This window comes from Pleuronectes platessa, chromosome 10 (genome assembly GCF_947347685.1).
Source record: "Pleuronectes platessa chromosome 10, fPlePla1.1, whole genome shotgun sequence".
Lineage (NCBI taxonomy): Eukaryota > Metazoa > Chordata > Actinopteri > Pleuronectiformes > Pleuronectidae > Pleuronectes > Pleuronectes platessa.
Genome location: NC_070635.1, coordinates 6,324,799 through 6,574,813, shown reverse-complemented (window position 1 = coordinate 6,574,813; position 250,015 = coordinate 6,324,799). Strand labels below are relative to the sequence as shown.

General features: G+C 42.1%; 12 protein-coding genes and 2 long non-coding RNA genes across 23 annotated transcripts; 2 read left to right on the top strand and 12 right to left on the bottom strand.

Moving 5' to 3' along the window:
- Positions 1-7,009: 7,009 nt before the first annotated feature.
- On the bottom strand, positions 7,010-16,848 carry rragca (Ras-related GTP binding Ca). Of its 2 annotated transcripts, XR_008339822.1 has the most exons (8): positions 16,478-16,848; positions 13,231-13,434; positions 11,962-12,161; positions 10,395-10,509; positions 9,790-9,932; positions 9,499-9,647; positions 7,327-8,879; positions 7,010-7,144 (listed from the first exon to the last, which is right to left on the bottom strand). XR_008339822.1 is itself a non-coding variant. In XM_053431772.1 (7 exons), exons 1-7 carry the CDS (start codon positions 16,658-16,660, stop codon positions 8,725-8,727), a joined length of 1,149 nt encoding a protein of 382 aa, XP_053287747.1. In that variant the 5' UTR covers positions 16,661-16,848; the 3' UTR covers positions 7,010-8,724. The 2 variants fall into 2 exon arrangements, 1 of the variants encoding a protein (XP_053287747.1); XM_053431772.1 differs by having other exon boundaries at positions 7,010-8,879.
- An 875-nt stretch (positions 16,849-17,723) lies between these two features.
- LOC128448915 (c-Myc-binding protein) lies at positions 17,724-19,510 on the top strand. Its single transcript, XM_053431775.1, has 5 exons — positions 17,724-17,882; positions 18,414-18,486; positions 18,696-18,744; positions 18,880-19,009; positions 19,099-19,510. Exons 1-5 carry the CDS (start codon positions 17,868-17,870, stop codon positions 19,144-19,146), a joined length of 315 nt encoding a protein of 104 aa, XP_053287750.1. The 5' UTR covers positions 17,724-17,867; the 3' UTR covers positions 19,147-19,510.
- A 519-nt stretch (positions 19,511-20,029) lies between these two features.
- On the bottom strand, positions 20,030-22,897 carry gja9a (gap junction protein alpha 9a). The gene has a single exon (XM_053431771.1). It carries the CDS (start codon positions 22,210-22,212, stop codon positions 20,752-20,754), a length of 1,461 nt encoding a protein of 486 aa, XP_053287746.1. The 5' UTR covers positions 22,213-22,897; the 3' UTR covers positions 20,030-20,751.
- Positions 22,898-24,349: 1,452 nt separating this feature from the next.
- rhbdl2 (rhomboid, veinlet-like 2 (Drosophila)) lies at positions 24,350-33,208 on the bottom strand. The gene is made up of 8 exons (XM_053431774.1): positions 32,748-33,208; positions 31,161-31,447; positions 28,740-28,888; positions 27,276-27,388; positions 27,011-27,111; positions 26,574-26,634; positions 26,391-26,452; positions 24,350-25,565 (listed from the first exon to the last, which is right to left on the bottom strand). Exons 2-8 carry the CDS (start codon positions 31,389-31,391, stop codon positions 25,389-25,391), a joined length of 894 nt encoding a protein of 297 aa, XP_053287749.1. The 5' UTR covers positions 31,392-31,447; positions 32,748-33,208; the 3' UTR covers positions 24,350-25,388.
- A 1,007-nt stretch (positions 33,209-34,215) lies between these two features.
- akirin1 (akirin 1) lies at positions 34,216-44,246 on the bottom strand. The gene is made up of 5 exons (XM_053433244.1): positions 43,663-44,246; positions 37,572-37,718; positions 35,684-35,812; positions 34,868-34,939; positions 34,216-34,753 (listed from the first exon to the last, which is right to left on the bottom strand). Exons 1-5 carry the CDS (start codon positions 43,865-43,867, stop codon positions 34,743-34,745), a joined length of 564 nt encoding a protein of 187 aa, XP_053289219.1. The 5' UTR covers positions 43,868-44,246; the 3' UTR covers positions 34,216-34,742.
- Positions 44,247-45,268: 1,022 nt separating this feature from the next.
- Positions 45,269-52,337, bottom strand: cnr2 (cannabinoid receptor 2). Of its 2 annotated transcripts, none has more exons than XM_053432467.1 (4): positions 52,190-52,337; positions 49,429-49,569; positions 47,480-47,560; positions 45,269-47,374 (listed from the first exon to the last, which is right to left on the bottom strand). In XM_053432467.1, exons 3-4 carry the CDS (start codon positions 47,535-47,537, stop codon positions 46,281-46,283), a joined length of 1,152 nt encoding a protein of 383 aa, XP_053288442.1. In that variant the 5' UTR covers positions 47,538-47,560; positions 49,429-49,569; positions 52,190-52,337; the 3' UTR covers positions 45,269-46,280. The 2 variants fall into 2 exon arrangements, with proteins under 2 accessions (XP_053288442.1, XP_053288443.1); XM_053432468.1 differs by having other exon boundaries at positions 47,480-47,557.
- A 3,404-nt stretch (positions 52,338-55,741) lies between these two features.
- Positions 55,742-59,649, top strand: pnrc2 (proline-rich nuclear receptor coactivator 2). The gene is made up of 3 exons (XM_053431731.1): positions 55,742-55,954; positions 56,460-56,678; positions 56,834-59,649. Exon 3 carries the CDS (start codon positions 56,857-56,859, stop codon positions 57,319-57,321), a length of 465 nt encoding a protein of 154 aa, XP_053287706.1. The 5' UTR covers positions 55,742-55,954; positions 56,460-56,678; positions 56,834-56,856; the 3' UTR covers positions 57,322-59,649.
- Positions 59,650-59,732: 83 nt separating this feature from the next.
- On the bottom strand, positions 59,733-64,510 carry srsf10a (serine and arginine rich splicing factor 10a). Its single transcript, XM_053431730.1, has 6 exons — positions 64,306-64,510; positions 62,765-62,869; positions 61,728-61,831; positions 61,459-61,630; positions 60,747-60,797; positions 59,733-60,661 (listed from the first exon to the last, which is right to left on the bottom strand). Exons 1-6 carry the CDS (start codon positions 64,368-64,370, stop codon positions 60,394-60,396), a joined length of 765 nt encoding a protein of 254 aa, XP_053287705.1. The 5' UTR covers positions 64,371-64,510; the 3' UTR covers positions 59,733-60,393.
- Positions 64,511-65,308: 798 nt separating this feature from the next.
- Positions 65,309-66,192, bottom strand: fabp10a (fatty acid binding protein 10a, liver basic). The gene is made up of 4 exons (XM_053432720.1): positions 66,025-66,192; positions 65,760-65,932; positions 65,508-65,597; positions 65,309-65,413 (listed from the first exon to the last, which is right to left on the bottom strand). Exons 1-4 carry the CDS (start codon positions 66,089-66,091, stop codon positions 65,363-65,365), a joined length of 381 nt encoding a protein of 126 aa, XP_053288695.1. The 5' UTR covers positions 66,092-66,192; the 3' UTR covers positions 65,309-65,362.
- Positions 66,193-66,884: 692 nt separating this feature from the next.
- Positions 66,885-119,436, bottom strand: myom3 (myomesin 3). The gene is made up of 37 exons (XM_053433424.1): positions 119,305-119,436; positions 115,512-115,637; positions 110,209-110,313; positions 105,943-106,096; positions 105,614-105,771; positions 104,855-104,947; positions 104,197-104,285; positions 102,907-102,951; positions 100,364-100,504; positions 100,121-100,282; positions 98,045-98,186; positions 96,471-96,670; positions 94,921-94,974; positions 93,353-93,480; positions 91,334-91,517; positions 90,380-90,554; positions 90,120-90,241; positions 88,491-88,678; positions 85,026-85,152; positions 82,486-82,667; positions 82,153-82,267; positions 81,304-81,460; positions 80,107-80,213; positions 79,343-79,387; positions 78,917-79,053; positions 76,248-76,392; positions 74,965-75,024; positions 74,523-74,590; positions 74,227-74,337; positions 73,897-73,984; positions 73,622-73,660; positions 73,257-73,362; positions 68,509-68,672; positions 68,336-68,372; positions 68,108-68,130; positions 67,962-68,017; positions 66,885-67,830 (listed from the first exon to the last, which is right to left on the bottom strand). The coding sequence occupies exons 2-37, from the start codon at positions 115,616-115,618 to the stop codon at positions 67,558-67,560; spliced, it is 4,287 nt and encodes a 1,428-aa protein (XP_053289399.1). The 5' UTR covers positions 115,619-115,637; positions 119,305-119,436; the 3' UTR covers positions 66,885-67,557.
- A 7,731-nt stretch (positions 119,437-127,167) lies between these two features.
- On the bottom strand, positions 127,168-134,226 carry ifnlr1 (interferon lambda receptor 1). Its single transcript, XM_053433304.1, has 8 exons — positions 134,128-134,226; positions 133,440-134,002; positions 132,477-132,603; positions 131,474-131,646; positions 131,208-131,392; positions 130,885-131,026; positions 129,752-129,882; positions 127,168-129,300 (listed from the first exon to the last, which is right to left on the bottom strand). The coding sequence occupies exons 2-8, from the start codon at positions 133,480-133,482 to the stop codon at positions 128,371-128,373; spliced, it is 1,731 nt and encodes a 576-aa protein (XP_053289279.1). The 5' UTR covers positions 133,483-134,002; positions 134,128-134,226; the 3' UTR covers positions 127,168-128,370.
- Positions 134,227-184,741: 50,515 nt separating this feature from the next.
- On the bottom strand, positions 184,742-205,750 carry LOC128450129 (B-cell receptor CD22). Of its 6 annotated transcripts, none has more exons than XM_053433611.1 (14): positions 205,300-205,750; positions 204,475-204,548; positions 203,960-204,373; positions 202,898-203,185; positions 201,781-202,068; positions 201,017-201,292; positions 199,377-199,652; positions 198,690-198,956; positions 198,401-198,488; positions 198,193-198,309; positions 197,922-197,970; positions 197,114-197,208; positions 196,958-197,027; positions 184,742-185,586 (listed from the first exon to the last, which is right to left on the bottom strand). In XM_053433611.1, exons 2-14 carry the CDS (start codon positions 204,521-204,523, stop codon positions 185,392-185,394), a joined length of 2,472 nt encoding a protein of 823 aa, XP_053289586.1. In that variant the 5' UTR covers positions 204,524-204,548; positions 205,300-205,750; the 3' UTR covers positions 184,742-185,391. The 6 variants fall into 6 exon arrangements, with proteins under 6 accessions (XP_053289586.1, XP_053289588.1, XP_053289584.1 ...); XM_053433609.1 differs by lacking the exon at positions 184,742-185,586 and adding an exon at positions 195,053-196,840 and having other exon boundaries at positions 205,300-205,748; XM_053433610.1 differs by lacking the exon at positions 184,742-185,586 and adding an exon at positions 195,053-196,840 and having other exon boundaries at positions 198,401-198,482; positions 205,300-205,748.
- On the bottom strand, positions 188,976-192,684 carry LOC128450197 (uncharacterized). The gene is made up of 4 exons (XR_008339963.1): positions 192,184-192,684; positions 191,166-191,363; positions 190,087-190,374; positions 188,976-189,218 (listed from the first exon to the last, which is right to left on the bottom strand). It is a non-coding gene; the product is annotated as an uncharacterized LOC128450197 (long non-coding RNA).
- A 31,215-nt stretch (positions 205,751-236,965) lies between the features above and the next one.
- Positions 236,966-239,554, bottom strand: LOC128450191 (uncharacterized). 3 transcript variants are annotated; one of them, XR_008339955.1, is made up of 4 exons: positions 239,241-239,554; positions 238,282-238,335; positions 237,330-238,030; positions 236,966-237,217 (listed from the first exon to the last, which is right to left on the bottom strand). It is a non-coding gene; the product is annotated as an uncharacterized LOC128450191 (long non-coding RNA). The 3 variants fall into 3 exon arrangements; XR_008339956.1 differs by lacking the exon at positions 236,966-237,217 and having other exon boundaries at positions 237,236-237,491; positions 237,895-238,030; positions 239,241-239,364; XR_008339954.1 differs by lacking the exon at positions 236,966-237,217 and having other exon boundaries at positions 237,236-238,030; positions 239,241-239,346.
- Between the last annotated feature and the right edge of the window lie 10,461 nt (positions 239,555-250,015).

Genomic DNA, 250,015 nt, shown 5'->3' with positions numbered 1-250,015 from the left:
GGAGGGAAGGAAGGAAGGAAGGAAGGAATCAGAGAAGGAAGGAACGAGGGAAGAGAAGAAGGAAGTAATAACACCCAAGTTTCTAAAGTTTTCTTTTTGAGGGAAGCACCGAGTCATTGACTGTCTCACTCGGACTTTCTCAGTCACTTCCACACATGATGAGATGAGAAGAGATAAGATAAGATAAGATAAGATAAGATAAGATAAGATAAGATCAAATAAATATTTATAATACACATTTTTTGCCATCCAGCATATTAGAGAAACCTACTTAAGTAATGAGCTGTGCAGCACAGGATGATTGCACGAGGATGTTTACTGAATTTGTACATAATTTATGAGGAGATAAAAAATAAATGCATATATAGACAGATATAAGTATATAGGCCGGTATGGTATTCAATATGAACATGAGTATTGATATTCCAACTTATTTTAATTCATCCTTCTACTACTAAAGCATAGATATTACTAGAGAAGATAACAAATTTAAAGTTTTTTTTGTTTGTGGCCCAAAGAGATATAATTATCCAATACTTCCTCAAAACTCGAAAGTCCAAAAACCAACATTTAATTTTTTCTTTTTCCCATAATTAATTTGTTCTATTTTGTGACCCTTTAAAGACACATGACCTCGAGTTTGGGAACTAATCTGATCAGTTAGAGAGGAGTTTACACTTTGTTGTGAACACTTCTTCTCCCTCTACTCTCCACAGCTCCTACACTCAGTTGTAAAGTATTTGGTTGCATGTGTGTATGTTTCATAAACTACTTCATTTGAAACGAACACCTTTAATCTTATTTGCGTGCCCACAGTTGTGTGTGTGACATGAGGATCCCTGTTTGTAATGTTGTGTTGCAGGACACACTAACCCCCCCTCAGTCTCCACAAACAGAGTCCACTCCATCATCTGTGAATCCTCTCCTGGCCAGTAATTCTCAGCGGCCTTTTTGACAGCCATTAGTCTGCTGCCCAGAACCGCTCAGCACCAAACAGGCTGTTTATTGTTTTAATAGCAGCTCCTTCAGTATTCTCTGTGCTGCTGGTGCTCCCTTCAGGAATAACAAAACAAGAAAAATACAACTCGCGTGTCTAAAGGACATGTCTGGGCTGTAAAGAGAAGACATAAAAACAAAAAGCCAAACATTAATGGGGAAAAAAAACGTGTTGGGAAAGACTTAATGCTGAAGTAGGTTAAGGATGCGAGAGCAAATCTTTCTCAGATTGTATTTGGAAGAATTGTCAAGGTTCTTTTGTAGTAATATTTACTCAGGTGTTAAACCCCACGTCCATTCATCTGGATTCTAATACAGAAATGTCTGGATTCTAATAAGTGCAGTGTCTAATGTGGCCTGAAGATAGATTCAATATGGATTGACTTGAATAAACAGGTGACTAGAGTTCTGCTGCACGGTGGCTGGGATTCATCATTAACCTGATAGGTGTTCCCAAAAGGCCACAAAGTGTTAAAAATCACGACTGTAAAACACCATTTGTGAGATCCGCCTGACTTGTAATTGATGACTTGTCTGTATTTCCAGCTCTTGGAAGGAAACTAAGCCTTTTCAGCCTGACTGATACAGTTATAAGCATTTGTCAAGATGTTCACAGATCTAAGGAGAACACTTCAAAATCTCATTATAGATTTATTTACACGTTTACAAATCTGATTACGCACACACACAGATTCTGAAAACACATTTACAAATCTTTCCATGCACACACGGATTAAAATACAGTCTCACAAATCTTCACACACACAAATAATATTGCTGCCGTACAAGTGCAACATGAGAGAACCAATAGAAGTAGGACAATGACCTGCTTTCCTTCTTTTTTTTTAGCACTTTAAAAAACTGGGACCAAACTCTAACGATACCTCTCTCTCCAAACACGGGCACAACAGCGAGACACAAAGTCATTACAACATCACAACTCTCCGGCTTCTTCTGGAAGACTAATGAGCAAGCAAGTGAGAGAGGGAGAGAGAGAGAGAGAGAGAGAGAGAGAGAGAGAGAGAGAGAGAGAGAGAGAGAGAGAGATAGAGAGAGAGAACCCTGATTAGTCTGGCAGCATCAGTGTCAGGCACTCAGCAGGGTGTCCACAGCTCAGTGTGTTTTTTCCGTGTGTGTTTGTAATGTGTATATCAGTCGTACGGCTGCCGGTCCTTGCCCTCTCTCTCCCTCTCTCTCTCTCTCTCTCTCGCTCTCTCTCTCTGCCATCCCTCTCTTTCACACTTTCTTCATCTCTCCTCTCCTCTCCTCCTCTAAGCTCCAAAAACTCTGATCCCTGCATTCACTCAGTCTGGCAAATGACTGCAGGGGCTGACAATCCACTGTCAGCATGCGCCGCCACAGTCAATAACGCTGTCCCGTGTCACCACACCACACTGGCTAAAGCTCACATTTCTTATCCCTCCCAAAAAAAAACGGCTGCTTAACGGCGCCCCCCCCCCCCCCCCCCCGCTCTGCCTTTGCCAATCCCGCTAAAGGCATCGCCATATCCTCCTAATAGCCCCCCCCCCCTCTTTTAAAACCCCACCCTGACACGTTCCTGGTTCTCCAAATGACCAGAACATCCCCGGGGTTGAAGGGAGTGTTGCATATCTTAAGGCCGAGAGTAGCACCCAGTGAAATTTGGGAGCGAATGTGATGCGCTTTCCACGATGCCCCTGGATTCTGAGCAAGTGATGGGTGACTGATCTGGCTGTCTCTCTGTAACAAGGGTCATGTAGGCCATATCAAATACACACAGGAATTGCACTGGCGCGTACACACATTCATGCATGTGGTGCAGTGGAGCTCGGACAAGTGTTACCAAGAAATTGTAGTCTCCGGGATAATCCACTTCTCCTCTATCGTGTTTCATTAACCTCACAGCTTACACACACACAGACACACACACACATACACACACACACACATATGCATGTCTGTCAGAGTCCGGGCCTGTGTCGTCCGGCTCCATTGTATCTGCATGAGGCTGAGATAATGGCATCTGTCGCTGCTCCTTTTGTCAGCGTTGTCCCCGGCCCCAGTTCACTGCTGGTCCCCATTAGCTGGCTGCTGGCCCGCTGGCCCCTCCGCGCCACGCTCCGCTGCCAGACCGAGAAAATACGGGAGACGCCTGTCCCTGCCTCTAACTCCCTCTTTTGTCACCCTGTCTCCTCCTTCTCCTCTCCTCTCCTCACCGAGCTGCTGCCACTGACGCAGGGTAAAGGTAGCTGAGAACTTTGAAAAAGGTGTAAAGGAGGGAAACAAGTCGAGTGTTGACTGGTTTGATGATAGGTCACACAAAGAGGTGGGGGGGGGGAGGCCCTCGACCAGGGTGCCACGGGCGAGCAGGGCCACCCCCGGCCTTCTGAGAGGGGAACTTATGGCAGTTGTCAACGTGTCAGTAACAGGTGTTTAAAGTGGGAGGTGGGACTTCCCAGAGTGTGCAGGTACTGGCCAGTTCAAAAGCACTTCCTGTTCCACTGAAAACACTGAAATGCTATGCTACGCCACAGACCTGCCATTCAACCAAAACTAAAACGCTTCAACATTAAATGACTTTAAATAAGACCGACTAAATTTGAAGGGGATGTCATTTATTCCCATGGATGAGTTTGTGAAACTAAAAGACCTGGAAATCGCGGCCTATTCGAAGAACCTTGAATTTTGATGGATCGATAGGGTTAACATTCAAAACTCAGTAAAGCGCTGCACATGCATCAAAACAGAAGAAAGTAGTGAAAGACAAAGGAAGAGACAAAGTGTCATCGAACCACGAAAGTCGAACTGGGGATATTATTGGGGTTTTATTACAAATAAAACCCAATGTCATTGTGTCACAAGGACATTTTAACCTCACCTTCAACATCTCATCTCAGTAGGACGCCCTCACCACCAAACACAAAACTCTCCCCTACAACTAATCAGGCCAGACAAATTGTGTTGTCCATCGTGAATCATGTGTCGATCCTGTCAAAAGGAAAATCTCTGTCATGGGACAGACAATATAAAGTCTACCTATAAAGTTTAACTGGGAACTTGATCCTGCACCAGTTCCAGAAACATGACATCAGCTTGTCAGGGCTCTGTTTGCAGACTCCAGTACAGTACAGACTCCAAACTGCCCATCTCAGCAGCAGCTTCCTCCTGTCTGTGCTGCATAATTACATCCACCACCTCCGCCGTGCTGCCGCTGCCTTACAATATAACAAATGAAGTCTGTATTACATTTGTCACCTATCGGAGACGTCTCACTTTGTCACATCGTCCCCCCCCTCGTCTCTCATAAGCACGGGCTAATAAAATGTAAAGATGGGAGATAACACGCCACTGACTGGGTTTTATTAAGAACATAATGGAGGTATCACTGCTGTAATGATGGTAAGACACAGGAGAGGAAGGGCGGGTCGGGGGACGGAAGTGAGCGTGACATCAAAGGCAAGAGCGTCCTCCTCTTCTTCATCTTCTTCTTCTTCTTCTTTGTTCCGTTTATTGACGGATGGAAACCTTCATCTACTCATTTATTTAATTTATTGATGAAAAGACAGATTTCAGGAACTGCTACAGAGAATGAGAATTGTACATCATGCAACTCACTCCACACTTTAACTTCTCCTTAGTTTCTCTCCTGTCCATCCACCTCTATGCTGGTGCACTGTGTGTGTGTCTGTGTGTGTGATGCTGATCTGCATGTTGCCTGCACTGTGAAGTGGAAAGACTGAGAGGAGAGTGAAAAGCAGCTTTAACAGCAGACAACAGCCCCACCTAGAGGCGACGTTGAGTCACTGTGCCGCCGTGTGGATGTCAGATGATCCAGGTTCACTAAAAGTAAATATTGAGAATATTTAACGTGATTTATACAAAATTCTTTCACAAACAATATAATCAGTGTCGAAAAATATATAATTAGATAAGCCACATATAAAATTTTTGCAGGATAAAACATTATTTGTTTTTGCTGCTAGAAGAACACATTTTCAAGTTGGCATTGCAACTTCATGTCTGAAGTTCACGTCTGTTTGTTTGTGTATTTGTTGGTTTATTTGTTTGTCAACAGGAATACACAACAACGACTGAACTCACTTTACCAATTTTTGTATAATTGCTTGAGACATATTTTTACAGGAAACCTTTATAATGCCTGATTTTTAACAGATTTTAATGGATTTTTTTTGTTTTTCATATTTTCTCTCATGTTATTTTTCTTGGTTTGTTCTGCATTGTTTTTTTAGTCTTGTTGTTTAGATGAGTACTATTAAAATAAATGTCCATTATTAAATGAAATAACCCATTAAAGTTTGTCCTGGATCAGGACAAAGGAACAGATCCAGTCATTTTTCATTGATTAATATAATCTTGCATATTTAAGGAACTAAAATCTATGAGTGTGTGCAATTTTGCCAAATTTGCCAAATTGGCGGATTATGGATCATTTTCAACACATTTTCATCTGATTCTCATCTAGTTGTTTTTTTCATTGAATGTATTTGACAATTGAGTTTTGTTTTAAGTCTTTTAAAAGTTGTCTCTCTATGAATCTGTTTGTGTATTATCCTGCATGGGATCAATACATTTTTGACAATTACCTACTTTAAAAGGACAATACAAATTATCAGTGTCATTTCACTGTCGGCCCAGCATGCACCTTGGGATCTGATCTAACACTGAAGGTAAATGACCTTCGAAACATCCTAAACACGACCTCTGTCCTCCTGTGAATACGAAGTGACGCACACGTCAACAAACCATCAGGTTGACAGGCCTAACCTCTCTGCCATTAGCCCGTCCAGATATCACACTTTGCTTTAATTCACCATCTTTCAGAGTGTCACACTTTATATTCCTTGGCATGGGCAGGCTACATGCGTATGCATAATTTATCTCAAATTAGCGCCTATTTGAGTAAGCATCAAAGCACGGCGGATAAGGTTGGAGGAGAGCTTAAGGAACCGCAGGGAAACCATCACCAGGATTAATGCGGGAGATTTTTATAAGAAATTACTGGCTTAATGAAGTGGATAAAAAAAGCTGTCAGTGTTTTATTGCATCTAAATTGTGTGGAAGTGGTGTTTAGCTGTCTCGCCTGCTCCCCTTATAATGGGTCGTGACAGTGGCTGTGAGGCTTATTTAACTTAACTGGTGAATAACTTGCATGGCCAAGCTTTTCACTGAGCTGCTTTTATATCCACTAAACCAGAGCGGGGTGGGGGGGGGGGCTCTTTCTCTCTATTTTTCCACCTCTCCATTCTGACTCATTATGGTGCCACATCAACAACAACAAACTCAAGTAAACTGACAGCGGTCTGGCCGGGAAAAAATCACTGTAAATACATTGTTTTTCAGCAAATTACCAAGAGTAGAAAAAAGGTCAATTCAACTATTTACACTTTCAAAATATCCAGTGGACATGAACTTGACTTCTTTGTAAACTAGTGTTGCTCAGTGGAGTGTCCACCACCAACAAGGCCCAACAGTCCCCTTTAAATTCAATTCATCTGAACCACACACACACATATATGCTGGGAATAAGTTCCATCAACTTCACTAGTTTTGGAGTAATCCTGCTGACCATGCTAAACCACGACCACTCAGGAGAAGGTAAATATCCGGTGGACTTGAACTTGACTTCTTTATAAATTAGAGGTGATGCAGAGTAATAAACGTTCCCCTGCAGACCCGGTTAATGAAACAGTTATTCTCTCTTCTGCTCGCTGGTTATAGTTTAATGTCCACCAGGCTGTATAATTCACTGTGCACGATCAGCTAATGTTATTCTCCTTCCACAAATCCAACAAAAATCAACATTTGTAACAGTTATTGATCTGCCAGAGGTAAAAAAAAACAAAAAAACGACTCAAGTACAATCAAGGTATCTGTAGAGCAGTCCTGCAGCGCCATCTTGTGTTAGTTTGTAACTTTGTAGTAGATTACCAAACAAAAACAAAAAGGTAATTTCTGCTCTTTTTAAAGGATGATATAAAAATATTGACTTCCAGCTTAATTACAAGAACAAAACCAAAATTTAAAATTTCATTTATTTCACACAGGATAGCTCACAATACAGGAAATCAATCATCCATCAAGCTTCTGATGTGCACGTGTTTTATTTTCAGGTGACGGATAAATGACGAGGTTGAGAAGATCTCGGGGCCTGAATGAAGAAGAGTAATAAACAAAACACTGCTCAGATTCACTCAGCAAAGTTTTTCTACATAACATTTGTGAGTCCACTTTCTGTAGTTTGTTTGTGACGAGGCCATGAACATCTTACATGGCCAAAGTAAATTAGATTCCTTTATTGTCCTCCTTTGTGTGTCATGATTAGTTTCTCACCTTTGAATACAATGAGCTGTGTTTAAGGACAACACACTGACGGATGCATGCTGGGGACTGGGGACATTTTGTCTTCCTGTCAATCCTCCTGATCAGAGCCAAACTAAACACAGAACTTAGGTTAATCATTTTGAGCGGAGCTGAAACTGAAGGTGGAAAAAAAAAAAAAAAACATTCAAATTTCAACTGGTTAATATCATGAAAACATCGATTTGGAGCGTGAGTTCCTCCGTCAGTCCTGCACATCAGCCCCGACCCAATACATCTACTTTAGATGGCAAAAAGTATATAGTTTAATCATGATGCTCTATTTTTACTATGTCACTTTTTCAGGAATCATTTGTTTATGGTGGCAGTGCTTTTGCAAAGACTTTTCCAAATTTCAAGCAGAACTCACCCGGGAGCCAATCAAGTATTTTGATTTTCACTGAAGCACAAAGAGAAAAGTTACTTTCACTGATTGAAGAGAGTGTAACTACGCTAAGCTGCTGTTATCGAGCAGAAGGACGAATACTCAGTTCTTCAACCTTTCATTGACGCACACACACAACGAAACACGCACACACACGTATCAACATTCGCACACACAAGACTAAGTTAGTTAAATCGACAGCACAATCCCTTTTCAGACTGCTCACAGAATCTTGTTTTCCCTTCACGCGTGAAACCAAAGAGCGAGTTTTGGGCAGCATACAGGTAGGGTGAGGTGAGTGGTGGAGACAGGAAGCTTGCACTGTGGTCAAGCTTCGTCTACATAAGGCCATCTCTGAACATGTGTGGGTTAGGAGGACTAGCAGGTCACATTCACCATCTTTTTCCTTTCTTTTCCATTTTTTAAATCAGCACAGAAGTGGTCAGGTGGGGGGGGGGCGGGGTGTGTGTGTGTGTGTTCATTACGAGACAGATCGGCGTCATCACAGCTCGTCCATAGCAAGAGGTTACGACGAGGGGTTTGTTTCCCCTCCTCACATTGTTCATAGAGACCAGCAGCTAAATATCACAGTCTGTGACCGCTTCAGGAAATCCAGAGAGGGCGAGCAAGAGAGCGGGCGAGCAACCGTTCTCATTTCTGTCCTGGTGCAGTTTCACTCTGTCGACTTCCTCACAGCCGGCGGTTTTTCCTGAAACCCGATCAACCCGACTTCCTCTTCCCTCTTCCCAACAGGGGAGGTCTGACCTGTCAGTGATCCGGTGCTGCCGCTGCCACACTCTCTGGTCTCCAGCCGTCTCTCAGTGCTTCGGGGGGGCTGGGAGAAAGGGATTGTGATTGGCGCACCAGGGAGCCTCAGTCCAGTAGTCTCTCCTCTACATGCTCCCTGGCCCTTTGCTCGTCTTTCCTTCTCCTCTACCCTCTTTTTGAGTCTTTTTGTTTTTTTTGTATATATTTCGCATCAGTGTCTAGACAGTGTTGCGCGGCGTGCCGTTCAATGCGACGGCCTTATTGCAGGGTGAGCCCACAGCCTGGGAGCCCACGGGACGCCCGGTGGAAACGCCGACCTCGAACACTTCATGGATGGCCTTTCGGAAACAGTGGAAGTTGTAGTCTATCAATCCTGAGGAGGGAAGGAAGATAAAACTGTGTTAAACTCTTTTTAAGCCATGGGAAATTACTGCGTTATATTATCAGCTATCAAAATTTGTCTAAAGTCAAATAGAATTAAAATGTGGTTACAGCTGAATATCGGTTAAACTAAGTCTCAAGCAAAAAACATGAGATTTCAAACACTATCATTACCTCATTATCTCCAGGGTTTATGTTTTCACCCGTTCGTTTGTTTGTTTGCAGGATTACTCAACAACTACTGAACAGATTTTCTGAGAAACTTTGTGAAAGGACGGAACACAGGTCAAGAAAGAACCATTTTGTTTCAGATCCAGTGATTATTTTTGATATGAAAACAACCCCAACCATACTTCTTCCGCAATTGAGATTATGATTTGATGATCTGCATTGTTTTGTTGTTTCTCTTGAAAGTCCCCCTAACATCGTGATATGGATTTTCCTTTTGATGCATTTAAACACAACGCATTCTAATTTAAAGTTGTCGTTGTTTTGACTTCACACACCCTGCGTACATTCTGCTATGCTATGCTAAGTGGACTGCTACTCAGTCTACTCCATCATTGACCTAACGAGCAGCGGAGGATCTGCTCAGATGTCTCGACTCTGACCTTTGCGCTCGAAGCTTTCTTCTCTCAGGATGCAGACGAGGGCCAGGAACTTGGTGACCTCCTTCAGGTACAGCACAGTGGTGTTGTTGAGCTTGATGATGGCCATCGACTCTTTGTCGTACGCACTGCCGCTGCCGTCCTCCCTCAGGCTAGGAGGGGCCAACAAAACACAAATGTCAGCTTGCTATCAATGAATGAATGTGGATAAAGAATGCATATGTTCAATTGTCTTTAGAGCATTAACAGATTACACAGGGAGAGTGGATTGAACACGTGTTTAATTTGTTTTACCCATAGATGCAGGAGACGTCGATGACCACATCGATCATGTCACAGCAGAGCTCGTAGGACTGCATGTCGACGGGGGAGCTGTCTGTGGCGATGTAGATCTTACTGACCACATCAAACAGAAAGGCCTTTTCTATCCCTGAATTCTGTCAGAGAGAAACATCAGATGACAGAGAGAGAGGAGAAATAAGAGGGTGAGAGACAGAGGGAAAGAGTTTGTGTAAGTTGTTATTGTGGTAAAAAAAAACACAACACTATATCCATGTCTATATCCATCTATAAATGTCAAAACTTCTGAAAAGTATTCCTTAAATTATCTAAAACTAAATCCAATTAATGTAAAGCTGGCAGGAAGAGTTCCAGAGTAACTGACTGGGAAGCAGTGCAGGTGTGTGTGTGTGTGTGTGTGTGTGTGTGAGATCAGTGTTTCAATCTGGAGGCAGGGCTCAAAAACAAAATGAAGATTCAGTAAAGGCATCGGAGGAACTGCCAACCATGACGTGTCACCAGGGCTGGCACTGACTCAGAGTCAGTCGGTCTCATGTAAATCTCAGTGAGGAACCCACTGAGGCGTTCTACTGATCGGCAGCTCGCCGTCGTCTACTCACAGAAATGAAGATGTTTAGGAGGTTCTCCAGAGTCGGGAGCTGAGGGATGAGCTTCTGCACCACTTTGCTGAAGGCCTCAAAGATCGAGTGGTCGTAAATACTCGTCAAATAAAAGCTGAATGGGGAGAAGAAAACGAGAAGTGAATAAGCAGCTACGAGGAGGAAACACGTCTTACTTCCTTTTAAAAAGAAGCACGTGAAAAGCAGGTACAGTTACAGAGTCATAAGATCACATGGGAAACTGATACTGGACAGAGGAGAAGAAGTGTGAATCAAAGCATCTAATTCAGACATAAAATCACAAGATTTAAAATAAAATAGTCATCATGACTTTAGAGAAACTGCACACCCATGAGTTATGAGCTCAGTTATATAAATAAAAGGTCAATGTCTGAGAAAACCAGCAGCTTCAGCCAAATGGACCCGTCTGCAAACACTTGGCAGGAGCTCAACTTCACAAAGACTTACAGTGAAGGGAGCAGCAGAGGAAAAGAATAAAAGCCGTCTCAGCTCCACTTTACAATCTACGGCTGTCGAACCGGAATAAACAGCGATCTCACCTCCCATAAAACGCAGCCCGGCCCGAGCCAGCAGAGCATCCACATCGTCAACCAAGCTGCTGCAGCTCTGACCCAGCTCAGCCAGGACAGACGGCTTAATGTGGCGCACAACACATTTTTACTTTCAGGGCAACGGCTGCAGTCGATAAGTCATTTTGATTTTTATCACGAGAGCCCAAGCAGACATTTTCAAATTGCTTTTTAAAAGATATGTTTGAGGCATTTTGTCTGTATTGACAGGTCAGGACATGTACTGACCTGTCAATGGACTGGAGAGAGGATGGGGAAAGATGTGCAAACGCTAAATTGGAGACATTGGAACATCAGCTCTGGGATTTTTGGCCGGATACAAAAAACACTAGTAATTGAAACCAGTATCATATTGGTGCTTACGTAATTTTTTCCTTGGAACTTAGTGGTTATTCTTCCACTTCTATTTTCACTCAATCTCTTTTAACCTCCTCAGGTCACATGACGCAGTAAAAGTATGTTTTCCTCACAAAGCAACAAACCAATCATTAAATCTCCCACGAGAGCAAAGGTAAAAGAGACATAAGGGAACATGAACCCACAGACTGAGTTTACTTCAGATTTCCTTATGTCTGCTTGAACCGAACCACAGGTCAGTGTTTCTTCATTAGGACGTCAAAGAGGAATCTCACACTAACAGCAAGAGTATGCAGACTATGTACATGCACAGGCTACTGTATGTGTAACAGAGGGAATTAGCATCAACGCCAAATGCCAGGGATCCTGAGGGAAGCTTTGAGTTATGCATCGTGGTTGTGTCTGCAAAAGTATGGAAATACAGAAAGGACAATATTTCTAAAACTTCTTATTACTATATTATTAAGACAATCCAACTCCCATGTAGACATCTTTGCTTCTGTGATCACTGCAGAGTTTGATACAAGGGAGCATTTTCAACTCTGCAAAAACAAGTCTTCAATAACATCTGTATACCGTGGTGAGTATGCAAAATTAGTGAAATAAAAGACAGGACGTACCTGAGATGTAGCTTCTCTAAGCTCGCGTCGGCCAGATCGTCATTGGCTCTCTGGTGGATGTCTCTCTGGGTCTCGATCTTGTGATCGTCTGAGAGTCCGTCCACTTTGTGGATAAACACCTCGAAGTTAATCTCTGGATTTACCCGGTAGGCCCGAGACACTGTGAGGTGAAGCCGACCCAGAGCCTCCACGTAGTCATCCTGAGGGGAAGAAGGTGATATGTTAATACACACAAAGTACATGTGATAGAAACTGAATGATACAACTGCCCATAAATGCATCACACAATTCTAAACTTCCAGGTTTTAGTCTCTATTACTAAATCTTTGTTTCTGCTGTTGAGAGACAACATTAAAACACAAGTAATCAAGACCTGCTGCTTATGAAAGACTTTAAAGTGACTACGCAACCTTCAGTGACCTGAGCCCATGTTAGTAATTATCTGTTGCATCAGGACAAAAAAATCCTCATCTCTTCTAAACCAGGTATGAGGAAATGTGCCACTGCATTGTATTCCAAAAAACAGTCCTCATCAGATATCACTGTGTGACCAACTGCTGGAGCAAGCTGAATCTGATGCACCTCCCTGAGAGAGAATAAAGCCTGCAGTCAGATCAGCTGTGGCGCACATCCTCACTGAGATGACTTCTTGAAAGCACTTAGTCACGTGAAGAGCATCGGCACAAAAGCCTGAGCTCGTCAATGTCTTCCATTCCGGCTGCTAATCACAGAGTTCAGCCCCACCCCCCCACACGGTGCTTTGCCTCATATTAACAATCAGGGACCACGAAATTATTTTTTGTTTCAGTGTGTGTGTGTGTGTGTGTGTGTGTGTGTGTGTGTGTGTGTGTGTGTGTGTGTGTGTGTGTGTGAGTGTGAGTAAAAGAGAAGCCAGAATATTGCAAGATGAAATTAAATGTCAAGTCACTGCCCGAAAGAAAAGAGGAAAAGCAAAACATTTAAATTTCAGTCAGCTTATTCGTAACATGACACAGTCTCTCTCTCTATCTCTCTCCGCCCCCCTGCACCAGTGTTCACCGCAATTCAACACTAACACATTTTAATTATTGTGGAACTTCACTACCTATTTTTAATACAATAACCAATATATTACCTCCACAAAGGTCTGATACTTTGCAGAATTACACTAAAACTACTGGACAGATTACGCCGAAACTTGCTGGAAGGATTTGGTGTCAGGAAGGAAGAATCCAGGATGTTTTTAAAACTTACTTTACCATAGCGAGATATAGTGTTTTTAATATTCACCTGAGCATCGATGACGAATATCAAAGCCCCGGTGCCTCTGAAGATCATCTCGTAGTCGAAGGTGGGGTCAAAGAAGTCCACCTGACCCGGGAAGTCCCAGATCTGGAAGTTGACGAAGGAGCTGCTTGAGATGTCGTCCTTGTAGATCTTGTTGGTGCTCTCCAGAAACAATGTCTCGTTGGGAGACATCTTGTGGAAAACCACCTGAAATGAGACGGGTTTGAGTTGATCTCTGAGCCCAGAGACATAACAAGAACCTAGTTGTTGCATATATATAATTTAAATACATTTGTTTCATAGCCAGTTGTCCAAATCCCATTTAAAGCTTTAGCAAAGTTAACAAACCTTTTTGCTTTCAGATTTTCCAATTTTCACTTTGATTTCTAAATGAGTTTTCCGTGTCTACCTACAGTCATATGACCCGCCTGTTGTGCTCGGGTTGATCACAGCCAAGAGACTTATCTTAATGGACTGGAAATTCTCCTCGCCCCCATGTATTCTACGGTGAATGGCTGTAATGGTTCTGAGTCAGCAGATAAGCAGCGCAGCCCGTTCAATCTCCTGCCAGCTTTTTGGCTTCTGGATTTTCTTAAATGTCTGTTAAATTACTGTTTGTGTTAAAATGGTGGAGACTTTAAACAGTGTTACATCTCCATTGCCTGTAAATTATGAAACATGTCTACAACGGTTTTCTTCTCTAGTTACACAGAATCTGATATAGTTTAGATGAGGGTCTTATAAGCTGTCTTACAAAATTGCCTGAGTTAAAAAAATGATAAGTTTGGGTTGTCATATTTTATGCTGACGGTGACTCTAGAATCATATGAAGAGAATGAGAGAAAAGTGCAATACGTTGCACACTCAGTGGTCTGATGCAACATGTCACTTTACATTCAGCAGTTTGCTGTGGCATCCGTTCACACAGTGTACATTCAAACTGCAGCAGTAAAGAGAAGTGTACTTCGGGTCTGATCAAGGACTTGGTTCATCAGGTACAGTTAGAAAATACACTGGGTTACAGTGGAGGACCTGCGAGCCTTCTCTCCACCACTGCCATTGTGAAACTGTCTGTGGTCCACTGAGGTCAAAGGTCAACGAACCAGAAAAAAAAGTCAAATCACATGTTTTTCAGGCCGTACAGGAGGCTCACAGAGGAACGTTAATCAGGGACTTGAGCATGTGTGGATACTGAAATGTGAATGTACGTGAGCACGGGGAAAGTTTATTTCCTCCCGGCGGCATGTGGCTCCTGGCACGATATACCCAACCTGATTCTACTTGCCCCCCCTTGAATTTTAACATGAATAATCAAATATCATAGAGGGAACAACTGCGTCTCATCTATTATTCAAAACACAGTGCCAGTCTGAAAGTGGCAGGCTTGAGGAACATGATGGAGACAGATAACCTTGCTGTAGGAACAACTAGACTGAGGTGGGAAACAGTCTCGAGGGTCCCTACAAACCCCAGGTCCACAGCACCTCAGCTAGTTTTACTAATATGATTAACTGAAAAAGTATTATTTCCTACTAAAGTATGATATTCAGTAAGGATAATGTTATGAGCATGTCCTGTGTCAAAACCCAGTTTAACTAACATTATTATTTTTGGTTTACATTGTGTTCTTGTTAAATATATTCACATGAAAACTTTGTTGAATTAAACTGTGGAAAAACAGAGATCCCCTCCACGAACATAGTCATAAACAAACTATTACACTTCTATGAAATACAACATTAAGTTGAATGGAGAACTAAAACCATTCATAAAGTAAAGCCTGATATGAGACGAGCTGCACCAGGATCTGTAGAGTTTGAAACTTTTCTGAGGGGAAGTTGATCCAAAGCTACAGAATGACAGAACAGTTATCAGCAGGTAATTTGTGAACAGATCAATTTATAATATTAAATCTACAATTAAAAAGGCTAATGATGGTTGCAGCTTCCCCTGTGTGAGGGTTTACCACTTTACTTCTTACTTTGCAGTGAAAGCAATATCTGTGGGTTCAGGACTGAAGGTGCAATATTTTACATATAGATAGATTACATACTTTATTGATCCCGAGGGAAATTTAGGCCTCCAGTATCACACAAAACACTAGAGCATAAGAATAATTAAAGGTAAAAAATGAGTCAAGAATAAGTTCACTGCAGTGAGATTAAAGTTGAGCAACCAGAACTACTACATACCTGTCCCTGTTAAAAAGTATTCGCTAACAGACACTGACCAATCAGATATTTGAAGTATAGGACACAAGTAGCCGAGTCAGAGTATTAAAGCCAGATATGAATACAGATTTGTGTGTTTTGTATTGGTAAATACAAAACCAACACACTAGTTAGGGAACTGAATTAAGTGAAGCCCTTGAAAAGGTCCAGTGTTTAGGATTTAGGTGAAAGGGATTTATTGGCAGAAAGTGAATATTACATAATCCTAGTCTAGTTGTTTTCTATACCCAAGATTGGGCCCTGTAAATTTAAATACTTTATATTTACATCAGGAGTAGCTCCTTTCTATGGATGTCGCCATGTCGTTTTTTTTACAGCAGCCCAGACTGGACAAACTAAACACCTTTTGAGTTTTTATGAAAACTGAAGGTTACCACAGTTTCTCTCTGTCATGTTTGGAAGGTTGAGGCTGAGGTGAAGAGAATACCTGCTGCAACATGCACCTTCACCACTAGAGGTCACTAAATCCTACACCCTGAACCTTTAATCTGGACTTTGGAAGCCTGGACAAGGTATATATATACATTTATATTTACTGCAAAGGGGGGGGGGGGTGGTAGGTGAGGGACCCCTGCCTCCCCCACACAAAGAGCTCGTAGATCACAGCCACGACCGGGGAGGAAGAGGCTGAAGCACAAAGTGCAGGTGCTGCACGGATGTAAAAAAAAAAACAGTGTTGTGAGTCGCAGGAGCGAAGGTGTGGTCGCTGGGAGTCATGTGAGCCGCGCATCGCACCTCACAGCTGGGTGACTCGCTCGTAAATCATGTTGGACAGGTCGGTTACCAGACAGTCACATGCTCTGCACCCAACACCCCACGTCCACAAGTCCCTGCTACAAGCTAGGTGGCTAACTGGCGGCTAGCTGCCAGGAGAGCGCTGCTTTAAACCCACGCGCGTCCCCCTTCTTACGGGCAGCTAGCACCACCAGCGACATGCTAAACTTAAGCTAGCTCTTGGGGGGCTAGCGTCCCAGCCGACGTGAAGCGGCGGGGGGAAGGCGCTCTCTCTCTCTCCCTACCTTCTGTATGGAGGACTTCCCGCTCCTCCGCAGACCCATGAGCAGGATCCGGGGCTTGCTGTCGGACGGCGCCGGGCTGTCCTCGATGTCGGCCTCCTCCTCGCCGTAGCCGAAATCTTTGGGGAACGAGTCCGCAACCCCGTAGCTGTCAGCCAGCTGTTCCACATCGTACTGGATCGACATGTTTTCTGTTACCCGCTTCCCCCCTGGATCCCCACCCCCCCTGTGTGCCGCAGCCCTGGAGTCGGACGAGACGGACGTCGTGCGCCGCGAGCCGTCGCCAGGTGGAGGAAAAACGAAGAGTAAATAAAGATCCGGCTACTTGGAAACACGGAGCGTGATCCCACACATTTCCTCAGGATTTCCTCTCCCTCGCCCCTTCGCTCCCGCCCCCTTTCACTCCGATTGGCCGCCCGCGCTACAATCCACGTCCTGATTGGTCGGCGGCACCCGTCGCTCCGCCGAGGCTCGTCGCGGTCACCTGACTCGTGCTCGGACTTGTTTTGTGACCTATCACCCGAATCGGGAGCGAGGACGCGTTCTTTAAAGCGATTTAAAATGCTATTCTGGTTTATTTAGCGGTAATATACGATCCTCTCGTTTATATTTGGCTGTGGAATTATTTAATATTTCATTAAAATTGTTTAAAACAAAGCAAATACAAAGTGGGTTGTTTGTGGCTTTAGCAGCAGAGGGCGCCATAAATCCACGAGAGTTCATTTGAGAATGGTTTATTTTATTTCATAAGAATTTGTATACATTTCATAAATAAGATGCAACACTGTATAAGATAAGATAAGATAATTATTTATTAGTCCCACAGAGGATGGATTTACAACGTTACAGATTCCAGTTAGGAATAAACAGAGTAATAATAAGTAGTTTGCAATAATTATAATGTAAGGATATATAAGAAAGATTTTAAAAATATAAATGGAGATAAAACTAACACATACAGTGTAAACAGAATATGGAAAGTGTGAACATATTTGTATATTCATGAGAAAGTTATATATAGGGATGGGCAATAAAAAAGTATGACTAATATTTGCATTTTGATATATATATATATATATGTATATTGATAACATGCTTATGCAAAGTGGTGGAGGTAGTAGTCAAACATTTTTCTTAAAGGAAAAGTACAAATAAATGAACAGTATTATCCGTAAATAGCACATTAGCCTTTTTCTTCTGCGGTGGTCGGCGCTGGCTAATGTCTGTGACACGTAGTTATTCTCTCCGAGGAGCACCTGAAGGCATCAGAGGTTGCCGACAAACGAAAGTGAACTTTTCCTGCTCGCTGCCACTTGATCCTGAGAGAGAAGCGACATTAGAACCTGAGCGCGGTGTCTACACGAGGACAGTCCACTGGGTACCCGGTCTCATCATGGCGCATTACAGAGTAAGTGTGTACGGTCTCATTTATGGGGTTCACAGACTGTTTACTTCCCTGACACCTGTGGGTTAGCTGGAGCTGATCAGTGAAAACAAACCCAGCTGAGCTCGGAGCAATGACCGCAGCTCCCGCGTGTCTGAAGACATAAACTTAATGTTCAAAAACGAACTGCGCATGTTTCTGACAACACTTCCTCCTAACCCTAACCCTTATCAAGTTAAGTTCCATTTTTTAAAGTTAAATTGTGAACTCAAACTCGATAATGTGGGGAAATGGTTCGTGAATTCTTCGCGGGTTAAGTCCAACACGTGACACTAATTAGTGCTTGATTGGAATAGAGTCCATATATTTTTTTTATCATGTTTCAAAATTGTAAAACACTTTTGTTTTGAAAAGAGTTCTATGTTCTATAACTATAATTGTTTTTGTGCTTAAAAGTTTATATTACGAAGTGAAAAATGGACATTTAAATTATGTTGTGACAGTTGACTGTGAGTCATTAGTTGGTAATAAAATGTGTGACTCGTCCTCCTTCAGGCTCCAGACACCAAGAGGGAGCAGTTCCGCAGATACTTGGAGAAAGCTGGGGTTGTGGACAGCCTCACCAGTGGTAAGGACCAGTTTCTTTTTCTTTCTCCTCTTTACCAATAAACACTCAGTGGTTTGGGAGTTACTCAAAACAAAACCACCCAGTGAAAAGTCATTTGAACATAAATAAATGCAGTCAAAAATGTTAAATGTTAGTTTTGGTATCTCAACAAGTCAGCCCCCCTTAAAAATGTGGTGGTGGTCTAACTGTTTCTCTCTGTTTGGTTTCAGTACTCGTGGCTTTGTATGAACAACCTGAAAGACCCAGCAATGCTCTGGAGTATCCTTTAAACCACACAAGGCTCTTCATGACACACCCATATACTGCAATCGTGTGGTTGGTGGGTTGAACCCCACAGAATGCCCTCAGGATTCTCTGAGCTGTTGTATTACTGCTTTAACCGGCTCCCTCCAGATTTGTGAAGCAGCATCTGGGAGCTGTAGGCCAGACCTCGGCCGACACTGAGCCTCTGCAGCAGGAGGTGATTGACCTGAGGCAGAGGTGTGCGCGTCTGGCAGAGGAAAACAAAGACCTCAAAACAAAGGTAAGCTCAGTGCTGTGGAAAAGTCAATTCCGCTCATTAAACCATTTAAAGCCCCTAAACCAGATAATCTCTTTTGTCCGTGTCTCCAGCTGCAGCGCTATGAAGCTGCGTCCGAAGCTGGACCCCCAGCTGAATAGACCACAGCAGAGATTTGGTTTATACACCTGCACTTTAGATTTCAAGACAACACTTTCATGAGACAGCCAGTGTTTGTTTTATGTAACCTTGCTTGGGTTTTTTGTTGTAAATCTTAGAATATGACTTATTCTCTACATGTACATAAGTTGGTCTTCTTTTTTTACAAGACAGTGTTTCAGAGGCCTATTGAAAAGGTTCCATAAATAATATTTGGTCAAACTGCTGATAGTATGTATATATTTTCTTCAGTTATGGTTCAGAGGCACAAACAGTGTGTGACCCGTTTAAACTTTATTTTAAAAAGCCTGCTGTGAGTGAACTGTTCTAAAAAAGCTCTAAAATAAAGCACAGTATTGTAATTAAGGGTGTGTCATTGATTGGACTCATTTCTGAACAGCAGTGGTTTAACCAGATCCTTTTACTGGAATGTCATTTCCTGCAAATCAACTAATTCGATTGATCAAATGAAAAGTTTCAACTAGTTTTAGTTGTTATTGTTATATGGAGCAAGAACGTGTTAGAAATTGAACTAACATTGCAGAAAGTCTGATATACGTAACATTCATTATTTGATGTTTTTCACTGATGCAAAGTGAAATCAGAAACAGACCAACGCTAATACAGAGACAAAGGAAGAGCACATCTGGTTTTCTACCAACTTTAATCAGATTAAATACTTTTCAGTTATTTCAGGGACATTCAAATCTATTGAGCAGAAAGACAGAGAAAACCAGAGGTATTTGTGTGCAGCTTATTGATATGCTCGCTAATCCCATGATAGCATTTGACACCCAGGAGAACAAGGAACACATTGTTGTTAATGTGGCAAATATAGCAAATATTTCTACTTTTTCACTGTCGACCCATAATCTCATCTTAATATATCGTCCGAACATAACTCGAGATGAAATTAGATTCAATAACAGTTCAGACGAAAATCATATTTACTCCAAAATATCTGTTTATTCTATTCTTTAGTTGGACTTCATGGTACAGATGTGCACATTTATTGGACAGACAGCTTCCAAAGGCCTATTCAGGGTTAGAAGTTGTTTTCCATGCCACTGCAGCAATAATGTGACTTTTCAGTGTCGCAGTTCTCCATAAGTACATTGCGTTTTGAGGTCAACGGTAGAGAATAAAAGTTTAGATGAATCATGCAAGGTTTATATGTCAGACTACCATGAAGAAATGTATGATAACTCGTTTATATTTGGCCCAGTGCCGACCTACTGTATCTAATCATATGTGAGACAAACAACATTTATGATCACATCTATTTTTCCTGCTAATTTGGTACCAATACATGAAGGTCAGTGACAATCAAAAACTGGTTTATTCCAAAATTAGTTGGAAAAAATATAGAAAACATGAATAAAGTCCCTCAAAAATAAATGAATGCATTAGTTTTTAAAACAATGGATTGAATTGTTCTAACTTCAGCACAAAAAGCACAGAACAAAAAGCAGATGTAACCGGACCTTCCCCTGTTCTACAGCTGTTCACAGCTCTGTGAAATCCATTGATTCCACAGACAAAGTCTAAATATAACACTGATCTGTGACAATGGTGGAAACAAGCAAACCTCAGTTACATGAAGTCGTTCAGATTTGCAGATCAGGAGCTCGCTTGCTGCTTGTGTTACTTGCCATCGATCTCTGGTTGTGGCTCGATCCTGAGCTGGAGTCTTCCAGTGACTCTGGGGTGGAGGCCCGGCTCGGATGTTTCTCCTCCGATTTTGTGGAGGGATGTCTGCTGCCGGCTTTGACGCCCCCGTATGAATCGGTGTCAGAGCCTTTACCCTCCAGCACGGTGAAGCACTTGAACGAGCCGCGAGCCTTCCACGGCTTCTTCGACGCGCCGACGGGCAGCGTTGGCAAGGAGGCGGCGAGAGCTGCCGTCTGTGGGCACTTCGGGGAGTCTGGGCCTCCCCCCTCACTGCTCTCCTCCTCGCCTTGCGGGGGCAGATGTGAATAGTCCTTACCCCCCTGTGTTGGGTTAATCAGGGAGTCGCCGCACGGAGAGCACGACTCATTGGTAGTCGAGGTACAGATGTGCCCTGGGGGGCTTTGAGCAGAACATCTGTAATCATCAGAGTTCTGCTGAGCGGCCTTATCGCCCTGAAGAGGTAGAAAAGTTGAAGGTTTGATGAGGTTCGGGTACATGCTGGTGCCCTGCATCCTCTCCATCAGGAGGTTGTAGTCACTGGGTGCAGAGGCGAGCGTTGCCTTGCGGCCGGCACCGGGGCCCATCTGCACAACGGATTCCTTTTTATACCTGTTGACATAGTAGTCATCGATCTCCTCTCTGTTGTCTCTCAAGTGAGGGTAGAAGTCCAGGACGGCCTTTTTAACCTTCTTGTAGCCCAGGTGCACGATCTCCAGGATGTTGAGGAAGAGGGAGATGCCAGCGATGCACTGCATGAACACCATGAAGACACTTTTCTCTGTAGGCCTGGAAACGTAACAGTCCACAGCGTTGGGACAAGGATCCCTCTCACATTTAAAGAGCGGGTAGAGGTGGAAGCCGTACAGGAGGTACTGGCCCGTCATGAAGGCCACTTCAACCACAGAGCGAGTGACCACGTGAGCCACGTACGTGCGCAGCAGGGAGCCACTGAGGGGAGCTTTGTTGAGCTTCCCCTGATCGAGCTGCTTCATCTCCCGCTCGATCCTCTTCCTGGCCTCTGCCAGCTCCACATCCACCAGCTCCAGCTCCCTCCGCAGCAGCACCTTCTTCTTCTGTCGGGCCTTCTCCAGCGCCCGGAGCCTGTAGAGCGCGTGGCCCATGTACACCAGCGAGGGGGCCGACACAAAGATGACCTGCAGCACCCAGTAGCGGATGAGGGAGATTGGGAAAGCGAGGTCGTAGCACACGTTCCTGCACCCGGGCTGCTCGGTGTTGCATATGAAGTCGGCCTGCTCGTCGTTCCACACGTCCTCCGCGGCCACCCCGAGGACCAGCATGCGAAAGATGAAGAGGATGGTGAGCCAGATCTTTCCGACCATGGTGGAGTGGATGTGCACCTCCTCCAAAATGCCCCCAAGGAAGTTCCAGTCCCCCATCTTCACTCTGCCATTGTGACTGACAGAAAGAGACGGAAATAATTAAAGAAGAAAATCTGCTGAAACGGATTGAAATTCATTGATTGATGAATCCATTACATGCATCGAATAGATATTCAGTAACGGGAAGAACAGCAAAGACATTTCAGATTAAATAAGCACATTCGAGAAGAGACCATTTTGTATAAAAGAACCAAAAACCCAAAGAAAAAGTAACTTAGAAAAAAATTACAGTACCTCAGAACTGGAGAAAAATAAAAAACAATAACAAGCAGGAAACTTGAGCAGAAAAAAGGCACAAAGCAGTAAAAAGTCACATGTTTGCAAAAAGATAAATAAAGAGAAAGAGGACTTGTGCATCCGCTGTTGAGCGTCCTAGTCTCATCTGTTGTCCAGTTCTGTCACATTAAAGTATTCCCCTCGGCCGGGACATTATATAAACCAGAGTTCTGCGTCGTTTCCATTTACCTTGCAGCGGCATGGACAGACTGCCGGTGGTGACTCAAATCTCCTCGGGTCATGCAGCCCTGACGCGGTCACCAAAAAGTTTTAAAAATCGTTAGCGCCCTCCACATGAGCCAGTGCACATCACCAAAAACCTCAGTGACCCGCCGCTGCCGCCGCGTTGCCAGAAACAAAGTGGCAGCGACTGGGCAGTTGTTGGCAGGGAAGGCTGCCCACCAGCACTCTACTGTGACCAGAGGAGGTCGATACCGGCAACTCCTGATGCATTTAGATCATGGCCTCACAGCGATGGGGAGGGGGGGGACCAGTACTGACCTCAATCGTAACAGGTCGGGACTGTTTGTTCTGTCTGTCCTAATATACCTGCATCATTTGGACTGTTTTCTAAAAGTTTCAAACATGCAGCAGCACATTGGGTGACGACTGAGCATTTTCTTTTCGGTGGATTGTTTTGTTTCTTCGTTAAGTTTTTCTTTTAATAACGAGACCCCTTCCAGATAAATGCATTTAGAAGGCTAGACTCTATGTTTTGAATATATTAACACTCAGTTATTTGAGTGTGTTTTCCTCCATATGTTCAAACAAAGAACACGATGTATAGATACTGCTGTCGGAATCCCCACAACGTCGATACAGCTCAGATATCCGCTGGGGCCTTGTACGATCAATGTTTTTCTACTGTAGTGAAGTGATCAATGAGTTATCACGTCCGATTTCATACTCTGCTGCTCCTCTCTGGATGTAATTAAGTCCTTGTGCTCTTGACACATTATTTTATCTCATTTACAAGAAATCTATCACGATGGATTAGCGCGCTGGCTAACTGCTGGTTGCCATCTTCACACAGTCTGATTACAAACACCATTAAACGGCGATAATCTGATAAATGTGCTTGATACCTTGGGTCCGTCAGATTAAATAGGTCAACACGCGGAACACAAAAATGCTTATTAAATTAATGTTGGCGTCCAGCTACACAGAAGTGTTGATGAGGGGAGTTCCCAGCAGAGCAGCATTGATTCCAACCAGTCCAGCACAGACATATTGGGGGGACAGAGGGTCAAACTGAGGTGACATTAAAATACCAGTCCTACTTCCTGTTTGTTCCCCTCCGATCACAAAAATCTGTTTTCACTTGTCCTTTAGCCTCAATATCTGAAACGAGTTGAATGTACTGGTCTACTGCTCATCAACTGAGCAGAGTGGAACATTCGTTTTCAAATAAAATATAAAATATCAAGAGAAGATGATAAATACCTTGAAAACACATTTATAGACATTTGAGGCCATCATATGTAGTAAAGCTGAACTGTAGATCAGTTGAAAAGACTTAGAACTGATAAACAGATTTTATCTCAAATGTTCAGGCGGGAAATTTTAAATATGAAGAATTCTAAACAGAGTTTGGTGAATTTGTTACAGCCGCAGCTCTCCTTGTTCAGGAAGCTGGGGATCATGGGTAATATCCACCGTTCAGCTGTGTTTCAGATCAGTGAGGTCATGTAACAAATTGATGGGCAACTGAATTAATGACCATTTGCTGCAGAGGGCGCTGTTGCTCAGTTAAAGTTACATAGTGTTGTTCTTCCAGAATTTAAAGCAAAATCCTTAACTCCCAGTAAGAAATTACACATAAATAATATGATGAAAAGCAAAAACACTGAAGCAACGATCACTTTAGCAACATGTATTTAACCAAAGAACCAAAAAGTTACATCCAGACGTCACATTTCTTGAATGTACATAAAACATTTCTCAGTGTTTCAGGGTCAGGACAAACAAGTTTGTGATATTTGAAAATGAACTGAATGGACTGAATGACACTGATACTTCAGTGAAAACAGCAAAAGCAGTTGTTTCCATATATACACAGAGTCCCTGCTGTATCAAACATAAAACAGTCTTTATCATGAATTGTGTTCACAACAGATATAAAAATCTATAGGACCCGTAATATTAAAGTTTGAATCAATAGATTCAGGGAATAGAAAACGTCCTAATAATTTAAATCTAATCCTGACAAGTTAAACGAGAGCTGGATGTTTGTTTAAGATAAAAAAAATTAGATTAATCAACTCCACACGTATACAGGATGTGACTCAGCCTAAACTGTGGCACTGAGCCAAGGCCTGATGGTAAATCAGTTGTTTCACTTACATAAGAAAAGGGAAATACCAACAATTGAGATATTCCTTCCTTTGTTCCTGAGACAATCTGTGTAAACTCTCTCTTCTCGTTAGTGCTGTCATACATCAAGGGACCAACACAGTCCCTAAGAGGCAACGAGGAAAAATTATTAACAGCTAATTATTATTCCACAAAAGTCTGGCTGTTATTTCCTTTAAATTATAATGAATAGTGAGATCATTGCTATCAATGAAAAGGTCTGAAATCTAAAACCTAAATAGAAAAAGTAACATATTTGTAAAAAGAGACATCAGATAAAATTCATTCCCTCTAAAAATGCCCATTTCATTATCACCTTTGTCTAAAATAAAAGATGCATGTTGCAATGCAGCACCAGACCCGTAGGGGGCACCCTTTCATTTGAACTCACAAAATGAATTCGATTAAAAAACTAAAACAACTTTACATATACAAAATCTCTGAGAAGCAACTTTGCTCTGAAACACGACAGTACATTGGTAAAAAAACAGATTTTACAGCTTCCTCAGTCTGACAATAAGACGTTTAGTGTTTTTAAAAAGCTACTACGCTGTTGAGAGGAAGATGTTGAAGAGCACGGCAAAGATGACGAAGACCACGTAGACCACGATGCACAGCCAGAAGCGAGGGTCCTTGAGCAGCTTCTTGTTGTAAGCGCTGAAGAAGACGTAGCCGATGGTCATCCCCGCCACGATTCCACCGAAATGAGCCACGAAGGACACCTGAGGGCAGAGAGCAGTCAGCTCTTCAGATTTAAAGCTTCTATCACAGACCCCCCCCCCGACCACTGTCACCCGACCTCCCGGGAAACCTGCAGGACCGGCTCAACTGCCAAAGCAAATAAGCAGCAGTGTGGAAGTGGAAGGAGATAAGACGGGAGGGGGAGTCGGTGGGAAAGACAATAAAGTGTTTGTCAAAATGAAAGAGTTTGTTACTGTAGTGGGGGGGGTTCAACATTTACGCATTCTAAAAGTATTGGGTGGATGTACAGTATCTATCAGTCGTGCTCGTACTCGCAGGTATGTCAAGTATCTGCATGATGAATCAAGTCCCAGCATGAACTGCTGATCTGGTCTGGAGCCACAAGCAAATCAAGTCGCCACCCTACACACCGTCAGGGTGGGGGGGAAGTTCACTGGATTCACTCGTCTATCATGTGTCTGAAAGGTGTCTTTTGTTTTTAATGTGTGATTAATGATGTGTATTTTATATTAGTAGTTATTTGCTTTCTGATTTTTAAGCGATGTATCATTGAGCATTTTTTAGAAAGTCCTGTATGAATGATTAATTTAAGTTAAATTAAGTTTGCACTTTATCACTACGTTTAAACGTTTAGAGAACCTTTTGCTGCTGTACTAAAAATTCTGTATGTTTACTTAGTATTAGGAAATGTCTTGTGTTATCTGTTGTGCCTGTGCACTTTGTATGTTTTACTGTGGGAGAGTGGGAAACGTCGTATCGATTCCTTGTATGTTCTGAACATGTTAAGGAATTGACAATAAAGCTACTTTATCTTTATCTTTATCTAATTAGTGTTATGATCTTACCTTCATTCCATCCTCATCGCCCGCAAATCTTCTGTAGAAGGCGAAACCGAAATCTGTGCCGACTGGAAAAGAAAAGAAAATGGAGTCAAATCATTTCTATTTTGAGGAATCGTCACAGATGTGAGAAAATAATAATAATAATAATAAAATTGGTTGTAAAACAGGTCCCACAGGAGAACCTACCGATGATCACTATGACGAGGATCCGAACCACCCCCATGAGAGGAATCATCTCTCGGAAATTCTGTGAATTGAAACAGTCACCGGCGGTAAACAGCACTGCTCACATCTGACCTTATCAAAAAACTAAAACAGAAATTCAGCCTGAAGACACAACAGAGGTTTGTTCCATTACACAATTATTAAGGGACTGAACGTGTGCAACCTTAACACATGGATTAAATTGAACCATTAGTTTGACTTTTATTCTGAAAATGGGAGTGAAGTGGTATTTTACACATTTAGTACCATGTGATAGCTAAAGTTGCAAATAATGATTATTATAAATGGTTTAGTTCTACTGCAGTAATAACAACACAATCAAAGTTATTATTCCATATCTATCATGGTACGATGCAGTGTGGACCTGCTCACACTCCCATGAACGTGTGTAAACTCACCACCACTGCATTCATGAAGTAACCTCCTATTAGTGCGTAGACTCCCCCCGAGGCCCCCACCAGCGCACTGTGAGGATCAAAGATGGAGCTGGCCAAAGAGCCTGAGGACAAACACACCATAATCAGCTTTTAACTTTTTACCATCTCTGAAGTCGGGACTCGCTTCAACACAAACCGGAAAAAACACTTAGAGACGAGTTAACATCAAACATCTGGTTTCACAGCGTTCACCGACAGAAAGGACGTCCAGTGTAACATGTCTCACCAGCCAGGACTCCAGCCAGGTAAACCATCCCCACTTCAAACCCCTTGTGGACCAGTTCCAGTGGGATTCCCAGCAGCAGCTGCATCAGCAGGTTCCCCAGAATGTGCTCCACACTGGAGAGGCAGAGAGGACACAGGTTACACCAACGCACATGAACACAAAGAGCTTTGGAATAGTACATATAACGGCTGATTATTAAATCCAACAGGTCATTTTCAGAGCCCAACTCATATGGAAAGTCCCAATACCAAGTTATGGACTGGTGAAAGGATATCAATGATTCCTGAGATATCATAATCAAACTTTTGAGACAAAGACATTTAATTGAGGCTGTCTTTATTGTAAAGAGATATAAACAAAAATACAACCAAATATAGAATTTAAAATAAGATGATCTCTAATATTTATTCTGATGTTTCTGTGAAAGTCTCATACTGACTGAGTTTTAATCGGCCAACTGGTAAATCTGTGTGGCTCTAGAACTTAAAAAAAATGTAGGTTTTTAAAAGTTAGATTGTTGTTTCTCTATAGTTTTACTACCTTAAACAAATCCAATGGAAACACCACATGTTCCGATGCATTAACACTGTTTAACCCCATCCCCCCACCCCCCTACTTGGTGCTCCAGCCTTGGCGGTGCTACTTCTGATGAGTTCTGGTTTGAGTGGGACTGAGTCTTCACACCAGTACAAATTAAACACAGTTTGAAAGCTGAACGTTTTCTGACTCTTTCTGTGCAGAGCGTTAAAGGATCATGTCACTGAAGAAGCTGCTGAATTGGACTTTTTACTGGGCCTTATATTCTTGGCATTTTCCAGTTTACAGTAAAACAAACACAGAACACCACCAGACTTAAATATCCTGTTTGGTGTGTTTGAGTGATTGCTGGCGAGGGGCGGTGACCACTGTTCCTCTTTGCTAATCAAGATTTCCTGTGTGCTTCTGAGCAGTCAGGACTTTTGGTTTTCCTCTTCTATTCCTGGGTCGGATCTATTCCTGAGGGGATTCTGGGTTTTTCCGAGACTGTTTTTCTTGCCGCATAACTTTAGCTGTTTTACAGATGTGTCAGCGATTCGGTTTATAACTCTAGAACTTTAAAAGTGGGTTTAGAAAAACTTATTTTAAAGTCAGTAGCGCTCGATATCCTATGACTCAGATGCCTTAAGCTGCCACGGTTAAAAAACACGACATGAAGTGATGCCGCAAGAGAGGATGTGTCAAAATAACAACCACGTGTACCAAACACAGGATAAGCCCGGAGGTTCAGTTCAGTATTTACAGTCTGAGAAATAACCACAGAAAAGGATTCGACACCTCTGACGGCTTTAAACAGAAAACCCTACAAAGACTATGAGCTCCACCCGACTGGTGTTTACTGCAGGGTGGTGACGCTTCTAACCACTTCTTTACACCGGGTCAACTTTCATCATCATGACGGAGTCTGAACGCCCAGCTCGGCCTCACCCTGCGTGGACAAACATGTAGGAGATGAATCGCCACGCTTCCTCTCTTTTCTTGGGCTTGTAGGTCAGGGGGCTGGTCCAGATGCCTTCGTCCAGGGTCACCCACTGCTTCTGAGGTTTCCACGCGGCGTAGTAGATAAACACGGCCAACTGGCAAACGAGAGAGTGGACACAGAAACAAGGCTTGAATGGCAGGATCAGAAAAAAAGACACGTTAGAAGCTTGAAAAGATGTAAAGGAGAGACTGGATCCCAAACAGCTGGGAAAATAAAGAGAGGAGGGAATTAGTCGTGTACAGATGTTGTAGGTTTGCTTTGAGACGAGTCCCCCACTGAGGTGACCCCAGTGAATCCCCAGTGGGATCCCAATGCTTTGGTTTGTGTAAATATGAAAGAAGGGAAACGCTGAGAACACAGGAGCTCAGTCAATCGTCCTCTGGGTAAATAAAGAGCTGAATCCCAGCGAATAGCCGAGTTATCACAAACATTCAGTGACACTGGACATCTGTGAGCTGCAGAGAGCGAGCTGTTCATTCACATGATGAAGAGTTACTGTGCGAAGCTCCTGAATCCGACATTAACATGGGACCCAATTGAAAATCTGACTTTTTGCACGTTCGTATTTAATTCAGTCATCCATTAAAGGGAATAATATAAAGAGGAAAGACGGGTGACAAACGTCAAAAACATAAATAATTATGAACTGAAAGGGACCCAGGTTGTGTATCAAAGGGTTAAATAGTCACAAAACACTCTGACGTAAAGAAACTTAATTTATTTAGAGGTAACATTTCTCTGCAGGATGTTGATATTACTCCATTTTGGGAAAGGTGGAGTTACACTTATATTCTAACTATATTCATAAATATATTGGCTTATTTTAACATTATAATGTGTTAAGAACCATCTCCTGTATGATGATGTCAATAAGTCAAAAAGTGTTGATTTCAGTTCTTCAACAACAACCAACACAAAGAAGAAAGTCCAAAGACAAAATAAATCACATTATGTCAAGTTCAGTAAAGTGAGCATCTCCTGTGCCGAGGCCTCTAGAATCAGACCAAACTTCCCTCAGCTTGTTTAACCCACAGTGAATCTGGACCACATTCCTGCTGGGATCAGCTTTAAGTCATAACAAATGGAACACAGGGGGTCACCCACGGCTCCTTTATCCCACAGTTACAGCAGCCACCATTTTCCTATTTAAACAAATCCCCCCCCGCTGATCCTCCACATTCCACCAGATGTGTTTATTCACCTGAATAAGAAACGCTGCTTTTCTGTTTACACGCTGAGGGAGAGCGTCTCTGAATCCCACCTCCGAGGATCAACTGGACCCGATTCAAACTGAAGACTCACGAAAAACTGCTTCTTTCATTGACATCGCACCGACTGTTTACTACACACGATGAATCAGGCCGGTCAGAGGAGGAGACAGACGACACAGACAGAAACGACTCAGTCCCTTTAAATTCAATCAGGCCTCATGGCTGAGCCAATAAAAGAGGCCGATCATGAAATTCTCCGTCAAATTAGAGCAAACGTCAAAAACAAGGCCCTGTGTGACAGTTCTGGAAACACAAGAAGTCAGTCATAAGGGAATATACATAGAAACAAATGATTCTCTACTGAATCCACATGATCCCAGCTGCACACTGGTGCTTGTGACAAGTTTCTTATTGATAGTGTACAGCGGAGAAAGAAATTTGCACCCACTAGATCTGCATCTTTATTTGCAAATTGCCCGATTATTTTATCAAGATACATGAATTACTCCCTAATAACTTGGTGAAAATGTTGAAAAACGTCCATGTCCCACTCCTCTACTACCAAGTGAGACTAGAGCTGGAAAATGTCTGGATAATTCCCAGTAAGCGATGAGTTGATGATGTTTTTACGTGTCAGACGCACAGAAGAGGCCAACGAAGATGGCAGCTTTGAAGGACACCGAGATTTAAGACTCAAGGGAGGAATTCCTGAAATTTGCCTCTTGCGTTCTGGAAACATTTCTGAAAACACCACAGTTTTATCATGGAATTCCGTTTGGTAGATTTTGCGTAATCCTGCTGACAAAGGAATAAAACCGACCAACAAACAGACAAGGGAGAAAATGTGACCTTCTTGTCTGAAGTTTTCCAGCTTGCTCGTTGTGAAAACTTCTTATTTTTCCACAAACTGTATCTATAAACCGTCAGATGAGACCAATCTCTCCCTGAAACATTAGGATCTGCAGATATTCGACCCCTGCTTCCACAGCGTCCCCTCCACATCTGCACTACTATAGCAATCAAAGCAAATCTATAGAGCAATCAACATTGCTGCAGCATATAAGCTGAATGTAGGCTGCATGTTGTGTAATGAGAGCACAGAATCCATACCCACTGTCCCAGCACTCACAACAACAACACGTGTGTCAGGGCTACCTCTCCGATACTGATGAGGATGATGAAGATGGGGGGCGGGCAGCAGTTGGTACGTTCCAGGTACTTGCTGCGCAGGTCCTCCGGGAGCATCCACTTGGAGACGGAGTGCTGGAACTTCTCGCAGCAGCCCGGCTTCCTGAGGCCGTCGGGCTGGTCCCCCTCGATCCTCAGGGGCCTCCCGTCTCGGTCCACAGGTAACGGCTCCATCTCCTCCACGTCAATGTCGCCCATCGCTGCCGCAGTCCTTCAAGAGCCCAGCGGGTGATATGAGACCTCGAGGTGATGCCCTGTCTCCACCAGCAGGGGGGGGGGGGGGGGGGACTAAAGGGTTTAGAATGAAGACACAACACAGGGACCATGTTTTATCAATGTGTATAGATGCTAAATAATGAACAGTACATCATAAACAGCAACATGATTTGTTCAGTGTAATAAATGATACCAAACACATAACTTTAACGTTCAAATGTCAATAAATAGCAGCTATTTATAACCTCCAGTCAAATATGGGTCCCTGGACACATGTAGACTTTCACCCCCTGTTACATAGAACCCTGACACAGACTGAAGGGAAACAAAACATGTTGTGGTCTCTCTCTGTGTGTTAATAGATACGTCACTTTGTGTATCTTTTTAGTGCTTTCACATCCCATTTTAGTCCGTTTCAGACGATTCAGAAAATCACATTGTTCATTTTACTTCACTACATTTGATCTACTAGTTGGCAACTAATCATTTACAGATAAAACATGACATACCAAACTCAGAAGGGTTTATATCCTATTAGTATATTAATACACACAAGACTTTTTCCCACTTTCCCAGAGTCAAAAACTAATAAATACCACAAGATTTGATGAATTCATTCAATGACGTATGAAGTTCTGTCGAACAGCAACATTAGGATGTCTTGGCTAAATTGTCCAATCAAACAAACAGGGGTGAAAACGTAGGCAATAAAGTAAAATGCTAAACTTTTTATTACTTCATTCATCTTTAAATCTATATTTATATTTGGCTTCGGTACTCAGCCTCTGTTACTCGTGTCTTTCACTCCCCTTGTACTTCAAATAAATGTACTGTCAGTATCTCCATTAGCAAATACTTCTTTACAGTGACAAGTATGTACTTCTGGTGTCCAGACTTTCATCTGACTGCAGTGAACTTATTCTTGACTAATTTTGACCTTTTATTATTGTTATACTCTTCTGTTTGGCTGTTGTGTGTTTTACTGGAGGCCTAAATGTCCCTCAGGATCAATAAAGTATCTAATATATAATAATATATATCTGAATCTTCAAAGGAACCAACGTGTAATATATTCCATCAAAAATTAGAGAAAGTAGTAAGTGTCATCATCAACGCAGTACTTATTGTAATAAAGTACTCGAGTGGAGGTACTCTACTTAGTTACTTTCCTTCACCGACTTCTCATCGCAGTTACAGCAGCAGCCTGATAATTAGTGTTTCCTGTTTACGGGGCGTTGCTCATTCAGCTGCTTCAAAGAGTCTCATACTTCAAATAACTGCATTAAATTCATCACAGTTAAAAAAGTTAATGCAACTTAAACATTTTCATTGACTCACCTGAACCGTCGACAGCAGGAAGAGAGCAGGACACTCCGCTTGATCCCAAATAAACAAACAAACAAACAAACAAACAAACAAGCAGATTCCTTTAAACTAACGCAGTGTGCACGTGCTCATACAGACTCTGTTCAGAATCTATGTTTTCATTCCTCCACGGTCCTGTTCCCAGACAACCCGCTGGGTCTTCTCCCTCCGTCCACCGGGAGAGCGACAGAAAGACGACGAGGAGGAAAGAGGCGCTTGTAGATAATTATAGTTCCTCCATTGGTTTTGTTCCTGCTGCACGTTTCCTTCCTCAGACCAAACAAACCTCAGCTGCTCGTCTCTTCCTCTCAGCTGCTCCAGGATCTGTTTCTGTGAATAAGGTCAGTGTGTGAACTGGGCTGCAGCGACTCCAACAACACGCATACGTCTTCTACCTGTTTCCTCCCAGCGTGCCACACCTGAGCCCTCGTGACGTCACAGCGGATCCTCATTGGGCAAGGGCAGCCATAGATATCTATGAGGGCAGCTCCTTCTCCTCACTGTGGCCACACCCACTTTCACACCCAAATAAAACAGCAATATCTTATCTTTTCTTTTTGAATTATTATATTCAAACAGTTTCAGTTGAGCAAAGTGCACAGGGGGCTGAATCCTCACTTTAGTATTATATGCTGCATTGCCTTACATGTACCACTAGGGGGCGCTTGAGGCCACAGTTAGGATGAATGGACCAGCGTTAACTGTTGACATGGCAGGTTGATGAATACAACTGTTTATATCAACTGAATAGGTTATTGATGGGTGTATGAACAGAGATTTTCTACACTATAAATGTGAAGTTAATTTCCAGTTCCCTCAGTTGGTGAGAGCACGGGCCAAGGTCACAGGTTCGAGCCCCGTACAGGCCACTGTACCATGACAAGTATCTGCTTCACAAACATTTCCGACCATGTACACATGCAAATCCACGCTGTGAAATTTGAATGCTGCTAATGATTAACATAATGATAAGTCAAGGTTATAATCATCCATTTTGGGGCTTCTGAGTCCCAGCGGCTCATTTTACAGGGATTCAGTGGATTTTCAATTTATGACCATTTAAACTAAACTTGGCAACATGTACTCACATTCTTTACTCGAGTAGAAGTACATGTATGAAAATTACTCAAGTTAAAATATATGTATTTGTTCAACCTTCTCACTCAAGGACAATAATTAAGTACAGGCTCTAGAATGTACTCAAAGTATAACAATAAAGCAAACCGAGACTTGTCACATTAATATAGTTGAATGACCATTTAAATTGAACCCAGCTCCAAGAGACCTTCCCTGGATAAGAGGTATAGATAATGGATTGATAGAAGTGATCAGAAAACAGTAAATATGAACTCCAGTACCATTTCCCCTGAGCCAACTCCTCTGCTGATTAAAGACCATGTGATGCAGTCGTGGTGAGACATCAACATCCCAGACACCAGAGTTTAATCACAGAACTTTTATTTATTTCAAAAGGGAGAAAAATCCACATTCGAGTAAAGGGTTGTGAGGAGGGAAGGAGGGGGAGGTTGGGTGGGGGTGAGAGATGTGGGTCGACGTGGGAAGCTGGAGACATTAAATACAGCTGCTGGAAGGTTATACAGAATGATCATACGAGCCAATAAGCTTCTTTTCTACAGCGCTGGCAGGAGATTTGACACAGATCTGCTTTCATCAGGATTTCAAGAAATATAGCATATTAACAAGAAAAAGGGCAAATAAAAAAAAAAGAGGGGCGGGCTTCACACACAGTTCACCTCTCAGATTCTAACTTTTGGCCAGCAGCAATAGTTTTGAAGTTAAGAAATCAACTTTTGGATTAAAAAAATTGGATAAACCATGGCACCCGAACAGTTTGAGATGGAGGAGGGGGAAAAAATAGGGGGATAAAATGAAAATCGAGTGGAGGGAGGGGGCAGTGGAAGAGCAGCCATCTTGTGAGAGGAAGCTGGGATCTTAATCCACGCGAGTTCAGGAGACGTCTGAAACAAATGAAATCATTGTTGTTCATCATGTTTGATCAGATCGTTCATTTTACATTCTCATCAAACAGGAATGTGTTCACGGAGAGAACATCTATGGTTCCAGATACTTACAACTAGCAGGCCGGGCTCCGTATCTTCGCATGATCTGGTCTTGTGTGAATTTCACAAAAGATTCATATTGTTCTGGGGAGAGAAGAAGATGGAGGTGAGGCCGTGAGTTTTCTACTGATAAGTTTACACCCAAAAACCCGAACAGCAGGAAAACGGTTCAATCTTTTCTTTCATTCATCCTCTCACTCTGAAATTAACTAATCTGCACATCACAGCAAACATCTGGGAAGGCTCTGGAGTCTCAGCTCGTTCAACTTCAGTCTCCTGCTTCCTGTGGTTACCTCTCCTGTGCTATCCGACAACTAGGCAAGCAATATATAGAAGTTCTTATTAATGTGGAGAAATCATGGCTCATAAAATCTATTAACCAGCTACTGTTGTCTGATAAAATAAACTGAAACGCAGTTAAATGACAAGCATCACTGACATCTATACACTGTACAGAGAACATTAAAGAAAAGTGATTTTATAGGTAAGAAAAACATCAAACTAATGCAAACACAGAAGACTTACAACAGAGAAACGTTATCTATAATTTAAATTATATAACTGTCTTAATGAGGACATAGTTGAAGTGATTGCATCTTTGCCTCAGTTATTATTTAGTGGAGCTTGTTCCCTCTTGCTGCCATGATTCATTCCTTGCTCATTTACAGCCGTTGCATTTATAAACTCATATAAACTTGGAGTAACAGATGTTATCACACATGATGGGAAAAGATCACAGAAACGGATCTTCACTGTCAGAAGGAGAAAAGATGAGTCTTGATATTATCGTGCTGTGGTGTTATATAGTTTTTATTCAAAAATGTTTACCTGCAAGTTTTGTGTTAAGGATCTGTTCGTACTCCTCCCGTATCTTCTCCTCGTGGTCTTTGAGCAGGCGCTCGCACAGGTAGCTCACCTGCTTCAGTGTGAACGAGGGCTGGTCCTTCCTCGAGGCACCTATGAAACACACAAAAGAAAATTTAATTAAAAAAAAAACAATTGGATCAGCTATAAAAACGCTGAATAATGAGGTGACAGACTCGTCCTCTTCCAAAAATAGGTGCTCGGCCAGGTGCATATTAACAGCCTTGCTCGCTCGTCCCTCGCCCCTGCAGGGACCAACAGGGTCACGCAGCAGTCATTTTGTCCCTTTGTGACGGAGACGCAGAGTCTCATCTGTGTCTCCATCACAGAAGAACTGGAGCCAGCTTCAGCGAGGCGATTCATTACCCAGTGGCCTTTAAGGTCTGCTATGAGCCGGTTAGACTAAAATGTTTGTAAATCACAGGCGAGGATGGCAGAGCGAGTTCTCCGAGACAGAAAGAGGCCGAGTTCTTAACCGTCCAGTCAGTGTGATCTACGAGTCCGTTCTGCAGACTGAGCTGAAAGGAGCTCAGGAGCCTGAAGGCCTCAGGCTTGAATTACAACTCACACCTTGACCGCCATGTTGTGCTGAATACATCAAACTGATTCACTGTTACTGCAGAACAGTGTTTCCAAAGAAGAGCAGTAAAAAAAAGTGAAGCAGCTTGTTTGTCAATATGCACGATCAGTAATGTTGTAGTGTTCTACAGATCTATGTCATTGTAGTAACTGATCTTATCTTAAGAGGGTTCTCACTATACAGACATCAACACGTTTTTCACTATACAGAGGATCGATTAATTAGTGTCATTGTTTTTTTTTAAGATAATAATTCATTTTTTGCTCTTTGAATTTGAAACTGTCATTTGTTTTTATGAATCTACTCTTGTCATTTAGAATACTCTTATGAAATCTTGATCCACAGAAAATAGTCAAATCTTCCATCTTTATAATATCCCAGTGGATGGAAACTATTTCACACCTTTGCAATGCGTCTGTGATAGATTTTATTTCTGCAGTAGAGACATTGAAGACGGCAATAACTCGCTCATCACAAATTCATTTCCTCTGAGGCACATCACAGATTATATGGGGGCTTGTCTCTTGTCAAGCCAGCTCCTCTCTGAAAGCATCGCTATAAACAGACATGGAAACGCTTACGAGTCGAGCAGCTTTAAGGCTACAAACAACCCATAATGCAACACTTTGTAAAAGACCACTGTCACACTGGGACCCCCTTCAAAAACACCACGTTTAATGAGAATAGTTCATTAGTAACTGTCTAGGGATAGAGTAAGACAATACCACTTTATATACAAATGTTTCAGAAACTAAATTATTGTTGTATATTAAGGTGAATACAGTATCATCTCTATAGTTGGAGAACCCTGTAAGTGTTTTAATTCATTCAGCTGAGTTGTCACAGAAAAGTGATGGAGACTTGTGCTCAGTACTTACGGTGGTGAAACCCTGACATCATGTCGTAGACTTGGACAAAATAAAATCAGTTTTTATTTTATCACCTCCATCTCTCGCAAAACCTCAATCGATGCATGTCACCACTTTGTTTTGTCATTCTTCATACATCAGCACAGAAGGGAATTTGAAAACTGCACAACCAGCCCTGGTTCCATCAGTAACTCCCCTTATAGAACATGTTTGTAATGGTGGGGCAGGTGATTACCAGCATACTTAATTGGCTCTAGAATGATTTGATCAGATTTTTTAACTCATTAAAATGTTTATTGGCTCAAAACATCCACTGTCAGAAGATCTTAAATTAGCTCCAGTACATATTACAAAGACCATTGACATGGTTCCTGGAGTTGTGCACAGTGGTAAATTGTTCTACCTGGTGGGGAGCTGGGAGCATTGAGGGATGAGCTGGGGCTGGGGGCGTCACTGGAGCTACAGGCCTCGGTCTGGTTGAAGGCCCCCTCCAGCTGTCGCCGCCTCTGGATCCGACTGTACTCCTGTCGGAGGTTCTGGAAGATCTGCTCTGTGGGGAGCAAAAGAAACAAGGTTCAGACCAAAATCAGAAAAAATAACTGAACAAAGAACATGTGCTCACTCACATATGTGTTTGACTAGTCAGAATTTCCCATTAGGCTCCCACTTTAAGGCAATCACAATGTGACATGTACTAACTTGGAAGCAACAATTTTGTGAAACCCAAACTATTACAATGCACCCAGGATATTGCTCTGCATTCAAACAGTGTTTCATTACAAGAATGAAACTACCAGTACTTCCAATAGTTAAGTATTTAAAGTGAGTCGCTTTAAAAATACACCCATCCCATCCACATTAATACATACAATACGCATTCCAGGATAAATAAGAACTATTACTGGAGGATGTAGTCATCCAGTCATGTTCAGATCAGCTATGGTTGAAAAATAAACTGCAGCCATGCTCACTTCCTCTGTTCTGTCACCTAAAATGGATTCCAAAACAAAAACATTCATGACAGGAAGTTGGTCTGAAATTATCATACCGACTACAGCTGTTCTGTAGCAAACACAAAAGCTGACATGAGACACACTTCATGATCTTGCGACTGCTTCACTTTCATTTCTCTTATCAAGGTTATCCTGCAATCGGCCTCGTGCCAAAGCTACAACTAGTGACAAGGGCTCAGGTTTAAGCTTCGATATACGTGCCACTGCAGTGTCATGAAGTCAATTGGTGCTTTTAATTTGAAACAAGGGATACAGGAATTTGAAGTCACATGGTAACACTCTGCCATGGAGAGCAAGTGCAGCTACAGCTCAAGATGAGAGGGGAAGAGAGGCGAAGAAAAGCAAGAAGTGAGAAAAGGGTAGATTCAAGCAGCTAAATATCAAACTGGACATATTTTTTATTACCTACACCTACATATTTATTTATTATATTCACTTTGACCACTGACGTACACAGCACCTACATGTTTGGACAGACTGTGGGAAACACTAGTGGGGGGGGGGGGGGGGGGGGGGTGATGTCAGTTTTATAAAGAGTTGGACGTGTAACCTCACCTTGTAATCTAGAATAATGCAACTTGTATTTGATTAATCCCCCAAAAAATAATGGGCAAATTAATCAATAATGAAAAGGATTGTTAGCTACAGCTCTGCAAAGCACAGTTCCTTTCCTCATTAAGATGAAACCTCAAAACGGGTCGAATGTGGAGCACAGCCTACACCACACATATCTGATTATAGAAAGGGGGAAGTTCAAAATAATTCCTGGGAAAAACAAGTGCAAAACCTGCTGACCTCAAACAGAGCTGATAACCAAATGTTATAGAGGGACTAAATCTCACGGGGGGGGGGGGGGGGGGTAGCTATACATGTCGCACATCTATCTAGAAACTGACCCGTTTATCTTGGGTGTGGAAAAAGCATGAAGTCCTGTCACCACTTCAGCCTGCTGATGTGACTGTCCTAGGTTGGACAGTGAAGGAAGCCGAATCTTCTCCACAAAACAATTTTATGCAATTTCTCTGGAAAATAAGTAGCTCTGTTTTCCTGGCTTAAAAATTAAATTCTTGCTATCACCATATTAAAAACACGTTCTATGTAGTTATAACATGTTATATGTGGACTGAGATCCTTCCTCCTGTGGCCTCTGAAACCTGTTAACAGCAACAATACAAGGCCTTAACCCAACCGACTGTTTAGCTACCATTAAGGTCTCAGGCTTTGTCCATACCAGGCATTAACAAGTGATCCAATCACACGCGCACAGCTCTAAGTACATCACTTCACACTGAGCTTGTGAATCCACCTTAACCTCGGATCTCACATTCCCCCGGGTGAGATAATCATTGCACAGCTCTACTACTAATATGAAATAAGTTTTATACACATCTGAAACGTTGAATAGAATCTCCCTGCTCATTGACAGTTTAGAGCTATAAAAGTCAACGTTTACTGTAGCAAAGTGTCCAATGTCTGGTCTGGTGCTGTGGGGCTTTTAGCTGCCAGTCGCTTCTTGTATAAAGTTTCATTCAAACAACACGGACAGCTGTCTAAACAGGCGATGAGACTCCCATGGGCTGTGACAGGCATCTGATAATGTTGCTGTTTTCACAAACGTTGCTCAGTCCTAAACACACAGTGTCTGGAAAGGTTCTCTGACTGATGGTCTCATTTCGTGCCAAACCTATGGAATGCCTTAGTATTCAAGATGTGGTTGCATCAGACAAGAACGTACAACCATCATAATAACATTTCTATCCCTACGATGCATTGTACAGTACTCTTTCATTATGCAAATATTTACCAAATATCTTTTCTGGTGTAAGGAGATGATTGAATTGTGTTTTTAACCTAAGTGTTAAAAAGAGGGCCCCTATAACTTTTAAATTATGGTGGAGGGTAATATTTCATTTCAAGAAAGGACATTTTTTTAAAGCAAGTAAAACCATTTCAGATTTCAGTTACTTAGTTCAAACAAATGTTTAACCCGTGAGAATAGTCACGTATGAATGCGTCCAATTGTTTGAGTATTTATCTCACGTATGACAAATAAATGACTGTTTATTAAAAGTGAATGTGGTACATTTAGATGTCTGATTTAAGGAGTTTTTTTTAAAACAGTCAGCCATTGATTACCGACAAGGGGATTATCAGTTCTCCAGGGTTCCTCTGGCTGACGAGAGAAAACCCTCTCCCACCGCCCGTCACTTCCAGTTTCTGCCAACTACTAGTAGCTCAAATGTGGGCGTTGCTTGGCAACAATGACCCTGCCACAATTGGGGCAAGTAATCAATCACAGAGACTTCCGGGAGCCAGGACAACACAGCGGAGAAAGCCTTGGCTAAAAGGCTTAGGCACAGGCCAAACAGTGAATACGACGGGAGATTGGCCAGCTAGATTGGACATGCTGCTGGAGAGAAAACAAAGCTGACTCATTTAATTTCACCCTATGATGCAGGATTATGTGGGGAGGTGGGTTTCGAATGTCCAAACTGCCAGGAAGTGGGGTGTGATGCATTGTGGGACAGTTCAAGTTGCCGCTCTGCTGTGAACAGTTAAGGATTGACTGCCGTTAGATTTAAAACAGCAGATATGGGAAATCGCACAAAAACTAAGTCAACTCAGGAGTGTTTGGCTATTTTGGGTTTTGTGGAATGTTAGACAAAATATAAAAAATACTACATCATGTCCAGGGGAGTAGAACATATAGTGGAGATAACCTTCTGGGATTGAACAACCTGAGGAAGTTTTGTGAATCACATGACTCTGCGTCATTATCGATCCTGAGCAAATAAACTAGCCCCTGTGTCGGTTCAGACTTGGTACTAACACGAGTCTTGGGTGATCCACGACAATTCTCAGTTTGAACAAAACTACGACATGACACGTTTGTGTAATGATTTTGTCCTCGTGTTTTTCAAACTGTCCTTGACTCAGATTCCACTGCAGTGAGCTCAGCTGTGATATTGCACGTGAGCAGATACATTTTGGAAACTGAATATGCAGATTACAAAATAACTTCAGGTTCCTTTGTTCCTAGGTGTTAAAGGGTATCAGTAGCTTGAAAAGAAGCAAATTCTGCTGATTAATCATCTCTGTGAAAGAGTACAATATGTATAAATATCTTGTGAAATGTACCAGGCCACAGCTATTACTCTGTATTTCCTGATTCGTATAAGTAGTGCATTGCTTTTTCATTTTGTACTAAAACAATTGTTATTCCTTATCAACAAGAGCTTCCTGACCACAGATCAGGCCATGTTTAGCCCTGTCCAGGCTGTAAACCAGACGGAACTCAGACAACGCAGCCTTTTAGGTTTCATTTTGGCAGAGGGAAAAATAAATTGGCTCATCTGTCATCTGGGGGAATTTTACCACAGCACGAGCCCAGACTGGCAGCACAAGAATGAGGCAGAGGAGAACAGAGTAGGTGATCCTATCTGCACTATGAAATAATTACCTACTACTTACCTTGGCATATCCCAGAGTCTCGCCTGCACACAGCCCTGCTCGCCACAAGCAAACCTGACTAGCTGGAAAGCATGTGGGTAGGGATGAGTGGGAGGGATGACAGCTGACCTTTTGCTAAATACAAAACTGCTTTCACTAGGCAAACCAGAACAGAAAGGCAGGCTCACGAGGGGCCCTTTTTCTGGATGAAGGTGAGCATTATACCTGATATCTGGACATCATGTCTGCCGCAGACAAATCGACATAACTTCACCCATGCAGCTGCTGTGCTGTAATTCAGCTCGGCTGTCAAGGTCTGCGAGAAATGAAACAATCTAGAGGCTCTTTGGATTCTATACAAAAGGTCTTTGCTAGATAGGCAATGTCAGTGCAGACAACCTGAAATATACTGACGCCGAAGATTTATCTTGTGAGCTATTATACAGCATAGCTACACGATGAACAACCTCTCTGTAGACTGTACAAGTCAGACTGTATAAATAGCAGTAAGCACACTGTGCAAATTGAGGCTGTGTGCACTCCGGTAAAGTTTCTCTTCATTGATTTGACTCTGTGTTAAATTTCACTTTCATTTTTTTGGTAACAACTTATTCTACCTCCTCCACAGCTAAGCAAGGGAACACAGAATTAAAAGGGAGATACTGCCCATTAGGCACACAGTGATGGCTTATCATTTGCCGCACCCTGTTGATCATCCATGATGTTGAAAGACAAACTTAAATCCAAAAACTTCCTCTCCAAGCAGTTCCATGCAATTAAAGCAGGTTATGACGAAAGCATCTGTGCATTTCTGAAGAAATGCCATTAGTCTGTGGCAAGATGGAGGACAAACCGGCACTGAAAGCCACCCTGCTTGTTTATGGTATGCTCTGCTACAAGCAATTCATTTCTACTGGGTCCAGCAAATGTCAATGTAGGACAAATACAGGCCTTAGTAGAGCGATCCACATCTCTTAATCCCCACGTTTGACAGCAATGAAGTGACTGAATAAATGCAAGGACGTCCAGCGTTGTATGAGATATTTGAATTCAGAAAGCATCAGGATTACTGCCGTCAAGCTGCCCAGATCTCCAATTAGAATGCACGATAAGCTACAGCATGGGAGTGGAGACATGTAGGTAATTATCTCGAGTCTTCTCCGGCGCCATCCACACCGTCCAGCGCTCACAGCGGAGCAGCGAGTCAATGGCAGTGTGAACAATGACTTCCAGGACTGAGCAGGAGAAGAAGACGTGGTTATGGTGCATAATGGGGAACCCACCACACCGAATGCGAGACAATTGACGCACTAAAGCAAAGGGGACATTCGCCAGTCAGCTCCTCATTAGCAGCCCGCTGCTGTGAGGCCGTTTGTCTCGTCAGGAAGCGCCAACTGGGTCTCCAGGCTGTCACCCAGGTGTTAAGGCATGAGCTGGATCTTTTGTCCGATCCGAACCAGTCCTCAAATGCATGTTTAATAGATCATGTCCACATGTGCAATAGCAGTGGTGGCTCGGACAATAGCTGCAGATTGTACAGAAATGACAACAGCAGCCATGTAGCTTTATGCATCGGTGAGAGCCAACACCATAGCTGCAGATATTAGCAGCCGTGTAGCTACAATCCATCACCCAAAGACAGGGCTAGCATTAGGCTAAGCTAGCTAGAACTAATATTTGAATATACGTGAATATCTTCGTAAACAAATCAGCGTTAGCCTAAGTGAGCTAACTCGGTCAACAATGCCACCGATGCGACGAGATGCCATGATGCCACCGACCGAACCCAGACGAGGCTGTTGCCGTTCGTCCGTGTGACCAACAGATTTATTGTGCTTACTCCCAAATCATCCGTGTCGGTAACTTTGCGACGACGTTAGCTTAGCCCTGGCTAAAGGTTAGCCTCCAACCCCCATTCTGATTATCTCCACAAGCTAGCTAGCTCTCCATTCCACTCCACCCAAACCCCCTCCCCCCATGACACCCACCCAGAGGGGGGAAAAAGACGTCAAACGTGGGTCACATCCATACCTGGGGTGAGCCGGTGCTCGCCTCCCATGGCCGTGGGGGACATGGGGTGCGTGGGGCTGTCCGCCGGGGTACGGAGGTTGCATCTTTGCGGGGACGGAGTGCCAGAAGTCCCCGGTAGTGGATTGCACCTTCTCCGCTTGGGAGACTGGGGACTGAGGAGGGCCTCAAACTCCATCGACCGCTTTAGCGTCGCTCCGCAAGCCATGTTCGCTGAGACGAGATGGGCTGAACACACAGAACTGGAGGGGGGAGAAGACCCGCGGAAACCGGGGAGTAACGGCGGCGGTAGGTCGGTGTCGGGTCCCACGGAAGAGTTGAGCCTTTCTTCCTCTTCACAACAACGGCTCTTTTTCTCTGGCTGGAGCCCGAGCACCGTTTAAAACGTCACAATGCCGGAGCATACCATCGGAGGCACGAGGGGGGTGCGCACTTATCTACAGCGAATTACTCACAACGTTACCGGATTAATACAGTCCAATTTTTTCCTCACGCTTGGTTTTTAACGGGTCACGCGTCGAATGCTGGATCCAGTTGTGCTTTTGCGGTAATTTCTGCCGTTTTTCACGCCGCACTCTTCCCGTCGCCCAACCCCCATTGTGCTCTGTGGATCTCCTTCCGTTGAACTCGAATTGAAGGTTCACGAGACGTCTGGTGGTGGTGATCAGGTACATCAGGAGGAGTCCACGTGCAAATCTGATGTTACACTTTAGTACAATATTAATGATGAGGAATCTTTTATTATTTACTCTGAGCCCGTCTTTAGCTAATAGTCCCCAGTACACTCAGTACACAATGGTCAACTCTGTCAGACTTTTTTCGTATGTGCAAATACTTTAAAACGCGTTTCCATTATGTTACCCTTATTTCTAATCAGTGTTGTAATTTAATGTTGTTTTTCCTCCCTGTTAATATTTCATTTTGGTAGTTTTACAGAGGATGTCGCACTATGAGACAAATTGTGATTTGTGAATACGGGCTACACAACAAAAAAAGTTAGACTGATTGAAGTTCCTCAGTAGCGAGATGTTTATATAGAGCTTAAACTACTTCTCATAAATCAACAAACTCAATATTAATCGCATTCGACTCTATTAGGTCAATTAGGTATAAATCATTTACTGTCTAAAGTAACACAATAATATTTGAAAAAGTATAATATACATATATATATGATATATTTGTTTTTGAGGTATTTTCGTGTTAAGATAAAACACTGTCAGGATCACTGTAAAAATTCGAGTAGATTTTACTTCTAAGGGTGAATTTAGCAACAGGTACGAAAAGGAACTGAAAACTTGCCTCACAGTTAGTTACAGTTAGTTGTATATAATTCTTTTTTAATATAATATAGTGAATCCATTTAAAATGTGTATTATAAAATGGCTTTAGGTAGATTAAAGGTGTAGCTGCAGCATGAAACTTTTTTCAGACGGTAGAAACCCCATTTTGCATTGTAATGTATTTAACAGTGATAAACAAGTAATGACCTTTTCTATAGTTTCTTGTTTATTAACTGAAATAACAGATAAGTAACAAAAGTGCATCCACACATTAGTGTTAGTAAATAATCAATGGTAAGAAGACACACTCAAAAAAGACTTAAGACTTTTGTGATTGTCCATTTTATTACCTTACAAGTGGCTGGGAGTCTAAGTCCATTTCAGTTTGTGCTTTACTGCAGCTGCCGACTGTCTCTGTTGCAAAGAGTGTTCTAGTGCTTCGGTGCTTGTTCTCTCTTCCCGGCCGGTGCCTCATTTACCTCAGCACACGGCTTGGATTCATGTGGTGAACATTGTGTGAAATACTCCCCTGCATGGGGGCTTTTGTGGAGTCCTGGCATTCATGTGCAGATAGGATATATGCAACCCTGAGGCTCCTCTGTGCTCGCATGCTCAGGGACAAACACACTCGGACATACACATATACGAACAGCAAATCCTTCACACAAAAGTTCAGTTCACAGGAAACTATTGGGAGCTTTAAAGCGATGACACGGGAGGCAGAGAGGTCAAAGGTTATAGGTTAGATGGTCACATTGCATCATCACGCTTAAAAAAGCTCAACCCGCTAAACCTTTTTGCTTGACCTAAACAAATCTATCTCCACTATATATATATGTATTACAGGTTTTAATTCCTTTCAATCATAATACTATAACTACATGTATCCTCTTTGCAAATAGGGTAATATACACTAAAATCATACCATACTAATCATCCCTAGTGGAAATTGTAAAAAGAGTAATAGCTAAAACAAAAAATAACTAATCTCCAATGTAAGTTTGATTTAAGTAAAAAGATATGGCTACTGAAGTATTCTTTACAAGCTCAGTTTTGTTGTTGTTGTAATTGCATGTAAAAACACAATATGTCACATGTTCCGCATCACTTTTATCCACAAACTAATTTAGAACTTAATGTTAAATCATTTTGACCCCACTAGTCTTATTCAATCACTGCAAGTTTAAATATATATGATAATGAATCCTGCAAAACGGTTTCATGTAGATTTTACTCTTAATCTACAGTCAAGTTTATTTTGAATCACAATCTTCACTACAAGCACATCTCCATAGATATTTTCCATCTGTGTTCAGCTACTTCTTCGATTCACCTTCTTCATTTCCCGACGTCCGGCTGCGGATTGTCGTTGACGATCCCCGAGATGGAGTTTGGCTGTGTGGTTCCTAGCTGGGGCATCTCGTCCTCGGAGATGGCAGTAAAGTTGTCGTCTGCAGAGGGCAGACCAGGGGTTAAATCCTCTGTGGTCGTTTTACACCTCCCGATCACACAAAGCCTCTGTACCAGCTGCAGCAGGGCGACTCTCAGCTCTCTGCAGCGCAGGGCGTACAGCAGTGGGTTGACTGCAGAGTTCACCAGGCAGAGGGTGCTGCAAAAGGCAAAGGCCCTCTGCTCGGAATGGGTCAGGATCACAGAGGTGTCTGCTAGCATGAAGGACAGTGCCGGAAGCCAGCAGCCCACAAGTATCAGCAGGATCAGACCGAAGGTACGAGCCAGCCGGATATCCATCCTCATGCGGTTGTGGCCTGTCCCTGCTTGTCCATGTATGCTGTTCATGGAGGATTCATGGCGGTGGGCCTTCAACAGGATGAGAGCATAAGCCCCCAAAATAAGAGCCAGAAGCACCAGGATAAAACTGGTCCAGCAGGCCAGATACCCCTGGTTGACGTAGGGGAAGAGGCGCGAGCAGGTAGGAGTGAGGCCGGTGGGACACCTCCAGCCCATCAGGGGCAAGAAGGAGATCAAGATGGTGGCACTCCAGAGGAGCAGCATGCTCAGCAGGGCTCGCCGCCGGGTCAGCAGCACCTTGTAGTCGGAGGCCCGATGAATGCAAAGGTAGCGGTCCATGGCAGTCAGTAGTAGACTTCCCACCGAGCTGGTAAAGGCCATGGTGACACCACCTAGCTTGAAGAGGTAGGCAGTGGGGCCATCGCTTTTGCGAAAAAAGAGGTGGAAGTCCAAAAAGCTGGAGGTGAAGAAGCAGCTGGCGCAGACATCAGCCAGAGCGAGGCTGCCAATGAAGAGATAGGAGGGTCGCTGGCGTAGAGAGGCTGTGGCGGCGATCACAGCCAGCACCAGAGCATTCTCCAGCAGAGTGATTGGACCTGCCAGGAAACAGATGGCGCTGATGGTTATCTTCTCTACTGGCAGCAGGACCTTGAAGCATTCCAGGTTCTCACATGAATTGTCCCCTGAGGAAAAACACACACGTAGTGAATGTATGACTACAATCTCCATCTAAGTTGTATTTAATCAACAGCTGAAGAAACATAGAGAACTTATGGATGACTACATACCTGAGTTCTCTTTGGCTGCTGTGGATCCCAATGAAGCAGGACTCTCCCATTCCTCCATTTCATCCACCTCTTGGGCTACTGCTAGATTTGAATTAGGAAAGAAAATAAATTATAATTTGAATCTGTAGTTGTAATAAAAAAAAAAGCTAAAATAAATGTATCTGCAACAAAATTGTTGGTAAAAAAATGTAAATGAAAAGTTTTAATGAAAAGTGAACAAATAAAGCAATACCCAACATTCAACAGGGAAACCTCTGCGGATTTTATTATTGTGTAGTTTTTACTCATTATTTGATGTATATAAAATCCTCACCTTGAAGTTTTTCCTTCAAATGGAAATAGACAAAAATGTGTAGGATGTGGTTAAGTATAAAATGTGATTACTCTTTTCTCTTGGTCAATATTGAACCTGGAGCTTAAAAGGAACATTAACATGTGTGAGTCATGGCTGAGAGTCAATTAGAGGTTGGAGCAAACAGACAATGGTCATTACTGTGTCAGGTGATGGTTATATTGGGGAGAAATGCCTGGTCAATGAGAAGACAGCCATAAAGAAGTCCTCAAGGATCAAAGATCAGTGTCAAAATCTAATAAAAGAGTTAGATCATTTTGTTTCCTGAGTCAAATCCTGCGATGGTATCATGTTCAGCTGCACGCAGAGCATCAGCTGCAAGTTCACCATAACACAACATTGTTTCTATTTTCAAAAGGTTTCTGTAACAGGACATTTTCTGTGAACTATGAAGTATATGTGACGGGTTGAACACTGCCCCCTTTTGGAATCAGCCAGGACTGTATTTTACCTGGGCAGTTAATCGGTGGGTGAAGGTCACCACTTGGTTGAACAGAGTGCATCACCAGTTTGCAATTAATAGATTAAACTCTGTGTGTGGAGCTGTAGTCAGAGGATTTGATTAAAGTCAATAATGCTGTGATAAACTAGGATGTTCCCCTGAAACTGTTTGCACACGGAAGCTTAAACCTGAGGAATATATTTTACTTGGGGGGAAAAAATCATGATGCAAACACATGAAATTTGTAGATTACAGTCATTTTCAGAGAAGTTGGGGGAAAGTGAGTTTATTACATATGGATATATGGATCACGGATCGTGTCGGCTTATATTTATGATGCAGTTAAAGTGATTGCTGTGCTGGGATAGAGGCAAAGGGAACGTTTTCAGGTCAGCGTGCCCCTCACTGTGTTGTTTTCCCTTTTCTCTGCGTCCAATGAATCTTATTTCAGTGTTGTAACATTAGCCTATGAAAGCAAAGAATATGTATCGGCTGAAGTAGTGGAATAACATTACTTTCCAGAGAGCCCTTCATTGACTTGAGGGACAATGTTTCTCAGTTGCACTATGGGCCGTGTGGGTGCATTCACTGTGGATATAAAACCACCTCAGGCTCTCTCTTCTCTCCTTTGCAATGAGAATCTTGATATACAAAGTTTTGTATTTTGACTCCGAACCATACAGTCTTATCAATCTGATTTTCACTTCAAAAAGCAACAGCAACACTGCCCAGAGGAAACATAGCACACAGACAATCCCTTTCAGTCACTTCAGTGGCGACATGCAGGATGTGGCAACAGTTGTTGCCACATCCTGCACAACTGTGAGATGCTGTTGCCGGCCTAACACATTATTTCAAAACGTTACAAGCCCTTGTGGAATAAGCAATGAAATGACAAGTTGAAATATTTGGTTTTGTAGCAGCAAAGAAGGATCAAGAAACGTTTATAAAAAAATAGGTCAAAAGTAGTATATCTGCTGCACCAAGGCACTTATTGTACAAGTAGTAACTCGGAAATAAGAATATGGTTTCCTTAAAACATCTTAAAACATCTGTAAATTACATTTGCATCCATTTGAAAGGCAAAATTGTGAATAACAATGTGAATGTTTTTCTTTTACCTTGAATGAAATAAGATCTTGTTGGAGAGCTTACCTTGTGAATTCTAATCTCTGGGATTTTCTTGTTGCACTATGATCAGATTTCCGGTCTCGCTCAGTACAACCACAGCACGACTGCACAATCAACGGACTAGCGACAACGCGCATGAGTGAAGAGAGAAGATAAGGAGGGTGGCTGTGATGACATGGGAAAGAGAGAGAGAGGCAGAGAGAGAGAGAGGTAGGGAGGGAGAGAGAGAAACAGATCAGCCTGGTCTCATCAAAATTTCGTTTGAAATGTTACTAAAGAACATCCGCAAAAATTCGTATGAATTCGACTTAATCGTGAGTCAGGCGGCTGGGGCAGCCTGGTCTCCGTCTGTTTGATTCGATGAGAAGCTGAAGTGCATCTACCCGTCACAATTTCACACACTAGGGGTGTTGTGTCCTCCACCATCAATTTGATTCCAAGCAGACAGGGTCGTGCCCCCTGGGGAGAATAGCACTTAGGAATGGTGCTCGGGTGTGAAAGACATGTCGATAAAAAGGAGGATAAAAACGCACATTTGGTTCTGAAAAACTGCCGATAGGCAGGACTCCTAAATCTGAGAGCATTTTCACCAGGAACAGAAAACAAATCAAACGAACCAATCAGCAGACTTCAGGATGAATAGCCTCGTTTATTTATACTTTATCATTTTTCCCTATTCAACTCACCTCAAAACGTCTTGCTATTGGATTATTTCAACTCGTGCAGCGACAGTTTTTCCTTCCACCTATCTTGCTAATGACTTTCCACCATCTTCCATCTTTATTTAACAGACAGTATCTGCCATCACACCTACAGGTCCTTTCCGTGTAGGATCACATGGTTTATGCTATTTTTAAAACACATCGGTTGAGGGATGACAAGTGCACCTTGATTGCTTTTGCATGGAAGAACTGGCCAGATAATTCATGTTGGCTTTGTTAGTGTAAAGATTGTAAATGTGTGCATAGAACAGATGATATGATAAAGCTGTTTGGCCCTCGTCTCATTACAAAGACATATTTGATTCCTCTACTGTCTTACTTTTCTAAACATATTTTTATCCTGAAACAAATCGCTGTGTTTTACCATTAAATAACAAACAACAACAGTTTAACATGTTTTAAAATTAAATCTGAGTTTATATGGATTTTGGCCCAGATTGGATTAAAGTAATCCAAAGCAACACCGCATGTCAACCAAAGTTGCCATAGACGCCATAATTGTTTTGTGGTATTCGGGTCATATTCACCTTTTACCACATGGGCCTCTATAGGTTCACATTTAGATGACAGCTTGTCTGGAGCTTTGCGTATTTTCCAAAATAATGATGTTGTACCTTAAATTCTGCACCAGTCATTAGTGACAGATGCCCAATGAAGCCACAGTCTCAAGGAACAGGGTGTAATACAACTTGTAGAGCAACAGGGGGCAATGTTAAGCAGCCCTGAAGTACAGTTGATAAGGAATCATTACGTGGCATGGTGCATCCATACAGTCTATGGGTGCATCATGTAAACAACGCTGAGTTAAAAAGTTTTTTCAAGTGTGTCCGTCTCTACTATTCCTCTCAGATGTAGAACAAAACTTAACAATCAACCCATTCTGCAATTAAGGCCATTTAATTTGGCTAATACCCCTTTGGTAAAAGAAAATAAATAAATAAAAAACATAAGTAGTTCAATAACTATTTAATCAGGTCACAAAATCAAATACCGGGGGCATATTTGCAACCTATTTCAGCTTCAATAAAGAACAGATGAATCACACCGTAACTGGGGCTAACAAAAATATCAAACGATTAAAGAAATGGGCCAGAAAGACATGATTTGTGACATATGTGTTTAGATATTATTGAAGTATTGATTTGAAACACTAAAGCCAACTGGTCCTGAAATGAGACAGTGATATCTGCTGCAGTGACCAGGTCCTCTCCTCTGACCTGATGGATCCAGCAGGCCCGGAGGCAGGAAATCTGATTAGCAGCAGACAGCACAGCCACAATAAGATTTCTTCTCTGTCACCGCCTGGCAGGTGCAGCAGAGCAGACAACAGGATGGAATAAAGCCTGAAATGCTCAATGATCAGCTGCATTACGTCATCCTGCTGCACACTCTCCCTTTTTCAGAATTCACCATGGACACAAACATCAAGCGAAGGATCGCTGTTTCAGATGATTCGGGCTGAAGCCATTAATCAGATTTCCTCTCCTCATTTGCAGATTGCCGGACAGACAGGATCACATCAGCCGTATGAAAAGCACCAAACAAATTACCTTGTGCTAATTGTGTTAATAACGCATTGTTGTCTATTGTGCTGTCAAGAATATTAAACAACGTAACTAAAATTAAAGGGGAGATTTTAATGTACAAAAGCGAATCCTTGGTTTTAGCGTTTGTTTAAATGTATTTGCTACATTTTAAAGGGATACTAATGATTTGTGCAGAATTTAGAATTCCAAAAAATGTTTGACTATTTGTATTGTTTGTATTTTTATTATATTTATATAATTAGATGTTAAATTACAATTTCTATGGTATTTATGAATAAATTGAATAGTGCAGTTATTCCGAGGACAGAAACAAAAATACTCATCTGCTCTTGTGACGACTGTAACTGAACTCACTCTAGAATTATAAACATAGGCTGAATTCCTGAGCATTGGTGACTGGAAAATACTTTGTGACTTATAACATACATATGATGCACATAATTTCCTGAGTTCGGAGGAAAGTGCTGAAAGTCTCAAATCCCCAGAAAACAACTGAAAGAAACAGCAACAACTCACCTTTTCCCAGAGAGCTGTACAGTCCTCCATCACAGCCGGATCAACACGAAGAGTTAAACACAGTGTTGTGTTCTGAAATGTCATGAGGTTGGAAATCTAAGCTCAAAGAACAATTGTTGAGTTTATTACACAACAGTAATCATTGTGCTGTCAAGTGGTGAGTCTGTGTTGCTGCATATCCCGGTCGAAGGTGGACAAAAATAAATATTGTGAGATTAATAGTAACTAAAATACAAGATTTAATACTCATTTATTCTCATGCAGCCAAGGGGCATCAAAGGGTTGTACTAGTATCAGGTCTGTACTTGCATTGCAAGTACAGACCTGCAGATCTGCAAACTGAGTATATTTTTATTTCTACATTTTAAAAACACATCTTGTGTAGCTTTTGGCGTAAACTCAAAACAGTTAATAAAACATGTTCTTCTTTGTGTTTTGTCAAGTTGTCCCACTGAACAAAAACTTGGCAACACAACGCAGAGATATGATCTGGCTGATTGTGCTGGTTGTGTTAAAGGACTTTGATAAGCGCTCAGTTTCTTGCTCAGTGTTGTGAAATCCTTTCCGCCTCCTTTCTTTCCGACGTCACTTTGCGTGGGCGAGTTTCAGCAGACACGTCAGACTTTTTCAAATTCATGTGACACTTTTTACAGTTTGCTTTCGACCCTTTTACACCCAATAACAACTGTGAATGGCGTGAATGGCCAATGAGGCAGAGAGTGAGGAGGGACCATCTGGTCCGTCCACTTATCTGTGAGTGTGTGTGAGAAAAGGGACGGAACGTGGCAGCTTCTGTTTTTCATGTGTTCCCACTCCTTGCCCCAGGACGTCTCACTGTACGTTCATTATCTCAAAGACATGTTTACAATCCAAACCTTTGCCACCAGTCATATATGGACATTTGTCTGTCTTCTTTCTCCTGTGTGACCTACAGAAGCCTCTTGGTGACCTACTTTCCATACATAGCTGACTCTTCATGGGCACAACCCCCTTCAAAGGTTGCAGTGGGCAGTGTCCTTCCCTGGCCTTTAGCTATGAGCACTGGCCAACACACAGTTGTTATGCAACTCTTTTAGAATCCACACACACTTAGGTAACGGAGGGGAACATTGACTGTGGACTTTGTTCTGAGTTAATTGGTCATGGTGGTTGTTTTCTATTCTTTATTCTGGACCTGCAGACTCGTATAAAACCTGCAGAGAGATGTTATAGCATGAAAGCTGCTGATAAAGTCCTTTGAAACGATATAAGGAAAGTAAGTGCAGCGTCTTATCACATGAGAAGTGAAAATTCTAATTAAACAACGGCTATATTTTAGTGTAGTTAGAACTAGACAAACCAGATTCACACACTTTGGAAATCAGTCGTCTAAAATAGCTTTCAATGATTTCTTTGACGTGCAAGGTGTGTCGAGCATTGGAATAATTCCATGTGATATTACGTGCTGTTATTCATATGGTAAATGATTTTGTTTTTAGTAACCACTCACTCACCCATCTGCTCAGGAGGAAACTCCCCACTCGAAACAAAAGGAGAGGTGTTGTTATTCTGGGATAACTCAACAAACCGTCGGGGGCAGGACGGTTCTCACCCACTAACCCTCAATGACCCGTCCACATGTTGCTGCAGATTTACAGCAGGGTGACAATTATATGGCACTCGTTCTTACGTCTCAGTCTGATTTGGGCCTTTGATTCAAAGCTCACACTGAAGTATGACCCAATGGACACTGTAACATCACCACAGAGCCTATTTAAAAATGTTTAAGAATCTAAAAGGTTGGGAAAAACTCTCCTGTTTGCATTTCTCTGATATGAGATCTACAATGTTAGATTAAAAGTACTCAGATCCTTTACCGTAGTAAAAGTATATACTACAGTTTAATACTTTCCATTAAAAGGAAAAGTTCAGCATTCAAAGTCTCAGTTTGCTATTCTCAGTTATTACCAGTACTTATTCTGTAATGAAATGGCCCCTGACACAGATATCTTGACTTTATTTAGTTAGTATGTTGAGTGAGGCAACAGCCAGAGCAGCATTTCAGACTTGAAGCGGGTCAGAGTGGAACAACGTTTTTAAATATTAACCCGGGATTATGAAACCAATCTGAGGGGACGGGGAATTTTCGACTGTGCTAGAAAAAGAGAAGAAACAGAAATCTGCGTCTGTAATTGTTACTCAGCATTTTAGTTTATTGTGTGATGTTGAAAGATTATCAGTGTTTTAAATGGAGCCATGACAGGTTTGGAGAGGAAGTCAGTCCGAAGAGGAACCGCTACCAGCTTAAAGGACGTAGAAAGGGAGTTTTTTTGTAACAAAGTTCTGAAAACTTCATTACATGGAAATCTTATTCTCGATTGTGGCTGAAACTGTCAAATACGTGTAGAGGAGTAGTGGCGGCTTCGATGTAAACTACAAGAGGATCAAAATTACAAATAGTACTTCACATGATTACCCATCTGTTTTGACCTCTGGGGCTGGAGGACCGGTTTGAGTAAATTGCCATTATAAGATTCATGGACCTTGAAACCTTATAAACCATCCTTTATACAATAATCCATTCTTGATCCAGCATCTTCCCACTCTGCACCATTGTCTTCTGGTCATTATTAGTAGTTAAATGTCTCTAGTCCCCACTTGCACTTTGTTTTCCCCGTTGCTCTGTGGGCTCATTGACTGATCTGTCCTCACGGGCATGTGGGTGTTGATAAGAACAGATAAGATAGTGCTTTATTAGTCCCACCATGAGGACATTTGCAATATTACACTCAAGTAATAGGCATCAGTAAGTAGAAATAAGTGACGTGCAAAACTTGAGTTTAAATGGAATAGAAACGAATATATACAGTTTAAGAAAAAGTCTGAATGCGGCTGCTGATTGTGGTTTTTTTTGTGTATGTAATCACACAGATGGGTAGACTGCCAAATTAAGACTGCCCTCCTGGGATCTATTAAGTTGTTCGAATTGAAAGAAGTGGTCAAGTTTATTATGCTAGTTGCTGGTAGTCTTCACACTATGTACACAAACACACACACACAAACACACACGACAAACATAGCTGCTCCTGTTGCTGGTCAAGGTTTTGTGTGACCAGAGGGGGGAGGGGTACAGACAGATCACAGACAGGAGATGTAAGAGCGTCAGCCTGTTGCAGCTGTTACTATATCACTGTTGTTTTGTTTTCACCCCCCCCCCCCCCCACCCTCACCACGGACCAGTTTCCCTCCAGTAGAATAAAAAGCCCTGGGACACATCTAAACGCGTGCACGTGTTGTGTCTCGATGAGGACTTGACTTTGAACAAACACACAAAAAACACAAACTTGTCGTCGTGTGAAACATTTATTTACCACAGTTGTGTTTTAGTTTTCCTCTTTCAGGAAGTCCCCCCTAACAAAGGGCTGCAGAGGCGGGGCCCGCTTATTGACGTCATCTCTCTGGCAACAGCCCTGAGAGCATCGCCCTCCTCGGAGCCCATTGGCCAAGCGTTTCGTCCTCGACACGCGATTGGTCGGCTCCTGGTTCCTGGACAGCTACATATAACCGCTGGAGATGCCATTTTGTTGCATTTAGAGACGGAGTCGGGAGAGAAGAGGAGTCTATGGCCACTTCTTCTCCGGTTTTTAACACCCCCACAGACTCGGAGGGAGACGGACTCGCGGCGCATCGCAGCTCGCTGTGACACTTCGGAGGCTGTTCTCGTATTATTATCATTTTTCTTTTCTTTCGGACGAAAGGCTTCGACCACCAAAGCCTGAGGAGTCGGTAAGAGACGCTGCTGCTCTCCGTCGCCATGTTGAGCTCTGGCTTCCTTTGTTTGTGTTTGTGCCAGATTAGTGGGTCCGGGTTGTTTACGCGTTGTTTGTTTCACTGTTACGTCTTAATTCAAGGTCACATAAAGAGACGCGAGTTATTTTTTTTACAAATTCTGTTGATGCTTTAAAAACCGTAGTAGAACATCTCGGAGGGACAAAGACACCGCAGCCAAGAAGTGGGATTACAGAGACGCTGTTTATGTAACATTCAGTTGTTGTTGTTGTCATAGCTAATATTGTTTATGATGCTATATCATGTATTTTATCAGACGAGCAGATTCTTTTTCGAGTTTCTGTTTGTTGTCTGAGGCACAGGATGTAATGACGCATTCACAAATGCACATCCCCCCACGTCTGGAGCAAAACAACAAGGCTGTTAACCAATAGAAACTCGCGCGTCGATTCGTACGATAACAATAATAAATAACAGTAATTGACTTTTTCTTTGTCTTCAGATCACAGGCTTCCTGGAGCACCGTGTGCCGACGTGAATTGATGTTCATCTCGCCTCCGCGAGAAAACAACGCTCAGTGGCACATGAAAACTTCAGACCTTGCTGGACATAAAAGTGCAGTGAGAAGTAGACAGAAAGCTACTTCGAGGACCTGGGGCCCGATCGGAGGCGAACGCTTAAAGAGGGATCTCTGCTCAGTCGACTCTGTGACAACAAAGAGGTGAGCGCAGAGCTGGGGGTTGTTTTCCTCTGGGGCCGCGGGGGGAGGGGCGGCGCGGGCCGTCTGGTGTTTCTGCACGTAGCCGCTGTGCAATGTCAGTCCAGTAGATCATGATAACTGCCACAGGATTCTAACAGTATATTCTCTTCATGTAGGTGACACGTAGTGCTTAAGCAATATGGGAGGTGGAGAGAGATACAACATTCCAGCTTCCCACCCTGATCGCACGATGCCCAAGAAGAACCACCAACTTGGCCGGGCTAAGCCCAGGAGCCGTGACCAGAACGGAGCAGCAGCATCTGCAGGAGGGGCAGGGGGTCTTCACCACCATGGCCACCGCCGGAGTGACAAAGGCGCAGCTTACCACAGGTCGCCAGAGGCGCGGCAGGCCGCGTCTGCAGAGAAGGGCGTCCGTTTTGCCACCAACTATGATCAGAACTGGGAGGGTGCAGTGTCTCACCTCAACACGTTCCTGGCCACCCAGGGAAGCCCCAGCTACGCAGGGCCCAAGTTCAGTGAACCACCTTTGCCCAGCGTGCTGCCCAAGCCCCCCAGTCACTGGGTGTCCTTCTCAATGGGCTCCTGTGACAACAGGGAGATGATGGCCTTCCAGCTCAAGAGCCTCCTCAAAATGCAGGCCTGAGAGGGATACCCACACATGACCATTTAAAAACGATAAGCCAATGCCCAAACTGGGGCTCTGTTGAAGGCATCCACTCACCAGGAACACCGCAGTGTTGTAATACTTTTAGCTGTTTTTTAGATTGACTTTCTTGAGGGTTAGGGGGCAGTTGTAGAAATGCACAGCTTCTGAAGTTTACACCTATTTTTTAACTAATATAAAATATTACAGCGCTGCTGCCTTGTTGGTAGGTGATGCCTTTAGTGGAGTCTGTCTGTGACTCACGATAAACTGGATTTCCTTTGTACTTTTTGTTTTTTCTTTTTAACGTTGGCTGTCAAAGCAGTGACTGAGTGTAGTTTGTTTCCTTCAAACAATGGTTATAGTACAGGTCAGGTAAATTCCCACCACCTTTATGGTCCATTTCTGTGGACAGACGAGCGGTTTATTCGCATAAGTTTTATGATGATCCTTTGGAGTAACCTCTGAAGCCTCAGGTGCTAAAGCAAACTTACAGCTGTAGCACTATTGTTCAATAAGGCCCACCATCTTTCCATTCCTTGTTCGGGAAAGAAAGTACACTCAACTGCCATTCTGCAGGGAAAAAGCTATCTTACTGTAGATAATAAGCTGTAGCTAGTAAGTACAGGTCAAATGTTTAACCCCAAACTGAAGGGTAATAAGAGACCATGGCACACAGGCCTGGACTCTCAACTCCTGTACCTTTTTTATTGCGCTGTGCGCACATGCACTATAGGAGTTGAGTAAGTCTAAGGCCCATAACACTCTATCATAGCATTATTTTGTATAAGTCCAATTTTTGTTGTGGTTGAAAGATGTATGATGTGCTGTGTGTAACCAAAGCAATGTTCTTTCAGTAATTTCTTCTCTATTAGACATCCTCAAAATGTGGTTGGCATCACTGTCATGGCCACTTTAACCTTGCCAGCTCAAGCGGTGAAAGGGTTATCGAGTTCCCCCGGGTCACCTTTTTTTTTAACTCCTCTAGATCAATCAGCACTGTTATTTCTCCTCGCACTCTGCCTTTTCAGGACAATGCTGCAGCTCTATCGTGCGGAAGAGGGCCAGGCTTGGTTTTGGAAATTTCACCACCAAGTCACATGACACGGTCCTATTGGCTGCAGGCATTTGTGAGCAATGTTGGGCAGAGAGTCGAGGAAGGTTACTGAAGTAAAGTGGCCCAGGGGACTCTACCTGAGAAAGGAGGCTGGTGTTTGTGTTTACAAAAAGGGTCAGTGTTTGCCCATCCCATAATCAACAGGCACTTTGCGGCCTCTGCCTCTTGTTTAACCTCTTGCACTGCAATCAGACAATTTTTATTTTTCATAAGTTACAGGTCAGGATGCTGTTGAAATGGTGGAGGCGTAGACTATCTCCCTATGGACTTTTTGTGATTCAGTCCTCTTTCGAGGCCCTTTTTGCTTTCCCTTTGCAGAATCGAAGCTGTTTATAGCCAGCCTTAAGACGACAAAACAAAAAGAGAGCTTCTGTGTTCAAGAGCCATGTAAATAATGAAAATGTATAATGTATAAAGTACTTGTAGCATATGTACATTTGCAGACCGCGTTTGAGGCCTGCCTGACAAAAGTATTTTTAGTAATAACACTGAATGTATAGACATGCTAAGGACGTGTCTTGACTTCAATACTGAAGACTATTTTTGTTAAAAAAAAATCTGCCTATAGCATTTGTCAGTACCCCTGCACTGTTATCTTTCCAGAGATCTTGCACATGTTTTTTATTGTTTTGTAATATGCAGTGCAGGGTGAAAGATGCTATGTGCAAAAAATAACTAAGACTGCAACAAATATCAATTGGATCTAAGGAGACTTGCATATGTATGATGGAATTGAGTTCTGAATGTGCTTACAGTGTGTAAGCGTGATGCTTTTAATCTTGAGTTGACCCGTTTGTGCCTATGTTGAAACCCATGCTGAAGCTAATTCATAAGGTGGCAATCTGAACTGGCCAAATGTTTTTTTCTTCTTTAAAACACCACTTTCACTTCTCAGCTGTTCTTCCGCCAGCTGACAATTGAATTTGGACCCCATGTTGTGAAAATATTACTTCTATTGGTTGTTCATTTTGACATTTTCTTACTTGCCCCTGTTTGAGCCATGCAAGGCACTGTCTCCTTACAAATTTAGAAAAAAAAATCTTTGATTTGGCCCCCCCTTCCCTCGATAACATGTCACCGAAGATGGAAAGAAAAAAAATTGCCCTGTTTTAAGATTGGTACGAATTGTTCAAAAAAAAAAAGTAAACGAATGCACTCTGAATTGATGACAAATTTTAACCAAAAAAATAAATCCCTTCCCTCTCCCCCTATTCCTGTCTGTGTATGACTTTCTGATTGGATCCATACATTTCACTTCATGCTATCACCACATGTTATACACATAAAAAACAGATTCATTTTTGTAGGTTTTTATTGGTTAAACACAAAGTATAACCATTAAAACAAGAACAGGTCTATGGGACACGTGAAGTCACTGATCATAGTACATCAGAATGAAGTATGTCTTTTACATATTGTTAAATTATAGAGTACTGGACACAGTAACAAGAAGAAACTGGCCACATCCCATTCATAATCCACTGCCACAGCAGCCAACAACTATTCCACTGCATCAGGGCCCCTGAATCCAGACAAGTGGGGTTGGATTACTTAAACACATTGGTAACACTGGCCAGAAGATTAATTGAGTTTTTTATGCCTTTACATAACACACCAAATGGAAACAGGCATATTAACAAGAATATTATGGTATGTTTTGCATACTCAAAGTAAAAAAAAAAATGATAGTACCCATGACATTATCTTACCCTTCAACATCCAACATTACACACGTCTAAGTAACTCAACCTGGCCTGTGGTTTCATGAATTACTTTAAAACAAGAACAGTTTTCACTAAGCATAAAAATAACATCCAAGCTGTTGCTACTGCGCTTTCATTTGGCAACAGCCCCTTCTATAATGTGATGATAATCAAATTCAAATAAAGAGCATAACACTGTAGTTATCATAAGTTGAAGAGTAACATCCTCAAGGGCTTTGGCAGGCCAGAGAATTAGTGACCACCAGACTTGCGTCCAGCCCAGGATCTGGAGCGAGAGCGTGACCGAGACAGGGATCTAGAGTAGGAGCGGGATGGAGAGCGTCCCACCGATTGTTTCTGGGAGCCGGAGTTTGGGTGGAAAGCCTCAGCCGGGCTGTGGGACCTGGACTGGCTCTTTTTAACTTTAGGCCTGGATTTGGAGGCGGAGGGGGACCCAGAGCGGCTGCGTGACCCTCGCTCATGGTGTGCTCTGTGGTGATCACGGGGTGGACCTCTGTACCTGGTGGCAATAAGCATTATGAATGATAAGAGAAGGAAATACTTGTTCAGCCGTTTACTGACCACAAGAAAACTTTTGATCATACTTGTCATTTTCTTGGCTTCGGCTCCGTCTGTGTCGACTGTAGGACCGAGATCTGTGAAGGGAACAAAGACAACAGACCAGTTTTTCAGGGTGTAGCTGTCACCTAATTGTAGGATGAGCAAACAACGTGTTCTTGTATTGAAGCAGGATATAATGTTTGGCACATTTACTGACACTCCTTGTTTTGATCCCCTAATTCAGTAAGACCCCCTCTCTGGTCATAAAAGGACAGCATGTATTTTTCTAAATTTAGAAACCAACCACACAGTCAATCAAATCCTGTTGAGCTTCAGTTGACTCACGCAGGGTTTCTTTGGTGGGATGTTGGTGTAAGTGGTGCAAGACAGTGGTGGAGCTGATAAAATCGTAAATACACAAAGACCCTTTGTTAAGGATCCTTCAGAAACTTAAACAGTGCCTATATGATTTAAGTTAGGTTCTGTTTAGGATACTTCAAACCTTCACCGAAATAATCTAAGATCTGTGATTTGTAAGGAACTTAGTCATGTAAAAGAATTTGACCAAGCACTCCCTGACCCACTGACCTTGATAATCAAAAAGTATTTCAGATTAATTCCAACCCCAAATCATTACACATTATAGGACACAGCGATCCTACAGTGTTTGATACAACACCACAAGCTCTAATACCAAGTGATGGACAATGTCAGAAAACTGCAATTGTAAATAAAGTAAGGTTGCCATCAACTTACTCTCGAGGGCTCTCCGACCTCCGAGGCCGGCGGTCGTAGGAGGGGCTCCGGGACCTGCGCCGATCGTAACTGCGGCTCCGGGAGCGGCGGCGGCGGCTGTCCCGCTCGTCCTCATGGCGAGAGGAGGAGCTGCGAGGGGAACTGCGCTCCTTCGTCTTCATCTGGTTAGGTGCTTGATGGACAGTTTGATAGCAGAATGTTAGGTACAAAATAAAACAAAATTTGCCAGACAAGTGTTAATGCTTAGATAGGAAAGCAACGGTTCGTACTCTTGCGGTCTCCTTGAGCAAATTGAATCTCGATCTGTCGTCCACTAACCCATTTACGGTCCAGGTTGTGAAGCGCGTCTTCTGCGTCGCGGACATCTTCAAACGTGCTGTGCTGTTAAGGACTTTTTTTTGTGGAAAATTTGGAAAGCTGGGACAAAAGTCTGCACACATGCACAACAATTACAAAGAAAAAGGCTGCAACACACGTTGACAGCTACAAATGAAAAACACACACAGCCACTGGATCAGTGTGGCAAATTTATTTCAGGTAACATTTGAAAAGTGTAAAATTGTAATAATCCATTCTATTGTCATGATGTTTTAAAGTCATAATTTCACGTCTTCAGTAACACCTACTGCAGTTGCAAAAACATAAAATTGAATCAGAAAGGGCCACTTGTGATTTCAGATTGTGGAGACAGGACAAATGTTGATGATGATCAAATTCGGTAGGATACGAAGAGTTTGACTTGTTACCTTTAACATGCTTGACCTTTGACCTTCAGCTTGATCTTTATTGTCTTGGCAGAAGAACTTGAGGTTTCCTGCTTGTCTTTGCCCAATAAACACTTTTCTTTTCCTCCCTTCCTTTGGCAGACAAACGGAAGCCTGGGTGCTCTCTTTCCTCCTCTGTGTATCTTCATGCTTTTGCTCTCTCTTTATTTTCCCAATTCCACTACTGCTTGTCGCCTGGGTGTCTTTGGCTTGAATCTACTCTACTTCTTTCAACTTTTCTTTGGTGTGGGGTGTCCAGAACTGTATCTTTACCATTCTAAGGCAACAACAGAGGAAATATTGGTTAGGAATAGATTGGAATTTGAAAACAGTATCTTTGATAACAAAAAACATGTTAAAATATTCACATAAAAACATTCCCACACAATGAATCGTGAATAAACTAAAATAAGAGTGACTCCTCCCCAAATAAACAAATCAGGTCAGGTTCCACTGCAGCTGGATAGTGAGATTTCTTTCATACTTAACATTTCCTCATTAAAAAAAGTACACCATTTTGAAATTAAAAGAATAAAGGATATTGAATGTAAGCAAATCCTCTCGGCCGTCGAGTATAGAAGTCAAGCGGAAGGTAGACATCTACAATAGGCCCATAACGACCAAACTCACGTCGTATATCCTCTGGCCTAAAGTGTCATGAAATAAGCACATTTATTCTGCTGGCTACCATATGAACTCAGCTGGAGCTCGGTGTGTAGGGTGTGTACACAAGAGCAGGTTCCAGCACAGAACATGACAACACCTGTTTGCAAACAAAATGTGTTACTATCACATGTCAAACTGACGTGTCCTCGAGGTGTGACTGCACATGCCAAAACCCAGACGTTAAATTAAACATGGGAATAGCAGCAGTAGAACCCAGAGATCATCATCTTTAACAGAGCAGATGAAACTGGCCAATGGGGGAGACTGTCACAGATCACTGGTTATAAGGTTTTATGACTGACAATATTGGCTTTACTCCTAATTACAAACTACAATACGGATATATGGATTCAGAGATGTGACAACTGCACATCATATTTTAACACAAAGTGTTTCAGAGGGAAATTTGGTATTCTTATAAGATCATTTGTGTTGTAGTATTATATACTTTATTTTCTGGAATATCTTAGTAATTTTTATAGCAAAAATTGTTGAACAGTTAGTAAACTTAGCATTGTGTTTTATTTGAGTATCTGGACAGTTGTGTATATTCTCCTATTGTTCGAAGAGCTTTGTTAACTCGACAGTGAATCCTGAATATTCATACTTTATTTCTGAGAGTTATAGTCGTCAACAATATAGATTTAACAAAGATAGATTTGACTTTGTTTAGCAGGACAACAAACAGAAGGTAGAAGTGTGAATATTCACTATGCACCGACTGTGTTGCCTGTTCACATGTGAAACATAATTATCAAGTTATATGATGAAAGCGTGAGAGAAGAGAGAAGCCTTTAATCACCAACAACCTGGACATTGTCATCTCACATTCACAGTTTAAAATCCTGTAACACAGTACTTATATTATTATATTATTATCTGAAGATAAAAGATCTGCATAATAATATTTACATGAATAATCACATTGTTTTGGGATGTTTTGCCATGGCACAGAACCAGTAAATAAACAAATCACCTTTCTCTTTGTGTAAAGGTTTTTAAAGCTTAGACATGAGAAGTTGACAGGTAAGTTAATTCTACAGTAAATTAGAATGAACGTGTTGGTTATATTAATATGGATACACAGTAAAATGAAAAGAATAATTTATGTCCAGAATATAAATAATCCATATTAATTTGGGGAGTAAGATTAATTTCAAATCAACGACACAGTCTTTACGCTTCTGTTTGCTACGCACTGATAAAGCCCTGAGCAGCGTTAAATGCATCCAGCTGTGAACACTGATCTGGGAACAGTGTCGGGTCGAAGTGAGCTGATCCTGAGTCTGTTCGCCTCTGTGTCTGGGGTCGCTCCGCACGAGCCATTTTGTCCACAGCTGTTTGCTAACGAACTAGCATCGCGTTAGCTTAGCCGCGCATCCACTCACGCTAGCATGGTTAAAGAATGACCACATACCTGGACTCGTCAGCGATGTTTCTGACGAACAGAGACGTGTTAGGAGGCCGCAGGTACCTGGCCATGTTCACCGGCCCCTTACACACTACAGTGTCCGGGAATTGGTTTATTACAGCCGGGTTTCTACCCCCACAAAGCCTGGAGCTCTGCTGCAGCTAACACGAGCTAACACAAGCTAACGCTAGCTCCGTGGTCAACGTGTTCTGGACGCACAGCGCATGCTCAGAGACAAAGACGCACGTACAGGTTATATTTAACACCTGTTATATATTATTTATAATTATTAAATTAATTATAACACGCTTATTAATAATAATAACATTAGTAACAATAATAATAATTTTGAATATAGGATCAGATGGTAAATATCCCTTAATACTACTATTACTAATGATAATAACAATAACAACATTAATAATAATAACAATAACAATGATATTAATATAAAACCCTCGGATCCATTCTAAAAATCCAATTCAGCACTTTCATTGGTTGAAGAAAGACACTTTAAGCAAATGATGATGCAACATGCATATTGACATTTGTTCGATTTGTGTTGTATTTGTAAATAACAACATAATGTAATGTAATATACAATGTATATAATAATATTATGTAATATAATTGAATGGCCCTCAGGTCACACATAGGTACTGGTCCATAGCAAAAAGCCAAAGCTTATTTATTTAGCAAGCTCTTCCAAGATGACACAAAAACAAAGCAAAGCCAGATAAGTACCAGAGCTGCAGAGACATTATCTCATTATCAGTCATTGTCTGGACCAGGAATATATTTTCTAATTTGTTTTTATTTTTATTTTTGGTTAAAATCCCAATAATATCCCCTGCACAAACTCACACTACCAGCAGGGGTCTCAGTAAACCCAGTCGAGTGCACAAACTGTTGGTGTTGGTCAGTCTATTACATTCATCTTTTAATATCAGGTATAGAGGTGAGTAGGACCGTTACAAAGAGAGGCAAGAAAAAATGACACAAACAAGACTTATTTAATCAACACTTTTATTTTAAATAGACTTTGGTTTCTTCATGTCGAAGTTTACATCTTTTTGCTCTTCCTGATGAGAGAGACTGAGCCCATGGTCAATGTCTGCAAAGGGATAAGAAAAAAAAGAAGATGCATTTAATATATATCAGCTGATAGAAACATATCATTGTGAGCCAACTGGTAAGATGCACTGTACCTCGACCATTTCTCCTCCCTGGAGCTCTTGGATGTGACAGAACTTGCCAGTGTTGCAGACCAGTTTGCCACCCTCCATGTTGACAATGCACTGGTGGTCAGAGAAGTTATACAAAACTCAGTATTTGTTGAAGTAATATAACTTATGCTTTTAACATATTTATATCAAAAATGTACACCAAAGACTGATACATTACTTTAGCTACTGAGCTTTTTTTTCAGTCTGGCAATATAGAATGTGAGTTAGACAAACCTTGATCTTCTTGCCGTCCATGGTGGTGATATCAGCCTCTTTGCCGACGGTGAAGGAGTTGGTCACAGACTTTCCTGGGGTCTTGGAGGTGATAACAAAGTCTTTGCCACTCTGCTTGATCTCAGTAATTGGCTTGATGTCCTTTGCCATCTTGATGATATCCTCTGGGAGGTCTGTTAGAAAAAAAAGTTTTGTGTTAATTCGTGAACAGTTGAACTTAAAGCAAGGATTGAAAAGTGTCTGGGTTGCGAGGTGCTATTCTCACCCATGGCCCTGAGGAACTCCTCGTAGTTCTCCTGAGAGTAAACCTGCCATGTTCCGTTGAATTCCATGTCTTCTCGAGGGTCTGGGATCTCCTTCACCAAAGTGGGCTGGAGGATGTGACAGATGTGTGAAGCTCAACACAATGTGAAGAGCGTGCGGCTGCTCCCACCTTCTTATACTGGAAAGCAAAGGGGTCCCAGTGCTGATGGGTAATGAGTAACAAACCCCTTAATGAAGTAATCACTGCTGTTTGAACAACCTGGAGTTCACTTACTCCTGTTTGGACAAACCTGCAGCGTGAGTTTAGACTTACACTATAGTTTTGTGTGTGGTTGAGTTTCACAGACTTCAGATATTTTTACTCATAAAATATTGCATTGAGAAATATGGTTTCTTGCATTATTAAAGTGACGACTGTTTAAATGCAAAGTTCTTGCATTGTTGTGGATTTTGATTGATGACAAACAGGATTCGCTCAGAAATCAGGTTCAAACGTCCACGACCGAAAGCAGAATAAGGTTCATTTAATACAAACTAAACCACATTTACTTAGGACTCTTTGATTTTAACGTGATCTTATATTAACTTCATTCGTGTCTTCCCTCACGATTGCGGTTCAACCTCCTGGTGTCAATCTGGGACCCAGTGGGGTTAATGACACTGGGGACTGTTTGCTTTCAAAGTACAAGACATTGTCTCTGCTTGCAAAATCATATACAAAGAAAACTGTAGTCCACATTTACAACAATATATGATCTTAAAATGAAACTAAAGATTACTGTAATGAGATCAAACTTGTCCTCATAAAAATAAAACCCTGGTGAAATGTTTTAATGCATCAGCTTTATTCACCATGTAACACACACACACACACACACACACACACACAAACAAATGGCACATATGTGTTTTAACAGCTTCTCCACACATTGGTGACTGTGGCCAGCAAACATGACCGTGTGATGTCGATTATAAAGCAACAATCAACTACAAGTAATCTAATTACTTTAATTTGCTAATGTTTGCAAACATCAACTAACATTAACATTATCAGCTAACCTATGCAGGGTATACAATAGTTTCAGCTAACATTTGCTACCATAAGCTGTAGTCACCAGTAACTATGGTATCAATGGTGACATTAAAGACCTTGAATTAGCTTGAATGAACTTTAAAGAGGAATATAAATGTTAATCAGTCTTGTTATGTAAAGAAACACAAGTGAAATCTGTGAGTTTGACATTTCCATCTTCTGTTAATTTTGAAAATTACACTTTTATGGCATGTACAGTTTCGTATTTAACTTTTATAGAAAATTTGGAGATTGCTTTTCTGACACATTCGTTATAATTTCCTCATATGCCCAAATACAAGAATAACTCACCATCATTTCATTTTACCTTCTATCTATCCATCCACGTCCTCTATCCCTCTATGTATTTTTGATTTTGGATCCATCATTTCTTTACACAAAGTGAAATCTCAGTCTGAAGCGTATAAATCATGCAGAGTTACTTCTTGACTAATCATCAGTCTATAAACCCATCAACACAGCATTGGCTGGAGGCCTCTCTCCATGCTTGTACACGCTCACGGTCACATCGACCTTCTCACAGCCGTACTGGTTGCGCACAAGGATGCTGTACTTTCCAGAGTTCCCCGTCTTGATGATGTTGACGGTGATGGTGCTGCACTTGGGCTCTTTAGTGATGGTGAACTGGGTCTGGTCCACGATCTCCTTGTCGTTGTGGAGCCAGAGGATCTCTGGGGCTGGTTCTCCGTCGATGAAGCACGTCAGACACAGAGACTGTGGAGAGGACAAGGAGAGGAAATGATGACAGGAGGGAATCACAAATTGTTCACAGTAACAACGCAGTGCAAGTGTGTATGAACAGTGTCTCTAATAGTGTTTGCAGTGCTGTGTTGACAGTGACATACCTTGTCCTCCATGATGGCCACCACATCAGGAAGACCTTTAGTCACTCTGGCCCGATCTAAAATAAAATACGACAGCCACTGTAAAATCTTTTAATCTCTGTTGTGGACATAAATATTTAAGAACTAACACATAATCTGAGACTCACTTTTGTCAGCGATGGCTGCTTGCCTAAGGGATGAAAACAAAGGGTCAGATCAATATGTCATTGCACAATGTCAAGGAACAACAGTCGCTGCTCAGATGCTTTTCAATGTAAAGGGTTCAAGGAGAAACGACCCCTAGGTCAGTTAGTTTTTTACTACCGACACTCCACTGTTGTCTTTTAGTGTCACAGCAAACCATGCACGATGCTCCTATCTACTGCAGCACTTACTTCAGCCTCTGGTGCTCCAGCAAGGCATCAGCAAAGGCTGTTGGAAGTTATAATGATGGTCAAGACAAAAAAACGGACCAATTCAAATCTTATCTCATTTGCTCTGTCATATTTTCATAATCCCAAATTGTGCAATAGATCAATTTAAATCAAACAGTATTGTTTCCACTCACCTTGTCCAGTCAGGTCCAGATACCGTTTGTGGGTCTCTTTGCCGTCGAACATCTCCAGTGTGTATTTGCCTTTATCGTTTTCTGTTGGGTTGAATATTTCAATCCAGACCATCTGCATGTTGCTCCCGGTCTTTGTTTTAGCTCCCTGGTCGATCTTCTTCTCCCTACAGGGGAACACACACGTATATAATGTTGATACAAGCTGCCACCACCAACCTACTGGTATATGACAGATCCTCAAACAGTTTAACGGCCCCACGCTCATTATGGTTATAATCAGTTAAATGCACGATAAAGTGAACAAAATGCACTTTGTAGGTAAATAACTTATTTCTTACAAAATCAGGAGTCAATGATTCTAAACTATAAACTCGTAAATAGGTCAAAGGGACAATTAAATCACATCATATTTATCCATTTACTCTGTTTTAATTTTTGCAGTGACTATTCCTAAATCCCCCAGCAGTTGGTGCTATTGGCCTTACTAAAGAAACCAGCTATACCCGGGAAGCAATCATCAGGTTTCATTAAACAACCAGCAGTGCTATTAATCAATTATAAAAGTGTTAAAGTCTTTAAAGACGATGAATTGCACATTTAGGTTTGAGCGTTATAAAAGACAGATGAGGGATTTTTCAATTTCTCTGGAATTTTTGGACTTTTTCTTCCACAAAATAAAAATTCTAAAAATGTTGGTTTCATCCCTTACCGTACATTTTCCCTTTAAATATGTTTTAGATTGGAAATAAGATGTTATTAGTCTGACAGTCTCCAATTGTTCCATCTTTTCCCTGTAGGTTTATTCTCTTTACACTGGAGTTCATGGTTACCCTCTGGGAAGAAAGAGAATTTCCCAAAAAATTCAGCCCGAAATATGAAATATGTTTGAAGATGGTTTGGCTGCAGAACGTGAAGTGAGGAGATAACAGATTATAGAACACAATCAGGATGAAGCAGGTGTTTGAGAGTCCAGATGTGCCTCCACATTTGCATGGAGACGTCAACATCCAGCTGCACTGTTAAAGTTTATTCTTCTAAGTTGTTACTAGTTGAACTTTGATGAGGATTTTAGGGGCTGAACATTAATCAGAGTCTCAGACTTTGCCAAAGAGTGGAGAAATATTACAATAGATGAGTTGATCCTCTCCTGGAACCGTCACCTTATCGTGGTGGAGAGGTTTGCGTGTCCCTATGAACCTGAGGGCTGTGTTGTCTGGAGCCTTGTGCTCCTGGTAGGGTCTCTCATGGCAGAGTGGTCTCAGGTGAGGGGCCAGACTAAGAATGGTTCAAAAAAGCCTCAATGAATATCGACGGAAGAGGAGATGTGACCCGGCCCGGAGGAAGCCCGGGGCCCCCGTCTGGAGCTAGGCCCAGACGGAGGGCTCGATGGCGAGCGCCTGGTGGCCGGGTTTGCCACGGAGCCCGGTCGGGCACAGCCCGAAGAAACTACGTGGCACCCCCCCTCTCTTCATCTCATGGGCCCACCACCTGTGGGAAGACCCGTTGGGGTCGGGTGCGCAGCCACATGGGTGGCAGCGAAGGTCAGGGGTCTCGACGGACCAGACCCGGGCGGCAGAAGCTGGCTCTGGGGACGTGGAACGTCACCTCGCTGTGGGGAAAGGAGCCGGAGCTTGTGAGGGAGGTGGAGCGCTACCAGTTAGATCTGGTGGGGCTTACCTCCACGCACAGTCTCGGCTCTGGTACCGTACTCCTGGATAAGGGTTGGACTCTATTCTTCTCCGGAGTTGCCAAGGGCGTGAGGCGCCGGGCGGGTGTGGGGATACTCATAAATCCCCGGCTGAGCGCCGCGGTGTTGGAGTTTACCCCGGTAGACGAGAGGGTCGCCTCCCTGCGCCTAAGGGTTGTAGGGGGGAAAACTCTGACTGTTGTTTGTGCGTATGCACCAAACAGCAGCTCAGAGTACTCGGCTTTCTTGGAGACCCTGAATGGAGTCCTGCATGGGGCTCCAGTAGGGGACTCCGTAGTTCTGCTGGGTGACTTCAACGCCCACGTGGGCAACGATGGAGATACCTGGAGAGGCGTGGTGGGGAGGAACGGCCTCCCTGATCTGAACCCGAGCGGTCGTTTGTTATTGGACTTCTGTGCTAGTCATGGATTATCCATAACAAACACCATGTTCGAACATAAGGGTGCTCATAAGTGTACCTGGTACCAGAGTACCCTAGGCCGAAGATCAATGATCGATTTTGTGATCGTGTCATCTGATCTGAGGCCGCATGTTTTGGACACTCGGGTAAAGAGAGGGGCGGAACTGTCAACCGACCACCATCTGGTTGTGAGTTGGATCAGGGAATGGGGGAAATTTCCGGATAGACCTGGTAAGCCCAAACGAGTAGTGCGGGTGAACTGGGAACGTCTGGAGGAGGCCCCCGTCCTAGGTATCTTCAACTCACACCTCCGGCGGAGTTTTTCTGGCATTCCTGTGGAGGTTGGGGACATTGAGCCGGAGTGGGCAGTGTTCAAAGCCTCCATTGCTGAAGCTGCGGCGGCTAGCTGTGGCCTCAGGGCCTTAGGTTCCTCAAGGGGCGGTAACCCTCGGACACCGTGGTGGACACCGGTGGTCAGGGAAGCCGTCCGATTGAAGAAGGAGGCCTTCCGGGATATGATATCCTGGAGGACTCCTGACTCGGTTGCAGGGTACCGACAGGCCCGAAGGGCTGCAGCTGCTGCCGTGTCGGAGGCTAAGCAGCGGGTGTGGGAGAAGTTCGGAGAGGTCATGGAGAAGGACTTTCGGTCGGCACCAAAGTGTTTCTGGAAGACTATCCGGCACCTCAGGAGGGGGAAACGGGGAACCATCCAAGCTGTGTACAGTAAGGATGGGACTCTGTTGACCTCAACTGAGGAGGTCGTCGGACGTTGGAAGGAACACTTTGAGGAACTCCTGAATCCGAATAACACGCCCTCTATGTTGGAGGCAGAGCTCGAGGTTGATGGTGTTTCGTCGTCAATTTCCCTGGTGGAGGTCACTGAGGTAGTCAAACATCTCCGCAGTGGCAAAGCCCCAGGAATTGATGAGATCCAGCCAGAAATGCTAAAGGCTCTGGGTGTTGAGGGGCTGTCATGGTTGACACGCCTATTCAACATCGCGTGGGAATCGGGTACAGTGCCAAAGGAGTGGCAAACCGGGGTGGTGGTTCCCCTGTTCAAAAAGGGGGACCAGAGAGTGTGTACCAATTATCGGGGTATCACACTCCTCAGCCTCCCTGGTAAAGTCTACTCCAAGGTGCTGGAAAGGAGGGTTCGGCCGATCGTCGAACCTCAGATTGAAGAGGAACAATGCGGTTTTCGCCCCGGACGTGGAACTACGGACCAGCTCTTCACTCTCGCAAGGATCCTGGAGGGGGCCTGGGAGTATGCCCATCCGGTCCACTTGTGTTTTGTGGATCTGGAGAAGGCGTATGACCGGGTCCCCCGGGAGAAACTGTGGGAGGTGCTGCGGGAGTATGGGGTAAGGGGGTCTCTCCTCAGGGCCATCCAATCTCTGTACTCCCAAAGCGAGAGCTGTGTTCGGGTCCTCGGCAGCCAGTCAGTTTCGTTCTCAGTGGGTGCTGGTCTCCGCCAGGGCTGCGCCTTGTCACCAATCCTGTTTGTGATATACATGGACAGGATATCGAGGCGTAGTCGTGGTGGGGAGGGGTTGCAGTTCGGTGGTCTGAGGATCTCGTCACTGCTTTTTGCGGATGATGTGGTCCTCATTGGATCATCGGCTTGTGACCTTCAGCACTCACTGGATCGGCTGGCGGCCGAGTGTGAAGCGGCTGGGATGAGGATCAGCACCGCTAAATCTGAGGCCATGACTCTTAGCAGGAAACCGATGGATTGCTTACTCCGGGTAGGAAATGAGTCCTTAGCCCAAGTGAAGGAGTTCAAGTACCTCGGGGTCTTGTTCGCGAGTGAGGGTACTATGGAGCGTGAGATTGGCCGGAGAATCGGAGCAGCGGGGGCGGTATTGCGTTCGCTTTACCGCACCGTTGTAACGAAAAGAGAGCTGAGCCGCAAGGCAAAGCTCTCGATCTACCGGTCGATCTTCGTTCCTATCCTCACCTATGGTCATGAGGGCTGGGTGATGACCGAAAGGACGAGATCGCGGGTACAAGCGGCCGAGATGAGTTTTCTCAGAAGGGTGGCTGGCGTCTCCCTTAGGGATAGGGTGAGAAGCTCAGTCATCCGTGAGGGACTCGGATTAGAGCCGCTGCTCCTTTACTTAGAAAGGAGTCAGCTGAGGTGGTTCGGGCATCTGGTAAGGATGCCCACTGGGCGCCTCCCTTGGGAGGTGTTTCAGGCACGTCCAGTGGGGAGGAGACCTCGGGGAAGACCCAGGACTAGGTGGAGAGATTATATCTCAACACTGGCCTGGGAACGCCTCGGGATCCCCCCGTCAGAGCTGGTCAATGTGGCCCGGGAAAGGGAAGTCTGGGGCCCCCTGCTTGAGCTGCTCCCCCCGCGACCCGACCCCGGATAAGCGGATGACGATGAGATGATGAGAGATGAGATGAGATGAGTTGATTATCATTGTCTGTGTCCTCTTCAGTGTTCTCTTGTACCGCTGTTGGGTTTTGTGTGTGGCTACGTTCATGCTGTGCACATGCACACTAGCTGCAGCTGTGGTGGTGCGACCACGCTGACTGCACATTTGGGGCTTTAAACTACTTTCCAAATGAGGTCTCTTGCAGAACTTAAACCAAGTTTCATTCGTCATGAGGTCAGATTGATGCATGTGGACTCACTTGAAGTTCCAGCTGGTCTTCAGGTGGCTTATGTAGTATTTGAGGGAGCAGTAGAGCTTGAAACCTGCAGCGGTGCTCTGAACGCTCAGTGGGCCGGCTGATAGCGCTGCAGAGACACACAGGGAAGCCATTTTTATTAGAGTTCACACATTTTAGTTTCTCTGGCAGGATAAAAAACTGTCTGGGCAGGTCAACCTCTTTATACAGTCGATGAGGGTCAACACATATTAATATAAAATATTGTCTGAAACAACATAAGTCCTTATAATAACGCTGCTAACCGTTTTTTATCCTCATCCCAAGACACACACACCTAGTGTAAAATATAACACAAAGGTTGTTCATTAAAGACGTGAATAACTCACCACACTGTTTACTCAGCTGCTGCAGGAGCTGGTCATACTCTGTAAATAAAAAGAACAATCAAGTGTCCGTTCAGTGTTTTTTTATTTACGGCTGCAAATACCGAACCAAGGAGTGGAGGTGGAAGATGGAAGCTGAGAACAGATAATGAGACAAGATGACAACAAATTCAAGCATATGAATTATCTCGTTTCTATGGATGATGGATGATTTGTGTAAACTGAAATGGCCACAAGGACAAATGTATTTAGTGGACACTCGTCTGACGAGGTCTCACCGTGGTCCAGTAACTCCAAGGTGCTGACATCCTCTCCTCTCTTATCTGACACTGCAGCTCTGTACGAGCCGGCCACCTCCTTTGTCACCTAATGAAATGAATGAATCAAATCCACCTTTTATTTACAAGTTAGAATAGATGTCAAGGTGGATCTGGGACCTTTCCAGACCTAATCCTCTGACCATCATCTGCCTGTCAGAGCGCTCAGCTTGTGTTTCCCTCTCTCTACACCAGCCATCATTTATGATTCACATTTGTCTGAGGCCTTCACGCCGCTCCACACATTAACCAACTGGATACAGATCATATATCAGGTTTGTTTCTGGCTACCTGTGGGATGGTGAGTGTGCTGACTCCTGACGACTGGTCGTACGACTGCTGCTTCACCTCCACGCCGCCTTTAAACCACCTGAGAGACGTGTCCTTGTTTGTGTTGGTCACCTGTGTAAAGAGACACGCACCAAATCTGTTCTATTCTCTCAGAAAGTCACATGAGACCCAAACAAAAAGTCATTTTATAGCCAAGTTTAGGCCTTTGTAAATAAAGTTGAAGATTTTCTATATTTGTTGTTAGGTTAATTCTACTATTCCCATTATCAAATTTATTCTATACGATGTGAAAGTACCTTGCACTTTATAATGAGTTCACAGTCCTCATTTATACTCCATGACAGGAATTCCTGGAAATATGGTCCTTAGAAAACAGAGCAAATTATTAATACATACAATATAAATCTGTAGTGAACCACAGTAACAGAGACCGTAAGGTAGTTATTCAGTGTGATAAAAACATGAAAGGGACAGAAGTCAGATTTAAACCAACAATGAATGGTCGAAAACACTTAAATATCTTATCATCTGGAAAATAAGAGAAATTAAATTGTTATTTATACGAGTCTCAAAAGAGTTGTTCAGGAGCAAAGGAAGTTTCCTCTCCTGTCATTAAATGTAGAAATCAGGAAAAACACTCACTACAGGATGAACCAGTACACTGAGTCTGACTGGGATTTGAGTTGTGCAGCTCCCGAGGCTCTGATTGTATTTATTACAGGTTAATGATTTTCTCACCGGACTTTCTCTGGTGGTCACGTCGGTTTGCATCTGCCAACGCCAGCGTCTGACGGAACACTGACAAAGATACAAAGACTTATATCAGATATTATAAAAATCAGACTGAGAGAAAAATAGACAGAAGACACAATCACAATGGAGGAAATGATGACAACCTGTCGCTCCAACAGATTCTTAATGTCAAACACGTGATGACTGAACACAGTTTGCTGTTGTATGTATATTTGCTGTTATCGATATTTATCTTTACTTTCACAAAATAATTATTTTTTTATATAGATTCTAACCAAATGAGGAAATTCCTCTAAGAAACAAAGGATCAGAATAAGATCAGTGAAAGCAGTTCCAGTAAAATGAAATCAGGATAATTAAAGTCTGCTTCAAGACAAGATTTAAAACAGGATTCTTTGACCTGGATTTTATGTCCCTGCAAAACCAGTTAAGTTATTGTGGTGCAAATCATATCCTGTAATTTCTGCAGATGATGGTGTAATTAAGTAGAGTAAATGTTTGGCATTCAGATATAATGGGACCGTGAGAGGCTGATGACCTGAAAAACTGTTATTTGACCCAAAACACCATCACTGTTGTGAGAAAATAAAAAAAACACCCAGATCTTAATGTTCCTCTGAATTTGATTATTGATCTTGGGTGGAGGACACTGTTGCTCGGCCTTGAGGTTTGTTTGAAGGATCATAAACTGATGGGGTGGGGTGTGGGGGGGGGGGGGGGGGGGGGGGGGGACAGTGTGTTTTAGAAAAGGCTATTTGTTCTTTTTTCTGAAGTGTGTTTAAGAATAAGTTTCTTTTATTTATTTAACACCATTTGTAATATGTCGTCCTTCAACCCTACACTTTTCTCAATTGTGGGGAACAATAACATCTTATCTTTATTCAATTATCTATATAGTATATATACAACAATAATGGCTGGGTTTCAAAAGGGAAATACATAAAGAGTAGAAACCATTCATTAATCATTCATTTAAAATAAACCAGTGTTAATCTAGCTTGAGTGATGATTTTTAATATTTTATTAAATAGTATTTTCTGCAAAATAAACATGACATGTGCTGAGGAAATACTGAATTACTGACCTTTCTGACCTAAAGTGATCCCTTTGAAATAGACTATACAAATATGTGACGTTCATTAAGCTGCTAAATCCTTCAGAAAAACCGACTTTGTGTGACGTTCCCATTAACATTGATCTTCATTTATTATGGTACAAACTAAAAAACTAAGCTAAGAAGACCACTTGGCGGCGGGTGAGGGACCTACTCTCGTCCACGAACACCAAAGTGAACTGGTTCTTGGCGCGGCCGTCCCTCAGCTGAGCCGTGTACGAGCCCTCGTCCTCCTCCCGCAGCCGATCAAACAGTATCTCCACCAGACCTTTGGCCCTGTCCAAGTTGATCTGACGGTGCTGCGGGCGAGCAAACAAGCGTTGGCGCACGTACAGTACACATCAGCTCCATGCAGACAGATGGCACACAGACCAGTGCAGACAGGACACCCCCGTTTGCTGGAAGGGTTACTCATCCAGAGAGAATACAGACAGGAGCAGTATGGACCACTCTTATACATATTTTAAAAACACACACAAACAAACAAGCAAATACACAGAGGAAAGAAACAGCCTTTCAGCTCATTTTCATGGCTTTTTACGTTCATCATCAAGTTAAGTGTGTGCCGTGCATGTTGATGGGCCTCAGTGGCTGGCTGTGATTTGTGATGAATGGCAAGCCTGAGGGCCTTAATCAGCCAAATGGCTTTTGAATTTGCAAACCTCAGCCGTGATCATTTGGAAATAACGTGCAATCAGCGGTGTTTGGATGGAGCCGCGATACCGGCGAATAATGGCATCAAGTGGAAAGTGGAATGTGAGCAGCCGGATGTAAAGCAGCCTCCCGCCTCCTGTGAAACACACGAGCTAACACCGACAAACAAAGTGCAGCAGACCGAGTTGTGAAACCACCATAAATCTATGTGCGGCGCCGTGTTTGATTTTCTCTCTGTGGACACGTCGTGGTTCAATAACCGAGACGACAGGCGTGCTGATTATTTTTAGCGTGGTGTCATAACACACACATATTGCAGCGGAGGAGGTTTGTTCCCGTTCAGTTCATGTTCCTGGGTGATTACACAGTTCCTTTATTTTGGGTCGTCTCATTTCAAGCAGCGCTTTCAGATGCCAAGTGAACTCTCTGCGCCGTGTCTCCATATATTTAACTTTCCTTTGTGCTGCAGCGTCACAACATTTCTCCAGCGATGGTGCAAAGAATATTAAAGAAAATGCTTTTTTGTTTTTGTCCCTGTGGCTTCGACTGAGCTGCTTCGTCAAAGGAAAGGGATTTGGAGGTCATTTGTGAAATATGGGAAAGATGTGATGAAACCTACACGTTTGTTTATCATGAATATATGTTTACACAACACGATGCAGCTTTTTACCCTAAAATAGCAGCTTCAGAATGAGTTTGAAGGTTCACTGGAGAATGTTTCCTCTTTGGTTTCCTCTCCTCACCCTAAACGTCTGTTCTATGTAACTGTGGTGAGTGTGTAGCTCAGTTAAAACGACTCAGAAGACATTAAAAACGTGAGTTTATCTCCAATATTCAGCAGGACACTTTTAAAATATGATGAATTTTATACAGATTTTGTTGGATTTGTTACAGCAGCAGCTCTTCTGCTTCAGGAACTAGAGGATCATGGGTAATCTCCTTGTCAGAACTCCACTCAGAACATTGATTGTTTTTCCTCTACATGTCAATATCTACCTGTGGCTGCAGAGGGCGCTGTTGCTCAGTAAAAGTCACAGAGTGTTGCTTTAAATTATGCCTCACACGTCTACGTCTCTTTTGCATTTCAAAGAGCCATTTCATCCAGAGCCTCTATTAGGAGGAAATGTACTGTTGATTTATAAGTCTGAACAATGTTTGTTTGGGGAAAATTGTACAAATTGCATATTTATTCCTCCTCTGCTTTCCCCTAAACAGATGTTCTCCACCTTCACTCTCACACGATGCGAAATTAGCTCCGCTCCCGGATCCTTCTGCTGCCTCGCACACCTGCACCTTCATCTTGGTTGGCAGCCTCAATTTCCTGCCCTCCATGATGTTTGATAAAACATAATTGCTGTTTTGGATTCAGAGTGACTTGTCACAAAGACAGATGCATGCAGCTACACGCTAATGCACGTATATTGTAGAGTTTCATGACGTCTGTAATTCTCCTAATAAATCTGTTGTTGCAGAAATGGAAATGTACGCACATTTATTTCCATATTCTAAAAAGGGCAAAGTTATGAATCACAGGGGGTTCTGTAGAAGCCACATGGACAAATAACACAGGCAAATCAACAGAGCCTGAATAATCAGTGGTTTTTATCATGGACACTTGCCTGGTCGAGCTAAGTCCTTAAAATCAAGATATTTATTGTTACCTTCCAAGAGGAGGTTTTGATTTGTTTGTTTGTCCATTTCTTTCTGTTGCTTTGTAGGTTCAGAAAAACTACTGGAACCACTAACACAAAACCCGGTGTGGTTATCATTCAGGGAAGAATGCATTACCTTTTTGGTGATGATCTGGATTTAACTTCTTTACTGATTTGCTAGAGAATGATTCATGAATCTTGATGTTTAGGAAATCACGATCTAGTTTCATCAGGGGACTGTTGGGCCTGTGGTGGAGGTCTGTGCTCCACTGACTGCTTTTCTAGTTTCAGTAGAATTTCACAACAATGTTGAAGCCTTTTGCAAATCAATAAAGCGTTTCCTGTCGACAAATACCACATTTCCTGTTTGTCTATATGCTTTCACCCAAAAATACTTTGCAGAATGAAGCTTTTGTAGTATGAGTGAGGATCCAACTCTCGACTGTGACGGGGTGTGGGACACGCTGGACTCTGTGAGCCGCCGCTCCACAGGACAGCCTGTGGGACGGGCTCTTACCGGAGTGCTGGAGATTTCATGGTCATTGAAGATGAGACGGAGCTCGGCGGCGTCACTCAGACTCTCCGTCTGCAGCCAGAGTCGAACGGCCCCTTCCTCAGAAACCTCCACCTGCCAGCCCGACTTCAGACCTATCACTGCCAGAGGGAAAATCAAACACAGGGTATTAGAGGCTAAGCTGAATAAATTAGAAAATCATTAAATCAATGAAGAATACTTCACGACTCCTGACGAGTCCCAGTCCTGCTGTTTTGTTTGCTGTTGTGTTACATGAGTATTGTATTTCTAAATCAATACTGTAAATCGATGCACTGAGACCATTTGGAGGATGTCTAACGAATCGCCTGATAAAAAAAGACTCCGTTAGCAGCTGATAAAACCGTGAGACCTCTTCAACCACACATGAAGCATCTCTGTGGTACCTACGTGGGTTTCTGACCTGCCAGCTGAGTTCTTTGAGTCGATCAAGGTCTGTGAAAAAAAAGTACAACAGCAGCGGAAGGTTAATCACTCTGATTAAACTTTGATCACATATTGTAATACCCACGGTTAAAGTAGCAGCGAGTAGATCAGCGGCTCATGTAGCTCTGTTTGTAAAGCTGCTAAGCTGGAGAGTTGATTGAAAACGGGCCTCGCCGGAGGTCGGACGCGACCTTGAGGAAGTGACTGTGAGGGGGATGATTATTTGCTTGAGAGAAAAGCTTGATAACCCTTCAAATTAAAAGTCCTGAGTGTGACCCGATAGCGCCGAATGGTTGAGGCTCATAACACATGGGTGCAAATGGCTTTAGCAGAAGGTCACTGGTTTGACTTCTGGGTCTTTCACCTAGTTTCCAATCACTGCCACCCCACAGCAGAAAGTTCAACCCGGGTCTTTCTGTGTGGAGTTTGCATGTTGCCCCCGTGTTTGTTTGCTTCTACTCCGACTTCCTCCCGCAGTCCAAACACATGCACCTCAGATTCATTTGAGACTCTAAATTGCCTGAAGGTGTGACTGTGAACATGATTGGTTGTTTGTTTCTACATGTCAGCCCTGCATTAAGCTGTTGACCTGTCCAAAGTCAGCTCTGGTTGGCTCCTCCAATAGATGGATGGCAAACGTGTCCTGCTTCTCTAAAACAACAGATCTGAACTGTATTTCTTCATTTTGCTTGAGATAAAATAAGAAATTGAACAAAAGCGATTCTTACCCTCAGCAGTGAAGTCGTAGCTGGACGACAGGTCGGGGTTGTCGCTCGTCTCCACGGTGTACAGACCCAGATCCTCCTCACAGGGGTCGTTGAAGGTGAGGACTGACCTGACGGATGAAAAACATCTTTATCTTTGTGTTTATCCAACCTGCGGTAAAGGCTGCGGCGGCTGCTGCTTTGTGCCGCCAGCCGTCACACCTCACAGTGCTTCCTGTCCCAATAGCTTTGACCTAACACCTCACAGCCGACTGAACATGAAATTAGATTAATTTCTCTCCTACGTGCTGTAAATAAGATGTGAGAGGTGGCAGGGCAGCTTTTCCTCAAACTCGGAAACTGGATAATCCAAAGAGGCCGACATTCAGAGGGAATGCCAGTGAGAAATACTCCCAAAATTTTGAATTCCATGATTTCAAAACCCCTAATATTATCCCCTTGTAGTCGGATGTTGCGAATTTTGCCTCAAATCCCATTCCGGTCTTAATGCCGCCGAGGTGACGATTGTGCCTGATAGTGCAAATACTACACATACCTAGGAAGGTATTTGAAGCACTCTGCCGCCATCTAGTAGTCGAAGTGGAAAATACATACTAGCCCCTTGGGACTGTGCAGCAAAGTTATTTTGAGGTATTAAGCTGTATTTTAAATACTGTGATGATGGAACAGCAATGATTGTACAGAAACATATGTTGTTATTCAATTTCAATCAAAAGCAGCATCAATCTACATAGAAGAGGCTGTAAGATTTGTTAAATGAAGGTTATGCCCCATTATGCCCAATGTCGCTAATTTGCCATAATACTTTAATTTTATATCTACTGTAAATGCTATATTGAAATTAACAACCTCCACTTAATTAAGCATCTTTATGACAGCCAAAAACTAAAATAAATTTTTTTTTCTATAATTGGAAATTAATTCAGGCAGTAAGGGGTTAACATAGCCTCTTTTCAAAAGTTATTCTATAGAAGTGTAACAAGGTTTGTGTGATACTACGTGGGTCACTGCAGCTGCAAAACCAGGAGATGGCACTTTGAGTGTGAAAAGCACGAAGACGCTGTTGGAGAGAGGCTCCACAGAGACAGACACCAGACAAGCACCTCCCTCACAGCTTGAGTGAACCTTCCCCGTCCGCTGACCCTGTCACAGATCCACCTGATCACAGGAAAGAGAACGTGCAGCATGTGATCGACCTACTTGTTCTTGGTGGTTTCTGTTTGGGTTCTGTCGGGGTCGACAGGCTCCGTGTAGTTTCTGCTCCAGAGGACCTCGCTCTCCTCGTCCACCTCCTCGGCCTCGTAGCCCAAAAATATGAAACCATCATCGTCCACCCCAATCTCGATTTCTTTAGTGCCTGAGGAGGGAAAATGTGATCACAGCAAATATACAGAGGAAGAAAACCCCTGGATCAACTCCTTGCTCATTTTCTATGTCCTTTATATTTCATGTCCTTTATAAATGTTTTAATTTAAATGAACTTATCCTGATTATGCTCTCATCTTTATTTAAACTTAATTCCTTTTCTTGCTAATTGCAAACGCTGCAAATCTGGAAAGCCGCGTCTTCACGTTCATTTTTTTTTTTTAATGTATCTGAATAAAAAGTTAATCAATATTGCATGGATCTGTTGGATACATCTTGCACGTGCTCTGTGGTGTAAATGTAACATCTTTATTATTGATAACTGAATTGAACTGACATGAAAAGAGAAATCGAAAGGATTACTTCAGCATTTTAAGAAATCTTATTTTTTCTGCTCTCGATGAGATGAACAAAAAAGGATCGACACCTCCCTTGTGTCATATGAAGCTGGAGGCTTATGACAGAGTCAGGCTAGCAGTTTCCCAATGTTTCCAGTCTTTATGCTAAGCTAGGCTAATCATTTCCTGGGCTCAGCTTCATATTTAAGACATGAGAGTGATATCAATCTTTAGATTTTCTCATTATTTCATATTGTTTCTGCAGGTCCAGCAACTCCAACGTGCCTCGGAGGGGATTTATATTATTATCAAGATGCTTGTATATGTGTGAACCATGATAGCTGACCTGGTTTGGTCTGAGCTGTGACTGGCACAGAGGGCAGGGATGCGTGGCCCATCCCAGCCTCATTAACAGCAGATACACGGAAACGGAAGGTCTGCCCTGCCTGAAGATCCGACACCTGGGAACACATCAAACAAACAAATTTACTGCTCATGTGCAAAATTCCTTTGGATTATTCAAAACCTTATAACCTGAAGGGATGTAGCACTGCCGGCTTTTGCAAAATGAGTTTTCCATAACATAATAATATACTCCCACTTAAAACGGACATTTTTGGTTATTATAAATCAGGTAATACTCATCTTACACCAACTTTTTTTTTACAGTTCCACTCACCTTGAACTTTGTGTCAGTGATTGGTTCGTCATTTAAAGACGTCCACTCGTCTGATTGGTCCCCCTGACTGAATTCCAGTAAATAGCCAGTGACGGGGCCTCGTCCTTCGTACAGCGGCGCCTCCCACAGCAGCACCAGGGAGTCGTCTCTCACCTCCCTGACCTGCAGGTCGTACGGGCAACCTGAGGGAGAAGAGCAAGGGTCACGACCAAACCCCCCCGGTCAGTGTGTTTGCTCTGGAGATCAGAGGAACAAGGACCAGCAACACATTGATCCTGAATCCGAAACCGACCGAATACGACCTTTAGGTCACGTTGGGAAGTCGCAGCAAAAACAAAAGCAGGAAAGGCAGCTGAGTCCAAAGCAGTACAGTGACTTTGCTTTAATCTACCCCTCCTGACTCCATGCCGGCACATAGTAGTTAATTTGCTTAATGATTTTCAGTCACTTTTAAATTATTAATGGCACAGAGGAAAGCCCATTTGCCAAGATTAATGAGCTGTGCTTTAAAAGTGGCCTCTCTCCATTTTCAATATTAATGTCACAGGAGGCTGATACGAGCACGACTGGACCAAGTCTGAGGCAGAATCGGTGTGTGTCTGTGTGTGTGTGTGTGTGGTTGTATTTGTGATTCTGTGTTTGTATTAATTTATGATGCCTAAACTTTTATTGTGTCAGGTTGATATTCTAACTAAATTCTGCAGGTGAGAGAAGAGAAAGAAAAGGGCGAGGAGTCTCCTTCAGGTTTGATGTTGTGCTTCAACAACATTAAGACCAGAAATGTACATATATTACACATCCACATACCAATATCTAGTGTGATATAAATAAATTAAGTTATTTCCTTATATTCATTAGAATCTCCTCAGGTACATTCGACATTTCCAGAGTTAAACAAAGTCTTTCTGCTGGTCCAATACAACCCGAGCTCTCCACATCCCAAATGATGAAGTATCCACACTCTTCCAATATAGTGCAATAACCCTCCTGGCTTGAAAAGTCCAGAGTCCAGAAGTTTGTTTCGGAGCAAAGTCTTTCCTGAAGCATTGATCTTAATGAGCAGTCGTGAGTGGTGGGTTTTCTTGGCCCTGGATTTTGCCTCTACAGCTTCTTACCGATGCAGTTTAGATGAGACAGAACTTTATTAATCCCTAAGGAGTTTCTTGTGCCAGGAATCTGCTCCATAATCACAATATAACAAGGTATAAAAACAACAAAGTGAAACACTAAGAGAAGTAGAGAAATATCAAGTGTATGAGGAGTAAAAGAGAAACCAGTGCCTAAGTAGAAAATATGTAAAAGGTCCTGGATCTCGCACCCCTTTGACACAATTATCCCATTATCTATTATTGAATTCCACACCAGTCCAGTGACGCTGGTGGTAATGCTCCTTTATGACGGAGTTCTGATTGAAATTAGTTTACAGACTAGCGAGTTATGACTTCTGGATGAAATATTGAATATTACTTTTTGATGTCCAAATAAAATCAAAGATGGTTAATCTTTATGGGACTGATAAACAATAACATCTCACATGATCATGATAAATATTATTTTAATCCATATATTTGTGAAATCTTTAATAATAAAGCTACACTGACAGAATTACAAAATTTATATATTTCACCTCATGAAAAAAAAACTATTTCATTATTATTTGTTTTGCGCTAGATCGATGTAAATGCCACTGTGTTTAAAATTAGGTTAAATTATATTTCTTATGTTTAAAAACTTGGTTTTTTGTTTACCGCCTTTCAGAGCAGTTTCACTTGTGGACTCACTATTTGGTTGGACCACATTTCAACAACAGAACCACTTCCCACTAACCCCAGTAATACCAGAGCATAAATGTCCGATACTAACCACTTCTAATTCACCACCATTACTCGAGCTCCTGCATCATGCACTGGTCAGCTGACCACTGCCTCTACTCCTGCACTTAAATGGCACTTTATTCAAATAGCCAGTTTTTAATTCCGGCCCCTCTTATCGACCAGTCTTATTTCACGTGAAACCACCGTATGCACTTTTAACGGTGTCGTTTCAAATAAACATAAAATGGTGGTAATGGTAATGGCTCCTCCAGGGGCTGATGGATGGTCTGCAATCAATTACTCTCCCTTTACACGCCCGGGTCAATAAAGCTTTTGTTGTGTGAACTCGCAGCCTTTTTCCTCGTAGGTTGGTAATGACACAGGCTCCGAGTTAATCAGAAATTTGGAATTTACAAAGTTAATGACCTCCGACATTCAAAAACATGTTTTACATATTGATGCTTGGGTGTTTTCAGCTTCACGGTTCCTCTGTGCTCACTTTTAATCTCTAAACAAGAGGATGTGGGTGATCTTGGAAGCAAATTAATTCAATATGAAGATTAGTTCGTGACATCTTGTGACCAGTATGTAAAGTATATGTTTGCTCTGGATTATTTTTTATGAATAGTTGTTTCATAAGTTATTTTCTAATTCTAAATTTCTTATTATATTGTAAAAGACTTGTGGGGGGGATCGACAAATAAATATCAGACCTTTCTGACTGACCTGGCTCTGGCATTGTCCACTTCTCACACAGGAAAGCCTCACTGGCCTCGGAGGGCTTCCCAACACCGGCCCTGTTGGCTGCAAACACACGGAACTGGTACAAGTGCCCACTGGTCAGGTTACACACCTATGGAAACAAAGCAGGGACAAAACGTTAATGACAGGACAACGTGAAGCTGAAGACAAATGGGGTTTCAATGTTCAAATTATATATCTGATCATTTTAAAATATCAATTTGCCATTAAATAGTTTGATGAAATGGAAAAATATCAGGTATACAGCTCTATTCAGTTTTTTTGTGTGTTATTGTGTTAGTGGATGTTTGTCACTGCATGTCCCCATCTTGGTTTTCGGTCTTCTTTTAATTAGTTTAATTTCAAAGTGAATTTAATTAGGTTTGCTCAAAACAGAATCCTCAATGACGAGGCTATTTAATTAATGGACTGTATTTACATAGCTTTCCAGTGCACCACTCAAAGCACAAGCCACATTCACACACACACATTCATACAGAGATGCTGTATGCTGCACTTCATACACGACCAGCACAGTCATCAGGGGCAATTTGGAGTTCAGCATCTTAGACAAGGACACTTCTGCAGATGCACTGACGGAGCAGGGATTGAACCAACAACCTCTCCAGTCTAATACAGAACAGGTTTCACTGTAAAATCCGGACTGGAATTGGTTTCCTTTCTTTACTCTACACTTTTTGAAGTACTGTTTGATAATACACAGAATGTGCAGCATTCTGTATCTTGCTTATACCATAATATTCCTTTTGTGTGAATCCAAACGACTCAGGTCAGACCGTCGCTGCTGCCGAGTGGAACGAGGATCCTCTGTCACATCACACAGGAGCAGAAGCTGCCGGTACAGTCACACTCCAGACTCCAGCAGGCATTTCATGTGGGATTAGCTCTGCTGCTTCTGCTGCCTCAGCGTTTTCCTGCCGAGGCCCTGAGACACTTTTGCTTTGGGAAGAGAGGAGGACTCAGCCTCATTGATCTGTTCATTGATCTTCCTATTCACAGCCACTTAGACTTTAAGGCCCTTATCTCGCCCGTGAACAGTTGTGAACTTCTGCTAACGCTCCCAGCGGCTAATTGACACAAGCAGAGGGAGCTTATTTCAGAGCAATATCAATCGCTATCTAAAAACCAATTTCCCCCATAAACCACCCTCATCATTATCTACAGCTGCTTCTCCAACTAGATTCAGGTAGAAGCACAACCCTGTTATCAGATTAATGTACAGACCAGACGAGACAGAGGTTGTCAGGGCCTAAGAAGTGGAACGAAGTACAGCTTTCATCCACTAGATGGCGAACAGGCTGCATTTGATGAATATGACCCACTCATCATGTGGTTGTCGACCTCTGAGCTCAGTGTGAAGCATCCGCCTCTTAGGTTCAGGGTCACGATCAGGGAGACACAGTATTCACTATCATCCCAACACAATCATCCTCAAGCACCATTTATATAAACTTTCACATTGCATTAAAGTAACTTAGCGCATTAATGATAATAATAATAATAAATTATATTTATACAGCAGCTTTGATACACAAAATGCAGCTCAAAGTGTTTTACAAAAAATAACATTAAAGTAAAAACTAATAATTGCGTACAGCTGTAAGCTCCTTGTACATTTAAGAGGAAAAGAATGTTATTTCTCCTCCAGTATATTTATCTAACAGCTTTAGTTGATTAATTTAATTCCCCTTTCAATAAAACATGTGATAATCTTCTAAAAGAAGATTTAACATGTTGTTTTTCCAAATTTTTCTTTCTTGTGCCCCCGACTAATGAGCCTGTAGTTGGGATTACTTGTCGTGTTTTCAGATCTATGAGTTAAAGAACTGTTTGAGGCTCAAAGAGGCAGAAGCCTTACATTTTTCTCCAAAAGGCAAGATCAAATGAAAAGTTCTAAAATGAAATCAAAGTTTTTTCTTCTTTCCTCCCACTGTGTGGCCCATTGAAAGGGAGGCAGACAACATTAAGCAACTATAAGAACAAATTCAGTATTAAGAATCCAGTGAACGGATATATAGAGTGAGTCAATGCATTTCAAAGCTACTCAAAATAAAGGAGCTTTACTTGTAAAAGATGGTGTCAGGTTTACAGTATTTTCATGGTACTTTTACTTCAGGGTCTGGTTCCTTTGGTTGTTCATGTTGCTCATTTAGTCCAAGAGGGGGAGCTGCATGTCCTCAGTGGAATGGTTTCTTCCATCGAAGGTGTTTCCAGTCATCTTCACCTCTAACTTTGATTCACAGCGACACTGTCTTTTTCTGTCTAATTGGCTTCCTCTTTGTTTTGAACTGCTAAAAATAACCACGAGTTGGCACAGTGTCTAATTACAGAGGACCTATAATCTGCCTAAGTCAGGTTATAGATTCAACTTTCCTCCAGGTCTCCATGGACACAGCGTGTTGCCTAGTGACACAGCCAATGTGCATGGGGAAGCTTTGGCCATATGTTAAATTCAGCTGCTTAATATAGGAGAAAACTGTTATTAGTGTAATTAGATTAAAAATAATTAACGTATGGGAAATGATGTGTAGAGCAGCCTTGGTTGATCTTAGGAATCTATATTAACTCTCCACCTTTGCATCAGAAGCTGAAAACTACTTCCTGTTAACTGTGAATAAGGAATTCATGTTTTATTACTAATTGAATACTTTTAATCGGACAGCAAGATACTGCAGCCAAAGCCACAGTTTGTATTTTACGATTACTTCAATTTCAAATGACCCTAAAAGAAGATTAGAGATAAAATATTTGGGGAGCACAACATAGGTGTATTGGTGCAGTATAGGTCTCCTCCATGTTAACAGATGGGACACTGTCTTAACTTGTCATGGATTGCTGAGTTGTAATTTTATATAGATTTCATCACACTGATGTTTTGTCAAATGCAGATTTTTTTTCAGTTAAGTTTGGTATTAATTAGTTATTTGATGCTATAAATCAAGTCTCAACATCATTATGGACAGCTGGGACTGAGTGGTGTTTGGTCAAGAGTTTGTATTGAAGGGACCTGTCTACTGCGGCTCAATCCCCCCCCCCCCCTTCCCCCATCACTACAGAACAGACTCTAATGGATCTAAATGGCTTTGTCCATACCCAACCTATTTTAGCTCGATTTCTGGATCCTGGGAGGAAGTGGAGACAGGTCGTCCATGTGTGTGTGTACAGTTTCTGTCTAAATCCATGAATGTCTGAAACCAAATTCTGTGCAATCAATGTCAAGATACTTGAGTGAAAGCCAACAAATGTAGACCTGATGGTGGCAGTAGGAGTAAAGCTGTGGGCTCAAATCATTAGGGTTCATTCTCTGGGGACCATGAATCTCTGTCCACACTTTTCCTGGTAATCCAACCGGTAATTCAGTCTGGACAAAGCATGGATGATTAAAAAACAAGATGCACCATATCGGTAACAACTTGGAGCTTTACTGACCTCTAACTTCCTCTCTTTGACGGGCTGGACGTTGACCTCTCTCCACGTTTCCGTGCCCTGTTCCCTCTGGTCCAGGTAATAGCCACGTACGCCATCTCCCCCGTTACGGGCGGGGGCCCTCCAACCCAGCACCATCTCCGATCCAGTGCACAGCAGCAGGGCGATGGCAGAGGGAGCGGAGGGAACATCTGGAACAAGCAGCGGGATTCACAAAAAGAGAGAAACGAGTGTCTTAGCAGGAACATGTTCTTGTTAAATAGACTGAGAAATGGCACTGACTCCCTGACAACTTCTGTCTTCACTCGGAGATTCACAACTCTCTTTGCCAAGTAATTATTCAACTTGTATTCTGTTTGAGGAAAATGTGTTCCACACAAAGAGTAACGGCAGAAAGGATGTGAGAATATTCTGACAGTGAGCGGCAACCAGAGTAAATCATCATCGTACTGTACTGCAGGCTACAGAGAACACGTACAGCTCAGTAGCTCCTCAAGAGGTCGATCACCACCACAAAGCTTCAAACCATAGACTGTATATAAAGATGGACGACACGTATCCACTTCCTCCCTTTAAATAATAAATCATATTAATAAAGATAAGATATCCTGGATATCATCTGGAGTTAGAGTCTGACTCGCTCGACCAATCACAAGTCAGTCTCAGCTGTCAATCATGACCTCATTAAAACCTAATTAAACCTAATTAAAACCAAACTCACCGAAAAAGTTAGCACTTAAAAAATGCACCACTGTGATAACAACTAACTAAAATTACAGAACTTATCTTTTGTTTTGATGTGTTTATTGACTTTTTAGTTTGGTTCTTGTCCCATCCACTAACATGGAGGAGGTGGGGTTTATAAACTGTTGCTAATACAATGTCAGCCACTAGATGGCGATCAAGACACCTCGCCTTCACTTTTGAGGAGCAGCGATGTCGTCCATCTTCATTTACCGTCTGGGCTTTAAACCAACTACGAAAGATTCAAATTGAAGGGACCATTACTTTTTGGCGTGGATCCGGACGAACATGTGGATACAGGAAATTGTTTTTAATAACTTACTGTGCAAGATAAGGAATCTGTCATTAATTTCCGAATGAATAATTCATGATTCTTGATAAAAAAAAAATTGCAATCTGGTGTGAATCCGACTGTATCAGTTAGAGTTAAATGTGCTGTGTATAAATGATATTCTACAAATGCTTTTTTATTTCCTGTTGAGCTCTGAAAAACATGGAGGACTCACTGTGATGCTTTTGAGTGTTTTATTATGCTTTTCATAATTTGGAGGGCACACATGCTCTCGAGGTTTTGAGAGAACATATTTGTGTACTTAACAAATCAGTCAAAACCAACAGTTCAGCCTTTGAATGTAATTAAAACGAGTCGGTGTCACAGGGGTCCATGAAACAATTTTTTGCTGCGTTTGTTTTATTTGAAATCAATTGATTGATTCAATATTTAAACACATTTAAATGCTTTTTTTGCCTCAACTAGAAGAATCGTGTGCTGCTCATTTGGTAAAACCATCAAATGAATAGAGAGTCTTAGATGCTTGAATCGTGTCTGGACAGAAAATGAAATGTTGTGTCCACTGCTTTGTGTATTCGCTCGGCAGCTGCACGTACAAATGGCCGATTTGACGATGATGGGCTCAGACTCCTCTGAATAGCTGCTGTTCCCTGCTTGGCTCACAGACTTCACCCGAAACACATATTCTCCTCGAGTCTTCAGACCGTCGACGATAAACCTGAGGTGAGGGAGAATTGAGATGAATTTACAAGCAGACGCTGACCCCGATTGTTGAACTATTTAGATCAAAGAGACTCAGCGAAAAAAACGATTGATTCTTCCTGCAGCCGCGGCCCAAACATTCTGTCACAGCTACCTGGTTGTGGCGAGAGGCTTGTTGTTAACAGTCTTCCAGTCCTGTTTGCCAGTTTCACTGTAGTACAGGTAGTATCCCAGAATGCCGTGCTTCTCTTTGGGCTCCTGCCACTGGAGCAGCACAGAAGTGTCCGTGTCTCGGACGGCCATCACAGAGTGGGGGGGAGCTGGCACCGCTGATGGGAATCAGAAAAAAAAGTGATGTAGAATTAAAACTTTGAAATATGATCAAGAGAAGAGATGGTTTGATCAAATGAACCCAGTGATTCCATTAAACACTATTTTAAAGCTGATCAGCTCAGTGAGTCGGACAATGGAGAAAGTTATGATGTTACTTTTTCTATTATTAAATATCTGATACAAGCCTTAGAGATTTCTTTTGAGTTTTTGACCACTCAAAGTATTATAGATTGCTTTCATTGGTGCGTATTCACTCATAAAAGCACAAATAATTAGACTTAAACCAATTACTTTACGTTATTAAACTCATCTGAGACAATAAAAGACAGAGAAATACAGATAATCTGCAGTTTAAAGAAGTATTGGAATGTATTGGACTTGTTTGTTGAATGCTAAGGATACACTCTTAAGAGTTCTTCATATTGACTTTTACGACATAATATAAATAAAACAATTAATTTATCAGTTGAAAACACAATTTATTCTTTAATTCCGAAGTGCAGTTAGTTGAAGTTCTTATTGACAATTCACTGGGTGATATTTGGTTTCTTTTAGTATTTTTCATTTTTGCGTCTGTCGCGCGTTAGAACCGTCAACAAACCCATTTCCTACATCGGATTCTCCTAGGATTAAACTTGGGGACCAGGCAGAGAAAGTCCAGTGCTTGTCTGAAAGCAGCTTAAGTGTCCACATTGTCACGGCTCTAAACTGGGAACAGAAAAGGAAGAGCGACCTACACAACAGGTCAAGGAATAGGTGAGTACAGCTCTCTCACCTTGTGGCTTTCCCAGTGAGATGGGCTCACTGGGCTCCGAGGGGTCACTGACTCCATACTTGTTGATGGAGCGCACTCGGAAGCGGTACTGCTTCCCCTTGACCAGGGCGAACACTGGGAACCTGGGAGAGTTGACCACCATGTCCAGACTGGCCAGCTCCCAGCTGCTCTTCCCTGCCAGCGACTGATCCCAGCACAGCGTTAAAATGAAGTAGAAAGAAATATCCACACAAATAAGATTTCAAACTTCTACCTGCAAGGACACGTTCATTTCTCAGTATCCTTCAACGCACTTTAAAGACAGAGAAATACGCTTTAAAAAGCCCCATTAAATTTTTTTAGCACCACCTGCTCTTTACATAACTGGTTATTGACATGTTCTTAAATAAACCACTTAACGTGGAGACAAGGACAGAAAGAGGAATAGAGTTGGCAGTGTAGAGTGAAGGCAGGAATATGAAAAGATGCTCAGATACAGCGAGACGGAAAGTGTGCAGAAATAAACAGAAGAGATGTCGGGATAAAGCACAAAATGGAGATTCAGAATATTGTAGCCAACTCATCTTGACGCCTTATCTTCATCTTTGTCAATTAGTCTCTTTTAACTAATGATTTTAAGTACATAAAACACATTGTATAGCACTAATGTCGTCTGTATTATATTCTGTATATATTTGATGTCGTCTTCTGGGCCTCACCATTATGTTCTGCCTATTTGACGAGACAATAGCACGAAGCACGTCAGAGGGATGGGTGATTGCAAAGTGCTTGCTCAAGGGCGAAGGGGGTATTTGAATGTTCCTTTCATTATATTAGTGGGAGAGAAGCAGCAAACTTTAGTCATTTTCTGATGCCTTTGACGTATTTGACAGTTTTATTACCTCGGTAAGTTATAAAAGTCCAATAGAAATCTATTTCCTGTGGCAGTTTTTCCGATTATTGGATCTAGAGGCTGTTGGCCGTTGATATTGGAGAGACCGGGCTCTTTATTGTTATAAAGAATATAGGTCAGTCTGCGCACTTTGATAAGTTGGAAGTGAACTTTTGTTATTTTTGTCTTCAGTTTGAACTTTGTGTCTCGTCCTGGGGGCGAAAAAACAACCAATATTTTAAAGTTTGAACTGCAGTGTTGTTTTTTACAGATTGAAATACAGTTAGATAAGTCAAAACACTGTCGCCTCGTAGCGACAGGGTTCCCAGTTTGTTTGTGTGGGTTTTCTCTGGGTACTAAGGCTTCCTACTGGTCCCAACACATGCAGAGTGGGACTGGGTTGTCTCTGTATGCTGGTCCTGTGACACGCTGCAGCTGGGATTGGCTCCAAATCCCCCATGCGACCCTCAACAGATCAGTTCTTTAGATAATGGATGAATGGATGGAAGTCAAAACCTAGTTATAGAACTTATACTGTAGGTTTCATCAATTTAAACGACTAATCCTTCAAATCTCAGATCTGAGTATAATGTAAAGTCAACAGAGAGAGAGAGAGAGAGAGAGAGCTAATTCCTACAAGCAGGGATTTTAAACAAATTCCCAATTAAACTGCCACCAAAGTCATGTTCTTGTTTTTCTTAATATCCTTTAATCAGGTTATATTTTCACCCCTGTCCACTTGTTATTGGATCATTTTGAAGCAAGATTACAGCAAAACCACTTAATGGATTTCCATAAAATTGGTGGAAGGATGCAGGAAAAACACTTGTGAGATAGAAGGTTGTCCAACATTATCCTCATTTACCAGGGAATCATTTATAGATTTTGATGTTCCAAAAAAATCGGGCAATATTTAGGGAACTGATATCTGCAAGTGTGTGAAATTTGGTGCAGCTTGCTTGAAGTTGAGGGGAGAGTTAGGTTGAGGGGGCTTTGGGATAACTGTTGACAAAAATCTTCAGAGTTACATCGATAAGAACATTTGTGTTTTTGTGTGTGCTTGTTCGTGTGTGTGTGTGTGTGTGTGTGTGTGTGTATGTGTGTGTGTGTGTGTGTGTGTGTGTGTGTGTGTGTGATAAGAGACTGACCTGCTCCACGTAGAAGTTGAGCGGCTCCCTGCCTCTGGGTTCAGGCTCGGTCCAGCTCAGGACCACGTAGGTGTCGGTCACCTCGGAGGCGTGGACATCTGTGGGAGGGAGAGGAGCTTTGACCTGACCTGAGGAGCAAAGAGAGGAGGGGGAGGAGGAGCAGGAGGAGGAGGAAGAAATTAAAGTTGCACAAGGTCAGCGGAAATGAAAGCAGAGTCGAGAAGTGCTTTCTGACATATTGCTTCTTCTGAAATCTTTGCATCAGGAATTTTCATGCTTTGTCTGCTGGATTCGAGCAAAGGACGGAGTCGGCGCGATTTAACTCACTGGCCCAAATTTCACCTCCGTTTCTAATACATAAGTGCACAGATAACAGAAAGTCAAAAAGGCCTGAGTCAGCACACTCGCAGTGATTCTCCATGTCAGTCGAGGACAATGGAAGCCTCGAGTTTCTCTGTCTTTTCCTCTGTTTGTTTCCCCATGAAGAGTTCAACAGAGCTGTGCTGAGGATCAGAGAGAAACTCCAGAGCAAAGAGAGCAGTGGAAATGACAGACACTGATCTGGTGCAGCCAGCGAGCCCCTGTGTGCTTCTCTGAGTGTGTGGACACTAGAGCGTTGAAGTGGTGAAGCATTTTATATTGTTGTGGATCTCCGCTCAAGCACAATGGATATGAAATAAGTCGGCGAGGTTTAAGTGCTGATATGCGACTGTGGAGGGGCGTTTGTGGATGTTCAGCCATATCAGTCACTTTAGAGTCCTTTTAATACAGAGCCCTCCTACACTCACAGAAACAGAGGAAACCACCTCGAGTTTTGTCCTGCACCATCTTGGATTTTTGAAACCAGAAGTAACCTTTTTTGGAGGAGCGGGGGGGTTGTAGCATTTTCTTAGATTGAATAATTACTGAGCAACATTTTTAATCATTGTCCAGAGAATTCCACAGTTTCATTTCATACACAGAAATACACATCTGTCTTAATGTAGGTCAAGGAAATGCAGATAATATATACCACTCACATTTATGCACATATATATAGATCTCGATTCCTAAGGCATCATTTAAAATGTGTGTGTGTACTGCAGTCAGAGTTAGATGGATGAAGATTGAGCTCACTGAATTATTGTGACTCTTGGTGTTTTGAAAAACCATTAAAGCTGCACTCGTCTGCATGCATCCTTTGTTTCCCCCTCCACACCTAAAAAACATGGATGCACCTCCTCCACTACATTTGTTTTTCCTGGTTGTCGTTCCAGACACTGATCCCTGCTCCTCCGTCTCTCACCACCTCAGGTCATTATGTGCATTTACCCAGAGAGCCACCAGGGACTGTTGGTTCTTTTCATTTTCCGTAAATGGAACAAATGCTCATCGCCTCGGCCGTACTATCACATCGGATCATTGTTAAATATAACATGAGGATGCATTAAGCCCCAGGGCCCGAGGCTTCCCACAGGCGAGGAGGCTGCACCCTGTGCGCCGGGGAAGTGTGGAAGGCTGTTTGAAACCGTGGGGCGAGAAATGTTCAAATGGCAAAATACACCAAAATGAAAATGCAGCATTCTCACCTTCCAGTTCATCTTTTGTAACGGTGATGGTCCTCCCTCTGGCCACTTTGACCGCTGACAAGAGAGAACGAGAGGGAGAGAGAGGGAGAGAGAGGGGGAGAGACACCTGGGTAATGAAGTTATATATGAGAACCCGTGACAACACTATTAGTGCAAATGTTAGAGGGGCCGCCAGTGGTGAGAGAGCCGGAGCTGGAGCGACACAAAGGATGTGAGAGGGGGAGCGACATGGAAGGATGGAGAGCGAGGCCGGAGGCAAGTCGACCTTCTGTCCGTCCTTCATCTGTGTTTAATGATCCACAGCAAGTGACCAGAGCCCATCTGTCCTCCCGGCTACACACACACACTCTCACACTGTGCCCACCCACACACACACACACACTCAAACACTTACTTAACGTCTCATTGGATTGTTCCCATCCCTCCAGCAAACTATGTATTTAAGAAAACATATCGCCTTAAAAAATAAGAGTCCATCGGTCCACGGCAGGAGGCCATTAGACGAGCTGCCGCAGTGCTAACAGCAAAGCCCAGACGGAATTAGAGAAAACGTCTGAATAAATAATGAGGAAACGCTAGGAATGCAGATGTAACTGCACACGAGGGTTCACTGCATGGTTGGAATCAGATGTTGAACTGCACAGTGTCCAGATCCTAACACAACTGAACACAGATGCAGGATTTTTGTGTTATGCAATACTCTCCTTCATCAAGAGGCCAAATGAGGGAATATCTTCTAAAGGGAAACTAGTGCTTCCTCCTGCAAAGTTTCAAAGCCTTGCAAATAAAAGTTCTGGAAATATAAAAACCCTACATGGTTTAAAGATGCATGATATACAGAGTAACCTGTAAGCAGTTGATGTGTCCTGTCAACATGTTTCCCTTCAAAATAAAAGACCTCAAGCCACGAGCCTCGAGCCGAGATGATGAGTTTCAAACTCCAAAACCAATATCGACTCAAGTGATGTCACTCATCACGACTTCCTCTGGAGCCAGAACAGGCTTAACGCTAAATGTTCACGAATATATTCTGATCCTCTTTAACACAGAGCTTTAATTAATTAATTAACTTATACAGACTAACACGGACATTTGTTAATTCATCTTTTCTGATGAGCTCCTGAAGAAATAATGATGAGTTATACAGACTGTAAGTGAACCTCGTGAAATCAGGTGAGTTTCTGATGATTTTAATTTACATTTAATTTTAGTTTATCGAGTTTTGTTGACTTTACATCTTTCACCATCTGGGTTTCCCTTGCTATGATGATGATGCAACATTTCCCAAAATATTTTTGGGACATTTATAATGTAGATGGGCTTTAATATGCATCGACACAACTACAACAAACAATAAAAAAACATCACTACAACAAAAATACACAACAGGCAAAAGCATACCAGAAAAGCAGCAAAAGAACAGGAAAAAAAAGGAATCAATTGAACATATATGCTAAAATTAATTGGTTAATTATAAATGTGAAGTCAAACAATGTCATGGACCTAGACGTTGTTAATATGTGGTATCTGGCTGTCAGTGTGTGTGTTACCCAGGCTCCTGGTGTGCTGCAGGGGGTCGGCAGTGAGGACGGGCTCTGTGGCCTTGGACGGACGTCCCGCTCCGGCCTTGTTGACGGCACGGACTCTGAACTGGTACCGACTTCCCTCCTTCAGCCCGAACACTGGGAAGTGACACACTTTCTGAATGTGCACGTTGCAGCGCACCCACTCGCCCTGACCGACTTCATACCTGAGTGAGAGAGAAAGAGATGAATCGATCCCGAGGAAGCCACATAGTGTGCGATAATAAAGAAAGACGACATCGAAATAAGTGGTAAACAAAGAACCAAATTCATGGTGTTTCAACCCCTAATGTGCAGCCAGCAGGGCGCAGCAATATGAAACCAATTGTAAGCAGATAATTGTGAGCAGATTATACAAACGCTGATAACAAACTGTTTCCTCTCGGAGCAAACAAAGACGGAAAAGTGCAGCTCGCCAACAATAAAGTGTTGCTAGGGAACTGGGAGGTCTCTTCCATTTCTCTTTCCTCGCCCTGCAACCAGTAACATTCAGGAGATGCATCCACTACACCAATTAAAGAGGACACATAGAGAGATGCTCACAACTACAAACACACACATCGCTTCCCTCAACACACACGTGCACAGGATGCGTGTGAGTGATTGGTGTTTGGGTGATAAGTGCAGCACCTGTTCTCCTGCGGGAGTCTTTGACTCTGCTGTTAACACAGTGTTTAGGGCTGATAATCACCATGTACACAATCCATCTCATGTGAACTCTGCCAAATGGATATTACAGCACCGCTGGTCGCCAACACCTCCATCTTTATCTGCCCTAATCCAATTTCCTCAGGAGCAGCACAAAGAGCAGGATTAAGCTTTTCGTCTTACTGTCCCGCTGTTGTTGACTCATCACACAGGAAATTGCTCAGCGTCCAATCTAAAATAAACCTTTCATATGGAGACTCGGTCAATGTGCTCTCACCGGGAGAGATCTAATGAAAATAACTAAACAATCTTTGATCGGAAGGTAATAATAATTAAAAAAAACAGATAAGCATGTGGGGATCATTTTTCAAAATGTTCTCAATGAATCTGTACTAAATAAATTAACTGCTTTATTCATTTAAAAACATTTTTAATGCCAAAGGATATTTAGTTTGTCTTCTGATATGAGAAAGTCTAAAAATGTGTATTCATTTTCATCATTATTCTTTAATTTCTCTGCAGAGCAAACCTCCACTCATGACTTCCCCAGATGTCTCAGAGGCTGTCATTGGTTACAGCTTAGTTCAGTTTATTAAAAGAGTGTGTTCGCAGTGATTGTTTGAAATCATGAGAAGTGGATTAACTGGGACATTGGAGACATATTTTAAATCCTCACGTCAATCGAAAAGAAAAGAAGAGAAATCCTCGAAAGGCTCAGAAAAATGGAAATTTGAACATTTACATTTGTGTAAACTTCATCTGCTGAAGACGAGTGTGAGACCCGATCAGATGCTGGTGAGCAGCTACTGAACAGAACTCGTGGAGTTTTGTCTCCAAAGTCAAGAATCAACTTTCAGCCTCAGTTGCTGCTTCGTCTCCAGAGTGATCCTCACCTCTCCACATAGTAACCGTCCACTGGGGATTCTCCGTCAGCACTGGGCGGCTGCCAGGTGAGGAAGACGTAGTCCCTGTTGACGTCAGATACCTGGACGGCCAGAGGAGAGGCAGGACCCCCCAGCACTGCAGCGGAAGCATCTGTGGACGGATGAGAGGGAAGATTCAAAATATCGCAACTCATGAAATCACAGTTAATAGAATACGATTATGGCCAGAGAATGAAAAGTGATGATTATTAGAGTTAAAGTTAACGGTTAAATCGACATTAATGTTTGTCAATATAGGCCAATAAGAAATCCTTTTTTACAGAATGAGAGATTCAGAATAAAAGAGCATTTTCCAATTTATATTTGGTTGTATTTGTGTTTTCTTTTTATTTACAGTTTTTTAATTAAAGTTATGGTTAAACGGTGAAATATAAAATAAGCCTCAATTACATGTCTTCGTCATGAGGGTTCCACATCTAAGGAATCTTATATTTATTGGTCGAGGACGAGACGAGACCGAGGGAGAAACAGGTCTGTCAGTCAATCTGCAAATATTTAACGTCTAAAAGTTGTATTTTCTGCAGAAATCACGTTTTTAAATGTGATAAACTCTTCTCTTTTGTAAATTTGATGAATTTGGGTTTTGGACAAATTGAGAAATTGGAAGATAAAACTCTTCAATTGTTATCATGGGAACATTTTGAACTCTCTGAACATCTCATATAAGATCGAGAGAAACCTGTATGTTGTGTTTTTGCAGATTTTGCATGCAGCTGTGTTGTGCAGTATGTACACCTCATCCACAAGAAGGATTCAGTTCACATTATCGCATGACTGAGGTGGTGTATGTGCACTGGTGCATGAGTAAGTACTGATATTATACAGACACACACACGCACACACACAGTGGTTCCTCACTGAGATGCCCAGACACATTTCTAATGTTTGGTGAGTCAAGTGGCTGCTGGTGTGGTATATAACTGCACGCTGCAAACAGAGTCTAAAGGCAGCTGCAGAGGAGCTTGACTGATGGAGCAATTTCCCGCGTATGAATCAGGAAATTAAAGTCGGACCAAAAATCTGATGAATACAAATCGCCTTTTGAGTGAAGGTTTGAGCCAAAGCCCGTTTTATCCAGATGCTCTCCTCATGAAAACAGGTTTATCTGTATGCAAAGGTTTCAAGGTCACTCCCCTGTGTGTTTGTCGGGTCGTTTTCAAACAGAATATCTCAGAATGAAGCATATCACTTAAAAGACACGTTGGCAGGCTGTTTAGAGAGGACGCTGAGTATCCGGGGAGCTTCTGATGTGAGCTGACAGATATTTACTGGCGTGACAAAGTGTCCGTGAGCAGGTTTATAAAGTAAAGCTCAGCGGCTCCTGAAGCAGCAGCTGAAGTGGTGATACGGTCCTGAAGCTGCAACCCGTAGACACATAACAGTCATGTGTGTATGTGATTCTCCATTAGGTGCTAACAGAGCATCAGCATCTCCTTTATTGGATCCATAGAAAAATCTAATCTCCGTCTGGCTGAAGCGCCCTCATCTCGAGAACTGTTCATCTTGTCACCTTCACACTTGGCACGTGAATCGTTAAGGGCCCAAGGAAGTGCAGCGTAAAATTTGGTGCGACTTATATATTATATATATTTGTAATTTTTCAATAAACAGGTGACCAGTGGCGGATGGGACTCAACAATGTAAATGACCTTTTCCATCAAGACGACCAAATGATTCTCTGGTTCGAGGTTCAGCGAACTTTGAATAAACAGATAAACATCTCTTTGTGCATCTGTGGGGATGAATCTTCAGGGATCAGAGTCCAGACGAGGACATCAGAGGACATTTAGACTAAAAACATGGTGTAAATTATGCAGTTTTTTTCTGTTGTTCTAAATTTGAAGAAGTGGTCCCCATTTACTTTCATTGCATTGGATTTGGTTGCGACGCTGTCTACCCCTGAATCTCCAGAAGTGTTGTGTGCCCTCAAACAGTTCCCTCACCCTCCATCGGCAAAGTGGTGAGAAGTGTTGATAAATGTCAGATGTATAAAAGTGAACAGGAACCGTTCCTGTTGGTCCTCACCTGTGATGTAAACAAAAGCCCTGTGTTCCTCACTTGAATCCCAGGTCTTCAGCTGCACAGTGTAAACACCTTCATGCTCCTTGTGTGCAGCCTTCAAAGTGATGGAAGCCTCATTGTCCACCGTCCTGAGGTCCACATTGTTGGACTGATGCAGCTGTACGCCTGGAAAAGGAGACGAAAGGGGAAACCCATTCAAACGGCCGATAAAGCCAGTTCGCACGACTCGTCTGTTATTCTGTTTACCGTCTCTGAACCAGCTGACGTCCTGCTGGTAGGGCAGCAGAGCCGAGGTGAAGGTGCACCTCAGGGTGAGACTATCCCCCTCCTTCACCCAGGTGGGCGGGAAGCAGCAGCCGAAGTGGGCCTCGTCCTCGAACCTCGATCCTAGAAGAGAAGTTGACACGAGGGATAAAAGGAAACAGGGAGAGGACGCATGAGAGATTGTGCAGAATTCGAAAAATACAATTAGCAGTAAACAGGAGGAAAACTGGCAAAAATAACAGTAAAAAGATAAAATGAAGAGGAGAGAAATATGTTATCACTGGGAGCCCACAGGGCAGAGATAAAACGGATATAGAAAAGTAAGTCCACTCCAGACACCAAAAAGGTTTTCCATAGAGATATCATTTTGTTTTGGGATTTTGCACAATAACACTGAGCTGACCTCCTTAGGACAAGCATGACAGGTAAAGAGGAGAGGAATGAGAAAGTAGAGGAGGATCGTGGCAAGATAGGAATAGATGTGAATGTTGTACGTATGAATCCAAAAGACAACAATCAATCAAGTGCACTCTCTGATGTCTCTGTATCATCGAGTACCTTTGTGCTGTGACATCACTTTGTCTTTATTCTCCGCTCGCTGTTACAAGCTCTTCAATTTCCCTCTCCGGTGACGGGAAGTGAAACGGAACAAAGCGAAACCATAGGAGCTTAATTAACTAAAAAGATCATCTCACGCAGATGGGCAGAGGGATAATAGACAGAGACCCTCTGCTTCATCCGAGAGAGACAAAGGACAGCGAGGAGAGGAGAGGCGTCCCCTTGAGGAAACAAAAGAGGACAGCGGTAAATCTGAAGATGTGACAATTTATTCTTTTTAAGTGAACAATTCCTGACAATTTTTTCCTTCAGCTACGATTCTCCCACTTGTCAAAGCAGCGAAGCAGCGCAGTCTGGAAGTGAGATATACACGTGTGCCACGAGGTCTCATCAAGTCCTATTCTCAGGGATGATCAGAGGGAGTGTGACATGTTTCTTATAATGATCATGTTCTGCTTAGCGGCTCTGACTATCACAGGGAACGTGTGCGTGGACCAGTTAGATCTCGGTGTTCCCATCATTCAGATGCTCAATCTCCTGCTTCCCCTCAGCGCGATGATGATTAAAAAGAATTCACCACAGTTGTGCTTTTGCTTATTGAGTGATTCATGTCGGTAAATGTGATAAAAATCAATTATCAGCCACAGAAGAAGCAGCGTGTAATTCCTCAGGAGGCCCTGATGCCATTACGAGCTGATGAAGCTTAATTCGAAATGATTACAACTTTGTTTCCTCGTGTGTGTGTGAGGTGTGGAATGTGTTGGCTGGTGCCGACACAGCGTTTCTGCAGCGTGGTTAATGTCGGTGTCAAAACGACACTGAACTCCAAAGTTAAAAACAGTTGAATAAGAAAGTATAAACTTGAATCATATGTATTTGTCCCAATCAGATGTAGGTCGTCCACAACATTTAAACATACACCTGATTTAATACAGCTCCTAACTTTGTGAAAAATTAAACAGATTGCACCCGGAATTTTGAAGTTTGAAATTTAGATATTCCTGCACGTTTGCATTGCTATAAGCTGAATGCTATCTGCATACTATGAATCCAAAATGAACCAGAATGACAACGACATAAAGGCTCACCATTGGTTTTCCTTCCAAGTGGTGGATTATAAGTATTATATGGGAGTATATGATGTGTAAAATCTGAATATATCTTTTAAAATATTGCATAGTATCCTCAAAACATATTTGATTGAGATAATGATCATGGTTTGGTTTATAAACTGCACAGTTTAGGTCCAGGAACAGTTTGTCTCCTCTTCAGGACATAAGCACTTGGTGGAGGTGTTGCATTCACTGTCAAAATAAATCAGCGTCGGCTGCAGATCGGGACGTGAACATCCGTCTCCTCCATCAAAGTTTCATGCCTTGCTGACCTCTCCATCCACCCTGAGAGTGTTCAGGCACGATGACCACATCTTAATTGAAAGACGAACATCAGCACAGCTCCAGTGGCCACATGCACAGTGAGCGCGATCAGATCCTGAGCAAGATCTGGCTGAAAATGTCTTCATCCTCACACATGGTGGAGGATAATTTAGGCCAAAGAGTGCCACAGCCAATACACGATGCTCCACAGCTCGGAGCAAAACGGAATAAATCCCCCTGCCGTCCCTGGAATGAAATATACATGAATGCCATGTCGGCTCATTTGGAAGCAAGGCTTTCGATCCCTATAGACACTATCCCCCTGTCTTACACTCCTACTCCCCTGGACACCCACACAGAAACACACAAACCGCCATGGCAAACAAACGCCTCCAACGCGCTGCCCCCTTTCAATCCATCCCCATCTTCCTTCACGAGGTGCAGCGTGTACAGCGGAGCAGAGATGTTGGGTCACGCTCTTCAAAGCTCTTCCCAGCCCACCCTGGTTCACTGGTGCGGGGAGGAACTTCAAAGGGCGGCGGAGAAAATGAAAGGGGACACTTTTCATTAGGGCCTTGGCGTGAAGCTTACCGGGGGTCTGCCAGCTCTCTGAACCGGCCCGGGCTCCTTGATATGCTGCATTGCAGAGCGGGGGGGGGGAGATGGGAGACAGAGACATAGTGAATGAGACCGTGAGGCGGCGGGAGATAGCGAGAGACAGCAGACAAATAAAACCTGGCAATGACACATTAATGCAAGTCACATCTAATACTCCCTTTAATCTATTTTTAACCCCCCCCCCCCCCCCCCCCCCCTGAAAAAAAAACCCTGTGAAATATTGATAGCGAGGAGAAACCTTCAACTGTCTCATTACAGCCCTGACCAGCTTATTGATGTACAGCATCAGGGCGCCTCACTGCCAGCCACAGCAGATAGGTGGTGGGTGGGGGGGGTCATTTAACAAGTGCAACAAAAAAAGAAAAGAAGCAGATTATTATTATGAATGTTTCTGCCACAGGGCTGTGAGGCTGTGGCAGTTATTACTCACCACTAACACCGAATGTCCTCGTCGTCATTTATTATGCATGAGATTTGCAATGGGATCTGTCTTCCCTGATTCTAAAGCTGTCGATTCTCATCCAAATTTCACGTTCATAGAGAGACACGGCCGTGTGGGGGGGGGGGGGGGGGGGGTGCGAAACGTAATCAACAGTTTTCTCTAGAAAACATAAACTACATCTGACTCCACCCATGATGAGAAGGGAGGCACATGGATGTGTCTGGTCATAATTTGGCTTTCAGACAGCTTCATCACCCTGAGGCCGTTAAATGAAAGTCAGACAAATAAATAAATCCCCATTTTAAAGCCGGATATATATTGGATTTTTTGAGGCCATTACCAGTACTGATGTTTGAAATTTGAAAAAACTTATCTTCTAATATTCATATTTCAAACCCACGGTAAACTGATTATGCGATATGAGAATTATGACCAAGACATTTACTGATTGCATGATTTGGACATTTCATTTTCTATAGTGTGTGTGTGTGGGGGGGGGGGGGGGGGGGGGGGGGGGGTTCAATGGAGTCAATCAGTACATTTTCATTTGTTAAAATGTCTGATTCCTGATGCTGAAGAGAAAGATCGACTGACTATTTATTGCATTTAAGCATTATTAGATGGTGTCAGTTTGAGTGATACAAGGTTTTGTTAAATATGGCTTTTGTAAAACCAGTACAACACTGTTTGTATAAAAAAATCTACACTTGAAGCCAATAAAATGTAAACACACACACTATGGATAAACAGGTTTTTATATTAGTGTGTCCAGCTGCGATAGGAGGTTGTGTAAAGCGGACATGACACATTAAGCTACTCACAGTTCACCACAAGTGTTGCGAAGGTCGTGGCCTCACCCAGGGGACTCCGAGCCACCACCTTATACTTGCCAGCATCTTCAGGGCAGCACCTTCACAGGATACAGAGTGAGTCACATGTTTGAAATCTGCACGATGTTGAAGTTGTTGCTGCAATGAGGACGTTCTGGAAACATTTTGGAGAACTAACCTACTTCCCTGTTGTGAATTAGGATTAAGATTGTGCTAGAGGAGACATGCAGTATTTAGTTTTCAGTTTGACAGCCATGTTTGATCTCATAACAGGATTTCATGATCTCACCCACCAGCTATTTACAGTAGCCCAGACTGGACAAACTAAAAACCTTTTGAGTTTTGATGACAACTGAAGGCGAACACAGGCTCTCTTCCCTGTTTGGAAGGGGAAGGGGGAGGTGAGGCTGCAACATGAAACTCCACCACTAGATGTCACTAAATCCTACACACTGTACCTTTAAAGAGAACTTTAATTTTATTCAAGGTAACGTGCCGTTTCATTTGGTTGCCTCATACATTATATTGCGTCATACCTGCTAGAACTTCAAACGATAAATGACTAAGGAAAAGCACACTGTTAGCCAGACCCTTAGCATGTGAAATCACATATTGTACATTTAATCAGGGATTCAAGCTTGTGACCTACCTTCTGATTTCCAGTGAGTTAAGTCCAAATTTTTGTTTCAGGCTGTAATTCCACGGCTGCTCAGATAAAATCAGGGGTGCACCATTTTTGTACCTGAGGTAAAAAGGTAAACAGGTTGAATTCAGTCAGACATTCAGGTTGTATAAACAATATTACATTAAAAGTGATCAACAGGCTTCACTTGGGTGCTTCACACCTTTTCCCACTGGCTATTAATAGGGGGCATTCGATCTCATTGTGCCATCGTGGAGAGGCAGGCGTTTGCAGCTCATTGAGCTTGATCCCATATCAGATGGTGGAACCCGGAGCTGCAGGTTATCAGTGCCTCAGCTGAGCTTCATGAATACTGAGCGCTCAGTCTTTTCATCAGCGAGTCTCACAGCAGCTCAAGTATCAAGGTCGACAGTTTGGCACGTAGCCCGAATTAACGCAGGTACTTTCATTTTAATACAGAGGTTGGTATTCAAGTCGTGTTGGTGTCATGATGCCCGTTTTTTTTGTTTTGCTGCTGTACATATCCTCATACTACCCCTCAAACTTTCAGAAGTTATAGCTTTCGATTGTTCCCTGAAAGGTATAATTAATGTTCATGAGACTTTTCCTCGTCTAACTAACTCCATTCATGAGGGAGATGAAAATTACCAAAAAAATGACACCAGTCTGTAATACGACCCCGACAATAGAATGTAATAGAAATGTCTTAAAGGTTTCACAGTGGGACTTTTAAGGCCAGAAGAATGGAGCGCTGCAGAGTCTTACCATGTGACCTTCGGGGGTGGACAGCCCTGGACGGTGCAGCAGAGGTTGACGGTCATGCCCTCCCAGACGCTGTGAGCCCTGAGTGGGATTGGAAAGTCTGGGACCTTCTGACTCAGGCGCTCCAGGTATCTCATGTGGGCGGATGCCTTCTGTTCCGCCTGAGGGCAAGACGAATACAGGAGAGGCTAAGTTTACAGATAGTTTCTGCAGATATGATGAAAAGTGAAAGTAACACACTGATACATGTATTCTGGTAATAACTTGAATGATCAGATGGTGACAAGGGACAACAAAAACATTAGTTCCTGAGACCGACACTTGCTCGGTACCTGTCTGCGAAGGGCCTTTCTGTCAATCCGTGTGCGTAACTCATGCTGGCCCCTGATCACAGCCAGCTCCACCTTCTCAGCCTCGTTTCCAAACATGGTCCATTTGTCTCTGTGATACTCTGCATCTGCAGCCAGTGTTTCCTTCAGGATCTCCCTGGTGGACGCAGCACACAGGTCAATATGTTAGGGAATGTTTTTCTGTTCTCAGACCAACTTGTTTTCAGCAGTAAATATGGCTTAAGAATTTAAATTGAGGCCACACAACCAGTCACAACAACAACAACACGTGTCCATCTGAGGACGTGACAAAAGCAGAGATTGTAAATATTTCCCCGGCACCTAAACATTTCACTCTGTCCAAATTTACAGACAAACACTACTGGTATGATATTTGGCAGCCTGTCGTTTAAAAGGCTCTGTGATGAGTTTGCTCCGGTTACACCCACGAGTCGTTTCGAACCCTCACACAAGTTCACGGGGTTCTGAGAAGTTTTTTTTTACGAGTGGAGAACATCAAGCCTCTCTGCCACGTCTGCTTCTCATCGCTGGGAGGAGACGCAGTGCAGGGTCCTCTCACATCTCCCTGGTGATGGATGCGCACCGCTCCAGGAATCCTTCAGGTGTGGACGGTTCAAAGCTACGGTGCGTCGCCGGCTGTGTCACATCCTTTACTTCTCTTTCATCAAGTTTGTCGTGAAGGAGATGGCAGATAGCTGTGATAGCCTATTCACTCAGAAGAAGTCTTCTATGCAGGTGGCATTGTAAGTAGAGCAGCTGTCACGGCTGTGGACTGAGGTTCAGGCCTGTTTTCTTATTTGACGTCTTCGCTGCAGATCAGTGAATCCCTATCTGGTCTGCATCTGCTGAACCTGCACTCATGGATATGTGCACGGTATATTAAGGCTGTTAATATACATGGACTCGCACACTCCCTCATGTACATGCATGTGCAGTTTACACACTCCAACTCACATGGTCATGAATTTTTCCTGACTTCTAAATACAGCATTTTAACGCTCCCCTCTCTCATCGCCTGAGGGGTGTGGATCCTGAGTAGCCTTTTGATTGACGCTCCCCAGGGCTTAATTATTTGAACACGTAACAAACACACACACACAAACACACACATGCACACACAGCCACAACAAACAGAGATGGCCACTGGGCCTACAGCGCACAAACAACATGAATAAACATTCAAATAATTACATATGCATAGATGCATTTGCAGACAAGTATACATGCAAACACACACCGGTAGCTTGAGGTTCCCAGAAACACGGGTTGTGGACCTTTCCTGCCACGGGCGTGTTTAGTAAAGTGTGTGTCTGTCAGTGCTTTTAATCTGAGGGCTCAGAGATTTTAAGCCTTGAGGGGAATGAACCACTGGAACACATCGAGTCAGCGGGTGAGAGGTTTTATAGCTTAATTATTGCTCCGAATGAAAATTTTAATATTGCTTATTGGTGTGACGAACAGCAAACCCCTCCTGCCAAGGGAAACTGGGCATGCATGAGTCAGCTGCATAATTTACATTGCTACCCCTTAACCAGCAGGAGGAGATAACGGAGAAGCCATTATGTGAATCAGACAGTAATGCGTGATTTGAGCCACACGCACCGGCGCAGGAAGAGCCGGCGCAAATCAAAACAAATGTCATGCTGCTTCATCCTGGACGACTCGGGCCTTCCAGAAATATGGAACCAATCCCAGAGAGCTCTCAACTTCATCCCCCCATCCGTCTGCTCTCATCCTGGGAGGAGTCAATCACCTTCTGCATCTTCAGGCTTTTTCAGCCTAAAATATCCACCCAGTCCAGATCTGTCTCACTGCTCCTGAGGCAGACGAGACTGGGGATGAATTGAGCTTTGGTTGGATGAGGAGGTGACCGTGTGTAATGTAGAGGGGTTTTAATGGGAGGAAAAAATATAACGGTGAGACAGAAAAAAGATGATTTGGAGCTAAAGCATGTTAGCGGATAGGGATGATGATGAGATGCAGGGATGTGGTGGGAGAACTAATGAGAAGCCAAGTTGGCAGCTTCACATTACTGCAGCAGCTGAGGTTCATTACTGTCAGATGTGTTTTTGTCTTTCAAGAGGCTGCGACTTCATCCTCGATGACTTCCTCCCCCTTTCACTCTCCCTCCTCGTCCACAGTGTCGTCTGCAAATGTCATTGTGACCCCTGTCAGTCCGCGTGTTCTCTCTTTGGCAGCCACCTCCCATCCACTGGCTCCTTTCATCGCTTTCAGAAGAATTTATCTGGTATTTTTAGCGGCGATGAAGAAGTCACGTCAAATCCTTTTTGACATAATACAAGTCCAATTCAGGTTCTGGATGAATTTGAGAAAAAGGCAAGAGAGGCTGTTGTTAATCCTCCAAAAGTGAAAGTGGTATTGAGTCCCAGCGCAGATACTCTGTGACCCGGACAGGACGAGGTGCCCCCACAGCAGGAGAGGGATTTCTGTAGAGGAAATTAGACCACAAGAGGCTTCCTGTTCCCTGTGACCTAAACATCCCCGCTGTGGGACTTTTAAAAAGAAGATATTCGGCCTCCTACTGGTAACAGCTGAGCAGTAATCCTGTCCTGAAAACATGATCCTAACACACTTAGAAAGATAAATATGTCTCACACTTCAACACAATCCTCTCAGATTCTGATTCAGGAGTTAAATACTTATCGTGATTGGCAGCAAATCAAGTCCAGCTTCCAAACACATGCTGACTTTTTAAAGCTCTAAACTTTGGTTAGTGAAATATAACCTGCACGTTATGAATTATAACATAATTAAGTTTTTAAGAGTCCTGCCTTAAGGAAGAACGGTTAATGATTGTGATTCGATTTTAAACTTTATTCAGGGCTTGTAACTGGTGATAATTTGTATTAATCATTAATCAGTTGATCTATACAAGTTATCAAAGGTTTTATGGTCCTTCACTCTAAACTACAGCCAGAGATGACATCTTCAAATTACTTTTTTTCCACCTAACTGTTCAAATTTAAAATCTATCATCAGGTGCGTTTCCTCATAGAATCACTTGAATAGCTTTCTGACCAATTAAACTAATCATCAACTCAAACTCTTCTCCAGTGAGACGTGACTCCTCTTCCGTCTCCGTCAATACAGAGGACCTAGTTCCTGCCGGAGGACTCAGTCGGATGGTTGTGGTTTATCGGCTTCATGACATGAGACGGCGAATGATGGGGCAGGTCCCCCCAGCTGGCCTTTCACTGACAGACGGGGCTGAAGAAAGAACTCTGATTCCCGTTGTTCACTGAGACTCTCGTGTTGTCAATGCAGAGAAAAGCTCCAGTGAGACTTGAATCCCCCCGAGTGAAGGAGAGAGAGGATGCAGTGACGGACTGATGGAGAGGACAGATGGAGATTTGAATTCGCTCCATCTCGTCAATTCATTTATTGTTGTAAACCTCAGCTATTAAAAGTTTTCAACAAAAAAAAAACGTTTTAATTATCTAAACTCTCTAAACCACTGTATCACTTAAGTTGCCAGCTGGGTGCTACAGCTTGTCTGTTGTATTAATGTGATTGCGCTGCAGGATGCTGGAGAAATAATAAAGCTTTCTGCCGTCTTTATGTCCCTATGTGCTCCTACAGCACAAATATGATTTAAAAACATTTTCATCTTAACTCTCTGTGTATTTTGTTATTATTTGTATTTGATTTATATTCTGTTATGGTCCTATACGTCTAAAATAAAGGTTAATTCACTGTAGCAATTTTTATTTGAAATTTACAAAATACTAATTAGATGCTTTCTATGAACCACATGAAAATCATATTAATCTTGTTGGGGATAGGTGATATGACAATATTATACCCTAAAATATTTATATAGCATAATAATTATTTAACTGCAAAACCTCATAAGCTGTCCTGTATTTGATATTTATAGTGTTTTTAGAAGAGTCTGGAATGTCATCAATTAATCAATCAATTTCTTTATGAACTTTATTAGAGCCTTTATTGTTTGGTCTATCAAAAATGATATTAGCCTCACAAACATTTGCGTCTCTGTTTATATTAACTAATAGGAAAGGTTTTATTTGACAGAATAAACAATGCACAAAAGATTAAAAAAGTTTATTTTTATGTAAAATATCAAGCCTCATTTACTCCATGATTTTATGCATTGCACTGCTGCGACATGATTTGATAGCTACATGAACGCACTACGTGAGTTGAGGGAGCAGTTGAGCAGATGTTCCTAATAAAGAGCTCACTGTGTGTGTTGTGTGTCCTCACCATGTCCTGTGTCGGGGGAAGCTGTCCCCGCCCAGGATCTCCTTGACGGACATGACGTCAGCCGGGATGATGGGATAGAAGTCTGAGTGGGAGGCGTCCTCATCACTGTGACATCCAGAGAACGATGAGGGAGGAAGGACACAAAGGCTGATTAACACAATCTGTCATCATCCAATGACACAGGTGAAGGATTAAAGAACAGAAATCCTCCCTCCACAGTTATTCATTCAGCTGATGGAGGGATTGAGAGCTCTCATAGGCACGCTATCCAATCCCAAGTTCATCAGACAGTTATTCTGCTCGGCCACTAGAAAGCAGCAGTGACTCTCCCTCCTCAGTGTGAGCGGCAGAGGAGGCCTCACGTCACTCAGAGCTCCAGTAATGCAGGCAAACACCAGAAACACGAGCTCTGATTCATTCTCAAACTCCAGGGGATTCGCTTTAAAGCCGGCAACTCTTATCCTACAAAAAGCTTCTGTAATGGATATATTCTGTCTCCTCCTCTTCCCCTCGTGAAGGACTCGCAAGATAAACAGTGACGAACCAGAATTCAGACAAAGAAAAAACAGCAAACTGCAAAAGAAAGAAGCGGAGGCTCTTTGAAAAACGTCAGTGTGTGTTGTTTGTCGCACTAACACTCTCTGTCAGTCTGTGCGGCTCGGGGGAAAGCAAGCGACGTGCAACACGGGAGATTTATCTCTGCCGAGCACAAACACTCATATCGATATTCGGAATTCAACTGATGTTCAAAATGCTGCTTTTGTGTTTCCTCTGCCAAGGTTGTTGTGTTTTCACCGTCATCTGTTTGTTATGTTGGCTGCTTTTGTTGTGTTTGTGAGAGAGATTATACAAAAGCTGCAGGACAGATTACCGTGAATCCTGGTGGAAGTTTGTGGTTATGAGTCAGAAAAGAACTTTGGTCCTGATCACGGGATTCCTCATCACTTTTTTTAACATCGGGAGTTATTTGGCTTTATCACCAGTTATTGACATGAGCTTTGAGCTGCCAGTGCAAACCCTGGAACCCTGATTGTAAAAATGCTAGGACCCAAATCATCTGCTTCTGCTCTCTCAGTGTTTCCTCTTTTTTCTGACTGGTGTCCACACACACACGCTCTATTGTTTACAGGGAGCTTATATAACAGGGAGCGACAGGAGCTGCTGGTGCGACAGCGGTAATGAACTCAAACAGGGTTTTGGATGTAATTCAATAGGTTGTTCAGGGGACAATGGCGGTTTGTAATTGTTACGGTTACAGGAGGTCATCAGCCGCGATGTGCGTTCTTTTAATCCACAATGTGTCTGTGTCCACTGGGGATGGAGCAGTTTGTGTTGTCGTCGCTTGACACGCAAATCAAAGACACTGCCAGTTGCTGTCTCACTGTATTTAGACTTGGTTAGTGTGTTTATCGCGGGCACATTGTCACGCAGACACACACAGACAGACAATAGATAGATGGTGTGTGTAAAGCTATACTCAGGCATGAGCTCACCATGTAAAGAGCCAACACTAAACTGAGCTGACCTTTGTGTGTGTCGTTGGGGACAAGGTCACTTGGGGCAAAGATGTTGAAAGACAATTTTGTTATAAAAGATACATTAATTTAAGTTTTTCTTTAATTCAGACGACTAATACACGTTTAATTCCAACCTCAGTGAGGTGATATTTTGAATTTGAATGCTTTTTATATACGTTTCTGTCTGTTTAATGGGTCTGGAGTTACATAAGCCTTTTGCCTAGTGCTATACTACATAACAGTACAACCCTTGAAAGGGCTAAACACAGAAATGACAAAGTTTGTCTGTCTGAGCTGTGTGTACACCCAGGTGTGCATTGCACGCCAACAACCACTACCTGGCCTCAGGTGATTCCTTTGAACCAGCCATCTTACAAATGGCAATGCAAATTGACGTTACTTCTCCTTTTCTTTTGTTTGTGAGCTGAGAGATTTCCCCTTTTCACAGCCCTCCGAGGACAACTTCTGCTTTTGCCGTCTTATTTTTTTCTCTGTTGTTTTGTTTAGGTTCCCTGAGTGTGTGCCGAGAGGCCCGGGCCGTTGAATAATGTAGCGTGGAGCTCGGGGGGGGGGGGTAGCACGGCCACGGATATATACACACACACGGACAGACACACTCATGGCATGCATACGAACATGAGCATGGAGGAACAACGCAAGGCAAAGCTTCAAAGACGGTTTAATGTGTTGTTTTTTTTTATAAATAACAGGCTTCCTCAAAAATATATTAACATGGTCGTAACCAGCAGGAGGAAACAAAAAAGAGGGAACCTGAGAGGCACTGGGTGATGCATTGTCGTCGTTGTTGTTGTGTGTACGTCAACAACTTGTGCTAAATCACAACCCATACCTGTGAGCGTATTGTGCAAACAAGGAGAAACAAAATACTTTTTTTTATTTAAACTGTTGTTGTGCGACTGTTGTGTTATTCAATAGCTTTGTGTGTGAAGCCGCCCGGAGGCGAAGCTGTTCAGTCTAACATGAAGATACATCTGAGTATTCTTCCACTGAGGGCGTTCGAAGTTGAAATTTCCAAATGCACCTGCTCTCTCTCTCTCTCTCTTTCTCTCTGGGTTCGTTTTTTTTTTTTTACACAGAAAAAGACATAAGCTCTTAGATCAACTGAACCAACAGTGATAGAATAATGATGGAATGGGTCCACATCCATTCATTTAGCGATGGAGACCCCCCAGGTTTGCCTAATTTAATGACTCACTGCAGCAGGGGGGCTCTTGAAAGGAAAGTAAATTTGACTTGAGACTATTCGAGCACAGTAGGAGCGAATCATACGAGATCTCACTGGACTCATTTGCCAGCGTTATTGAACTTTGTGTGCAATATCATTTCATATCTAATGCCCCACTGCAGCTGAACAGGCTACGTGTGTATGCTGCTGTATCCTCCCAGTATAGAGAATCTGAACATTACTATTACATCAAGGTCTGAGTGAGTGAAAGATTTAAAATCATGCAACTTGTAAAGAGCAGCAAATAATTAAAAAAAAGTTTTATTTACGACTTTGCTTGAAAAGTTTGATAAAAGCTCAATAAGGCAAAGTGCACTGGAGGCAGATGTAATGATAATTCACAGTTTCCACGTCCGGGTGGCTGCAAGGGTTCAGCATTACACCCCCCCCCCCCCCCCCCCCACAATAAACCTGTTCTTTGTTCTGTGCGTCTAACTTATGTGACAGCTGCAGTTCTCCTCCCTGATCGTTGTCGAGCTGTCACTCAGTCTCACGCGTCTGCTTGATGCGTCTGCAGCCAAACAAAGGAAATGTTTGTCTTGCTCTCAGCAGCTGTCATCAGGTTGTTTCTGGTGAAGGTATATTCACCCCCCCCCCCGGCCGCTGTTTCTTGAACTTGAGCTTTTAAACCACAAGAGAGGAAAAGGTTTCAAGTGCTCAGGAAAAGTCTGCAGAACCACTTCATGCACCGTGATCAAAAGTTTTATTTTCATCTGCATTTGTTTGTCAGTTTGCAGGATTACAGAAGAAACTACTATTACTACTAACTAGGTTTTGTGGAGGGGTGGGACATGAACCCATTAAATATCATATATATTCATTACTTTCTTTTACATTGTGTAAATGTATAATTTGGCGTTTTTCCATCTTGATAAGAGAAATAAGTCATGTTTAGAGGACTGTTATTTATGAGTGTGTGCAATTTGGTTTATATCTTATTTCAAGAGCTGCTGTATTTTACAACGCTTGCGATAGGGAACTCCCATTTTTCTATTTGTCTTGGAAACCAGCCGTTGAACTGGAACACCTTCTGTTTACTCGCCATTTCACCTAATATCCACAACACTATAACAATACTCCATTCACAGTAATTCAGCTGCAACTACACAATACTGAATTGGTTTATTTAGCGCTTCTATCTAGTAAATCGAGCCGAACTGCCCAAACAGAGAGGCCCTGGTGCGTACGTCTCTGTGGTGCAGTGGGACTCAGTGACAAGTGAATGTTGCATGAGTGTGCATTGAGCTCCCAGCTAATCCCACTGGTCCCCCGGCTGCACTTTGGTGAATGTGATGTCTCCCAGTGCTCAGAGTGAGCAGTCTGCCAAATGTTTCCCCTTAAACACAAACGTCATGTCATCCTGCCACTGAAAAAACAAATCAGCCGTGAACAGCTTTGCATCAATTATTCAACAATATACAAAATCAACTTTATCTGCTTCGTTATTTATTTAGATGTAAATTTGGGGCAGAGTCCGTGAACGCGGAGGCAGAATAAAGGACGATGTTCTCCGATGGTAAAACGTGGGTTTAACAAACAGCCTCAGTCTCAACTCGATCAATTAATCTGTTCCAAATTGTGTTTTTTCTAATAAATGAAGAAAAGTACCTAGTGTATGAGATAATTTCAAATATTAATCAGCTTGTTTCACGAGGTTTGTGGCCTCAAGCGTTTGTGTCCTGACACCAGAACAATGGCTTCCCTTATTTTGTCTCATTTCAAGATAATTTCTGAGAAATGCCTGAAGCCGGAGATACTGAGTTATTTCAACATGTTACCGGGATTTTTCTCTTGTTTTAATTAGAATCAGGGTGAAGGGCTGAACAAGAGACAAATGCCTTGTTAGGATGAGCATAGTTATTTTCACTGCTGTAGAATTCAGGTGGAACCTCTGAAGCTTCTGCTGAATAATTCTGATTATAGTTTATTTTTTCTGTCAGGAAAAGCAAAAGCAGTTTTGTTAGAAAGGTTATAATTCATAAGACTCTGGTCTGTGCTATTGGTGATCAAAATACATGAGCAGATGTCTCTTTAGTTTCATCGCAGTGAACAACAAATACAGTGAATTCTCCCAACTGTAGTTTTTTATGACTGGATTAAAGTAAACTTGTGTTTTTAAGGATAACGCAGTATTCTGTATTTTCCTTATTTTTTACAAAGACCTGAGCTAGGGATTCAAACAAATTATCAATTTGTTGTTATTGAGGATGTTAATAATTTAACTTTTTTTTTTAAATATTAAAGATATGTTTCTGCCCCAGAAGAAGAGCAGTTCAAAGAAGTAAGTCAGGTCCGTGAAGAGTTTACACAAACTTCGTTTTCTGTAGCAATGGTCTATTGTTAGAAATAACCTAAATATGGCTACACTCAAAACCTATTGTCGGTATCATAGATATCTTGATTTGAATGCAAAATTATTTTGGTTGGTTATTCTTCTGGATCCTGTTTTTAAACTATGAACGTCCATCCTCAAAATAATCTCTGATACATTTAGATCTCTGATGCTGTGTCCGGCCACATTTCGGTAACGGTGTTTGCACCTGGAAGTGAAGGTCCTCTTCTTGCTCTGGGAGGACAGCTGCATACTGTGAGACATCTTGGACGACCGCTCCTCCCGCTCGCTCTGCATCACCGTCCTGGTTTCCATGGTAACACTCGACCGGCACCTGTGGAGGAGGAGGGGGGGGGGGGGGGGGGGGGGGTAGCTGAGCGATGAAGGTGCAGGAGAACGTGGGAGGCAGAGCGAGGCAGAGCGAGGCAGAGCGAGGCAGAGCGGCAGCGGGGCCCTCAAAACAGGTCAATCTGAGGAGGGCTGTTTTAGACAGGGTAAAAAAAGTGTTGTTTTAAATGATCCTTGTGGTATTTTGACCAAAATATGTTACAGACATTTCATGAAGACCCCAAGGAGCCATATCAACTGTGGTAAAACGGGCACACGAAGAGTCCTTTAAAAGAAGTCAACAGCCTCCAGTGACTGAAGCGACCCAATCGACGACGTCTCAGACGAGCTGCTAAGTGAACGGCCACTTTGCAGGAAAACATTCTGCAGCCCAGGCAACAGGCAACAACTATTTATTTTGTGCTTTGTATTCAAAAGACGCCTCAGAGGTGCATCTCTAGTTCTCCTGCCGAGTGGAGGTGGTTAAGTAATGACTGTTCCATTTCGTCGGGGTGCAGAATTGTCAAATCAGTCTCCAGCCTCCACTCCAGAGAATTGTAATTGGGCCAAAGGATTTGCTAAATATATGCAAATTGCTAACTGCACCATTTAGATATGTAATGAACAAGTGCTCTCTAAAAGTGCATCAGTCTTATATCTTAAGTGTTGGGACCAGTGTTAATTTCGTTGACGAAGACGATGACGAAATATATTCGTTAACGACCTTTTTTCCATGACGAAGACGAGACGAAGACGTAACGAAAACGAATCTTTGAAAATAAAAACTATGACGAAATCTATTTTAATTTTCGTTGACGAGACGAGACGAGACGAAAATGTTGGTGGTTGACTAAGTCACAATAATTTTTAAAACATCATCGTATCAGGCCGTCATGAAGTATCAGGAGCGGGCGAGTGAGTGTGTCTGTGTGTGTCTGTGTGTGTGTGCGCCCCAGATAGCGCTCCGGTCCGTAGCTCCGCCCCCCGCCTCGCGCACTCGCTCAGAGAGACACAGTGAAAGCAGAGCGCGTTCTCGTGGAGCAGCCTCTCAGTGACCGACTGCTTCTTAACTATGGAAACAGTGAAAACCAGAGTTTCTATGGTCTCAGCTGGTCAGAGATCAGCGCCTCAGCTTCTTCATCAGAGCAGAAGCTGCAGTTGGTTTGTACCGATGTTCAGTTTCTGTGTCCGGCTCCAGTCTGACCTGCTCTCCCTTTTTGTTTTCACATTTAAAATTAAATATATATTTTTAAGCTATTACGCTGCAGCTATATGTTTTTATAGAAAAGGAGTTTAATGTGGCTATTAAATGTGACTAAAACTAGACTAAAATGTAATTAGTTTTCGTCGACTAAAACTAGACTAAAATGTAATTTGTTTTCGTCGACTAAAACTAGACTAAAACTAAGAAGGATTAAAATGACTAAAAGGTGACTAAAACTAATATGCATTTTCGTCAAAAGACTAAGACTAAGACTAAATCAAAAATAGCTGCCAAAATTAACACTGGTTGGGACTAGAGACCAAGGGGTGGTGGGGGTGTCATTAATAATATGTTTTTCAATCAATATCAGCCATAATAAAAAAGTGTCTCTAGCTTCTGCCTCATGATTTACATTTGCGATTGAGCGCCAAACATACCAAGTGGATTTCAAGCCAACATATTCGATATTTACATATCATCTGTTGAGAGGAGAAGTGGAAAATCCAATCATTTGAAAAACATATGGTGTCCTCAGAAAATACATTTTCCGCGAATGTTTGCATTTGCAAAGCTCTATCAGTAATTTTTTTCCGGCCATTATTGCTTGAAAAACGAGCTTCATAATTGTAAATCACTTTTGATTACCTGCCTAATCATCTCAGCTTTAATAGTCAATCCGCAATGTGATTTTTTCTGATGTCATCCGTCATATTTCCTGCAGCGTAATCTTTGTTTTTCACGTTTAGAAACTCTTTCTTCTGTTTGGGGAAGAAAAAAAAAAGAAGGTGTCTCACGATATAAATGAATCGCTCCTTCGTGGGCCACTGAGGTTCTAATAATTCATCAGCTGAGGTCCGACATGGTGCTGCCCACACCCTGCCCGTCATTAATCATGTGGCTGCTGAGGGGAAGTGAATTCAGAATGTGCCCAACAAACAGAATCAGGTCGCGCCTGACTGATAACTTCATTCGCTCTCGCCCAATAGCATCCACCTGTGTTGTCATAAACCAGCGTAATGTGTTACTTCCCCTGATCTCCATCAATTACACCGTGGAGAACAGCAGCAGAGTGAGCTAACAGGCTAGCAGGCCGCCTCGTTCCCCTGTGGCTGCTGCTGGGGCTCACTGTTGTGCAAGGGGAGAGGTTTGTTTGAACATGGCTAATGGAAGGTCGACCTCTGGCACATTAAAATTGATCAGTCTCCATGGGAAGGCCTGATCCTGGGGCCCTGTAGGGAGCGGAGCAAAAGCAAAGGTCCACACGTGTAGTGCAGCTTTCAGCCTCTGGAGGGGAAGGAGCGTCTCGGTGTCCTGAGGGCTGGTATTTTAAAAGAACTGTGTAAACAGGTACAAAAGGAGATCAAGTATTAAGTGCTTTACTCATTCAAGGGGGAAAACGGACAAACAGTTTTCTATTTGTTTAAGTGAAAGACAAAGCCAGTCAGTCTAGTTTGCGGAGACACGGTTGCGGTGATGACAAAAGGCAAATCTCAAGCATCAGTACATCCGCAAACATGCAGGTGAACCGGACGGGTGTCGAGGACTAACGCTCTCAGATCAAGTTAAACCGACGATCAGCTTTCACAAGAGCTTAATCTGACAGAGACGATGCTGTGCAGTGACGGAGCCAAAAGTTAAGAAGCTGAAAACTCGTTCAGGAGAATTTGTCGGGGAGTATCATGTTGCCTTTTTTCTGAGCTGCTGGAACCAAACTTGTCAGTTGAGCCGTCACAACGTGGATCACTGATATGCCACAAGATAATGGAAACACTTTTTTCTCTCTGGCTGAAGAGAGAATGAGGAAACGGCCACAAAAAATAAACACATTTGAATGTAGGGAAGGAATTACCATCTTTAAAACGACTGTAAATAAAAGATGGGTGAGGCATCTCCACTTCTTTCCACTATTCAGTAATGAAACCAAAATATCGCAGATACAAACTTAGCCAGCTTGTGTGTGGGGTGGGGGGGGGGGGGTGGGGGCTACTCTGTCAGCTGTCAATCACGCATAACTTAAAATAACAAAAACCAACACATCAGAAAACATTAACACTTGAACGTTTGTTTATGTGATAAGAACTCACTAAAATTTGAGCAACCATCTTTGAGAATTCTCTGCATACTCTTTTCAGTTTGGTCCATATCCCATCTGTCTACATGGAGATGGGGAAAAAGGTTCTCATCCCTACTTCATGCCAAAACGAGAGAGGAATTCAAAAGATACGTTCACTGAGGCCATGAAAAGATGAGACCATTCAGACGTTAAAACAAAAAAGAAAAGACATCTCTGACAATTCAAAGACAAAATATCAATTCACTGTATCTTGCAGATGCTCTATAGTCTCACATTTTGAGTTTACATTTTTTTCATTGACATCCTCTGTTCTTTAATGTCCCAGTAACCTGTAGCTGATGAAAGCCATTCGTGCTAAATGGAAATGAAGGCTGAGTAAACTGAAATCCCACTCACGTGTTCTTTAAAGACACAACTGAAGTCCTGTGCGTGCCAAAGATGTGTGGGACAGAAATATCCCACTTCCTCTCCGGGGGGGGGGGCCCGCCTGTCTGTCTCTGAAGAAGTGGCTCGGTCTCACCTCTCTGTCTTACCTGCCACTGTCTGTCTGCGTGGATGAAGCAGTGAGGGTGACCCTAAACACAAAGTGTCCTCCACTGCCAAGTATGTTGACACAACTGCTCTCTCATTTTTAAGTGGATAAATATAGACGAATGACAGCTCCCCGTACACACACACACGCACACACACACAAACATAACCTTACACAACAATGTGCCCTACATGCACATGCAAAAAATCCACAACCGCCACACACTATCATTGTCATCAACCAGAACATTAAATTCCACGGACACACTTCTAAGAGATAACACACAAGCCTCCTGTGGAGAAAAAGAATTGACTAAGTGTCCTGAGCAGCTGAGAGAAGAACCGGCTCCGGTGGAACTAAACATGTCGACTCAATCACTGTCAAAAGAATAAATATTCATGTCATCCCACCTGGAAGGAACGTTGAAAAATAAAAAGCAGGAGAGTGACAAGACGGAGAAGGGAGAGGGGGTGTGGGGGGGCGGGGGGGGGGGCGCAGAGAAAAAAAGAAGGGGGGATTAACAGGGCGTCAGGATGGAGAACAAATGGAAAGTAGCAAGTCAGCTGTTAAGTCGACTTAAGCAGAGTCTCAGTGAGAGTGAAACTCGAACCATCTGGTTCCTCCTCATTAAAAGATCTGACCCTGGACCCTGTTCTTCAAAAGCAAAAGGTTAATAATGTCAGAGGCAGCACCTGAGACTTTCCACCTGATTCGTGTGTTGAACTCCACCTTCCATTCTTCAGTCTTTAATTTGTCCTCTATTTACTGCCCTCCATCTTTATGTCTATATACAACATGTTCACAAGGCTTTGGTATAAACACATGATTCATACTGTACGTTTTCACATTCTCCTTTTCCTCTGCTTTCAAAAACATATTTTTGTAACGTTTTGTTGGATCCTTTAACGTTTATCTTGTCAAACCAGAAATCAATTCTTTGCATTTTTATTAATAATGATGTCAGACAATAGGCTGAGTACGAGTGAGAGCCACCAAAATAAAGATGGTGCTCAAAACAAAACCCCAACTCAGACCTTTCACGAGTATAATTCAGGAATCATGAAAATAAAGGAGGTGACAGCTGCTGTTTCATCTGCAAAGACCTGGCTCCTGATAACATGGCGGAGAGGAAGTATAAATAACGATATGTGTTGTTATCCAGATATGAAATTAGCTCTTATCAGGACTTTGGCCCCATCTATGATTAGTTCTCAGATTAGTTCCTGTCATGAAACATATTCAGTCAATCAGCACGGTGCATGTCTGTGTGATAACTCTGAAATATCTGTCTTTCATTTCCCCTGCAAACAAAACCTCAAAAGAAGCCCACTTCCCAATTAAAACACAATTATCCATGTTGTAAGGCTTTGTGTGTGTGTGTGTGTTTTTCTTTTTAATTATGTCTCTCTGCAAGAAGCCCACATTATATAATATAAGAATCTGTTGCCATGGCTGCCTGATTGTGTGTGTGTGTGTGTGTGTGTGTGTGTTTGTGTGTCCAGTAGTGTTGACTGACGAGGACTAAAGGGAAGGATGGGGGGGTATTTATAAGCTTTTAGAGGCCACACCTGCCTCTGGAATATCAGCACACAATAGAAGCCGTGGCTGCCAGGCCTCCGTCTCTTCATACATCAGCAGTGACTGTCGCACTAAGAATAACTCCGGGGACAAAGCAGCTGAGGTCCACCTTCATTAGTTCCTCTGGGTTCTGAAGACTCCTCGGCTTGCTAGGCCCCCGGAAACATCTCGTGTCTCGTTGACCTTTATATCCCTGACAGGTCTCACAATAGGAAAAGGAGGTCGCTCTTGTGTTTTTCTTGTAAACTTTGAGATCATAGAAAGTTTTCTGCTTCCTTTAAACCCCCGTGCACATCGGTCTGGGTCGGTGCCGGATTCTCTGCGACCACAAATGCAAATGAGTTAAGGGGCACTTTCCCAGAGCAGCTGATGTGCCAGGAGAAACATGCACGGCGAGCCAACAAGGAATTTAATATTTATTTATTTATTTGAGTATTTGCTGCACACCCAGAATGAGTCGACGTGTTTTATTAATCATTAATATGCCGATTAATTGTGTGGTGAACGTTTATTCCATGTTTTTATCTGTTTTAATCATTTTTATCTGCACCTCGGCTGATACAGAGGATATCATGCTCTTAATATACGAGTCACTGTGGAGGGAACAGACTGTGAAACCTCATCAGTGTGTGATGCCACTGTGCAGGACACAAGTTGATTTAGGGCGATGGAAAGATTTGGATTGACATGTACTTCCCAAATTATATAATTTATGTATTAAAGATATAAGATTGATTTATTAGTTGAGCCTTTCAGAGACATATCGACTTTGGCATCAATATATCTTCCAATCCACGCCGATAAGAAAATGTTCACAGTCTAAAAAATGAGGAATAGAATTTGATTTCATGTTTATATTTTACGTTCAAAACATTTTATTCTCTTAATACTTGTACATTTTGTCTTTCATAAGGGTTGGAGTTCAACATCGCTGCTCCTTTTCAAGTATAAATATTTATGTAATGGAAATGTTTCACTCTTAATATCCTTTCCTGCATCAGCCTCCAAAAATCCATAGCGGTCAAACCACAGTGAATTTGTAACAGCTTCTGTGAGCCGTTTAAATTACTTTCATTATTACTCCAAATCTCTTGTTAGCTTGAACTGTGGGCATCTGTGTGGGTTTAATTTATTAATGGGTTTATTTCTTAAATCAGTCTTGGATCCCATTGCACTGAAAACTGCTCTTTTATTCTCTGCTCGCACCTCAAGTTCATCGTAAATCTGGCATGACACGAGCTAAGGGTGAAGACCGTGAAGGGATACAGGACGTTTTTATTATTTCTTTGCAGGATTCTACATCATGTTTCAACGTGCAAAAAATACAAATTTAGCATATTTCCTCATGGACGTTTGAGAGTCTCTCAGGTCGTCTCTCTTCCCCTTTACGCCTTTGAGCAAATAGCACAGCAGCCATGGAACTCTTAGATTAGCATTATATTATGTGCAACAACGCCTGGGCAGCAGTTTCTTTCTCACAGCGTTGGCAGCGCTCACCGGACGCTCCTCTCGTCTAACAGCCGTCTGAAGAGCTCACGGCTCCTCAGGGATTTCTCTCGGTGAAAAAAGAATATCACTAAAGTTTTTTCTTTTCATCCTTCTCACCTACTGGTCCAGTAAAAAGGCCTTAATGGACAGAGAAGTCTCCAGGATGATCTATCATTTCCTGGCCGGCCTTGACAGCTGCTTTGGTGCCTTCTTCTAATCAAGGGCCCATTAGAGACTCATTGAAATGCAAGAGAGGAAAGGAGGGGGGGGGGGGGGGTGCTTGCAGACTTCCATTCATCAAGGTATTTAGACTTGCAGAGCAGCAGGGGACTTCTCACTGAGGGTAGCAGGCGAAGGAGGCTTGTTGTTTATTCCCTAACGTCAACGTGGAAGAAGAGTTTACCTGCTGACTGCTCCTCAAACTTAAAGTGAGCCAAATCAAAAATGTTCCTCTCTGTGTGGCGAGCATTTCTAAATCATCAATTTATATTCAGTATCACCTAAGTCATCCGAGGTGTGAATAAATGATGACGATGCTAAATCCTTCTTTAAGATGGCCCGGTCTGTTTGCACATTCTGAACATGCACCTGCATCTCAGATTTATTTAGTGAATCTAATTTGTCTGGTCTTGTGCTAAATGATGGGCTGTTTGTCCGTGGTGAGGGAAGCAGTCGACCAATCAGAGGTAAGGAAATAAGGACACCATCCCTCCACCTGCTTAACATTTTGTGTTGCAGGTTGTAAAATTCCCTGTTTGGCAAATGCATGATTTAAAATTGTGAATTTGACTAGATAGCAACATGTGAGTTTCTATTTACAGGATGTTTTCAGGTTGTTTTTAATAACCCTTAAAAACGTTTTTTCAGTTTGAAAGTTAGCTGATCCTTAAAAGTACAACTGCAGCTTCAGTGCAGCCAAATCAAAAAACCCATCGTTGTCGGTGAGATGAAAGCATCCGGCTCTAAAAGAACCGACTGAACTTTCAGTAATGATGTGTTTTATTTCCACGAGAGTAAATAAATGTTCACAAAGTAGTTTCTTGGTGCCGAATCAAAAGGATCATAATACAGATTCATGATAAGACAATCACATGTTTTAGTTACCTTTGTGCGCTTTATCATAAAACATAAATCAAGCAAAATATATTAAGTGAAAGTGGGTGAATAGTTTTATGACTGAGACATTGAGACGTATCCTCGTTCTTTGAGTTCACCAGCTTCTCTCTCTGTCTGAACTTTACCTTAAATATGGATATAATATCACTGCTGTGCTCTGAGGCAAGTCCAGGTGTGCCATGGGATCTTGAGAATAATGTACAATATTATTATTACAATACTACTACAGTACTACAGGGCTCAAGAGTGTGAACATTTAAATCCGTGAAGTGCGACTGGATTTTTCCTAGGTCGCACCGGTGAGCCAGACATTTATCTTGTGTGTCTCTGTATTTTGTCTCAAAGACTTTGTGTTGAAAATGTGAATTTCAGACAGACAAATACACACAACATTGATTATTGTGAAGGGCCGACCTTGCAAGAATGCACCAAGTTTTTTCCTTGCAGAATTTACAGCTTTGGTTCTCTGAAGAAAAATGATTGCGAAATATCCTGAACTAAATTGAAATTCAACCACATCCAGTGTAATTAAAACCAGCCCTAAAGCTAACAAGTTAATAATGCATATGAAAACTGTCAAGAAAATGTTTAATGGTATTATGTGCTGGGCACCTAAATGAAAAAGTTAGGCGCACCAGTGTCCCCAATGTTAAAAGTTAGTCTGGAGCCCTGAAACTAAAAGTTTATAATTACTTTTTAATTTATTTTATCAAATCTAATAAAAAGACAGAGAAACATGTAAGAATGGACGATCAGGGTTTTGCATGATTAAGAATACATGTCCCTCCTCGTGATGTTGACTCGCCCTTCGGTGGACCTTGGGCAAATAAAATTTGAAAACCGCTGTATTAGAAAAGCGTAAGTGCTCATAACTTGAAACTTCCACTGTAAACCTCAAGGAGCCATTACATTTTAATGTGAATCTTTCCCCGATACACAAGAAAGATAAAAAAAAATCAAGGCTCATATCATGTTTCAAGGACACATTACACCGTGTCTGGGCTTTTCTCTTTTATTCATGAGGGAAGAAAAATAAAAATCAATTTGTGGATTTCGAACCGGCCTCCAGCCTTTCAGCCTGTGATTGAAATGAGCATTTCCCTGTGAGAGGATCGACACGCGCTGCCTCCCTTATGCTCTCGGTAATAGAAATGAGTTAAGTGGCAAAGACTCTGTCCGACAGGACTCGCTGATTCAGAGCCGACTCTCAGGCGGCAGCTGTGATTGAAATTCGGTTTGGGTGAACCCAGCAGTTCTGCACAAACTGCTATTCCCCCATTCAAAGTACCGTCATGCCTGCAGCACTCAGGGGTGTTTACCCTGCTATCAACCATCCGATTGTCTTGGGACTTGGAGAAATTTTTTTTAAAGAGAGAAGAAAAAGACAAAGAAAAACACCCGTCAGCGCCCGCAGCTAATAAACCAGTCGACAGAAGAGGAAAAGAGCAGGAAGCCGGACAGCCCTGCTCCATGTCTTCCCTTCCTAAACACACCAGAGTCTGGAAACCACCTTTACCAGGAACAACACGCTCTCCTTCTCACCGCAGAGTGTTGTCAGAACCACTGCCTCGTAGTTAAAACACACGTCTGATCTCTCGGTTCAATCCTCTTGGCCATTTTTTTACATCTTGCTTGAATCTCCCGGAGTTGTTTGTCCCAATGTTTTCCACTGGATTGCTGCCAACTTCTTTTTGTCTATCCACCTCCCACTCATACTCCCACTCACAGGAGCCGTTTTTTCACATACAAATATCACTGTATTTCTGCCGGTTGCATCTACGAACTTTGCTGGAGCTTTGCCAGTTCATCCTTTGCAATGCTCACTTTTCTCCCCCCCCCCCCCCACCCCAGCTCTTTTATCACCAGTATTTTCCCCTAGGAGCTAGGAGCCCGGACTCAGATGTCCAGAGCCTCACGTTTGACTCATTCTCAGAGAGCAGAACAGAAGGATCGTGGTTATAGATGTGCTCGGTCTTTGAGGAGGGCCACAGTTTGCCTGCAGGGCTTTAGGGTTTATACTGGTTTGCACAGAACAAGATATAGGAGAATTGAATAGAAACCCCCAACAACCCCCAACAACATCCACCCTTCTGTAGAAGATATGGAAACAAATTGCATGTTAATATATAATATCTCAGCATTTACCTGTGAAGATTGAATCTTTATTAGAATATTTTACTTCTTTGCTTGTGTGTTATGCACGAGCAATGGTGTTGGATAAATGTAATGTCTACGGGGCAACCAGGTCATAAATCTGGGCTCTGACATGTTCATGTGAAGTTCATTGTCGATACTGTGTCAGAGGATGTATTGATTCGGTTTTTCCAACATTTGTCTACACCAGCATTTAGCTACGAATGATTTATGACACTGCTCCTTTAATAATTCTGATTCATTCTTCCTGGTTTTGTGACTGATGTACCTGAAACTCTAAAATTGGATTTTTGTGTAGAAAGCCACTGAATATTTAACCAGAATGACTTTCAACACCGCCGAGGCCCAACAGTCCCCTCATGAAACCACGTTTAAAAAGACTAGATCCAGATTTTATTGTTGGATCTGCACCAAATTGAAAAAAACTCACAAATATCAGTCCAGTGCCTTTGCCAGTTTTTTCGCCAGGATCCATGAATTATTCTGAGAAATCAGAGATAATGTCTGGAAACACCATATTTCACAATATTTAAAAAAGTAGAACCAAACATTTAATGCCTGATATTCAATGTGTAGATGCTATTGTATTTAGAATCGGTTACTTATTTAAGACCCATTTAAAACTTTTCCTGTGTTACATTAAGGTCGAACTTAGTTTAAAATATTCCTTTGTGGTTTCTGGTAGCAGTTGAACATTAACAGATCCATCCAGGATTATCCCTCGTAAAACCTACACTTGATGCAAATAGCTCCTGTGTTTGTGAAATGGGACGTTCACTTCCTCGTTTGGAAAGAGTAAGGAAAGCACCTTAGCTGTAACATAAAGGTCAATACCCTTCCTGCCTGGGTGTGTGTGTGTGTGTGCGTGTGTGTGTGTTTGTGTGTGTGTGTGTGTATTTGGGATCATTTCAAACCAGATTCAAAGGTAGATAAATTCTCCTCCTAACATCGACACTGTCAAACACAATCTAATGGTGCAGTTCACCCGAGTGTTGTTTCTAATTAGTAAACTGTATCAATTTTTACAGATAAAAATACATCGATTGTCTCATGAATTTTACAACAGACTGTGGAGCAGTCAAAACAGTGGAAACGATGACGCTCCACCAACTGGGTCTTGTGCCTCTAAACATTTAAACTATAACATTCAAACAAACGTTTATGGTTTTCAGCCGGTGACTGAAAACACTCGCAACTTGGCATCGGGCTGCACTTTGGATTCTTTGCATAATCCACCTCACCTCTTTTTTCCATTGTCAACAGTAGGTATTAGTATCACTGCCTTTTTAATTACAGCAATTTAATATGTTCTACATGTTAGAGCTTATTATTCCACCAATAGCAGGAGGGCTTTAAGTCATTCAGTGAATACTGAAATATAACAAGAAACATTTTATTTTCCAAAATTAAGTATTTTAATTAATATAATTCAATATAAAATGCAATGACATGTTATTTTCTCACCCTTCCAACATAAATATTTGGTACAGTATAAAGTGGAAACTGTTAAATACAGAATAAAACAAATGTAATGATAATTGCATTCAGTCATTTACATCAAGCACACACTTCACAGCATACAGGTTTTGTGCAGAGTGTGACACAACCACACCGAACACACCTGACATTATTACTTTACAAGCTGCCTAAGAGATTGCGTGAGGCCATTTAAAAACCAAGCTCTTATCAGTGTGGCTGCGGCTGCACCATGACCCCACCGCGTCATAAAGTGTTGCACGCTTTGTTTGTCTTACAAGGACAGAACAGCAAACAACGAGGAGAACAAAATGAGGTCATGAACTGTGAGTCATACAAAAATATACATGTTTTCATATTACAATATTTTAGTAAAATAGTACAGATTTAATCTAGTTTACATTATTTATAATACTGACATGTGTTGGTGAGTGTAAAAATAAGAATATTTTAGTTTAAACATTCAGTCATTTTATTCCTCCTTCAAACGGCTCAAGATGCTCGGCGATCAGATTTGTTTTCCTATCTGAGACTTGATCGCTCACTCTGTAATTTTAAAGTGACCAGACAGGGTTGGTGTATTTAGGGAGTGTAAGAAGTTTCTGTAAGAAGTTTCTGTTGTGTCATCGTTGTGAAGTTTGAAAAGTTGGGGCTGTTGTTAGATGTACTTCAGAGGAGTAATGATTTCACATCGTCCGTCCATCGGTGCCGTTCTCATGAAGGTGAAACTTTCCTGACTGTCCTCTGGCCTTGCTGGTGAAAGGTCCTGTTTTTTGACACGACTCTCGAATTAATTCTCCAAATATGACGGAGAAATTACTATTTGGATAAAATAAAGTCAAAGGTCAACCTCAGTCTGACATATTCTACAAAAAGAAGACTTTTCTGACCATCATTCAACTCAGAAACCCAGGAACAAAAGAAAAACAAGGGACATTATGACTCTTGCAACTTGGCTGGTTCATACAAACAAGTATGCAAAGTATCAACCTGCTGAGTTATGTAGTCATTAAGTGCCCATCCCATCCACCGTCTCCTCCCTCTTTTGTTATTAAGGCTACTGGAATGAAAATAATTTGTTGACCCAATTGTTTTCTTAACGATTATAGAGAAGAGATCTATTCTTGAACTCGTACCAGCCACCTCTCCAGAACAATTGGCCTCGATCCCTCCTCTCCCCTGTCGTCATCTTCTTCACCTCCCTCCTCCTCCTCCTCCTCTTTGAGAGGAGTCCAGTTCCTGCGATAGTTTGTCCGTGTGTCTCCACAAATGTCTTTGGACGCAGCTTCATGAGGGATTTGAGGGAGCCAGTTTTGTTTGTAACCTGATTGGAATATGGCGTCACAAGATGGCGCGTCCTGACACTGCAGGTTCAAATGTGGAGCAGGGACGTGAGATGCGATATAATGGCTGTTGGCGTATGGCTGGGTTGGTGAGTTCACGGTGCAGTCATCGCAGCCGGAGTCCGAGCTGTCGAAGCTGTGCAGTGATGCCAACAGAGGGCGTTCCTCTGTAGAGAATATGAGGGACGATAATAGAGGGGTTCTCCCTGTGTAGCTCGGTAGCTGAGGAGCAAGCGATGGCAGCACCAGTTGTCCGTTGGTGCCACGCAACGTGTGCAGATGAATGGTGGCGTTGCTCTCACAAGCATCCGGATCAGGTAATCGTGGTACTCCATGTGACACTGGCTTTATACCACCTTTATCCCAAGGTTGTGATCTGGAAGGTATGTTCCTGGTCACTGTGTGGTCAGTGGTAACCTGCTGAACACCGGGATTCCCATCCGCAGGTATCTGGACAGCCACTGAACTGTAGATTCCTGAGGACTGGCCGCTCGTCTCCGGGTGATTTGAGGTTGGACTGTGTTCCCCAGTGTCCTCAGATGTCCCGGTGCTGTCTTGCCAGGCCTGGAAGGGCATGTCCTGGGGTGAGTAACCCACACGGCTATCTGAAGACACATGTGGAATGCAGACCACCGGTGTAGAGATGATGATTCGGACGTCTGGAGGTTGCAGTACTTGATGCTTGGAGGTGCCGGATGTGGTTCCCTTTAACAAAAGACAGAAACATCAAAATGAAATCACTGCTGGGAAACAGGCTCGGCTCGATTTCAGACGGTATATTTACTCTGTGGCAGCCACATAATAAAAATGGATACGTTAAACTTCTTCTTCACGTTTCACATTCACACAAAGGACAAAGCCGATGTACGTACATAGCATGTTCTGAGGGAAACGCCTTCTGTCTACAAGACTCGAGCCACAATTTATTTATCATTAATTAAAGCAGCATGAGTCAGTGTATACTCTGTCACTTCCCCTTGAACAACTCCCACAGTGTTCCAGCTCGTTTAATTAATTTTCTGTTGCCGCCTCGCAGCCCCACTGAACATGTGTGTAGTTCTCAATGAGCCTGAGGGCCTGCATTGCCTGTAAAGCAGCGTTTCCTTGTTGTCACTCAGAAACGCCAAAGGCCACTGAAGAGAGAATTGAGTCCTACCAGTGAGCCTGGCATGTCGGCTTTCTTTCCACCCTTCACATAATTGCACGTCCACGCGACGGACATCGTGATGACGGCCACCAGAAGAGCAGCGATGGCGATAAGCCACGGTGAGAGCATCCCTGGGTTATCTGAGGGGGAAGAGCGTTGGAGTCACGTATCCAGGAAGAGAAGAAACCACTCAAGTGTGAAATCAGATAACCTCAAGCACGTTTATAAATAGTGAGTTAAGAAAATTCCCTTTTTAACAAACGAGTCGAGGCATGTTCTCGGTGAGTAAGAACTGTAACATCCCTGTGACGTAAGCTAAAGGTAAATCCACTGTATTACTGGATGTGCCAGGGTATTGTACTACTACTAGGAAGTAATTACATGTTGGTCGACAGTAACTATTTACAACACGGATATATGCAGCAAACTGAAAGTGAAATAACTCCTTCAGGAATGGGATTGCTGTTAGTATGAATCCATTAAGGACATTTGAGGTATAACACCATCTGCATTCATTAGGTTGAAGAGTTGTGAAGAGTCTTTGCATAATCTCGTCTCTTGTCACATCACAGTAACAACACCAGTGGAGGGAGAACACACTGGTCACGCACTCATAAGAAAACAAATTGTCCTGGATTGGCTCTTCATTACTGTCACTCAATGGTTGATGAAATGAATTTTTGGAAGAATGGAGCTGAATAATAAGTAGAAATATGGTAATTGTTGTGAGGAGCAGTATTTGTTTCCTCTCTTTGTGGTTTTAACTGGTTGACTTGATGTGTTGTAACGTGACAATACAGCTAAAATGTGATTTTGTTACAAAACTGTTTCCATGAAGGATAAACTACTTCCAAGTAAAACGAGTTGTGAATGACTAATATTTTATTCTGCCATTTCCTCCACAGCAGGTGGGTCCTTAAAAGCTCCCCACTTAGTTAAGTGGCACATTCTTGCATTAAGTGAAAAGTTTAGAAAAGTTTTTGCAAATGTTAAAAAGCTACGTCTGCTTTATTCATTGAAAAATGTCAAGTGGTTCTCGCTTTTTGTACCTAAAACATATGTAACGGCCTTTTATGATCAAATATTAAATCTGCTCATGAGGTATTACTGAGCCTATCAATATATTGTGTACTTCTTCTCACCTGGTAATGTGACACAGAATGAGGCCTCCTCACTCAAGTTGCGGCCCCATTCAGAAAAAGGCTTGTAGACCACATGGCCGCAGTATTTAGTTCGGTTGTTCTTCAGGTTGATGACAAAATGGCCGGTGGTGCCTTCACTGACCTGGAGACACAGTGGGTCATATGGATGATAACTGACTGATCTGGTCCTTTTTGAGATGCTGCTTTAAACTTAAAACACTGTTATTGTTCAAAGTTTGTGCATTGACATTATTATTGGATGGTTATTGATATATTGTCTTCGTTAAAAGTGAAAACGAAGTGGGGATGAATGATTTACTCACCAACGCAGCCCACTTTGGCTCCGTGATCTTTAAAGTATATTCAATGACAGTTTGGGACGGCCCGCTCTTGCTGTTGCTGATGATGTCTGCCACGGAGACTCCATTTGGCCCCAAGGGCAGAGTGACATTAACAAACAGGGAGGACACGTTTGCGTGTGTGGACAAGTTGGGGGCACCCAGCGCGGCTACGGAGACAAGGACGGATGAGTTCATGTTACAACAGAACACACGGGTGAAATGCTCAAGTGAAAGTGAAGGTAGCTTACTCTCTGCTATCGGTTTGAACCTGGTGATGGTGCGGCCAATCATGCGGCCGTTACCGAGCACCTTGGCGTTGTAGTGGACGTCGGGAACCGATGGCGTTTCCGCAGTCAGGTCACAGGTCAGAGTGCTGATGTTCTGACACTCTGGTTTCATCTGGAACTGCTCTCCAGCATACCTGCAACGAGCGGAGGGAGAACAGTCTGTGATTGTCTGAGTCAAATAGAAATCATATGATGTCTTCAAAAGTTACAGCATTTACACAACATATATACATTTGCTAATTATTGTTTTGAAGGAGATTTATTATGCTTTTTCAGCATCTCCTTTTTTCTTTTGTGTTAAGTAGGTTTTTGTGTTTGAAAAAGGTCTACCAAGTAAAAAAAAAGTCCAAAGATAAAGGGAGCTCCTCTCCTCCACAGAAAACATCTGGCTGCACCCCTCAACAGAGAGCTGACCAATTAGAGCAGACTGGGTGGTTTTAAAGAGACAGGAGCTAAAAACAAGTGTTTCAGACAGAGGCTGAAAAGAGGAGCTCTAGTAATGGACAGTAAAAGCAAAGTAATAATTTTTCTAAATATTAGAGTATTCAATCCTTTTCAAGTAGTAAGACATATTAACATTTTGAACCTGAATATGAGCAGAATATGTCTCCTTTCACATGAAGATCTATTGCACAGCAGAGTAACTCACTAATTTTTTATAGGGATCCATCCTCTGTTGCTTTTGAGGGTTTCCTATGGTTTGATTATCTCCAATTTGAAACATACAATAAAAAACCTGCCAGTTAAGATTTAGATCCACTGTCTCTGTTCTTGATATATTCCTACAATCGATGTAAACAGACCAACTCCTACTTTGTTTTATGCTAATTATCTACCAAGCAAAACAATAAAACTAACTTTTCCATCTTAGACCCATGTTTTCATGTGGATTCGTACATGGAGGCACAAATGTAAAAGACAACAATTTATATTATTGTAGAAGTTGAAGTATCTTGGGTCTCACCTCTGGTACTGGACACTGTAGAGCACCTGTTCCCCTGCGGAGGTCGGCACCACAGGGTCCCAGTGGAGAACATTGTGAAAGTTCTTCGAGACAAAACGCACTTCTCCATTTCCAGTTGAAAGACAAGCTGTAAAAAAATGAACGACACTTTTAATAACACGATATATTTGTATTCTTTATGTGTTTTAAGCTTGTGCTAGAAGGCCACTCTTCTGTACCTGACAGCTTTTAGCACTCAGGTTAAATCTCGCCTGTATCTACACGGCAGCCCAGAATTCCAATCACAGCACACACTGTGAAACCGTTCAAAACGCAGCATCCACTCTCATCCCATTTCCCCCCCGTCTGAAGTCATGGGAGAGGCACAGTCACTCATTTTTCAGTGAAGCAGGGCCGAGGGGAGATTATGCAAGATGAACTTTGTTTCTGCTGGTGGCTGCGACTCAAGCCTGCACCTTGTCGCTACTCTCTTTTGTAAGAGGACGGCTGACGTACGGAGCACAATCCTTTGAGTGAGAAGTTTTACAGATAGTGATTCATCGGTAAAACACTTTGTCAGGATGTGAAGCCATATCCACATAGCTCACGGTGCACCAATCTAGAGCATATTAGTTTTAATGTTATAGCCTAGGTAAGTTATGGAAATGTGAAGGCCACAAAATTACACTGGGAGAAGTCCATTCAAAATTTGCATTTTTATAAGCAATACAATGATCTAATCAATATCACGTCAGCCAGAGTCTAAAATGAAATTGCATTTTTCATTGATCACTCTCATTTATAACCCGAAGTCCTCGTTGTGTCGCGGCGACTCTCCTTCAACTGAGAAGAGAGCGAGTCACTCTCCGTCAAACACATCACTCGGCTTTATCGCCTCAGTGTTATTATTTATTTCTCCCATTAACTTTGACTGTGGGTAATCAACATCCAATCAAATATCCATATTACTTCCTGTGAACTCACCGTAGCAGAACAGCAGGAGGATGATGACGTCCACAGACCACATCTTCGTCAGGTAAGTCGGCCGCCGGGAATACAGCAGAGTCCGTGTCTGTGTCAGCCGCCGCTATGTTGGGTATTCTCAACAAAAGCAATATATGATAAACTAACTGAAAGAAACGATAAAATCATGAAAAAATCCAGAGTCGATGTCGTAAACAACTTTTAAATAAAAAATCTTGTCTGGGTTCCGTTGCCTTTTCTTGACTCCACTTCTTAACCATCTCTCATGTGTCCCGCGGAAGGAGTGTCTCCACACAGGTGTGCAGGTGCACTTTGTCGTATGGTATCACCTTGTTCCTGTTTTTCTGCTCTATGTTCCACCCACTTGGCATTCTTTGTCCAGACTGTACTTCCTTTTTCCTCCTCCCTCCTCCCTCCCTCTCCGCTCGTCTTTCAGGTTTATTGCTGGTTCTGTCGCTGACTGTAAACGACCGAGACTCACGGAGAGAGAGGACAGAAAGCGAAAGCACTTGGTGTCATGTCTTCGGGTGTGTACCTGCCAGAGCGCTTAGCACAGCGCGGGGCTGAAACAACACACATAGTTAAACAAACAAATGGATAAATCATATATTCACGTCATTGTTGCTCTAATTATGGCATGAGAGTAATGCTTCCAAACAAGTTTGCAGAGACATAAATCTACTCTTACCTGTTTTGGAGGTTTTATTATTAATTACTCATTGCAAAAGCAGAAAATAAAGGGCTTGTCAATCGTTTATCAATCGTTGAATCATGAAGAGGCGTTAGAGGAGCTGTTGCACGATGGGATCAACATTCTCACCTGGAGCATGAAGGGGAAGGAACGTGTTATCTTGTTTTAAACACATTGTGATGTGTTTGCTGACACAATGTCTGACCCCCCCCCCCCCCCCCTCGCACATCATTTATAAGTCTATATTATTGGCATTATGCACCTTAGAACCGCACAGAACTCTTACTGTATATATTGTTGTTCAATATTGTTGTTGTTTTTATAATGTTGTTTCTAAATTGTTGTTTGCATATTGTTGTTTGTACAGTGCACCAACCACACCAAGGCAATTTCCTCTATGTGCAAATATACATGGCAATAAAAAGAATTCTGATTCTGATTCTGATTCTGATTCTGATATGGTTCCATCAGGGCTTAGGCAGTTTACCTAGAAATTAAAAATTAAAAAATTTAAACAGATTTGTTCTATATACGCCTACAGAAGTGGATGTCACTACACCCTAGTAACCTCATGCTTGTTTGGTCGTTGGTCAAAATACCCAGCATGCTTTGGCCGGGTGGTGTCCGTAAAATACTGCACACACCCACAAGGTCACCTCCTCCCTTGTATTGTTTTGGATGAGAAAGTAAAGTTCAATATCTTCAACTAAATTAAATGTTTAACTGGTTTCACTCAGAACTTTGTAAACTCTCCTGTGGCTAAACAATGATAAAGGGCAAAGATCCCATTTAGAGGGAGCTGGAGTCTGATATCTGGGAATTTGAAATAATAATCAGTGTTAAATACTCGGTTTGAGCACAAATAGGAAATTGTTTTTCTGTCTTTTACTTTGTTGTTAAGACAATACTTTCATAAATTTTGCTCAGCCTGCAGCTCTCTTTAGTCCAGTGAGATAAATGATATTAATGGAGGGGGCTCAGTCAGGGCAGCGGTTGGGTCATAAATTATGCAAACTCTCAGTTAATTTGTAAAAAACAAACTTGGGGAAGTGAATGAGATTGTTTGGTTTACTCTTCCTGTTTCTTGGCCTCTCGCTGCACTTTTAATTTCCCTCAGAGGAGAGATGCTGAACACACAGATGGAAAAATCCATTGCTGTTGTTTTTTTCCTCTGGCAAAATCCGTCCCTGGTCATTTTGGACAGCGGCAGGTTCCTAAACATATTGTTTCTTCCTGTTAGAATAAAAAACGAAAACATATTCTGTTATTACCTCGTTTGGTTTGTCACAGAACCTTGAAAGCTTCCTTTTCCTTAATAGTCCTTCATGGTTTTTTTCCATTTCCTGGTGAAAGTAACTAAGTATCTTTACTCAAGTACTCTACTAAAAACTACAATTCATTGAACTTTACCTGAGTACTTATAGTTACTTTTCAAATTCAGTTTATCACACAAATATAATAAAAAAATAAGTTCTGAAATGTTACCATACGACTTAAAGTGAGACTTTCATCGACCCCCTAAGGCAAATTTATGTGCAGTAAATACAAATGATTAAAATCAGCCTCATTTCCAACACAAAATAAAACATTAATTTGCTGCATCAGTTATAAATGTTATTCCAACTTTGTTATATTTCGTTGTTAATATCTTCTCTAATTTTACTTAAGTACCTATTTATATTTTGAATGTATGAGTATAACTACGCATTGCTATTGCTGCTTTTACTTTAGTTTAAACTCTGAGTATTTGAATGGTTTAAGATTTACTGTTTGTGTGTCTTCTGCTTCACCTAGTTTTCTGTTCCATGAGGCTGAACTTATCTCTGTTAAACTAATGTGTGAAGCACAGATTGATTTTTTTTTTTCTCCACCAAATCAAACAACCAAGTAATCTCATTAAACCCCTTATTGATTTTGTGTATTTTCCCTAATATTGCATGCACTGATCTTTGTGTGCACAATCTGGCGATCATCAGGTGTTTTTGGTTGGTTATGGTCAGGGACACTTTATTAAAGACAACAGCATCCTGCCAGTGAATTGCTCCAATGGTTTATTTTAATGAGGTGCTTGTTTGACTACTCTACCATAAGCAGTGTCATTACAATGTGCCAGAGGGCTGAACAATCATAAAAAGCTCTGCCTCCCTTGTAAACCCTCGAGATCACAGAATCCACATCAGAATTGGACTGTTTTTGACATATTTAACTGGGGGGTACTGGGCTGTTAAGTGGCTAAACGGACTGTATGTTAAGATGAGATGAGACATTGACCATGCTCGACCTATCACGAGTCAGTCTCAGCTGTCAATCATGACATTTCACCCCATTTTTTCCCCCCATTGAAACAAAACTTATCAGAGACACTTGGAAAAACATCACTCTAATAAAAATAATACCCAAAATATCAGAACCCAGCTTTGAGAAAATGTATAAAAGAAATTATAAAACAATTTTTTTTCAATGGCAAGGGTTGACACCACTTTTATAATCGGCTCTTTGTCATCATTTATTCCAGGTTATTGGTTAACAGTTTAAGAAAACTGTTTCTGGGTTTGGTTTTTATTTGTTCTATTAACTTTGCTGTTGAGTTATGTGATGTTTGTCAATAATTCTTGGGAAATACAATGTAAAGATACTTAAAAACACCAAGTCATACGTTTCCTATACTTTTCCAATGATAGTAAGTCTTTATTTATTTTTTCAAAGGAACCAGACATTCATCTCTAACTTCAGTGTGTTTGACTCTTCTGTAATTGCACTGATTTACAATACACTTTTAACAAGGATGTGTTCAACAACTATTTTCTGAGGAACATTTAAAGAATTTCCTCTGTGAAATTATGGCACAAAACAAGACTCAATATTCTGCTTTGAAAGATTTTATTTGTCAAACTCTCCAGTGCAAAAGAAGGAGCATGAACAGCAAATGATGTTGAGTTGCTCGACTGAACTTTGCTTTAATCACTTAGTAGCTGGCCTTGGTGGTCTCCAGCCAGTCGTTGAAGAGGCAGACCTGAAGAAGAAGAAGAATCAGTTAGTGAGTTAGATCAGCTCATCAGTGTCTCATTGTGGATTAAATATCGTTCTCTTTGGAAAGTTACCTTGGCGTAGACACCAGGATTACCCCTCTCAGCACATCCGTAGCCCCAGGACAAAACACCCTGCAGCTCACCATTGCACACGACGGCGCTGTTAAATATTATCTAATTTATGGGACTTTCTTTTTTTGACCACATGTGATGTGTTTCCTTCACTCGTCAGTCAGAGCTTATTCATTCTCTTAGAGATTAAATTTAAAGATCGATTATATTTTAATCGAATAAATTCTTCTTCTGAGATGGCAGAAATCACGTCTCTGGTACATAAGCCCATATTTAAACATCCTCTGATATGCAGATAGAATAATAACAGTATTGACTGAAAGTATTTTATGGTTTAACCCTGAGACATAACTTAAATGAGAGAAATACGAGTAAAATTATCCATACATTCTGTTCAGTTAAGAATCAGTTGATAGCATTTCAAGTCCTATCTTAATATAATAATCAAATTCACGAATATATATATAACTAAAAATGTTAGGACTGCAAAGCAGCACTGACTGGGCCCGAGCACATGCATTTTGAAGGGCTGCATCATCTTGCCTGAAAAAAAATATTAATGACTGAGGAAATATTGACACATAGAGCTGTTCAGGCTTGGATTTTGATCATGAGACAGAATTTTGGTGGTGATAGGACAATGCACAGTGGAGTTATGACAACATCGTTTCCTTTGGCGAAGGATGTACTGTTGTGAATTTCAGCATAATGCTACAAAATAAGAGTAGATGGACTTTGCCTCAACAAATGAATGGATTGAATAGCTTATCAGACAAATTCTGTATTATCTAATATCAAATTCTTATACGCCATAATCATGACCCCATCCACCCTGATAAAACTAAAATGGCATATCGCACCAGCTTACAAAACCTGCACAAGAAAACCCTGTGAAGAATTCTGAGCAACGCAATGTCAGATTCCTTAGAACTAAAACTGGTTCAACGACTTAGGTTTGAAAACAGAAAAAAACATTGCATGATGTTGTGATTCAAGAGATATTCATAACATAATAAAAAAAACAACATCGACCACCTTGTAGTTGATAATGAACAGACGTCCTAAAAGTGTCAAACTACTTTCTCAAAGTAAATCCACTTTCAAGCAAGCAGACAATAATCAATGAGATCTATGCTTGGCTGCTCAGTTTGACACCATTTCCAGTGCAGCACCTTGTTTTTCTTAGTCGCGCCTCAGTGATTTTCCATTTTTTGCAAGAGCCTTCCCCTTTCCCCCTCGTCGCCAAATTAATTCACAGCGGAAGCTTCCCTGAGAGGAGGAGAGGCTTTGATGTTGGACACCAACTAGGGACCTGTGAGGTACTTCTCCCGGCTCTCGCACTTCAAGAACTTCATCAGTGAATCATCCTTTTTGCGCTGTCACAGCAAATCAAATGGATCTTGCATCTCTCGCCTTGCCAGCCTGTTTGAGTCACAAGGACGGAGCCAAGGCTTTGATCTACGTCGGTAAACAAAGGTGGAACCGGGCAGATTCTGGCTCGGGATCAGGTCTCGGTTGTGAGGAGAGGCCGTGTAATCAATTTCTATTTGAAATGTAATGAAGCAGAATCATTTTACGGAAGCGCTGCGAACACATCTTTATATTCTCATTTCATTTTGAAGCAGGTTAAATGTCTCTATTTTCCTTTCTCGTGTTCTCGACTCGAAAACTGTAATATCCAAAGAAAATTCGATTTTTATTGGAGATCAGCGTCTGTTGTGCGACAAACACAATTGAAACTGACAGATTTTACTGAAGACGCTGCTTCTTTCTGCGCAAAACAATGATGGAGGTTCGTAGGAGCCCAATGCACAACTGGGCCAATGTCCAACGCTGTTATGTTCTGTGTAGTTCAACCATTAACATCCAAAGGAAATCAGGATACAAGCAGGTTATGAAAAGAGAATCAGTGCTTTGAATAAAAAAAACAGTCAGTTCTGCTTTCAAGGTCATTTTTATCCAACTGTAAACACTTTTTAACGTTTAATAACTGCCTGCTTTTAGTTTTTGTAAAAGTGGGGCTGGTACAAACGTCCATCATCTAATAATCTGCTCATTATTCTGTCAATTATTATTCGATTTGTCTGATTGATGTCAGAAATAATTGAAAACTGCCCCTCTCTAATTTCCCATGGTTCCCAAATGAGGCCTTGAAATGTCAGCCTTTCCTAAACACAAAAACATATTGGATTCTCATGATCGATCAATATTAATTTAGTGTGCGACAAAGAAAACCAGAGAACATTAGGGTCTCGTTGTTTGGATAAAATGAAATCTGAATGATCAGTCAATAAATTGTTGCAGTTCTACTTTCAAATATAACAGTTCATTATGCATCAAATGATACATTAATGAAGATTTGACAAATCACCCACCCCCCCACACCCCACCCTCTTCATCACAGGCAATGTGTTGAGGGAAGTAATTGATCCAGAATCAAGGTGAAACTATTCGTATTTAATTTACTTCTCTCTCCACATTAAAACATCCTGCTGCCTCCACCTACATCCGTGACAGTCCCTCAGCTGTCACCGTGGAAAAACACAAATTTCAATGAACTCTGTGTTCAGAGCTGATCTGGAGAAACAGGTGGATCCAGATTTGTTTGGTTTTGTCGCTCTCTGTACCCGTGTGAGATGTAGTCGTGTGAGATGCCTGAGCTGTTTGACTTTCTCTGTAAAGTAAAAAACGGATTCTTTAAATAATCTAGCGCTTCAATGAAATGACAAAATGCTCAATGTTTTATGTTGCCAAACCGAATTTTGCTTTTCCCCCTTTAATCATCTCATGACCCCTCTGATAAACACACACGTAAACCTGAATATTTACAGCCACACTGAAGACTTTCATTTTCTTTTTGAGACTTTATTTACGGATCATACTTTGACACCTAATGCAGCTTTTCTACATTTGATAGTGAGTATTTTTACATTAATGCACACCTATAAATAAAGCGTCTGAGCGTTCTCTCTGCCGCTGATGAAAGTTGATGAGAACCTGAGCGATAAGCGTTCTTCTCGTATGAGGGACGTCATCACTGGGTCGAGCTGCTTCTTGTACAAACAGGCAGAATGAGAACAAGATAAAAAAATAAAAAAATGTGGCTTTGATTGAGATAAGCAGAAAGCAGGTGAGCCGCTGTACACAGGCAGATAAACAGGTCACTTCCTTAAAGACAAGCCAGGGAATTTAAATCCACCTGATATGCCTTGACAACGTGGACGCCGATATTCTCTCATTCAAACACTGCACAACCAACCCTTCCTTAAACAATACAGAATAAAACCACGCTCTTTCTGCTTCTGCATTAATACATTTCAAATATACAGTAAAAAGCCCAAGTGTTGTTTGATATGGCAGATTCATCTTAACAGTTAAATTAAGACTCAAGAGGAAGGATTTATAACGAATCTGCATAAGTAGAACATGAAATAGATTATCCCTGACAACATGCCAACTAATGGCTCTGTAATGGTTTAGTGACCTTTTCATTCAATTAATGAAGAATCCTTTTTTTATGTAAAACTCGTCCACATGTCTCGGGGCGAACGCCCTCGGTTTGATCGCTCATGTGATTTGTGGTGTGCACGTCTGACCTCACGCCACCTTACGATATTAGCCAGGCCCATCAATTAGCACAACAAATTACAGCTGTAATTCTAGGAGAGGGGAGGGGGGGGGGGGGGATAAAAACCAGAGAAACTGACTAATGGCTCAGCGTTAATGATGATGAAGGATTGCGTCAATGGAATGTTTATGCTGCGGCAGGAGATATTCTAACGTTTTCACAGAACCTTAATTTAATGTTCCTGCTTTATTTTTTAATTCTACTTGGTGAATAATGCATTTCAAGGACAGAGGCTGAATGAGAATCCTCCGGCAGCCCAGCAGTTATTCTCTGTTTTTACGATTCAGACCGGCTCTCAGGTGTCCAGTTATAAGATAAGGCAACATGAAACCTAATTGACAGGTTTTGCAATAAATCACAGTTGAAAATGTTCGTGCAACAGGATATTTTTTACACAATAAACCAGCCTTTTGTGTCCCGTGTGCCCATAAAGAAACAAAGCAATGATTTGTGTCTCTTGTCTTTCTCGTTTCACTCTGGTAATCCAGTGCAGAATTTTACAAGAAACCAGCTCAGTGAGTTCATACCTACACCATCGTTCACTTACATTTTTCAGATTTTTACTTGGTTCTACAGCAAATTTTATCGGCTCATAAATGTCAAGATCCATGAGTAATTCTCTGACGAGTCAAAGAAAGTGTTTAAAAAAATGCTCTGCCTTGCAATCTTAGAGAAAACAATAAAAAAGGTTTCTTACTCATACCATAACATTCCATTGAGTTTCATGATAATCCGTCAAGTAGTTTTTTCGTAATTTTGCTATAAACAAACAAACACAGATGAAAAAAACCTCCCCTGTTGAACCATGATTAGATAAACATGATTTTCAGTCGCAGAAATCCCTCAGATTTGAAAAAACACAGTTTGGGAACCAACTTAATTTCTCATTAACCCAGGTCATTGCAGAATGCAGTAAAACCTGACCTGGGTGCATGATTAAGATTCCATCTGTGTGACTGACAGCAGATGGTTCAAGTCAACATTTGTTAATTAGTACATCGTGAGAACCACCATTGTTTACTAACTTCATATTCCACATGCAAAATGTTGTTGTACTGGTCTCCGCGTCCATGGGCCGTCACAGACACACCAGTTTAGTCCGAGTCACTGGTGCACACTGCCAGGATTAAACAATGAGGTGACAGCACCCTGCCAGGCTGTGTGTAGCTCATTAAAGTGGGAATGCTTTCTGTTGTAAAAAGATCACAGAGACGATAATGGCAGCTCACAGTTTGCAGGGGCTGCACCCCCCAGTGCTGTGTGTGTGTTGACACTACAAGGTAGTATATCGGCCATTCAATCACAAGATGGGATTAGTGGTATTCGTCTGGAATGACCAATGTTCACCGATGCAACAACCTTTACTACCTTTATCACATAGTAAGAGTGTGACCTGTGTAACACTGGATCTGGGGAAGGGAAGCACAGGTGAAAGGCAGTAAAACGATCCTACACAGATAAGGAGAGGCAAACGATATGAAGGCCGATTCAACTTGTTGTTTAATGTCCCATGAGGTGCAGTGAGATACTCACCAGTGACGCCTGGTTGACAGGTGAGGGGAAGCAGGGCCTGAAACAACTGGAGGGTTTGGGACTATTGAGAGAGGAGGAGAGGATGTCTCAGCCATCTCCATGAAAACCTGTCTGTTCAACCGCAGGCCCGCTTGTTCAGTTTTCACTTATAGAAGCAGTTTGAGAGTCAGAAATTGATTCATGGGAAAAGAGAAGGAGAAAAAGCACCAGAGCCCAGAAAACATTCATGGCATTAGAACACAGAATCCGCCTGATGCACAACGCTCACATTTTGTCTTTTTATCCTCCACAGTGTCACATGCTTCTCAATGAAAGATTAAATGTATGTTTTTAGTGATATTATTGATAACATAGATTCCTAGAGTTGAGCTACACTGTAGTTTCACAAGCAGAAAGCAGCACTGGTTCTGCTTCTCGTAAATTTAACAGTTAACCTCCTCTTTTTTGATCTCATAAAATGTCTTCATGTACTCATTCCATGTTAATTGAAAATTACTTTAACTTAAAATCATATAATTACTGGAACTCTTAAAACCTTGTAAAAAACAATTGAAGGCGAGGCCACATGATCAGGGTGGAACCACCTCCCCCTCGTTTTTAACAAGGAAAACCCTGACGTCATCAAGTAGATCTATATTTAGATATGAACTCTATATTTAGATATGAACTCTATATTTAGATATAACTCAACTCTTGACATCTTTTGTGATGTCTTCTATGTGTGTGCACCTGAGATATTTGGGTTGAATCTTCACCCCGGGGCTGACTGAAAGTTTGGAGCATCTCACTTATTTATAATTTGCCTTCTAGACCCCCCCTGGAGAAAGGCTTATAATGGATTATAATGTGTCTGAGAGGATATGTCTGAAAGCAGCTTACAAAAATAAAAGTGCTTTGCTGTTTTGGCATTAATGTCAAAACCCTGCAAACATGTGACATGCTACATGCTACGCTTTTCTTTCCCAGTAAAAGAAAATCACAAAAGCTCGAGGTTTCAGGGTTTATGAATTATACATTCTCAGCACAGCCCAGAGGAAATGCATTAATTTACGGGTTATTCTGTTGCGATGTATTTAGTCTTTTATCTATGTTGTGCAATAGTAGGGGGACTCGACGTTGGCTAATTATCAATAATCATGGAATATGATTATTGAAACAATAAAGATTATTTATTAAACAAAATAATTAGATTATTAATTGAAGATGATCAGTAATCAAATAACAATAAAACCATTAATGAGTAAATAAGGAAGTTCAACAATTAAGAATTATTAAATCACTAATTTGAGAATGATAAAGTTTATTGATTAAGAATAATTAAATAATTAATGTAAACTTTAAGAATAATCAATCAATGAATAACAACTACTAATGAAAAACAAGTAATTATCAATTTAGAAAGTACAAGCTATCAATTAATAATGATAAGGTTATCAACCAAGAAAAATGAAATAATTAGTCACAACAATAAAATCGTCAATTTAAGAATGCTACTATCTATATTAATACTCGAGAAGGGGCACCACCCTGGTTACAGGGACCAACGAATAAGTCTATAAGTATCAGTCTCATCTGATAAAGTTAAATTAATAATCTCAATAGTTAATATTAGGGATTATATAATAAACGATGAAGGGTTTGAGTTCAAGCACTGGCTATCGTTATCCAACTGTGTTCACATAAATATGCACCAATAATCACAAGATTCGAATACTTTAAGTATAAAAGGGGTTTATTAAAAGATATAAAAGTCAAAGTTGTTCCAAATGATTCTTCATTTAACACAATCCGCTATATCCAATACAGTCGCAGCACATTTAGCACAATTGATCACACTGCCATCCTTCTGATAGGGCTGTGTGTGTGTTCGTGTGTGTGTGTGTGTGAGTGGGGGGAAGTGTATGTGTGTGTGAGAGAGAGAGGGAAAAAGGGGGGTCGATGACTCACGAAGTTTAAGAGGGCCGGCTTAACCCTGGGGGTTTGACTACAAAATTGGTGATGTAATATACACCAGGACTACAACTCAAAATGGCGGAGTCGCCTAAGGAATTTAGAGTCCGAATGGAGGTCGGGCCTCGATGTGTATTGCAATCAATGGTCGAAGGACCACGTAACTTAGAGTCAAGATGGTCAAAGATGGCCGACTTAAACACACGTGGGACAAAGGTCGAGGGAGGACAAAGGGATTCTTTGTCTTAGCTTAGCTTTAGCGCCGAATGGCGTCGAGGTGCGTTCAGGCCCTCCTTGATATCAGAATGACTATATGTAATGCGACTATGTGTGGGTGCGTGGGCGAGGATGTGTATGTCGGCGGATGTGAGAGAATACAATAGAGAGAAAGAGAGAAACATATAGTAACACAGATCGGAGATGATCTTAAAAACGCCGTCAGAGACGATCACACAGTGAGGCCGGCAATCCAGCTACGTAAGAGGTGTCTTTTAACAGATGCACGTCTTCTGTGAGATCGGCCTGACGGAAACACGAATCAAACAGGAAGCGCCGGATCGTCACCGCGCGCTTTTCACAATAAGATCGACACGGCGGTCTTTCTATAAAAGTACAATCATATACAAAAACACGCTAATTATTAAACTAGACTCTGCCCAGACATATGTCTCTTACTTCGTGTTGCTTCGCGGGGTTTCGTGCACGACCGGAGTAGCGCGAATCCCGGAAGGAGGAAGTGGATGATGTCCTGGCCTCGGGCCGCTGATCGCGGAGCCGCTGGGGGCGACGGCGAGATTGCGCTGGGCCGAATCGGAGAGGATTCTTCTCGTTCTCCTTGGCAAGGTCTTTGCCCGTCTCGGAGAGAATGCTTCTCGTTCTCCTTGGCAAGGTCTTTGCCCGTCTGCAGGAAGGAACAACCGTCGCCGGATTGTCCGTGGATAGCGGGGAAAGTGTCTCTGTTCTCGGCCAGCGAGTGAGGGGGAGTTTCTGCCGCGCGCTATTCAGATTAAAAGCTTTAAGTAAAAATAGGAAAAATAAGCTTACGATGTACTAAAAAAGGATAAGTTAAGCTTAAACTGGATTAGAAAAAGTAGCTTTAAACTAAAAGTGAAACTACGAAAAGATAAGTTTAAAATAAACTTATGAAAAATCAAACAGCTGTTAAGTTTGTTTCCTTTGTGTCCTGTGAATCACTGAGAACTAAACTGGAGATGCTAGCTCTAATGTGAGTGGAACTGGAAAGAAATATTTTCGGTGTGTTTGCCCTTAAATAGCACCTTAGAGGTGACTCCCGCCTTCTAGCAGGACTAAGGGTCTTAGGCCAATAGGAAGGTCAGAGTTCAAAAACTGAGGCGCGGCTAGAGACACAGCAGGGGTCATTGACAGTTCCAACTGTAGCCTGCTCCCCCCCCGTACTTTAGGCTGGAGTGGAATCTTCCACCAGTCCTCATTTTATGGTTCTCTGTGGCTGTAGGTCCCAACATCCCCCCTTTGGTCTGGAGAGTGGGACGTTAGTCGCGGTTTTCAGAGCAAACAAGGGTCAACAGTCCAATTATAATCCATGGGATAATCCTTGAGTGAAGTGGGAAGAGTGAAAAGTCAGTTCATTTTACATGAGGTGTTTGTCCTCGGCAGAGAGAGAGCATATATGTCTGGGCAGACGGAGGCATAATCTTGACAGAGTGAGACATTTATGTCTGGGCAGACAGAGGCAAAATCTAGGCAGAGAGACGATCTACTATTCCTAAAAACACAGCACACGATTTCAGTTTCACACACTCTTCTCGGCAGTAATTGTAACATACCTATGAATTGATACGAAAGGTGAAATGAAAAGAAAGGAAAGGAAAAATGGCGCAAGAGAGACAGACAGAAATTTCTTAAATTAGTGGGATGTCTTGGGTAGCCCGGGGAGCTATCTTAGCCTTTCTTTTGGGAATGAAAAGGAGTGAGTCCAATTTCGCTTGGAGTTTCTGAATGTATCTGTGCAGAAAGAAATTTGAAACAAATAAACCCTAGTTAATACTGAAAATGGAATGAAGATTTATATTAATGCATGCTGGTGGGTTGAATTTTACGCATGCGATTATTGATGCTGTGAGTGGTTCAGTGGTTTCCATCTAGGAGTTGGGCTGCCTCCCCCCTTTCTGACGTGGGGTAGGCCTCTGCTCCTGAGATTGGGGAAGGATGGTATGGCTTAATCTGGTTTGAATGGACCCATTTGTACGTGGGGGGTCTTCTCTGTTTCGGGATCCTGATTCGGTATGCTACCGGTGAGAGTTTCCCCACGATCTCAAAGGGACCTATCCAGCTGGGGAGGAATTTCTTGGAGACCCCCACTGGTCTTATGAACTTGAAATAGAAAACCTTGTCACCCACTTCGTATTCATGGTGGGAGGTTTTCTTGTCATAGTAGGCTTTTGAAGCTTTCACACTGGCCTCCAGAGTTTCTTGTGCCAGTGCAAAGGTCGTCTTCAGATGGTCACGTAGCTCTGCCACGTACTGATGTGCAGTGTATGCGGTCACAACGCTGAGGTCTTCCGCATGGTACAACAGATGCAGGGGGAGAGTCATTTGTCTTCCTGTCATCATCTCAAAGGGGGTGACACCTGTGGAGCGGTGCGGGGTGGACCTGATTGCCATCAGCACCAGGGGAAGTTTTACATCCCAGTCCTTTCCATTGCTTCCTACGTACTTCTTCAGCATGTGGATAATGGTCCGGTTGGCACGTTCTACTTGGCCTGACGATTGGGGGTGATGGGAGATGTGGAATCTGACTTCAACTCCAAGTATGTCGCAGAGGGAGGTCATGACGTGAGATGTGAAATGGGTTCCCCGGTCCGAATCAATTGAAAGTGGTAGGCCCCAGCGACTGAACACATGATTTAGCAGTAGGACTGCTGTGATGACGGCTGTGTCATTGGACGCTGGGAGGCATTCCACCCATTTGGTGAAGGCACAAGTAACGGTGAGCAGGTACTTGTTGCCTCGTGATGACTTTGGGACCGGTCCAATCCAATCGATCTGAAGGTGGGACCATGGAAATGAGACCCCCCTTCCTTGAAGTGGGGCGCGACTCAGTGGTGATGACGGTTGGAACTGGCAACAGGTAAGGCACCCTCGGACGTATGATTGGGTGTCATGGGCCATTGATGGCCAGTACCCGACTTGCTGCAGGGTGCTTAGAGTAGCCTTGTAACCTCTATGGCCACCGACAAAGGAATCGTGAGCGTGGGACAACATTACCCCCCGGTGGTTGGTCGGAACGACCCACCGGTTTGGTCCTTGGCCATTACGGGTGTAGATGAGCAGATCCTTTTCCATCTTCAGGTGGGGTAGTGCCGTTTGATATGCCCGTACCTCCTTGGGTTGGTCAGTGAATGGTTGGGAGTCTTGCGGGGGAGGTGTCGCGACTATCTGGCGGATGGCACTGATGACGGGATCCTGTTCCTGCATTGCAACCAAGTCTGTATCTTCAGGTTTACGACCCAGATGCAGGATCTGGTCGCAGGCTTGGGGGTTCTCTTGTCGCTCCCTTGCCTGTCGTCGGGTGATCGCGTTCACTACGCAGTTTTGGGGACTTTGAAGTCCATCGCCCTGTAGTTCCCAGTGCACGCCTTCGTCTGCTCCTAGCTTGGCTAGTCGGTCTGCTTCGTCGTTGCCGTCTTTGTCTGGTCCAGCTAGTTGGGAGTGACCTTTGACTTTCTTCCAGTAAACTATCAGCCCTTGGTCTGTTACCAACTGATCACAGGTCAGGAAGAGTTCTGAGTGCTTGACTTCCTTGTTCCTGGCATTTTTCATTCCTTTTTCCTTCCATAAGGGAAAATGGGAGATGAAACTGTGACGGGCATAGTTTGAATCTGAACAGATCACCAACTGCGTTATAGCCAGCTTGACTGCTTGTTGAAGGACGATGAGTATAGCAGCGATCTCTGCGTACTGGCTGGTCTTGGGCCCTAGCTTGTAGTGAGTTGGTTCGCTGCTGCTGTAGTTGGCCCAGGCAATGCCAGCTCCTGCCCGGAGCTGGCTCTCGTGGTGGAACGAGCAGCCATCAACATAGACCTTGGGAAGATCTTCGCAGACGTTTTCTTCATAATAACGGTGGTTGGAAGGCAGTGATGGAGTGGTTGTTGGGAGAGAGATGGGGTCTGATTGTTCATTTTCATCACAATGGTGGCACTCCGCCAAGCCTTTACCCAGGGCCATCTTGTTGTTTTGGGCGTATTTCACTTCGATGTCGTAGCCTTGCAGTGCCATCATCCATGTGGCTATGCGGCTGTTTGTGACCCGTCCTTCTCTCAGTCTTTGGCTGTTCAGGAAGGCTACGGGTTGGTGGCACGTCTCTATGATGACCTTCTGTCCTCCGATGTAGCTGCGGAAGTGTTCTACAGCCCAGACTGTGGACAGGAGTGCTTTCTCACAGTCTGAAAATTTGATTTCCACACCGCTAAGGGGTCGACTGGCGTAGGCCACAACACGCTTGTCGGTGTCGTACTTCTGTGCCAGGGCCGCACTGAGACAGTGGGAGGAGAAGCTCGCCTCGAGGTGGAACTCTTTGTCTTTGTCTGGGTAGGCCAGACAGGGTGCCGAACAGAGTTTTTCTTTCATCTGACGGAAAGATTGTTCTTGGGATTCTTCCCACTCGAAGGGCTTGTCTTTGCGCAGGAGTTCGGTGAGAGGTCTGGCTATCTCTGCGTAGTCTTCAATGAACTGGCGGGAGTAGTTACAGACCCCGAGGAAACTTCTGAGTTCTGTTAGGCGACTGGGGGCCTTGATGTCTTTGATGGCTTGTATCCGCCCTGCTTGGGGTTCGATGCCATCAGCGCCGACTATCAGGCCAACATATTTCACCTTGGTGCGACACCACTGGCCTTTGGTGAGAGCCAGCTTGGCTCCTGCATTGGACAGTTGCTTGAGGACATGTCGGATCTCAGTTATGTGTTCCTCAAAGGTTTGGCTCCTCATGAGGATGTCATCCACATAAATGAGATTTCCACGTGTTGCGGCGTCACTCATGGCTTTGTGGAGAAAGATGTTGAACTCAGATGGAGAGTTTGAATATCCGAAAGGACACCGGTTCCAGGTGTACTGGCTACCTCCGAAAGAGAAAGCTAGTTTATACTGGTCGGCTTGGTCTACCTTCATAGTCCAGAATCCATTTGCCACGTCTACGGTGGAGAAGAACGTGGCTCCTTTTACTTTGGCTAGCTCTTGATCGAGGTGAATCATGGGCCAGCGGGACAGGGGGACTTGTTTGTTCAGAGGACGGTAATCGATGGTGAGACGCCATTTTCCGGTTGGTTTTAGCACTGGCCAAATGGGTGAATTGTAAGTTGAATTACATTCCCTGATTATACGTTTCTCTAACAGGGTGTCGAGGATGTCTTGAATGGACTCGTAGGCTGCCAATGGGATTTTGTACTGACGTACGAAGGTCGGAGGTGCGTTTGGATCCGTGGGGATACGCACCATGTGGAGGTCAGTGACTCCACAATCGGTAGAGTCTTTGGAGAAAATTGACTGGAAGTCAAGGAACAGATCCCGGAGCACTTTCCTCTGTGCGTCTGTTGTCAGGGCATCTGCTTTCTCTAGTTGTTGTCTGATCTCAGCCTCGAACCCGGGATATAGTTCTGCAGCCTGTGCATCCCCTGGGCTGTCCTGCCCTGGTTGAGTTGCTAGAGCATACACCATCATGTCCCCTTCTGTCGTCAGGGAGGCTCCACAAATGGCTTCATCTTGCAGTGACTCATGACGCATAACCGTGATCATGTTGGTTGGGAATGTGTGAAGGACTTGATCCACGGCGTCGTCTTTGGCTAGAGAAGGGGGAAGTTCCCCAATGACCGGTATCGTCAGCTCGAAATCGTGGAATGAGCTGTCAATCAACATTCCTATCACTTGGTGTGCTTTTAATTGAACGGGGCAGTGCGTGAGGTTTTTCACAAGCACATACGTCGTTCGGTGGTTCACTTCCAGCAGTGGCGTGCCACAGACTGCCAGGTTGAGTTCCTGGAAGGAGGGCAGCGGTTGGAAGAAGGCCTGCGGACCCGGTAACCTTTGTCCCTTGAGGATTTCAAGTCGGATCGGGGCCCCGGCGGTTCGTGGAGGAATGACCATGTCAACCTCACTGGCGACCTGGCAGGCTTGGGGAATCGTTTGTCCAGAGAGCATCTGGACTGGGTCGTTGGACAGGCAGTATCTCTCGGCGTTGACTTGTGACCACAAAACTTGGTTTATGGTGTCCACTTGTGTTCCGAGTCTGATGAGGAGATCTGCTCCTACCAAGAATGAGAAGGGAAGTTGGGCTACTACGCTCACGAAGTGCCAGATCTGTCGTTTTCCGATTCGCACGGAGATAGCGCACACTCCAGTCGCTTTGATAGGGGTCTGTGGTATCTCTGCTGAGAGAAGTCGGTGGCAGCGTCGCACAAAAAGAGGTGGGGGTTCCAGTCTGCACAGATCAGTGTACGTTTCCATACTGATTGCGGATTTCTCGGACCAGAGTGCTACTAGGGTTTTGGAGGTCAGGATGCCGTTTAGGAAAACGTCTTCTTTGATGCGGGGAACGTATAATGACGGGTTCTCATTGTTTAAGGAACATAGGAATGAATCATGGGTTCTGAAAGTGTTTCCTGAATCATGTGGTGGCCCGGGCCCACTTGCCGTGGTCCTGATGGGATTCGGGCTGGAGTCCGTTTCTGGAAGGGGCAGGTACATCGGGGAGATTCTGCTGGGTGTCTGGATGGCAGTGACTTGAATGGGAGGACTGGCGTTAGGCTCGAGAGGTTTTGGGTTATCGACTTGAGCCCAAATGCGTCCCTGATGACAGTCGATGAGCGGGGCCAATCGATCCAGCAGGTCCTGACCGATGAGCAGTGGTTCTGTGTCGATGGAACAGATGTAGATGGGATGTGCCAGACTCATCTCTTGGAAGGTGATATCGATCCAGGCACGTTTTGTGATGGGTGACTGGTCCTGAGTGTAGCTGGTGATATTAATGTTGCAGGTTTCAATTTGCAGGGGTTTTCCAAGGGATAACATGGTTGTTTCGACTTGGGAGAAAGTGTTAGCACACATCAGGCTGATTTCCGAGCCTGAATCAAGTAGGGCCAGGGAGCTGAAGCAGCCTCCTATTACCACTGAGGTATATATGCGCTGTGCGTTGCCTTTCCGGACAAGGTCGCCCAAGAAAGTTAAGAAGGGAGCAGTGTCTGTAGTGAAGATTTCAGGGTGTGGTCTAGTGGTGCTTGAGTTTCCCCAACCGACAAAGTACACTCTGGAGGTGGGGATGGCGGACACCTGTTCTAGTCACATTGATGGGGGACCACCGTCTGGATTCTTTGGGGGACCCGGCGGTGCAGTGGGGATCTTAGAGGCATCTTGTTTCCCTACTGCCTCTGACACCCATCGGCGTATCAGATCTTCCATTTGTGGATGCATCTGTTGATGCCTTTGTGGAGGGAGCTCCTGTTGATTCCAGCGTTCCTGTTGATTCATGGGTCCCTGTCTCCTCCCATGTTCTTGTTTCTTCCAATTATCCTGCGGATTCCATGGGTCCTGTTTCTTCCAATTATCCTGCGGATTCCATGGGTCCTGTTTCTTCCCATGTTCTTGTGACCTCCCTTGTTTGGGATATTTGTTGTCATACTTCTCGTGGCGTCCTCGCTCAGCCCAATCCCTGCCTCTCTGTTGAGAGGTTGTTAGGTGCTGTGACCTCTGGTTGCGGGGCTGGGTTGACCCCTCCCTTTCTTGGTTCCTTCTAGGATCCTGTTGGACGGGTCGACGTTCACGATCCTCTCTCCTGTGGTGTGTTTTGGCCAGAGGTATCTCGTTACCCTCCAGCGCCAGATCCATGTGGGGTTGAGCTTGGATCCCCAGAACCCTGACGTCCTGTTCTTGTCCTTTGTTTTGGCGTGTTCGCGTCTCCCAGGCTAGTTGAGAGTACCTTCTCATCTCTTGCATCGAGTGGTCACCAGCTCTGCAGTGCATGGTAACATCATATCGCACACTATCGTGGAGATTGTGCAGGAACAAGGATTTGAAAGCTGTGTCGTTTTCCAGCCCGGGGGCGTTACGCCCTTGGAAGTACGCCGTTCTCAGACGTCTGTAATATTCCCTCGGAGATTCATTCTTCCTCTGCAGGACAGCGAAGGCACCGAGGGTTGCGGAGGCCTGGTCGGTGAAGAGTGAGTACTCTTCGCGCAGGGCCTGACATAGGTCGAAATAATTGTCTCTGACCTTATGTGACAGAGTTTCCATGAAGGCGTGGACGTTTCTGGCTGTCGTCTTCCAGACTAGCTTCAGCTTTTCTCTGGATGAGGGGTTGGTTATGTCCAAGAGGCAGCGTTCTACCTCACGAAGATAATCGTCTACGTTGGACCCTCGGACGTCGGGATCGAACCGATCGATGTCTTTAGACAGGGACTCGATCTGTCGGGTGCGAATTCCCTGTACCACTGGTGCTTCATGGTGCTCAGAGTCATCCGAATCCGGTTCTTCCTGGTGCTGGTCATAGAAACCATCTTCTTGGCGTGCCTTCGGATTGGTGGACCAGTTCGGATGTGACCCAGAACCAGATCGTGCAGCCGCCTGCGTGGTAGGTGGAGGATGGTTGTTAGACGGGTTCCTCCCTGATTGTGAATATCCTTCAGCCATCCAGGGCGGCGTTCTTCCGTCGTCCTGATATGGAGCAGGTAAGTTTCGTACAGGGGGAGCCCTTTCTAAGGTGAGTTGATTTCCAACGTCAGCTGGACGGGCGTTCGGTGTTGCCTGATGGTCAAGAGTCACTGTGCTCCTAGGGGTTTCTGCTGGCTCCGTCCTCGCGTTGGCCGGGGTGGATCTCTGATCAACGTTATTGATAAGCCAGGGTGAATCAGTTTCGGCCACCTGACGTTGGCGTGGCCGTGCTTGCAGTTGCTCTTCTGGTGTCTCTACTTCACTGGCTTCTCCGGATAAGGTGTCAATTCTTGACCTTGTTTCCATTCCAGAGGGCCACAGACCGTTTCCTATATATCTTGCCTCTCTTTCCCTCTGACGTTTGACCTGCTCGCGCAGGTTTTCGCACTCCTGCAGTGTCTGGTCCCATTCTTCACGGGACCTATCAACTTCCTGTTGTAAAGAGGAATTCCTCCCTTGCAAATGGGACTTTTCATTAAGCTCTGCCTGATGTACTGCTTCCATGGCACTGATCTCGTTAGAGTGTTGTTTGGCTTTCATCTGGGATCGGCGGTCGTACAGGATGGCCAGTTGGCCCAGAAGTTTGGTTACTGAGCGTTGGGGGCCAAAAGGGTCTTCCATGTACGTGACTATTTCCTTTATCTTGTCATCGCAGGCACTGACATCGTAACCACTGAACTCACTCACCTCATCAACCGACAGCTTCACCAGATCTGCGACCAAATGTGGCATGTCGTCTGGCCTTGAAGAGGCCTGCGCCCCACTTTGGTCAGAGTTACTCATTGTCTAAGTATTATAAGACAATCAGTGGATTACTTAAGCTCGCTGGGATACCAGCGGGTAACAATCTTAAATTGCACTATACGATCAGAAACACGGGTGAGCTCTACCCTGTGTCTATCACGTAACTTTAGGCAGGATAGCTCGGCGGCTCAATCCTCTAGACCTAGTAAGCAACAATTAATCTCAAAATCAAAACTAACATGCAGAAAATCTCCAATCAAAGTTACTAACAACTGAAAATGCGGTCAGCAACCAACCACGGTTACGCAAAGCCCTAATATACCTGCTTGGCAAAGGTTTAAGGGAATCAAAAATAAAATTTTGAAAAGAAAAATAAATCTCTTGAATATTTTTTCTTAACAATCAATTATGATCAATTTTGAAATTTCGGAGAAAGAAGAAAAAATAAAAATTATTAATTTTGGAAGAAGAAAAAAAATTAATAAAATTTAAATTTAATAAAAAAAAATTAAGTTTATCGAAAAATAAATCTATCGAAAATTAAATTTATTGAAAAATTTAACTATTGAAAAATTAATTTATTGAAAAATTAATTTATTAAAAAAATCAACTTATTGAAAAATCAATTTATCGAAAAACTAAATTTATTGAAAAAAAATAATTTATTGGAAAAAAAAAAATCAATTTATCGAAAATTAAATTTATTAAAAAATTTAACTATTGAAAAATTAATTTATTGAAAAATTAATTTATTGAAAAATTAACTTATTGAAAAATCAATTTATTGAAAAATTAAATTTATTGAAAAATTAATTTATTGAAAAATCAATTTATCGAAAAAATTAAATTTATTGAAAAGTTAATTTATTGAAAAATCTATTTATTGAAACAAATTACTCTATTGAAAATCAACTTATTGAAAAATCAATTTATTGAAAACTAAGTTGGATTATTGTACATAGATATTATGACACAGTTGGAATAAGATAGCCTCACACGGGCCACCATTTATGTTGTGCAATAGTAGGGGGACTCGACGTTGGCTAATTATCAATAATCATGGAATATGATTATTGAAACAATAAAGATTATTTATTAAACAAAATAATTAGATTATTAATTGAAGATGATCAGTAATCAAATAACAATAAAACCATTAATGAGTAAATAAGGAAGTTCAACAATTAAGAATTATTAAATCACTAATTTGAGAATGATAAAGTTTATTGATTAAGAATAATTAAATAATTAATGTAAACTTTAAGAATAATCAATCAATGAATAACAACTACTAATGAAAAACAAGTAATTATCAATTTAGAAAGTACAAGCTATCAATTAATAATGATAAGGTTATCAACCAAGAAAAATGAAATAATTAGTCACAACAATAAAATCGTCAATTTAAGAATGCTACTATCTATATTAATACTCGAGAAGGGGCACCACCCTGGTTACAGGGACCAACGAATAAGTCTATAAGTATCAGTCTCATCTGATAAAGTTAAATTAATAATCTCAATAGTTAATATTAGGGATTATATAATAAACGATGAAGGGTTTGAGTTCAAGCACTGGCTATCGTTATCCAACTGTGTTCACATAAATATGCACCAATAATCACAAGATTCGAATACTTTAAGTATAAAAGGGGTTTATTAAAAGATATAAAAGTCAAAGTTGTTCCAAATGATTCTTCATTTAACACAATCCGCTATATCCAATACAGTCGCAGCACATTTAGCACAATTGATCACACTGCCATCCTTCTGATAGGGCTGTGTGTGTGTTCGTGTGTGTGTGTGTGTGAGTGGGGGGAAGTGTATGTGTGTGTGAGAGAGAGAGGGAAAAAGGGGGGTCGATGACTCACGAAGTTTAAGAGGGCCGGCTTAACCCTGGGGGTTTGACTACAAAATTGGTGATGTAATATACACCAGGACTACAACTCAAAATGGCGGAGTCGCCTAAGGAATTTAGAGTCCGAATGGAGGTCGGGCCTCGATGTGTATTGCAATCAATGGTCGAAGGACCACGTAACTTAGAGTCAAGATGGTCAAAGATGGCCGACTTAAACACACGTGGGACAAAGGTCGAGGGAGGACAAAGGGATTCTTTGTCTTAGCTTAGCTTTAGCGCCGAATGGCGTCGAGGTGCGTTCAGGCCCTCCTTGATATCAGAATGACTATATGTAATGCGACTATGTGTGGGTGCGTGGGCGAGGATGTGTATGTCGGCGGATGTGAGAGAATACAATAGAGAGAAAGAGAGAAACATATAGTAACACAGATCGGAGATGATCTTAAAAACGCCGTCAGAGACGATCACACAGTGAGGCCGGCAATCCAGCTACGTAAGAGGTGTCTTTTAACAGATGCACGTCTTCTGTGAGATCGGCCTGACGGAAACACGAATCAAACAGGAAGCGCCGGATCGTCACCGCGCGCTTTTCACAATAAGATCGACACGGCGGTCTTTCTATAAAAGTACAATCATATACAAAAACACGCTAATTATTAAACTAGACTCTGCCCAGACATATGTCTCTTACTTCGTGTTGCTTCGCGGGGTTTCGTGCACGACCGGAGTAGCGCGAATCCCGGAAGGAGGAAGTGGATGATGTCCTGGCCTCGGGCCGCTGATCGCGGAGCCGCTGGGGGCGACGGCGAGATTGCGCTGGGCCGAATCGGAGAGGATTCTTCTCGTTCTCCTTGGCAAGGTCTTTGCCCGTCTCGGAGAGAATGCTTCTCGTTCTCCTTGGCAAGGTCTTTGCCCGTCTGCAGGAAGGAACAACCGTCGCCGGATTGTCCGTGGATAGCGGGGAAAGTGTCTCTGTTCTCGGCCAGCGAGTGAGGGGGAGTTTCTGCCGCGCGCTATTCAGATTAAAAGCTTTAAGTAAAAATAGGAAAAATAAGCTTACGATGTACTAAAAAAGGATAAGTTAAGCTTAAACTGGATTAGAAAAAGTAGCTTTAAACTAAAAGTGAAACTACGAAAAGATAAGTTTAAAATAAACTTATGAAAAATCAAACAGCTGTTAAGTTTGTTTCCTTTGTGTCCTGTGAATCACTGAGAACTAAACTGGAGATGCTAGCTCTAATGTGAGTGGAACTGGAAAGAAATATTTTCGGTGTGTTTGCCCTTAAATAGCACCTTAGAGGTGACTCCCGCCTTCTAGCAGGACTAAGGGTCTTAGGCCAATAGGAAGGTCAGAGTTCAAAAACTGAGGCGCGGCTAGAGACACAGCAGGGGTCATTGACAGTTCCAACTGTAGCCTGCTCCCCCCCCGTACTTTAGGCTGGAGTGGAATCTTCCACCAGTCCTCATTTTATGGTTCTCTGTGGCTGTAGGTCCCAACATCTACGTATGAAATGTCCAGTATGCCTGCCTCCCTGGGAAGATGATGGATAATGGTTGTCAGCCCAGGTGATGCATGGGACCTGCAGTAAACTCTGTCTCCAGCCTGTATCATCCTCAGCTCTCCGAGGGGGCTGCTGCAGATCCACATCACTCACGGATGTTAGGGCAGCGATGACAGGGCCGGGATGGAAACCCTCACATCAGAGTCGGCTGGATATTGGCTCAACTCTGATAATCAGTGATTTACTCGGAGCCGAAGCACTTTGAAGTTCTAATGTGAAGTCGGGCAGGAGAAGGGCAGTACATTTACATTCAGCTGAGTCAGAGAAATTTACTTTACAAAACCCATTTTTCTACCTTAAAAAAATTATGAATATTTGAACACAGTTTGATCAAGTTGATGTCAAACATCACTTTTCAAACCTGTATTCAGTCACAACACAGATACAATTTGGCTGAGCAATATTGTGACTTAAAAAAAGTCACAATACGATTTTCTTCCAAGGTCTCGCTCTTGACACGTGCAAATCTAACCAATCAGAATGAGTGTTGTTCAAAACGTCACATTTGAAAGCAGTAGTAGGACAAGAAGATCAACTTCCTCCTCGTTCCACTCTGACAGGAAGTTTTATTTTTTTCAGTTTTGTCTTTAGCCATTGCTCAGTCGTTTTTCTTTTCTAAAGGACGTGACGTAGAGGAACCTGAAGCTAAGTCAAAGCGTCAGGCGACCCAACTCCTGTCAAAGAAATTAATGAACCACGTCCACACAACCTCTCTCTCTCTCTTCATCTTCATTAAAAAGAAAAGTGTGAAAGTCAATACAATGGAGATTTCCTTGCACAAAATAAATCGACTGTTACAGTGGCTTGTCTTTTCCATTTCACAGCTTCAAGCCGGGTTTACCACTGTGACTAGAACAAAATGTAAATCACTACGATTGCCTTGTTCTACACCGACCGTTTTTCCACAATGTTTTGCCTTCTGGTTGTGGGTAGTCAGTGACGCAGCTTGAACTCCAGCAGGTTTTCAGATCACGACACACACACACACACACACCAGGCAGGCTGTTGTTCTCCTTTCACAGCCCTGTGAGTCCCCACCTCAACTTTTTGTTGTGCAGGAGGGAGCGTGCGTGTCCTTGTTTGCACAGCATCGTCTCCTCAATTAAACTTCGCTCGCTAAGCCCTTCTGCACCGGGATTATTCTGCGTGGTAGTGACATTTTGTGTGTGGCTGTAGTCCCGTGGGTTTATCTCACATTTAGAAAGCTGCTTACCCATTCTGACAGCATGGGGGACTTGAGGCACACAACACCAACCTTCAAAATCAGTCAGCGTTGAAATGAAATTAAACAAAAGAGTCAGAACAGAACAAGAGGTTCCGAGTGGCTGGTGAGGGAAGATGGTTAAATGGAAGTGATCCGTTGCTTCTCCGCTGACAATGGCCTCTCTTTCTAAATTGGGATTCAGGAGAGAGACTGATAAGAACTGAAGTGACAGAGTGAAACGGTTGCACTACAATTAAGACAGGGGTTCAAGATGTAATCTAGTGTTTTATAAAGGTTTAATATAAGCCAGAACAAAAGGTGGCTCATAGTGTATTACAAGAGGAAGGAGTCAATCGCTTGTGATGATCACACCAGTCGCGATGCACAGGAAGAGTCGGTTACAGAAATATTGATATCAGCGAAAAGAATGAACAAAACAGAAAAGATGTGTGTATGACTTTGCAAGAAATTCAAATATTTACACGTTCAATATCTTGTAGTATGTGTTTCATAGTTATTCATAACAAATTTCATGTATAATTAATGTAATCTTTCAAAGCCTCAATTACATTTAATTGGCAAGATCTTAATAATAATTTTTAAACTCGCTAAAACTCAGTTTCTGTTGAGTCGAACCACACCCATCTCAAACCTCAGCCCTCATTTAGACCTCAATCACAAACCTGTAAAGCTTCATGACTGTGATCTGCACAGTTGTAACTCTCCCACAATGATACAAATCTGTCCACACGCACAAACACCTGCCGAAGATGTCTCCTCTGTGGTATTTACTGAGGCTGTAGATGCCTCCAGGACACATTTTAACATCCTGACGCACAAACACTGAGTCACAGGATGAAAACAATAGCAACAGGGATGTTTGTGCAGGAATTGTCAGTAAATTAGCCAAGCACTTGGATACGGAGCTGGTTGAAGGAATGATGTTGTGGTGACTGCATTTTAAAGAGCAGACAACACTCCACTGATGCACAGAATACCAATTATATTTTGTTCGATTTTAGAATCTACATTGTGTTTTTGTGAGCTGGAAAAAAAATGGTTCTAAACTCTGTATTTGCAGAAACATTGGGTCAAATTTTGGAAAACAACCGTTAACAATCTGGTGACACCACAGCCTGCAGATGAATTCAGGGCCAAACATGTCAACTCAGCAGCAGCGTGGTTTTAAACCGTGAGTATCTCACTGCAAGGGGACGTCATTAGTGAAGAAGTTTGTGTGTGTAAACCTTTACCTGCCTGTCTTCAGCCTGTATTATTATTATTATATTTTTTAATATTGTCATCCCTTTACCCAATTTAATCCAATGTCTACTTCATTTTACCCACGTTTTCACCCCAGGTCCTTAAAGTTAGTTTCATCCGATTGTTATTGAGCTTACTGGAGTAAAGTAAGTTTAAACAGTACTCTGTAGGTATTTCATTAGTTATTAAAGGAGAAATGCTGAGTTGTTTCCGTCTTACTTCAGCTGCTGTCTGACGTCTTATTTCCTCTTTCATCCTTCATTCCTCTTCCCTCCTGGTCAGTTATCTTCTTTAGACGCTCTCACCTTCTTGCGTCCGCCCCTCCTCCTCACCCACACTCTGTTTCCCCCCTTTTCTAAAGATTTGATTAATTTGAGGGTGAGAACAGAGAGACTGCACATATTAGCATAGAAGTCGACCGGAGTTCACTTTGAAGAGAAGAAAGAAACACATCCATGACCACCGGCGATGATCTGTGACTGTTTCGGCTCAGCCCGGCCTGAAGAGAGTTCGATTCTTTGGGTTTCATGTGTTAGATCTGAAAATCTGAGAGAGCGAAGAGGAAAGTTTAAAATCGTCTGCATGAAATCTTTATCGATTGAATTAAGTGTTCAATCACAACCATTCATCTGAGATGGGACAAGTTTGATAATGACGGAGGGCGGTTGAGGCATTTTTGTCAACAATCAAGATGGCTCCTGCTGATGTGGAAACATTAAACTGAAACGTATATTTTCTGTTTAAATAGTTTCCTTACTTTATTCAATGTCCCATGTTTTACTGCTCTGATTGGCTGAATAGGGTTGTTATATAACTGGTCACATGTGTTTCATAGCTATTCTTAACAAAGTTCATGGGAAATTAATGTAAACTTTCAAGTCTTCATTACATTTAATTGTCATAATTGATTAGGCAACATCTTAATAATAATTGCTAAAACTCAGTTTCTGTTGAGTCGAACCACACCCATCTCAAACCTCAGCCCTCATTTAGACCTCAATCACAAACCTGTAAAGCTTCATGACTGTGATCTGCACAGTTGTAACTCTCCCACAATGATACAAATCTGTCCACACGCACAAACACCTGCCGAAGATGTCTCCTCTGTGGTATTTACTGAGGCTGTAGATGCCTCCAGGACACATTTTAACATCCTGACGCACACACACAGAGTCACAGGACGAAAACAATAGCAACAGGGAAGTTTGTGGCTGGTAGGAATTGTCAGTTAATTGAGAAATCAAGAAATGCACTGATCCAGCATTTGCCACTGAGGTCTGCTAAAATAAGAATGAAGAAATGATGAGGTAAGTTACAGAGATGGAAAGTTATAATCCTCCAGATATTTCCTGACTTTAAAACCCCCCTGTGAAATGATCTTGGATAGTCAAACTAATCAAACTATCGCTCACGTAGAGGAAACCAGTAAAAGACACGCAGGGTGGCTGGAAACAATTAATCAGAGTCTTCCTCTCTCTGTTTGACTCTGACTCAATGTTTTGAGGCCACAGAGAAGCTGTGGTGTTACATTAATTAGATTCTAAATTGTGATTTCAGGAGGTTGAAGAAAGACAGACCATGGTAGACAGAGAGAGAGAGAGAGAGAGAGAGAGAGAGAGAGAGAGAGAGAGAGAGAGAGTTTATAAATACATGACTCACAGATAATCAAAGATTTACAGCATCTGTCTCCATTGGCCCCTCGTCGTACTCCTGATTAGACGACTCTAAATAACGCCCCATTCCATTAACCTTCTGGATAAAGTAAAGGGCAGCATCTCTTGGAAATATTATAATATTTTAGTTTCCCCTTTACTGTCAAGGTTTTCTGTTTCTCTCTTAACCAATAAATATATCTTAGAAATTTGAATTCATTATAAAGAGGCATTGGATGGATAATAAATGAATATTCCTTTATTTCCTGGGTGCTGTTACAGTGACCTTGCACAACCCTGCACAAAATGTGTTGAAGATGTTGTCACCGAGTGCATTAACAGCTTTTTCTGCTGTCAAACTTATTAGAAGCGACATAAATAAGAAAACAGTGGCTGTTTGGTAAGTGCTGAAGATTTCTATGGGAAGTTTGACTTCTTTCCTGAAGGCTCCAAGTCATAACAAATGTGAAATGCTCTGTTCTTACGTTCTCTATCAAACCTTAGAGGTAGCACAAGGTGTCAACTCCCATTTCTGAATGTCAAAAAAGCTTTTGTGCCAGTGCTCCACTAAAGTCTGTGTCACACCTTGGGCTTCTTTCAAACCCGAATGTGTTCAGTAACCTCGCGCTGTGGAAAGCAATCAAGGCAGGAAGTCGCACAAAGGGTGCACGAGATAAAACACAAGGAATTAACCGTCACAGACATTTTTCTTTCAATTTTATTCTCAAAGTTGAAATTTTTAAACATCCAGTGAATCAATGAATATGAATAGGAAATGTCATTAGTTGCTGATAGATCACCAGAGCGCAGGACAAAGGGATTCAAGTTGCTTTACAATCACGTCAAATAGCTCACGTCATGCATTGTATTGAAAAGCAGTGCACAGTTTCCTATGTCCCTGATCAACCTTAAAATGTCCGTGTTCATTTGGGTTGTGGAGTCTATTTTTGGGTACTGTTCTCTTTAGCATTGGATGGACGGCTAAAGTGGCGTGCTAGCATCACAGCAGGCTACGGTGTTTGTCTGGCATAGGTTTAAATAAAGATGGACGACAGGTCTCCAGTTTCCCCCACTATCCAGAAATGAAGCCAATTGATCACAGATACAAACACGGCCATCTTAAGCATTTGGACTCAGATTCTGCACTGACCCAATCGTGAATCAGCTGTTAATCATTGACTCTCAATCAATCAAAACGAAATTTAATGGAATAAATTAACACTTGAAAAAACTACCTAAAATGAAAGAAACACAGTTTTTTGATAGGCACTTGACCCATGTCACATCCACTAACATGGAGGAGGCTGGGTTTCTGACCTGTACTGCAGCCAGCCACCAGATCAAGACACTTTGGCTTCACGCTCAGGGAGCTGTCATGTTATCCATCTTCATAAACAGTCTCTGGTCCACCCGACCCACAATGTGAAAGCAACACCTGCATGCTTGTGCTCCGTCAGTGTAGATTAGGCTTCGGAGAGCTGCAGCACCGACACTCTGCCTCCAGCCAAACATCCAACATGGAAAAGTAAATCCAAGGGGATTTGTTGTGATCTGGAAGTTTCATCCATCGGTCACTCTCGGGGAAAACAAACGTTTACAACTGGCACTTGATTAAGAACTGAGGGCTTCATTCAGAAGATGTCTTTTCTTTATCTTCACTCTCAGAAGAATCTAACGCTCTGCCCGTAAATGACCCAGAGATACTGCCAGTGCAGTTTGCGGAGTCCAACAGTGACCGATGTTCTCCCCGAAATAGTGAAACAGATCAGTGGGAAAACTTTCCTCTCTCTCTTTTCAATGATTATTCAATGGTCGAGAATCTACGATGTCACGATTCCACTGGAGCTCGGCCGCCTCTCCCTTTAAAGAGGGGCCCAAGCTCAGATAAGATGTGACAGGCTGATAGGCTGCTGGCTGTGGCTCCCTCGGAAAGCCAGACCCGGCACTGGTTTGTCTGATGAGACACGCTCCGGAGGAAGACGGACGGCTTGCGGAGATAGTCCTGGAGAAAGAGAGGGGGAGGTGGAGGAGGAGGTGGAGGAGGAGGCGGCCTGCACGAAATGAAACAGCGAAGTGTCGGACTGTTTGCTTCTGACCTTTTGCTAATTGATTTTTGTAAGCTCGCTCCTTCTCTCTTTTTTGGGGGGGAGAGGTAATGACCGTGGCATTCTGATTACAATGTTTTTTTTATTTGCTCAGATGGAGCGAGCTCATTCACTGTGCACATAAATACGCACCGGGAACACGTGCACGCCCAACACACACTCCGACAACGTACGCTGTGCATGTGGGCCAATTTCCAAAGAAAAGGTCAAGGCTGACAATGATTTGAAACCCTTTTTGCAATCTGCCGACCGTGACAAATACCAGATATTACTGAGGGAGGAAGGAAGGAAGACAGGAAGCAGGGGAGGAAGACGGACAGATTTGTGCAACAGGTTGATGCAAATTAGATAAGTGAAAAGAACTCCCTAATATAATTCCCTTTTTTTGTGTATATGTGGTAAATGGCACACTCATAAAACATCATTCCAGACATAAATCTCATCATCTCTCATCCTGAGGGTTGAGGGGTTTAGGAGTGAGAGAGTCGAGGCACTCAGAAATGGAGAAATTTAAATGAAATAGAAATGAAGGAAGGAAGGAAGAAGGAGGAGGGCCCATGGGAGTGGGACTGAAACAGAGGAAGTGGCAGTGAAGTTGAGAGGAGGAAGGACCTGTGCTGACAGGAGGAAGACGGCCGGCGGGTGAAAGCGGACATGAGGCCAAATGGAGAAGCGAGTGGAAGTGACACTGGGCGGGAGACGGCTGTCGATCCTCCCAACACGTCCTCCCGCTTCGATTTGTACGACAGACAATCCATGATTACCACGTTCTGCGTCTACTGCAGCTATTATGAATGAGTCCGTGAGGCTCTATGAGATGACAGTCGGGTTCCCTCAGGTGTTCACTTGTCAGACGCCGCTCTGTGTCAGGTGGTATTACAGAGCCGTCACGCTGCTGGCATTCGAGTGGCATGTTCAATGTGTGGGAACGCGTGAACCTCGATGATGCTCGTTTCACAGTCATTTCATTCACCGGTACACAAGTTTGAATATTTCTCTTTGCATTTTCCAGTCGAGTAAATTCAACAGTTGATTATTTTTTGTTAGTCAGACAGGCTCAGTTACACTAAAACCATATTATCTAGCTTTTTTTTTTTTTTTATTCAATCCAATAAATCCCACAGACACACTCATTTCCATTGTAATCTGCATATTATATTTTGCTTTATGCCAACTAACAAACGCAGGCAGACGATAACTCAACCTGCTACATTTGCATGACAAAGTGATGAACTGATGAAGATCATTAGATTTGAGTGAAAGCTTCATCAAAATTGCATAAAAAGCTGCAACTGGCTAATCTCAGTCTTCTCAAATATTTCCCCAATTAATCACTTATTTGATCGAAGCTGGGACCAGACAATATAGTTTAGTGCTTGAGGATTAACTTTAACAAATATTTGATTATCAATTTGTTTATTTCTGTTATTTTCGGTCCATTTCTCTTATGTTGTCTCATCAACAAACTCATCTAAATGGATCTGAGACTGCGAAGGTAATATCAATATAATCTATAGTCCAAAGTTTCACCACTCGAAGTTGACAACTCGAAAAGGCCAACTTTGAATTTCTGAACTTCTCATTATTCGATGGACATGTTTCTCCTCCCTGAGACATAGACTGAAGCCAGTGTTAGTTTTAACACCTGTGGTCTCAGAAGAGTCAAATATGCCATTAGTTTTATTCTCTCTGAAGATAAGTAACCTGAAGAAGAAATGGTTTCGGTTTAAATGACTTAATTTCCAGTTATGATGTAAGAAATAACCATGAGTGTGTTTTTGTCCCGAACCGAGATGGCAGAGCTCGTTCTGCACGAATCCCTGACTCCAGTAGATCGCCCGCACTTTCTCTCTCCAGCACTCGACGAAATCATCACACTGAATAATTCATGTCAGTGGCGGTTTGCCGTGTGCCATAGTGAGCGTTCGCTTCACTGACCCCTTCTGGTACAAGAAAGATTATAGATGCACGGTCCTCCACACGGAAACTCTGGCACTCTTTCATCCCCAGTCAAATACACTTGCTGTGTACTCGCCCCCCCATGCTCTGCTGCCTTTTGTTGTTATCTGATTAGCTGGAGCGAGAGACCAACCGGGATTCATTTCACCGCTGTCTGTCCTCATTTCTTTTCAGGCCGTTTCACAAACGATGACTGGAATCTCAAGCTTCTCCTCGCTGGTCTCCCGCTGACGACACAGAGGCAAGTGTGTCGACTTCGCAAGAGGAGATAAAATATCTGCACCTTTTTTTAATCAATGCTTCGTCGGACATTCAGCCACCACTGACCAGATTTCATAAATTTGATGTTATCTTAGCTGCCAAGTGCCAAGTGTGTTCATTTCATAAATGAAAAGCACAGTCACGTCGAGGAAAAGCGAAGGAACACGTATCTTAGGTTTTCCAGCAAAATTTGCAATAGTTGCTGATTTGTAACCTAAATAGAGTACTGCAGCAACTAACAATTATATTTATCATTGTGTGGTGTGAAAATGTCCAACCTATTCTCAGAGCCCAACGTAACGGCATCAAATGTTGAATATCAAGATATATTTGTTCAACCAACAGTGGACAACCTTATCAGGTAGTTTTCTATAAAATGTTTTGGCCTTTTGTTTCTTTTATTGTTGACCGCTAACTCCTACTTTTAATCTAATACCAGAACCCCTTCTTCTCCTCTCCATGAACCTTTGTAATTTCTGCAGACTGAAATGTTTGCAGAGATTTTTCTTTTTTATTAAAGTAGCAGCAAATATGCGGTGTCATGGTAATGTCCCGGTCTGTGGCAGAAAGGAAGCGCCCCACAGTTCGCTCCTGTTGATGTGTGTAAATGCAGGAGTTTGAGATTGCAATTAACTTGCACAATTAATAGGCTCCTCGGCTAATAAACACTGTTTGTGGTCTTTTCAGTTTTTCAGTTGACAACTTAAACTCGTTTGGTATTTTATTACAAATATCCAGTCACAACTTGTCTGAGCTGCTCTTTAATAGATTCTCTTTCATGATCAGTTTTTCAGAGGTGTTGATTTGAATGTGTGATAATTTTGAGGGTGAAGTTTAATGTGTTTCACAAACGGATGTGTTGCTTAGGCTTCCTCTGACATGGGTGGAACAATGGAAGTGTCTTGGAATAAGCCTTGTCTTATTTTGTACGAGCCGCCCACTCTGACAGATGAGGCTTTAGGTGGACCGAAGATTTGTCCACACTTATGTTGTGTTGTTACCTTCAAACTTACTGTGAGTGTTGAGCTTTAAACTCAGTTTCCTCTTAAAAACGTTGTTGTCTCTTCAATCTAACAGCGGTAAAACAAAAGTGTAGAAGTGAGCTGTCGATTCCCTAAAGGTTTCTATTTAGACACGTAGAAATGCCCGTCACGGTTGTTCTCCGACTGATTGTAAATGCACCCACACGCTTTTCACCTGTTGAGCTGATTATAAACAGGATTTGGGTGTGAAATTGCAACCAGTCTGTTTCAGTGAAGATCAGTAGGTGTTGACAGGGAGCAGGAAAACATCTTCTACTGCATGAAATGTAAAAGCTAGAGGGGAAAGAAGGGGGAAATGGCAAGAACAAAGCTTTGTGGTGTGAGGGACCATCTGGAGAATTTGGTTATGAGAGCGTGAGACAGTTGGGCTTACAGATTGTAGCTTAAAGTCCTTCGGTGTTTATCGGTATTGATCACGTTGAGAAAATTGAAAACTCTAGATTTCAGCTCGTCTTTGTGTTTATGACGAGCTTTGGTTTCAAGCTGTGGAATTTATCAACAGACGTTTCTGAGCCCCAACGTGAAAATGTGTCAGTTTGCAACGATAAGTCATTTTCCGACCTTTAACGTGTTTAAATAAGTCGACATGATGACTCGTTGATTTCCAGTGATGGCGACACGTGTAATCGATGGAAAAATTTGAAATGCCATTTCACTTGACGTCCCAGACAGTCCTGATAATCTCCCGTCCCAAAAGTAATAAAAAATCACTGACAGGATCTGAAGATTCCGAGTCTAAACTTCCACAAATCAAAGTGATGATCAATTTGCCATCGCCGCCGTGTCTCTGCTGAGTCATCACCGCCGCTCATATCTTTGCATAATTAGCTCGGAAACAACTCTTACCATTCCCCCGGCTGACCGCAGACAAACCCCACGGCTGGAAACAAACGTGGGCTGTGGGATTGTAAGCCGACGAGGCCTTTGAAGAATCTTTTTTGAGCTCTAATAATTTTGCCCAACGGGGACACGTCCATGTGGATAGAGTGGCATGCTTCACACCGAGCCACAGGAGGCTTTGGAGAGATAACTGAGAATTATTACTAATAAAGCTCCTCGGATTAAACCACAGATTGTATGTGAGCGGCTGATTGTGTGACTAAGCTCTCGTCTCTATCTCCTGATGCATTCTCCCTCCTTCACCTTTGTCGGAATTCAAATGAGCCGGGAGCCCCGAGGTCCCGGATAGAAACACAATACAAGTTGAAAGAGAAAGACAACAACACGACCGTCATCAGGCAAACAGCGGCGGGCTCTGAGCCTCACGCTGATTCGTCTGCGGGACTCAAATAGGCGGGAGCAGACGTGGAGTGGGCTTGATGGCTCAATCAGGGCAAGTTAATTACAGGCTCAGCCGGGAAGAGGCGCAGACAGAGAGGATCACCTCGGTGCAGATTGCGGAGCGTGGTTTTAGGGTCCCCCCCCCCACCCCCTCCGAAGGGCACATTGTGTGAGCCGTGCGACGGTGACGGGGATTTGAGAAAAGCAGCATGCACAAACAACGCTCCTCATTAGTTATTTGCAACTGCGGGGCACAACTGGGAAGTCGCACAAAGGAAAAAATAACAGAATCAAAGGCACATGAAATGGCAAACATCAATACACAAGCCCTCTGTGTGACCAATGAAGCAGTAATTAAATTGTGTGTACAAAGTCTGCGAGGTCAAAGAGAAGCCGGCCTCTGTCTGGTGTCGGCTAAGAGAAGCGCAGGAATAAAAAATAAAATAAAAGGTTAATTAGTTGCTTGTCTCCGGTGCCGCTGCTCCGCATATTTCTGGAAAAAAGCTGTTTGATTGTCTTCTGTTATTTGTGTTTCCTCACAGCTCCGAGCAGCAGGAACCTTCTCACGAGAACAAGTGAATGGTTTGAAACTAAAAGAACAAAGGGTGAGATCAACCGTATGAAAACACTGCACACGAGGCAGGTGCCTCTGTGACTCCTCTCGTCATTAAGTCATTAAATTAAATTGAATCATTGCATTCGCAGGTTTATACAAAACTAATTGTTGGCTGCGCTCTTCTCAACCCCACAGCATGGGGTCTGCTCTCCTGTCATTTCCCACTCAGCACCAGACCCAGTGGGATGTTTTGGACGAGGCCTCAAAAAAAGATACCAGCATTAATTGGTTTGATGATATCCGATAAAACCAATATTGGCCCGGATGAAAAAAGCTGCCATCGGTTTATAGTGATGAAGAGGAGAGCACCAGCTGGTTCCATCATTTGATGAAGAGCCTGTCACAGCTCTACTCTGTTCACGATCTGAGGGAATTGGTTCAGTTATGTTAATAAATGTATGTTAATAAATAGTGCTGAGTAAACCGGTGGGCCTCTTACAGCATGTTTACCCATCAGCCCCCAGACCAGTATCAGTGAGTTCTTCTTTTCACTTTGAACACTGTTTATAAAGATGGGCGACATGACAGCTCCCCAGAAGTGAAGCCAAATCATCTTGATCTCCCCCTGGTGGCTTGTCTTGGTACAGGCTGTAAACCCTGCTTCCTCCTTGTTGGTGGGACCAAAATAAAAATACATGTTGAATACATTTTCCTGATAGACTGTTTTTATTTTAAGAAGTTCCAATCACACTGATGTTTCTTCAAGTTTTTTTTCTTATGAGTTTGGTTTAATTAATTATTTGATGCTAAGAAACGGGGTGAAACCTAATGATTGACAGCTGATTAGCCGAAAGATATAGATGCAAAATAGTTTGAAAAACTACAGAAGGTCCGATACTATTCTTTAATTTTATCTGAAGTATCTGAAGAACAGTTCAAAGATTCAGTTTAATATCACGTCATCATCACAACAAATAGGATCAAATCGTGAAACTGAGAAGGTGGAAGCAGCAAATATAATTTCTTTTGATTTAAAGATTATTTTATATTCAATAAAGTTCAATTAGTTATCAGTCAATTAACTACTCTTTAACTGGAGCTCTGCAACACAGTGAAAGAGTTTTAAATAGATCCTTGGTTCTTTTGTATGTCTGCAGGATTTTGGCAAAAACCACCAAATGTATTTCTACAAAACCTGGTGGGAAGGTGGGACATGGGAAAAATAATAAACCATTACATTTTGGCGTGAGTCTGGACAAAGGGACAGATCCAAGGGTCTGTGAAATCCACTGCGAGATGGGGTGTATTCACTGGTTATCAAGGGAATAATTCCAAATAAACATCTGGATCCAGGAGATGTGGTTGGATGAGGGGACAGTTGGTGACACCTCAGCAATCAGCTCGTCTTCATGATGGATGAAACACATTTAACATGTCTCACATCGACACCTGCGTTACATCAGATCCACACAGAAGAGCAGCAGAGGGCCTCCTTCACTGTGCAGTGTTTCTCCTTCTGTAACTAAATGCATTCAGCTCTGAATCCCGGGGCCGGCTCTCCACGCCTGCAGCAGAGCATCAGAGTGCTTCAACAGAGGCTTCGACAGAGGCTTCGACAGAGGCCTGCTCAGGCCTTTTGGGAGAGCTCCGGTGCTTTTAAGTCCTCGATCACAGGGAGGATTTCACCACCACCAGTGCTCTGTGCATCAGCGGCCGGGGCTGCTGCTGTGTCAAGACGACAGCCGCCCGAGCACCACGGGGCACAACATGAGCAACACGCCGTATTGATCTTTCTGCCACACGCTGAGAGAAACAGTAGTTGAACCAGACTCGGAGCCGTAAGCTGCCCCCCCCCCCCCCCCCCCCCCGCCCATCCTGCTCCAGGTCTTATCAGATGTCCTTGTGGTGAGACAGGGAATTTTGAGAAAAATAAAAAAACTTTACTTAATTAGGGGAGAGTTTGGAATTAGACACCAGAGAGTTTGGAGGGTAATGAAAAGTCAGAGAGTGTGATCTGCTAATTATAGATATTTAACCAAGATAATGCGGCGCTATTAAATCTGCTGTTCAGTCAAGCGTGAACGTTTTCTATCAGACTGGATTTCCCCCCCATCATATTTGAAGCAATTATAGCCATAACTGTAAGACTAATGGTGTGTATTCATTAATGGAGTGTTTATATTAGGGTGATGATGTGTGTGCGTCATGCAGGGTCTCACTTGAACTCTGTACGCTCCATGTTTCCCTGCTTCCATGATGCTACCTCCTCATGCTGGGGTTTGACTAACCAGGGGTCCCGGGGGGGGCAGCTCTGCTATTGCTTGGCATCACAGAGGCCATCATGGGCTCATTAAATCCCCAGATGGCTGAGGGGCAAAGGAGCAGCGGAGTTAATAGCATTATTACCCAGCAGGGTGAGCCACCGACCAAACGGTGTCCTGGTCGAGCGCAGGCCCACGCCTCCACATCCAGCTGCTGTCTGACTGTGAGATCATCTGCTGAGGGGTTTATCTCGGTGGATGATGAGATTTCCGCTGCTGTTAAAGGAGAGAAAACAGGATTTATTATTTTGCTTTGAAGTCTCGACTCTGCAGTTTCTTCATCTCATGCCCAAACATCGGATCAGGGCCTGAGAACTGGTCAGCTGTGGTTTTTTACGTGAGGAGATCCTTTAACGTGAACTGCTGCTGCAAATAATTCATTTTTGGAAATTGATAAATCCTTTAAAGATTAGTCCAAGGGGAAATTATCTCAAAAAAACAATAATATTCTCTTTAATATTTCACAAACTTCTGAGATGAAACCCAGATCTGAGGAGCTGAACCCAGAGAATGTGGATTTGTTAGAGAAGAGGAAGCATGTTGATAATGGTCTCAGTCTTCTTGTCAATAATAAGACAATCTTGAAAGGTAATTGGACGTGTTCCTCCAGTTCTAAAATAACATGAATATATCATGAAGTATATAAAACAAATGTTGCTTTGTGGATTATAACGTCAGTGTGATGCAGCTCGATCACAAGGAAACTGAGGGGCTCTAAATGAATGAATGAAACACTTTGGTATTCAGGCCAGCAGCAGCCTGCAGACAAAGGTCATGGGCTCACCTGAAGGTCTGACTCTGGCATTTCAGGAAGCACACGCAGCCTTTCATTAACAAACTAATTACTCCATTAAATAAAGTTTCAGCCTCTATTTGAACTTAATCAGTCCATGAAGAACGACCATATTGATCTCATACATCGCACAGATGTTCCCACCTTGAAAGTGTAAAAGTCTAAATGGTCCTAATGAAAAACACTGAACTCACAAAACGTGTTCAGTGTGGGAAATGTGAGAGAAATTCACCAACAGCTGTAACAAAACCAGTCCGGCTGCTTAGTGAAGAGCTGGTCCAGCAGTGCAGATGATCCTGGTGGGGACGGAGTGTCATCCAGGAGTCCTGTGGTTTCTCTCTGCTCACTGGAACAGAGAGTGAACACAACATTCTGTCACACAATAAAATATAACAACATCGCCTCCAGAGTTTGATCCGAAACATTAAACCTGCAAAAATAATAAAAGCTTTTCAGGGGATTTTTGAAGTTTGTTTGGCTGCAGCTCTTAGAAACATGGAATTAGCGAGGTGCTCTTTATTAGGTGCATCCGACGTCCCAGTTCTACACTAATGAAAAATCAGAGGCTCTTTGGGAGGAGACAACAGGAAGAGGTCTGAAAAGCAGCATCTGCTCCGACACAGGAGAGACTCGTGAAGCAGAGAGAAAAGAGCTTGGCTTCATTATTATCTGAGGCGAGCCGGCCGCTGGGGGGAAACTAAGAGCTTTATGAGTAACAGGATGAAGAACAGAGCTATGGCCCCTGCGTCTGTGATTAGTTTATATTTGTCAGCCTTTATATGTGTCAGTGCATCCATTTCTTTTTGTTTTTGCATCGCACTGCATCACAATCTCACCCTGGCACTATAACGTGTTTTAATGGACTCAGAGACCCAGAGGAAATTTCTTTTGTACAGACAAATTCAATCAATCACACGAAAATACATTGATTTCTCCTCTGAGCATCGCTGAAGGCTTTCCATTATCCCGACGGAGCAGCTATTCGTGACGGGGGTTCTGCAAACGCACCATGCCCTGTGGCCTCTAGGGGGGGAGGGGGGGCAGGGAAATACTCACCGCTCCGTCACTCACTTCAAAGCGCGAGGTGGGAGCTGACGTCTGGGGTCTGGCTCAGAAGGTGGGTGTGATTTTTGTAACCCTGAGATGAAGGAGACAATGGGTTTTTTTCTGAGTCGACTGAGTCGCTTCCAAGTTTCTGAGTTCACAGAGTTTCTCTCCGTCTCCTCCCGCCGAGCCCGAGGAAGCTTCTGATTCAGCGTTTCATTTCCTCGTTCATAAAAATAGCTATCTAATGGTTCACAGGAGCATATTAACTTCCGAACAAAAACATTGGGAGAAGAATTAAATCCGGACTGGACATTTTGAAACGTGTCTGGAGAATTCCCAGCGACTGAGTGGGTTGTGTTGAAGACATGATGCAACAAAACAAACAGAGAAATAACTAAGGATTCAAAATAGAAGCCGTGAAGAAGAAGAACAATGAGGTTTGAGTGATAAGTGATCAGATGTGATGAAGGTGTTGAAGCACTGTCGACAAGAATATGTGATTTCCGCAGCAGAATTCAAACGTCTACCACATGTCACAATATTAAGAAGTTATATTCACATTGGTAAGCAAACCGCTTCCTGCTCATCTATATGAAATTTTGATCAAAGCAATTCTGAGTAACTCCGAGGCTGCGTCGAAACTTTATGTCATCAGTTTCCTTTAGACACGGTGTGACAGCCGTTAGATTTTACAAACTTTATTTCTTTTCTATTTTGAAAAGAAAAACTCTGACCGATCCACCAAGAATATTCCTTTCATTTATTTAAAACTGAAGAAATCAGTGAATCCTTCACGTCTCAAATAAATTGAGACGCTGAATAATAAACAGGAGGGTTTAGATTTTTATTATGAAAAATAATGTGGGATTAACACTATTTACTGCAACAGTCCTCGTAGTCAGGAGGCAAAACATGTGCAGTTACTGCAAATTATTTTAAGATAAGACATCACATGAGTCATATGTCAGCATGAGCATGTTTGTAAAGTGCACCAACCACACCAAGGCAATTTCCTGTATGTGCAAATATACATGGCAATAAAAAGAATTCTGATTCTGATTCTGATTCTGAATCCATGTGTGACTGAATAATTTAAACATGTGAGCATGCTCCATAACTGCTACTTATCAATTATAGAAACATCTATTACAGCAGGAAATACATTCTAGTTCCATGAAGCGTTTCCGTGGGTTTCACGGGGATCTCGGATCAAATTTCTGGAGCCTCTTCATTCATATAATGTGCAGCAGTAAAGTAAAGTGAGTCTGTCTCTTTTCTTTTGCCTCAGGAATCAGGACTTTCCTCCAGAATTTTGACAAATGAATGTTTTGGAGATGAAGAAGTTGTTTTTCAAAGTTGCTCCAAATTGTTCGTCCCCGAGAACGAAAGAAAAGTTTGAGAAAAGATGGAAAATGTGGCTCTAATAATTTTCTTAAAAATAACTTAATATTTAACATCTCTGGTGGATATACATATATATATAAAAGAAAGGCAAAATTAACTAAATTAAATATGACTTGAGGGTGAAGTAAAAAACTTAAAAATCTTGATATAACCTCACTATATAATTATTTTTTAGGTTTCTTATCAGCGTATTTCATCATAGCAACTTGCACAGTTCAGTTGTTGTGGGGAAGCTTCTCCCTGTGACAGCTGCCTCAGGGTTCCTGTGCAGGTTGTTGTCCAGTATCATGCTCTGTTGCACTGCACAGTGTAACACCGCCTGTAGTCGCCTGTAATATCCTCTTGTCTAATATCCCTGACATGCAACAAGCCCGCTACACAATCTGAGCCACTTTTCGTCAGAGAGGAATATTTCAGTGTCTCAATTCATGTGAAAGAATTCCCTCATTATTTATATATTTTCTGATGACGATGCACTGTCAATATTGTTTTTTAATTTGACTGCTAATGCTGCTAAACTTGGTCTTTTTTTGTGCATGGATTTGTTTTATCAGATGTTTTAGATAAGTGCTATACAAATAAAGTGTTTTATTTAATTATGTAATGTTCACATTGCAGCTTCTGCTCTAATCAGGTTGACAAAAGAAAACATGTTTTTGAAGTAAAACTATTTAATGAAATCCAATTTGTAACACCTGAATGATGAAGCCTTTAAAAAAAAAAAAGCAAGGTTTAGAGTAAGAATGTGAAAATGTTCTTTCAGTAAGTCCAGTTGTGTGAATTAAACCTTGAGCTCTCTCCCTTCGGAAGCTAATGCATTAAAACCAGGCTCCTCAAAGCCAACATATCAAACCTGGCAACCTTGTAGAGCCACAGTTTGGTTTCCTTTACAGGCATGGAAATAATAAAATAGTCAGTTTCTTCAGACCGACCTCGGCAACGTTCGGCACCACAGCAGAGAGTCTCAGAGCGGTGAGCACAGAGTTTAGGAAACTGGGTTTGCATCATGCCGCTCCGGCTTCTTCCTCCTCCGGCCAAATCCCCACCTCCATCAGTGGTTAGAGTTACAGTCAGTTGATTCTGATGCAACATTAACAACATCCTCATCCGACTCCCGAGCTGTTCAACAGTAAAACAGTTTGTATACAATTAAATTAATATATTCAGGACTTCACAGTTCAGTTGACTTCTCCCTTATTTTAAGAAGAAAAGGTACAGATACTTGTAAACAACTGTTAATTATAATGTCTGTGTAATTATGCTACTGTGTTATTGCTTTAACGTGTACACTGATTGGTCTGACTAAAAACAGCTGTGGTTGAAGGTTGTAATTTGAAATTTAGTGCAGCATTAATTAATCTTGTTTTAACTTGGCGTCCTTGGTTTGCTGAAGGAGTTGCTCCGACTGTTTGGGAGGAAGGGGGGGGGGGGGGGGGTTGTGCATTTGATGGAAAAGAACAGTTCATGATTGTGTACCCAGAAATTATTTAGATCACAAAATGATAAACTGGCACAAGTATTCAGACCCACACACACAATACTGAGTTGAACACGTTTAGCACAAGGCTTTAAAAGAACAAAATCAGAAAATTCTCTCAAGCTTTCAGACACATAATGGAATTATCTGCACCACACGAACCCAAACTTGCACTTTCACATACAAGGAGCACAAAACGACCCTGAAAATGGGCAGTACAAGCTCCCATTATACAAAGCAAAAATCAGTTAGTTGATTATGGTGAAATTAGAGATCAATATTTCGCTCAATAAATCAATATGCAAGAGATATCAAAGCAGAGGGATGAAGACGATGAACAAGAACCAACCAGATTGAGCCTACTGCCCATTTAGAGGCTTTTTCATAGCTTAATCTAAACAGTCTTATTTCACACTGACGAGCTGTTGTTCTCAAATTAACTTTTCCTTTCTCTTCTTTTGTTATTAGTTAAATGGAAACACATTGGGTGTGGGAGTCTGATAGATTCTTCCCTCTGATTGGCTGCTTTCAAGGAGGTGCGGCCTATATATATATATATGTGTTTGAATGTCCTCTGTGTTTACCTGAGTTGATCTCAGGGTGCAGGATTCCTCTTCTCTCACAAACAAGGAGCACAAATACATGTTTCTAGGATCAACCTCGATCAGAGAATGTAAAGAAAGTTTTCTTCTTTTTTTTTTTTGCTTGAAATATCCATTTCATCTCCTCGAGTTCACACCAACCGGGTGTAGATGGTCTGTTTTTTTTCCTGCCAGCCCAGAGCCCATGATCAGGCAGTGATGCTGCAGCTTATGTGAGGGCTGTGCGGAGCCTTTGAAGCTGCAGCTGATGGGAGAACTCGCCTGTGAGCTCTGCAGGCAACACACTCTTCCTCCCCATTTCTGAGGTGAGGAAGGAGTTTGCTTCACAGAACTTTTTCATCTCCAGAGGCAGAGTTTTCCTACTTGTGCACACGCAGTTCACTTGTTGATGTATGAACCTTTCACCGAGTAGAGAGAAGCCCGCTCCTGTGACTCGAGACAACTGCATCTTACTGTATCCCCTGAAACACCTGAATGAATAATGAACTCACCTCTCAAAGTCACTTAGACAGAGACCGACTCAACCTTTCACTCAGTTGTGTCTGTTCAACATTCATTTAGGATTGATGCTTAATCCCATTCTCCAGGTTTTGTCAACAAAATGTCAAGCGAAGAATCCTCAAATCTAATTTTGTCTGATTCCGATTATTCCTTTTAAAATAGTATTACCGTAAATTTTTGAATATTCTCACATCATCTGGAACCATTAAACAAACAGTAATCGACTGCTAAAGTAGTTGCCAACAAATCTTTCTGTTAACTTCTGGTTAGATAACACATTTTTTCCGCTCTACATTTAGTGATATTATCCACACAACTGTTAGCCAGTTAGCCAGTCTGCTGTTTTTTATATTCTCTTCTCCTAATTAATTTCTTTTTTTAGCCTAATGTGAATAAAAATATAATTTATTCCTTCATCCGTGAACATGACCTCTGTCGCGTCATGTCCATTTTTCATCAGCAATGATGGTGAAGACAACAACTCCCATGTTTCACGCCTTCATCAAACTAGGATTTATTTTGTTGTTTATTCGATTTAGAGACCCCTACTGGCTGAAGTTGCATAAAGCATGTTTAAATCTACGTTTAAATCATATAAATGAGCTATTACACCTATTATGATCAATGCTTTTACACTTATGAATGGTCAATTTGACAGTATAGTACAGATCTATAGTGCAACCGAGTGTGGTCTCCCTCACTGTTGTTCATATCACGATATTGATTTCAGCCATATTACACCGCTCGTCTTATTTGTGTCCTCGGCTCCCTCACTCTCCATCTCCTCCTCGCTCCACCGGGTAAGCGCTCGGAGAACTGAACCGACCTTAATGATGGAGAACCTCCATCGATTTCCAGACCACACGAGACCGGAGGTTGTGGGAGATATGACATAAGAGGAATGAGATGCACCTGTGATGTATCCCTCTCTGCGGGGAGTTGAAAGTGCTTCTGGGAAACGCAGTAAATCACCTAGGCCAGGATGACGCAGCGAGGCAGAGAAAATGGGGGGAGGGGGGGGAAGAGAGAGAGGGAATAAATTACAACTTAATTATGACATTTACTCCATCAAATGCACAACATCTTGATTATATCTCCTGGTGATTATCGGGGCTGATTGGTTGAAGAGTCAGTAAAGCTGTTCAACACAATGCCTTCAGTTGGTTCTGTATTAAAACACAGCCAATCAAACACAGATCATTATCTTGACTCTCCCTGTAGAGGACTCTCGATTCTGATCTGATCTGAGAGCTGCTCTATCTCTGAGCATCATTTTCACCGTTTTAAATGACAAACAAACCTAGAAGCAGGTTCTAACAGCTGCTGCTAAATAACCATAATACTAATAACTCTGACTGATTTAATGACACCACAAAATGTTATTGGTTGTATTCCCGTGCTGCCTTCTCGACGATCCACCGGGCCAGAAAGCGTTTGAACATTTTCCTGACTATCTGTTGTGACTTATTAAATTAAATTCCACAGCTTTATGTTGGGAGTGCACTGTGAGGTGTGTTTGAATGCAGTGAGGAAATACATGACACAAGCATTCAACAAAGATGAAGTCCCTGTGCTGTGCTAGAAAAGGATGTCAAGGTATTTCTCACCGACGCTTCAGCGCTCAATCACCGTCTTTATCCGCCTCCTAATTGGTAGGAGTGTGGTTTTTAATCCGACAAGCGGTCCCCTGTAGGGACGCTGTGTATGCTCCAAATTCTGAGTGACAATGCAACAAATACCTGGTGACGTGGTTTGTGTAATAGAAGCTGGCAGCTCATCTGCTTATTTCCAATCACCCGCTGCTGAAGGGAAGCTTCCTCCATCCTGTCAAAGAGCAGATGAAACAGCAGCTGCTTTGGAAAGCAGACAAGTTGTTCCCATTAGCAAAGACAACTTTGTCAGAAGTGATTGGAAACAGAAATTTGCTCTTGTTTGTGATAATTGAAGATGATGTGACAAAGTAGCTGGACGGCAGAATACTAAAAGAACGTGTGAGATGCAATCAAGGCCCAAGACGTGGTTTGAAATACACTGGCTTGTCAGTTTATTAGGAACACTGAGCAGAAGCTAATGCAATACAAGAGATGTATCTTATTTAAACAACTGATTTCAATGGTTTGAGTCAAATAATGATGTGCCAACATAATGTAGTGCAGTTCAAGAACCCCACAAAATTGCAGAATCCAAACAACATCTGGAGGAACATCTACATTGTCTCCGAAAGGTGTTTCAATCTGTCCTCTGTCAAAGACATTTCTAATAATCAGTATAATGCAAATTACTGTCAATATGACTGTTCATCAAGAGCCTGATCACCACAACAACTGTTATTTCTTTATTCTCAAATTTTAGCCAGTGAGTATTTGTCTTGAACTGTTGTTATAAAGCTAAATTCAAACTTTGTTGATCATCGGTGTGTCACTAAAACAAGTAATTTCTTCTGTCACATTACACAATCGTATTAATTTCATTCGTCCATAAAAAATATTGCATGCAGAAAATATCTTGTCATGAATGCGTGACTCTGTCAAAAAAATGTCCTGAACACAGTCACTAAAGAATGATATTGGAAGTTTCCTACTAACACCAGAGGTACTTTTGATTTTATCACATTTTGAAGCTTCTTCAAATATTGGCGTATTATTGAGGTATTGAAATTGCTTGAACCCTTTAACGCAGCTAACAAGTTCAAATTGATACCAGTGATGCAGAATGCAAAGACAAACACAGTTATGAAAAATCTGATTTGAAAAAAGCTAATTAATGAGCTAAGTTGCCTAATTAAAATGAAACAAAATGTTCCGTCCCATGTGGAGGAGATGATCTGATTAGATGTTGGTGCCTTGCTGCTTAAATTTACATATTAATGAGGTAAAATAGATTTAAAATTTAGAAAGAAAAACAACATTGATGATGACAATCTACTTAAACTGTGAGGTTTACTGCAGTGTTCTGTTTGTGGAGATCATGGCGGGACGGCTCATTGGTTAAAAAGCCAAAGAGACAATAATTGAGAATGATGTGGGAGCAGCAGGGAGACGGGCAGAGAAGGAGAAGAAGACGAGAGGAAAGAGAAACAGACGATCAGACAGAGATGGAGGAAAGAAAATCAAAAGCACAATGGAGCCTCTTTCATGATGTCCCCCGATGAATCAGCTTTTTTGTGATGGCAACGCTCTCCTCTTTCAGGATGTTGTTATCCCAGAAGACTCGTGTCCAGAGGAAATCACATCTGTAACAAAGAATGTGACTGCAGATTACACTTGTATTGCTCATTGTGTTTATTTGCTATTCTGCTGTACGTTATGTGCGTGTCTTATTGGGATAAGAGCTTTTTTTTATTCCAAATTGCCACCTTTGTATGATATTACTCTAAAATTAAACATATTCAAGTAAATAACAGGTTAATGGTATATTTTGTATTTGTGCATTTTAATCTGCCGAGATGACGAAGAAAACAATATTAATCAAAATATGAAATGATCAGCTTATTTATAATGTTAATGTGTATAAAATTGTCAGGACTTGCTTTCCCTATTTCTTGTGGTTGCATGAAATGAAACTCTGAAGAGGTCTGATGTGTGTGAACCACTATTTTATGACATTTTATAAAAACTTATTTTGTAATCAACTGAGAATGATTGATGGTTACAGCCTTAAAAACTAAAACAGCCAAAAAAGACCAAAGCAACAAACAGCGACCAACCAACCAATAACGAGACAAACTGCTATCAGGTTCAACGCAATTACTCTCAACACAGTTTTGTGAATCATTGAACTTGTCTGTGGAATACCAGTATACTGTATTAACTGGACAGTTACAGAAAAAACATTCCAGTAATCCAGAGAGTTGCAGTGGGACTAAAAGTGATGGTGGAAGAGTGATCAAGGAAAGGAAACAGGAAGGAGATAATTAAGGAACTTACAAAGGGAGGGACGAATGAGCACATGTACTGGACACTGTAATGTTTACAAATGACACCATCACTCACCATCAGGTCAGTTGGGGGGGGGGGGGGGGCTGACTCATTGATCCTCGTGCTGGAGGTAAACAACCTCTGGGATGATCACAACAGACCTTCACCCCCGATTCTCTTCCGTTCACCTTTGTTTAGTCGGGTCTTTATTGTGATGGAGTGTTGTTGCCTTCCCACTTTATTCGGAGTCGGTCCACGTGCGACCCGGCAATCTCCACAGCGCCACAGCTGACGGATGACAGGTCAAGGTGAAAACTGCCATCGGTCTCCATCAGTCTCCATCAGCCAAGAAGAAACCGTATCAACACAAACATTAACTTTCCGCTCAACTGCCCCCTAGCACCTTTTCATCGTCCAGTCGACTGAGGAGCTGCAGCGTTGATTTACATCAGGGGTGTCCAAACTACGGCCGGCGGGCCAACTGCCACCCGCTATCCATTTTTAACTGGCCTGCATCCCCCCCCCAAAAAATACTAAAAAAATTTAAACTAACAATTTAGTAGCACTTAAATAGCACTTACTTAACACACTTTGTAGTTTTGCTTTATTTTTGAGGAAATTGTAATTTCTTGATTCTTGTTGTTCTGGGTTTGTAGCCTCGGGTTTGATGCGCTTATTGTAAGTTGCTTTGGATAAAAGCGTCAGCTAAATTAAATGTAGTGTAATGTAATGTAATGGACTATGGCCCACTGTATTGCACTTCTCAATTTAGACACTAGGTGGCGACCAACTCACCCCTGACCTGCCAGCTGTCCCTCAGAACTGCCAGGTCCCCGCCCGCGCACTGTCAACACTCCGCTCCAGGGCGGGGGGGGGGGGGGGGGGGGGGGGGGGGGGGCGTGGCGGCGTGAGTGGCCCAGACCTTAGTATTTTTTTCTGTTTGTGGCCCTTGGGATAAAAAGTTTGGAAAACCCTGATTTACATCCATAGGTGTGATACGGACGAGATGTGTCAATCTGCCTGTGTGTCTGTCTGGCTGGTGTTAGGAAGTTTCAGATATATATAACTTGTATATTTCATCACAGCTTCATGCAACAGAGGGACTCAAAGTTAAAAGTGATATTGACAGTGTTAATGCATCCGGATATTTGTATGTCTTTCTGTTTATGAGAATAAGTGTGTTTCTAACCATCTGTTTCCATGACAATCGGTTTGTGTATTTAAAAGCAAGTGTGGCGAAGTGGAAATTCCCAGATAGTAATGTTTTTTATACACAGTTGAGGTGGAGAAGTTAGTTCATGACCTCTGCCGAGCATCGGTTTAGATCGTCCGTTAGTTTGTAAGCAGGATTACGCCAAAACGTCTTGACAGATTACCTTGAAAACCTGGTGGTAGGACGTGGTATTGGTCTGGGAGGAACCCATTACATTTATATTGGATCTGGACAAAAGGGGAGGGGGGGGGGGGATCTAGGACAGATAGTCAGGCATGTTTAAGAGAGAGATATTTATCATTGTGTGCAAGTTGTTGCAGATCCAAATAAACATCTGGATCTGGTGTTTTTATAGGGGTCTTATGTCATTCTAGATTAAAAGCATTAAACCCCTTAATGAAACAATACCTACATGAAGCATGTGCCTGTCAAACTCAAACACAGGAGAGACTGTGGCGGATGAAAGTATCCGATCTGTGTGGACAGATGAGATTTTATTGTTCCTGAAATCGATACATGAAACACACATACATTTTACATTTCAATCCCATTTTCCACACAAGTTCCCTCAGTGGTGATAAAAACTACAATCTCCGTGTGCGGCTCTGCTGTTTACTACAAATGGACCAGAGTAAAAATAGCTTTTTATGTCTATAGTAGTAAATCTGTTAAATTCAGGGTCTGTCCTGATTTTGTGCTCACTGTCTTTTAGGCTTCACCATTTCAGCTCTCTGTTCTCTCTGGTTTTCCATCATCTGAATTTTGACCGGTGAAGAATTTGTGTCACCGACAGTTTTTCTTGAAGAGCTTAACTTCTAATATTAATATTTGCAATTTAGATTCATTAAACAAATGCCAATACAATTTTTCTTTGACGAAACATTGTGACATTAGCATGTTCATAGCATTTAATTGTATATTTATCTTCAATTCAAACCTCATTTGATTTTATAACAGTTTTGAGATTGAAACTTTTATATATTGTGTTTTTCTCAGTTTACAGTCATTCGACGTGTTTTATTTTTAAAGCTACTTCCTCTGTGGTAATAAAACCCAGTGTGGTAAAGTAGCAATTTACAAGAAGTAATGTGTAAAGTTTTTATTGCACAGTCGAGGCGGAGAAGTCGGTGTATGACCTCGAACAACGAGGTCGTGTTTTCACCAGAAACTAATCTGAAATAAAAATAACTTTTACCAGCTGTAAGTGAGATTCATGCACAACCACCCTCATGTTTCACTCGTTTGATTCAAGGAAACCGAGATTCGATTTTCCATCACTTAAGATTGTCGTGTCTGTTTAACTCCACCATCTCTAAGAGCTGCTTACTCTGCAAAGTCTCTGGAGGGATTGATGTGCCTGGTGCTTATCAACAGTGGAACCAAGCTGGAATCTGATCTGAGTGTCTCGAAGTTACGAAACCTACATGATCACTTTAACACTCAAAATGAGAATGTGCTAATCAACCAGCTGACTAACATTCCACAGACTGTCGTTCCAACAGGTTATGATGTTAGCGTGTGAAGATAATTTGCTTGTGTCATTTGTCGATAAAACAGATTTGAGTTCAGCTTAAGTCTCCATTGGATTTTCTGTTTAGACCAAGGTTTCATAGTGAATATGAGAGAAAATGTTCTATGATCATCTTCTGCATTAAAATCTATATAATAGGTTTCTTATCAAATTGTCAGATGAAAGTATTGTTGGTTCATCATGTCGTTGAATTTCTAAATATGAGACAAATATCGAGATGCAAAGATGATTTTAATGATAATTTTTATAATATTTGAATCAGAAATGAAAAAAGCTCTTTCAATGTTAATGTGTATTTGTTTATTTGGTTAGTTGCTGCCTGGTTTCAATACCTTTTTGTTGTATTTGAATAAATCTTAAAAAATCCTCTGATCATTAAAAACTTACTCCTGTAGATTTGAAAAGTTTTGAGGTGAACTTTTCTTCCACGTCAGAAAACAACAGCTCAAGTCATGTTGAATTTATTCATAATTGATGAGTCGTGGTGACGCTGGAAGGCACCAAACTAGAACTGCAACTTTTATTATGAATTATTGATTCATCCGTGTGATAGTTTTCTCATAAAAAGTACAAATATGTTCATAACCAATGTATTAAATGTATTGTAAATATGCAGATTATTTCATTCATTCAAGTATTTTCTGATTTTTCAATGGCAAATTCATTTATTCATCATTTTTTAATTCCGTGTAATATTTCACATACATTGTGTTTTTCATTATCAAGACAGCTCAGTCTCTTCCTCCTCTGCTGTACATAATGAAATAAAACCATAAAAGAATGTAAAAGCACAGCTGTGGTTTCAGATCCAAAGTGGGATAAACTCCCTGTTCCAGTCGGGCTGTTATGATAACGATCAAGTGATTAGACCGACATTAAAAACCCATGATGTGTGTTTGGATTGAGTTCATTAAGTTTTCTGTGTCTGACGGAGCCGATGGTCCCTCTGTGGAAACTCGGCTCGGGGTGAGAAACCAAAGCTCACGTCAGTCATTGAGTCGCTCTAATTAATAAATAATATTCAATTGCAGAAGCTGCGGAGCTCACAGGCAGCGGATCCAGGCTGAGTGTATTGCTCCGCTGCTAATACGCTAATCTCTCAGCAAACATATCGTTAGAGCCGGAGAGTGAAGAGGAAACAAGAGAGAACTGACCATCTGGATAATGGACGTCAGACATCCTCAGAGAAGCAGCACATTAATACATGAGGCTGAAACAAATTATATCTATTTATCTAATTTCTATGTTTTCATAATTGATTTATTACTCAAGTAATTTTAAAAGGAATATAACAATTATAACAGCCTGTTGAGGGTTATAATATAATCTTTTCTTCATTAATTAATTAATTAAATATTATTTTGCATTTTGTTGACAAATGAATGATTCGATCAGTTGAGATAATTGAAAGTTGTCAGTTCCAGCTCAAATAAAACTTTAAAAACTTTATTTTACAGAGCGTCTGACCTGAGGACATCACTGCAACATTATATAATATATACAGCATATAATATAATCCTGTGACAAAAGCTTGTGCAGGCAAAAAGAACAAGTGACATAGTACAAGTAAATAAGTAATTCACTATACACAATATAATACAATAAGTACAAAAATAAGATGTAACTGACCTTCTGGTTGGAGGACGTAACTCTACCCCCCCCCCCGGCCACAGATGCCCCAAAACGTATCTAATAATATCTTAATGTTTTAGAATTTGTACTTTTACTTTTGATGCTCAAGAGTTTAAGCTTAGGATATAGTCATATACTTGTTTTTATTTTACTTACTACATAACTCAAGTAAATCTAAGGTTTACATGGTCTGTTAATAGAAATGCATCACAATATAATGTCCATTTCATGTTGCAATGCTTTTTATCTGCACAAACATTCTTCAGAAACCCTTTCAGGCAGTGACATGTTCACAAACCCAACAATAATGTCAATAAACGTTAAAGTTTATAATTTGATCCAACATATTTCATTAGATTTTGAGCTACAGGATATTTACATTTCAGGCCCGAGGTAGTTGTAAAAAGCAGGACAAGAACATCTCGGGTCAAATCCTGACATCAGAGTATTAACTCTCATCTTGGTGTGAGCTGCTGGAGTCTCTGTTGGTCGTCTGACGTCGGGGCGTCGCTGTGAATCTCACCTGTGGAAAGTTCAGCTCCACTTCACCTTCACTGGTGTGGTCGTCAAACAGATTTGAAGATGTTGGTGCACGTGCAGCTGCATTACTATCATCATAGTCCTGCAGGCTCTCTGGTTCATTCTAGGATGAGCGGGGATTGAGTTTATAGATTATTTGTGTGACAATTTCTGGATGTAATGCAAAATAAAGTTCATACAAGACACATTCTGGGACTTCAGAGGCTTTGTAATATCACCATTAAAACACATTTGATTACATATTATTGAAATTATGACACAATTTGGCATATTTAGAAGAATTTGTAGTCTTAGATCTGCACAGCATTTTATGTGGTTTTGAGAAAAAGAAGCTCTGTCATAAACAGGTCAGAAGTTATCAGAAGCTTAAATATCCTGAATCTTATACCTCTACTCTCCATAATCACTGTTTCCTGTGATTTCCAATATACAAGTAGCCAATAAGAAATAGATTTAGGAGTTTCAACAACTGGTAGTTAAATAATATTAAAAATCTATTGCTTTAACACAAGGTTCTGACATCAGGCCACCGTGACCAGACACTTTGGCTGAAGCAAATGTGTCCTTACCGATAAACCAGAAGGAGATTTGGTGTTTGTTGTTCCTTGTTGAACAGATTTCCTCCAGTATCTGAAAACATAGAGGGACATGATGTGGTGAAACTAGTCAGACCATCTCTGAAATGTATTTATTTAATTTGATCAAATGCACTTCTTATTCATTCACCTTAAATTTACAACAATTACACTGATAATCATCAGGAGAAGTAGAGCAACAACGAGGAACCTCAGGTTCTCCAGATAGTCTCCTGTGGTTAGAAGAGAGAGAGCATCATATAGACACTGAGTTGTGAACATGGATATTTAATTTCAACTTTATTCCATGTGCAGAGATTTATTTCACACTGAACTATAAATACTGTACTGCAGTTGTTTACCTCCATCAACCAAGATTCTGATGAGGCCACTGTGACCTTTGACCACTGATATCTATCACTTCACCGTTTTGTGAGGACACAACTTTGCCCTTTGACCTCCAAATTCGTATCATTTCAACCCTGAATCAAACTGAACATTTTAAGTTGAAAGAAATTCCTTCAAGACCTTCTGGAGATGTCACGTTCACAAACATAGGACGTATGGACGGACAATCAGAAAACATGATCTGATATAAACCTCCCACATGTCTCCTGATCAATAAAACACACACAGTTATAAGACCTTGAAATTCACTCACGTTCAAACAGATGGACGGGATCAGACCAGCGTCGACCTACTTCATTTTGTGCGATGCAGTAGTAGACTCCTGGCTGGTTTGAGTACACTGTGTGGTTTTGATGCTCTGACACAAGTTCATCCTGTTCCTCTCCCTGACTCTTCCTGTACCATGAGTAGTTGTGAACTGGGGGAAAGCTGTGACTGAAGCAGCTCAGCATCACGGAGCTCCTCCCGTCAGGCTCCTGCTTCTCTGCCGACTCCGTGATGTGTGTGTGGTTTAGAGAAACTAGCCGGGAAATTCAGGAGAAAAGACAACGTCATTTTCTGAACATCATCAAAGATCAAACATGAATAACACAACAAATGAAGTGACATTATCACTGCTCTTTAAAGCCAGACTGAGAAGAATGTGAAACTTTAAATGGGAGGATAAAACAGACTGGCTTTAGATTCATCTGGTTAAACATTTAAAAACTATTCTCAGCAATTTCTCTTTGAAACAAACTACAGCCACTGATTTTACGTTAATGTTCTTTTTTTAACTTGGATATTTTTTAGAATGTTTACTAAATGTTGTTTTGAATAATTGTTGAATTTGCTGAAATTGATGTTGAAGTATAAACAACTTGAAATGTAGTTAAATAATAAACATTATATTTTGTAGTAAGACAAAGTTGGGGAACAGAGCTTTAGGAACAAGAACCCGGAGGCTCTGAAACACCCTGACTATCTTAAAACTAAAACTTTTATATTACTTCATTCTCTGATTTGACGTAGTTCTATTTTTTATCTTTTATTTATTCTTTTGTGAAAGATTTGTGTAATGGAAAATTCCACTGACTGTGATACTGTCTACCTGACAGGATGGAAACCTTATTTGGCGGTGTCTCACTGCTGTGACCTTGACAAACAGGGTGTCTGCCCTTGTTCTGTGATGTGTGTTATTTGGGAAGCACTTTGTAACGTTGTTTTGAGAAGTGCTATTTAAATAATTTTTCACTTAAGTTTGGAGATAGTGGACTAGGGAGCACAATAACATTCAAACCTGTGAAAAGAATTATTTGCATTACACAATTACACCACAAATTACACTATAAGGAAACATATAACTGCTTAAAGTCACAAGGCTTCAATTTAACATAATTATAGTTTCCTGTGATTAAAAAATAACAAAGATTTAAGTACTTTAGGTCATTAATTTCTCAGGTGCTATTGTTTCACCTATCAGAAGTAATAATTAATTAAAAAACCTGGACCACTGAAAAAGTATATGAGACAAAATTACATCTGCATCGATAGTTTCTTTAAAGGAAGATTTGGTTTGATGTGTTTGGTTGAAAAAAAAAGCCGCAGCTGAAACACTCACATTTCACCACCAACTCCGTCTGCTTGCTGTCCTGTGAGCCCTCAGTGTTCTGGGCACGGCAGAAGTACCAGCCAGCGTCGGATGAAGTCACATTAATCTTGTGGTAGAGAGAGTTGATGGGTCGTGAATAAAGATTATTTTCAGTGATTTTTAAAGACTGATTATTTGTGCCGATCCTCATCAAGGTGAGAGTTGACTGTGGGAAACTTTCAGCAGTGCAGGTGACTCTGATGGTCTGACCTTCTGTGACCTCTGACCTCATAGACAGTTTAGGTTCTGTGGGCGGGTCTGTAGAGAGGAAGCAGAATCTTCTTTAAAGAAGGCACATTATGATTTTGTAGTTTTTTTCCCTTAGTGTCAACAACACATTTTCATTCACATCAAGACCAGGATTGACTTGAACTGTCACATTGTTTGGACTGTCAGCAGTAACCAAAAATAAAGAAAACAGAGAACTGTCAGATTTAACCACTGTTCCTAAAATAATGGTCTTTATAATATAGATTGATCCTGCAAAAGAAGTTTTTTATTTCATCAGGGTGTAAATCAAGGTAAGTCTGGAGATAGTCAACAACACCACAAATTATAGTATAAGAAAACGTATAACTTCTTAAAGTCATAAGGCTTCAATTTAATAAAATTATAGTTTGCTCTGCTGGAAGAATTACAGAGATTTAAGTACTTTAGTTCAATTATTTCTAAGGTGCTATTGTTTCAATTGTCAGAAGAAATAATTATTTAAAAAAACTGGACCACTGAAAAACTACATGAGAAAAATGTACTTCTGCATAGATAAATCTTTTAAGGGAAGTTTTGGTTTGATCTGTTTACTTTGAAAAATAAAGCCGCAGCTGAAACACTCACATTTCACCACCAACTCCTTCTTCTCACTGTCCTTATAGCCCTCAGTGTTCTGGGCACGGCAGACGTACCAGCCAGCGTCGGCTGAAGTCACAGTAAACTTGTGGTAGAGAGAGTTGATGGGTCGTGAATAAAGATTATTTTCAGTGATTTTTAAAGACTGATGATATTTGTCGATCCTCATCAAGGTGAGAGTTGACTGTGGGAAACTTTCAGCAGTGCAGCTGACGGTGATGATCTGACCTTCTGTGACGTTAGACCTCATGAACAGTAGAGGTTCAGTGGGCGGGTCTGTAGAGAGGAAGCAGAATCTTCTTTAAAGAAGGAACATTATGATTTTATTGTTTTTCTTCCCTCACTGTCAACAACACATTTTCCTTCACATCAAGACCAGGATTGACTTGAACTGTCACATCGTTGGGACTGTCTGCAGTAACCAAAAATATAGAAAACAGAGAACTGTCAGATTTAACCACTGTTCCTAATATAATGGTCTTTATAATATAGAATGACCCTGCATAATTTATGTTTTTTTATTTCATCAGGGTTGAATTCATGTTCGATTTGTCGGTAGTGGACTAATTTATCACAGGGAGCACAATCAAACATGCCAACCTTTGAAAACAATACACTGCATTTCAACAAACTTTATACTATTGTGGTGTTGAATTATATCACAAGAACACTTACAACTCAAAGTCACAAGGCTTCATATCAACAGAATTATACTTTACTCTGGTTGAAGAATTACAGAGATTTAAGTAAAAGTAGAAATATCGCAGTACAAAAATACTCCATTACAAGTATAGGCCCTGAATTCATAATTTAAACAAGCAGCACAGTAGTTTAGCAGGAGTATTCATTAAGTGGCAGAGTGGCACCACGTAACATTACTGGATCATTATTATTGATCATTTATAGATTAAATTACTTTACATAGGGTCTGGTAGTTTATTGATATTTTCTCAGCTCTACAGTTCTTAATCAAATAGACACATTTACTTTAGGTCCTTTATTTCTCAGGTGCTATTGTTTCAACTGTCAGAAGTAATAGTTAAATAAAAAAATACATGAGAAAAGCTACTTTTGTTTAAATAGGAAAGATTTGCATTTATCAGTTTTGTTGAAAAAAAAAAGAAGCCTCATCTGAAACACTCACATTTCACCACCAACTCCTGCTGCTTGCTGTCCTTTGAGCCCTCAGTGTTCTGGGCACGGCAGAAGTATAAGCCAGCGTCGGCTGAAGTCACAGTAAACGTGTCGGAGAGAGAGTTGATGGGTCGTGAATTACGATTAGTTTCAGGGATTATTTCAGCCTGATTATTTGTGTTGATCCTCATCAAGGTGAGAGTTGATTGTGGGAAACTTTCAGTAGTGCAGTTGATGGTGATGGTCTGACCTTCTGTGACCTCAGACCTCATAGACAGTTTAGGTTCAGTGGGCGGGTCTGTAGAGAGGAAGCAGAATCTTCTTTAAAAAAAAGTCACATTATGATTTAATTGTTGTTCTTCCCTCTAGTCTGTGTTTCTCGTCAATGTAAAACTTCTGCAGAGCAAAAAATCCAACAATCAGTGGTAAAGGGAGTTCCTCTCCTGAAACTCCTAAACTCCTCTTCATCAGTCCAGCTGATATGATTTATTGAACTAAAACAAAGTTTGGGGAAAAAGCTTTTGAAACAAGAGCCCTGAGGCTCTGAAACAGCCTGAACGAGGACATACAGCAGACTGAGTTAGGAGCTGAACACATACTTTTATCTTACTTCATTCACTGATATTACTTAGGTCTAGCTTTTATTCTTAAATTTTTTCTTTTAGGATTTTTGTAGCCGACTTGACTTGGAAACTTTGTAGAGTGAAGCTTTAGCCAAATGCTCTAGAGTCATAACTGATCTAGAAGAGTTCAAACCGTCGACTAAAAGTGAAGCCAAAGTGTCTAGATCGCCACCTGGTGCCTGACTGCGGTATAAATCTCACCTCCGGAATTTTGGTTAATGGGACATGGACCAAACTAAAAAGTCAAAAGACACATCAACCAAAATGATCTCAAAGATTGATTCTGTAGTTTTTATTTCTGGTTTATGGTCAATTGTTCATTTTTCATGTACATTTGTATATTCATTATATTAACACCCGGAGGAGCCTTGGTTGCTCGGGGCATGAAGGACACATTTGTCACCTTATTGTAAGGTTATGAATATTCTGAAATTTATTAAAATTTTCAGATTTTTATTGTACTTACATTTAACGGGACTTTCAGGGTCACTTGTAGAAACATCTGTCGGTGAAACACAAGTGAGAAAATCAGTTATTCTTTATTACAAATGTTTGAAAAAATATTAAACCTTATTTTCAAACTGGAGAAATACAATCCTTACTTTTCATTAGGGCCAGAAAAAACAACCATGTAACTGTCTGAGCGTCCATCTCATGTGTATTTCTGAAACAATAAAAACTGAAAAGTTGATAAAAACATCCTAAGATCCAAGAACTTTTTCTTTTTACTGTAAAAAACGTGTGATCAAAGTTATTTATCATCTTGTCTCAGAATTTCATTCTTCCTCTTTCCATTTATTTTACCGACATTTCGAGTCGTCTTTGTTTTGTTCTTCTTTTCAAGATGGTTGTGAACTTGTCGTTTGAAAACACAAAAGTCACCTCACCTCTATGAAGAATTTATCATTTATTAAAGGAAAATAAATGTAATTAATCCCAGAGTTCAATTTCTTTTTTTCCTTTAATAACTAAAACAAAGTTGTTTTCTGTTGTCTTTTTTACTTTTATTTGACATTAGCTACTTGTTCTAATCACATTTAACCAAAGAAACCCCAGAATACATTTAAAATATTTTGATTGTAAACATAAAGGTGTATTAAATTCAAATTTTTGAACTTTTTAGTTTGAAATATACTGTTTAAAAAGTCATATCTGGCTCTTTGGGTTCATCTCAGTCTTCAGGGAACTACGACATCTGAAACTGATGTTTGAGTTTTCATTTGGTTAAAAGTGTTTCAACTGAGTGAAAGAAAAGGCTTTTTGAATTATTATTATTATTATTATTATTATTATTATTATTAATACTATTTTTAGGTGATCTGGACTCAAATTTTATTAAGAAAAAAAATCATCTTGTTTAATCCACAAAAAATACCCTTTGTTATCAGTATATTTACTTTAAATAAAACCTTTTGAAACACTATATTTTACTCTAGTAGATTAACATCATGAGGAGATAAATAACCATAGAAGCTTGTTCTTACCTCAGAGGACCCACTTGTATCAGTCTGTCACACACAGCCTCAGTCCGAGAATGAGACTCAAAGAAGAAGGATGTTTTCACACTTTGAAAGGGGATGTAAAAACAATTGGCTTACTATCATACAGGCCAGAAAACAGCTCCTTGTAGGTGTTATGATTACAGTGATAGTGTTCACAGCTTCTCACAGTATCTGCTCTCAGATGCACTTCCTCTTTTTGTTGTTCTTTGTCGTGAAGTCTTGTTCACAGTCACAGAGCAGTTTACAGTACGACGTATTTATTGGGAGAATTAATGCTCACATAGTATTTACAGTGTCTCTATTTAAAACTTCAAACACTATGAAAACATATCTAAAGAGTTTGCTTAAGTCCGCAGCCCTTTAAATCTCGGGGTTCCACGCCTCGCTGTCGGGCCAGTCGCTCGACTGATTCATCTCAGTGTTTCCAGACTGGCTAATCTCTTCGCTCCCACTGAAGCTAAAAGAACCCAGTACACCGTCTGTCTCTATCCATGTATCCCTCAGGTTCGAATGGTGAGGTGTCGGTCAAGGTCCTACAGGTGGAAGTCCGGGTGTTTAGGGTCAGGGTAGCCTGCCACGTCCTCTGAGGCCACGTGGGTTGAAGCAGGAGCCGCCCCCTCATCCCCAGGTCCGAGTCACGGAGGGAGTTGATGAAAGAGTCTTTTCCATCACCGCGGTTTCCCACCACAGCCAAGTTGATCCTATTGATCAAGAGATCTTCCACCGAGTCCCTGACATTTGATAACTTATTGCTGTCTATGGATTCTTTCAGGGTCTCAAGGGCCTTTGAAAACATCAGCCATTTCTGCAGAGAGACACAGAGTGAATTATTAGAAGAGTCACAACAGGTCCTTTGATAAAGAACAGATATGATGGATACTATCATCTATCGACTAATTCCACTAATCTCTCTCTATCTATTTAGTCTGTTGTTCTGTGACTTTCATATCTGGAGAAGCGTTCATCTTATCGGCTTCACACGTGACATGTGCATTGTTAAGGGCCCAAGGAAGTACAGTGTGGAACTTGTCGTGATTTGGAAACGCAACACGTTCAATAATAAGCTGATAAGCTTTGAATAAACAGGCGACCAGTGCTCTGCAGCAAAGGCGACTGGGACCATCAACGGTTCTGTGGACTGAGTCCCACAGTCGGCCTTTAGTTGCTGTGGAAAATCGAACAGGCTCATTTACAACTGGCTCTGGTAACAGTAGATAAAACAGGTGTCTTTGCAGTAGTAATGATAAAGCATTAACTTAGAGGAAACCTGAACCAAAAAGTAAAATAATAATAATATATTGATATTACAGTCTTAATACTGTTAGTGGTGGAGAGTAAACATGTAAATATTCTCCAGAACTCTGCACTGTTTGTTTTTTAATTAAACTTCTTCTCTACAACTTATGACCCTTCCCATGTCTTTAGTTGTTCAGGAGAGCATGACCCAGACAAATACCTTCATCCAAATAAACTTAATCAGCTCCATGCAGGTCCGGACCTCGGTATTATTTAAAAATGTGTGTATGTGGGCGGTGGGTGAGTGAGTAGGAGGTGGAGTGGATCATCTTCTGGTAAATATACAAGGTAACGTAGTGTTAACGTCTCCTGCTCGACCTCCAGACCGGAGTCGGTGACGTACAGGGGAGATGTCTGTTCTCCTCCCGGGCTGAAGCCGCTTCTCACTTCAGGGTTCACACCCTTCACTTTCTGCAGCAGTAGAGAAATAACGCAGGACACTTCTACTAGTCTTGAGAAGCTGTTGTATTCATTTCCCAACACACTGTAACTTACACTGTCCATCTTTCTCCTCTCTCTCTCTCTCTCTCTCTCTCTCTCTCTCTCTCTCTCTCTCTCTCTCTCTCTCACTCTCTTAAATACACGGAAGCACTTTCTTAAAGGAGCCGCTCTACTCTTACAACACGAGGCCGATCAGTGAATTGACAGAATCTACTCTGCACTGTTAAAATGTAAATATCTGAGCTTTGTTGTTGTGTTTCTTCACTGAGACTCAAATGAAGAGATTTCTTCAGACCCACTTTCCTTTGGGAAGGAACAAGAGGCTGAAGTCAAGCCCTGGAGAGAAAGACTGAAATGTAGTGATGATGAGAGAGAAAGACCAGTGTTCCCACTGTTCCCACCGAGGACAGAATCAGTATTATATCACTGTGCTGTTACGAAGACTGTTCTGATCCTGTTCAAACAAAATTAACAACCACATGTTCTTTGTCAATTACAATGGAACTTACAGGCTCAAGGTAAATACACACCTAGCGGAGGTATCATAATAATATGGTTTTTACTGTATAACACATTTTGCTTATGTGGATGAACTGTTTGAGACACGTTTCTATAGTTTAAATACAAAATGATGCAAACGGAAACACAATGGAAAGTCATTGATGCTATTGTCCACTGACATCATTTTGAAGCTACTGTTAATCAATAGCTGATCTCCAAACATCTTAAATTTGCATATTTAGATCGGGGGATACTGCCCTCCGACTAGGGGGCCTGGCTCCATGGCAACTAAAATACTAACTCATTGATGGACCTGTATGAAGATGTAATAACGTATCTAATAATATCATAATGTCTCAGAATTTGTACTTTTACTTTGAATACTCAAGAATTTAAGTTTAGGATAAAGTCATATACTTGATTTTATTTTACTTATTACTTAAATCAAGTAAATCTAAGGTTTACATGGTCTGTTAATAGAAATGCATCACAAGACAATGTCCATTTCATGATGCAATGCATTTTGTGAGTACATGCATTCTTCAGAAACCCTTTCACGCTGTGACTTGTTCACAAATCCAACAATAATGTCAATAAACTTTAAAGTTCATCATTTGTTCCAACATATTTCATTTTATTTTGAGCTACAGGATATTTACATTTCAGGTGTGTGGGTATGGATTAAGTTCACAACACTGGAAAGCACAAGAAAAGAATTCAGTAATGATTCTCAACATTTCTTGTCTAACTGCAGGTCATTTATATATGTAGATTGTGTTATGCAATAATGCATTAAACATGATACCATAAAATGGTGTGCCTTTCGGCATTCAATAGATTTGGTTAATAACTTTAATTGATTAAAGTTACCTCGGGGCACCACCCTTCAAAGGAAGGGAAAATATAGCCAATTTATTGATTAAGTCTCATGAAAGTACTAACTACAAAACTCTGATTAATAATTAAATTCATAACTATAACAACAAATCCTTTATAGATAACTAGCTAAGTTGAAGGATATAGAGTTCTTGACAGTGTAGAGATTGGCGAAATTCACTTAAACAACATTAATGAAAAAACATTTGTGAAAGGAAAAACATTTATTATGAATATAATAAAGTATAGAAACACAAATTACTATCGGCGAACTTACTAAATAAAGATATGTATGTGAGTATACGTGTGTGTGTCTGTGTGTGTCAGGGTGCTTCCAAAATGGCGGTTGGCCACTCCGAAGATAACGGACTCCCCCCTTTGGAATGTTTACGACATGTGGCGGAGGTCAGAGAGATGGGTGAAGAGATATGCGGTGTGGCCTAGGGGGTAGAGTGGTCGTTCTCCAACAAGAAGGTTGCCGGTTCAAACCCCACTCTTCCCTATCTGCATGCCGAAGTGTCCTTGGCAAGAACCTGAACCCCTGACCCCTGGCCCCTCATAAATGTTGAGTTTACTAATTATAAGTCTCTTTGGACAAAAGCGTCGGCCAAATGACATGTAATGTAATATGTGTTTGTTTGTGTTGGTGCCAAACTAGAGAAAGTTACTAGATGCATGCAAGGAAAGACTGAAGATATATATATGCCTTATATTGGCTTGGTGACCTCATAGGTCATGGGGCCAAGAGTGACCAATAGTGGTTGACACTTGTGTCTCCGGTCGGTTTTCACACCTCTGTGTGACGTTCAGGAACCCTGGGAGACAGAGTTCTGGAGGCTCTGGTTTTCTCCAGAACAAAGGACATGCGGCTTTAAGCTTTTGACTACACATGAAGGACGAACACCTGTAGTTCACAAATACAACGTCCCAACAATTATATATTTAATACAATACAGTTATTAATACCATCGTTTAACAATCACAATATTTACATTTTAAGCTGCAAAATAAGTATTTTAACCGTTTATCCCTCACATTTTGCTATGTTTACAATTCTTATTAAAACCTTTAATTAACAGTGTTAAATATTTATATATTATATTATAGCTCAGTAATGTACCTTATCTGCCTTCTTGCTAACTAGTTTTAAAATACTCCTAATGCCAACACACAGGGTTTTGTTGTAGCTGCATAATGTTTGTTGAGCAGCTTACATTACTGTAGATTTACAATTACGACCTATTTTCCTTAACACATGAACTCTTCAGACTCTCTGTGATGACTTATTGTGAATACATCTTCCTCAGACGTTCCTGACGTTAGAGTAAAGACTCTCATCTTGGTGTGAGCTGCTGGAGTCTCTGTTGGTCGTCTGACGTCGGGGCGTCGCTGTGAATCTCACCTGTGGAAAGTTCAGCTCCACTTCACCTTCACTGGTGTGGTTGTCAAATAGATTTGAAGATGTTGGTGCACGTGCAGCTGCATCACTAATGTTTTCATTGTCCTGCAGGCTCTCTGGTTCATTCTAGGATGAGAGCGGAGGTAGTTTATAGATTATTTTTGTGACAATTTCTGGAATGAATTCAACTAATAGCAAAACATAGAGACTGATATAAAGAAATGAGAGGTCACGGTTCCTGACCTTTTTAACTCGCATTGGCTTGGACACCTTCGCATACACAGAGTCTTCTTCCACCTTTCTTTGCTTCTTCCTTGAAAAATAAATATCAACTTGACGTGTTCTGTTCAATATCACCTTTGTTGTTCTGGTATTGTAACACAAAGATAAAATTCTCACTTTATGTTAGTCTTAAAGTGCAGGGGAGCATAGTGGACAGAATAGTCCTCTGTGTTTCCAGCTTTCTGTCTTGTGGGGTTTTGTGCAGAGGCAGCCTGAGCAGATGCAGACAGAAAACATCAGTGATTATCAAGCAGCAACTGAATCTCTTCATTCATGCTCTAAAATGGATTCTGTACAGTTTGTCTTTTAAATAATGGCCCCAGTATACTGAGATATAAGTGCACTGATAGAGAGCTACTGACAGGGCAAACAGTGAGGGCAGGATATGGAAGAACACGGAGGGAAAACAGCTTGAACAGTAAAAGACACATCTGCCTGTAGAGCCAGATTAATACTGATGATAGAAGATGGAAGGCAGTAGCTCTACATGGTCAATTTGAGGGGGTTGTAGATATCCTGATAGATTATTTATTTACAATTTTTAAATCTGATGGGTACATGTTGTTGTCTTGTTTCAGATCCTTGCATTGTATCTTCTCAAAATAAAACAAATAACACTTTCTGGGACTTTGGAGGCTTTGTAATATATCACCATTAAAACATATTTGATTACATATTATTGAAATTATGACATATTTTGAGTATTTTGAAGGATAAGTCATTTTACAGTTGTAACAGGTCAGAAGTGATGAAGCAGAGGCTTAAATATCTCAAATCTAACCCTAACAATCCGACATGACCAGAGACTTTGAGTGAAACTCTTTTTAATTTATAAATCTTCTTGAGTTTTACTGAAGTCTCAATATATAATTTGTTTAAACTGATTGTTTTCTTGTTTAAAGTGTTGTCTCAAGCCGGGACTCACCTGGGACAGATTCAAACTGCTGTAAATAACGTCGATGTCAGTCGGAGGCCTGTGGAATATAAAAGATATGTAAGAATAAACAATTGCACAAAGAGTCAATGACTATTTTAAATAAAAGGGCCGACTTTCATTGTGCCATTCAAGTCTGGAGGATATAGAAAATAAATGGATGCTTTGACTCCAGCGTGAGCAGCAGCCCATGCCTGACTCTGTCCCACACAGTGTTCCTTGTCCTGGGTGGGGACAGTGTGTTGAGTGGGTGTGGTCTTACGTGCTGTCTGGAAGAAGCTGGTGTTGTTGGTCCTCTGGACGACTCAACTGCTCCGAAAAACCAGAAGGGGATTTGGTGTTTGTTGTTCCTTGTTTAAAAATGTTTTTCCTCCTGAATCTGAACACATAGAGGGACATGATGTGGTTACACATGTCAGACCATCTCTGAAATGTATTTATTGAATTCAATGCACTTCTCATTCATTCACCTTAAAACTACGACGATTGAAATGATGATCATCAAGACAAATAGAGCAGGAAGGAGGAACATCAGGATGTGCAGATAGTTTCCTGTGGCTAAAAGAGAGAGAGCATCATATAGAGCTAGACCTTTGACCTTTGGCTACCGAAATCAAATCACTTACTCATTGATTCTACTTGTGTGTTTGTGCCATAGGACGTATGGACAGACAACCAGAAAACATGATCTGATATAAACCTCCCACATGTCTCCTGAGCAATAAAACACACAGTTATAAGACCTTGAAATTCACTCACGTTCAAACAGATGGACGGGATCAGACAAACTGTGATCTACTTCATTTTGTGCGACGCAGTAGTAGACTCCTGACTGGTTTGAGTACACTATGTGGTTTTGATGCTCGGACACTAGTTCATCCTTTTCCTCTCCCTGACTCTTCCTGTACCATGAGTAGTTGTGAACTGGGGGAAAGCTGTGACTGAAGCAGCTCAGCATCACGGAGCTCCTCCCGTCAAGCTCCTGCTTCTCTGCCGACTCCGTGATGTGTGTGTGTTTTGGAGAAACTAGCCGGGAAATTAAGGAGAAAATTTCTGAACATCATCAAAGATCAAACATGAATAACACAACAAATGAAGTGAAATTATTGCTGCTCTTTTAAGCCAGACTGAGAAGAATGTGAAACTAGTTTTCGACCCAGTTAATGGGCATTAAAACAATAAAAGATAAAACTGATTGGCTTGAGATTCACCTGGTGAAACATTCAATGTTTTGTTAGTAGTTTCTCTTTGAAACATCGTTTTTTAACTTAAATATAGTTGATCAGGTTTGATAAACTTTATTTTGAATGACATCACATTGTGGATTAATGTTTTCTTCTTTTTTAAAACCAGCAAGTCTGATCAGTATTTACTTTATACACAGTAATGTAGAATATATCCTCCTTGTTTATCCATTCACCATCACAAGTGCATCATTCTACTCACATCTGACTTTAACCTCAGCTGGCTGTGACTTTCCACTTCCAATGTTATTGGTGGCTTCACAGCTGTACAGTCCACTGTCAGAGGGACTGGCTGAATTCACCCTGAAGGTCTGAGTCTGAGTCTGTTGGATGATCTCCTCTCTCCCATCAGTCGTCTTCCTCCAGTTGACAGAGCTCACTGGTGGGTTGGACTCGGCAGAACAGCTCAGTGTCAACGACGCATTTTCCTTCACATCAAGACCAGGATTGGCATGAACTGTCACATTGTTGGGACTGTCTGCAGTAACCAAAAATATAGAAAACAGAGAACGGTCAGATTTAACCAATGTCTGATATAATGGTCTTCATCACACAGAATGATCCTGCATAATGTGTGTTTTTTTATTTTATCAGGGTGTAAATCAAGGTAAGTTTGGAGACAGTGGACTAGGGAGCACAAGAAAATGCAAACCTGTGAAAATAATTCATTGCATTTCACAATTACACTTCTATACAATTATACTATAAGAAAACTTATAACTGATTCAAGTCACAAGGCTTCAATTTAATAGAATTATTCTTTACTCTGGTGGAAGAATTACAGAGATTTAAGTACTTAGGTCATTTATTTCTCAGGTGCTATTGTTTGAACTGTCAGAAGTAATAATTAATTTAAAAAAAACTGGACCAATGAAAAAAGAACTGAAAAAAATTTACTTTTGCATCAATTTTTTTTTTAAAGAAAGTTTTTGTTGATGTTTTTGATGAAAAACAAGTTGCAGCTGAAGTAAGTCGTCGGGGCAGGATTGGCATCGGTGTCACAGGTTAACGTGAGAGAACCACCAACTTTCACTTGGTTATCAGAAGAGCCACTGACTGAAATGCTCGTCTTCCTCAGCTTATCTGGAAAAAGGACCCAAGTGAAATGACCTTTATCTCAACAACAGGTGAATCTGAAACAGAAGATTCTTTAAGTTCATTCACAACCCAGATAGCACACGGATGTGGGCCACTTCAGGAAATGATCCATCACTTCTGGTCTTCTCCTGGCCCAGGACAAATCTGGACCAAGACACTTGTTTTGTGAATGACAGTCCACTAAGAATGTAATATTGTGAATATTATGCAGAAGATTTTAGTTCAGAATTCAAATTACATTTTTACATGAGGACAAAGTTTGGGGACAAAGCTTTTGAAACAAGAGCTCTGAGGCTCTGAAACAGCCTGAACGAGGACATACAGCAGACTGAGTCAGGAGCTGAACACATACTTTTATCTTACTTCATTCACTGATTTTACGTATGTCTAGTTTTTTTTGTCGTTTTATGACAGATTTATTTATAATTTTGTATATTCATGTTCATATTTGTTTGGTTTTTACTCTATTTGATATTTGGGAAGCACTTTGTAACGTTGTTTGAGAAGTGCTATTTAAATAAATCAAGTTATGACAACAGGCCATTTTAGTCATGTTGAAATAGACGTTTTCAGTTCAAAGAAATGTTGGATAAATTTAATGAATGAATTAAATGACATTGTGGAGTAATGTTTTCTTCTTTTTAGAACCAGCACGTCTGATCAGTATTTACTTTATACACAGTAATGTAGAATATATCCTCCTTGTTTATCCATTCTCCATCACAAGTGCATCATTCTACTCACATCTGACTTTAACCTCAGCTGGCTGTGACTTTCCACTTCCAATGTCATTGGTGGCTTCACAGCTGTACAGTCCACTGTCAGAGGGACTGGCTGAATTCACCCTGAAGGTCTGAGTCTGAGTCTGTGGGATGATTTCCTCTCTCCCATCAGTCGTCTTCCTCCAGGTGACAGAGCTCACTGGTGGGTTGGACTCGGCAGAACAGCTCAGTGTCAACGACAGATTTTCCTTCACATCAAGACCAGGATCGGCTTGAACTGTCACATTGTTGGGACTGTCTGCAGTAACCAAAGACATAGAAAACAATGAACTGTCAGTTTAACCCATATTCAATATAATGATGTTTATAATATAGGATGACCCTGCATAATATATGTTTTTTATTTCATCAGGGTATTTAAGGTATGTTTGGAGACAGTGGACTCGGGAGCACAATAACATGCAAACCTGTGAAAACAATATATTGCATTACACAATAACACCACAAATGATACTATAAGAAAACTTATAATTGCTTAAAGTCACAAGGCCTCAATTTAATAGAATTATACTTTACTCTGTTGAAAAATTACAGAGATTTAAGTACTTTAGGTCATTCATTTCTCAGGTGCTATTGTTTCAACTGTCAGAAGAAATAATTTATAGAAAAAACTGGACCACTGAATAAATACATGAGAACAATTTACTGCTGCATTGATAGTTTCTTTAAAGGAAGATTTGGTTTGATCTGTTCGGTTGAAAAAAAAGCCGCAGCTGAAACACTCACATTTCACCACCACCTGCGTCTGATTGCTGTTCTTTGAGCCCTCAGTGTTTTGGGCACGACAGAAGTACCAGCCAGCATCGGATGAAGTAACATTAATCTTGTGGGAGAGAGAGTTGATGGGTCGTGAATAAAGATTATTTTCAGTGATTTTTAAAGACTGCTTATTTGTGTTGATCCTCATCAAGGTGAGAGTTGACTGTGGGAAACTTTCAGCAGTGCAGCGGACACTGATGATCTGACCTTCTGTGACCTCAGACCTCATAGACAGGTTAGGTTCAGTGGGCGGGTCTGTAGAGAGGAAGCAGAATCTTCTTTAAAGAAGGCACATTATGATTTTATTATTTTTCTTCCCTCAGTGTCAACAACACATTTTCATTCACCTCAAGACCAGGATTGGCTAGAACTGTCTGCAGTAACCAAAAATATAGAAAACACAAAATTGTCAGGTTTAACCACTGTTCCTAATATAATCTACTTTATGATATAGAATGATCCTGCATTATGTGTTTTTTTATTTCATCATGCTTGATTTCATTGTAGATTTGTAGGTAGTGGACTAATTTACATAATGGAGCACAATAACATGTAAACCTGTGAAAACAATACACTGCATTACAACACACTCTAAACTATTGTGGTGTTGAATTATATCACAAGAACTCTTACAACTCAAAGTCACAAGGCTTCATATCAACAGAATTATACTTTACTCTGGTTGAAGTATTACAGAGATTTAAGTAAAAGTAGAAATATCGCAGTACAAAAATACTTCATTACAAGTACAGGCCTTGAATTCATGATTTGAATAAGCAGCACAGTAGTTTAGCAAGGGTATTCATTAAGTGGCAGAGTGGCACCACGTAACATTACTGGATCATTATTATTGATCATTTATAAATTAAATGACTTTATATAGGGTCTGGTAGATTATTGATATTTGCTCAGCTCTACAGTTCTTAATCAAATAGACACATTTACTTTAGGTCATTCATTTCTCAAGTGCTATTTTTCAACTGTCAGAAGTAATAGTTAATAGTAAAGTACATGAAAAAAACTATTTTTTCATAGAAGATTTGGTTTGATCTGTTTGTTTGAAAAAAAAAGTTGAAACACTCACATTTCACCACCAACTTCTTCCACATGCTGTCCTTATAGCCCTCAGTGTTCTGGGCACGGCAGACGTAGCAGCCAGCGTCGGCTGAAGTCACAGTAAACGTGTGGTAGAGAGGGTTGATGGGTCGTGAATTAAGATTATCTTCAGGGATTTTCAAATACTGATGACATTTGTCGATCCTCATCAAGGTGAGAGTTGACTGTGGGAAACTTTCAGCAGTGCAGGTGATGGTGATGGTCTGACCTTCTGTGACCTCAGACCTCATAGACAGTTTAGGTTCAGTGGGCGGGTCTGTAGAGAGGAAGCAGAATCTTCTTTAAAGAAGGCACATTATGATTTTTGTTTCATGCCTCTAGTCTGTGTTACATAGGTTTCTTGTAAATGTAAAACTTCTGCAGAGCAAACAACATAAAAAATCAGTTATAAAGGGAGCTCCTCTCCTGAAGCTTCTAAACTCCTCTTCATCAGTCCAGCTCATACGATTTATTGTGCTAAGTTGGGGGACAGAGCTTTTGAAACAAGAGCCCTGAGGCTCTGAAGCAGCCTGAACAAGGAGGACATACAGCAGACTGAGTCAGGAGCTGAAAACAAACTTTTATCTCACTTCTTTCACTGATTTTACATAGGTCTAGTTTGTATTATTTTATTTATCCTCATATTACAGATTTTTGTAGCCGACTTGACTGTGCCAATATGTCGAGTGAAGCTTTAGCCAAACTACTCTTGAGTCATAACTGATCTAGAAGAGTTCAAACCATCGACTACAAGTGAGGCCAAAGTGTTTAGATCGCCACCTGGTGCCTGACTGTGGTAAAAATTTCCTCTCCTCAGTGAATCGAACATGGACCAAACTAAAAAGTCAAAAGACACATCAACTAAAATGATCTCAAAGACGGATTCTGTAGTTTTTATCACTGGTGTTGTTCAAATGTTCATTTTCATCTACGTTTGCTTATTAATTAATACATTTTATTGCTCGGGCATGAAGGACACATTTGACCACTAATTGTAATTTCATGTAGATTCTCAAAAGTATTTTAATATTCAAATTGTTATTAAACATACCTTCAACGTTGAGGGTCACTTCTTCAGATGACCATTTCCATATCCCCGTCCCTTCGAATCTCAGAGAATATTTTCCGCTGTCACTTCTTCTCAGGTCACAGATCCAAATACTGCACAATGGCTTCAACCTGGCAGAGTTAGCATTCTGCCAACTTGAAGATGGAGAACCGATGTAATTCACTCTGTTTGCAAAGTCAGGACTGACCGGACGTGTCAAGGTGTTTGTGCTGTAAATGACAGTGGATGTATAGTTTTTGTCGACCCATCGTATATCTTTCATCCAAAACCAGTTTGCATCCCCATCATAAAAATTTCTTGTAACTTGGCATTTAATTTCAACGCAGGATCCTTCAGTAGCCAGCAGCACACCAGGTTCTAGTTTGAAGGGACCGCTAGGATCAATGGTAGAAACATCTGTCGGTGAAAACACAAGTTGAGAAGTCGATTTATCTTTAATGCAAATGTTGGAAAAAAACAACAGCATCATTTTCAAAGTGGAGAAATAAAATCCTCACGTTTTATTAGGGCCAGAAAAACCAACCAGGTGACAGTCTGAGCCTCCATCTCATGTGGGACTACAACTGGATTTCTGAAACACATAATAAAAAGTGGATAAAAACAACATAATATCACAGAACTTTTTATTTTTACTGTAAAATGTGTGATCAAAGTTATTTTTCAGCTTTCTCAGAATTTCCTTCTTCCTCTTTCCATTTATTTTACTGACATGTAGAGTTGTCTTTGTTTTGTTCCTCTTTTCAAGATGGTTCTGAACTTGTGGTTTGAAAACAGAAAAGTCACCTCCCCTCTACGCAGAATGTGTCATTTATTGAAGGAAAATAAATGTAATTATTTTAAAATTGAATATTTTTACCACATATTTTTGTTGATCCCAGAGTTCATTTCTTTTTTCTCATTAATAACTAATGTTTAGGTAGTGTTCTGTTTTCTGTTTTAATTCCATTTGACAGTAGCAACTTGTTCAAATCACTTTTATTCAAAGAAACCTCAGATCACATCAATGTATCAGTGTTTGTATTGAATTCTATTTTTTTAACCTTTTAGTCTGAAATATACTGTTTAAAAAGTCATATCTGGTTCTTTGGGTTCATCTCAGTCTTCAGGGAACTACGACATCTGAAACTGATGTTTGAGTTTTCATTTGGAAAAAAGTGATTTGGATTTAAATTTTATTAATAACAAAATGATCTTGTTTTATTCACAAAAAATACAGTTTGTAATCAGTGTATAAACTGTAAATAAAACTTCTGAAACACTATATTTTACTCTAGTAGCTTAACATCATGAGGAGATAAATAACCATAGAAGCTTGTTCTTACCTCAGAGGACCCACTTGTATCAGTCTGTCACACACAGCCTCACTCCGAGAATGAGACTTTACAGAAAAAGGAAGTTTTCACACTTTGAAAGGGGATGCAACATTTTGTATTAGCATCTCCTATCATGCAAGCTAGAAAACAGCTCCTTGTAGGTGTGCTGATTAGAGTGATGGCGTTCACAGCTTCTCACAGTATCTGCTCTCAGATGCATTTCCTCCCACTTCCTCTTTTTGTTGTTCTTTGTCGTGAAGTCTTGTTCACAGGCAAAGAGCAGTTTACAGTACGACGTATTTATTTGGAGAAGTTATGCTCACATAGTATTTACAGTGTCTCTATTTAAAACTTCATCAAACAATATGAAAACGTATCTAAAGAGTTTGCACAAGTCCGCAGCCCTTTAAGTCTCGGGGTTCCACCCCTCGCTGTCGGGCCAGTCGCTCGACTGATTCGTCTCAGTGTTTCCAACTGGCCTTCCTCTTCTCTTCAAGGTTCTTCTCTCCCACCGAAGCAAACAGGTTTGAATGGGGAGGTGTCGGGCACAGGCGGCAGGTCCCACAGGCGAAGGTGTTTAGGATCAGGGTAGCCTGCCACGTCCTCTGAGGCCACGGGGGTTGAAGCAGGAGCCCCCCCATTTTTTGTTTTTTAAATTACACTTCTTCTCTACAACTTATGACCCTTCACATGTCTTTAGTTGTTCAGGAGAGCATGACCCAGACAAATACCTTCATCTGAAGGAACTAAATCAGCTCCATGCAGGTCCGGACCTCGGTATTATTTAAAAATGCATGTGTGAGGGCGATGGGTGAGTGAGTAGGAGGTGGAGTGGATCATCTTCAGTTAAGAATAGTAAAGTACAAATGGACAGTGATGTGAGTGAGTGTGAGTGTGTGTCTGACAGCAGCGACTTTTCACCTTTTAACAGCAGTCAAAAAAATTAAATGCTTACACTAGATACATTGAAATCGCTTTTTACATCACACAAAGAATCAGCAACTCAAACTTGAAGAGCACTTCCCAGATCTCTGTCTTTTTATTTCCTTGGCCAGACTCCACGTCAGCCAGAGGGAGGACTCTGGCCTCACAGACCAGGACGTTTTTAGGCTAAAAAAACTGGTGCTCAGAGCCAAAAGACAATTGAGCAGTGATGGAAAGGACAGCAATGTGTGTATTAATTAATTTATTGTTTTCTGTTTTTGTTTCTAACATTTTAAACAACATGGATGTTCATAAAGTTGGGGTTTTAAACGTGAACGGTGCAAGAGATCAAAAGAAAAGATCTTGTATTTATGAAACAATGAAAATGAAAAAAAATTATGTCACGTTTTTTAGAAGAAACGCACAGTGATTTGAATAATGAGTCTGACTGGAGGAGGGAGTGGGAATGGGAGGCCATTTTATGTCACAACACCTCTCTGAGTGGAGGAGTGGGCTTCCTCTTCTCCACGGCTTTATAATCAAACTCGCTGGAGGTCAAACATGTGAACTAGGGGAGGCTTCTTTTAGCCAAAGCTCAGTTCCACCATTTTACTACTGTGTTTATTAACGTCTATGCTCCAACAACCGGTGCAGAGAGGAAGCCGTTTTTACTGAAAATAAGTGAGGTTCTTAATGATTGTGCCATGGAGGCGGTGAGGATTTTAACTGCACTGAAGATGAGATTTTACACCGCAACCACGCAGAGCCTCATCCAGCCTCTCAGCACGCCTTAAAGCTGCTGGTCCACTCTCACGGCCTGGTGGACGTGTGGAGGAGGATGCACCTAGACTGCAGACAGTACACCTGGTCCCACATCAGAGAGAGTAGGGTCTCCTCAGCCAGGCTAGACAGGATGTATTGTTTTAAACATCACTCTAACATTTTTAAAAGCTGTACCATCATGCCGGCTGGTTTTAGTGATCATTCCCTGCTTTTATCTCATGTTTTTGTCAGGAATGTTTTACTGAAGAGCGCGTAGTGGCATTTTAATTCTGTTTTAACATTCGATAAGAATTTTAGAGATGTTCTTACGTATTTCTGGGGTGTTTTTAGAAAGAGGAAGGGCGATTTTAACAGTCTTAGGCAGTGGTTGGACCATGGCAAGACACAAATACGCCTATAGTGTCAACAGCACACCCTCAATGTCACACCAGACGCCACCCGATCTATGAAATATCTGGAGACTGACATAGTGGAACTAGAACTTTTAAGTGAGTCCACCGGAAATCGAGGTTATATTGAAAGCCTTGAAGAAAAAAAAAAGGCTTAAGCCGACCTGCTAGAAAGTAAAGTACAGGGCGCGTTGGTCAGGTCCCGTTTCCAAAACATTGGTGAAATGGATGCTCCAACCAGCTACTTCTTCAGTCTGGAGAAAAAGAACGGGGCAGAGGAGAGTAATCCACACACTGCTCGCGGACACAGGGCAAGAGCTAGTGGAACAAGGCCAGATAAGAGAGGGGGCTGTGAGTTTTTATCAAGCACTGTTCTCTTCTGAGGAAAACAAAGAACAGACAAGCACAGAGGAGTTCTGAAAAGATCTACCTCAGATCTCAGAAGATTCCAACTCACAGCTCGCTGCCCCCCTCCGGATGCAGGAGCTGCTGACCGCCCTGCAGGGCATTCAGAGACGGAGGGCTCCTTGCATTGATGGCCTCACACCGGAGTTTTATAAAGCTTACTGGGGCAATTTATCGAACGATATTTTATAGGTTTTTAATGAATGTCTGGCGTTTGGTTCCATGCCAGTGTCCTGCATGAGGGCAGATCTCACACTGCTCCCAAAAAAGTGGAACCTGCAGGACATCAAGAACTGGCGCCCTGTGTCATTGCTCTGTGTGGATTATAAACTTCTGTCCAAAGCACTGGCCTCCAGGCTGGTGAAGGCTCTGGAGCAGGTCATACACAAGGACCAGACCTACTGCGTGCCAGGCAGGTCCATGGTGGACAATGTCCACCTCATTCGAGACCTTTTGGATGTCTCTACTTCATTAGATGTAGATATAGGCTTGATTTCCCTAGACCAAGAAAAAGCTTTTGACCGCGTTGAACACAGCTTCCTGTGGAAGTAATGGGGAAGTTTGGGTTCAGCGCTGAACCCAAACTTCCCCACTAAGATCAAGGTGCTGTACAGTGCATTGAGAGTGTGCTAAAGTTCACATGCAGTCTGAGTGCTCCTTTCAGGGTGTGTAGAGGTGTCAGGCAAGGCTGTGCTCTGTCAGGGATGCTCTACGCACTCTCCCTGGAACCTCTCCTCCGCAGAATAAGGTCTAGCATTCAAGGTGTGTTTTATCCTGGTTTTAGTGGCAACATGATTTTATCGGCTTATGCCGATGATCTTATTGTTTTAATTACACTTAGCCAGCCGGACCGCCACTTTTAGTCTCCAATTCATTAAAAAGTACCTCACAGGTCCAGCAGATCTGGTCTGGAGGGATGTGGCCAGCAGCATCCTTAAGCGTGCCAATAACCTGGGGTTGGATGATGCTCTGTTTTTAACCGTTTCTAAATTCTTAAAACTAAGTGGGTTGCCTCCTTTTTATCAAAGGTGTTTTTAAATCTTGGTCCTTTTTAACAAAAAAAGTCCCAAAAAGCAGACTCTCTGTACTGGTTGTTGAGAGAACAACTCGTAAATGGAGCCAGACTGGACGTCAGCAACACAACAACGCTCGGCCTAATGGCGGCGCTGACCCGGTCTGGAACAGTGACCTTGCAGCAGCTGGTGGATGCAGTGGGGCCGGCACTCAACAACACCCAGGCCCTAGGCGCCCTGCTGGGGCTGCAGTCTACCCGGATGGCCCAGAGGATCCTGGAGCTCTGGACCCAGAGGCGCTCCATATGTGAAAAGGACCTCCTGAGGGCCTACCAGAGGGGGGAGACCGCACCAGAGGCTGCAGACCAATACCCTGAAATTATCCTGAGCCCAGACCTGGGAGAAAAGACCGGCCCCCTACTAACTGAAATAAACAAACAAAAACTAACGATACACAGAGCGGACAAAGAGACACTATACAGGAACTGTGTAAAAAGCATCCACCAGACCGGACCGAGCTACAGACCCCCCACTGTGTGGTCACGGAGGTGGGGAGAACATGAACCCAGCCCACAGTGGAGGATTTTATACAAACCTCCCATCAAGAAAAGAACAGGCGACCTCCAGTGGAGAATTTTACACGGCGCCGTCGCTTCCAACGCTTTTATTTCTATTCTTAATCCCACCGTTTTTAACAAGTGTCCATTTTGCGACCTGCGTTAAACTATTCATCACGTTTTTACTGAGTGCAAGAGACTGACAAGTTTCTTCGCTCTTTTAACTGCGGTTTTTAGTGATTTTAACTATTTGATCTATTTTAACTAAGGTTTTGAGAAGGTTTTTATCATGGGAGCTGCCTACAACAAAACAAACTAGGGCTACGTTGTAGCACTTGCGGGCCCGAGCACCCGCACGTTGAAGCCTGTTGCGGTCGGTGGAGAGAGCGATCGATGACCAAGCGCACATCATCGATCGAGCATGCACTTCTCCACGTTGCATGCGTTTTGCGCTCTGCGGCAGTAGGTTTGCCAGTAGGTGGCGCCATCACTATTATTACGCACAGACATATATATCTGTTCATGTAGGCGCTCTGATGTAGCGTGAGCAATTTTGTGTCAATTGGACAATGTTAACACAACTTAATTTTCACACTGATCAGTAGGTGGCGCTATGACCCTGATCTAATATTTATATGTGGAGCTGTTCAGATCAGTATTGTGATCATAGGTCAGTAGTTTGGAGCCGGTTGGATAATGCAGAGTGGATTAACAAAGTACTTCCTGTTTCCTGGCGAATCAGTAGGTGGCGCTATGACACTGAGGAAATATTGACACATAGAGCTGTTCAGGCTTGTACTCTTATCATGTGACAGAAGTTTGGTAGTGATAGGACAATGCACAGTGGACTTATGAAAACATCGTGTCCTTTGGCGAAGGATGATCCTTCGCCAAACATCAATGTTTACATGGTTTGAGGAAATGTCACAATTCTGACCTTGATTCAATGACTTGACTGAGCTCATTTGAGCTGTATATCTTAAAGCAGCCAGGAGCAGTTCATCAAAGTATAAAACATGTCACTTCCTGTAGCCACCAGGGGGCGCTGTAATTTCAAGTCATAATTTCTGTGTAGATGTCATCAGGATGGCACCCTTGTCTTACATGTCTAGTTTGGACTCGATTGGACAATGTATGTCCGAGATACAGAACCTCGTGTTTTGATGGCGTTTAATCAAACTCAAGACGCCACGCCACGGTCACACGGTGTGACGAAAGGTCAATCTCTTAATCACTTTTTATCTCCATCTTGTTGTGATGGCACTGATCTTAATTTGAAGTCAATCTGATGAAAGCCCTGGGACAAGTGCATCAAGTAAAAATTTGGAATATGGAAAAAAAATGGCCACTTAATCCAAAATGGCGGCCTCCCTGTTTGGTCAAGCATACCTATCCAAGATATTTTTTTGTTTGTTATGAAACGACACATGTCCCGATAGATTTGTATAAATGTCGGCCATCGTAGTGCCGGGGTTGCCCTATAGGGGGCGCTGGTCAGTTTTTTTGCCACGCCCATTTCTTAAAACAATATGAATATCTTCAGGGGGGGGCTGTTGTTACACACATGTAGTTTGAGAGAGATAGAATCATGAACACTGAAGTTACAGCAATTTCGTGTTTCACGGCGAGTTGATGAACTTTAATGCCACGCCATTCATATGGCGTTTGACGAAAAGTCACGGTAATCTTATGTCTTCATTGTCAATGTCTTGGGACCCATTTGATACAGTTTGACATGGTTGAGGTCAGTGGATGAGGAGAAATTCATCCAAGTGTAAGACAAGCAAAAAACAAGACATTTCCTGTTGCCACCAGGGGGCGCTGCGGTTTTAAGTCATCATTTATGCATAGATGTCATCAGGCGGGGACTATTGTCTTACATGTCTAGTTTGGACTTGATTGGAACATGTATGTCCGAGATACAGATGCCCGTGTTTTGATGGCGTGTAACCAATTTTTAACGCCATGCCACGGTCACACGGTGTGATAAAAAAAAAATCCCTCAATCATTTTTTATCTCCATCTTGTTGTGATGACACTCATCTGAATTTGAAGTTGATCTGATGAAAGCCCTGGGACAAGTACGTAAAAGTAAAAATGTGGGATATTGCCAAAATGGCCACTAAAAGCAAAATGGCGGACTTCCTGTTGCGTTTTTCATAATGCTCCATGAGACTTTTTTTCATGACTGGTCACGATACACCTATATCCAGATTTTGATGAAAATCCGTTATGTGGAAACCTAGGGGCTGGTTCCAGGGGGCGCTGTAGAGCCATTTTGCCACGCCCAATTCCAATTACTCCAGAATACTAAAATATCCGCAGACCTTGAATTTCCTGCAAAGTTTCATAACTTTTTGAGCATGTCTAGACCCTGAAAAAGCCCCCCAAAGGGAAATAATAATAATAAAACATGTCACTTCCTGTAGCCACCAGGGGGCGCTGTAATTTCAAGTCATAATTTCTGTGTAGATGTCATCAGGATGGCACCCTTGTCTTACATGTCTAGTTTGGACTCGATTGGACAATGTATGTCCGAGATACAGAACCTCGTGTTTTGATGGCGTTTAATCAAACTCAAGACGCCACGCCACGGTCACACGGTGTGACGAAAGGTCAATCTCTTAATCACTTTTTATCTCCATCTTGTTGTGATGGCACTGATCTTAATTTGAAGTTAATCTGATGAAAGCCCTGGGACAAGTGCATCAAGTAAAAATGTGGAATATGGAAAAAAAATGGCCACTTAATCCAAAATGGCGGCCTCCCTGTTTGGTCAAGCATACCTATCCAAGATATTTTTTTGTTTGTTATGAAACGACACATGTCCCGATAGATTTGTATAAATGTCGGCCATCGTAGTGCCGGGGTTGCCCTATAGGAGGCGCTGGTCAGTTTTTTTGCCACGCCCATTTCTTAAAACCATATGAATATCTTCAGGGGGGGGCTGTTGTTACACACATGTAGTTTGAGAGAGATAGAATCATGAACACTGAAGTTACAGCAATTTCGTGTTTCACGGCGAGTTGATGAACTTTAATGCCACGCCATTCATATGGCGTTTGACGAAAAGTCACGGTAATCTTATGTCTTCATTGTCAATGTCTTGGGACCCATTTGATACAGTTTGACATGGTTGAGGTCAGTGGATGAGGAGAAATTCATCCAAGTGTAAGACAAGCAAAAAACAAGACATTTCCTGTTGCCACCAGGGGGCGCTGCGGTTTTAAGTCATCATTTATGCATAGATGTCATCAGGCGGGGACTATTGTCTTACATGTCTAGTTTGGACTTGATTGGAACATGTATGTCCGAGATACAGATGCCCGTGTTTTGATGGCGTGTAACCAATTTTTAACGCCATGCCACGGTCACACGGTGTGATAAAAAAAAAATCCCTCAATCATTTTTTATCTCCATCTTGTTGTGATGACACTCATCTGAATTTGAAGTTGATCTGATGAAAGCCCTGGGACAAGTACGTAAAAGTAAAAATGTGGGATATTGCCAAAATGGCCACTAAAAGCAAAATGGCGGACTTCCTGTTGCGTTTTTCATAATGCTCCATGAGACTTTTTTTCATGACTGGTCACGATACACCTATATCCAGATTTTGATGAAAATCCGTTATGTGGAAACCTAGGGGCTGGTTCCAGGGGGCGCTGTAGAGCCATTTTGCCACGCCCAATTCCAATTACTCCAGAATACTAAAATATCCGCAGACCTTGAATTTCCTGCAAAGTTTCATAACTTTTTGAGCATGTCTAGACCCTGAAAAAGCCCCCCAAAGGGAAATAATAATAATAATAATAATAATAATAAAAATCCTTACAGATTCAATAGGGCCTCTCACCATTCGGTGCTCGGGCCCTAATAATAAAAATCCTTACAGATTCAATAGGGCCTCTCACCATTCGGTGCTCGGGCCCTAACTAGGGCTACGTTGTAGCACTTGCGGGCCCGAGCACCCGCACGTTGAAGCCTGTTGCGGTCGGTGGAGAGAGCGATCGATGACCAAGCGCACATCATCGATCGAGCATGCACTTCTCCACGTTGCATGCGTTTTGCGCTCTGCGGCAGTAGGTTTGCCAGTAGGTGGCGCCATCACTATTATTACGCACAGACATATATATCTGTTCATGTAGGCGCTCTGATGTAGCGTGAGCAATTTTGTGTCAATTGGACAATGTTAACACAACTTAATTTTCACACTGATCAGTAGGTGGCGCTATGACCCTGATCTAATATTCATATGTGGAGCTGTTCAGATCAGTATTGTGATCAAAGGTCAGTAGTTTGGAGCCGGTTGGATAATGCAGAGTGGATTAACAAAGTACTTCCTGTTTCCTGGCGAATCAGTAGGTGGCGCTATGACACTGAGGAAATATTGACACATAGAGCTGTTCAGGCTTGTACTCTTATCATGTGACAGAAGTTTGGTAGTGATAGGACAATGCACAGTGGACTTATGAAAACATCGTGTCCTTTGGCGAAGGATGATCCTTCGCCGCACCTCAACGTTTAAATGGTTTGAGGAAATGTCACAATTCTGACCTTGATTCAATGACTTGACTGAGCTCATTTGAGCTGTATATCTTAAAGCAGCCAGGAGCAGTTCATCAAAGTATAAAACATGTCACTTCCTGTAGCCACCAGGGGGCGCTGTAATTTCAAGTCATAATTTCTGTGTAGATGTCATCAGGATGGCACCCTTGTCTTACATGTCTAGTTTGGACTCGATTGGACAATGTATGTCCGAGATACAGAACCTCGTGTTTTGATGGCGTTTAATCAAACTCAAGACGCCACGCCACGGTCACACGGTGTGACGAAAGGTCAATCTCTTAATCACTTTTTATCTCCATCTTGTTGTGATGGCACTGATCTTAATTTGAAGTTAATCTGATGAAAGCCCTGGGACAAGTGCATCAAGTAAAAATGTGGAATATGGAAAAAAAATAGCCACTTAATCCAAAATGGCGGCCTCCCTGTTTGGTCAAGCATACCTATCCAAGATATTTTTTTGTTTGTTATGAAACGACACATGTCCCGATAGATTTGTATAAATGTCGGCCATCGTAGTGCCGGGGTTGCCCTATAGGGGGCGCTGGTCAGTTTTTTTGCCACGCCCATTTCTTAAAACCATATGAATATCTTCAGGGGGGGGCTGTTGTTACACACATGTAGTTTGAGAGAGATAGAATCATGAACACTGAAGTTACAGCAATTTCGTGTTTCACGGCGAGTTGATGAACTTTAATGCCACGCCATTCATATGGCGTTTGACGAAAAGTCACGGTAATCTTATGTCTTCATTGTCAATGTCTTGGGACCCATTTGATACAGTTTGACATGGTTGAGGTCAGTGGATGAGGAGAAATTCATCCAAGTGTAAGACAAGCAAAAAACAAGACATTTCCTGTTGCCACCAGGGGGCGCTGCGGTTTTAAGTCATCATTTATGCATAGATGTCATCAGGCGGGGACTATTGTCTTACATGTCTAGTTTGGACTTGATTGGAACATGTATGTCCGAGATACAGATGCCCGTGTTTTGATGGCGTGTAACCAATTTTTAACGCCATGCCACGGTCACACGGTGTGATAAAAAAAAAATCCCTCAATCATTTTTTATCTCCATCTTGTTGTGATGACACTCATCTGAATTTGAAGTTGATCTGATGAAAGCCCTGGGACAAGTACGTAAAAGTAAAAATGTGGGATATTGCCAAAATGGCCACTAAAAGCAAAATGGCGGACTTCCTGTTGCGTTTTTCATAATGCTCCATGAGACTTTTTTTCATGACTGGTCACGATACACCTATATCCAGATTTTGATGAAAATCCGTTATGTGGAAACCTAGGGGCTGGTTCCAGGGGGCGCTGTAGAGCCATTTTGCCACGCCCAATTCCAATTACTCCAGAATACTAAAATATCCGCAGACCTTGAATTTCCTGCAAAGTTTCATAACTTTTTGAGCACGTCTAGACCCTGAAAAAGCCCCCCAAAGGGAAATAATAATAATAATAATAATAATAAAAATCCTTACAGATTCAATAGGGCCTCTCACCATTCGGTGCTCGGGCCCTAACTAGGGCTACGTTGTAGCACTTGCGGGCCCGAGCACCCGCACGTTGAAGCCTGTTGCGGTCGGTGGAGAGAGCGATCGATGACCAAGCGCACATCATCGATCGAGCATGCACTTCTCCACGTTGCATGCGTTTTGCGCTCTGCGGCAGTAGGTTTGCCAGTAGGTGGCGCCATCACTATTATTACGCACAGACATATATATCTGTTCATGTAGGCGCTCTGATGTAGCGTGAGCAATTTTGTGTCAATTGGACAATGTTAACACAACTTAATTTTCACACTGATCAGTAGGTGGCGCTATGACCCTGATCTAATATTTATATGTGGAGCTGTTCAGATCAGTATTGTGATCATAGATCAGTAGTTTGGAGCCGGTTGGATAATGCAGAGTGGATTAACAAAGTACTTCCTGTTTCCTGGCAAATCAGTAGGTGGCGCTATGACACTGAGGAAATATTGACACATAGAGCTGTTCAGGCTTGTACTCTTTTCATGTGACAGAAGTTTGGTAGTGATAGGACAGTGCACAGTGGACTTATGAAAACATCGTGTCCTTTGGCGAAGGATGATCCTTCGCCGCACCTCAACGTTTAAATGGTTTGAGGAAATGTCACAATTCTGACCTTGATTCAATGACTTGACTGAGCTCATTTGAGCTGTATATCTTAAAGCAGCAAGGAGCAGTTCATCAAAGTATAAAACATGTCACTTCATGTTGCCACCAGGGGGCGCTGTGATTTCAAGTCATAATTTCTGTGTAGATGTCATCAAGCCGGAACTCTTGTCTTGCATGTCTAGTTTGGACTTGATTGGACCATGTATGTTCGAGATACAGATGCTCGTGTTTTGATGGCGTGGAACCAAACTTTAACGCCACGCCACGGTCACACGGTGTGAAGGGAAAAAAATCCCTTAATCAGTTTTTATCTCAATCTTGTTGTGATGACACTCATCTGAATTTGAAGTTGATCTGATGAAAGCTCTACGACAAGTAAATCAAAGTAAAAATGTGGAATAGGGCTAAAATGGCCACTAAATCCAAAATGGTGGGCTTCCTGTTTAGTCTAGTATATCTATCCAAGAGACTTATTTGTTTGTTATGAAAAGACACATGCCCAAATTGATTTTTGTACATGTCGGCCAATCGTAGTGCCGGGGCTGCCCGTTAGGGGGCGCTAGTCAGTTATTTTGCGACGCCCATTCCTTAAAACCATATGAAAATCTTCAGGGGGGGGATGTTGTTGCACACATGTAGTTTGAGTGAGATAGAACCATGAACACTGAAGTTAAAGTAATTTCGTGTTTGACGGCGAGGTGATGAACTTTGATGCCAGGCCATTAATATGGCGTTTGACGAAAAGTCACAGTTATCTTATGCCTTCATTATCAATGTCTTGAGACCCATTTGATACAGTTTGACATGGTTGAGGTCAGTGGATGAGGAGGAATACATCCAAGTGTAAGACAAGCAAAAAACAAGACATTTCCTGGTGCCACCAGGGGGCGCTGTGATTTTAAGTCATTATTTCTGTGTAGATGTCATCAGGCCGGGACTCTTGTCTTACATGTCTAGTTTGGACTTGATTGGACCATGTATGTTCGAGATACAGATGCCCGTGTTTTGATGGCGTGGAACCAAACTTTGACGACACGCCACGGTCACACGAAGTGCCAAAAAAAAATTCCCTTGATCACTTTTTTTCTCAATCTTGTTGTGATGACACCCGTCTAATTTGTAAGTTGATCTGATGAAAGCTCTACGACAAGTACATTAAAGTAAAAATGTGGAATTTGGCCAAAATGGCCACTAAATCCAAAATGGCGGGCTTCCTCTTGCATTTTTCATAATGCTCCAATAGACTTTTTTCTATGATTAGTCACGTTACACCAGTGTCTAGATTTTGGTGAAAATCGCTTATGTGGAAACCTAGGGGCTGGTTCCAGGGGGCGCTGTTGAGCCATTTTGCCACGCCCAATTCAAATTACTCCAGAATACTAAATTGTCCGCAGACCTTGAATTTCCTGCAAAGTTTCACAACTTTTTGAGTATGTTTAGACCCTGAAAAAGCCCCCGAAAGGGAAATAATAATAATAAAAATCCTTACAGATTCAATAGGGCCTCTCACCATTCGGTGCTCGGGCCCTAACTAGGGCTACGTTGTAGCACTTGCGGGCCCGAGCACCCGCACGTTGAAGCCTGTTGCGGTCGGTGGAGAGAGCGATCGATGACCAAGCGCACATCATCGATCGAGCATGCACTTCTCCACGTTGCATGCGTTTTGCGCTCTGCGGCAGTAGGTTTGCCAGTAGGTGGCGCCATCACTATTATTACGCACAGACATATATATATCTGTTCATGTAGGCGCTCTGATGTAGCGTGAGCAATTTTGTGTCAGTTGGACAATGTTAACACAACTTAATTTTCACACTGATCAATAGGTGGCGCTATGACCCTGAACTAATATTTATATGTGGAGCTGTTCAGATCAGTATTGTGATCATAGGTCAGTAGTTTGGAGCCGGTTGGATAATGCAGAGTGGATTAACAAAGTACTTCCTGTTTCCTGGCGAATCAGTAGGTGGCGCTATGACACTGAGGAAATATTGACACATAGAGCTGTTCAGGCTTGTACTCTTATCATGTGACAGAAGTTTGGTAGTGATAGGACAATGCACAGTGGAGTTATGATAACATCGTGTCCTTTGGCGAAGGAAAATCCTTCGCCGCACATCAATGTTTACACGGTTTGAGGAAACGTCACAATTCTGACCATGATCTAATGACTTGACTGATCTGATTTGAGCTGTATATCGTAAATCAGCCAGGAGCAGTTCATCAAAGTATAAAACATGTCACTTCCTGTAGCCACCAGGGGGCGCTGTAATTTCAAGTCATAATTTCTGTGTAGATGTCATCAGGATGGCACCCTTGTCTTACATGTCTAGTTTGGACTCGATTGGACAATGTATGTCCGAGATACAGAACCTCGTGTTTTGATGGCGTTTAATCAAACTCAAGACGCCACGCCACGGTCACACGGTGTGACGAAAGGTCAATCTCTTCATCACTTTTTATCTCCATCTTGTTGTGATGGCACTGATCTTAATTTGAAGTTAATCTGATGAAAGCCCTGGGACAAGTGCATCAAGTAAAAATGTGGAATATGGAAAAAAAATGGCCACTTAATCCAAAATGGCGGCCTCCCTGTTTGGTCAAGCATACCTATCCAAGATATTTTTTTGTTTGTTATGAAACGACACATGTCCCGATAGATTTGTATAAATGTCGGCCATCGTAGTGCCGGGGTTGCCCTATAGGGGGCGCTGGTCAGTTTTTTTGCCACGCCCATTTCTTAAAACCATATGAATATCTTCAGGGGGGGGCTGTTGTTACACACATGTAGTTTGAGAGAGATAGAATCATGAACACTGAAGTTACAGCAATTTCGTGTTTCACGGCGAGTTGATGAACTTTAATGCCACGCCATTCATATGGCGTTTGACGAAAAGTCACGGTAATCTTATGTCTTCATTGTCAATGTCTTGGGACCCATTTGATACAGTTTGACATGGTTGAGGTCAGTGGATGAGGAGAAATTCATCCAAGTGTAAGACAAGCAAAAAACAAGACATTTCCTGTTGCCACCAGGGGGCGCTGCGGTTTTAAGTCATCATTTATGCATAGATGTCATCAGGCGGGGACTATTGTCTTACATGTCTAGTTTGGACTTGATTGGAACATGTATGTCCGAGATACAGATGCCCGTGTTTTGATGGCGTGTAACCAATTTTTAACGCCATGCCACGGTCACACGGTGTGATAAAAAAAAAATCCCTCAATCATTTTTTATCTCCATCTTGTTGTGATGACACTCATCTGAATTTGAAGTTGATCTGATGAAAGCCCTGGGACAAGTACGTAAAAGTAAAAATATGGGATATTGCCAAAATGGCCACTAAAAGCAAAATGGCGGACTTCCTGTTGCGTTTTTCATAATGCTCCATGAGACTTTTTTTCATGACTGGTCACGATACACCTATATCCAGATGTTGATGAAAATCCGTTATGTGGAAACCTAGGGGCTGGTTCCAGGGGGCGCTGTAGAGCCATTTTGCCACGCCCAATTCCAATTACTCCAGAATACTAAAATATCCGCAGACCTTGAATTTCCTGCAAAGTTTCATAACTTTTTGAGCATGTCTAGACCCTGAAAAAGCCCCCCAAAGGGAAATAATAATAATAATAATAATAATAATAATAATAATAATAAAAATCCTTACAGATTCAATAGGGCCTCTCACCATTCGGTGCTCGGGCCCTAATAACTAGGGCTACGTTGTAGCACTTGCGGGCCCGAGCACCCGCACGTTGAAGCCTGTTGCGGTCGGTGGAGAGAGCGATCGATGACCAAGCGCACATCATCGATCGAGCATGCACTTCTCCACGTTGCATGCGTTTTGCGCTCTGCGGCAGTAGGTTTGCCAGTAGGTGGCGCCATCACTATTATTACACACAGACTTATAGATCTGTTCAAGTAGCCGCTCTGATGTAGCGTGAGCAGTTTCGTGTCAATTGGAAAATTTTACCACAATGTAATTTTCACACTGATCAGTAGGTGGCGCTATGACCGTGAACTAATGTTTATATATGGAGCTGTTCAGATCAGGATTGTGATCATAGGTCAGAAGTTTGGAGCCGGTTGGATAAGGCAGTGTGGATTAACAAAGTACTTCCTGTTTCATGGATAATCAGTAGGTGGCGCTATGACACTGAGGAAATATTGACACATAGAGCTGTTCAGGCTTGTACTCTTATCATGTGACAGAAGTTTGGTAGTGATAGGACAATGCACAGTGGACTTATGAAAACATCGTGTCCTTTGGCGAAGGATGATCCTTCGCCGCACCTCAATGTTTAAATGGTTTGAGGAAATGTCACAATTCTGACCTTGATTCAATGACTTGACTGAGCTCATTTGAGCTGTATATCTTAAAGCAGCCAGGAGCAGTTCATCAAAGAATAAAACATGTCAATTCATGTTGCCACCAGGGGGCGCTGTGATTTCAAGTCATAATTTCTGTGTAGATGTCATCAGGCCGAAACTCTTGTCATACATGTCTAGTTTGGACTTGATTGGACCATGTATGTTCGAGATACAGATGCTCGTGTTTTGATGGCGTGTAACCAAACTTTAACCCCATGCCACGGTCACACGGTGTGAAGGGAAAGAAATCCCTTAATCAGTTTTTATCTCAATCTTGTTGTGATGACACTCATCTGAATTTGAAGTTTATCTGATGAAAGCTCTACGACAAGTAAATCAAAGTAAAAATGTGGAATAGGGCTAAAATGGCCACTAAATCCAAAATGGCGGGCTTCCTGTTTAGTCTAGCATATCTATCCAAGAGACTTATTTGTTTGTTATGAAAAGACACATGCCCAAATCGATTTTTGTACATGTCGGCCAATCGTAGTGCCGGGGCTGCCCGTTAGGGGGCGCTAGTCAGTTATTTTGCCACGCCCATTCCTTAAAACCATATGAAAATCTTCAGGGGGGGGATGTTGTTGCACACATTTAGTTTGAGTGAGATCGAGCCATGAACACTGAAGTTAGAGCAATTTTGTGTTTCGCGGCGAGTTGATGAACTTTGATGCCACGCCATTAATATGGCGTTTGACGAAAAGGCACAGTTATCTTATGCCTTCATTATCAATGTCTTGAGACCCATTTGATACAGTTTGACATGGTTGAGATCAGTGGATGAGGAGGAATACATCCAAGTGTAAGACAAGCAAAAAACAAGACATTTCCTGGTGCCACCAGGGGGCGCTGTGATTTTAAGTCATTATTTCTGTGTAGATGTCATCAGGCCGGGACTCTTGTCTTACATGTCTAGTTTGGACTTGATTGGACCATGTATGTTTGAGATACAGATGCTCGTGTTTTGATGGCGTGGAACCAAACTTTGACGACACGCCACGGTCACACGAAGTGACGGAAAAAAATTCCGTTGATCATTTTTTTTCTCAATCTTGTTGTGATGACACGCGTCTAATTTTTAAGTTGATCTGATGAAAGCTCTACGACAAGTACATTAAACTAAAAATGTGGAATTTGGCCAAAATGGCCACTAAATCAAAAATGGCGGGCTTCCTGTTGCGTTTTTCATAATGCTCCAAGAGACTTTTTTCTATGATTATTCACGTTACACCAGTGTCTAGATTTTGGTGAAAATCGCTTATGTGGAAACCTAAGGGCTGGTTCCAGGGGGCGCTGTTGAGCCGTTTTGCCACGCCCATTTCCAAATACTCCAGATTACGTAAATTTTCACCACTCTCTAATTTACTGGAAAGTTTAAAAACTTTTTGAGCACGTTGAAGCCCTCAAAAAGCCAATTCATTGTTCGGAGAATAATAAGAATAATAATAAGAAGAATAATGCCTACAATTTCAATAGGGCCTCTCACCATTAGGTGCTCGGGCCCTAATAACTAGGGCTACGTTGTAGCACTTGCGGGCCCGAGCACCCGCACGTTGAAGCCTGTTGCGGTCGGTGGAGAGAGCGATCGATGACCAAGCGCACATCATCGATCGAGCATGCACTTCTCCACGTTAAATGGGTTTTGCGCTCTGCGGCAGTAGGTTTGCCAGTAGGTGGCGCCATCACTATTATTACGCACAGACATATAGATCTGTTCAAGTAGGCGCTCTGATGTAGCGTGAGAAATTTTGTGTCAATTGGACAATGTTTCCGCAACTTAATTTTCACACTGATCAATAGGTGGCGCTATGATCCTGAACTAATATTCATATATGGAGCTGTTCTATTCAGGATTGTGATCATAGGTCAGTAGTTTGGAGCCGGTTGGATAATGCAGAGTGGATTAACAAAGTACTTCCTGTTTCCCGGCCGAATCAGTAGGTGGCGCTATGACACTGAGGAAATATTGACACATAGAGCTGTTCAGGCTTGGACTCTGACCATGTGACAGAAGTTTTGTAGTGATAGGACAATGCACAGTGGAGTTATGATAACATCGTGTCCTTTGGCGAAGGAAAATCCTTCGCCGCACATCAATGTTTACACGGTTTGAGGAAACGTCACAATTCTGACCATGATCTAATGACTTGACTGATCTGATTTGAGCTGTATATTGTAAATCAGCCAGGAGCAGTTCATCAAAGTATAAAACATGTCACTTCCTGTAGCCACCAGGGGGCGCTGTAATTTCAAGTCATAATTTCTGTGTAGATGTCATCAGGATGGCACCCTTGTCTTACATGTCTAGTTTGGACTCGATTGGACAATGTATGTCCGAGATACAGAACCTCGTGTTTTGATGGCGTTTAATCAAACTCAAGACGCCACGCCACGGTCACACGGTGTGACGAAAGGTCAATCTCTTAATCACTTTTTATCTCCATCTTGTTGTGATGGCACTGATCTTAATTTGAAGTTAATCTGATGAAAGCCCTGGGACAAGTGCATCAAGTAAAAATGTGGAATATGGAAAAAAAATGGCCACTTAATCCAAAATGGCGGCCTCCCTGTTTGGTCAAGCATACCTATCCAAGATATTTTTTTGTTTGTTATGAAACGACACATGTCCCGATAGATTTGTATAAATGTCGGCCATCGTAGTGCCGGGGTTGCCCTATAGGGGGCGCTAGTCAGTTTTTTTGCCACGCCCATTTCTTAAAACCATATGAATATCTTCAGGGGGGGGCTGTTGTCACACACATGTAGTTTGAGAGAGATAGAATCATGAACACTGAAGTTACAGCAATTTCGTGTTTCACGGCGAGTTGATGAACTTTAATGCCACGCCATTCATATGGCGTTTGACGAAAAGTCACGGTAATCTTATGTCTTCATTGTCAATGTCTTGGGACCCATTTGATACAGTTTGACATGGTTGAGGTCAGTGGATGAGGAGAAATTCATCCAAGTGTAAGACAAGCAAAAAACAAGACATTTCCTGTTGCCACCAGGGGGCGCTGCGGTTTTAAGTCATCATTTATGCATAGATGTCATCAGGCGGGGACTATTGTCTTACATGTCTAGTTTGGACTTGATTGGAACATGTATGTCCGAGATACAGATGCCCGTGTTTTGATGGCGTGTAACCAATTTTTAACGCCATGCCACGGTCACACGGTGTGATAAAAAAAAAATCCCTCAATCATTTTTTATCTCCATCTTGTTGTGATGACACTCATCTGAATTTGAAGTTGATCTGATGAAAGCCCTGGGACAAGTACGTAAAAGTAAAAATGTGGGATATTGCCAAAATGGCCACTAAAAGCAAAATGGCGGACTTCCTGTTGCGTTTTTCATAATGCTCCATGAGACTTTTTTTCATGACTGGTCACGATACACCTATATCCAGATTTTGATGAAAATCCGTTATGTGGAAACCTAGGGGCTGGTTCCAGGGGGCGCTGTAGAGCCATTTTGCCACGCCCAATTCCAATTACTCCAGAATACTAAAATATCCGCAGACCTTGAATTTCCTGCAAAGTTTCATAACTTTTTGAGCATGTCTAGACCCTGAAAAAGCCCCCCAAAGGGAAATAATAATAACTAGGGCTACGTTGTAGCACTTGCGGGCCCGAGCACCCGCACGTTGAAGCCTGTTGCGGTCGGTGGAGAGAGCGATCGATGACCAAGCGCACATCATCGATCGAGCATGCACTTCTCCACGTTGCATGCGTTTTGCGCTCTGCGGCAGTAGGTTTGCCAGTAGGTGGCGCCATCACTATTATTACGCACAGACATATATATCTTTTCATGTAGGCGCTCTGATGTAGCGTGAGCAATTTTGTGTCAATTGGACAATGTTAACACAACTTAATTTTCACACTGATCAGTAGGTGGCGCTATGACCCTGAACTAATATTTATATGTGGAGCTGTTCAGATCAGTATTGTGATCATAGGTCAGTAGTTTGGAGCCGGTTGGATAATGCAGAGTGGATTAACAAAGTACTTCCTGTTTCCTGGTGAATCAGTAGGTGGCGCTATGACACTGAGGAAATATTGACACATAGAGCTGTTCAGGCTTGTACTCTTATCATGTGACAGAAGTTTGGTAGTGATAGGACAATGCACAGTGGAATTATGAAAACATCGTGTCCTTTGGCGAAGGATGATCCTTCGCCAAACATCAATGTTTACATGGTTTGAGGAAATGTCACAATTCTGACCTTGATTCAATGACTTGACTGAGCTCATTTGAGCTGTATATCTTAAAGCAGCCAGGAGCAGTTCATCAAAGTATAAAACATGTCACTTCATGTTGCCACCAGGGGGCGCTGTGATTTCAAGTCATAATTTCTGTGTAGATGTCATCAAGCCGGAACTCTTGTCTTGCATGTGTAGTTTGGACTTGATTGGACCATGTATGTTCGAGATACAGATGCTCGTGTTTTGATGGCGTTTAACCAAACTTTAACGCCACGCCACGGTCACACGGTGTGAAGGGGAAAAAATCCCTTAATCAGTTTTTATCTCAATCTTGTTGTGATGACACTCATCTGAATTTGAAGTTGATCTGATGAAAGCTCTACGACAAGTAAATCAAAGTAAAAATGTTGAATAGGGCCAAAATGGCCACTAAATCCAAAATGGCGGGCTTCCTGTTTAGTCTAGCATATCTATCCAAGAGACTTATTTGTTTGTTTTGAAAAGACACATGCCCAAATCGATTTTTGTACATGTCGGCCAAGCGTAGTGCCGGGCTGCCCGTTAGGGGGCGCTAGTCAGTTATTTTGCCACGCCCATTCCTTAAAACCATATGAAAATCTTCAGGGGGGGGATGTTGTTGCACACATGTAGTTTGAGTGAGATAGAACCATGAACACTGAAGTTAAAGCAATTTCGTGTTTCACGGCGAGGTGATGAACTTTGATGCCACGCTATTAATATGGCGTTTGACGAAAAGTCACAGTTATCTTATGCCTTCATTATCAATGTCTTGAGACCCATTTGGTACAGTTTGACATGGTTGAGGTCAGTGGATGAGGAGGAATACATCCAAGTGTAAGACAAGCAAAAAACAAGACATTTCCTGGTGCCACCAGGGGGCGCTGTGATTTTAAGTCATTATTTCTGTGTAGATGTCATCAGGCCGGGACTCTTGTCTTACATGTCTAGTTTGGACTTGATTGGACCATGTATGTTCGAGATACAGATGCACGTGTTTTGATGGCGTGGAACCAAATTTTGACTTCACGCCACGGTCACACAAAGTGACGGAAAAAAATTCCGTTGATCATTTTTTTTCTCAATCTTGTTGTGATGACACCCGTCTAATTTTTAAGTTGATCTGATGAAAGCTCTACGACAAGTACATTAAAGTAAAAATGTGGAATTTGGCCAAAATGGCCACTAAATCCAAAATGGCGGGCTTCCTGTTGCATTTTTCATAATGCTCCAATAGAGTTTTTTCTATGATTAGTCACGTTACACCAGTGTCTAGATTTTGGGGAAAATCGCTTATGTGGAAACCTAGGGGCTGGTTCCAGGGGGCGCTGTTGAGCCATTTTGCCACGCCCAATTCAAATTACTCCAGAATACTAAATTGTCCGCAGACCTTGAATTTCCTGCAAAGTTTCACAACTTTTTGAGCATGTCTAGACCCTGAAAAAGCCCCCCGAAGGGAAATAATAATAATAATAAAAATCCTTACAATTTCAATAGGGCCTCTCACCTTTCGGTGCTCGGGCCCTAATTAAATGCGTTTTGCGCTCTGCGGCAGTAGGTTTGCCAGTAGGTGGCGCCATCACTATTATTACGCACAGACATATATATCTGTTCATGTAGGCGCTCTGATGTAGCGTGAGCAATTTTGTGTCAATTGGACAATGTTAACACAACTTAATTTTCACACTGATCAGTAGGTGGCGCTATGACCCTGAACTAATATTTATATGTGGAGCTGTTCAGATCAGTATTGTGATCATAGGTCAGTAGTTTGGAGCCGGTTGGATAATGCAGAGTGGATTACCAAAGTACTTCCTGTTTCCTGGTGAATCAGTAGGTGGCGCTATGACACTGAGGAAATATTGACACATAGAGCTGTTCAGGCTTGTACTCTTATCATGTGACAGAAGTTTGGTAGTGATAGGACAATGCACAGTGGAATTATGAAAACATCGTGTCCTTTGGCGAAGGATGATCCTTCGCCGCACATCAATGTTTACACGGTTTGAGGAAACGTCACAATTCTGACCATGATCTAATGACTTGACTGATCTGATTTGAGCTGTATATTGTAAATCAGCCAGGAGCAGTTCATCAAAGTATAAAACATGTCACTTCCTGTAGCCACCAGGGGGCGCTGTAATTTCAAGTCATAATTTCTGTGTAGATGTCATCAGGATGGCACCCTTGTCTTACATGTCTAGTTTGGACTCGATTGGACAATGTATGTCCGAGATACAGAACCTCGTGTTTTGATGGCGTTTAATCAAACTCAAGACGCCACGCCACGGTCACACGGTGTGACGAAAGGTCAATCTCTTAATCACTTTTTATCTCCATCTTGTTGTGATGGCACTGATCTTAATTTGAAGTTAATCTGATGAAAGCCCTGGGACAAGTGCATCAAGTAAAAATGTGGAATATGGAAAAAAAATGGCCACTTAATCCAAAATGGCGGCGTCCCTGTTTGGTCAAGCATACCTATCCAAGATATTTTTTTGTTTGTTATGAAACGACACATGTCCCGATAGATTTGTATAAATGTCGGCCATCGTAGTGCCGGGGTTGCCCTATAGGGGGCGCTGGTCAGTTTTTTTGCCACGCCCATTTCTTAAAACCATATGAATATCTTCAGGGGGGGGCTGTTGTTACACACATGTAGTTTGAGAGAGATAGAATCATGAACACTGAAGTTACAGCAATTTCGTGTTTCACGGCGAGTTGATGAACTTTAATGCCACGCCATTCATATGGCGTTTGACGAAAAGTCACGGTAATCTTATGTCTTCATTGTCAATGTCTTGGGACCCATTTGATACAGTTTGACATGGTTGAGGTCAGTGGATGAGGAGAAATTCATCCAAGTGTAAGACAAGCAAAAAACAAGACATTTCCTGTTGCCACCAGGGGGCGCTGCGGTTTTAAGTCATCATTTATGCATAGATGTCATCAGGCGGGGACTATTGTCTTACATGTCTAGTTTGGACTTGATTGGAACATGTATGTCCGAGATACAGATGCCCGTGTTTTGATGGCGTGTAACCAATTTTTAACGCCATGCCACGGTCACACGGTGTGATAAAAAAAAAATCCCTCAATCATTTTTTATCTCCATCTTGTTGTGATGACACTCATCTGAATTTGAAGTTGATCTGATGAAAGCCCTGGGACAAGTACGTAAAAGTAAAAATGTAGGATATTGCCAAAATGGCCACTAAAAGCAAAATGGCGGACTTCCTGTTGCATTTTTCATAATGCTCCAATAGACTTTTTTCTATGATTAGTCACGTTACACCAGTGTCTAGATTTTGGGGAAAATCGCTTATGTGGAAACCTAGGGGCTGGTTCCAGGGGGCGCTGTTGAGCCATTTTGCCACGCCCAATTCAAATTACTCCAGAATACTAAATTGTCCGCAGACCTTGAATTTCCTGCAAAGTTTCACAACTTTTTGAGCATGTCTAGACCCTGAAAAAGCCCCCCGAAGGGAAATAATAATAATAATAAAAATCCTTACAATTTCAATAGGGCCTCTCACCTTTCGGTGCTCGGGCCCTAATAATAACTAGGGCTACGTTGTAGCACTTGCGGGCCCGAGCACCCGCACGTTGAAGCCTGTTGCGGTCGGTGGAGAGAGCGATCGATGACCAAGCGCACATCATCGATCGAGCATGCACTTCTCCACGTTAAATGGGTTTTGCGCTCTGCGGCAGTAGGTTTGCCAGTAGGTGGCGCCATCACTATTATTACGCACAGACATATAGATCTGTTCAAGTAGGCGCTCTGATGTAGCGTGAGAAATTTTGTGTCAATTGGACAATGTTTCCGCAACTTAATTTTCACACTGATCAATAGGTGGCGCTATGATCCTGAACTAATATTCATATATGGAGCTGTTCTATTCAGGATTGTGATCATAGGTCAGTAGTTTGGAGCCGGTTGGATAATGCAGAGTGGATTAACAAAGTACTTCCTGTTTCCCGGCCGAATCAGTAGGTGGCGCTATGACACTGAGGAAATATTGACACATAGAGCTGTTCAGGCTTGGACTCTGACCATGTGACAGAAGTTTTGTAGTGATAGGACAATGCACAGTGGAGTTATGATAACATCGTGTCCTTTGGCGAAGGAAAATCCTTCGCCGCACATCAATGTTTACACGGTTTGAGGAAACGTCACAATTCTGACCATGATCTAATGACTTGACTGATCTGATTTGAGCTGTATATTGTAAATCAGCCAGGAGCAGTTCATCAAAGTATAAAACATGTCACTTCCTGTAGCCACCAGGGGGCGCTGTAATTTCAAGTCATAATTTCTGTGTAGATGTCATCAGGATGGCACCCTTGTCTTACATGTCTAGTTTGGACTCGATTGGACAATGTATGTCCGAGATACAGAACCTCGTGTTTTGATGGCGTTTAATCAAACTCAAGACGCCACGCCACGGTCACACGGTGTGACGAAAGGTCAATCTCTTAATCACTTTTTATCTCCATCTTGTTGTGATGGCACTGATCTTAATTTGAAGTTAATCTGATGAAAGCCCTGGGACAAGTGCATCAAGTAAAAATGTGGAATATGGAAAAAAAATGGCCACTTAATCCAAAATGGCGGCCTCCCTGTTTGGTCAAGCATACCTATCCAAGATATTTTTTTGTTTGTTATGAAACGACACATGTCCCGATAGATTTGTATAAATGTCGGCCATCGTAGTGCCGGGGTTGCCCTATAGGGGGCGCTAGTCAGTTTTTTTGCCACGCCCATTTCTTAAAACCATATGAATATCTTCAGGGGGGGGCTGTTGTCACACACATGTAGTTTGAGAGAGATAGAATCATGAACACTGAAGTTACAGCAATTTCGTGTTTCACGGCGAGTTGATGAACTTTAATGCCACGCCATTCATATGGCGTTTGACGAAAAGTCACGGTAATCTTATGTCTTCATTGTCAATGTCTTGGGACCCATTTGATACAGTTTGACATGGTTGAGGTCAGTGGATGAGGAGAAATTCATCCAAGTGTAAGACAAGCAAAAAACAAGACATTTCCTGTTGCCACCAGGGGGCGCTGCGGTTTTAAGTCATCATTTATGCATAGATGTCATCAGGCGGGGACTATTGTCTTACATGTCTAGTTTGGACTTGATTGGAACATGTATGTCCGAGATACAGATGCCCGTGTTTTGATGGCGTGTAACCAATTTTTAACGCCATGCAACGGTCACACGGTGTGATAAAAAAAAAATCCCTCAATCATTTTTTATCTCCATCTTGTTGTGATGACACTCATCTGAATTTGAAGTTGATCTGATGAAAGCCCTGGGACAAGTACGTAAAAGTAAAAATGTGGAATTTGGCCAAAATGGCCACTAAATCCAAAATGGCGGGCTTCCTGTTGCGTTTTTCATAATGCTCCAAGAGACTTTTTTCTATGATTATTCACGTTACACCAGTGTCTAGATTTTGGTGAAAATCGCTTATGTGGAAACCTAGCGGCTGGTTCCAGGGGGCGCTGTTGAGCCGTTTTACCACGCCCTTTTCCAAAAACTCCAGATTACGTAAATTTTCACCACTCTCTAATTTACTGGAAAGTTTAAAAACTTTTTGAGCACGTTGAAGCCCTCAAAAAGCCAATTCATTGTTCGGAGAATAATAAGAATAATAATAAGAATAATGCCTACAATTTCAATAGGGCCTCTCACCATTCGGTGCTCGGGCCCTAACTAGGGCTACGTTGTAGCACTAACGGGCCCGAGCACAGGCAATTTCAAGTCTGTTGCGGTCGGGGAAGAGAGAGCGATCGATGACCAAGCGCACGTCTCTGCCTTGCGTGCGTTTTAAGCTCTGCAGCAAGAATAAACGCTTCACTTCCTGTAGCCAGCAGGTGGCGCTAGGATTTTAAGTCATGGTGTCCTTGTAGATGTCATCAGATCGCGACTCTTGTCTTACATGTCTAGTTTGGAGTTGATTGGACCAAATATGTCCAAGATACAGACGCTCGTGTTTTGATGGCATGTGATCAGACTTTGACTCCACGCCATGGTCAGAGTATGGTGTTTTCCTATTTTGTAGCAGGTAAAAATACCAGTTAAATGTCAACAGTTGTCTTTATTGTCGTTCTGTTATTTAATAAATGCAACAAACTATAGTTTTTATATATATTGTATAACTATATATATATATATGTATATATATAACTTTATAACCTGTGTTATCAAATATGTTGTGCGGCTCCAGACAGATTTAAATTGGGGGAAGAGGGGACGAAATGGCTTTTTCAATAGTTACATTTTGTGTCTTGATCAAACCATGGTGTTACACTGACCTCTGGTGCCTTAATATTGGCACTACAGGTGTAATTCAATATTAAGTCACTACAGAGCAGTGTTGGACCATTAACTACAGACATGGTGTTTTCATTTTGTTTATCAAATTTATAAGCCTCACCACGGTCACACAGATTGATGAAAAGTTTAAATTTTGATAACTTTAGATCTTCATCTTGTTTTGTACACATGCATCAAATTTTTACGTTGATTTGATGAAGGCCCTACGAGAAGTGAGTCAAACTGTAAGACATACAAAAACAAGACATTTGCTGTTGCCACCAGGGGACGCTGTGATTTTAAGTCACGATTTCTGTACCGATGTCTTCAGGTCGCGACTCTTGTCTTATGTGTATAGTTTGGACTCAATTGGACAAAATATGTCCAAGATACAGGAGCCTGTGTTTTGATGGCGTTTAATCAAACTTTGAGGCCACACCACGGTCAGACGGTTTTGCTAAAACTTAATCCTTCAATAACTTTAGGTCTCCATTTTGTTGTGATGACGATCGTCTAAATTGTAAGTTGATTTGATGAAAGCTGTAGGAGGAGTACTTAAAAGAAAAAATATCGAATATGACCAAAATGGCCACTAAAGTCAAACTGGCGGGCTTCCTGTTGCGTTATTCATAATGCACTGATGGACTTTTTTGTGCATCTAGTCATGATACACAAAATAGTCTAGTTTTTTTGATGATCGGTGAATGCTAAATGAGGGGCTTTTCCGTAGGTGGCGCTATTGAGCGGTTTTGACACACCCGTTCCCAAATACTTCAGAATACGTAAACTTGCGCACATTTCTAATTTACTGTACACTTTAGAAACTTTTTGAGCACGTTAAAGCCCTCAAAAAGCCAATTCACTGAGCGAAGAAAAATAATAATAATAATAATCTTTTCAATTTCAATAGGTCCTCTCACCGATTTCGGTGCTCGGGCCCTAATAAAAATCCTTACAGATTCAATAGGGCCTCTCACCATTCGGTGCTCGGGCCCTAATAATAATAACTAGGGCTACGTTGTAGCACTTGCGGGCCCGAGCACCCGCACGTTGAAGCCTGTTGCGGTCGGTGGAGAGAGCGATCGATGACCAAGCGCACATCATCGATCGAGCATGCACTTCTCCACGTTAAATGCGTTTTGCGCTCTGCGGCAGTAGGATTGCCAGTAGGTGGCGCCATCACTATTATTACGCACAGACATATATATCTGTTCATGTAGGCGCTCTGATGTAGCGTGAGCAATTTTGTGTCAATCGGACAATGTTAACACAACTTAATTTTCACACTGATCAGTAGGTGGCGCTCTGACCCTGAACTAATATTTATATGTGGAGCTGTTCAGATCAGTATTGTGATCATAGGTCAGTAGTTTGGAGCCGGTTGGATAATGCAGAGTGGATTAACAAAGTACTTCCTGTTTCCTGGCGAATCAGTAGGTGGCGCTATGACACTGAGGAAATATTGACACATAGAGCTGTTCAGGCTTGGACTGTGACCATGTGACAGAAGTTTTGTAGTGATAGGACAATGCACAGTGGAGTTATGATAACATCGTGTCCTTTGGCGAAGGAAAATCCTTCGCCGCACATCAATGTTTACACGGTTTGAGGAAACGTCACAATTCTGACCATGATCTAATGACTTGACTGATCTGATTTGAGCTGTATATTGTAAATCAGCCAGGAGCAGTTCATCAAAGTATAAAACATGTCACTTCCTGTAGCCACCAGGGGGCGCTGTAATTTCAAGTCATAATTTCTGTGTAGATGTCATCAGGATGGCACCCTTGTCTTACATGTCTAGTTTGGACTCGATTGGACAATGTATGTCCGAGATACAGAACCTCGTGTTTTGATGGCGTTTAATCAAACTCAAGACGCCACGCCACGGTCACACGGTGTGACGAAAGGTCAATCTCTTAATCACTTTTTATCTCCATCTTGTTGTGATGGCACTGATCTTAATTTGAAGTTAATCTGATGAAAGCCCTGGGACAAGTGCATCAAGTAAAAATGTGGAATATGGAAAAAAAATGGCCACTTAATCCAAAATGGCGGCCTCCCTGTTTGGTCAAGCATACCTATCCAAGATATTTTTTTGTTTGTTATGAAACGACACATGTCCCGATAGATTTGTATAAATGTCGGCCATCGTAGTGCCGGGGTTGCCCTATAGGGGGCGCTGGTCAGTTTTTTTGCCACGCCCATTTCTTAAAACCATATGAATATCTTCAGGGGGGGGCTGTTGTTACACACATGTAGTTTGAGAGAGATAGAATCATGAACACTGAAGTTACAGCAATTTCGTGTTTCACGGCGAGTTGATGAACTTTAATGCCACGCCATTCGGATGGCGTTTGACGAAAAGTCACGGTAATCTTATGTCTTCATTGTCAATGTCTTGGGACCCATTTGATACAGTTTGACATGGTTGAGGTCAGTGGATGAGGAGAAATTCATCCAAGTGTAAGACAAGCAAAAAACAAGACATTTCCTGTTGCCACCAGGGGGCGCTGCGGTTTTAAGTCATCATTTATGCATAGATGTCATCAGGCGGGGACTATTGTCTTACATGTCTAGTTTGGACTTGATTGGAACATGTATGTCCGAGATACAGATGCCCGTGTTTTGATGGCGTGTAACCAATTTTTAACGCCATGCCACGGTCACACGGTGTGATAAAAAAAAAATCCCTCAATCATTTTTTATCTCCATCTTGTTGTGATGACACTCATCTGAATTTGAAGTTGATCTGATGAAAGCCCTGGGACAAGTACGTAAAAGTAAAAATGTGGGATATTGCCAAAATGGCCACTAAAAGCAAAATGGCGGACTTCCTGTTGCGTTTTTCATAATGCTCCATGAGACTTTTTTTCATGACTGGTCACGATACACCTATATCCAGATTTTGATGAAAATCCGTTATGTGGAAACCTAGGGGCTGGTTCCAGGGGGCGCTGTAGAGCCATTTTGCCACGCCCAATTCCAATTACTCCAGAATACTAAAATATCCGCAGACCTTGAATTTCCTGCAAAGTTTCATAACTTTTTGAGCATGTCTAGACCCTGAAAAAGCCCCCCAAAGGGAAATAATAATAATAATAATAATAATAATAATAATAATAATAATAATAAAAATCCTTACAGATTCAATAGGGCCTCTCACCATTCGGTGCTCGGGCCCTAATAATAATAATAACTAGGGCTACGTTGTAGCACTTGCGGGCCCGAGCACCCGCACGTTGAAGCCTGTTGCGGTCGGTGGAGAGAGCGATCGATGACCAAGCGCACATCATTGATCGAGCATGCACCTCTCCACGTTAAATGCGTTTTGCGCTCTGCGGCAGTAGGTTTGCCAGTAGGTGGCGCCATCACTATTATTACGCACAGACATATAGATCTGTTCAAGTAGGCGCTCTGATGTAGCGTGAGAAATTTTGTGTCAATTGGACAATGTTTCCGCAACTTAATTTTCACACTGATCAATAGGTGGCGCTATGATCCTGAACTAATATTCATATATGGAGCTGTTCTATTCAGGATTGTGATCATAGGTCAGTAGTTTGGAGCCGGTTGGATAATGCAGAGTGGATTAACAAAGTACTTCCTGTTTCCCGGCCGAATCAGTAGGTGGCGCTATGACACTGAGGAAATATTGACACATAGAGCTGTTCAGGCTTGGACTCTGACCATGTGACAGAAGTTTTGTAGTGATAGGACAATGCACAGTGGAGTTATGATAACATCGTGTCCTTTGGCGAAGGAAAATCCTTCGCCGCACATCAATGTTTACACGGTTTGAGGAAACGTCACAATTCTGACCATGATCTAATGACTTGACTGATCTGATTTGAGCTGTATATTGTAAATCAGCCAGGAGCAGTTCATCAAAGTATAAAACATGTCACTTCCTGTAGCCACCAGGGGGCGCTGTAATTTCAAGTCATAATTTCTGTGTAGATGTCATCAGGATGGCACCCTTGTCTTACATGTCTAGTTTGGACTCGATTGGACAATGTATGTCCGAGATACAGAACCTCGTGTTTTGATGGCGTTTAATCAAACTCAAGACGCCACGCCACGGTCACACGGTGTGACGAAAGGTCAATCTCTTAATCACTTTTTATCTCCATCTTGTTGTGATGGCACTGATCTTAATTTGAAGTTAATCTGATGAAAGCCCTGGGACAAGTGCATCAAGTAAAAATGTGGAATATGGAAAAAAAATGGCCACTTAATCCAAAATGGCGGCCTCCCTGTTTGGTCAAGCATACCTATCCAAGATATTTTTTTGTTTGTTATGAAACGACACATGTCCCGATAGATTTGTATAAATGTCGGCCATCGTAGTGCCGGGGTTGCCCTATAGGGGGCGCTAGTCAGTTTTTTTGCCACGCCCATTTCTTAAAACCATATGAATATCTTCAGGGGGGGGCTGTTGTCACACACATGTAGTTTGAGAGAGATAGAATCATGAACACTGAAGTTACAGCAATTTCGTGTTTCACGGCGAGTTGATGAACTTTAATGCCACGCCATTCATATGGCGTTTGACGAAAAGTCACGGTAATCTTATGTCTTCATTGTCAATGTCTTGGGACCCATTTGATACAGTTTGACATGGTTGAGGTCAGTGGATGAGGAGAAATTCATCCAAGTGTAAGACAAGCAAAAAACAAGACATTTCCTGTTGCCACCAGGGGGCGCTGCGGTTTTAAGTCATCATTTATGCATAGATGTCATCAGGCGGGGACTATTGTCTTACATGTCTAGTTTGGACTTGATTGGAACATGTATGTCCGAGATACAGATGCCCGTGTTTTGATGGCGTGTAACCAATTTTTAACGCCATGCCACGGTCACACGGTGTGATAAAAAAAAAATCCCTCAATCATTTTTTATCTCCATCTTGTTGTGATGACACTCATCTGAATTTGAAGTTGATCTGATGAAAGCCCTGGGACAAGTACGTAAAAGTAAAAATGTGGGATATTGCCAAAATGGCCACTAAAAGCAAAATGGCGGACTTCCTGTTGCGTTTTTCATAATGCTCCATGAGACTTTTTTTCATGACTGGTCACGATACACCTATATCCAGATTTTGATGAAAATCCGTTATGTGGAAACCTAGGGGCTGGTTCCAGGGGGCGCTGTAGAGCCATTTTGCCACGCCCAATTCCAATTACTCCAGAATACTAAAATATCCGCAGACCTTGAATTTCCTGCAAAGTTTCATAACTTTTTGAGCATGTCTAGACCCTGAAAAAGCCCCCCAAAGGGAAATAATAATAATAATAATAATAACTAGGGCTACGTTGTAGCACTAACGGGCCCGAGCACAGGCAATTTCAAGTCTGTTGCGGTCGGTGAAGAGAGAACGTTCAATGACCAAGCGCTCGTCTCTGCGTTGCATGCGTTTGTGCACTGCGGCAAGGATTATTGCTTCACTTCCTGTAGCCAGCAGGAGGCTCTATGAACTAGAGGTAAGTAATCTTGAAACCATACAACCAAACCTATTGCTTTAACTATCACCATATACTTACATGCCTCAAGGCTTTTTTAATATAAAATTGTTATAAAAGTTAGTTTATTTAACACGTCTAATGAAAACATTGAAGCAAGTTAACTGCAGAGTCGTATGTTTGGCTGTGACTTTGTTTTATTTTAATAAGTTAATATCAATACGCTACATGTGTAAGTTGCATGTGATAATAACTATGTTTCACCATTATTCTGATACAGGCTGATATATCCACCATTACTATTTTCACATCGTTAATTTAGTCTGTCATGGAGTTGTAGAGTCAATTAGACAGTATAGATAAGATTATAATGTCCACACATCAGTGTTGTAAACACTTCTCCAGTTAATTATATAATTATGTTTTCACACTGAGGGAAGTGGAGAGAGTTGATGTGGACTGTTATCAACAGCTCTGTGGGAGATCATCACCTTGAATATTACAGATGAGGTAGAAAGACATTTTATCTGTGTACAATGTTGTATTTCTTTCTCACGTTTTATCAAAAGCGATTTAAAGTATGTGCATTTAACCATTAGGATACAAACCCAGACCCCAGTACATTGGTTCTATCTGAAATATGTGGTGCTTCATACACAACACAAAACATTCATAACAGTGCGCTTCTGCTCCTCATTAATGCAGCTCCTGATGTCCTCAGCAGCAACATGGTGGAGATCTGCAGCGTCATGCTGGTCAACTGGAAGACAACTGATCAAGATTAAAAGATTAAGATTAAGATCCATTTATTCGTCCCAAACAAATGCACAGACATGCAAAGGCACACTCATGCAGGTAGGGAAATTTAATCTCTGCTTTTTACCATCTGGTGCAGGACACACAGAGCAGTCAGCGACCATGTACGGCGCTCGGGGAGCAGATGTTTGGGGAGTGAGGTGCCTTGCACAGGGGCACTAGAGAGGGTAGGGAGACTTTTGGATTTTTGGACAGATCAATCCAGGTTCGTCTTTTAAGTACAGATGGCCTGCGAATGTCATGGAGTTTTACAGTGAATTAGACAGTTTAGATATGATTTTAATCTCCAAACATCAGTGTTGTAAACAGTTCTCAAATTAATGATATAATTATGTTTTCACACTGAGAGAAGTCGAGAGACTTGATGTGGACTTCTATCAATAGCTCTGTGGGAGATTATCACCTTGAATATTACTGATGAGGTAGAAAGACATTTTATCTATTTATACAATGTTGTATTTCTTTCAGTACTTTTATCAGAAGGGACGTAAAATATGTACATTTAACCATGAGGATACAAACCAAGACCACAGTACAACGGTTCTATCTGAAATCTGTTGTGCTTCATACACAACACAAAACATTCTTTAACAGTGAGTTTTTTCATCTTCATAGATGAAGAACTGCAGCACCTGATGTCCTCAGCAGCAACATGGTGGAGATCTGATTTGATACACTTTAGATAAGAACCCAGTGTTTTATATTTCTGCTTTGTCATAAGAGACAGAACATGGTCATCACAGCTGTGTCCTTCAGGCTCGTCTGTCCCTAATAAAATGATAGGAAACATGAAAGTATGTCATAATTATAGAGAAAGAGTTACATATGAACAAAGTGTGTATTCTTATTTTCGGTGGATATTCAACTATGTATTTGAATATGCTTTTGGATTAAAACGTGCACTACCATGACAATGAATGTTTAGTATGGAGCTATTTCACATTAAAAGTATTGCATTATAATTTAACACATTATGTATTATGTGCAATACTTTGTAAGTAATGAAAACAGGTCTGTACCTGGAGTCAGTGTTCAGTCTGGTTGGATTCAAGTTGTGTCTCACGCTGGACATCCTAGAGGAACATTGAACACAAATACACAGATATGTTAAGTCATACATGTGCCATGTTATCTGCTTAACAGACTTTTACATGGTAATAATAAAATATTAATTCAAAGTTAATCAGATCATAATCATTTCAGCTTAGGAAATAGGTAGTGCATATTAGCCTACAATTCTGTATGACACTGTCTGTTCTAGTAAAGTTACAAGGCTATGATTTACTCATATTTAACAAAAGAATTCAGTGAAGTCTGTCTGAGATTAACGATTTAAATACTGAAGGTGGGAGACACGGTTACTTTTCACTGTAACACGTTACAACACTACTCTGAAGAAAGAGCTTTAGGACACGTAATGCTCCTTTGAACAGCTGCTCTTGCAATGCAGATGTGACTTTAAACACTCAGGTTTCTCAGGTTTCAGTTAGCATCGCTAGCCCGCTAGCGCAGCTAACTTACAAGCCGACACACAGTCTCCTGTCTCAGAGTCATCCGCATAAAGTAACGCTTATATCTGCTGGGTGGACCCGCTCATGTCGTTTCATGTCGGTGTTTGTCGGTAATAACCCCAATCGAATCGAAGGACTGTTACTGCACCCATGCGAAGATATTGTTAGCTTGCTTGTTAGCGAGCTAGTTAGCCTTCGGCGCTAGCGGAAAAACAAGCCGACACACAGTCTCCTGTCTCAGAGTCATCCGCATAAAGTAACGCTTATATCTGCTGGGTGGACCCGCTCATGTCGTTTCATGTCGGTGTTTGTCGGTAATAACCCCAATCGAATCGCAGGACAGTTACTGCACCCATGCGAAGATATTGTTTAGCCTCGGGGCTAGCGCAACTATGCTAACAAGTTGCTTTAACACACGCTGCAAATCACTTCTAACAGATCGAAATAAAATAGTTAACTTCACTTACCACAGAAACGAGAGAGCAGTCGCCTTTTACGTGTCCGTCAGATGAACAAGCAGAACAGCAAACTGTGCTACTGATTCGATGTGTGAGTGGACCGTCACCACAGACTCAGCTCTTACTGAAGGAGATTGTCATGATGCGTTCACTTACAGCTGTGTTAAATTGCGTTTCGTTTTTCATGTCGAGATGATGACCTCAGCTGCCAAGCAGTTAATCATCATGATGAAAAGTCACAGCAATCTTATGCCTACACTATCAATATCTTGAGACCCATTTCACACAGTTTGAAATGGTTTCGCAAAGTGGCTGAATAGAAATAACTCCAGGTGTGAGTTCACCAAAACAATGCGGTCTAATGATGCGTTCATGGTAACTCCGTTAAAATGAATTTCGTTTGTCATGGTGAGCTGATGAACTTTGATGCCCCGCCATTAACAATCCGCATGATGAAAAGTCACAGTAATATTATGCCTACATTATCAATATCTTGAGACCCATGTGACAAAGTTTGACATGGTTTAGCACAGTGGCTGGGGAGAAATAGATCAAAGAGTAACACCTACCAAAACAAGACATTTCCTAATGCCCCCAGGGGGCGCTGTCCTTTTAAGTCATGATTTCTAGGTAGATGTCTTCCGATCGCGACTCTTGTCTTATGTGTATAGTTTGGACTCGATTGGACAAAATATGTCCAAGATACAGAAGGCCGTGTTTTAATGTTATTCATCAAATTTTAAGGGCACGCCACGGTCAGACGGTGTGGTGAAAAGTGTTTTTTTTGATAACTTTACATCTTCATGTTGTCTTGAGGAGACTTATGTAATTTTTAAGTTGACCTGATGAAGGCCCTACGACAAGTAAATCAAAGTGTAAGACGTATAAAAAAAAAACATTTCCTGTTGCCACCAGGGGACGCTGTGATTTTAAGTCACGATTTCTGTACCGATGTCTTCAGGTCGCGACTCTTGTCTTATGTGTATAGTTTGGACTCGATTGGACAAAATATGTCCAAGATACAGGAGCCCGTGTTTTGATGGCGTTTAATCAAACTTTGAGGCCACACCACGGTCAGACGGTTTAGCGAAAACTTAATCCTTCAATAACTTTAGATCTCCATTTTGTTGTGATGACGATCGTCTAAATTGTAAGTTGATTTGATGAAAGCTGTAGGAGGAGTACTTAAAAGAAAAAATATCGAATATGACCAAAATGGCCACTAAAGTCAAACTGGCGGGCTTCCTGTTGCGTTATTCATAATGCACTGATGGACTTTTTTGTGCATCTAGTCAAGATACACAATAGTCTTTGTTTTTTTTGAGGATCGGTGAATGCGAAATGAGGGGCTTTTCCGTAGGTGGCGCTATTGAGCGGTTTTGACACACCCGTTCCCAAATACTTCAGAATACGTAAACTTGCGCACATTTCTAATTTACTGTACACTTTAGAAACTTTTTGAGCACGTTAAAGCCCTCAAAAAGCCAATTCACTGAGCGAAGAAAAATAATAATAATAATAATCTTTTCAATTTCAATAGGTCCTCTCACCGATTTCGGTGCTCGGGCCCTAATAATAATAAAAATCCTTACAGATTCAATAGGGCCTCTCACCATTCGGTGCTCGGGCCCTAAAAATCCTTACAGATTCAATAGGGCCTCTCACCATTCGGTGCTCGGGCCCTAACTAGGGCTACGTTGTAGCACTTGCGGGCCCGAGCACCCGCACGTTGAAGCCTGTTGCGGTCGGTGGAGAGAGCGATCGATGACCAAGCGCACATCATCGATCGAGCATGCACTTCTCCACGTTAAATGCGTTTTGCGCTCTGCGGCAGTAGGTTTGCCAGTAGGTGGCGCCATCACTATTATTACGCACAGACATATATATCTGTTCATGTAGGCGCTCTGATGTAGTGTGAGCAATTTTGTGTCAATTGGACAATGTTAACACAACTTAATTTTCACACTGATCAGTAGGTGGTGCTATGACCCTGAACTAATATTTATATGTGGAGCTGTTCAGATCAGTATTGTGATCATAGGTCAGTAGTTTGGAGCCGGTTGGATAATGCAGAGTGGATTAACAAAGTACTTCCTGTTTCCTGGCAAATCAGTAGGTGGCGCTATGACACTGAGGAAATATTGACACATAGAGCTGTTCAGGCTTGTACTCTTATCATGTGACAGAAGTTTGGTAGTGATAGGACAATGCACAGTGGACTTATGAAAACATCGTGTCCTTTGGCGAAGGATGATCCTTCGCCGCACCTCAACGTTTAAATGGTTTGAGGAAATGTCACAATTCTGACCTTGATTCAATGACTTGACTGAGCTCATTTGAGCTGTATATCTTAAAGCAGCAAGGAGCAGTTCATCAAAGTATAAAACATGTCACTTCATGTTGCCACCAGGGGGCGCTGTGATTTCAAGTCATAATTTCTGTGTAGATGTCATCAAGCCGGAACTCTTGTCTTGCATGTCTAGTTTGGACTTGATTGGACCATGTATGTTCGAGATACAGATGCTCGTGTTTTGATGGCGTGTTACCAAACTTTAACGCCACGCCACGGTCACACGGTGTGAAGGGAAAAAAATCCCTTAATCAGTTTTTATCTCAATCTTGTTGTGATGACACTCATCTGAATTTGAAGTTGATCTGATGAAAGCTCTACGACAAGTAAATCAAAGTAAAAATGTTGAATAGGGCCAAAATGGCCACTAAATCCAAAATGGCGGGCTTCCTGTTTAGTCTAGCATATCTATCCAAGAGACTTATTTGTTTGTTATGAAAAGACACATGCCCAAATCGATTTTTGTACATGTCGGCCAAGCGTAGTGCCGGGGCTGCCCGTTAGGGGGCGCTAGTCAGTTATTTTGCCACGCCCATTCCTTAAAACCATATGAAAATCTTCAGGGGGGGGATGTTGTTGCACACATGTAGTTTGAGTGAGATAGAACAATGAACACTGAAGTTAAAGCAATTTCGTGCTTCACGGCGAGGTGATGAACTTTGATGCCACGCCATTAATATGGCGTTTGACGAAAAGTCACAGTTATCTTATGCCTTCATTATCAATGTCTTGAGACCCATTTGGTACAGTTTGACATGGTTGAGGTCAGTGGATGAGGAGGAATACATCCAAGTGTAAGACAAGCAAAAAACAAGACATTTCCTGGTGCCACCAGGGGGCGCTGTGATTTTAAGTCATTATTTCTGTTTAGATGTCATCAGGCCGGGACTCTTCTCTTACATGTCTAGTTTGGACTTGATTGGACCATGTATGTTCGAGATACAGATGCACGTGTTTTGATGGCGTGGAACCAAATTTTGACTTCACGCCACGGTCACACGAAGTGACGGAAAAAAATTCCGTTGATCATTTTTGTTCTCAATCTTGTTGTGATGACACGCGTCTAATTTTTAAGTTGATCTGATGAAAGCTCTACGACAAGTACATTAAAGTAAAAATGTGGAATTTGGCCAAAATGGCCACTAAATCCAAAATGGCGGGCTTCCTGTTGCATTTTTCATAATGCTCCAATAGACTTTTTTCTATGATTAGTCACGTTACACCAGTGTCTAGATTTTGGGGAAAATCGCTTATGTGGAAACCTAGGGGCTGGTTCCAGGGGGCGCTGTTGAGCCATTTTGCCACGCCCAATTCAAATTACTCCAGAATACTAAATTGTCCGCAGACCTTGAATTTCCTGCAAAGTTTCACAACTTTTTGAGCATGTCTAGACCCTGAAAAAGCCCCCGAAAGGGAAATAATAACTAGGGCTACGTTGTAGCACTTGCGGGCCCGAGCACCCGCACGTTGAAGCCTGTTGCGGTCGGTGGAGAGAGCGATCGATGACCAAGCGCACATCATCGATCGAGCATGCACTTCTCCACGTTAAATGCGCTCTGCGGCAGTAGGTTTGCCAGTAGGTGGCGCCATCACTATTATTACGCACAGACATATATATCTGTTCATGTAGGCGCTCTGATACAGCGTGAGCAATTTTGTGTCAATCGGACAATGTTAACACAACTTAATTTTCACACTGATCAGTAGGTGGCGCTCTGACCCTGAACTAATATTTATATGTGGAGCTGTTCAGATCAGTATTGTGATCATAGGTCAGTAGTTTGGAGCCGGTTGGATAATGCAGAGTGGATTAACAAAGTACTTCCTGTTTCCTGGCGAATCAGTAGGTGGCGCTATGACACTGAGGAAATATTGACACATAGAGCTGTTCAGGCTTGTACTCTTATCATGTGACAGAAGTTTGGTAGTGATAGGACAATGCACAGTGGACTTATGAAAACATCGTGTCCTTTGGCGAAGGATGATCCTTCGCCAAACATCAATGTTTACATGGTTTGAGGAAATGTCACAATTCTGACCTTGATTCAATGACTTGACTGAGCTCATTTGAGCTGTATATCTTAAAGCAGCCAGGAGCAGTTCATCAAAGTATAAAACATGTCACTTCCTGTAGCCACCAGGGGGCGCTGTAATTTCAAGTCATAATTTCTGTGTAGATGTCATCAGGATGGCACCCTTGTCTTACATGTCTAGTTTGGACTCGATTGGACAATGTATGTCCGAGATACAGAACCTCGTGTTTTGATGGCGTTTAATCAAACTCAAGACGCCACGCCACGGTCACACGGTGTGACGAAAGGTCAATCTCTTAATCACTTTTTATCTCCATCTTGTTGTGATGGCACTGATCTTAATTTGAAGTTAATCTGATGAAAGCCCTGGGACAAGTGCATCAAGTAAAAATGTGGAATATGGAAAAAAAATGGCCACTTAATCCAAAATGGCGGCCTCCCTGTTTGGTCAAGCATACCTATCCAAGATATTTTTTTGTTTGTTATGAAACGACACATGTCCCGATAGATTTGTATAAATGTCGGCCATCGTAGTGCCGGGGTTGCCCTATAGGAGGCGCTGGTCAGTTTTTTTGCCACGCCCATTTCTTAAAACCATATGAATATCTTCAGGGGGGGGCTGTTGTTACACACATGTAGTTTGAGAGAGATAGAATCATGAACACTGAAGTTACAGCAATTTCGTGTTTCACGGCGAGTTGATGAACTTTAATGCCACGCCATTCATATGGCGTTTGACGAAAAGTCACGGTAATCTTATGTCTTCATTGTCAATGTCTTGGGACCCATTTGATACAGTTTGACATGGTTGAGGTCAGTGGATGAGGAGAAATTCATCCAAGTGTAAGACAAGCAAAAAACAAGACATTTCCTGTTGCCACCAGGGGGCGCTGCGGTTTTAAGTCATCATTTATGCATAGATGTCATCAGGCGGGGACTATTGTCTTACATGTCTAGTTTGGACTTGATTGGAACATGTATGTCCGAGATACAGATGCCCGTGTTTTGATGGCGTGTAACCAATTTTTAACGCCATGCCACGGTCACACGGTGTGATAAAAAAAAAATCCCTCAATCATTTTTTATCTCCATCTTGTTGTGATGACACTCATCTGAATTTGAAGTTGATCTGATGAAAGCCCTGGGACAAGTACGTAAAAGTAAAAATGTGGGATATTGCCAAAATGGCCACTAAAAGCAAAATGGCGGACTTCCTGTTGCGTTTTTCATAATGCTCCATGAGACTTTTTTTCATGACTGGTCACGATACACCTATATCCAGATTTTGATGAAAATCCGTTATGTGGAAACCTAGGGGCTGGTTCCAGGGGGCGCTGTAGAGCCATTTTGCCACGCCCAATTCCAATTACTCCAGAATACTAAAATATCCGCAGACCTTGAATTTCCTGCAAAGTTTCATAACTTTTTGAGCATGTCTAGACCCTGAAAAAGCCCCCCAAAGGGAAATAATAATAATAATAATAATAATAATAAAAATCCTTACAGATTCAATAGGGCCTCTCACCATTCGGTGCTCGGGCCCTAATAATAAAAATCCTTACAGATTCAATAGGGCCTCTCACCATTCGGTGCTCGGGCCCTAACTAGGGCTACGTTGTAGCACTTGCGGGCCCGAGCACCCGCACGTTGAAGCCTGTTGCGGTCGGTGGAGAGAGCGATCGATGACCAAGCGCACATCATCGATCGAGCATGCACTTCTCCACGTTGCATGCGTTTTGCGCTCTGCGGCAGTAGGTTTGCCAGTAGGTGGCGCCATCACTATTATTACGCACAGACATATATATCTGTTCATGTAGGCGCTCTGATGTAGCGTGAGCAATTTTGTGTCAATTGGACAATGTTAACACAACTTAATTTTCACACTGATCAGTAGGTGGCGCTATGACCCTGATCTAATATTCATATGTGGAGCTGTTCAGATCAGTATTGTGATCAAAGGTCAGTAGTTTGGAGCCGGTTGGATAATGCAGAGTGGATTAACAAAGTACTTCCTGTTTCCTGGCGAATCAGTAGGTGGCGCTATGACACTGAGGAAATATTGACACATAGAGCTGTTCAGGCTTGTACTCTTATCATGTGACAGAAGTTTGGTAGTGATAGGACAATGCACAGTGGACTTATGAAAACATCGTGTCCTTTGGCGAAGGATGATCCTTCGCCGCACCTCAACGTTTAAATGGTTTGAGGAAATGTCACAATTCTGACCTTGATTCAATGACTTGACTGAGCTCATTTGAGCTGTATATCTTAAAGCAGCCAGGAGCAGTTCATCAAAGTATAAAACATGTCACTTCCTGTAGCCACCAGGGGGCGCTGTAATTTCAAGTCATAATTTCTGTGTAGATGTCATCAGGATGGCACCCTTGTCTTACATGTCTAGTTTGGACTCGATTGGACAATGTATGTCCGAGATACAGAACCTCGTGTTTTGATGGCGTTTAATCAAACTCAAGACGCCACGCCACGGTCACACGGTGTGACGAAAGGTCAATCTCTTAATCACTTTTTATCTCCATCTTGTTGTGATGGCACTGATCTTAATTTGAAGTTAATCTGATGAAAGCCCTGGGACAAGTGCATCAAGTAAAAATGTGGAATATGGAAAAAAAATAGCCACTTAATCCAAAATGGCGGCCTCCCTGTTTGGTCAAGCATACCTATCCAAGATATTTTTTTGTTTGTTATGAAACGACACATGTCCCGATAGATTTGTATAAATGTCGGCCATCGTAGTGCCGGGGTTGCCCTATAGGGGGCGCTGGTCAGTTTTTTTGCCACGCCCATTTCTTAAAACCATATGAATATCTTCAGGGGGGGGCTGTTGTTACACACATGTAGTTTGAGAGAGATAGAATCATGAACACTGAAGTTACAGCAATTTCGTGTTTCACGGCGAGTTGATGAACTTTAATGCCACGCCATTCATATGGCGTTTGACGAAAAGTCACGGTAATCTTATGTCTTCATTGTCAATGTCTTGGGACCCATTTGATACAGTTTGACATGGTTGAGGTCAGTGGATGAGGAGAAATTCATCCAAGTGTAAGACAAGCAAAAAACAAGACATTTCCTGTTGCCACCAGGGGGCGCTGCGGTTTTAAGTCATCATTTATGCATAGATGTCATCAGGCGGGGACTATTGTCTTACATGTCTAGTTTGGACTTGATTGGAACATGTATGTCCGAGATACAGATGCCCGTGTTTTGATGGCGTGTAACCAATTTTTAACGCCATGCCACGGTCACACGGTGTGATAAAAAAAAAATCCCTCAATCATTTTTTATCTCCATCTTGTTGTGATGACACTCATCTGAATTTGAAGTTGATCTGATGAAAGCCCTGGGACAAGTACGTAAAAGTAAAAATGTGGGATATTGCCAAAATGGCCACTAAAAGCAAAATGGCGGACTTCCTGTTGCGTTTTTCATAATGCTCCATGAGACTTTTTTTCATGACTGGTCACGATACACCTATATCCAGATTTTGATGAAAATCCGTTATGTGGAAACCTAGGGGCTGGTTCCAGGGGGCGCTGTAGAGCCATTTTGCCACGCCCAATTCCAATTACTCCAGAATACTAAAATATCCGCAGACCTTGAATTTCCTGCAAAGTTTCATAACTTTTTGAGCACGTCTAGACCCTGAAAAAGCCCCCCAAAGGGAAATAATAATAATAATAATAATAATAAAAATCCTTACAGATTCAATAGGGCCTCTCACCATTCGGTGCTCGGGCCCTAAATATATCTGTTCATGTAGGCGCTCTGATGTAGCGTGAGCAATTTTGTGTCAATTGGACAATGTTAACACAACTTAATTTTCACACTGATCAGTAGGTGGCGCTATGACCCTGATCTAATATTTATATGTGGAGCTGTTCAGATCAGTATTGTGATCATAGGTCAGTAGTTTGGAGCCGGTTGGATAATGCAGAGTGGATTAACAAAGTACTTCCTGTTTCCTGGCGAATCAGTAGGTGGCGCTATGACACTGAGGAAATATTGACACATAGAGCTGTTCAGGCTTGGACTCTGACCATGTGACAGAAGTTTTGTAGTGATAGGACAATGCACAGTGGAGTTATGATAACATCGTGTCCTTTGGCGAAGGAAAATCCTTCGCCGCACATCAATGTTTACACGGTTTGAGGAAACGTCACAATTCTGACCATGATCTAATGACTTGACTGATCTGATTTGAGCTGTATATTGTAAATCAGCCAGGAGCAGTTCATCAAAGTATAAAACATGTCACTTCCTGTAGCCACCAGGGGGCGCTGTAATTTCAAGTCATAATTTCTGTGTAGATGTCATCAGGATGGCACCCTTGTCTTACATGTCTAGTTTGGACTCGATTGGACAATGTATGTCCGAGATACAGAACCTCGTGTTTTGATGGCGTTTAATCAAACTCAAGACGCCACGCCACGGTCACACGGTGTGACGAAAGGTCAATCTCTTAATCACTTTTTATCTCCATCTTGTTGTGATGGCACTGATCTTAATTTGAAGTTAATCTGATGAAAGCCCTGGGACAAGTGCATCAAGTAAAAATGTGGAATATGGAAAAAAAATGGCCACTTAATCCAAAATGGCGGCCTCCCTGTTTGGTCAAGCATACCTATCCAAGATATTTTTTTGTTTGTTATGAAACGACACATGTCCCGATAGATTTGTATAAATGTCGGCCATCGTAGTGCCGGGGTTGCCCTATAGGGGGCGCTGGTCAGTTTTTTTGCCACGCCCATTTCTTAAAACCATATGAATATCTTCAGGGGGGGGCTGTTGTTACACACATGTAGTTTGAGAGAGATAGAATCATGAACACTGAAGTTACAGCAATTTCGTGTTTCACGGCGAGTTGATGAACTTTAATGCCACGCCATTCATATGGCGTTTGACGAAAAGTCACGGTAATCTTATGTCTTCATTGTCAATGTCTTGGGACCCATTTGATACAGTTTGACATGGTTGAGGTCAGTGGATGAGGAGAAATTCATCCAAGTGTAAGACAAGCAAAAAACAAGACATTTCCTGTTGCCACCAGGGGGCGCTGCGGTTTTAAGTCATCATTTATGCATAGATGTCATCAGGCGGGGACTATTGTCTTACATGTCTAGTTTGGACTTGATTGGAACATGTATGTCCGAGATACAGATGCCCGTGTTTTGATGGCGTGTAACCAATTTTTAACGCCATGCCACGGTCACACGGTGTGATAAAAAAAAAATCCCTCAATCATTTTTTATCTCCATCTTGTTGTGATGACACTCATCTGAATTTGAAGTTGATCTGATGAAAGCCCTGGGACAAGTACGTAAAAGTAAAAATGTGGGATATTGCCAAAATGGCCACTAAAAGCAAAATGGCGGACTTCCTGTTGCGTTTTTCATAATGCTCCATGAGACTTTTTTTCATGACTGGTCACGATACACCTATATCCAGATTTTGATGAAAATCCGTTATGTGGAAACCTAGGGGCTGGTTCCAGGGGGCGCTGTAGAGCCATTTTGCCACGCCCAATTCCAATTACTCCAGAATACTAAAATATCCGCAGACCTTGAATTTCCTGCAAAGTTTCATAACTTTTTGAGCATGTCTAGACCCTGAAAAAGCCCCCCAAAGGGAAATAATAATAATAATAATAATAACTAGGGCTACGTTGTAGCACTTGCGGGCCCGAGCACCCGCACGTTGAAGCCTGTTGCGGTCGGTGGAGAGAGCGATCGATGACCAAGCGCACATCATCGATCGAGCATGCACTTCTCCACGTTGCATGCGTTTTGTGCTCTGCGGCAGTAGGTTTGCCAGTAGGTGGCGCCATCACTATTATTACACACAGACTTATAGATCTGTTCAAGTAGCCGCTCTGATGTAGCGTGAGCAGTTTCGTGTCAATTGGAAAATTTTACCACAATGTAATTTTCACACTGATCAGTAGGTGGCGCTATGACCCTGAACTAATATTTATATGTGGAGCTGTTCAGATCAGTATTGTGATCATAGGTCAGTAGTTTGGAGCCGGTTGGATAATGCAGAGTGGATTAACAAAGTACTTCCTGTTTCCTGGCGAATCAGTAGGTGGCGCTATGACACTGAGGAAATATTGACACATAGAGCTGTTCAGGCTTGTACTCTTATCATGTGACAGAAGTTTGGTAGTGATAGGACAATGCACAGTGGACTTATGATAACATCGTGTCCTTTGGCGAAGGAAAATCCTTCGCCGCACATCAATGTTTACACGGTTTGAGGAAACGTCACAATTCTGACCATGATCTAATGACTTGACTGATCTGATTTGAGCTGTATATTGTAAATCAGCCAGGAGCAGTTCATCAAAGTATAAAACATGTCACTTCCTGTAGCCACCAGGGGGC

What these genes read in the sequence shown, in the direction of transcription:
- rragca (XM_053431772.1), bottom strand. Translation starts at nt 16,660, where the DNA reads ATGTCGATCCAGTACGATGTGGAACAGCTGGCTGACAGCTACGGGGTT. An exon ending in GGAAGTCCTCCATACAGAAG is followed by an intron (nt 13,435 to 16,477) that starts GTAGGGAGAGAG and finishes GTCTCATTTCAG; the next exon opens with GTGGTTTTCCACAAGATGTC. An exon ending in TCCTAAACATCTTCATTTCT is followed by an intron (nt 9,933 to 10,394) that starts GTGAGTAGACGA and finishes TCTCTCTGACAG; the next exon opens with AATTCAGGGATAGAAAAGGC.
- LOC128448915 (XM_053431775.1), top strand. An exon ending in TGTGGACAGCCTCACCAGTG is followed by an intron (nt 18,487 to 18,695) that starts GTAAGGACCAGT and finishes GTTTGGTTTCAG; the next exon opens with TACTCGTGGCTTTGTATGAA. An exon ending in ACAAAGACCTCAAAACAAAG is followed by an intron (nt 19,010 to 19,098) that starts GTAAGCTCAGTG and finishes CCGTGTCTCCAG; the next exon opens with CTGCAGCGCTATGAAGCTGC.
- gja9a (XM_053431771.1), bottom strand. Translation starts at nt 22,212, where the DNA reads ATGGGGGACTGGAACTTCCTTGGGGGCATTTTGGAGGAGGTGCACATC.
- rhbdl2 (XM_053431774.1), bottom strand. Translation starts at nt 31,391, where the DNA reads ATGGGCGACATTGACGTGGAGGAGATGGAGCCGTTACCTGTGGACCGA. An exon ending in CCTCGTCATAGTGATCATCG is followed by an intron (nt 26,453 to 26,573) that starts GTAGGTTCTCCT and finishes TTTCTTTTCCAG; the next exon opens with TCGGCACAGATTTCGGTTTC. An exon ending in GCGATGAGGATGGAATGAAG is followed by an intron (nt 25,566 to 26,390) that starts GTAAGATCATAA and finishes CTCTGCCCTCAG; the next exon opens with GTGTCCTTCGTGGCTCATTT.
- akirin1 (XM_053433244.1), bottom strand. Translation starts at nt 43,867, where the DNA reads ATGGCTTGCGGAGCGACGCTAAAGCGGTCGATGGAGTTTGAGGCCCTC. An exon ending in CGAGCACCGGCTCACCCCAG is followed by an intron (nt 37,719 to 43,662) that starts GTATGGATGTGA and finishes TGCTCCCCACAG; the next exon opens with AGCAGATCTTCCAGAACCTC. An exon ending in CCTTAACACAAAACTTGCAG is followed by an intron (nt 34,940 to 35,683) that starts GTAAACATTTTT and finishes TTCTCTCCCCAG; the next exon opens with AACAATATGAATCTTTTGTG.
- cnr2 (XM_053432467.1), bottom strand. Translation starts at nt 47,537, where the DNA reads ATGGAGGAATGGGAGAGTCCTGCTTCATTGGGATCCACAGCAGCCAAA. An exon ending in AGCAGCCAAAGAGAACTCAG is followed by an intron (nt 47,375 to 47,479) that starts GTATGTAGTCAT and finishes GTTTTTCCTCAG; the next exon opens with GGGACAATTCATGTGAGAAC.
- pnrc2 (XM_053431731.1), top strand. Translation starts at nt 56,857, where the DNA reads ATGGGAGGTGGAGAGAGATACAACATTCCAGCTTCCCACCCTGATCGC.
- srsf10a (XM_053431730.1), bottom strand. Translation starts at nt 64,370, where the DNA reads ATGGCCAGGTACCTGCGGCCTCCTAACACGTCTCTGTTCGTCAGAAAC. An exon ending in TGCTCAAGGAGACCGCAAGA is followed by an intron (nt 61,631 to 61,727) that starts GTACGAACCGTT and finishes CTGTCCATCAAG; the next exon opens with CACCTAACCAGATGAAGACG. An exon ending in CGAAGCCAAGAAAATGACAA is followed by an intron (nt 60,662 to 60,746) that starts GTATGATCAAAA and finishes TATTGCCACCAG; the next exon opens with GTACAGAGGTCCACCCCGTG.
- fabp10a (XM_053432720.1), bottom strand. Translation starts at nt 66,091, where the DNA reads ATGGAATTCAACGGAACATGGCAGGTTTACTCTCAGGAGAACTACGAG. An exon ending in TGGACGGCAAGAAGATCAAG is followed by an intron (nt 65,598 to 65,759) that starts GTTTGTCTAACT and finishes TCTGACCACCAG; the next exon opens with TGCATTGTCAACATGGAGGG. An exon ending in AGGGAGGAGAAATGGTCGAG is followed by an intron (nt 65,414 to 65,507) that starts GTACAGTGCATC and finishes ATCCCTTTGCAG; the next exon opens with ACATTGACCATGGGCTCAGT.
- myom3 (XM_053433424.1), bottom strand. Translation starts at nt 115,618, where the DNA reads ATGGAAACCAGGACGGTGATGCAGAGCGAGCGGGAGGAGCGGTCGTCC. An exon ending in CGCAACACTTGTGGTGAACT is followed by an intron (nt 102,952 to 104,196) that starts GTGAGTAGCTTA and finishes TCTGCAATGCAG; the next exon opens with CATATCAAGGAGCCCGGGCC. An exon ending in TCAAAGAGAGGAAGTTAGAG is followed by an intron (nt 85,153 to 88,490) that starts GTCAGTAAAGCT and finishes TTGTTTCCATAG; the next exon opens with GTGTGTAACCTGACCAGTGG.
- ifnlr1 (XM_053433304.1), bottom strand. Translation starts at nt 133,482, where the DNA reads ATGTGGTCTGTGGACGTCATCATCCTCCTGCTGTTCTGCTACG. An exon ending in GTTCAAACCGATAGCAGAGA is followed by an intron (nt 131,393 to 131,473) that starts GTAAGCTACCTT and finishes TTGTCTCCGTAG; the next exon opens with CCGCGCTGGGTGCCCCCAAC. An exon ending in AGCCAAAGTGGGCTGCGTTG is followed by an intron (nt 131,027 to 131,207) that starts GTGAGTAAATCA and finishes CTGTGTCTCCAG; the next exon opens with GTCAGTGAAGGCACCACCGG.
- LOC128450129 (XM_053433609.1), bottom strand. Translation starts at nt 204,523, where the DNA reads ATGGAGGCTCAGACTGTCACCTGGTTGGTTTTTCTGGCCCTAATAAAA. An exon ending in AGCTGAGGTTAAAGTCAGAT is followed by an intron (nt 198,957 to 199,376) that starts GTGAGTAGAATG and finishes TTTCCCGGCTAG; the next exon opens with TTTCTCCAAAACACACACAC. An exon ending in TCCCGTCCATCTGTTTGAAC is followed by an intron (nt 198,489 to 198,689) that starts GTGAGTGAATTT and finishes TCTCTCTTTTAG; the next exon opens with CCACAGGAAACTATCTGCAC.